Here is a 230,374-nt window from a genome sequence, read left to right as displayed (position 1 = left end):
ATCCAAATTTTTAGAGAATATATTGTTCGAGCCATCCATCGTGCACGATGTACAGCACCAGAAGTACGGAAAGAAACTGAAGAACGTCCGTGTGGAAGAGATCTAAGAAAAATGACAGCTAATTCCAAGAGCTCTTTATAATCGTCTCGTGGTTGATGAGATTGAAGGAGATTCTGACAAAATTGAATAATATCATCCTTCCAAGGCTGTATTCGGAGTGGCATTGCTTCTACTGCTGTTATGTAATTAGTTTTATTAATTTTAGGCCAACAATCTCTACAGTTTAAAAACAAAGTAATATATGGACTTTTTGATGTCTCTATCACGAGAGTAGAGAATACAGCGCTCAGAAGAATCTCCAAAATGTGATGTCTACAGGCAAGGTGCAAGAGCTCACGTTCAAGTAACATTTCAATCCTCAGACAGACGCCAGATTTTAAATGCCATCATGACTGGGAAATTAGGGGTACATAATTAAATTTTAATACGTGGTCGCTAAATAACTGTTGGTTGGATGAGTTGAAGGCTGAAGAAGAAACAGACTGCTGGAGATTTGCTTTCTCTTGGTCTGTTTTTGCCTTAGCGTTGTTATACTGAATCTGGTGAAAGTATTTTAGAATCTTTATGAGTTCGTCAATTTCCAAACATATTTTGGATTATCTCTTGATTTGTCTAGATTATTGCAAAATTGTTGCCAATGGTGGCTTTTAATTGTTTTAATATTCATTTTTATTTTTACTGTGAGTTTGTTGATGTGCGACTTAACATTAACATTACGGGAGGTCGTAAAAAACCTCCTGAGACGGTGGTTTGTTTGTTTTTAGAATTTCACGCGAAGTTACAAGAGGGCTGCTTGCAAATGATAGCAGAAACATTTATCTAAGTGGTCGTTTGGAAAAGAAGGGTTTAATTTTCATTATTTCCTTGTATGATTACAGTTTTGTGATATCACTTCATTTGATCACATTTGAATGATAGCATCTCCAGATTTCATTTTTTCACGACTGCTCTTTACAAAAGCACTTAGTATAAGCGGTTTGCTACTATAAAAATCGTACAGCCCTTCAACGGGGACATATTGTGCAACAAAGTATTAATAATTAGTTGTTATACGATGAGGAAATGGAATTCGTGTGGAGTCTACATACTTTTACTGGTACATAATAACTCTGGCCCGGCACGGCCAGGTGGTTAAAGTACTCGACTCGTAATTCGAGGGTCGTGGGTTCGAATTCGTGTCACGTGAAACATGCTCGTCATTTCAGCCCTGGAGGTGTTATAATGTGACGGTCAATCTCACTATTCGTTGGTGAAAGAGTAGCCTGAGAGTTGGCGGTGGATGGTTATTACTGGCTACCTTCCTTCTAGTCTTACACTGCTGAATTAAGGACGACTAGTGCAGATAGCACTCGTGTAGCTTTGCGCGAAATTCAAAAAACAAATATAAGTAAAATTATAAAGTAAAAGGATGTGTAGATACATAAGTATTTGTTTGGTTAAGCAGATTAAATTAGTAGTTTCTAGCTCAAATTTTCAAAATAATCATACGGGTGGATAGTTATTATTGATTATCCATTGCTAATTTTTCAGCTGAAATTTACTAAATTTTATAAAATTATCTTAATTAAAGTGAGTTTAGCGTCACATGATATTAGCTTAAGTAATTAACATAAATAATGATACTTGATACTTCAAAAGACGAACATCATGAATCAAATTGCGTATGTGTTGCATACACAAATATAATACATATAATAAGAGTTTAAGACAAATGAAGAATTTTGGCTTTAAGTGGTTGGTTTCAATATCACTGAGATAAAACACGACATTGGCTACATATTATTTATGCAGAGAAAAGGTATTTCAGGCTCAGACTCAAACAGAAATTCTCAAGACCATTTGACTTTTACTGAATGAAAGATACAGAGTTTCTTGGAACCCTACATCCCATCAGTAGAAAAATATGGTGAACTAACTGCATTACTTGATTTTGGTGAAGGAATATTTTGCAGCTGTGGTAATCATAATATTCGTAGGGTATGTAACTTAGTCTTAAAAGACAAAAATCATGATGTGATTACTTGGTCGTTTGAAATAAAATAAGACACAGTGCATATATTTTGTTTAAATAGTTTTAACTCATTAAGTTTATTTCATATGTACTAAACTATTTTCGACTTTACACGTATTACTAAATAAAGTAGTTATTACACACAAATTTTATGTTACCTATACTTCTAGTGCTTAAACATATTCTGTGGGAACTACACGAATATAAATCTGCATTTATTTGTGAAATGATTGTAATTTTTATTCAAATTTAATTTAACATCTACGAGAAGACAAGATGGAGCTTTGAACATTCAGTTTATAAAAATCATCAACGTTTGAAGCATTAATCGCAACTTCAATGACGAGTTTAAAGTATTTTGAAGTTTCCCTTCCTCTTCCTTCCCTATTTGACTCAGGTTCTGTCTTTATGACAATGAAGCAATGGCGGAATATCTCGCATGTATATGAGATGCTGAAATCGATGACTGATGGTTATTTCAATAGGCTGGCATATTGGATGGTGCAGTTATGATAATTTTGCTTTCATTGTTTCAGACGAAGTTACTTGGATTGCACATTCAATTGCACTTAGACCAAATGTGCCCTGACGCTGAATGCAACAACCATTTAGTTCTAACTAAACAGAAAAAAAAATGTCTAGTCATAGCCTAAATGTTCGTAATGTCCTAATGTACATCACTGAATGAACCTTTGACCTACAACAGATTGGATTAACGTAGCTTTTGTAATCCTAACTTGATGATGTAGCCGTAGTTTAAGGTTGTAGAGAACTTCTCATCAGGCATAAAATGTGCAGCCAAACATGTCACAAACATATTACCTGTATGAATTAACATCACAAGTGATGCATCTTTCAAATAGCTATTTTTTTTTATTATCTGCTGTTATTCCGTGTCCATAGTGATTGAAAGGTCAAACATTTTAGTGTAAATTTACATAGACGAATTCGGCAAGATGAAAATTACATCAAGAAGACATTTAAAAAGCCTGAGCAACCAGATTAGCCGACAGGTGTTTGTTGTTTTTTTGTAGTTAAATGTCATTTTGTATTTAATCATTAATTTTTATGTTCAGTTATATTTATTATTTTTATAATTATTTAAATATTTATTGTATATTTTAAATTTGTAATTTTATTTTGTAACTAGCTACTGCAAATGAATTGTTTTATCCTTTACTTGATTTAATTTCAATTCTACTGAGATTTTGACTTTATTTGTTTTCTGTTTGATTTTACTTCTGAGTTGTTCATTTATTATAGTTAAATTTTTAAATTTAATACATTTCCATTTCATTTCAGTTTCTGTTTGAGTTGAATTTTGTTTTATTTTCTTTTTATTGGCTGCTGGGATATTTTGTGTGTTACACTTTCTTGTCTTTGTATCAGTGTTGCGGTGTCATATGTGTCACATGAGGAAACTATTTACCGCATTTTTCGACCTTGAATAAATTTTCTAGCATGGCAATTGTCGCTAAGTTCAATGTCCGGGGTGAGACTACCCCTGAGATAAAGAAAACAGGGGTTATATTTAAATGGTCATTTACCCTTTCCTATAAACAGTATGCAGACTGTACAATATATTTTTATTCAGGTTTATTTAGTTGTTGTTTTTATATTTTAATCCTCTATGGATTTACAACGCTAAAATCAGGGATTCGATTCCCCTCGGTGGGCTCAGCAGATAGCCCGATGTGGCTTTGCTATAAGAAAAACACATACATCCAATATTTCTTTTATTTTATTATGATGATTCTGAGTTTATTGTATTTGTCTTGTGCTTATTTTTAATTTCGCTCAATTTTAGTTTTTAAATTATGATTTTGAATTTAATGTATGTTGATAAGCTTCTGTTTTGAGTTTATTGTGTTTTAATTATTTTCAGTTATATTATGATTATGATTTTAGTTTTATTTTGTTGTGTTTTTAACTGGTTGCTGGAATTTATTGCTTTTCTTGTTGAGCAGGTTATCTTGATGTCATGCATGACAGCACAGGAAACTTATTGCAATGACCTATAGTCATTTTCCTCATTCTGCCGGCCCGGTATGGCTAAGTGGTTAAGGTACTCTACTCATAATCCCAGGGTCGCGAGTTCGAATCCCCGTCATACCAAACATGCTTGTCCTTTCAGCCATGGAGGTGTTATAATGTGACGATCAATCCCAGTATTCGTTGGTAAAAGAGTAGCCCAAGAGCTGGCGGTGGGTGGTGATGATTAACTGGCTCCCCTCTAGTCTTACACTGTAAAGTTAAGGACGGTTAGCGCAGATAGCCCTCGTGTAGCTTTGCGCGAAATTGAAAACAAACCAAACCTAAATCTGCCAGTAATATTTAAATATAAAGAATTCGGGTATGAACAACCACGAGATAAGAAAGTAGGATTTTCGTAACTGAAATAGCCGTGTAAATCCTATTTAAATATAGTTTCAAAGTACCGAGCAAAAGAAAGCTAAAACACCATAGGTATAACAAAGTTTATTATTGTTTTTATTTGCCTTTATCCAATATTATTGATGCGAGGTAGAATTTCTCGAACCTTGTATAACATAGTGACCAGTGATTAACGAACTGATAGATTGAGCATCATATTTATTTTTAGTATTGTAAGCAGTTATAAATTGTAACATTCCATAACTAATTTAGAATATATTTTTAATTTGACTTAACCAGTGTGCAATTGCAAAGATAGTTCCAGTGAGGTGAGAATTACAACAAGAAGACCTTTAAAAAATTCAAGCATCTAGATTAGGACAATCTGTTGCATATTTTGTACGTTTATGTTATTTTGTATTTAATTATTGATACTTTATGTTCAATTCTAGTTATATTTAATTTATATAAATTATCTTTTACACATTTTCAACCTGTACTTTTGTTTTGTAACCATTCACTGCTCATTTGTTTATGATTGTATGTTTTATGTTATTGTATTTTATTGTATGATTTAATTTTAACCTGGTTTATGATTTATGCTCAGTGTTGAATGTTTGTTTCATGGCTGTGTTGCTTTTTCCAGAAAATAAAATATTAATTTGATGCATTCATATAATTTTTCTAGATATTCTGCATGTAGTTATGAGATTTTGTAAACAAGATATTAATTGCAGAAGTGTAGAAAATCTTGTACAGAAAATCAACCCCTTGTGATACACAAAATCTAGCCTTTCAGAGAGAAATTCCTGGTTAACTTGTAGACCAGAAACCCATAGTACAATTTGGAATGAATGAGGGACATTATAAGTCTAAAAAATGGAACATCTACCCACTATCCAAGAAGTAAAATAGAAGTATCAATGGAGCCTTAGTGCCTCTGTACGCCTTATATTTAGTCATTTGTATGTGAAATAAATTTCAGATTATTCTTACAGTAAACTACTAAAAATTTAGCCCTAACCACATTTGAAATATATTCATTCCATTGATAGAACTTGGGTTAATGAAGTAATCCTTATTGACAGTAAAAATACACGTAAATGATTTTATACTTAAAAAAACTGCCAAAAACTCGAAATTTTGAAGACAAGACAACAATGCCAAGGATCTGTGTACATTAAACTTAAGTACTAGATATAATTCTCGCCACACCCATTGAGGACATCAAATGCTGACACTAAACTAAGCGTAATCACAATTGACCAACCAGTCAATCAACTTATCCTGAGAAATCCACTCTAGTATCTCCTTTCTAATCGATTCACATAATATGAACGAATCATGCAAAGAGTATGTTGGTGAATCAGTATTACTCTTCATTCATAGGCACATTACGCAACCTCTCTTTGTGTTGCCCCCCCCCCCGCTAGTAAATCTACGGATTTACAATGCTAAAATCAGGATTTTGATTCCCCTCGGTGGGCTCAGCAGATAGCCGGATGTGGCTTTGCTATAAGAAAACACAAACACATACACTCTTTGTGTTTTAAAGAAAACTTTTGAATGATAATAGTATTTACACATTTAACAATGTTCTTCACAAGAAGCTGTACAGAGTGTGGAGAGATTTGATCAAGGCTTTGACAACATCACTATTAGAAAGAAAGCTTTGACAATTACATTAGCGATTTCTAGTGTTTCTATGAGAAATCTTGATAGATCTATTAGATCATCCTTTAGAAGTTATATCTTAAGATATAGTTTTTGCGTTCGTTTTCAGCAGGTTTGTTGACTTCTGTGGAATTTGCTGCAAATTAAAGGAGCCATCAATATGTATCTAGCGTGACTCCAATAAGCATGGAAATAATACATTATAATCTTGTAAGCTTGCCGTGATTTTCTTAAAGATTATCATATAATCAAAGAAATAAGGTGTTGACAACCCATATACAAAGCAAACGGAGTTCCCATGGTGCCTTAGTAGGTCAACAGTAAGTGTCTGAACTTACCATGCTAAAATCTATGATAGATTTGTCAATATAGTCTGCTGTGTAGTTTTGCAATAGTAAAACATGTCATAATCAGAAGGAAAATATATAATTTGTTTATAATCCAGCTTTGCATTGCTCACTTTCAATATTAAGGTTTGTTTGTTTTGAATTTCGCAAAAAGCTACAAGAGGACTATCTGCGTTAACCGTCTCTAATTTAGTGGAGTAAGACTAGAGGAAATGCAAATAGTCATCACCACCCACTGCCAAACTCTTGAGCTACTCTTTTACCAAAGAATATTGGGATTGAGGGCCACATTATAACGCCTACATAGCTGAAAGGGCAAGTATATTTGGTAAGGTTGCGAGTTGAGCACCCTAACCACCTGGCTATGTCGGATTAATATAATTTGTTGGCCGAAAGGAAAGATCTTTCTGCATTCTTACCAAAGAAATGAATTAGAAGACAAATGCATAATTCCTTCCATACCTCAGGATAAAATATGTTTTTGGTCATCTTAAATACTGCACTTTCCTTTCATTCTTGCATTTAAGACCTGATCGTGATATGTTCTGTATTATAAGTAGTGCTTTCCTGATATTTAATGCACTGATAAAAGAATCACAACAGAAATTCGTTGAATGAACAAATTGCTTGCAGTTGAAATATTTTTAGTGGTTGAAAATATATGATCATACGGGGCAATTAGTGTCTCACCTCGATATTGGCGATGATGAATATTCTAGTTAGTCCAAACCTAACCGTTTACAAATATATTATCTGTTGAACAACTGTGGGATCCTGGTTCTTTAACTCAGAAATAATTTCGTCCTCTCTTTCACGATAATGAGAAGATCAGATTAGAAAACTACATCCCTGTAGCAGTTCATTGTGTTGTAAGTAATTTCAAAGGGATCACAATTTTTATCAATGGAGTCGTTGATGTTAGGAAGACTCCACTCTTCTAAGGCTTAGATGAGGATGTCCCTGGCCAAAGTTTATTAATTGATCTTGGTGATGAAACAACTCCTTTTGGATGAAGAATGACGATAATTTGCCAAACATTTTTGTAATAATGAGGGATCATAATGAAACATGCACAAGCAGTTGCTTTACACAGAAAATAAAAACTTCAATACAGGATCATTTTGAGGTTTCATCCAAATGAATAGCCGTAGAACCCTACGAAAGAAATTCTGTACTGTTATAAGCTGATAGAATCGCAGTACTAAAGCTTCATTACATCCAAACATCTGTATAGGATGCGTGATATCGACATACAGATTACTGTAGTCATTATTAACCTAAAGTCTCGGAGTTATAGGAATTCAAAGCCACAAAAGTAACGCGTTACAGTGACTCATACATCACTAAAGTATTGGGATCGTCTTCTCCCTTTCACGGGTTTTACACACGGCAAATATGTTGATGGATGTTTGGAGAGCTTATAAAATAAATCAAACTAACCGAATCTCCTCTCTGAGGTATCAACATCATAAACAGGAATCCACGTTTAGAGGCCTCAAAATACAAAAACAAATGCGCACTCACTTGATTACTGAAGTAACAACCATTGTGTATATGGTTATGTGGGTACAGATAGCAACAAACAAATACATAATTCGGAAATATTTAAGTGGGTACAAAAAAAACTGTACTGAATGAAAACATATTTTTATTAAATAACTGTACAACCTGTATAATGTTTAGCTTAAAATTAAATGTCTGGACTAAACATCGAAAGTAACACATATTTATACATGTACAGTCAGCAAAGATAAGTTAGATATAAAACGATGGGTATGTATGTTCTCTTACAGGGAAGCCACAACGGGCTATCTGCTGTGTTCGCCGAAGGAAATCAATCCCCTGATTTTAGCGTCGTAAATTTGAAGACTAACCGCTCTCCCAGCGGGAGGCGGATATAAAACAAAAGAACAGACAAAACTTTACAAACTCTTTAGTTCTTTGAAAAAAAACATTTGTTCAAAAACAACGCATTTGTTCACATAATCTACAATTTTTTCTGAATCAGAACAATCGAAAACTAAATCACAAGAATCTAAAATTATTTGTGCTCTATATAATAGTCATAAAATAGCCCTCAATTTTGGGAGATATTGGATGTAATATATATTATCCATGAAACAGTAGATAACTTTCTTAAATAATCAATATGTTCAGAGAGTCCCACCTTGTCTTAAACAAGACTTATTTGATTGTTTGTTTGCTTTTTGAATTTCACACAAAGCTACTCGAGGGCTATCTGTGCTAGCCGTCCCTAATTTAGCAGTGTAAGACTAGAGGGAAGGCAGCTAGTCATCACCACCCACCGCCAACTCTTGGGCTACTCTTTTACCAACGAATAGTGGGATTGAACGTCACATTATAACGCACCCACGGCTGAAAGGGCGAGCATGTTTGGTGCGATGGGGATGCGAACCCGCGACCCTCAGATTAGGAGTCGCACACCTTAACACGCTTGGTCATGCCGGGCCAGATTTATTTGAATCTGAACTAGAAGCCAAATAGGATGTAAAACTTTTAATAATATACTAAACACATAAATTATATTGGTGTTACTGTTAATCAAAAATTTACACAAAGAGCTGTCTGCGTTCTCCCCATCACAAGTAGAAACCTAATTTCTATCAGTATAGGTCTGCAGACAAACCGCAGTTAGAACAGAATAATATGTGCATTGTCTATATGTCTCAAGTACACTTTAAACACCCGTAAGTAAATCATTAAACTATCTTGTGATGTATTATACTTAGTAAGTAGATGGAAGATAAATCTGTTATTTATTAACAATCTAAGCTCAGATGATGAGGAAGAGAAAGTTTAGAGAAAATTACAGATGAGTCGGATGAGGAACCACGTAAAGAGATGCTCTAATAGTATGCCAAGTTGCGAACAACTTTTTAATTGTTATGTTTAAGATCAACTGTAAGACTAGCAAGGAAAATCATTTCATTGTGCCTCAAATGACTGGAAAGATCGAGCGACCTTTTCTTCCCAAGCCCTGAAATGGTTATGGTAGATACATTTTATGTACAACAATGTACAATTGCAATTCATGTACCATATAAGGCAGACCTGTAGTCGAAAAACTGTTGAACGAAAAGGCTTAGAAACTTTTCTAGCCACCAAGTAGTGAAGTTAGATACCATGTATTCACTGCATTGTACAGTTACCATTAGAGTAACAGTTAGAATGATTGTTTAATCATGCAACCAACTGAAAAGGCGGTATGATCCTACTTTTCTATACACTTGAATGATTTTCTTTGTAAAAATTACATTTGTTTATTAGAATAATGGGAACGTTTTCAAATAAGCTAGAAGTCCTTTGGCTCAGCATGGCTAGGTGGTCAGAGCACTCGACTTGTAATCTTAGAGCAGCAAGTTCGAATCCCTGTCACACCAAACATGCTTGCTCTTTCAGCCGTGGGGCCGTTAAAATGTTACAACTAATCTCACTATTCATTGATAAAGCATTAGCGCATGAAGATACATGAGGGCAATCTGTGCTAGTCGTCCCTAATTTAGCAGCGTAAGACTAAAGAGAATGCAGCTAGTCAGCACCACCCAACGTTAACTCTTGGACCACTCTTTTACAAACAAATAGTGGGACGACCGTCACATTTTAACACCCTTTATGACTGAAAGGGCAAGCATGTTTGATGGGAGAGGAATTCGAACCCGTGACCCTCATATTTCGAGTCAAGTGCCGTAATCAACTGGTGATAGTGGACTCCTGATTAGAATGTACGAAAATGCATACTGTTCATGACACACTGGAAACGAATTATAATACCTTCATGTGAGATGTACCTACTGTCTTCTGTAGTGAACTTGTAGCTGATGAAAGATGCGTTAGAAATGAAACATAATTGATAATAAATATTCATTGTCATAGTAATCATGTTAGCACCTCAGAACAGTACCATTTGCCTATTATCAAATAGCGCTGTATGAATTCAAGTAAAGTAAAAAATGATATTTCGATTGATGTCTAGTCATTGATTAACGTATAAAACAATAACTGCTTTTTATATTTTACTATGCCTTCAAGGCCCGACATGACCAGGTGGGTTAAGGCGTTAGACTCGTAATCTGAGTGTAATGCTCGCCCTTTCAGCTGTGAAGGCGTTATAATGTGATGGTTAATCCCACTATTCGTTGGTAAAAGAGTAGCCCAAGAGTTGGCGGTGGGTGGTGATGACTAGCTCCTTCCCTCTAGTCTTACACTGCTAAATTAGGGACGACTAGCACAGATAGCCCTCGAATAGCTTTGTACGATTTAAAAAAAACTGTGCCTTCAATTAAATATAATATTTATTTATTTTTCACACCACAATGATATTGGTCACTCGTGCGATATGAGGCTCATAAAATTTATACTGGAAAATGATTAATACGAGAACATTCACTCAATTCCAAATTTAACCACGGAACATTCAACTGGCATCCAAGGATGTTGACTTTCTCTTTTTCTTTCATAAATAAAGACAGTCAATGTTTCCACTTTCCCAGGAAATATGATGAAGAAAGCAGACTACTCATTTACACTGATGATCTATTTCTTAAAGACAATCACTCTAAAACGAGCCTAAAGTCGAAATGAAATTATAAAATCACGAGAATTTATATATTAGACAGTGTCCCACAAAAAAAATCTGAACTTTAATTAAATCAAACACAGTGTGCAAATGGTACATCGTTGGTGGTTGTTCAGAAAACTGAATGCTAATGTCTACGCTATGGAAAAATGCCAGTAGAACAAGGAAAGGATAAAACAAACAGTATTTCGTAAAAATAAAAAAAACTATCCTGGCAAATGTAGTGGTTGGTTTTTGATGCTGATCTGTAGGCAAAATGTTACGAAATCTTATTTAGTGGAACAGGAAAACGATTTGAACATCAGGGTGTCAATATTAATTATGAGGAATATTCAGAATGTTATCCAATTTTTGCTTTCGACCTGATACCCAAGCTGTCTGCCGGAGATCCTTATTTGATTTAGAAAAACGGTGAAATTTACGAACTGGCATAAGTTTGGAGAGGATTTTACCCAATATAAATATTCTCATTTATGTAGAATGTCAATGTTAAAATATTGATCAGTTCAGACACTGTTAAAAAAATATATGTGAAAACCTATGAACATTGTAGGCATTTATTCGATGCTCTAATAAGATTTGTGTTAGACATGCTTGGAGGTATGTAAACAAGTTATTAAACCGTTGCAACAGATGAGATGGTCACCGTTAATTTGGAGTAAAGTCATCAACCAGGTAGTCAATGGGTCAGCGTTTATTTTAGTCGAGGTAAAAATAATCTATTTTAATCTGTATGGACTACCTCTCCATAATCTCAACATGAGGAGCTTCTTCATAAAGAGCTTTCAAATTCTAACGTAGGATAAAAGAGTGCTACAAGAACTTTATTTCTTTGCATAAGAGCAATATTGAATTTGTTATGCGTATTACCATTATCTATACGTGTCAAAACTAAAACAGTTAGCTGAGTTTAGATTGGATGAAGATTGTAACGGTATGTTTGTTTATAATATTGTTTTAAAGTGCTTACATGTGAAAATACTCTTAATATATATGTTTTCATGTAGATCAAATGTCCAGATTTTATTAGTGTAACTAAAATATCACCAGCATTCGAATCACTTGCCAAGCTTTTTGTTGTTGTTGTTGTTGATTACAACAGCTATTTTCACTGTTACACAAAGTGTTCTCGATAGATTCTGATAAATTTAGCTGTGTCACTCTTTGATTAAGCACAAATTGAACAATAGTTTGATTCAACTGTGTCCATATAGGTCTCGAATACAGCCAAGCTGGGTTGTTCCAATTCATATAGTCACACACTAGTTTTCATATTATATATTAATTTACAAATTATATATATATATTGTGAGAGCACTTTAAACATCCAAAATCCCCGTTGTAGCCTTCTTTGGCCTCAATGTTCTTCTTTCAGGATTATAAATTGGGTACCAATTTCAAAATATTATTAACAAGCAGTGGCTTAAGCTGTTTAGTTTATTTGTCATTCAGTTTCTTATCTGTAGCATTTGAACTTTATAAGACAATAAGAACTTTATCAATATATCAACACCACGATAATAAAAGAAACGATGCATAAACAAAGAAGAAATATCATTACTACACACACCACAAATGACACGATGCCTTCCCTCTAAGAGAATTTTTTTTTTCAGATTTACACTGCACAGCTACATTCACAATTGAAATTATCTATTTATATTCCACATATTTAGTGATGTCTTCCTTGCTGTTGTACATTTTTCAAAAATCTATGAACTGACGAATGTGAATATCTTAATTATTCTCATAAGTCATTAGAGTGAGCAGTCGGTCCAAAAAAGATGGACAAAAGATTAATTTTTAGCTTTTTCCTCTCGTAATGTAATCGAGGAACCTGGCTGTTACTGTTTTCACTTCAAGAGCTTAGCTTGGTTACTGGATTTAGTTGTTTTCATCATTTACTTGTCAAAAGCATTTATTTAATTTCCAACAGAAGTATGCTACAGTTATAAAATGCATAATTAGTGGAAGGCAAAAACATTATTTACAATAATAATAATAATGACAAACAACGAATTTAGAATAATATAAAAAAGATGAAAAAACTAAAGATTCATAAATGTAGAAGTAAACAATACTACGATATACTTCCTTTGATAAAGAACACCTTCCTTTATCTATGAAAATTTGCAATTAAAGTTAAAGCTCATCACTATCTAATCACGTCAATATTAATCAATTTCTACTTCTGTAACACTCTCTGATAATACTCTATACAATTAAACACCTCTGATGGCATTCCATGAAATTATCCACTTCTGGTGCTACTATAACGTCACAGATCACTTGACTTCTCGCATTCAGAGCATGCACAATTTCTCCTGATGCAGTCAGTTAGTGCCCATGATACCACAAATCACCTGACCCTATCAAACCACTATCTTCCGAGGCAGGCTATTAGTGTCCATGATGCCACAGGTCATGTGTACCTATCAACCAATCACCGTGAGGCAACATCATTTGTTCACATGTTAGGCTAAATAACTACCTACACGAGTCTTCACGGTGGTTCGAAAGGATATTCATTCACTATTTTATCATAGCATGTTTTCCGTGGTTTGGTTTTGCTAACTATTAGCATGTAAACAAACTATCGCAAGCCATAACTGTGCCACATATTCTTGGTGGAATTGTTGGATGTTTCTTCACGGGAGAGGTCCATACATCACGTTTAAAAGTACCAAAACCTCCTGCCAGACCACGTAATTTTTTCAACAAACAATCTATTGGTCTATGTTTATTTGTGTGGTATGCCATCATGTTATATGATAATAAATCATCAATGTTAGTTTGGTTGGAATTATTGAACTTGGCAAATGTATGCTTGACAGTCTGCAGTAACTTTTCTGTTAAACCACCAGGCTGAGAGTGAATGTACAAAGTGTATATCTTTACTACACCTAACACTTAACACAACTCAGATAACAGTTTGTAAGATAGCAAATTCTACTTTTATTTTGTTATTGTTTTGATTACCTATCATTTGTTATCCCTTCTCTCCGTTATATATTCCAACTGTTTAAATGTTTTATGTAGTATTTCTATGGTTGTCAAAATGAAAAAAAAAAACATTTTGTTTGACTCTGGTTGTAGCGACTGTTGATTTTAATCCGTTACAATTTGGCTATTGAAGTTAGCTGCCTATTACTTGTGGCTCCTTTCAGGTGTTCCAAACGTGACTACGAATGCTTCATTAATTTATTAATCACGAATAATTCTGAAAAATTGATCGATAGATTAGTCTCATTCCACTTTATGAAGTAGTTGATAGCTACAAAAATAAACAGACAATCCTTTTTAAACTCTGTGAGTGATATCCAGGATTATCTTTCATAAACGAAAATCAATAACTCTCTACCGTAATTTGTTCTGTTTAAGTCAATTGTTTTGTCGAGGTGGCACTTACTATACAATGTTGACACTAATATTGAATGTCTCAAGCCAAATTAAGCATTTCCCATTCACTAATGGAATATCCTGCTGTGTGGTTTGTTATTGTTTTGACGGAAGTGTTTAGTGTCTGGCCATTCAATGAACAAACAACTTTAACGATATAAAGAGATAGGTTGTTGGCATTTCTCTGTCGTAAACCTGGATGATCTTGTATCAGTGAATCATATATCTACAAAACTGTTATCAAATGTGCAATCATCCCAACCGGATTTTAAAAAATTCATCAACCATTTCAACACCACGTGGTTCACTTGAATAATGAACTTTCTGTCAAACATTTAGTGTCAATAATATTTTGTGAAGATTAGAACAGCAAGCAACTCCCTAATTATCATACAGTATCTACTTTGTGTAGTGCTGAGCATGCAGTAAGTGTGTGGAATTACATGTTTAGTATATAAGCATACTGTATGTTTACTTGGCTCATTGTATAAATATAGAAATTTTCAAAAATAATCTGTATAGATATTTAAAGTTTTACATGACACATTTGTGACGAAAGTCCTTAATTACTCATGCTCTGTTTACCTATCGTTTTGTCATTCAACCAGATTATTATGTTTTGTTTTCGCAGATAAAAGATATCTGCGTTGTATCTTTTCTACTGGTAGTCACGTAACCTCTTGAAGTAATGACCTTCCTTCTGTTTTACGACCAGTTACATAAATAGCGCGATTTGCTCTGAATGAATTTGGTATTAAAGATTTAAGTAGATAATATGAGATTTATACTACCTATATTACAATCTCAACCAATTCATTCTAGAACGGATTTCAAGATATACAGTTCAAAATATCCGAGTTAATATTTTCAGAACTCACTAAGCTTCAGTGCAATGCATAGTGAACCAATGCTGAATTTCAAAATACAAATATAAGTTCTTATATATATTTTAAATTTTTATTTTATGACATTATCATTTAGTTTCAGCGTGGTAAAAATTTCATTGCATGCTATGTCTAGCATACGTACCTTCTATTTGCCATCTTTGTTCTACATCATCCTGTAATTATGACATAACGAGCGGACATTTATTTGTCATGGCCTTTTCGTCACAGATGTTTTCGGTTATATTATCCAAGCACTTTAAAATGTGTGGAAGTATACATGTATACCACATTAGATTCAGATTGCTCGTTTCTGGTAATCAATGGAATTTTGTTTCAATAAGTTTGTTTTTATTGTGCACTTAGAAACAGTGATATAGTAAGTAGAAGTAGAATGCTTGCTCATATTGTCAAATCTTTATGTAAATTAGTAAGACTCTTAATAAAATTATTTCATGGTCACAGTTTCTTATCAATGGTCTTTTTACAAAACGAAGTGTTGTTGTTTTTAAACCACACAGGTTCAAACTTTTTTCATGTGTGATGAACTCTTCAGTTAAATGTGATAGAAAGTTTCCAAATTTACATTATTTGTAGTATTTTTGTAAAATTTCTTAATAATTCATATAAATTCTAAAGATGTATTTTTAAAGCCTGGTTTTGTTTCAGACAGAAGTAACTGCCATGAACTATAAGTACTTTCAGTCTGAGAAATTGTATCGCCAAGTTATACATGACATATTATTGTCTTTCACATACACTTTCAAATATTTACATTAAATTGTGTTTCAAATAGCAGAAAAGTTAAAAAACTGAAAACGATTTTTCTTATTTGTTGCTAAACGCAAAACTACACAAAGGACAATTGATGATGGACCTATCACGTGCATCGAAACTCGGTTTTTAGCGTTATAAACCTACTTTCAGATTTACTGATGAGCTACTGGGGGGAGGCCTGAAAGTGGTAAAGTACTCAATTGTAATTTTTTTAACTTTTGAAAATATTAGTACATTTCCTTAAAATAAATGAACATACTCAAATTCGTAAAAATTATGAAACTTACAAATTTGAGTAGAAGATAGATGGTTTGTTTGTTTGTTTTGGAATTTCGCACAAAGCTACTCGAGGGCTATCTGTGCTAGCCGTCCCTAATTTAGCAGTGCAAGACTAGAGGGAAGGTAGCTAGTCATCACCCCCCACCGCCAACTCTTGGACTACTCTTTTACCAACGAATAGTGGGATTGACCGTAACATTATAACGCCCCCACGGCTGAAAGGGCGAGCATGTTTGGCGCGACCGGGATGCAAACCCGCGACCATCAGATTAGGAGTCGCGCGCCTTACGAGCTTGGCCATGCCGGGACAGAAGATAGATGGCTAAGTCTGTATAATGAGGTCTATAAGAATCCTTCTTTTTTTTTACAAGCCCTTTATAAAATATGCATTTGATCTGGCCAGTTATAACTGTTCTTCTGGTAATTAAAAAATAAATTGTAGCAAAATTTTACTTGCTGGCAGTCCAAACATGTTAGCAACTAAGAGTTAAATGCTATATATACATAAATAGGAAAAAAAGCAAAATTTAAACCAAAAGTAAGGATCGTTATTTGTAACCAAAACACATTAATTGCTGCAATAAAAAGTAGAAAAAAAGTAAAGTGATTTTCAATCCCTAGTTTGGTTGGCATTATGATTTATGCAGTTAAATGAACTATTTTATCTTTGGCCCGGCATGTTTGGTGTGACGGAGATTCGAGCCCGTGACCCTCACGTTATGATTTGAGCACTCTAACCAACTGGCCAATCCTTTCAGTCATTATAATGTTACAGTCAATCCCACTATTCGTTGGTAAAAGAAAGTGTTTTACTTATTTAAATAAATTCTTATGAAAGATGTTAAACAAGAAAACAATATATGTTTAAGATGTTTATCAAGTTGACATTTGGCATAAGAATAATTAATTTGACTACAACAGTACAAGAAAAACTGTCGGCCCGGCACTCGACTCATAATCCGAGAGTCGCGGGTTTGAAACCCCGTCACACCAAACATGCTAACCCTTTCAGCACGTTATATTGTGACAATCAATCCCACTATTCGTAGGTAAGAGAGTAGCCCAAGAGTTGGCGGTGAGTGGTGATAAGTAGTTACCTTCCCTCTAGTCTCACACTGAGACTATTATGGCCAGCTAGCGCAGACAGCCCTCGTGTAGCTTTGCATGAAATTAAAAATAAACAAAAAAAAAAACAATTTGGCCTACAGATAAGTGTGTAAAGCTGTCAAAGTATGGATTAAATTTCATAAATTTCTCATTGTGGTTTTAACTCTTGTTTCATTATTTTTTCTATCAGGATCCCTATTTCAATTTGAATTTTACATTTCTTTAAACTCTCGTTTGTGTACGTGTATCGTACACCTGTACAAAGTATATACTTTAAATTGATTCGTCTGTAAATGGAAATGTAGCGCTGCCAACTAAGTTGAATCAAAAGATATTTACGTGCGTGCATAATATGTTTACCAAGTGTTAATTATATATATCTATGTTATCAGAATATCAAAAGCTGATACCCAAAGACCAATCAAATAAGCTTGAGAAATATTGTAGTGATATTCCGAGCTGTCTAGAGGCTAGTTCTGCTATTATATAGATAAGTCGGTTATAGACGAAAAGTTGCTGTTTTTAGAAATTTTTAAATTGTTATACCGAAAACGTTAGCAATCTTTTTATAGTGTAATTAGTACATATGTGCATAATATATCATAACTAATATTTTGAATGGTTGGTTTATCGGCACAGAAATTACTAGGAATTCTTGTTCATCGCTATTATTATGTACTATCATATACGCGTAATATAGGCACAATTCAGCGCGAAAGCTCACGAAACAGATCAGAGTCAATCCATATAACAAACTATGGCTGTTCAATTTATTAGGCGATGTTCGCTTTCTTTAACAGTTGCTGTTTAAAAAACAAAAATCATCTAATTATAAGGTCTTATAAGCAATTATAACAAAATTCTGGAAAAGAAAAAAAAGATTCACAACAGCTTCTCGGTTAATTATAAAAATTTTGTTAGAACTGTTATATAAACCCCAACACATTTTGTTCTGTAATGGATTTGACTGATAAAAAAAATGACAGCAGTGTATAGTTGAAAGTAATCTTTTCTCAGTTGTGTAAAATACAATACATTGAAAAATAACCCAAAGAACAAAAATAGCAAAAATCTAGAAAGCTATCAAAAAGCAGCAACTTCAAAAATAAATAGGTAAATAATTTTAAAATGGGTTAACAACAGATGTAAGCCATCTAATCAACAGTAGCTCAGCAGTATGTTTACAAAATTATAATGCTAAAAATCGGTTTTAAACGTTTTGTGGGTGCAAAACACAAATAACCCATTGTGTAACTTTGTACTAAACTATAAACAGGTGACAGTACTGCGAGTAGTGTGGAACTACTAATTCATTTACTCAAAATAACAGCAGAAGTTAAACTAGTACAGGGGAAACGCGAGTTACACAAAAATTCTGAAAATGTGCAGTAACAGCAAAACAAACACAAAATACTGAATCATATTATAATAACGTAAATCTCGTACCCAATCAGACACCTTTACCTAATTTTTATAATCCAGCTAGTTAGCCTGTAGTTTGTACCAAAGAACTTAAAGTTGAAATTGTGAACCACAAGCTTGTGCAGTTTAAAAAAACTGATGTTAAATTAGCAAAAGTTGGTGATTGCCTGTTTTTAATCTGCAAACGAAGAACGTAAATAGATATCCACGAAGATTAACAGGTCATTACAAGTTTACTCCTGGAGATACAATGCCCACATTATGATTCTCTAACTGTCTGATTGCACCTTTGGATGTACAAACGTGCCTGATTGTCCATCTGGATGATGATCGCCTTCTCATAGAGATAGTTCTGGAATTTTCTTATGGAAAATATGATGGCCAGATACTTTCATTCAATCACAGAGTAATTCTTCTCACTACACAATAGTTTCCTACTGATATACGTTATAGGAAAGAGATCATTTACATTTACTGAAAAAGTACTGCTCCATTCCAACACCTGTAGCATCAACCTAAACAGTGGATAATTCATTGAAGTTTGACATCCTAATGAATGGCGAAATTTTAACTTTAAGTTCTGAAATGCATATATTGTGGTTTTTCCCACTTCACCATTTTCGGTTGGTCTATCTTGATCAGGCTAGTCAGTGGTTCAGCAGCTTCAGTTTAGTTTGAGATGAGCTTTCTATAGTATCCTGCAAACCCCAAGTAGGATCTGAATCGCTGCTTGATCGTTGGAGCTGGTGCAACTTTTATCAGAACTGGCTTCTCCTATTCCATGGTTATCTATTGGTCGCTCACCTCGTATCCAACAAAGTCCAACACAGAGCTTCTGTGACTGCATATGCCTTATCAGTCCTCTTCATCTCTGGTTTTTCCAAACTTCTACTAACTATTATATTGATAATCATCAAGTTATTGATGGATGCCTTCAGACTCATAGACTTAAGATCTTTCACATAGTATGAAGTATCCACCTTTATTCTTGTTATGTGAAACGTTTTTACTGCCTGTCAATAACCACACACATATATGCCTTGTCTCTCATCTGGCCATTAGATAATAGACTGATTATCAATGTTGCACTATTTTCACTTTCTTGTCCCCGAAATAGCCTTCATCTACTGGCATAGTATGGTTTATTGGCATCCCTTAATGTTTGTTATATGCTATAGTCAACCAACTGTTGACCTATTTGATAACCTAAAGTGGCCATCAAGCATGCACTGTGTGATCACACAGATAGCACTCCTTCTTGTGATGAAACTGAGTTGTTTTCATCCTGTTTCTTCTAACAGAAACATCCATGGTGCCAGTCACTCTTTTCTTCTTTCATGCCAGCATGTAGGTAGCTCTAGCTGCTGCATATTGAGTTTTCTACTGATGCATGTTAGTGACAAGCTTGCACTCACTCCCAATATGCCCCATTTTATTACAAGCAAAATACCTCTTTTCCCTTTTAACTTTTGACTTCTTGACGTAATGTTTCTTGTTATCCACTTCTGCTTTCAGTTTGACAAATAATGTTTAAACTTACTAATTATATTCTCTCCATAGGTTCCATATATTATTCTTACAGCTTGTTCATCTTGTCTACATTTTTGGTACTCTCTCTTTTAGGAGCACTGATATAACAGTGGAGCAAGTGATCATGTTCACATATTAGTATATCTGCCAGTTCTTTAAGACTATTTTCACACTTGACCATCTCAGCCAACCTTGTTAAGTGTCGCTGTAGACGTGCTACAAACTGAGATACAATTTCTCTGGTGTACTGCAGTAAGTTCATAGCATGTTAACAACACCATTTGTAACTTGACATAGTCCATGGCACCTTCTTGCATCATGCTCACATACACTTGTAGGCCTTTTCATGTGAAAAGCGAGACATACATCTCTGTCTAAATTTTAACTTTGGGAGAAGTTTTCATACCTCTCCATGAAAGCACCCATGTCAAGAAATGTGGACAACTTGAGCTGACTGGCTGTAACCCCAATGTCATTCTTGGGTCTTTCTTTTGGGTGAACTTGATTTATGTTCTTATTCCCTTTATCTCTTGTTTCTCTCCTTTTCTTCTGTCTGAAGTTATGTTTTTATTTTCTCCTCCCTGTCGCACCAAACATGCTCGCTCTTTCAGTCGTGGGGGCGTTATGATGTGATGGTCAATCCCCTTGTTCGTTGGTAAAAGAGCAGTCCAAAAGTTAACGGTAGGTGGTGATGAGTAGCTGCCTTCCCTCTTTTCTTACATTGCCGAATTAGGAACAGCTAACGCAGATAGCCCTCGTGTAGCTTTGCACGAAATTCAAAACAAACAAACTCTCCTCCATCTCCTTTTCTTATTTGTTTTCCTCTCTTCTAGGCCTTTCTTTTTCATCCTGTCTTCTTTATTGGTACTTTTCTCACTCTAAGTTTTATTGCTGTTTAATAAACAAAATATTCTAAATCAACATCTTTGAGCCAAAGTCGCTCATCCCTCTCTATCCACTCGTCACATTAGTCAAAATTATTATATAAAGTGGTTGTAACTTCTACATTATATTTGGTATGAATACAGTTGTGCATATATACACATTTTCGCCATTGTCATGTATGTTTTCTTCTGCCAACATTTTCTGCTATACAAACTGATTGGCTCATAACTTTTTGGTTTTATGTATGTGTGAGGCTTGAATCTTTACAGTAGGTGTTTGTAATTTGTTGACAATGAATATCAACAATAAACAAATAATGTCTTATACTCTTGCTTTAAAATAATATATTAAAACAAGTCAAACAAATATACAAATGTAAGTTATACTTTTGGTTATCACAGCTGTATACAGAGCTTAAAATAACTGTCTCTTTTTCATGAAAGTCTACACAGACTGGTACAATTACTTTAGAACACAATTTGACAAGACGAATTGTTCTTGCTGATGTGTTGTTCCAGTACAGTCTGTGATAATTTCACTTTAAATTGTCGCAATACTTTCTTTATAGCTAAACTCATATTCGCTTAGTTTAGATATAGCTATCATTATAACTGACTCTAACTACATTTCTTACATATATTTATAGTCAGATAGAGAACTACATCATTCCATACACACTACAAGTTATAATGCTGCAATAATAATAACTTAAAACAAAGAGAAAATTTTAGAAGGTTCTAATAACATGACTCAATCACCAGTACATAACAATTGAAGTACGCAACTTATGGTTCGAGAACAGTCATGTCAACAAACTTGCGACAAACTATCGCTTTTGAAAAATAACTACATTTAACAGTCACACTGTTCTTAAATCGTCTAAATAATAACACTCGCATTAAACGCAAACAGTAAAAGTAAGCTAATGTTTTCAACATGAAAGATACTTTTTGCAGATATATACAAAACACTTTGATCAGAAAGCAGAGCCCAGAAGTATTCGTCCCACCAAGAATGCTCGAATTTCATCTGTGGGAATGTTATAATGTTACGGTCAATCCCATTATTCGTCGATAAAGAGTAGTCCAAGAGTTATCGGTTTGTAGTGAGGACAAGCTTCCTTACCTCTAGTATTTCGCTGCTGAATTAGCGCAGATAGCTCTTGTGTGGAATTACGCGAAATTCAAAAGAAACCAAACAAGAATTATCCGCCACAACAAGGTCTTCACTCAGCCTTTAAACAGAATAACAGAACTAACTGCCGAAGTTTTTACACGCTTAGAATTATTTATTACAAACACTTTCAGCAGTATCACATTTTCAACTTTTGATTATAGATCTGCAACCCGACAAATCCGTGACTGGTTCAATATTGTTTGAAAAAATTGCAAGCATAACCTGAATATGCTGTGAGGTAGTCACTTTCTTGTAACTGAACTCGTTATAATTATAGAGTAAGGTTGACACATTCTTATACATTCTAATTACTTTCACTCATAAGTTCTTAAAACATATTACAGTCTCAGGCGATAAACCTTAAAATTGTTTAGTACTGCTTACCAAGCCTGTTTTCATTCTAAAGTTACATCTCGACAGTACAGCTTTTGAGTAGCTTTCTTTATCGAAGGTCTAATTTTTATTTCTATACAAATATTCAGTTTATTTGCGAATCATTTTAAAAGTAGAATAACAAACTATCATCCGTAAAATAATACAAATTAAAATTTATATATGTAATAAGAATAATTCTCTTGCAGTGACAAATCTGATTCATTTTTCAAATGATTAAAATATTTTAATAGCACTTTAAAACTTTCAATGAATAAGTTATTACACAAGATCACATACAAAAATTGTAATGGTTTTCAATGTTTTGTTTGTTTTGGAATTTCGCACAAAGCTACTCGAGGGCTATCTGTGCTAGCCGTCCCTAATTTTGCAGTGTAAGACTAGAGGGAAGGCAGCTAGTCATCACCACCCACCGCCAACTCTTGGGCTACTCTTTTGCCAACGAATAATGGGATTGACCGTCACATTATACACCCCCACGGCTGGGAGGGCGAGCATGTTTAGCGCGACGCTGACGCAAACCCGCGACCCTCAGATTACGAGTCGCACGCCTTATGCGCTTGGCCGTGCCAGGCCCTAATGGTTTTCAAACTCGAGCACTTTCCAATTTCTTGTCAGATTCTTCTTTGGGCCTCGTTTGAAAACTACTTCAAAACATTAATATTAACGAGAGGGCGCTGTAATAGAGTTAGGTCGTAGACATAGAGAAAACGAATGTTGTGTAATTTGTGGTGAAACAAGAAGTAATAGTAAGTGGTTTCATTGATAATAAATTTTTTTTTTTCATTTTAGGTGTTTCCTCATTTTAAAACTTTTTAGGCTTTTATGAAATATACCTCAATCTGACAAAAGAAGAAGACGTAGTAACTTCACCTGTGTTATTTGTACCTAATCACAAATATTTAGTGTCAGTGAATAATCTTCCACGGAAATAGGAATTGGTACTGCGGGTGCGAGTGAGGTTTCACATTCTCAATTTCTAATTAAGTAGCTTTAATATAAAACTTAGAGAGTGAAAGTAACGAAGAATGCAATAATACGCAACCCACTAACTGTGCTATACGAAATGCTGAGGAGGGCTTTCGTTCATTTGGCTGGTTGGAAAACGAATATGACACGTTAACAAGCATATTTCTGTGTTACTAATATTAGTGCTAATAATAATTTTTAGTATGAGCAAGATTAAGTTCATGAGTTGTAATTTTATAAATGTTATGTAAATTATTACAAATCACAGTTAAGATTACGATTTTTACTGACTTCAAGTTCTGTGTTTATTTTAATACCAAATTGTTTATTATTATTAAGAATTGTATTTTGTTTGAATTGAACATGGAAGAACTGTAAACAATATGCTATTATCATTTTATCCTGGAGTGGGTCAGTGGACATAGCAGCAGTTTGAGAAGAACGGGGTTAGGTTTAACAGTCAGCCGAAATTGACTGGACCCCTGTTTGCTTTCAGTTGATGTATAATATTGGTATGAACAAAGCCTGCTTGACCCAATTCATTTTAACTAACTGGGCATTTACACTTAAATCTGCTCCTGGAAAAGACTACATGAATGATTATAAGAAGTTGTTACTTTGCTATATCCAGTGCAATTGAGACTTTTTGAGCAACACTAGAGCTCATCAAACCCACTGGGATGCGGCAGATACAGTAATTTTTATCCATCATAAGGACAGAAAATTGGCATTTGAAAAACAATATAAATTGGGGAGTTTGGGTTGATGAAGGAGATGACTGAAAATCTGATTTTTCTTCATCACTTTTTATGATGGTTGATGTAGAATGTAACATGTAGGGGCAACCAGTACCTGTTAACCTCTCCACTAAACTTTTTCCTATCTGTAGAGATTTTGTGTTTCTTTGCACTTTCATTTTCTTCTGTTGTTAGTTGTCATCTCTCAGAGATGATCCAGTATAAATTCATTTATCAAACTTTCTTCTGGTTGCTTGTCTTTTGGTAAATGTTTCAACATTTGGTGATGACCAAGAGGGGAAAATGCTTTTTGATAGGTTTCTGTTTTGAATTTCAAGTCAGTATGAAAATGCAATGAACATTGTATTTTAGGACAACTTTATGTTTTGGATGTCTCATTTCAAAGTACGTTAAAATTTGTCTTCATTTTATTTGTAGTAACTTAAAAATACTATGTGCAATGGCTGAGTCAAATTTTCTGCCATAATCACCAAAGATATGCTTAATTTTTATATATATATATATATAAAGTTATCTTATCTTTAATCAGCAGTATAAAATAGTAGTGAACTTCATATAAGCCTTTAAAATATTTTAGTGTCCTTTGTAATTTCCAGTTGTAACCTTAGAGTCACAATGGAAATTCTGTGGTGATAGGACCAAAAAGTATTAGGGATATCCCATCTAATAAACAAAATCCAAATACAGATGAAAAACTGATAAGCAGACATGGAACATCAATTAAGGGTATAGAATTGAGTGCTTATATCCACGTCTCAACTCCTGCTCCTCAATGTTCACAGCTCCAGCAATCCTGAATAAATTTTCATTTTAACTATATAAAGGTAATTGTCTAGTGTCAGAAAGGTACTTTTCTTATCAAAAATTTTTGTTTTTAAATAGTGTGAAAAAATTTCTCAATTGCCAATGTTTATAACATTTATGAATAGTGTAACATTATCCATAAAAAAAAAGAATTGCTATTAATACAGATAGTTAAAAATTATTTTAGTTGTGATGTCTTTTAGCAGTAGACTGAAATTAAGAAAATTAAATGCCCTTTGTTTTATTAAAAATAATCAGTTGTACTTTGTCATTTACTAAATTAATATCCAATAATTGGCATGGACATAACTGTTATTACTTTTTCCATTACAAGTTCTGTTGCATATCTTAAGTTTGATAAGATTCTGGTAATTAAATCATCATTGTAATAGAAAGTATCTATATATAAAACTTAGGATTTGAAACCTGTTTCAGAAATGAGTTTTCATAAAGAAGCAAATACAGATTGGGCTATTTGAAGAGAAATTTTCTCTCTTAGTAATACCCACTATTTATTTATAAACCTGTTTATTAAAATTTATTTAACCATTATACACACAGAAATGAAGAATATTTTAACATTGGATGAGTAAATTTGAATTTTAAAATATTTATTTCTTCATCTATAAAATTAGGATATAGATATATCTTAGTGTATAATATTGTAAGATAAGTGAAAATGGAACTTGTTATATCTGAAATATTTAAGTTATTTAAACATTCCAAAACTGGAATGTTTTAATAATCCAGAAACAGTTATCTGGATTATTTGAAAATACTGTTTTTATTTTTTTCAAACGTGATATTCCAGAATATAAAGTACAATAGATAGATTTATTAACTGCATTTAAGGAATTATAAATCTGAATTTGGCAGGATGTTTGTGTAATTTTGGAAGTGCATCTAAAAGTAGTGAGTGAGAATAATAATCTGGATGAAAATTGTTTTTTATTACTTTCTTTATATTAATAATAATATTTTTTTAAAGTGCTTTTGCTAAATGTGCTTGTGTTATTATTAACTCTTTCACAATGTTTGTACAGAGGCAAAATTTATCTCACAACCCCTTAACCTTGTTGCAGTGAATTACAGGTCAGAAGCCATGTTATCTCATTTGCTGACTTACATTCAAAATTTTATTGGACTACTATTTTGTGAATTTATATCAGTAAATTTGGAATCAAATTGTAGATTATAATTCAAACTTTTGTACTATACATGAGCTAACTTCTTAATGTACATTTTAAAAGAACATCGAAATATGTATTCATAAGATTGGTATGGGTACTAAAACTAATTACAGTAAAGCACAGAACAGTGTTTCAACATTCCTAGGACATATTCAGGTTAACATCTAAGTATAGATTTTAGTGAGCCTTGGTGTGTTGAATGCAGCACTCTTTAAAATTAGATGTTTTTTTATGTCAAAATACTAATTCTGGGTCATTCCATGTCAAATCATCCAGATTTTGGACAATTTTCCAGGTGATCCCATCAGAATGCCTTGAAAAAATTCACATGTGCTCATCTACCCATATAATGAAAAATTGCCAAAGATTAGATCAATATCTGTAATAGTTTATGATTTACAGCCCTGTGAAATTTAATTACTTTTTGTTATATTTGGCAAATTCATTTCTGGGCAACTTTGGCTGCTTAAAGCTGCAAGAGTAATGGTGGTAGAAGGCTGAAATTTGCTACACTGACTGAATTAATCTCACAGACTTCAAAAATGGTCTCAAACCAAGTTTATCTTTCTTAAGATTTTCATAGTGGGGCTGTAAAATCACATGAAAACCCAAACTTGTAAAAAACATTGGTTTATTTAATAAGCCATAGCTCTAAGACATAATATGATACAGAGCTGAATGTTTTTTTCAAACTTCCTGTAACATATCAGTAGATAAATCAGCAATTGTTGTAATTAAAAGTCTATTAGATCTCCTGTAAAAAAATTTAGTTGATGCAACTTTTTATAATTCAGCTAAAAATAGCCCAACTTCAGACCACAGTTTGACCATGTCACCAGTTATTCAGCTTTTTCAGATTTTTACCATATATTTTTACATCTCTGAATATGATCTACAAAAAAAATCAAGATGGTGTTCAACCTACTTTTTGAGTTATAATTTTTTAAAAGTATCCTCTGACCATATGTTTTTTACTTGAAAAAAAAACACTTCAGGTGTGTACTGTCTGGAAATATAGCCATACACTTTTGAAAAACTTTATGAATCCAATTGAAATATTCTAATCAGCCTTTACCATATATTCTTACATCTCTGATCATGATCTCAAGATATCCATGTTATCATGTGTGTTCTGTCAGATTGTCTGAAACACGACACAGTAGCTGTTCATGTTTTCATTACCACAGTACCAAGCCATGTTAAACAGAAATATCCAAACACTGAAAGGATCATTTATTTCAGCGATGGTGCAGCTTTGTAATTCAAGAATTTTAAAAATCTTTCAAATTCTTGCTACCATTTTGAAGATCATCAGTTGCCCACTAAATGGCATGTTTTTGCCACCAGTCATGGGAAATGTTCATGTGATGGAGTTGGGGGTGTGGTGAAGAGGCTGGTGGCTCATGCAAGCCTTCAACTGCCTGTAAATGATCAACTTTTAAGTATCTCTGACATGTACCATTGGTCAAAGGACCACATTCAGGGCATTCAGTTCTTTCTTGTCAATCAGGAATCAGTCCTGCAGAATTGTGTAAAGTTTGGTCTACTTGAATACTTTAAAAAATGCAAAACTGTGGCAGGTATTAGGTCACATCATAGTTTTATTCCCCACTCTACCAACAAAATGTATATGAGAAGGCTATCAGATGATGATGTGTACACAGTTGTAACTGTTGGTAGTAGCAGTGAAAGTGATGCTACAGCAGCTCAAATAGGGTCTAGTGATAGCAATGACAATTATCAGCCAGGGAAATATGTGGCATGTGTATACGATTATGAATGGTATGTGGGAAACATAAAAGATAGATCAGATGAACATTCCGATGTGTTGATGTCATTTATGAAGAAATCAAGAAACGAACTGATCTCATGGTCTGCAAGGTCACGTAAAGATGAAAGCTGGATTCCTTTCAAACATACTTTTTGTCTGATAAGTGCACCTACCGTGCAAGGCAGTAGTTCTCGCCACTATGTTCTAAGTGAAGGTGATCTCAACATAAACTAAATATTCAGAAATTTATTCAAGCTGTCTGAATAAAGCAATGTTTATTTGATGTTGTTAAGGCTAATTTGTAGTCAAAGCAGTTTTTGAAACACTGCATTATCACGATTATTTCAGTTTGGTGTGACTATAATCTTTCTCAGTTACCCCCTGTTGTAGCACTGTGCTTTTTGTGTCTGATTTACCTTTGTATTTATTATATTATGAATCTTAAACTCAGCCATATCTGCATAACTGTAATGCATACACAATATATTTGCATTGCCATGTGATCTAACTAGATATGCCAATAAACTTGTTCAGAAATGAATTAATACTTTCTTGTTTCTTATAACTTCATTATTTAACATTGTGAAAGGCAGGTTAGAATATTCCAGTGGGATTCATAACATTCTGACAGGTATTTTTCAAAATTGTATGGATATATTTGCACACAGTGACACACTTGAACTGAATTTTTTTAAAATAAAAAACGTATGGTCAGAGGATACTTTAAAAAGATTATAACTCAAAAAGTAGGTTGGACACCATCTTGATTTTTTTTTGTAGATCATATTCAGAGATGTAAGAATATATGGTAAACTTCTGAAAAGGCTGAATAACTGGTGACATGGTCAAACTGTGGTCTGAAGTTGGGCTATTTTTAGCTAAATTATAAAAAGTTGCAAGCAACTAAATTTTTTTACAGGACATCTAATAGACTTTTAATTACAGCAATTGCTGACATATCAACTGGTATGTTATAGGAAATTTGAAAATAACATTCAGCTTTGTATCATATTAAGTCTTAGAGCTATGGCTTATTAAATAAACCAATGTTTTTTTATGATCTTGGGTCTTCAGGTGATTTTACAGCCTCACTATGCAAATCCTAAGAGAGATAAACTTGGTTTGAGACCATTTTTGAAGTCTGTGAGATTAATTCAGTCAGTGTACCAAATTTCAGCCTTCTACCACCATTACTCTTGCAGCTTAAAGCAGCCAAAGTTGCCCAGAAATTAATTTGCCAAATATAACAAAAAAGTAATTAAATTTTACAGGGCTGTAAATCATAAACTATTAGAGATTGATCTAATCTTTGGAAAATTTTCATTATAGGGGTAGATGAGCACATGTGAATTTTTTCAAGGCATTCTGATGGGATCACCTGCAGCCCCCTGGATGATTTGACATGGAATGACCCTTCTGTAGTTTTGCACAAAATGAAACTCAAATTACTTATATTATCAAGTTAGAATATATACAAGAATCTCATACACTTTTAGTTTTGTTGATGTGGCTTACATACTGAATCACAGCGACACCATTCACCTCTTTTCATTTTTGGAAATAGTCCCTTGTATACACTTCAATTTTTGACATGTGAATAACCAATCAACAGCTTAGAATTTTCACAGAGTGGTTTTATCAGTCATTTTAATTTGTGAAAAGGGGACCACATTCTTTCAACCCAAGATTTCAATGAGGTAGGTTGCATCTTTTGTCTGATTGGGGTTTCATATTTTTTGAAACCTAAGTACATCTTAGTTACTAAGCTTAATAAATTATAGTGGAATTTTAATGTATCTGTGTAGTTATTTATGATTTTTTAGTTATTCAACTGTGTATTTATACATAAAAACTAAAAAAACATTATTTCCTACGTGTGTAAAATTTTTAAAGGCTTAGCAACCTATATCCAAATTATTTTTGAATAGCAATAATCTGTATATATATATATATACATTGCTGGCCAAAATCTTAAAGCCAATGAACATAAAGAAAACATATGCATTTTGCTTTGTTAGACCCAATCACTTATTTGAATAGAGCTTCAAAAGATGAAAATAAGAAAAGAGAAAATAAAAATAAACTTTTTTACCATTTAATGGGAAAAATGTGAACACTATGAAATTAGCCTAAATAATAGCTGGTCAAAAGTTTAAGATCATACTGAAACGAAGCATTAATTGGTAAACACGTCATGAAATTTAGTCGTTGGTGTTCAAGCATTAGCGTTGTCAACATCTCTCACTGACATCTGTGTTGGGTAAAAACATGCCAAAGGCTTAAAAGTTGGCAGAGTTTGAACGTGGCAGAATTGTCGAGCTGCCAAAGCGAGGTCTCTCTCATCATGCTATCACTTGTTAGATTCAGCGTATTAAAACCGCTTTTGCATATATCTTGGTTATCAACCAGCAGCTGGCTACATTGGCATGTTCGAGAGAGCATCCTTATTGACTGAAGGCCCTCGCTTGTGTGGAAATGACTGGATCTTTCAGCAGGACAATGCTGCAATCTACAATGCCTGTAGGACAAAGGACTTTTTCATGGTGAATAACGTGATTCTTTTGGACCATCCAGTGTGTTTGCCCGAACTGAACCCCATTGAAAATGTTTGGGGGTGGGTAGCAAGGGAAGTCTATAGAAATAGATGCCAATTCCAAACAGTGCATGATCTTTGTGAAGCGATCTTCACCACTTGGAATAAAATTCCAGCCAGCCTTCTGCAAACGCTTATATCGACCATGAGAAAGCAAATGTTAGAAGTTATTCTCAATGATGGCCATGCAACTGAGATCTCTTGTTGGGAATTTTAATCCTGTTTAGGACTTCTTTTTGGTATGGTCTTAAACTTTTTACCAACTAGTATTTAGGCTAATTTCATAGTGTTCACGTTTTTCCTATTAAATGCTAAAAACGTTTATTTTTTTTTTCCCTTTTCTTATTTTCATCTTTTGAAGCTCTACTCAAATAAGTGGTTGAGCCTAACAAAGCAAAATGCATATTTTTCCTTTATGTTCATTGCCCTTAAGATCTTGGCCAGCAGTGTATATATAGTGTATGGTAATTGAAATGTGACGATATTACAAAATACTAGTCCATTGGAACACAGCCAAGACAGGGAAGACTAAAAGGTCAGTTTTATATTTCTGAATACATACATGAGTGCATATGCATCACATCAATACAAGTTATGTAATATTGGTTAGGCATAACTGGAAGGTCAATATAATAAAAAAGTAGTAAATATGTGTAAATATATAACTTTATGAGACTCAAGCTACTAAGACTAAACATTTGTATTTTTGTTATCATATGGAATCATTCTTGCACAAAAAAGGCATAACTTTTTTTTTTTTTTATCATGGTTACAAGGTTGGTCAAGTGACACCCCACATAGTGAGAGTATATAAAATACAAAATATAAAGTCTTACTGAAAACTAATGTTAGAAATGTGTTTAGGAGAATGTAAGAGAATATACAGATAGTAGATATTTTTTGGGAAGAATAGTTTTTAGTCATAATATGAAATCACTTTGCTCTCAGATTAGTAATGAAAAGCTATTTTCACAAAAAAATCTTTGGTAAAAATATTTCATTGAAAATAAGATTTTTTGTATGCAATATACTTGTGATCTCTTCAAGAAGTTTACAATATTTTATGAAAATACAGATGCTGTATCAAAAGTTATAGTGCACATACTTAATGTGTCAAATTGTGTATATTATATTTGAACCCATTGCAAACAGGTTAATAAATAGTTACATTGTCCATTTTATGTAGTAATTTATATTGCAGTACATGTTGAAAATCCATTGCTGCCAGGTATGTTAAACATTTAGATTTTTTCACATATTTTTATGAATTTCAGTAGCATATTTGAATAACTGATATTATATATATATATATATATATATATATATATATATTATCAGAATAATAGAAAATTCACAAAATGAAAATTTGATAATGTGAAAGAAAGGAGTGTGGACAATAAATCAACATTTTAACATCATTTTTCACCAAATAATGAAAGAAATAGCTTCAAAATTATCATAACATTGATTACATTAATTGTTAATAGGTGATAAAAATCACACTAGGAGACAAGAATGCATTTAATACAAGTCTTAAAAATATTTTATAATGTCTATTGTAATATCCAATCATAACCTTAGAGCAATAATGGAATTTATCCCTAGTGATAGCACCCAAAATTTTGGGGGTATCCCATCTATCAAAGAAAATCCAAACACTGATGAAAACTAACTAGCAAATGTGGAAACTCAGTTAAGGGTTTGGAATTCAGTACTTGTGCCCAAAACCTCTCAACTACTATCATTCACTGTCTGCAGCCAATTGTGGGAAGGTAGCTACCATAAAAGTTCTTTTAATGTCAAAAATAAAAGTAAAATAAAGCCACACTAAAATATCTCAACTAAAATAATTCTTTTTTCAAACCTCCAGCTTTTAAATGAAGGTGCAAGGTAACTTCAAATATAAGTGAAGTAGGAAATATATATATATTTTTTAATTGCACTTTGATAATATGTAATCTATTGAAATAAAACATTTGCTTATTAAAAACCACATTAGACCAAGTATCTAGCAAAAAGTGAACTGCCTAGAGATGTCTTTCCTCTATATATATATATATATATATATATCTGTGTAGAAGTTGACAAGTCATGATGTTTTTATTTTATTTTATTGATCAATAATACAACTAAAATAATGTCATCTATTATAGTGACAAATAATGGTGTTCAGTTAAACGTAGCAAGGAAAACATGAGTACAATGAATATTATGTTTGACAGGGCAACTTTGTAAATAAATGAATATTTGGAAATTAAGTTATGAAAATGAAAATATAAACTCTAAGGATATGTGTAGAAGACAATTCCTTTAAATGTAGAAGTACTAAAAAATGCAAAGAAACATATCATATGGACCAATGCACATAAAAAGTGGCAAATGAAAAAGATCTTTACGATTTAATTTTCTAAGTTATGAAAAAATACAATAAAAAATAAATTCCAAACTAATTTAGAATCATACAATTTTTCTCAAAAAGTCAATAACAATTTCTTTTATTAACATACATGCAGTATCCCCAATACATAAACTCTGGAAAAATTCCTATGAAATATATTACACGAGTTACCCCATTTATAATTAATAAAAGTAAACATCTCGTTAAACTATGGCAGAACCTCTTAAAAATTGTAACATAAATATTTGAACCCCATATAACACATACGGACAATGAAGGTACTTGAGGCTCTTCCATCAACTAAACTAAACTTTTATAATCACATAAAAGTACTGCTCCTATCTTAATATTTTGTTCACCCTTAAAATAGTTGAATAAACTTTACTGTACAAAATCCAGAAATGCAAATGAAGCTCATTTAAATTTACTTTAACCACCATATTTGAAGGCAACCTAATTTAAAGGTCAACCACCCTGTAAAACTTTCTTGGGTGAAGATCACTCTTATCCTGCAAAACTATTTTTATTCTCATGTTCTACCATTTTCACTACCGTATATACAAAAAGGTGATGCATTGCTACTACCAGTTCTATTAACAGTCTTAAATATCTCAATCAGGTCCTCTTTTTATCTTTTTTTTTTTTTTTTTTTCAAGAGAAAACAGTTTTGGAGACCTGTGCTTGTATGACCATCTTTCCATCTCGCTCATCATTCTAGTATCTCTCCTTTGAACTTTCTCCAACAGTTCAGTGTCATTCTTAAAATAAGGAGCTCAATATTGAGTGCAGTGCAGTGTTTCAAATGAAGCTTTTGAAAGTCCATAATTAATGTAACAATCTTATCCAACTATTTTCTTTTTTTTCTTAACCTAAAGATGACCCAAGAAGGTTGAAATGTTCTCTGCTTTATTTTGGTGAAAGTGTTAATATCCATACCAGCTATCCTGAAATACATTTTTACTTCAAGTGGGTTTCATGTCATCACATTCTTGTTCTGTTAAGTAACTGTTTGAGATGAGGAATATTCTTCAAATTTTATTAGTGAAAATTATAAAAAAAATAAATTTAATAACCCAGCCACCTCCTAATAATCAGAAATTAGCTTTCCATTATTGTCACTAAAATGTATTGATACCATACTAGTATTTTGCATACACTTAACCTAAAGAAATATTTACAAAAATCAAGAATGCAAATTTAAAATATATCAAACAAACCTAATAAAAATGACAATTACAGTTGTTGGGAATGTGCCCCCTTTATTGTCTGAAATATTTAAACATTTTTATTTGATAAATACATCCAGTTATGATCCCTATTTCTTTAAACTTCTAAAATGAATAAAAAAATTCCAAAGTTTTCAGTATTCTACATTTTTACTAGTCAGATTTTGTTTTTTCAGTTATATTTTATTTTAAGTCTCTAATTTCTGTTAACCCTGAAGGTGCTAATGCAATGTGGAAGATTCAGTTTGTGAATATTTATATTTTCCTCATCCTAGTGTTTCAGTCATTGCTGCTTATTTTACATATCAGCTAATTGTTGTTGTTTTTATAGGGGAGGGATATATTTTCTGCTTGTCACACTTCTTGAGTTCTCAACCCTCATATCTTCTGTGTTGACATATTGTCAGCTTTCAGTCATACTGTGTTTTGTCTCATTTTCACAGTAATTTTGAACTATCTGATATTCTTTTCTCCCAATTTCTAGTGAGTATCAATTTTTTTTTATAACTGTGTCTTCTACAGACATAGTTTATTTTACAATATGGCTCTTATGTTAAATTGAAACATTTCTCTTTTATCCTTTGCTAACTGAGTACTTGCTTCCCCATCCTTAGCTGTTCAGCTGAACTTGAAAGAGCCTCTTATTTGCATTATTTATCTTTGTAGGATCTCGCTTGCAATGGTCTTCCATTTGGAAGAAGAATGCTAATGTGGGTTGGTTGATATTTCAGCACTTTGGTTTACTTCTGATAAACCACCAGTGGAGTATTCACCCCGATCCTGAGCTCCATGTCAATGAAGTTGTTCTTCATGTGGTTCCCGAGGCAAAGTTCTTGGAACTTATATTTAACTGTAACCTGATTTTATTTCTAAACATCAAGTAGCTATACATCAAGTGTACAAGGGCACTGAACATCCTTTGTGCCCTTTTTTCTACCTCTTTGGGAGTGAATCAATGCTATGTGTTCAAGATTTATTGTGCCTTCATTTGAAAACAGCTGGACTATGGGTCTCTGGTCTATGGCTCTATCAGAACGTCAGTCTTGAAGATGCTGGACTCTGTTGACCGTTTAGGGATTTGGCTCTATATGGGAGGTTTCTGCACTTCTCCATTCTAGAGTTTTTACACAATCTCATGAACCTCTTCTGCACATCTGCCACTTGCAACTGTCTTTACTGCATGCCTCAAAACTTTGATCCTTACCACATCACCTTACTTGGGTTGTGTTCCTTCCTCAGTGAGCCATGCTTTTTCAGAAGAGATGGTCTTCCATTGTTTCTTTTGGTCTTCATATCCTGATACGGTTGGCTGAATTGAGTCTGTCCTTGGATGACATTGCTGTCTCCACAGGTTAGCCCATTCCAACATGGTTTATTACCATACTTGTTTGACTTTTCTTTGAGTCATCTGAAGAAAGTGGATACTCCTAAATCAGGTGGCTCTGTGGGCTTTTCCATGGTTGTTTTATTTGATGGTTGCACACAGGATCCCATCTGTGGTTTCTGTGTTCAATGCTGAATTTAATGCCATTTTTTTGTTCTGGATCATGTAGAAGCTCTGCAGTTCATGAATTGTACTATTTACATCAACTCACTTAGCTCTATCCTGCCCCTGGAATTGCTTCACATTAGTTCTCATCCAACTCTCATTAATACTCAAATCTGACTGGCAAATTGCTTTTTATCATCTACTTCTATCCAGTTTTTCTTGATACTGGATCACTCTGGAATTCACAGGAATGAGCTTGCTGAAACCACATCTAAGTCTGCCTGCTTTGGTTCTATCACTGCTGTGATAAGACTACTGCCCTGTATTAAAGGCTCGGCTCTGCGCCAGTTGCCAGTCAACAATAAGCTTTTCCAAATAAAATCTTCTATTGAACTTTGGCCATTTTGTTTCTGTAAGGATCAGTAGGAGTAAGTGATAAAAACTAAGCTACACATTGGTCACAGTTTTTAACTCATTGTTTTCTTCTGTCTGGAACTGATGCACCAAGTGTGGTCTGTGTAATACTCAAGTCACAATAGCCCACATCTTACTATTGTACCATCATTACGACCATGAACAATGGCACCATTTTAGACATGTTTTTACCAGCAATTTACCCCTAACATTGGACAGTGTTATTGGCTATGGTGACACTGTTTACCTTACAAATGTTTTTAATTTTTTAAGAACAGTTGGCCTTTTTAATTCTATTCAAGTTTTTATCTGACATTTTACCACTGTTTTTGTTTTAATATAATTTCCCATTAAAATTTATAATACTTTCACTGTTTTGTTTTTTTACCAGTTGTTTGGTTCAAATAGTCTAGTTGCTTTTGTGCTATAAAATGCCAAACAACAACTACTACTTTTGATAATTACTCCTTTCGAGATAACTAAAAACTTAATCTTCATCTTTCTTCCCTCCATCATCTGATTTATATTGATATCAGTTACTTCTGCTAATTTCTTTTGAAGTTATATGGCCAAAAGTAACATTAAGCAAAGTGTGTCTTCTTGACCCACTCAATGAATCTGGTCTGTTTCAAACTAATGTCCCATATGGATTGTTAGCAATCATTTTGGATCAGTGATTCATCTTTGAGATTATTAGATTCTATTAATCTGTTATCTACTTTCTAGTCTGTGTCAGCTATTTTTACTCATTCTTTTTCTATCCTACACAATAGCTAAAAGTAGAAGTAAGCAAGACCAAGTTGAACATTTTTCAAATAGAAAAAAGGTTCTACTTTGGTTTAAATCCAACAGGATGATCACAAACCAGTAAAAGAACTTGCAAGTCTACCTTTCATATTTGTGCTTACAGTGTAAGAACTTTAAAATATGATGAGGACCTTGAAAGATTATTGGAATAGATTAAAGAAATTAAATGGAGTATCTTGGGTCTAAGTGAAACTAAAAGAATTGGAGTAGGCCTTGTTTAAATGAAAGGAGTATGGACATTTGAGGCTGGGAAGACAGAAGATTCACAAGTGAAAGGTGTAACCTTTGTTATCCATCCAAAAATGAAAGACTAAGAGAAACTTTCATACACAGTTGAAAAATGTGATATTCCTAGATATAAAGTAGATTCTAATGGAAAGGAAGCAATGACATTAATCCAAGATTATGCTCCAATGTATGACTGTGATGATGTTAAAAAGGTATTAAGAGAAATAAAATTAATAAATGGTGATTTTAGTACAAAACTAGAAATTAAATAAGACAGCAAACCATTTTAAAGTGTGGGAAAATATGGCATAGGCCAAAGAAACAGTAGTGGAGAAAAGACTTAGTGATTTTGCAAAGAAGGAGCAGTTAGTAATAGGAAATACTTTAAGAAAAAATATATACTGGACATTGCAAAGCCTAGATGGAAACACAAATATAAAAATGGACTTCATACTACTGAAAAAACACAAAATCATGGAAAGTTGTGAAGTAATGACCAAGGCAGATGTTGGAAGTTATCACAGTATGGTGAGAACAAGAATTAACATAAGTAAAAGATTGGCAAGATTTTAGAGTAGAAGAAAGTTTTCATGATAATTATTAATGGTCTAAATGACAGTAAAAGAGATTTTGAATTACATATAAAAAACAGATTTAGAGTGTTGAAGGAAGGCCAAGACCTGAGTAACTTTTGTAACAACTAAATCAGATTTTAATCAAAGAAATAGAAAAATTCAACTGGTTTTCAAATTAAAGATGAGGGGTATAAACGTATAAAGAAAATGAATGTCAGAAAAAAGGAATTAAGATAAACAGCAAGAAATGCCATACAAGAGAAAGTTGAATATACTGAGTTAACAAAGATAGTAAGAAAAAAAAAGAAAATTAAAATGTTAAAAACTGGTAGAAGACTTGAGAGTATCAATAAAGGAGTTATAAACAAGAAAATATACTGAATAAAAAAACAAAGAATCACCTCAAATGATAGTTGAGATATGTGCAGATTTTTACAGAGATTTGTATACATTAACTATTAAATATGAAATAGGAATAGAAATGAATATTGATAACAGAAGTACCTAAAAGTTTAGTGTCAGAAGTGGACAATGTATTAACTGAGTAGGAAAGGTCGAAATGATGTTATCACCAGTGATAGTTTAGAAGCATATGGAACTAAATTGTTTAACAAAATATTGGAATAAAGAAAGGTACTAAGGAAATGGAAAGATGCCAAGATAGTTATTTTATATAAGAAGGGAGACAAGCAAGATATAAAGAATTACTGCTACGTGAGCCTAGAGCCTATTATTTCAATTGTATAAACTATTCACAAGAGTACTACAAAAAGGATAGGAAAAAAGTTTGGACAAACACCAACCAAGAGAGAACAAGCAAGCTTTAAAAAGAATTTCTCAACAACAGATCATTTTCATGAAACTAATCAAATGAATACAACTTACCTTTGTGTGTGAGATTTATAGATTATGAAAAAACATTTGACTCTGTAGAACACACTGCAATATTAAATGCTTTAGCTACAATAGGAATCAGTTTAATGTACTTTGAAATTTTTACATGTATATAGATGCAACAGTAAAAATATATTTTGGTAAAGAAGTAATATCAGTGATAAAATAGAGGTGTGATACAATATCTCCAAAATTGTTTACATTAACTATGTAAGAAGTATTCAGACAAACTGAGTTAGAGAATGGAAGTATAAAAATAAATGGTGAGACATTAACATATCTAAGGTTTGCTCATGTAGCTCTTTTTACAAATTCAACATAAATGATAGAAGCTCTATTAAACAGTCTGAATGCCAGTAGTAAAAAAGTGAGATTAAAAATATATAAAGGAAAAAAACAGATATATAACCAACAATAATGACACAGATACCATCAAATTTGAGAATGAAATAAAGTGTCAGAGTACAAATATTTAGGACAAATCCTTAACATGAAAAACATAACAGGGAAGAAATTATGGTAAGAATACATGCAACATGGTGATGTTTTGAAATATGTATAGAAATTCTACAGGATCAAGATATCCCCATTTTTTTTTAAAGAAAAAGATAATGTATCAGTGTGTACTACCAATCTTAACGTATGGCAACCAAACAGAAAAGATGAGAAAAAAGACAGAAACCACACAAAGAGCTATGGAGGAAAAAACTTCATGTAACACTCCAAAACAAGTGAAGAAATGACAATAAGAAAACCAGTAAATATAAACGATGCAGTAAGATTCATTCTAAGAACTCAATAGAAATGGGCTGTGCATAAAGCAAAGTATACTGATAATGTGTGTACATTATGAACAAATAATGTAGGTTAGGGAAAAGATCTAAGGGAAGACAAAAGAAAAGATGAAGGTATGACAGTAGCAGAAGCAGAAATCAGATTGAAACAGTATGCTAAAAATAGGAAATACTGGACTGATGGAAAGCTACATTCAACAAGGGATGACTGCAGCTGAGATAGATTGGATCCTTTATTTGAATCTTAATACTTTTTCCTTTCATTCCACTCAGTTTTAAATTCTGGGTTAAGAAGTCTCAAATTTCCTGCAGAGTTGAAATAGTTCATTATAATTATCCATGTTTGTACTCCCAACTCTGTGATTTTGCAGGTGTCAAGGTATTGGAGGCCTTTAATAGACCTGACTTAACTCTTCCTGAAGATATCTCATTTTTGTTATTGGGGGTTGTAGTTATCAGTTTACTGTCCTTCCTCTTGGTTTCATTTATTTATCGTAGAATAATTCATTTTGTGCTAGTCTTCTCCATTGACTCAACATAGATGTTTTACTTTACTACGAATGATTGACATATTATAACATTTTGTATTTTCAGTCTTTTACATGAACTCAGAAGACCATATCCTTTGGGAAAATTATATCTCCAGTTCTCATTTTAGTACTAACACACTATATTATACATAGAGGGTTTAAACAACACATTTCAAGGTACACTTAAGGTGATTCTATGGGGTTACAATCCTTGGAATTTCTTATTAATAGTCTTATATTATTCACACCTACCATAAAGATATCCTTTTTGTTTAGAGTATAACAGTTACATTTCACAAAGTCTTCCCATTGGACTGTGTTCACATGCAACTTTCCAACAGGACTTTGCTCTTCAGAGGTGTCCAACTTAAGAAATATTGGTATGCAGCATTCTTTTTTCTTCCATCACTTTTACGCTTCTCCAATTTGGATGAAACAAAAGTTAAGGTATGTGGATAACTTCTTTTTTTCCTATTTATTCTAAATCCCATAATGTCTTCACACATTCTTTCCTCTGAGTTAATCATGTTGGGGAATCAGTATTGTTATGGTTTGTGGATTCTTTATGCCTAATCTCCACACCACTTTAACCAACTCATCAACTTTTTTATAGGGAAACAGTCCTGTTACCACAATAGGAATATTTTTTGACATTCGATGTATACTTTTCATGGATGACCGTTATAGTTATTTTACAAAAAAATTAATTATCTTACAGTATGGGTCTATTTTTTCTGACAATTTTCTGTAGGAGCATAGATGTTTTTTTAGTCTTGCAAGTATACATTGTGTTTAGAGGAATCGTTGCAACATGTCCTGCATTCTCTTTGGTGTGTGCCTGACTTTTTCTCTGTGTTCCTCTCTTCAATAATTTCCAACACATTCTGGAATATACTACTACTCCTCTTTGGCCTGACTTGCATCTTTCCACTGATATACCTCTTTCTTTTTGGTGCAGTTTTTAATATGACCACTATATTGGTGGCTTAGTCTCTAAGGGAGCATTGTGTGTATGTGTATATACATACACACATTTTTTGGTGATACTGTAGCTCTTTTGGGCTTGTTCTCCTCTTTGGTTGCAATTAACTGGTTGTTGTGAATCTGTTTATCACTTCAGTCAACCATAAGGGAGGCATATGCTCTCAGAATCTGTATTTTGTGGCTATGTATTTCCTTTCTTGAGTTTGCAGTTGTCATCATTCATCTCGTGTCTGGTCATGCATTTTAACATTTGTATCTAATGATAGATTGTCACTTTCTTCTTGTTTTGATCCATCCCATGGAGTGGTCCTTCAGTCTTGCATTGGACTTATTCCCATTTCAGAAACCCTTTGGTGAATGCTTTTGTAACTCTCACTTTGGGAGACTTTTCTCAGTCAACCTTGGTTGTCCATTTTGAATGACAGGATGACATGCTTTTTTCAAATGTGGAATTTGTCCAGTCTCTTTCATGACATATGAGATCTTCAGTTATTAGGATTAAACTAGGCTGTTCAGTTCATTTAGAGCAGAGTGGAAGCAATTGAGGATACACTTAATCTGGTTGATCAGTAACAGTAAAGATCATTACCGATTATACTCTGTACAAGTCCTTAAGCCTCATCAAAAAATTGAAAACAGTTTATGTTGAAAGGTCATGGCTAAAACAACTGATACACATATAGTGGTTTGAAAGAATTTCTCCTTATTATTATGGAGTTGAGTTTTGATAGAAGATGTATGTAAATTGTAAAAGAGGCTTATCAAGAACTCAAAAATAGAATTGAAACTAATAAAAAATAAATTTGTCAAATTAATATAATAAAAATGAGAAAGAAAAGATACTTATGTTATTTATTTTCTTATTATATTTTACAGTGAAACAGTGAATATCATGGCTGAGCGTGAAGAAAGTCGAAGTCATGATGGTCCAAGTCATCGTCTTTTTCCATTTGGCAGAGGTCGGCCATCTTTTCATTTCCACTGGTCCCTTGGATCATCCCAACTACGTAACATAACCAATTCTAGCTCTTGGAGCATCAGTGAAGATATACGCCATGTCATTCGAGGTATAAATCCATTAGCAGAAGAACCAGCTTCTTCTGAAAGAGATAGTGGACCAAGCATGTCATCCTGGCTACAAGGTACCATAACAGAACCAAGTCCGGTATCTACGTCAACAACTGGTGTTGCTTCTAATTCAGAAGTTGCAAGAGACTTTGTGATAGATATGAGTGGCATGGGTAACAGACAACGAGAACCACATGCAAGAAATATCCCTGCTGGTGGTGGAGTTGGTATTCAGATGGCTTCTGCTTCAGATGAAAGCAGAAACAACTCTGGAAATAGAGGACCTTCTGTTGGCAGACCAGTAGAGGATGCTTCTGAGCTACTTCGTAATAATCCAGAAGTTCGAGCATTGCTGTCTCTTGCTGAAAAATATGTTCCATTTCTGTTTATTCTTCTGATGAAGGTGATTTTTGATCATAGAATTGGTGAGTTTTCTTATTTTTATCTTGTGTAAGTAATGAGATTTATATTGTTTCTGCAGAAAGACAGTAGAACATCTATTAAGAGTCATCACATCATGAAGGGTGGGACTTTTCATCCTTTTTTTTTCTACTGTTTGCAACCAAAATAGTGGGCACCTTGTTCTTCTAGATTAAGGCCATTGTGTTTAGTCTTGTTCCTTATATGAGCAATGAACCATTTTGCATGCCAACTTTTTACATGTATGTGATTTTCATACATGTGGAATGGAAAAAAATTGAAAAACACATACTTCTTTGTTCCATTTATTTAACGTTTTTTACAGTATACACAAAAACACTGCCTACATACATGTAAAAAAATGGCTTTAAATTTGTACACCCAAGTGGGGCCTTAAAATTCAGAAATTTAGCATAGTCAATATGAAACCAAGTTTTGTGTGGCTCATTCTGGACATTAAGGGCACCTTTGTATAGAGGGTATTTGGACACATTCAGAAGGATGTCATTTATGTTTAGATTCTACTGAACATACTGTTTTCTAATGTTTCTTCTTTTATTATCTTCCAAACACTTTTCAACAAACAACCATTCTTTCATTTTTGGGCAGATTGACTTAAAATTTTATAGGGTTTTACATTGTTCCAGTGGCCTGGTTCTTTACTTTTTTATTTAGGCCTTTGAAAAGATTTTATGGGGTCAAATGTCTACCCTTAAATGTTTAGTTTGGTCTCCAATGTAGTCATATTTACAACAATCAGAATTGGCACAAATATACATTTTTATGCATCTGACTTAGAAACAATTGTTTTTGCTCATTTTTGGTCTTTTTTTCATTAGATAAATCAGAACTCACAAAAAGCATAATGTTTGGGATTTGACCAGTTTGCATGACATTTGATACAGAAATACTTTTCTCTGTAGCCCACCCATTGACAGACACCAATGGTATACTTGCCATTTTTAGACATTATGGGAGAGCTAAGATGATCTAAAGAACATGATTTTAGGGTTTTTGACAATTACTCCACCTTATTTTGTCCAGTTTGTTTGAGATTTAGTACAATTTTTTAATGTTCAATTTTACAATGAGAAATCACAATTTGGAGTTTTTGTAAACTCTTTGTGTGTATCACCCAACTTACATGTGAGTTGGTACAAAGATACCTTCTTACAGGTCCCAAACATTGCTATAGACAGTTTTCAATTTTCTCTATTCTTCACAGTTCTTAGTGTCACAGTTGGCCTTGTTGGGATATTGTGGCAGAAACATGGTGATTAACCTACAAATTATGATCTGTTTAATTCTTTTTTTTATTCTTAATGTTATAAATGTTACAAATATAACAAAAGCTACAATATAATTCATTGTAAAGTATTATAGTATTGACATAGTACTTACCTCACCCCCACAAGAGTAGTTATTCACATTCAGTGCTGTCCTATATACGAGAACTTTTTCTTTATGCATGCCACAAGCTTTGTGCTCAAACACTCGTTGGAATTAGTATATTTTACATGCAAATCATCGTGCATCATTCATCAACCAATAGTAGTATAACATGCTCATGTTTATTCCTGTGTGTATGACTGTTTTCCTCCCAAAATGGTTCATTTAAATATATTTTGATTTGTTCAACTAAATTTTTTCATTTTTCTTATTTAATTCATGCTACTTTATTTCTGCAATGCATCTTGAAGTTCACCTCTCCATATCAGTGGTTAGAACAGTGACTAACATATTTCGTGGGCTTCAGATTGTTTAATGGATTTATCTGCTTTCCTCTCTTGTGAGGTCGAATGTTACAGGTCCATCTTTTCCCTGGATTTTGCCATGATTCCTATTGAAATTGCAGAGCCTTTACTGATGGATGAGGACTTTGTTAACCTTTTTCTGTATCTAGAATTTGTTGTTCATTACCATTTCCAACCTGGGGATTCTCCCATGCTTAATTCATTATTGGAATTTCTGTTTCACATTTGTGTTTTATTTCTGCCATCTATTTCCTTCTCCATTTTAAGTTGTATATTTTTACCACTTGTGGTTTTCCTTCCTCCCCTGAGATTCATGTTGTTGCTGTTTTGTTAACCTTGCATTTCTGCAGGGAGACTAATTTGTTGCACCTTTTAAGTACTGATCAGTTATTGCCATTTCTTACCATCAGGTAAACTATACATTCTTTGAAAAGTAATTGTTTGTTATTTTTTACCACTTTGGAGGACAGTTACCAAATTTACTATTAATCTTATGCATAGGCTTTTTTGGTACCTTTTTTACCTTACATTGTCTCTCAGAGGATCTCCAGAGATATCGTGAGGGATTTTTGCTTATACCCTTTGCATTCTTTTCTCCTCTTTAGCCCATAGTTACTCCTCAACTCTGGTTTTACACCATGTGGTTCCTTTGTTATTTGGATTTCCTAGTTAAGGACTGTTTTTACTAAGATTATTTATTATCTTCTATATCACAGTTTTATGTTTTTCTCCTTTTGTGAGGTTTCATGTATTTGCTGCTGTCTCTTACAATATCAAACCATGTGTGATGTTAATCAAATGGCTGTCTACATTTTTATAGCCCATTTTTCTCTGTTGGAGCCTTACATACTACTGTTTTCTCCCAACCCTTCCACCCTCAGTGTGGATTCCTGTACATCATGAGGGGACCTCCAAGGGAAGGCTCTGTTCCTTCAGTTTACCTCCTCTGGAATCTAAACATCAACCCACATGTTTGCCATGCATGGCAATCCATGAAGGGGAGGAGAAGATCCTGGTGGTCCCTAACACACAACTTTGGACTTGAATGCCGGTAGACAAGCAGCCTTGGGGTGGCCCCCTTGGGTCAGTCAGCTGGTCCACTTGGGTGAGGTTCAACCAAGTATCAATGTTGGATGTTCTCAACAGGTCTTGTGGACATTATATCTGATGCTGGTGTTTGGGTATAATGCACACAAAACCCTGGCATTGCTGCAGTGTTCTTGTTTGACATTGTAGTGCATTCCCTCATAGGGCTCCATGGTGGGTGGAGTCAGTGGGCACCAAAATTTCCCTCTCTTTATTGTAGATGCTCCAATTAAAAATCATAATAAAATAGTGAAAAACCAGTCTATAGCTAAATGACCACATCTTGAAGATTCTGAGCAGCAATCTTCAACATCTGTAACATCTGTTGTACCTCATTTTCTTATCCTACATTCTCTTTCAGACAAACCTTTAGGGCAAATGTCTCCCTTTTTCATTGAGAAGGGACCAGAGGGACTTGCTGGCTCTGCAAATTCAGTAAAGAAGATTCTATCTGGTGACATATTAGTGGAAACATCCACATATCAACACAGTGAACTCCTATTGCATTCAGAGGCAATTGGGGATATACCTATTGAGGTTACACTTCATGCTACTTTGAATTCATGACGAGGAGTTATTGTTGAGAGGGATTTGAAGAACATCCCACAGTCGGAGATTCTCACTGGTTTCTCCACCCAAGGAGTTTTTGCAGTGAGGAGTATATCCACTCGCAAAGATGGAATTATGATGCCGACCAATGTCCTCATTCTCACATTTACGTTACCACATCTGCCTGCCACCATTAAGGCAGGTTATCTTAATTGCAGGGTACGGCCATATATTCCAAACCCTCTGCTATGTTTCCAGTGTCAACGGTTTGGTTACTCAAAACTGTGCTTGTTGCAGTGGCAAGGACCATGATGCCTATGAGTGTTAAATGGACCCTCATTGCATCAATTGCAATGGCTCTCACCCATTCTACTTTTGTTCTTGCCATAAATGGTTGGAAGAAAAAGAGGTGCAGCATTTGAAAACAATTCATAACATTACTTATCTTGAGGCTCTAACATTGCTGTCCACCACCTCATCTCGGACGTATGCTGCTGCACTTTGTTCCACAACTACAGTGGGAGTGTAGACAGATCTCTCTGTGCCTCCAAAAGAATCATTCTCCAAACAAATGAAAAGTTTTTTGTCCTCCATCATTAAAGTTGATGAATCATCTTCAACACTTATCTCTGTCCCTTATATACATTCCACCAAACCCCAAGATCCACATCCTTTGGTTCCAGGTACAGGCATTTCCTAAGATAATCTTCTCCCACCCCAAGATGCAAAACAATCATTCATTCACATCCTCACTTCCAACAGAAAAGAACTGCCTAATTGACCCAGGGCAGGATCCATGGAGGTCAATAAACCTCCCTCGAATAAGGACAGTAAGGAAAAAAGACGTGGTCGTAAACAGAAGGGTTCTCCACCCAATTCATCTACACGTAAATAAAAATGGCCACCCTGATACAATGGAACTGTTGAGATATACGTTCTAATCTGGATTACATCAAAACACTGATTGCTTTCTACCATCCTGTTTGTCTTTCCTTACAGGAAACATTTCTGAAACCTTCCGATACAGTTGCTTTTCGGCAGTTTTTTTTATACAGAAATGACAGGCTGTGTAATGGATGAGTGCATGGAGGGGTGGCACTGTTGGTTGATCAGCATGTGCCCACCCTGTCTTTGCCACTTGACACACCCTTGGAGGCCATAGCCATCTGTGTTTCCTTGGGTCATACCATCACTGTTTCTACCTGTCACCTGAAGAAACATATGATTAATCAGACCTTGATGCTCTCATTTGACAGTTGCCATCTCCCTTTTTAATCCTTGGGGACTTTAATGGACATCATTCCCTCTTGGAAAGTGCTGATATTGATAGGAGAGGTTGCTCTGTAGAGCGTATGCTCTCTAATCACAACCTATCTCTTTTCAATACTGGTTCTTTTACTTATTTCCATGCAACTAGTCAGTCTCTCAATTTGCTTCCCTTCATTATTTTTCCATTTTTCATGGAGAGTTGACGATTATTCACGAGGTAGTGATCATTTTCCTATAATCTTGAGAGAGACTGGCCATGGTTGATGCCACCCAACCTGCATGCCCCAGTGGAAGCTGGATCAGGCAAACTGGCCCTCTTTCACTGCTCTTACAGACCTTGATCCTGCCATCGTCTGTAAGCAATCAAAGATGACTGTGTGGCAGTAGTAACTGACAGTATTATACAAGCAGCAGCTCAATGTATTCCTAAAACCTCAACACGTTTTCCACTATATCCTCATCCATGGTGGAATCCTGCCTGCCAGATGGCATGGAAGGCTCAAAAACGAGCCTAGGATACTTTTTGAAGATGTCCCATACTCTCAAACCCCATTGCTTTCTATAAGCTGACCTTTATACCACACATCAAGCAGCCACGGGTGAAATGTACAAGAGCACTGAACATCCCCCGTGTTCTCTTTTCCACCATTTGGGGAGCTGATCGATGTTCTATGTTAAAGATATATCATGCTATTATTTGATCAAAACTCGACTGTGGATCACTGGTTTATGGCTCTGCCAGACCATCAGTCTTAATGATGCTAGAACCTATTCATCATCGAGGACTTCGGTTCTGCACTGGAGCTTTCCACACTTCCCCAGTTCAGAGCTTATACATAGAGTCTCATGAACCTTCTTTGGTCTGCCATTGCTCCTTTTGGCCTTCATATCTAGGCAGAGTTGGATGAATTGGGTCTGTTCTTGGATAACATTGCTGTATCCACTGGTCAGCCCATCCAACCATGGCTTCTTACTGTCCCCAAATGTGACCTATCTTTAAGTCATCTAAGAAAAGTAGACACTTCTGATTGGAAATACTGTCTGTTATTTGCTGAACATCTTTTGAACCATCTTTCTATTTTTATTTATACAGATGGTTTGAAATCAGGTGACTGTGTGGCCTCTGCCATGGTTTGTTGTGGTTCTGTGGTTGCATGCAGAATCCCCTCTGCAACTTGTGTTCACTTCTAAACTGTATGCCATTTCTCTTGCCCTGGATCGCACAGAAGCTAAGCAATATTCAAACTGCACTATTTATACTCACTTGCTTTGTTCTCCACTGACCCTGGAATCGCTTCACATCAGTTCACACCCTGTACTTGCCAATATTCAAAACTGACTGAACTATTTCTCTTTAACTTCTATCCAGTTTTCTGGATACCAGGCCATATTGGTATTCGTGGGAACGAGCTCACTGACACTGCAACTAAATCTGCTGTGCCTGTCCCATACATGGACTGTGGTCCTGTATTCAAGGTTCGGCTCCGTGCCAGCTGGCAGTCGACTTGGAGTGAGCAATGTGAAAACAAGCTTTTTCAAATAAAACCCTATATTGGGCTTTTGCTGTCTAGCTTCCGTAAAGTTCGGAAGGAGGAAGTTGTTCTAACTAGACTACGCATTGGTCACAGTTTTTTAACTCATCGTTTTCTTTTATCTGGAACTGATGCACCAATGTGTAGTTTGTGTAACACTCAGATTACAATAAGCCACATTTAACTTTCTTGTCATAATTGACTTTCAAAGATGGCACTATTTAAAGCAAGTTCTGTCCCAAAGTTTGTCCATAACATTGGACAGTGTTATTGGTGATGGTGACACTGTCCATCTTGGTAATGCTTTTAGTTTTTTAAAGTAAAGGCCCTTAATTTTTTATGCCATTTAAGTTTTTTAATTTATACATTACACCTTTTTAATGTGGCTCTCTTTTAAAAATCATAGTTCATCTAGTTCGATTTGAAATTAGAAACTGGCCATAACATTAAATAACTTCAAACCAGGACTGGAAAGGCCAACTTCAGGTGACTGACGATGCCATTTGAACTACCGTTAGTCATCCTGGTGAGTTATTATTATAATTTTGCTACACGTCTTTTAAAACCTTTTTATTTCCTTTTTGAAAATGGTCATAACATCAAATAACTCTGAACCAGGACTGGAAAGGCCAACTTCAGGTAACTGGCAGTGGTTTTTGTACTTACCTGTTAGTCTTCCTGGTGAGTTATGATTATTACAGTTATTCTACAGAAAGTCCTTTATAAGTTGAATTACTGTATTTTTTTCTTGACATTGTAGACTTAGATGTAAACATTGGTTTTATGTTATGTTTTTTAAACTTTGTTTTGTTTTTCCTTAATTTCCCTTTATGAATTTTACTAAATTTAATTTTAACTTTTTACTGGATGTTTTGTGCAGATAGCCTAGCTGCTTTGTGCCATAAAACACTAAATCAACCAACCAACCCAACCCTTCTTTTTTTCATTTGAGTTCTTTTTTTTGTTAACTTCCTTGATGGAGTAGCATGACACCACTAGCGACTACCATGAAGGTTCAAATTCTGGGGAGATTCAATTATTGCTGTTTCTGTCTTGTTGGCTTCCCTTCACCAAATATCAGTAGGTGCTAAGCATTCTTTCAGAAAGTTTCATTATCCAGTTTCTTTTCCCATCCCATCTCTCATTACATGTTTTTTCATTCTTCTTCCCATTTTGTTTTCCCAACAAAAACAGGGTAATTGATGACTGATCATTGATTTCTCACCTCAGCCACTTCACTGCACTCCCCAATTTTGCCATGGAGTCTTTTCTCAATCCAACATGGGCATTTTCCTTCAGTGGTAGATGCAGGTAATATGTTTTCACTGTCTACCTGCATATCTTATTAGTAGTTTAGTTTAGACCTTCTCTTTGGTTTATCCATTTTGGAATGGTTTACTTAGCCTCAGGCATTCTTTCTGGACATGCCTCAACTCCCTGGATATTGTCACATTGCACAAGCTTTTGCTCATCATTTTCCAGCTGTGAGTTGGCATTCCATTATTACATGGATATATGGTTCCTTTTAGCTCATTCCATGCAGAAATCGACCACTCACACTCACTACCTCCTTTCTGTAACAATTCTAGGAGTTGGTTGTGTACATTAGAGAAGTCCTTATCTTGATTCACTCAATCTTTGCATTTTGAAGTCCTCTTTGACACCAGCATTAGTTGCACTCTGCCTTCTTATTTATCTATGTTTTATGGACCTTTAAGTTCCTTAAGTTAAACTTGGTCATTTATTGCTCACAATGGTATCTTGCACAGTTTCTTCTTTGACTACCATTTACATTCCACCTTTATTGAAAGATGATCTGCAGTGGTAGCTAGACTTCTTACACTATGGACACTTTCTCAGATCAATCACCACAAAACCTCAGGCCATTGGTTAGATATGAGACTGCATTGCTTATTGATTTTCTCAAACTGCTCCTGGTTCATGACGCATTACAATACTTTCTTTCTCTTGCCTTTTGCTGTTTGATGGTGGTTCTTTCAGACAGGTCTATAGTGGTGGCTGGTATCAGCCATGAAGATGCACATGGCCCAGATGTCTATTTTTGGATTTTAGATCTTCTTTACTGTGTTCATGCACATCACATTTGTCTTACTGCATGTTGTGCTGGCTGATTTCAATTCAGTTGTAGATAGTCTTTCATGCCTGAGTTGCATTTCTCCCATAGAATGAATGGTAATTCGATCCACTTGTTTTCAGGGATGTTTGCTTATGAGGGCACCTACTCAAATGGATGCATTTGTCATGGGTCTCAATACAAAGTTGCCACTATTTTGGTTACTTGTACCTCATTCATAGGCTCTGGCTCTTGATACCTTCAGCTAGAAATATTCTTGAACATACTTTTATGTGTATTCTATCATCCAGTTGCCTTCATCAGGTGATTTCTCTGGTACACTCACTCCATTTGCCACATTTTCAAAGATCCACTGTATACTACTCTTACCATTTATCTCTCTTTCTTTGCTTCCATTCCTTCTGCTTCAACCTCAGTCCTCCACTCTGCATTCCAACCTCCATGTCCTACATTTTTACACCTGGTTTTTGTCCAGTTTTTGCAAGCAGATCTGGCTTCACATGTAGAGCTAACATGTCAGCTAACAGGGGACTTTCTGCTGCCTAACCTTCTGTGGCTAGAGTGGTGGAAGTTTTCTCTTGTCTCTTTGATCATGGGTGTTCAATCTCTTTATCTTCTAGTTTTCAGATGGACCTATCCGATACTTTACTTACCCATTTCCCTACCTACCATAGGGTTTTTACTTCCCTTGTCCTTGCTATGCTTCTACATTTGTTTTGGGTTCAGGATTGGTTTTAAATCTAGTCCTCTGTGTCCTGACTCTCTTTTTGTGTGAACCACTCTCTTTGTGGTCATTGTTTCATTTGTTCTTTAACACCTATTTCCTTCTCCATTTGGCCTACAGATGTCACCAATCTGGTTTATTTGCCATTGATGTTTCACTTTTTATCATTCTACCTATCTTCTCCTTTTTACCCAGTATTTCAGCAGCTCAGGAGGGTTGTTCTTACTTTCTGTCTCTCATCTTTACCCTCATCCAAACAACATTAGACTGCTGTGTCCAATCTCAGCCATAAAGTTCACTTGCATGTACAGCTAACCCTCCAGTGTACTCAAGACCATCATTTTATTCCCTCACAATCATCATTCCTTTGTGCTCTTTCCCATTCTCCCTTACAGATATGGTCCACCTTATTTCATATTTTCTCCTGTCCAATCAATATTCTCACATTTTCCCTCATTTCTCGTCCTCATCATTCATTGGAGGAAATTCTTCATGCTCCTCTGGGGACTATGCCCAGTATGTTTATCTTTTACTATCTTCATCACCTTGAGCTTTTTCTGCATCAAGTTCTTATCTTCCATCTATGGTAAATTATATTCATTTTGTTATTTTTCAAGGGTCTTTCTTCCCTTTTATGATATGGATCCTGCTTGGTGGTGAGTGCCGCTTGACTGAGCATTCATTAACACTAAAATCCACGGTGCATTCCATGTTAATTTAAGTGCTGTCAGCATTGGCTCTGTACAGTCACCATAGGAATGGAGCATTCCTCTAGATTGCTAGAAGGTTATCTAACTTGTTATAGTTGCTTCATAAATATGTCTGTTCTGGACCATACCTCTAACAAACTGCATGGATAAAGCAGAAGAGGATAACTGTCTGTCCTGTGAATAACTTGGTATGGTCTGCTTTTTAAAATGGGGTGTCATTGCACTACCTCCAATGATGACAGTCATCTGGACTCTTCAATGCATTTTCATCACCTTTGAATGGAACATGAGAATTCTTCTCTCTTTCCATTTTCAAGCTGCTGGGGTGGTATACCATGGAGAGATCCTCGTAAATGGATTCTACCTTAAAAAAGTTTACTATAACCATTCAGTAAAGAGTAAGGTGATGACAGTCTGCTAGTGTAGGTATTATGTGGCCTTCACAGAAGTTGATTGGTGGTGTTGCCAGTGTACAAGGCCCTCTGGTACTATTTATGCTATCACAGAAGTTGGTCTGTCATCTTCCTGGATGACGTTGCCTCCTTATACTATTCACATAATTCACAATTACTTGAGTTGATACGAGCTGATACACCCCTCTTATATTATGTACACTACCTGGTGGTTGTCACAGCCTTTCACTATTCATTTACACATATAGTTAAGTTGGTTCACCTTAACATTGACATGGTTTCCTGTTACACATTCCATACCACCTGGAGTTGATCTCTTGCACATGCAGTTTTTCCCTTTTGATTGGAGCCCTCACATTACTTTCAGGTGGATGTTAGCTCCAAATATTGAAATGCTGAAATCAGGTGAACCAATCAATATGTTCTCTCAAAATTTTAATCCATCTTCTCATTACCAAATGGCTAGTCTGGGATTGATGTAAAGGGATGATCCTTGTGTAGTACCCAAGAATTGGTGTGGATCTCAATTCCAAAATTTTGGGTTTGAGTAAAAATGGTATGATTCTCATCCTACCTTCACGAGGATGTTGGTATTCCATAGAGGAGGTTTGGGATGTAGTTGACTTTCCGAGCACAGTGCAATATACCCTAGACTCTCTACACCTCATGATTTCTCCTCATACGTGTTACAATTTATAGCTCAGTATGTGCTTTTAATTTTGTGTATTTGTTCCAACTACATAAATACTCAAATAAATGAACCTAAAAAGTTAGTATTGCAGTGTTAGTGCATTTGTGAGATTAATCTGTGGTATAAAGATTTATGAAAAACTTCAAGTAATGGTATTTTTCATTGTTTATTGTGTATTTTGATAATTAACACTTATCATGCTGTAATACAGATCAGTATGTAGTATTCCACAACCTCAACTCAGATGATTTTTAAATAGCATAAACTGTGGTAAAATTATGCAATAATTTTTTTTTGATGGTGAATTTAAAGATGTACATCTGTTTTCTTACCTTTGTTGTATGTAAATTTAGGTATCTTGGTGGTTATTGGGCTGTTTGTTACATTCTGCTATGCTAATGCTGTAGTCAAAAGAGAAGTTGGAAAACAGGCAAGTCATCTGTACTTAATTTGTTTAGTGTACGTCTTTCCAGTAAGTTTAATGTGTAACTGTAGTGATGATAATTTTTGAAAAGAAAACTAGTTAAAAAATAAGCATCTTTAAACAGTAGAAGTAATTATGATAAACAACCAATTTCGTTGAATGTACATGAATGATGTGAGTAGCCCATGTGGCTCCAGTGTACATGGCTCGGTTTTATATATAATAGCATGTTGTGTCATGTTTGTTTTGTTGTGCAAGAAGTTTCTCTTTATAAATAGATAAGTGAATTTCATAAATCTTAACATTGCATTGGTTTTAATTTAGTAGTGCATTTAATTATGATTTTATCATTTAAACTAACTTTCTTACATCACAAACCCCTCGGTGTGGATTCCTGTATGTGTTGAGGGGACCTCCCAGGGAAGGTTCTGTTCTTTCAGTTTAACTCCTCTAGGATCTAAACATCCACCCACGTGTTTGCTGTGCATGGCAACCCGTGAAGGGGTGGAGAGGATCCTGGTGGTTGAGGGGTCCAACCCTAACACACCACTTTGGCCTTGAATTCCTGTAGATGGGCGGCCTATGGGTGGCCCCCCTTAGGTCAATTGGCTGGTCCACTTGGGTTAGAGTCAACCAAGTATTAGTGTTGGAAATTTTCAACGGGTGTTGTGGACATTGTGTCTGATGCTGATGTTTGAGTATAGTGCTCATGAAACTCTGGCGTTGCTGCAATGTCCTTGCATAACATTTTAGTGCATCCCCTCGTAGGGCTCCATGGTGGGTAGTGTCAGTGGGTACCGAAATTTTCCTTTTTTCCTATGGATCCTCTAACAAAAAATTTAAATAAAATAGTGAAAAAACACTCAATAGGTAAACGAACACATCTTGAAGATTCTGAGCAGCAATCTTCAACATCTGTAACACCTGTACCTCATTTTCTTATATTACATTCTCTTTCAGAAAACCTTTAAGGCAAATGTCTCCCTTTTCATTCAGAAGGGACTAGCTGGCTCTTCAAAGTCAGTAAAGAAGCTTTGATCTCGAGACATATTGGTTGAAACATCCACATTCCAACACAGTGAACTCCTCTTGAATTCAAAGGCAATTGGGGATGTACCTATTGAGGTTACCCCTCATGCTACCTTGAATTCTTCACGAGGAGTTATTGTTGAAAGGGATTTGAAGAATGTTCCCGAGTCAGAGATTCTCGCTGGTCTCTCCACTCAAGTAGTTTCTGCAGTGAGGAGCATCTCCACTCACAAAGATGGAGTTACACTGCCAACAAATATCCTTGTTTTGACATTTACATCACCACGAGCACCTGCCACCATCAAGGCATGTTATCTGATTTGCAGGGTACAACCGTACATTCCAAACCCTCTCCGATGTTTCCAATGTCAGAGGTTCAGCCACTCAAAGACGTCATGTTGTAGTTCCCTGACATGTGCTCATTGTGGTGGCAAGGACCACGATGCCTATGATGTGACATGGACCCATATTGTGTCAACTGCAATGGTTCCCAACCTTCCTACTTTCGTTCTTGCCCAAAATGGTTGGAGGAAAAAGAGGTGCAGCATTTAAAAATGACTCGTAACAATAGTTATCCTGAGGCTCGGAAATTGCTGTCCGCCACTCCATCTCGGACATATGCTGCTGCACTTCATTCCACAACTACAGTGGGAGTGCAGACAGATAGATCCCTCTGTGCCTCCAAGAGAATCGTTATCAAAACAAATGAAAAGCCTTTTGACCTCCATGGTTAAAAAGGTTGATTAATCGACTTCTACACCCATCTCTGTTCCTCCCATACATTCCAACAAACCTCAAGATCTACATCCTTCAGTTTCAAATACAGGCATTTTTTCTGATACATCTTTTTCTCCCAGCCCACGATGCAAAACAATCATTTGTTCGCATCCTCAGTCACTGGAATCCCCTTCCAACAACAAAGACCTGCCCAATCGACCCAGGGCAGGATCCATGGAGGTTGATAGACCTCCTCCGAATAAGGACAGCAAGGAAAAAAGACGCGGTCATAAACAGAAGGGTTCTCCAGCCACTTTGCCTACTCGTCATTAAAAATGGACACTTTGATACAATGGAACTGTCGAGGTTTACATTCTAATCTGGATGATATCAAAACACTGATTGCTTCCCACCATCCTGTATGTTTTTCCTTACAAGAAACATTTCTAAAACCTGTTGGTACAGTCACCATTCAGCAGTTTTCTCTGTACAGAAATGACAGGCTGTGTGATGGATGAGTACATGGAGGGATGGCACTATTGGTTGATCAGCATGTACTCACCCTGTCTTTGTCACTCAACACACCCTTAGAGGCCATAGCCATCTGTGCTTCCTTGGGTCATACCATCACTGTTTGTTCTCTCTACCTGTCCCCTGGAGAGACATATAATCAATCAGATCTTGATGCTCTCGTTGAACGGTTGCCATCTCCATTTCTAATCCTGGGGGACTTTAATGGACATCATCCCCTCTAGGAAAGTGCTGTTATTGACAGGAGGGGTCGCTCTGTAGAGCATATGCTCTCTGATCACAATCTTTCTCTTTTCAATACTGGTTCTTCCACTTATTTTCACACACCTAGTCAGTCCTTTACCACTATTGATCTCTCAGTTTGCTCCGCTTCATTATTTTCCCATTTTTCATGGAGGGTTGACAATAATCCACCAGGCAGTGATCATTTTCCTATACTTTTGAGAGAGACTGGCCGTGGTCAATGCCACCCTACCGGCGTGCCCCAGTGGAAGCTGGATCAGGCAGACTGGTGTACTTTCACTGCTCTTGCAGAACATGATCCTGCCATCTTGAATCAACCATCAATAGATGACTGTATGGCAGTGGTAATTGTATTATACAAGCAGCTGCTCAGTGTATTCCTAAAACCTCGACTTGTTTTCCACGATATCCTTGTTTGTGGTGGAATCCTGCTTGCCACTTGGCATGGAAGGCTCAAAAATTGGCCTGGAATACTTTCCATAGATATCCCACACTTTCGAACCACATCGCTTTCCACTGGGCCCGTGCACATGCTAGGTGGGTAAGACGTCAAAACCAGATGGAACCTTGGATTAAGTTCACAACTAGCATATCTTCTACCACCAGTTCCAAGGTCATATGGGACAGAATTCGAAAGGTCAGTGGTCACTACACTTTTGTCCCCCTCTCGATTCTTACTCTCTGATGGCCAAGAGGTAGCTGGTGTCTGGAGCATCGCCGATACTCTAGGTGAAAGCTTTTGCCAGGTATCTAACACTTCTGCTTGTTCCTCCACCTTCTTGGCCATCAAGACTCGGGCAGAGCATTCACCTTTTTCTTTCAAACTGACTGTCTCTTTGACTAATATTGTCCATTTACACTGGTGGAACTGAAAATGGCCCTTCATCGGTCTGCCAGTACATCTGTTGGACTTGATATATACTATGACATGCTGTGCTATCTCTCTCCTGCTTCTCTTGATATTTTTCTAATTATTTTTAACCGGATCTGGCAGGAGAATGTTTTTCCTGATGCCTGGCACGAGGCTATTATCTTACCTTTCTCTAAACCTGGGAAAGATCCCAATATTCCTTCAAACTACCTTCCAATTGCTTTGACGAGCTGTCTCTGTAAGACCTTAGAGAGGATGGTTAATGCTTGTCTTGTTTGGTTCCTCGAATCAAACAAACTTCTCTCGCTCACCCAATGTGGGTTCCGTCGACAGCACTCCACCACAGACCACCTAATTCATCTTGAAACATCTTTCAGAGAAGCCTTTCTCAAATGCCAACATCTTGTATCAATATTCTTTGACATAGAGAAGGCTTATGACACAACATGGAGGTATGGCATTTTGCAAGACCTCCATATATATGGGTTACGTGGACATTTAGCCATGTTTATTAAAAAATTGTTAATGGACAGGAGATTCCAAGTTCGTGTGGGTTCGACACTTTCCTGTTCTTTTGTACAGGAACTTGGGGTCGCTCAGGGCTGTGTTTTGAATGTCACACTTTTAAGTGAAAAGATAAATGCCATCACTGAACAACTCTCTCTCACTGTTGCAAACAGGCTCTATGTCGACGACTTTCACATCTCATGTCAGTAGTCAAAAATAAGGTATATTGAGCAGCAACTACAAACTGCCCTCAATCATGTACTGAAGTGGACTATGGTGAGTGGCTTTAATTTTTCTCTCTCTAAAACCATTTGCATGCATTTTTGCCACCAACAGGGTATTCACTTTGATCCTGAACTTCGTATCGGTGAAATTTCGCTGCCAGTGGTCCCTGAGACCAAGTTCTTGGGGCTTATCTTTGACCATAAACTGACCTTTATACCACACTTAAAGCAGCTACGGGTGAAATGTACAAGAGCACTGAACATCCTCCGTGTCCTCTCTACCTCCAGTTGGGGAGCAGATTGATGTTTTATGTTAAAGATATATCTTGCTCTTATTCGATCAAAACTGGACTATGGATCAGTGGTCTATGGCTCTGCCAGACCCTCAGCCTTAAAGATGCTGGACCCCATTCATCACCAAGGACTTTGACTCTGTACTGGGGCTTTCTGCACCTCCCCAGTTCAAAGCTTATACGTAGAATCTCATGAATCTTCTCTGCACCTTCACCGTTTGCAACTGTCTTTACTATATTCTTCAAAACTTCATTCCTTACCAAAGCATCCCACCTGGGGATGTGTTTTCCTTCCTCAGTGGGTCTTACTTTTTCAGAACAGACGATCTGCTATTGCTCCTTTTGGCCTTCGCATGTAGGCGCAATTGGATAAATTGGGTCTGTCCTTGGATAACATTGCAGAATCCAGGGCTAATTACAGCCCCCAAATGTGACCTTTCTTTAAGTCATCTGAAAAAGGCAGATACTCTCGATTAGAAGTACCGTCTTTTATTTACTGAACATTTTTCAAACAATCATTTCATTCCAATTTATATGGATGGTTCCAAATCAGGTAATTCTGTGGGCTCTGCCATGGTTTATTGAAGTTTGGTGATTGCGCGTAGAATCCCTTCTACAGCTTCTGTGTTCACTGCTGAACTGTATGCCATATCTCTTGCCCTGGATCATATTGAAGCTGAGCAGTACTGTGACTGCACTATTTATACTGACTCGCTTAGTTCTCTACTGGCCTTGGAATCACTTCACGTTGGCTCACACCCTGTTCTCGCTGATATTCAAAACCGACTGGCCCATTTCTCATAAACATCTACTTCTATCCAGTTTTTCTGGATACCAGGCCACATTGGTATTTGCAGGAATGAGCTTGTAGACACGGCAGCTGAATCTATCTGCTCTGGCACTATCACCACTGTGCCTATTCCGTTCATGGACTATGGTTCTGTATTCAAGGATCGGCTCCATACCAGCTGGAAGTCCACTTGGAGTGAGCAATGCAACAACAAGCTTTTTCAAATCAAACCCAAAATTGGACTTTGGCCATCTAGCTTCCGTAAAGTTTGGAAGGAGGAAGTTGTTCTAACTAGACATTGGTCACAGTTTTTTAACTCATCATTTTCTTTTATCTGGAACTGATGCACCAATGTGTAGTTTGTGTAACACTCAAATCACTGTAAGTCACATTTTACTTTCTTGCCATTGTTATGACTCTCAACGACAGCACTATATTAAACATGTTCTGTCCCAGGGTTTGTCTGTAACATTGGACAGTGTTGTTGGTGATGGTGACACTGTCCACCTTGATAAAGTTTTAGTTTTTTAATGGCCATTAATCTTTTAGATCTCATTTAAGTGTTGGATATTTATTCATTACACCTTTTTAATTGTGGTTCCCTTTTCAGAGTGTCAATCTTTCTAGTTCAATTTGAAATTGGTAAATGGCCAGAACATTAAATAACTTGACACCAGGACTGGAAAGGCCAACTTCAGGTGACTAACGCTGCTGTTTGAACTATTCATTTGAACTACCCATTAGTCGTCCTGGCGAGTTGTTATTACAATTTTGCTGCATGTCTTTTAACACTTTTATTACTTTACCTTTTGGTACTGGCCATAATGACACATAAACTGGAACCAGGACTAGAAAGGCCAACTTCAGGTGACTGACGGGGGTTCTTGAACTTACCTGTTAGTCTTCCTGGCGGGTTATGATCATTACCATTTTGCTAGAGAAAGTCCTTTACAACTTCTCTTACTCTGCTTTCTTTCTTAACATTGTAGACTACATGTCAACATTGATTTTATACTTTTTCTGTTTTTCAATGATGTTTTGTTTTACCTTCATTCCCTTCTATGTATTTTACTACATTTAATTTATTTTTACCTTTTCACTGGACATTTGGTGCAAATAGCCTAGTGCGTTGTGCCATAAAACACTAAATCAATCAATCAATCACTACATCACAAAATTTTGATATGAATTGGCATGTCATTATTATGCCACATTTGACAAATTTGTATGGTTTGCCTTTTTACTCATTTACTTTTGTAAATCAGTTTATTTTATTTATATATATCAGTCATATCTGAGCTTTAGGAATCTACTTCAAATATAATCAAACACAAAATAACGTGAAGTTCATTAATCAGCAATAGAAACCATGAGCTCTTATTCACTCCTGTTTTAGCTGCATTTGTGATGTTAAAAATTAGCAAAGTGATAATTCTGAAGTAAGAAACTGTTATTACATTAATACAGTCTAAATCATCACTAGCATTTGTGTACTTGTACAAACACACTATCTTTGTTTCCCAACTGAAAGCGTGGTTAAAGGTGTCTTTTATTAACAAGATTGTACAATACACGAATATGCATTGGTACAATATTTATTTATAACACAATTTGAAAAGTACTGAAATAAAAATGTTCATAAAATTTAAATGTGTTTTTTTGGGGTTATGTGATAATTTGATATAATTCTCTTAATTCATATTTTATACAGTTAGATTGTAGAGAAAATCGAGGAACCTAGTCTCTTTTGAAATAAAAGGAAGAGTTAATTATTCAAAGACTATAAAGTAATAGGCATTTACTGACCAGTACCATCATGTCCCCTATGAATGAAATCATAGAGCTGCTACTTTGTTATCTCTTGATGAATTTCATTATATTTATTCCAGATATAAAGTAGCCAGTATGTTGTAACTAGGTACTAAGAGATAATTCATTTTAAACACTTATAAATGTCTATATTTTATACATGAAGTACAGATTTAATGAGATTTTTGGCCAACCTCAGTATATGTGAACAACAAGTAGCTAGTGTTGAGAAAAGAAGCAATATATCAGTTATTTTAAAGTTTTGATTTTTGTTTTTTTCAGAATAAACGGCAGTTGTTTAATCTCTTGATTGTTGTCATCAACATAGTAACATGTACAGCATTTGTCTATTTGGTGTTTGATGACAGTCATCTGGCATTTGCGTAAGTATTGCTTTTTTATTTAAGTCTGTTATTATGCAAATTGTTTTTCAAAATGATTTTGTTTTCTTTGTGTGTTAGGTACATCAAGTTACAACTAATAAATGTATACTAGTTGTGTTGAGAATATGGGCAACCAGTCATCACTTCTCAACCTACTTCCTATTAAATACAATGTATTACTTACAATTACCTGCAGGCATAATGTTACAGATTCTATTATGTGCTTCTGCTTTGAGATAAGTGCCTGTAAGTGTTGCATTTTCCCTAAAAAGATCAAAATGATAGAAATCATATGGTATTAAGCTAGTACTATATGCAAGATGGAGAATAACCGATCAATGAACCTCTCCATTGTAGTATAGACTTTAACACTGTATTGCAGAAGAAAATGTTCAAGTTTGACACTGCAATGCTTAGTGGATAAAAATAAAAGAAATTTAGTCAATACTATAATTTATAATTTGTTATTAGGTGTTAGATAGCCAAAGACTGTAATGTGAAAATAAAATTATAATATTTTATTGTAATTTTTTTTGTAATTGTGCTTCATGCCACCTGTTGGGGAAAACAGTGAACAGTTTAGTTGAGAACATACCATTAAAACTTTTGGTATGGAAGTTAGAGGTTAAATACTTGCTAATCAATAGATATTATCAAAAGCTATTTTGAGTAAACACATAAATGGGTAACTTCGCAGATAATGAATTGTATAAGAGTAAATAAAACAAGATTTCTCACTTGTTCAACACACTACTGGATGTTTCTCTTAAGTAAGGAGAGATTATGATATGATCTAGGTGTGACCTTCAACAAGATACACATGCAGGTGTAGAGTTCCCCACCAGTATGTAAATCGAAGATGGCCTGAGCACACAAATATCATTGAAGGTAAAAATATGCAGATAGAAAATAACCATATAATAATGGAAATTTCAACATGTTTATATCTGAACAAGATTGTCATGATGGGTAAAGATTTGTAGGTTAATATTGATATATATTTCATCAATTTCCTAAGTGATATTGTCATGTGAGAAAAAAATTGTAAAAACAAATTAGTAGAATTAAATAATAACATTTGATACCAGATTGCAATGTGTATTTTTTACCATTTTACAGGTTAGTGTTTGTTCCACCATATAGCAGACCCGTCACTGTCTGGGAAGTGCTGTGGTTGGTCACAGTTACAGATTTTGTTTTGAAGTTAGCCAATATTTTGTGTAAAACTCTAGTTCTTGCACTTCCTGCTAAACTGTTGGCTTACCAAAGAAAGGCTAGTAGTTTTCTACAGTATTCACATTGGGTTTGGTATGCAAGGAAGATTTTTTTATAATAATTATGTAACTAATTTAAATTTCTACGAACTGACCAATATATTGCTTCCTTTGGTTATTTGTACCATACCATTTATCAAATGTTTTGGAAACTAATATTCATTAGATTCTTTATTTTAACTTGCACATTATAGTTTTTTATATATTTATAAACCTTTCTACTGTAATGTGTGGTGTGTATGTAATTTGTGCAGTAAATACTTCTGATTTTGTAAAATACAAATTCTGTCTTCAAGCTGAAGTTTTATATTGGTCAATTTCCATTGAGATATTTTTCAAAACATTTTTTACCATGTTATTTTATTTCAAAGTATGGTGTAATATTAAACAGAATGATATTGATTCATTTAAATCAACAGTTTCTCAAGGTATAAATGTGAAAATATTTACTTCACCTTCAACTCTAAGAAGTTGACATTGTAGTAGCATTCAAATGTCTAAGAACACCCCATTACTTCTGTAGTTTTTTTTTGTGTGCAATATCATATACTGTCTATAGTTTGAAGTGTTTGAAAAAGCATCAACATGTAGGCACATTAGTCATTTTCTCACTTTATCCATTTCTTTGATGTACTACACATTTAATCATTTTTTAAGTAGAAAAACAATATAAATCCACAAATGACTAAGTGATTATATAAAAGTTTATCATGATGTCTAATCTAAATAAAAATTCAGTGCAACATGTATAATGTGTCTAATTCATAAGTAAGTAAGAAAGGTAAATGTGATTAGCTATATTAATACCAGGTTCATTTTCAGCTTCGCTCTAAGTACATACCTTGTACTGAATGCAAATTAATGATGATTATGTGGTACATAAAAATACTATTTTTTTTCTATTTATTTTAAGATATGTTGTAACTAGGTATTAAGAGCATTTCTCAGCCTGTATATGTATATACATGTTTTTGTATGTCTGTGCCTTATCTAAGTACTGCTAGGTTGCTGAGCCAAAACCAAATTTGAAGGTTCACAATTCTCTTTACCCCTCATTATTACTGTTATTGAGCATTTATTAATATCTTTGATATATATTAGTATTAACTGTATTCATAGACTACACCATGTCTTCACACAAAAAACAAAAACAAAATTTTTTTTTACAAAACAGTATAAACAGTGTGAGAAGAGGGAACACAAACATCTTATACATACATCTCAGTGTGTGTTAGAACTCTTGTGAAGGAATGCAATGAAAAAAAAGGTTGCCATTATTATAATAATACATGAAAATCAGATGTAGTTTGTATTACAACAGCCATAGTATGAAAAGCCATTTTATTTTAGCTATATACTTTTGCCACTTTGAGCTGTGACCGTACAACCTTATCCCATAAGACATTTCTGTGGCAAAATTTCATCAATTATGTGCAATGGTATGAACAGACATTAAGAGCTGGATGTTAAAAGCAGGTAACAGAAAGCACCTCTACCACTATTACTTTGGTCGCACCAAATCACTCTTACCATCACACAGTGTATACCACGTTATAAATATATATACATAATGATTTCTTAAACTTTTTATGAGGAAATAATGAATACTGTAATATGTTTTAAATTTTGTGAATGTTAGGACTTTTGTATTATTTGTTATAACATCCATTACCACACATTTTTCAGTTCGTAACCTGGACAAAGGATGGGTACCTCAGCTTGTCATGTATGTCCATAAAAGTCATTAAGTTGATTTCATTCCAGCTGTTCTTTTATTTAGGTAACATTTGGTTTGCCTTTGGTGGTATGGCTGTAAGCTGTACATTGTGCAAGAATATAGACAGCAGCCTTCTCCAATGGTAGTTCATGTGATGTTTCAAAGTTGTAATTTCTGTTGTATTTAAATGAGAATGATCAATCACATGGGTATCATTTATTGTTCTGAGTAAATTCAACATTACTTATTAAGTAATGAGTGTTAAACATGCTGGTAAGTGATCTTTAGGAAAAGTGTTAGGTAGGTGATCCAGTGATAATGACCATCCTTTGTCAACCAAGCACTTGTTTTTGTTATCATATTGTTCATTTGTATTTCACAAGGAGTCTCTTTATTTCTCACAAACTTGGTTATTCAGAGAAATTTAGAACTAGTCTGTAATAGGTATCCCATTGAATGTCATGTTATTCAATGGACCTGTCCCATTGAATGAACAAAAAATTATTTAGACAAAAATATACCACAACTGTAATGAAATTACCTTTACTTTTTTTATTAGTCATCATTGAGAGAGCCAGATCTTTCCATGATACTTACAAAATACCTCACATATTTAACAAGTACTTTAAAGTTTACATTAGACAGATATGCAAGAAGGCATAGTCCTTTAACATTGTATATGACAAGGAATAGAGAAAACAGTTCATTGAAGAGGGAACTAGTGATCTAAAAGTTAACTCCCTGCAAAAAACCAAGAACAAAATGCTGAATTAAAAACTGATGAAGACGTGGCAAAGTCACGTATAGATAAAAGTTTGAAGAAGTACAATTTCAAAAATGCTGTGGGAAAAGTAACAGTGATAAACATTATTTATAAATACAGTGCAACAACTGCTGTGAATTCTATATTAGAAAATGAGTAGAAAAATGGAAACCAGACACAAAGAACAGAAAAAACACATTCACATGTTTTTGAACACTGCAAATTAAATGAACACAACATAACCATAGAAAATTCCCAGATACTAAGTAGAGAAACAAATATAACAGTGATAAAGTGCTTACTATAGAAAGAGACTAGATTTTGTAGAAGGAAATGTATCCTGATATTGCAACAATGAACAAAAAGTCTTAATTTTGACTCTCTGGTTTCTGCTAGCATGTATATGTTTGTGGAAATATCTGTGAGAAATCGTAGAGGAAGCACCTTATGTGAACAGTCAAGCATGCAGGCAATTCTGGGATGGTTTGGAACACAATATGTGAGAATGGTTGTTAGCCATCTTCATTAAATTAATGGAATTATGTATCAACAAAAATACCACAATTTATTGGTCATTCATACCTTACCTTCTGGAAAACAGAATTTTACATCTTTGGAGGGATGGTCATAATCTTTCTGAAGATGTAAAGTCGCCACCACAAATTCCAGACTTTAAATCCATAGAAGTTGTCAAGAATTGGCTGTACTCCATGCTTGACAAAAGTAGCAAATTGGTTAAAGAAAGCATCTAAGTATAGTTTCAAGAAAAATGAAATCAAGTCACACTAAAAAGTTTAAGAAAATGTGCAATGTCACAAATATACTGTTATAATTGATGCTAAAGTAATAACACTAAATAACATTAAAAAAATGTAGATACATGCATTACTTTTGTTATGGTTTCCTGTGAAATTAAGTTGTGATATTAGAAGTTAACTTATGTAATAGGTAAATGACTAATTTGTATTTAAAACTTATAAAATAACAAGTGTTGAGGTGTTCTAACAGGTTTGCACACTACTGTTTATAAATACACATATAGTTATGAAAGGGTAAATTTTTAAAAATTAGAATACAAATATAAATTTCTGAATTAGCAGTTATATAACTTATTGTTTATGAAGTGTGAATGGTAAATGTTAAATATTATCAAAAAAGTAACGTTAGTAACATTTAGTCACGTAACATGGGATTACTTGTTTGTTTAGTGTTCTTTCAGCTGCTTCAAATAAATAATTAAATTGTGTTTATTTAGGGAAAATATTACCTGTTTCTGGAAACATCATCTCAGCTATATCGTAGCTTAGCTCCCATGCAACACTGGCTGTTTTACTTCTCTGAATCGTATCATGGATCCAGTAAAATATTTGGTGTGATATTATCAGCTGCATATCTTGTATCCAAGGTGAGTTTTTAAATTAATTTGTACATATCACAGAATTACAAAACCATATGAGAGAGTGGTTGCTGGCCAATATTGATGCTACAAAAGAACAACAAACATAAACAATACTAACTGGTTATGAAAAACTGATTAAAATATTGCCCATGGAATAATTTGTTATACCATTGTTTTACACAGATATGTACTCCTTTAAACTTTGAATTTATATAATTTGATTATAAGTGAATAATGTTTGTTCCAGAAGCCTTTATAACAAATTAGGCAGATTTTAAATAATGTTTAAAAAAAAACAGTGTGGTAGTGAGTTCACTCTAGGTAAAATTTAATAGAATGAATATTTTAGTGAAAACAATTTTGTAGAGATTACAAAAAATAGTGCTTATAGCTTACTGTACAAGGTTAAAAAAACAAAAAGTACAGTGTTAAACTTAATGAAAGAAATATATATATTAAATATCCAATGTGATGTAAGAATTCCATTTACTGGAATATTTTAAAATAACTAATTTAGTTATATTGTGAATAAGTTTGTGCTACAGCTTGACAAATACTATAAAAATACTGAACAATTGCATGTTTTATTTTGACTTTACAACACACATTATTATACATTTTTTTAAAATATGTTTGACCCATTTGTATTAACTTTTTAACTTGACAAAATCGTATATTTCATATTTCAGGAGTGAAGTTCTAACATTCATGGTAGATTGTTATCAGATCATGTATAGTTTTATTATGAATGTACAAAAGATGTACATGTGTTTATAACACTCAACATTTTTCATTTAATATAATATAAAAATCATTCTGTAAGTTCTTTAAGACAAGATTTTTGAACAATAATTGAGTGAGATATTTTTGATATTGTTATAAGGTTAAGTATCTGTTTTTGATGGTTTTAGTGCAAGGACATTTTGAGCAAAGTGAAAGCGTGGAAGAAAGCAGTAGTGCAGCTTCTTCAGAAGGTGGTGGGTGTCTTTTTATCTTCACTTTAGTAGCACATCAATTGATTTATTAATAAAATTTGCAAAGGTACCATGTAGCAATATTGTTTCATGTCAAAGCTCTTCAATGAAAATATGTGAATAGTAATAATGTGACAGTGAAGGTAACTATTGAATTTTTCTTTTTTTGCTTAGCTTTTTGTTGTAAACTGTTTACTTTTTTTTTATCACTGATTGTTATTTGGCATATAGTAACTGTGAAATACTTAGAGGCACTAGTGATAGTTAATAAAGTATATATTTTATGGATATATTAGTAACATTAGCGATTGTTGTTTTTGTTATAATCCTATACAGTTAGCTAGACAATATTATATTTTACATATATAAATCAATTGTATTGTATACTGTACATATTTCTGAATGATTTCAGTTTTTAAACACTGTTTATTTATGTTTAGAATTTTAGTCTTTTGTACAGTTTAAAACATTCAATTTACATTCAACATATTATTCAGTTTCTTGCTAAAAGTACATACATATTTTACATAACTTTACCATGTGATATTAACACAATTTTTTTCTTTTTCTGTTACTATTATTGTTATTTATAGGTATAAACTGCTACAAAATTGCTTACATGTAGTTAAAACATTTAACTATCTTTCAGTGTTATGGCATAACACCTTCTTCAGACCAGATGAAATGTGCAGGAGAGTCATGTGCAATATGTCAAGATGACTACAAGACACCCACAATGTTAGAGTGCAAGGTACATATCACAATTACTGTAATGCTTATGATTTCTAAAGAAGTTTATTTTGTGAGAATTTTAACTACCTGTGTAAAAATATGTACATATATGATGTATCACTACACCTCCAAATTTTATAAATTGCAGTTCACTATTGAATCTCAGCACACCCACATTGTTTTTGTTTACTTATATGACTGTCTAATGTATAAGGCTATTACAAAGTAAATATCTTTCACAATACTGTATTGCCCAAACTAAAAGGATAGGGTGATGTTATAGAACAAATGTAATGAGTAATGTAGAAAATCAGTTGTCGTACTTACTAGATCTTGTGATCTTTACATAATTTGCATGTGCTTCATGTTAAATGTTCAGTAAATGGGTATATACAACTGTAGGCATTACTTTTGCCAGCTTAATTTTATTTAGTATGCATGCAGCCTCTACATCTTGGATACTTCACATCCTCTATTATTGTGTGGGGAATTTTTTCTTGGGTAGTTGGTCTTCCAAACAGAATTTATTCACTAGTGTTCTTAAATTTCTGCACGGTTATGTTAAAGTATGTGCATATCTTTCACAACATATGGTACCATCATTTCCTAAGTATAATACACAATTAGATTTTTGCAACACTTATTCAGCATGGCTTTAAAAAGTAATGACTGATAAACAGTATAGATAATTGAGAAGGTGACATCCACTTGTCTGATGACAATGCTGTGGTAGACAGTGTTTGTAGTAATGCATTTACAGTAACAATAAAATGGTAGTAAAGTTTCTCTAACTTACCAAAGACAGTGATTCAGATTCAGAATGTGTAGGTCTTACTGAAAATGATTTTCTAGTTTTGAATAGCATATGTAATGTAGTGATAAGCAGTTTTGTATTTCCAAAAATTTGTAAGGGTACATGTAAGTAAGTCTTAAAAATCAAAGATTTAGCTGCTTTTATAATTTTATTTTAATAGTCATGTGTAAAGATATTGAAGATGAATGAAAATAAGAGGCAATTCTCACTTATGCATTATAAACAGAGAGAATTAATATGACATACCATCAAAGCACCATATGTGTCATAAGTGTACATCATAATTCAGTGTGTCTTGGAAAAGATGGTCTGGAATGGCTGTAAAAGTTCCCCAATAAGTCAGAAGTAAGTTTGGTGGACATTGCGTAATGTGGCTTTGCTTTAAAACAAAGAATAACAATAACTGGCTGAAAAAAAAAGTTCAGAATTATTACTATATATAAAACGTGCCTTAAATTATCAATACAATTTTAGTGAAAAGTGCATACTATATTTAGAAAATTACGATGTTCCCAAAGAGTTCCCTCTGCATAGCAGCATTTTTTCCAATAAAGCTCCTCCGTCTTATGAACTGTAACATGCATACTCTTGTACAACAATACATGCCTGTATGATTCTCCTCAAGAAGTTCAGGACAATGTGGGGTGTTAGATTTAATAAATCTAATAGAAAATTTGGTATACAGTTTCAGATGATACAAGTAGCTAAAATATGTTCTTTATATCGGTAATATGTAAATTGACTTTTCACCAACTATGGTTTATTTCATACAAAGCACACTTTCTATAGTATCTAAAATTACTAACTGTTAGAATATTCAAAAGATTTTTCGTGCTTTACATTTGTCATTTGCTTTCAGACTGTTCTCATTAGGCTTAAACTCTTCTAAAATTGGTGTACCATTGTTTTTTGTTTCTTGTAAATATGTTGTTACTGTTCAAACCATTTAAGCATCAAAGTTATTTTGTTGCTCAGAGTTATGAATTATTTTTATAGCATATATTTTGTGAAGAGTGTGTCTCGCTGTGGTTTGATCGAGAAAGGACCTGTCCAATGTGCCGAGCTCAAATTGCAGACGACCCTACATGGCGGGATGGTTCTACAACCTTTCTTATTCAGCTGTTTTAAAGAGCTCTTATATTGTTTACATTAAGAAGATTTAATAAATATTCTTTTGTGAGTGTCCTTATTCAAATACTTAAGTTCTGCAAGTTATCTAGAATTGTAAAGGCGTGAGCTCAGTTTAATTACTGTACAGGTTTTTTCAAATGATAAGTATTTAAACATTTGTGAAAGTTGTATATAAAATTGTTATTACAAGATATAAAGTTTGTGTAGTATAGGTCAAGTAATTAACCTTAAAATGTAATTTTTGATAACCAATATAATATCAACTTCATGTTAAATTATATTTAGAAAGTTTTTAAGACAAAATACTGATTTCATACAGTGATTATTTCTCACTGTTTCTTAGTTGATATAAAATTAAAAATTTAATTAATTATATTTTCAATAAGCAACTACAAAGAAATTTCACCAAACTCTGTTTCAGAAATTCTTAAACTTTTTCTCTGTAAATTATTTTTTACATATATGTCTTGACTGTTGACTATAATTAAAAACATTTCTGAATAAAATTAATTTAAATTTTAGTCCTCACAAGTTTGTAGACAATGTTGACACAACCCTAATGTTAATGTCTGTAAAAACTTTGACATGTTCTTCATAATTCTGTTTCAGAACAAGTTTTACAACCTTTACTTCATATGTTAGGATGCCTTGAAATATATCAACTGAATTTAAAAAAAACCTTTTCTTAGTACTAGTTAAACTGCAAAGAAAGCAGTCCCTTCATTATTAATGTGTAGTGTTTATCTCGAGTTTGTTAAGCCTAAAAAAATAAACATTTTGAAATTCATGAAGTCATTAAATAAGATGTAGTTTGTATGCTACATCTAAAGAAAAAAGTTAATATGTTTTAGTCAGTTTTTGGGTTTGTGCTAGAGCAGAATTTCCTTTGTACAACTTGTAAAGGTCAAAATGCCACCTGTATGGTGTTATAACAGTCAGGAAGGAGTATTTTTATCAGCTCTACTCTTAATTGCAAGTGTTTGATTTAGAATAAATAAAATAGGTTATTTTTTGTTAGAAATTGGTAACTTTGATATCATACCATATTTTTTCTAAAGTTCTATTTTTCTGCTATTTATGGCAGTAAATTACATCTTTTCACACTAAGTTTTAATATAAGCATGTTCAAATATTACTGATACTGACTGGCCAAATGCACAAGTGGTAGGAATATAGTTTATTGAATGTGAAGTTATAAAGCCCAATAGGTAAGAGGTGTTTAGTATGTAAATATGGACATAAAATAAGGCTCAGATGATGAATGTGTATATTTTAAAATCAGTTCAGTAATTACAGTATTTTCAAATCATTAAGACATAATACATAAAGATATTCTTAATATATGTATGTCCAGCACTAGAGACTACAAAATATCACATGCATAGCCCACAAGATGCTGCGCCATTATATTTTGGCCATGAGTATCATCCAAAAATGTGTTGTTTTATCATGCCAATTGATGTGTTTGTAGTCAGTTTCTTCATTTTTAATTATTGTCAAGTAGTCAAAAAAATAAAAAGATCTGTTTGGAGGTGCTTCATAACAGTAGCAGGACTAAAACTAATCTCTTAACTGTTAAAAATAAATTAGTTTTGGCTGTGCCAAAGCCATTTATAATTTATTTTTTATGGTTAAGAATTGACAATTTATTATGATTTTTATTTCATCCAAGTGAATTTTCAGAATAAATATTTTTAAAAATAATATTTTGTGTATTCAAAATTAAGTCTTATGTATACCATAAACCATGATGACTGTTCTAGTGTTCGTCTGTCTCCTGTTTCCAAAGCTGCAACTGCAGGCAAAGCTCAAGATTCACTTTTCAAATAGTGATGGAATGGGCATGAGTAATGTTAATACCAAATTTTATTTCACAAGCAGGATGTTCTATACTAAATTATTTGAAAGTAATCACATTATTGTTCATATTTTGAAATGTGAAGAAACTTAAAGGATAAAAATGTGGATGTACCATATGTTATTACTGAATAACTTTTAGCATGACTGGAATTATCACCAATTACTTTTCATGGTGGGTGGTACAAGTCGCTCAGAGCTTTGATGGAGTGAAACCGAGAGTGCAAAACAGTAAACCATTTTTGAAAAGTCCATAAAATATGTTACATTGATTCTTGTAACTACATAGGATATGATTCTTTCAGCTCTAGGAATAATCTGGTGTATGAGAGCAGTACTGCAACAGTTATATACTTAAATCTCTGGCTATTTATTTTCATGGTTTGGAGATAAAAGGTGAGTGGATTCTTAAGTGGCTTTCTTCTAATGATAATCTGGTTTATTATGACCAATAAAATTCAGTTCTGGGTCAAATTGCACAAGACATTTCCATAATTTGTCAATTAAAAATCACTCACATAGTAATGTAATGCTAATTTGTAAATAAGTGTTATTTAAGAATCTGTAAATACCATCAGTTCAATTAATAAACCAAATATCCACTGGTGACAACTGTTAAACACATGTATCTCTTAGTTTCTAGCATATATACATTTGTTAACTGTATAAGATAATCTTGCCTATATAAAACCACTTTGTGTCACTTTATGCTTGGTTTCTTAAAAAATAAAAGTAATCACAAAAGCTAAGTTATCCAGGTGGAATAATTTGATCACTGTCTGCCCATTATGATTTTAGTGATGGGAGTGCAAGAGGATGTACTATGAAACCTTATAAGTGTAGTGAGTGTTGGTATAATAAACCTACAGTAGAGACATAGTGTGGAATCACTTAGCCTAGAGCCAAGTGTGTCAAATTTATCATGAAAGCAAAAATATCAATTCAGTTAACTTGCATCATTCTTGAATTAAGCTGTTTTCTGTTACATCAGCAAAGTTTTTAATAAAAAACAAACTTCTTTGATCAGTGAAGGTTTTAAATAAAGAAATGAACATTTTCTATTATTATTCTTTTTAATTTTGTTGTCTATACATTTCATTTTATACTTTCAGTACATAGACTAGCAACATTATTAGGTTGTACTTTTTGGCTACGCAACACGCCTGGCATGGCCAGGTGGTTAAAACACTCGACTCATGATCCGAAGGTCACGGGTTTGAATCCCTGTAACGCCAAACATGCTTGCCCTTTCATCCGTAGAGGCATTTAATGTAAAGGTCAAGCCCACTATTCTTTGGTAAAAGAATAGCTCAAAAATGGCAGTGGGTGGTGATGACTAGCTGCCTTCCCTCTTGTCTCACACTACTAAACTAGGGACAGCTAGCGCAGATAGCCCTCGAGCAGCTTTGCGCGAATTTCAAAAATAAAATTCGAATCCCTGAAACAAAACATGCGTGCCCTCTGTAGTTGCTGTGCGTGCTAGGCCATCCTGGTGTAAATTGCTCGTCATTCAATGAATATCGGCCGAACCATAATTCGATGGAATTGTGATTGAAATGATAAAAACAAACAACGTGCATATATTTACATTCTATAACATCTCTGATTAGCCGATTTAGTTTTTACTGGTTGATTTTGAAAATTCACTTTCCATAACTTTCATATATATCCATTCATTATATTGATTCCTGTTGCAATTACTTTATCGTGGCCCTTTTTAATTCAACTACTGATGCTACCTAACGAGAACCAAAATTATAACTTTGATCAGTCCTTGTAACATCTTGTCTCTAATTCTGCTACCAAAACACGAAAACAAAAACCTGAAATTGAGATAAACTGCCCTCTTTATTTGGGAAAAAAAAAAAAAAAAAAAGCTAAAGAACATACTGAACTGAAAATACTTTATAAACTTCCTCTACAAGTGAAACCAACTTGATATTAACCACTTTATGTGCAATGACACTTAAACAGGTTACCTATTAGTTTTCTAAAGGTAGGCATTATTTCTGATCACAAGTTTTGACGTTTTGCTCAAAGTTAGTAAACCAACAAATAAAGAGGACCTCTTTCCTTACGTCTGAAAAGTATGTTTAATTTGATTCACTTATGGTTTCATTTACTGGCATTAGTGAAACGAATTTCATTTTCCATCCATATGGTTTCATTTACTGGCATTAGTGAAACGAATTTCATTTTCCATTCAGTATTAGTTCGACAGATCACCATGTCACGTATCCTTGAGCGAGTTACAACTACACCATCCACTTACTGGCATGGACACTTATGGCTTCTATGTAACGATAACCTAATCAAAACAAGGAAGGATGGAATTGTTGTATTGCCAAGAAAATATATTCTGTTTACATGATTTTTCAGACCTGATGAAGGCTGTTAAAAGTTCTGAAAAACTGGAAATATAATAAAGCTAATTTTATTTTATATGTTCTATTCCCGATTTCTGCATTGTTGTATTACTGTGAGCTGTGTGTATTTAATACTATCCTTACATTTTTTCTGAACGCTAGCTAGTTCTCTGAAACTTTTGAAATGTCCACATAGAAACGCCAATAGCTAGTTTCAGTTTGACAGCCAATTTACTCGCCATGACAGTGTGGAGTTTTAATAAAGAATTATCCAACTCAAGTTGTTAATGTTTTCAAGTAGGCATCAAATAATGCTTTGGAAATATGGATTATTTGTAGATTAGTTAAATTTATAAATGTATACGATTGATTTCTTTGTCATAATTAATGTATAAACTCTTTTTACAAATAAAATCAAATTATATATTTAAAAACGGTTGGTATGGGTAGAGAAGGCACTAATAGAGGAGCGAACAAAGTTTCGACCTTCTTCGGTCATCGTCAGGTTTACAAATAAATAAAGGGTTACTGACCACATATTTCTTTGTGAATCTGACAATAACCCAAGAAGGTCGAATCGTTGTTCGCTTCTCTATTAGTGCCTTCTCTCATACCAACAGTTTTAAAACACATAACTTTCTCTACAAATGGGTTTTCTCGTCATCACGAAATGAAATCAAAATTATAGTTAGCTTCGTCAGTGGGAATTATAACATTTTGCTTGTAGTTCTTATTTTTTATCTATAGGGTATTTCCTCAATTTTATGCGGGTAATATAAATTTTATATATTAAATCCATAACACTTCCATTAAAAATCATCTTTGGGGATAACGTGTAATATAATTAAATTTCTAAATATATTAATCAATATTGTTTTCGATAGATGTTAGAATATTTTGCTTATTAGGCTCAGCGGTATGTATGCGGGCTTACAACGCTAAAATCCTGGTTTCGATACATGTGGTAGGCAGAGCACAGATAGCCCATTGTGTAACTTTGCGCTTCATTCGAAACAACTTATCATATCTTGTCTCTTTTTTTTATTATTCATTTTTAAATATTTCACAAAATAGTTTATCTTTTATAATTTCAAAGTTATCAGTTATCATGCCCGTAAAGTATGGGGGTTAAAGCATTTTGGAGAGAAACATACTCTCTCCGTGGAGCTTGGAGAAAAAATAAAAGAAATTAATTATGGATCGGATAAAGAGACAAAGAAATCACCGTAAGAATATCAAGATTAAGAATTGGCTTTTGTTTTTTCTTCACTCATTTTCTTACTGTCGGAGCGCGAGCGCATGCATGTCAGTAAACAGTTGAACAGTGGATGAAGCGAGATTATGCAATGACCAATGTAATTCGGTATCATTTTTTTTTCTTTGTCTTAAGATTACTCTAGTCATTTTCATTTCATTGATTTTTTTTCCATTTTTGTACTAATAAGTTTTTACCTTTTTCTCTTTTTAGTCTTTTTCATAATAAGTACAAAGATGCTGGGTAAAGGTGGTCGTCACAAAGTCAAATGTTTAAAATGAGAAAAAGTCATAAACAATGACTATAGAAATAGGTATCCATATTCAAAGCTGTCACAGTGATATGTTGAAGGCCGATAGAAGTCCAAAGTTCTCTGAAATCGTATTAGAGGGGCTAAAAAAGATGTCAAAGTTGTTTTTGTTGGGTTTTTTTTTTTGTTGTTGTTGTTGTTGTTGTTCCGCTTAATCTTCCTCATTACTCATGGTGGAAATCAAAACTAATGAACAGTCAGTAGAAGCAGAGACTGATTCAAACTCTCAGACCAGTTTTGACAAAAGCCGAAAGCACTTTCGAAAGAGGCACAAGATTTTTAGGAAGAAACTTTTTTGGAAAAGGTGGAACCTCTCATCATAAATCCTGATTTTTCCATGACGATTCAGAAAATGATCAAAATAAAACTATTCGGAAAGAGCAGTCGGCTGAAAAAGTTAGTGCTTTTGAACTTACTGGTCCACAACTTTCTGAATTCCCATCTTGGATTATTTACGGGATTCGCCAAACCGATCATTTCAAGCTGAGTGGAATAAAGAATTCCCTTTAGTATCTTATCATCAAGATTCTCATTCTGCAACTTGTTACCCTTGTGAGAAGTTTGCTCCAAAATCTCGTAAGACATTCACATTTGTTAAATGGTGAAAACCAAAAAGGTCGCAAAAGCACGCTACAACTGTAAGCCATCAAAATTCAGTGATAGCATGGATCCGTTCAAAAGCAACAAAAATTCATGAGAGCTCTGTACCAGTTCAAGCCAAAAACAAAGGTAAAATAAGTACAACTGAACAGACTTTATCTTTCAAAAGTGATACAAGCACTTATTTTTTTGCCAAAAAAACATTGCCATTAATGGTGACCATGAAGATCGTATTAATGTATGTGATTCTTCTGATATAAATCGAGGAAATTTTCTTGAACTTTTGCATCTGCAGAGTAAGATTCTTCCATAGTTTAAGGAAAAGTTTACAGAGTTTGCTGGCCGTCATAAACAATGGTTGAGTTGAGATATTCAAAATGAAATTTTTTATTCTGGTTGCAATGAACGTAAGAAAATAATAACTGATGAAATAAAATCCAGTGGTTTTTATTCCACCATCACAGCTGAAATCATGGATGTCAGTCGCGACGTGCAACTTTCTCTTTGCCTTCGCTACGTTTCAAAAGGTGTCATTAAAGGAAAGTTTTTAGGCTTCTTCTTGGCGAAATCAACGAAAGCTCAGGCCTTTTTTAATTGATTACAGCAACTTTAGTGCAACAGGGTCTCGATCTTTCTTTGATAGTTAGCCAAGGATACGACGGCACCAGTAACATGAAAGGTAAACATGATGGGCTTCAAAGTCTTATCAAAACTGTGGCTCCAAAATCAATTTATGTCCACTGTTTTGGTCACTTGCTTAATCTTGCTGTTCAAAAAGCCCTGAAAAAAACTCAATCACTGAGAATCACTAAGAACAATACAAACAATTTAGTCTTTTTGTCGAGGGATGTTTCGAACGTCACCAAATTTTTCATGAAAATAAAAAAGTCCAGGAGAGAAAATCATTCTACTTCAGTCTCAAAGTGAGACTCACTGGGCCCCGAGACATGCCACAAAGGCGACCTGGAAGAAACGTATTGAAGTTACAATTCTCGCCTTTTTAAAATTGTTTCAAATGATCCCAGCACTTTGGCCACGGGTAAAGGTCTTTTAGTTTCAATCTGTAACTTAAAATTCATCTTCACTCTCCTTGTCTTGGAATAAACTTTAAGTGAAACTTCATCTTTGTCAACTTACCTTCAATCAGAAAAAAGGATGTTTTTTGGCGATACAACAATCAACAACCTTAACTCACTAGAGAAGAACGAAGATTTTTCGAAGCTATGGGACTAAACCACAAATTTGATGGAAGACATAAGTGTAATAATTTAAGAAAGAACAAGATATAAGTTTCAAACTACTGACCATTCCTCGCTGCCAAATACCTACAGAGCGTATCTTAGAAATTGATTTGCATCTGCTACTGCAAATTTTAATAGTTGAAATTCTCATGCAAGAGTCGCCATCTTCTTTTCTACTGTTCAAGCCTTTGAAGAGCAAGTTCAATCTCGTTTCAATGAAAATGATCAAAATATTATTTGTGGTCTATCTTCTGCCATAATGCAACCAGAAAAAAGAAAATGCTACAGATGATGTATCATTACTTTGTGACGTTTATGGACTGAATGATAATCAGTTATCTTCAGAAAGAAAGGTTGTGATTGGTTTTCTTGATCAAGAGAAACAAAATCCCCATTTGTCTTCGGGATATAATTTGTCAAATGGATTTATGAGAATAGCATCTCTCAACTCCTCCTAACTTACTCTCAGTTAGCGCAGATATTCACCACTGTTCCATCCACATCCTGTTGTGCTGAAAGATCATTCTCTACTTTACGTCGAATCAAACTTACATTCTACCATTGGAAAGAAAGACTGTCTCATGTCGCTATTTCGAATATTGAAAGAGAAGTAACAAATTTTGTAATGGAGAAGAAAATGATCAATGATTTTGCTCATCAGAAGAATCGTAAAAACTTATTGCTTATTTGAATTTTATTTGGTCTTATGTTATATGCGTTAGAAAAGTAAAAATACTAGCTACAATAAAAAAATTTATGTTTACGGTTTTTTATTCGTAAAAAGCATATATATTGTTACTTTATGAGGGGAATTAGGGTACTGAAAATTTATGTTTACGCTTTTTGATTCTTAATAACAAAGATATGATGTTACTTTCTTGAAGGGGTAAGGGTACTGACGCCTCAGTTGGGAATTCTGTCCTGCGAGCCTGCCAGTAATATGTTTATGAAAAGTATCCGTAAATAAACTAATTTCACACTCACAAGATAAATTATTAACTTCATCTACATTTAAAGCAATTAAAAAACTTTCATAACTATATGATAGTGGACCAGTTGGGACTTTGTCTTTGTAACTAACGACAGACTTTACGTTTATACAAGGAAAATTATTATTTTTTAATGGATTGGTGAATAATTTTAGAAATTTGCTAGTCATTGAATACTTTATATTTAATTACCATAAATATGAAGGTTTAATTACCAGTTTCTCTTTTTCAAAGTTTGATAAATTATTAACTTTTAATCAATATTTTATAACATCTACAAGTAAGTGCTTTACTTGATCGTTTCGAAAAACAAAATGTTTTATTACATTAATTAATGTTCTTATTTTAGAAAGATTAAGTTGATAAATCTTTTGACAAAATAATGACCATGCATGGCCAAGCGTGTTAAGGCGTTCGACTCGTAATCTGAGGGTCGCGTGTACGAATCTTCGTCGCACCAAACATGCTCACCCTTTCAGCCTTGGGGGCGTTATAGTGTGACGTCAATCCCACTATTCGTTGGTAAAAGAGTAGTCCACGAGTTGGCGGTGATGACTAGCTGCCTTTCCCCTAGTCTTACACTGCAAAATTAGGGACGGCTAGCGCAGATAGCCCTCGTGTAGCTTTGCGCGAAATTCAAAAAACAACAAACAAACAACTACACTGCTAAGATAGGGACGGCTAGCGCAGACAGCCCTCGTATAGCTTTGCGCGAAGTTCAAAACAAACCAATTTGTCATCCTTCTCGTGGTGTGTTTTGAATTTAGTAGTATATTTCAGAGGCATAGAAAGATAACAGCACAATTTATTGAGTGCCAGTGTAGATAAAGAAACTAAAGACGCTGTCCTTATTCAAGAATAGCGAAGTACCTGTCGTTGAAAGATTTATTTTGGTTACAAATGGTAGAAAAAAAAACTTAAAAAGGCTGCCCTTGTTGGCGCAGTTCCTTTAAATCGAGGTTACGCTGTACATAATATATTACAAATCCACTTGAAATCAAGATCAGTATGTAACACATCATTGTTTTTATGGCAGTATTTTCAAAGGCATCAGTGTCGAAAAGAAAAATGTGATATGTTCAATTACAAAAATACAGAATGAAATAGTAATGTACTCTCATTCTCTGTAATGGGTCATTGGAAATAAACTTTAAACTTTAGAAAGATCCTTATTGATGAATATTAATAAACTGTATTTTGTTGCTCCATTTCTGAGGGAAACATAAATATGAACAGCATATTTCAACGTATCCTGCAATTTCAATAAAATACACTTAAGTAGTAAGTATAAATAACACTCTGTAACACAAATTTTGTTCCCGGATAGCATGTGCTATTTTTTAATTGCTCAAGTTGTAAAAGTACAAAAAATGACCATTATTCCCTTCAACCTTTGTTTTTGTGACCTAGATAATGACATTTAGAAATTAACATATTTTCTATGTAAAAACGGGCAAATTTGCATATTTCTATTTGCATAAGGTCTGAATAAAACAACATATGAATCAAGATTTACATATATTTATACAAAAAACATTTAGAAGCGAGTTTTTCGAGATTTACGACTGTAATATAAATCACTTTCACGTATCAGCCCCCCAATATAAACTTCTCATAATGTTTTCGTTATACGCTCCCAGGTCTCAAGAGTAAAGTTTGAAGAGAAAAATAGGTCTTTTGAATTTACTTTAGGCACAAGCAATTGGGAAATAACACTTTCTGCCCAGGAACAAGAAAAAGTGTGTGTGAGTGAGATACATGAATGAATATTGGAGAGTTTGTTACACTTTGATAACAAACTTGAATTCACTATTGTTACAATTACAAGGCAATTTATCAACTTATATTTAATTAAATTCTTCTATTAATTTTATGTAGTTAAAAAATAAGAGTTCCTGTAGGTGTAATATATTTAAAACTACAGGTTGAATTGATTTAACGGGAAATAACAATGGACTTGACAAAATAATTGTAAGACTTAAATTAAGTTCATTAGTGTTTTATAGTGCCTAGTTTAATTGCCTATAAACATTAACGTAAGTAATGTGATAATAGGTTTGGAGCTGTATTGATTATTGACAAACACTTGTGAAATTCTATATTCATAATGAAGTTAAAAAGCATCAACTGATAGTTGAATAATCAGTTAATTTTAATTATATTGTTATGTGTTTTATATATAGTTATCAAGAGACTGAAAACACTTTTCAAACTTTATTCCACAGCAATGAATATACAAGGTATACACCACTACAAAAGAAGAGAATGATGTCCAATTTTAAGCACTACTAGTAATTAGAATTATTGAATATCACATATTACACGTTTAAACTAGAATGGAACAGGTCAAGCATTTCTTTTCTTTACAAGCTATTCAACTAATGAATTTATAATGCACTTTATTACAACTTGTAATTTAATAATCTAAGGTACACCAACCAACAAACACTGTACACTGGGGAGTATAGAGTTCTACTTTAACTACACTGTTATACAACTATAGTTTTTTGAAGATAACAGAGATCTCAGTTTCTACATATTTTATTGGTTACTATTTTTAGATACAATCTGATAGAATTTAAAAACCAATCATAAAGTGAAGAGAGAAAAATTTGGACCTAGACAAATATAGTCATAATGAAGAAAATTTCTTTAAATTTCTGAAACATTCATGCTGATACCATAGAAATAAACCTCATATAATGGAATTTGAAATTCACCAAGAAAGGTAGTTTTTTGTTTAGTATTCATGGTTTTTAATGAAGAGGATCTCTTCTGCTGCAGCACCAGTAACTCCACCTGTATACTTTCCAAGAGCTGCTTCACTATTGGCCTTTAACAAAGAAGAAAAAAAATTATTTAAACTTATGCATAATGAAAGCAACTTTCCCATAATATAAAACTAAAATTTTAAATCCAGCTAGGAAATGAGTAAATGTCTGTATAAAATTATAGAAATAAAAACTTCCTACCAGCTGGCAATGTTTCATAACATATGTATCTATAAATTGAAATTTGATCCTATTTTTTATATAGATCAGTTACTGTTTGTAATTTTTTATTCTTCCTTTGATATAAGAAACTGCATTTTACTTTAATCAGAAATGAGGGCTCATGCAAGCAGAACTTGTAATAATTAAAATAAGACTGCCCATATGTAAAATTATTTACTGGAAGCAATACATACTAATTAAATGAGAGACAAGTGATGCATTGCTTACTACTTCATTAAAAGTATTACAATAACCAGAACTTGAATAATATTACCATCAACTGAATCACAAAATATTTTATAAATTACTACACACACAGATATTTAATCACTTTGAATTATGAACATAAAAAACATATATACTTTTGCTCTCTTCAGGAACTCTTCTTGTCCAGCCTTCACACTTTCTGTTTTTCCACTCCAGGCTTTCAAAGCACTTGCCTGGAGAGCACGTCCATAACTAAATGTTAAAGCCCAAGGTTTCTTTCCTGGATACTTGTTGATAGCATCAAGATTCACAGAAGCTTCTTCCTCAGACTGACCGCCAGACAGAAAAGTAATGCCTAATAAAAACTGAAGTTTAGTTACTACAAAACTAAACACAATTTTGTTATGTGACTGAAATAAAACAAATAAAAGTAAAATACCATGGTAGACTAACCAGGAACAGCAGCTGGAACAGTTCTCTGTAAAGCAGTCACAGTTGCTTTGGCAACATCTTGAGGTGTGTACTTTATAGGACAACTTTGACCAGCAGTTACCATGTTGGGTTTCAGAAGTGTACCTTCCAAGTAAACATGGTGGTCACTTAAAGCTTTGTACACTGCAGCAAGGACTTTCTCTGTGACCTTTTGGGCTCTCTCTAGATCATGGGTTCCATCAGGTAACACTTCAGGTTCAACAATAGGTACAATGCCAGCCTGTGAAAATGATAACATTATGTAAGTTGAAGAAATAAACACATTATTATTGGTTAGGTAATAAAGGGACTTTTAACATAAAATGTGTTGCTTTGGTAGATATATCTCAAACATGTTAGAAACTTTCTTTTTTGTGTTTCTTCTTTTTTACATAAAGAAATTATATTTCCAAATGTATTTGTAATTAAACTTTGTGAAAAACGAAAAATGTTTAATTAATTGCACTTTTTATATTTAGCCAACTGAACTGTGCATTTGGAGGGGCAGACTTGTTAAAACACTATGATATAAATTTTAATTAGGATAACCTGACTAATGTTTCCCAAAGACTTTGCTTAAAGTAGGCCTAATAAAGTGAATTTATGAAAACAAAAATGTTCAAACCTTTTTTGAGATCATGAATACCGTAAGATCCTTCAATTAAGCAATAAATAAATATTGCACTCTTTCCCACTGACCATCCAAAAGAACCCCCCCCCCCCATAATTGAGTTACCTTTATTAATAGAAAGAAACCAGATAACTCACTTGTTGGCAACATGTTGCATAACGAGCCAGAACATTGGCATTCTCCAAGATAGATAGAGGAGAGGGGTTGTGTTCTCTGATCTTTAAAACACACCTCCACTTAGCAAATAAACATCCTTGTTCTTTGTACTCTTGGCATCGTTTGGTCAAGTCATCCAGACCTGTGCAATTACATTAGTAATGTAATGCTAATTTGTAAATAAGTGTTATTTAAGAATCTGTAAATACCATCAGTTCAATTAATAAACCAAATATCCACTGGTGACAACTGTTAAACACATGTATCTCTTAGTTTCTAGCATATATACATTTGTTAACTGTATAAGATAATCTTGCCTATATAAAAACCACTTTGTGTCACTTTATGCTTGGTTTCTTAAAAAATAAAAGTAATCACAAAAGCTAAGTTATCCAGGTGGAATAATTTGATCACTGTCTGCCCATTATGATTTTAGTGATGGGAGTGCAAGAGGATGTACTATGAAACCTTATAAGTGTAGTGAGTGTTGGTATAATAAACCTACAGTAGAGACATAGTGTGGAATCACTTAGCCTAGAGCCAAGTGTGTCAAATTTATCATGAAAGCAAAAATATCAATTCAGTTAACTTGCATCATTCTTGAATTAAGCTGTTTTCTGTTACATCAGCAAAGTTTTTAATAAAAAAACAAACTTCTTTGATCAGTGAAGGTTTTAAATAAAGAAATGAACATTTTCTATTATTATTCTTTTTAATTTTGTTGTCTATACATTTCATTTTATACTTTCAGTACATAGACTAGCAACATTATTAGGTTGTACTTTTTTGGCTACGCAACACGCCTGGCATGGCCAGGTGGTTAAAACACTCGACTCATGATCCGAAGGTCACGGGTTTGAATCCCTGTAACGCCAAACATGCTTGCCCTTTCATCCGTAGAGGCATTTAATGTAAAGGTCAAGCCCACTATTCTTTGGTAAAAGAATAGCTCAAAAATGGCAGTGGGTGGTGATGACTAGCTGCCTTCCCTCTTGTCTCACACTACTAAACTAGGGACAGCTAGCGCAGATAGCCCTCGAGCAGCTTTGCGCGAATTTCAAAAATAAAATTCGAATCCCCGAAACAAAACATGCGTGCCCTCTGTAGTTGCTGTGCGTGCTAGGCCATCCTGGTGTAAATTGCTCGTCATTCAATGAATATCGGCCGAACCATAATTCGATGGAATTGTGATTGAAATGATAAAAAACAAACAACGTGCATATATTTACATTCTATAACATCTCTGATTAGCCGATTTAGTTTTTACTGGTTGATTTTGAAAATTCACTTTCCATAACTTTCATATATATCCATTCATTATATTGATTCCTGTTGCAATTACTTTATCGTGGCCCTTTTTAATTCAACTACTGATGCTACCTAACGAGAACCAAAATTATAACTTTGATCAGTCCTTGTAACATCTTGTCTCTAATTCTGCTACCAAAACACGAAAACAAAAACCTGAAATTGAGATAAACTGCCCTCTTTATTTGGGAAAAAAAAAAAAAAAAAAGCTAAAGAACATACTGAACTGAAAATACTTTATAAACTTCCTCTACAAGTGAAACCAACTTAATATTAACCACTTTATGTGCAATGACACTTAAACAGGTTACCTATTAGTTTTCTAAAGGTAGGCATTATTTCTGATCACAAGTTTTGACGTTTTGCTCAAAGTTAGTAAACCAACAAATAAAGAGGACCTCTTTCCTTACGTCTGAAAAGTATGTTTAATTTGATTCACTTATGGTTTCATTTACTGGCATTAGTGAAACGAATTTCATTTTCCATCCATATGGTTTCATTTACTGGCATTAGTGAAACGAATTTCATTTTCCATTCAGTATTAGTTCGACAGATCACCATGTCACGTATCCTTGAGCGAGTTACAACTACACCATCCACTTACTGGCATGGACACTTATGGCTTCTATGTAACGATAACCTAATCAAAACAAGGAAGGATGGAATTGTTGTATTGCCAAGAAAATATATTCTGTTTACATGATTTTTCAGACCTGATGAAGGCTGTTAAAAGTTCTGAAAAACTGGAAATATAATAAAGCTAATTTTATTTTATATGTTCTATTCCCGATTTCTGCATTGTTGTATTACTGTGAGCTGTGTGTATTTAATACTATCCTTACATTTTTTCTGAACGCTAGCTAGTTCTCTGAAACTTTTGAAATGTCCACATAGAAACGCCAATAGCTAGTTTCAGTTTGACAGCCAATTTACTCGCCATGACAGTGTGGAGTTTTAATAAAGAATTATCCAACTCAAGTTGTTAATGTTTTCAAGTAGGCATCAAATAATGCTTTGGAAATATGGATTATTTGTAGATTAGTTAAATTTATAAATGTATACGATTGATTTCTTTGTCATAATTAATGTATAAACTCTTTTTACAAATAAAATCAAATTATATATTTAAAACGGTTGGTATGGGTAGAGAGGCACTAATAGAGGAGCGAACAAAGTTTCGACCTTCTTCGGTCATCGTCAGGTTTACAAATAAATAAAGGGTTACTGACCACATATTTCTTTGTGAATCTGACAATAACCCAAGAAGGTCGAATCGTTGTTCGCTTCTCTATTAGTGCCTTCTCTACTCATACCAACAGTTTTAAAACACATAACTTTCTCTACAAATGGGTTTTCTCGTCATCACGAAATGAAATCAAAATTATAGTTAGCTTCGTCAGTGGGAATTATAACATTTTGCTTGTAGTTCTTATTTTTTATCTATAGGGTATTTCCTCAATTTTATGCGGGGTAATATAAATTTTATATATTAAATCCATAACACTTCCATTAAAAATCATCTTTGGGGATAACGTGTAATATAATTAAATTTCTAAATATATTAATCAATATTGTTTTCGATAGATGTTAGAATATTTTGCTTATTAGGCTCAGCGGTATGTATGCGGGCTTACAACGCTAAAATCCTGGTTTCGATACATGTGGTAGGCAGAGCACAGATAGCCCATTGTGTAACTTTGCGCTTCATTCGAAACAACTTATCATATCTTGTCTCTTTTTTTATTATTCATTTTTAAATATTTCACAAAATAGTTTATCTTTTATAATTTCAAAGTTATCAGTTATCATGCCCGTAAAGTATGGGGGTTAAAGCATTTTGGAGAGAAACATACTCTCTCCGTGGAGCTTGGAGAAAAAATAAAAGAAATTAATTATGGATCGGATAAAGAGACAAAGAAATCACCGTAAGAATATCAAGATTAAGAATTGGCTTTTGTTTTTTCTTCACTCATTTTCTTACTGTCGGAGCGCGAGCGCATGCATGTCAGTAAACAGTTGAACAGTGGATGAAGCGAGATTATGCAATGACCAATGTAATTCGGTATCATTTTTTTCTTTGTCTTAAGATTACTCTAGTCATTTTCATTTCATTGATTTTTTTCCATTTTGTACTAATAAGTTTTACCTTTTTCTCTTTTAGTCTTTTTCATAATAAGTACAAAGATGCTGGGTAAAGGTGGTCGTCACAAAGTCAAATGTTTAAAATGAGAAAAAGTCATAAACAATGACTATAGAAATAGGTATCCATATTCAAAGCTGTCACAGTGATATGTTGAAGGCCGATAGAAGTCCAAAGTTCTCTGAAATCGTATTAGAGGGGCTAAAAAAGATGTCAAAGTTGTTTTTGTTGGGTTTTTTTTTGTTGTTGTTGTTGTTGTTCCGCTTAATCTTCCTCATTACTCATGGTGGAAATCAAAACTAATGAACAGTCAGTAGAAGCAGAGACTGATTCAAACTCTCAGACCAGTTTTGACAAAAGCCGAAAGCACTTTCGAAAGAGGCACAAGATTTTTAGGAAGAAACTTTTTTGGAAAAGGTGGAACCTCTCATCATAAATCCTGATTTTTCCATGACGATTCAGAAAATGATCAAAATAAAACTATTCGGAAAGAGCAGTCGGCTGAAAAAGTTAGTGCTTTTGAACTTACTGGTCCACAACTTTCTGAATTCCCATCTTGGATTATTTACGGGATTCGCCAAACCGATCATTTCAAGCTGAGTGGAATAAAGAATTCCCTTTAGTATCTTATCATCAAGATTCTCATTCTGCAACTTGTTACCCTTGTGAGAAGTTTGCTCCAAAATCTCGTAAGACATTCACATTTGTTAAATGGTGAAAACCAAAAAGGTCGCAAAAGCACGCTACAACTGTAAGCCATCAAAATTCAGTGATAGCATGGATCCGTTCAAAAGCAACAAAAATTCATGAGAGCTCTGTACCAGTTCAAGCCAAAAACAAAGGTAAAATAAGTACAACTGAACAGACTTTATCTTTCAAAAGTGATACAAGCACTTATTTTTTTTGCCAAAAAAACATTGCCATTAATGGTGACCATGAAGATCGTATTAATGTATGTGATTCTTCTGATATAAATCGAGGAAATTTTCTTGAACTTTTGCATCTGCAGAGTAAGATTCTTCCATAGTTTAAGGAAAAGTTTACAGAGTTTGCTGGCCGTCATAAACAATGGTTGAGTTGAGATATTCAAAATGAAATTTTTATTCTGGTTGCAATGAACGTAAGAAAATAATAACTGATGAAATAAAATCCAGTGGTTTTTATTCCACCATCACAGCTGAAATCATGGATGTCAGTCGCGACGTGCAACTTTCTCTTTGCCTTCGCTACGTTTCAAAAGGTGTCATTAAAGGAAAGTTTTTAGGCTTCTTCTTGGCGAAATCAACGAAAGCTCAGGCCTTTTTAATTGATTACAGCAACTTTAGTGCAACAGGGTCTCGATCTTTCTTTGATAGTTAGCCAAGGATACGACGGCACCAGTAACATGAAAGGTAAACATGATGGGCTTCAAAGTCTTATCAAAACTGTGGCTCCAAAATCAATTTATGTCCACTGTTTTGGTCACTTGCTTAATCTTGCTGTTCAAAAAGCCCTGAAAAAAACTCAATCACTGAGAATCACTAAGAACAATACAAACAATTTAGTCTTTTTGTCGAGGGATGTTTCGAACGTCACCAAATTTTTCATGAAAATAAAAAAGTCCAGGAGAGAAAATCATTCTACTTCAGTCTCAAAGTGAGACTCACTGGGCCCCGAGACATGCCACAAAGGCGACCTGGAAGAAACGTATTGAAGTTACAATTCTCGCCTTTTTTAAAATTGTTTCAAATGATCCCAGCACTTTGGCCACGGGTAAAGGTCTTTTAGTTTCAATCTGTAACTTAAAATTCATCTTCACTCTCCTTGTCTTGGAATAAACTTTAAGTGAAACTTCATCTTTGTCAACTTACCTTCAATCAGAAAAAAGGATGTTTTTTGGCGATACAACAATCAACAACCTTAACTCACTAGAGAAGAACGAAGATTTTTCGAAGCTATGGGACTAAACCACAAATTTGATGGAAGACATAAGTGTAATAATTTAAGAAAGAACAAGATATAAGTTTCAAACTACTGACCATTCCTCGCTGCCAAATACCTACAGAGCGTATCTTAGAAATTGGATTTGCATCTGCTACTGCAAATTTTAATAGTTGAAATTCTCATGCAAGAGTCGCCATCTTCTTTTCTACTGTTCAAGCCTTTGAAGAGCAAGTTCAATCTCGTTTCAATGAAAATGATCAAAATATTATTTGTGGTCTATCTTCTGCCATAATGCAACCAGAAAAAGAAAATGCTACAGATGATGTATCATTACTTTGTGACGTTTATGGACTGAATGATAATCAGTTATCTTCAGAAAGAAAGGTTGTGATTGGTTTTCTTGATCAAGAGAAACAAAATCCCCATTTGTCTTCGGGATATAATTTGTCAAATGGATTTATGAGAATAGCATCTCTCAACTCCTCCTAACTTACTCTCAGTTAGCGCAGATATTCACCACTGTTCCATCCACATCCTGTTGTGCTGAAAGATCATTCTCTACTTTACGTCGAATCAAACTTACATTCTACCATTGGAAAGAAAGACTGTCTCATGTCGCTATTTCGAATATTGAAAGAGAAGTAACAAATTTTGTAATGGAGAAGAAAATGATCAATGATTTTGCTCATCAGAAGAATCGTAAAACTTATTGCTTATTTGAATTTTATTTGGTCTTATGTTATATGCGTTAGAAAAGTAAAAATACTAGCTACAATAAAAAAATTTATGTTTACGGTTTTTTATTCGTAAAAAGCATATATATTGTTACTTTATGAGGGGAATTAGGGTACTGAAAATTTATGTTTACGCTTTTTGATTCTTAATAACAAAGATATGATGTTACTTTCTTGAAGGGGTAAGGGTACTGACGCCTCAGTTGGGAATTCTGTCCTGCGAGCCTGCCAGTAATATGTTTATGAAAAGTATCCGTAAATAAACTAATTTCACACTCACAAGATAAATTATTAACTTCATCTACATTTAAAGCAATTAAAAACTTTCATAACTATATGATAGTGGACCAGTTGGGACTTTGTCTTTGTAACTAACGACAGACTTTACGTTTATACAAGGAAAATTATTATTTTTAATGGATTGGTGAATAATTTTAGAAATTTGCTAGTCATTGAATACTTTATATTTAATTACCATAAATATGAAGGTTTAATTACCAGTTTCTCTTTTTCAAAGTTTGATAAATTATTAACTTTTAATCAATATTTTATAACATCTACAAGTAAGTGCTTTACTTGATCGTTTCGAAAAACAAAATGTTTTATTACATTAATTAATGTTCTTATTTTAGAAAGATTAAGTTGATAAATCTTTTTGACAAAATAATGACCATGCATGGCCAAGCGTGTTAAGGCGTTCGACTCGTAATCTGAGGGTCGCGTGTACGAATCTTCGTCGCACCAAACATGCTCACCCTTTCAGCCTTGGGGGCGTTATAGTGTGACGTCAATCCCACTATTCGTTGGTAAAAGAGTAGTCCACGAGTTGGCGGTGATGACTAGCTGCCTTTCCCCTAGTCTTACACTGCAAAATTAGGGACGGCTAGCGCAGATAGCCCTCGTGTAGCTTTGCGCGAAATTCAAAAAACAACAAACAAACAACTACACTGCTAAGATAGGGACGGCTAGCGCAGACAGCCCTCGTATAGCTTTGCGCGAAGTTCAAAACAAACCAATTTGTCATCCTTCTCGTGGTGTGTTTTGAATTTAGTAGTATATTTCAGAGGCATAGAAAGATAACAGCACAATTTATTGAGTGCCAGTGTAGATAAAGAAACTAAAGACGCTGTCCTTATTCAAGAATAGCGAAGTACCTGTCGTTGAAAGATTTATTTTGGTTACAAATGGTAGAAAAAAAAACTTAAAAAGGCTGCCCTTGTTGGCGCAGTTCCTTTAAATCGAGGTTACGCTGTACATAATATATTACAAATCCACTTGAAATCAAGATCAGTATGTAACACATCATTGTTTTTATGGCAGTATTTTCAAAGGCATCAGTGTCGAAAAGAAAAATGTGATATGTTCAATTACAAAAATACAGAATGAAATAGTAATGTACTCTCATTCTCTGTAATGGGTCATTGGAAATAAACTTTAAACTTTAGAAAGATCCTTATTGATGAATATTAATAAACTGTATTTTGTTGCTCCATTTCTGAGGGAAACATAAATATGAACAGCATATTTCAACGTATCCTGCAATTTCAATAAAATACACTTAAGTAGTAAGTATAAATAACACTCTGTAACACAAATTTTGTTCCCGGATAGCATGTGCTATTTTTTAATTGCTCAAGTTGTAAAAGTACAAAAAATGACCATTATTCCCTTCAACCTTTGTTTTTGTGACCTAGATAATGACATTTAGAAATTAACATATTTTCTATGTAAAAACGGGCAAATTTGCATATTTCTATTTGCATAAGGTCTGAATAAAACAACATATGAATCAAGATTTACATATATTTATACAAAAAACATTTAGAAGCGAGTTTTTCGAGATTTACGACTGTAATATAAATCACTTTCACGTATCAGCCCCCCAATATAAACTTCTCATAATGTTTTCGTTATACGCTCCCAGGTCTCAAGAGTAAAGTTTGAAGAGAAAAATAGGTCTTTTGAATTTACTTTAGGCACAAGCAATTGGGAAATAACACTTTCTGCCCAGGAACAAGAAAAAGTGTGTGTGAGTGAGATACATGAATGAATATTGGAGAGTTTGTTACACTTTGATAACAAACTTGAATTCACTATTGTTACAATTACAAGGCAATTTATCAACTTATATTTAATTAAATTCTTCTATTAATTTTATGTAGTTAAAAAATAAGAGTTCCTGTAGGTGTAATATATTTAAAACTACAGGTTGAATTGATTTAACGGGAAATAACAATGGACTTGACAAAATAATTGTAAGACTTAAATTAAGTTCATTAGTGTTTTATAGTGCCTAGTTTAATTGCCTATAAACATTAACGTAAGTAATGTGATAATAGGTTTGGAGCTGTATTGATTATTGACAAACACTTGTGAAATTCTATATTCATAATGAAGTTAAAAAGCATCAACTGATAGTTGAATAATCAGTTAATTTTAATTATATTGTTATGTGTTTTATATATAGTTATCAAGAGACTGAAAACACTTTTCAAACTTTATTCCACAGCAATGAATATACAAGGTATACACCACTACAAAAGAAGAGAATGATGTCCAATTTTAAGCACTACTAGTAATTAGAATTATTGAATATCACATATTACACGTTTAAACTAGAATGGAACAGGTCAAGCATTTCTTTTCTTTACAAGCTATTCAACTAATGAATTTATAATGCACTTTATTACAACTTGTAATTTAATAATCTAAGGTACACCAACCAACAAACACTGTACACTGGGGAGTATAGAGTTCTACTTTAACTACACTGTTATACAACTATAGTTTTTGAAGATAACAGAGATCTCAGTTTCTACATATTTTATTGGTTACTATTTTTAGATACAATCTGATAGAATTTAAAAACCAATCATAAAGTGAAGAGAGAAAAATTTGGACCTAGACAAATATAGTCATAATGAAGAAAATTTCTTTAAATTTCTGAAACATTCATGCTGATACCATAGAAATAAACCTCATATAATGGAATTTGAAATTCACCAAGAAAGGTAGTTTTTTGTTTAGTATTCATGGTTTTTAATGAAGAGGATCTCTTCTGCTGCAGCACCAGTAACTCCACCTGTATACTTTCCAAGAGCTGCTTCACTATTGGCCTTTAACAAAGAAGAAAAAAAATTATTTAAACTTATGCATAATGAAAGCAACTTTCCCATAATATAAAACTAAAATTTTAAATCCAGCTAGGAAATGAGTAAATGTCTGTATAAAATTATAGAAATAAAAACTTCCTACCAGCTGGCAATGTTTCATAACATATGTATCTATAAATTGAAATTTGATCCTATTTTTTATATAGATCAGTTACTGTTTGTAATTTTTATTCTTCCTTTGATATAAGAAACTGCATTTTACTTTAATCAGAAATGAGGGCTCATGCAAGCAGAACTTGTAATAATTAAAATAAGACTGCCCATATGTAAAATTATTTACTGGAAGCAATACATACTAATTAAATGAGAGACAAGTGATGCATTGCTTACTACTTCATTAAAAGTATTACAATAACCAGAACTTGAATAATATTACCATCAACTGAATCACAAAATATTTTATAAATTACTACACACACAGATATTTAATCACTTTGAATTATGAACATAAAAAACATATATACTTTTGCTCTCTTCAGGAACTCTTCTTGTCCAGCCTTCACACTTTCTGTTTTTCCACTCCAGGCTTTCAAAGCACTTGCCTGGAGAGCACGTCCATAACTAAATGTTAAAGCCCAAGGTTTCTTTCCTGGATACTTGTTGATAGCATCAAGATTCACAGAAGCTTCTTCCTCAGACTGACCGCCAGACAGAAAAGTAATGCCTAATAAAAACTGAAGTTTAGTTACTACAAAACTAAACACAATTTTGTTATGTGACTGAAATAAAACAAATAAAAGTAAAATACCATGGTAGACTAACCAGGAACAGCAGCTGGAACAGTTCTCTGTAAAGCAGTCACAGTTGCTTTGGCAACATCTTGAGGTGTGTACTTTATAGGACAACTTTGACCAGCAGTTACCATGTTGGGTTTCAGAAGTGTACCTTCCAAGTAAACATGGTGGTCACTTAAAGCTTTGTACACTGCAGCAAGGACTTTCTCTGTGACCTTTTGGGCTCTCTCTAGATCATGGGTTCCATCAGGTAACACTTCAGGTTCAACAATAGGTACAATGCCAGCCTGTGAAAATGATAACATTATGTAAGTTGAAGAAATAAACACATTATTATTGGTTAGGTAATAAAGGGACTTTTAACATAAAATGTGTTGCTTTGGTAGATATATCTCAAACATGTTAGAAACTTTCTTTTTTGTGTTTCTTCTTTTTTACATAAAGAAATTATATTTCCAAATGTATTTGTAATTAAACTTTGTGAAAAACGAAAAATGTTTAATTAATTGCACTTTTTATATTTAGCCAACTGAACTGTGCATTTGGAGGGGCAGACTTGTTAAAACACTATGATATAAATTTTAATTAGGATAACCTGACTAATGTTTCCCAAAGACTTTGCTTAAAGTAGGCCTAATAAAGTGAATTTATGAAAACAAAAATGTTCAAACCTTTTGAGATCATGAATACCGTAAGATCCTTCAATTAAGCAATAAATAAATATTGCACTCTTTCCCACTGACCATCCAAAAGAACCCCCCCCCCCCATAATTGAGTTACCTTTATTAATAGAAAGAAACCAGATAACTCACTTGTTGGCAACATGTTGCATAACGAGCCAGAACATTGGCATTCTCCAAGATAGATAGAGGAGAGGGGTTGTGTTCTCTGATCTTTAAAACACACCTCCACTTAGCAAATAAACATCCTTGTTCTTTGTACTCTTGGCATCGTTTGGTCAAGTCATCCAGACCTGTGCAATTACATTAGTAATGTAATGCTAATTTGTAAATAAGTGTTATTTAAGAATCTGTAAATACCATCAGTTCAATTAATAAACCAAATATCCACTGGTGACAACTGTTAAACACATGTATCTCTTAGTTTCTAGCATATATACATTTGTTAACTGTATAAGATAATCTTGCCTATATAAAAACCACTTTGTGTCACTTTATGCTTGGTTTCTTAAAAATAAAAGTAATCACAAAAGCTAAGTTATCCAGGTGGAATAATTTGATCACTGTCTGCCCATTATGATTTTAGTGATGGGAGTGCAAGAGGATGTACTATGAAACCTTATAAGTGTAGTGAGTGTTGGTATAATAAACCTACAGTAGAGACATAGTGTGGAATCACTTAGCCTAGAGCCAAGTGTGTCAAATTTATCATGAAAGCAAAAATATCAATTCAGTTAACTTGCATCATTCTTGAATTAAGCTGTTTTCTGTTACATCAGCAAAGTTTTTAATAAAAAACAAACTTCTTTGATCAGTGAAGGTTTTAAATAAAGAAATGAACATTTTCTATTATTATTCTTTTTAATTTTGTTGTCTATACATTTCATTTTATACTTTCAGTACATAGACTAGCAACATTATTAGGTTGTACTTTTTGGCTACGCAACACGCCTGGCATGGCCAGGTGGTTAAAACACTCGACTCATGATCCGAAGGTCACGGGTTTGAATCCCTGTAACGCCAAACATGCTTGCCCTTTCATCCGTAGAGGCATTTAATGTAAAGGTCAAGCCCACTATTCTTTGGTAAAAGAATAGCTCAAAATGGCAGTGGGTGGTGATGACTAGCTGCCTTCCCTCTTGTCTCACACTACTAAACTAGGGACAGCTAGCGCAGATAGCCCTCGAGCAGCTTTGCGCGAATTTCAAAAATAAAATTCGAATCCCCGAAACAAAACATGCGTGCCCTCTGTAGTTGCTGTGCGTGCTAGGCCATCCTGGTGTAAATTGCTCGTCATTCAATGAATATCGGCCGAACCATAATTCGATGGAATTGTGATTGAAATGATAAAAACAAACAACGTGCATATATTTACATTCTATAACATCTCTGATTAGCCGATTTAGTTTTTTACTGGTTGATTTTGAAAATTCACTTTCCATAACTTTCATATATATCCATTCATTATATTGATTCCTGTTGCAATTACTTTATCGTGGCCCTTTTTAATTCAACTACTGATGCTACCTAACGAGAACCAAAATTATAACTTTGATCAGTCCTTGTAACATCTTGTCTCTAATTCTGCTACCAAAACACGAAAACAAAAACCTGAAATTGAGATAAACTGCCCTCTTTATTTGGGAAAAAAAAAAAAAAAAAAGCTAAAGAACATACTGAACTGAAAATACTTTATAAACTTCCTCTACAAGTGAAACCAACTTAATATTAACCACTTTATGTGCAATGACACTTAAACAGGTTACCTATTAGTTTTCTAAAGGTAGGCATTATTTCTGATCACAAGTTTTGACGTTTTGCTCAAAGTTAGTAAACCAACAAATAAAGAGGACCTCTTTCCTTACGTCTGAAAAGTATGTTTAATTTGATTCACTTATGGTTTCATTTACTGGCATTAGTGAAACGAATTTCATTTTCCATCCATATGGTTTCATTTACTGGCATTAGTGAAACGAATTTCATTTTCCATTCAGTATTAGTTCGACAGATCACCATGTCACGTATCCTTGAGCGAGTTACAACTACACCATCCACTTACTGGCATGGACACTTATGGCTTCTATGTAACGATAACCTAATCAAAACAAGGAAGGATGGAATTGTTGTATTGCCAAGAAAATATATTCTGTTTACATGATTTTTCAGACCTGATGAAGGCTGTTAAAAGTTCTGAAAAACTGGAAATATAATAAAGCTAATTTTATTTTATATGTTCTATTCCCGATTTCTGCATTGTTGTATTACTGTGAGCTGTGTGTATTTAATACTATCCTTACATTTTTTCTGAACGCTAGCTAGTTCTCTGAAACTTTTGAAATGTCCACATAGAAACGCCAATAGCTAGTTTCAGTTTGACAGCCAATTTACTCGCCATGACAGTGTGGAGTTTTAATAAAGAATTATCCAACTCAAGTTGTTAATGTTTTCAAGTAGGCATCAAATAATGCTTTGGAAATATGGATTATTTGTAGATTAGTTAAATTTATAAATGTATACGATTGATTTCTTTGTCATAATTAATGTATAAACTCTTTTTACAAATAAAATCAAATTATATATTTAAAAACGGTTGGTATGGGTAGAGAAGGCACTAATAGAGGAGCGAACAAAGTTTCGACCTTCTTCGGTCATCGTCAGGTTTACAAATAAATAAAGGGTTACTGACCACATATTTCTTTGTGAATCTGACAATAACCCAAGAAGGTCGAATCGTTGTTCGCTTCTCTATTAGTGCCTTCTCTACTCATACCAACAGTTTTAAAACACATAACTTTCTCTACAAATGGGTTTTCTCGTCATCACGAAATGAAATCAAAATTATAGTTAGCTTCGTCAGTGGGAATTATAACATTTTGCTTGTAGTTCTTATTTTTTATCTATAGGGTATTTCCTCAATTTTATGCGGGGTAATATAAATTTTATATATTAAATCCATAACACTTCCATTAAAAATCATCTTTGGGGATAACGTGTAATATAATTAAATTTCTAAATATATTAATCAATATTGTTTTCGATAGATGTTAGAATATTTTGCTTATTAGGCTCAGCGGTATGTATGCGGGCTTACAACGCTAAAATCCTGGTTTCGATACATGTGGTAGGCAGAGCACAGATAGCCCATTGTGTAACTTTGCGCTTCATTCGAAACAACTTATCATATCTTGTCTCTTTTTTTATTATTCATTTTTTAAATATTTCACAAAATAGTTTATCTTTTATAATTTCAAAGTTATCAGTTATCATGCCCGTAAAGTATGGGGGTTAAAGCATTTTGGAGAGAAACATACTCTCTCCGTGGAGCTTGGAGAAAAAATAAAAGAAATTAATTATGGATCGGATAAAGAGACAAAGAAATCACCGTAAGAATATCAAGATTAAGAATTGGCTTTTGTTTTTTCTTCACTCATTTTCTTACTGTCGGAGCGCGAGCGCATGCATGTCAGTAAACAGTTGAACAGTGGATGAAGCGAGATTATGCAATGACCAATGTAATTCGGTATCATTTTTTTTTCTTTGTCTTAAGATTACTCTAGTCATTTTCATTTCATTGATTTTTTTTCCATTTTTGTACTAATAAGTTTTTACCTTTTTCTCTTTTTAGTCTTTTTCATAATAAGTACAAAGATGCTGGGTAAAGGTGGTCGTCACAAAGTCAAATGTTTAAAATGAGAAAAAGTCATAAACAATGACTATAGAAATAGGTATCCATATTCAAAGCTGTCACAGTGATATGTTGAAGGCCGATAGAAGTCCAAAGTTCTCTGAAATCGTATTAGAGGGGCTAAAAAAGATGTCAAAGTTGTTTTTGTTGGGTTTTTTTTTGTTGTTGTTGTTGTTGTTCCGCTTAATCTTCCTCATTACTCATGGTGGAAATCAAAACTAATGAACAGTCAGTAGAAGCAGAGACTGATTCAAACTCTCAGACCAGTTTTGACAAAAGCCGAAAGCACTTTCGAAAGAGGCACAAGATTTTTAGGAAGAAACTTTTTGGAAAAGGTGGAACCTCTCATCATAAATCCTGATTTTTCCATGACGATTCAGAAAATGATCAAAATAAAACTATTCGGAAAGAGCAGTCGGCTGAAAAAGTTAGTGCTTTTGAACTTACTGGTCCACAACTTTCTGAATTCCCATCTTGGATTATTTACGGGATTCGCCAAACCGATCATTTCAAGCTGAGTGGAATAAAGAATTCCCTTTAGTATCTTATCATCAAGATTCTCATTCTGCAACTTGTTACCCTTGAGAAGTTTGCTCCAAAATCTCGTAAGACATTCACATTTGTTAAATGGTGAAAACCAAAAAGGTCGCAAAAGCACGCTACAACTGTAAGCCATCAAAATTCAGTGATAGCATGGATCCGTTCAAAAGCAACAAAAATTCATGAGAGCTCTGTACCAGTTCAAGCCAAAAACAAAGGTAAAATAAGTACAACTGAACAGACTTTATCTTTCAAAAGTGATACAAGCACTTATTTTTTTTGCCAAAAAAACATTGCCATTAATGGTGACCATGAAGATCGTATTAATGTATGTGATTCTTCTGATATAAATCGAGGAAATTTTCTTGAACTTTTGCATCTGCAGAGTAAGATTCTTCCATAGTTTAAGGAAAAGTTTACAGAGTTTGCTGGCCGTCATAAACAATGGTTGAGTTGAGATATTCAAAATGAAATTTTTATTCTGGTTGCAATGAACGTAAGAAAATAATAACTGATGAAATAAAATCCAGTGGTTTTTATTCCACCATCACAGCTGAAATCATGGATGTCAGTCGCGACGTGCAACTTTCTCTTTGCCTTCGCTACGTTTCAAAAGGTGTCATTAAAGGAAAGTTTTTAGGCTTCTTCTTGGCGAAATCAACGAAAGCTCAGGCCTTTTTTAATTGATTACAGCAACTTTAGTGCAACAGGGTCTCGATCTTTCTTTGATAGTTAGCCAAGGATACGACGGCACCAGTAACATGAAAGGTAAACATGATGGGCTTCAAAGTCTTATCAAAACTGTGGCTCCAAAATCAATTTATGTCCACTGTTTTGGTCACTTGCTTAATCTTGCTGTTCAAAAAGCCCTGAAAAAAACTCAATCACTGAGAATCACTAAGAACAATACAAACAATTTAGTCTTTTTGTCGAGGGATGTTTCGAACGTCACCAAATTTTTCATGAAAATAAAAAAGTCCAGGAGAGAAAATCATTCTACTTCAGTCTCAAAGTGAGACTCACTGGGCCCTGAGACATGCCACAAAGGCGACCTGGAAGAAACGTATTGAAGTTACAATTCTCGCCTTTTTAAAATTGTTTCAAATGATCCCAGCACTTTGGCCACGGGTAAAGGTCTTTAGTTTCAATCTGTAACTTAAAATTCATCTTCACTCTCCTTGTCTTGGAATAAACTTTAAGTGAAACTTCATCTTTGTCAACTTACCTTCAATCAGAAAAAGGATGTTTTTTGGCGATACAACAATCAACAACCTTAACTCACTAGAGAAGAACGAAGATTTTTCGAAGCTATGGGACTAAACCACAAATTTGATGGAAGACATAAGTGTAATAATTTAAGAAAGAACAAGATATAAGTTTCAAACTACTGACCATTCCTCGCTGCCAAATACCTACAGAGCGTATCTTAGAAATTGATTTGCATCTGCTACTGCAAATTTTAATAGTTGAAATTCTCATGCAAGAGTCGCCATCTTCTTTTCTACTGTTCAAGCCTTTGAAGAGCAAGTTCAATCTCGTTTCAATGAAAATGATCAAAATATTATTTGTGGTCTATCTTCTGCCATAATGCAACCAGAAAAAGAAAATGCTACAGATGATGTATCATTACTTTGTGACGTTTATGGACTGAATGATAATCAGTTATCTTCAGAAAGAAAGGTTGTGATTGGTTTTCTTGATCAAGAGAAACAAAATCCCCATTTGTCTTCGGGATATAATTTGTCAAATGGATTTATGAGAATAGCATCTCTCAACTCCTCTAACTTACTCTCAGTTAGCGCAGATATTCACCACTGTTCCATCCACATCCTGTTGTGCTGAAAGATCATTCTCTACTTTACGTCGAATCAAACTTACATTCTACCATTGGAAAGAAAGACTGTCTCATGTCGCTATTTCGAATATTGAAAGAGAAGTAACAAATTTTGTAATGGAGAAGAAAATGATCAATGATTTTGCTCATCAGAAGAATCGTAAAAAACTTATTGCTTATTTGAATTTTATTTGGTCTTATGTTATATGCGTTAGAAAAGTAAAAATACTAGCTACAATAAAAAAATTTATGTTTACGGTTTTTTATTCGTAAAAAGCATATATATTGTTACTTTATGAGGGGAATTAGGGTACTGAAAATTTATGTTTACGCTTTTTTGATTCTTAATAACAAAGATATGATGTTACTTTCTTGAAGGGGTAAGGGTACTGACGCCTCAGTTGGGAATTCTGTCCTGCGAGCCTGCCAGTAATATGTTTATGAAAAGTATCCGTAAATAAACTAATTTCACACTCACAAGATAAATTATTAACTTCATCTACATTTAAAGCAATTAAAAAACTTTCATAACTATATGATAGTGGACCAGTTGGGACTTTGTCTTTGTAACTAACGACAGACTTTACGTTTATACAAGGAAAATTATTATTTTTTAATGGATTGGTGAATAATTTTAGAAATTTGCTAGTCATTGAATACTTTATATTTAATTACCATAAATATGAAGGTTTAATTACCAGTTTCTCTTTTTCAAAGTTTGATAAATTATTAACTTTTAATCAATATTTTATAACATCTACAAGTAAGTGCTTTACTTGATCGTTTCGAAAAACAAAATGTTTTATTACATTAATTAATGTTCTTATTTTAGAAAGATTAAGTTGATAAATCTTTTTGACAAAATAATGACCATGCATGGCCAAGCGTGTTAAGGCGTTCGACTCGTAATCTGAGGGTCGCGTGTACGAATCTTCGTCGCACCAAACATGCTCACCCTTTCAGCCTTGGGGGCGTTATAGTGTGACGTCAATCCCACTATTCGTTGGTAAAAGAGTAGTCCACGAGTTGGCGGTGATGACTAGCTGCCTTTCCCCTAGTCTTACACTGCAAAATTAGGGACGGCTAGCGCAGATAGCCCTCGTGTAGCTTTGCGCGAAATTCAAAAAACAACAAACAAACAACTACACTGCTAAGATAGGGACGGCTAGCGCAGACAGCCCTCGTATAGCTTTGCGCGAAGTTCAAAACAAACCAATTTGTCATCCTTCTCGTGGTGTGTTTTGAATTTAGTAGTATATTTCAGAGGCATAGAAAGATAACAGCACAATTTATTGAGTGCCAGTGTAGATAAAGAAACTAAAGACGCTGTCCTTATTCAAGAATAGCGAAGTACCTGTCGTTGAAAGATTTATTTTGGTTACAAATGGTAGAAAAAAAACTTAAAAAGGCTGCCCTTGTTGGCGCAGTTCCTTTAAATCGAGGTTACGCTGTACATAATATATTACAAATCCACTTGAAAACAAATGGTGTTCCATCACTTGTCTTCTGATATACAGTTTCATGAAAAAGGATGACCCCACTGATGTAATCTTTCATTATTTCATTGCTTGTAAACAGCAACTCACGATACTGTCTCCTGTTTTCTTCTGTGTTCTCAACACCAATTCCTGCCAACCTTTTTCCCATTGTGGCTAGTAAAAGTAATCAAGTTTGTTTTTTAAAAAATATGTTTATGCTTCATGGTAGCTTTGTAGTTAGAACCAAATAATTTTCTTGGAAGAAAAAATGCACAACTAGAAACTTGTACAAAGTAATAAAAACAACTGGTTTGATTCCAAATAACTAAGAAATGCCAAGTTAAAAAAAAAATCCTATCCTTTTCTATTGCCATACTTAGTATAGTAATAAAACTTTGTAAATGAACTAGTTATGAAAATTATGAAACTGTACAATGTTTCAACATTACTAAATCTTGGAATGCATAAAAATCCAACTTAGAGTGAAGTTAGCTTTGTCTTGTTTGAAAAATTAATGATCAGAATAGATAACTATTCAAATGAACTGTCTTGTTCTAGGATATATTAAATAAATCTTATGCAAAACTTTATGATTCAACTTATGTTGACAGAAATGTTTAATATTCAGATATAAGAACTGGTATACAATTCATTTGCCACAGACTTTTTTATATTTCTTTACAGCTCATCATGGTATTAAAACCACCTTAATATGTTATTTGTGGTGTATTCTTGATACATTAAAAGTAAGTAACTGTAGTGAGAAAATGTCCGTATTCAGTAAAACTACTTTGATGTACAAGACAGATTTTTCCATGCAATGCATAATAAATAGAGAGAACCATACACAGAAAGTTCAGTTAAGGTATTTGGTTTTGCCAGAACACACACAAAAAAAATGTTAACACTTCACATGCTATGTTTAACTCCACTTGCAATAATAAATGAGCTATATTGTCCTTCAGAGAACCTACTGCTTTTATGAGCCATTTCTATACTGTGAAAAGCTTGGCAGAATAATGCTCTGATTTTCAATAGTCAACATTTGAAAACAAATATTCCACTTTTTGGCTAGATGCTGAAGAAGGTAACATTCATTGTTCACTTAAAAGGATATTCCAAATTTAAATTTAACAGAAATTATGTATGTTTACTTGTTTCTAAACTAGATTAATTTTCAGACAATCATATTACAAATAGTACAAATTCATCATGTCAAGACATTACCAATTCATTTGATTCTGAAAATGTATCACTGCTACATCAGGTATCTTCAATTTCTTAGGGTAACCTTTTTAATACTGTGCTATCTGATGCACAGAATAAGACATCTGAAACCCTTTAAAGATCTGACCTGACCTGACAATTTAATAATTAGTGTCAAAATATTCTCCATGTTCCTGTGTAAAAGTTGTGTGTCAACTACATTAATTACATATACAGGATAAGAGAAATTACTATACAGTTGGTACTAATGTACATGTTACAAAACACATTGAAACCAATATAATTATTGTTTAATCTAGAATAATAATAAGAAATTAAGAACTACATCTCAAATGAGTATACAATCCCTTTTGTCTCATTCTGTACAAAAAAAATGTGCAGTTTTTATATGACATTCTTTTAACATAAATTTAGTCTTTTATAACTTTGTAAATCATAATGACAAAGCTTTGCCTCACTATTCAAACTTTAAAAACAAGTAATCTCTAGAGCTCATGCCTAATTTTAGTCATCTACTGAAATTTTTTTCAAAGTTAGGAACTGCTTCAAGAATTATGTAATTTAGTTTGTTTCAAATGCAGTATTTTTACACAACTGATTTATATTAAGTACGTATAAAATCTTTGTAACATACATGTGCTTTCATCAGCAGCTAGAATTCCTTTACCAGGAGCAACTATAGCCTCAGCTGTTTGTCGTAACTTAGTTTGTTCTTCTTCACTTAAGTAGTTGAAGTGTGCCATGGTTATTCTGAAATAATCATAATCAAACACACTAAGAGTTTCCTACAGAATCTCATGTCTCTTTATTTCTAAAGAATTAACTGAATGACATTTTAGACTGTATAGTTTCTCTTCGTTCACACCAAAATGAAAAACCTTAACACATAGTATCAAACATATTTCACATGTTTCTCACACCTTGGGTTGAAACTAATTTCTGTTTTTCCCCAACCAATATGTGTTATTCACTGACTATTTGATGTATGCTTGTAATGCACCAGCAAACTATAACATGTAATAACATGCAAAATTGCATAACAATTAAATACTATACCACTACATGTCAAGTTTCTCACTTTGTTCTTACACAATGATACTCCCCACATCAGACAAAAACTACTACTTGTACCAAATGAAACTTTTAATTGATAGAAATACACTATTTTTAATTCCAATATAGTCTTTTGATTTAAACACAACAGCAAATGGTAAAACACCATCCATACTAACACTAAATAATTAGTAATGAATATTTTCAGTAAAGTTCATCGTCTATGAAAAAAACAAAAGAATTTTATTGAAATTTTAGTTAAAAATAAGCTATCATCACAGAGTAGCTTTTATTAAACTATATTTTCTTAGTGTAAGGGATTTACCTCTCTCTCTCTCTAGAAGATTGTATGGATTATAATAAGGTTAAAGTAGCTATTCTCAAAGCACACGAGTTAGTAGTGGAAGCTTATGGCCAAAAATGTCGAGGTTATCACAAAACAGATGATCAAACTTATATGGAATTTGTCCACAAAAAAAAGAGGTTTGTTTTGATTGGTGGTGTAATTCTGTACATACTGACAACAGTTTCGACAAATTAAGACAATTATGTCTACTTGAGGAATTTAAATGCTGTACAAATGGTAACCTAAAAACTTGTTTATATGAAAAGAAAGTTAAAACACTACAGGAAGCAGCTGCTCTTTACAATGATTACACTTTCAAATATAAGATGACTTTTCAATAAAAAAAAAAAATACCCGCCATCTCAGCAAAGACTAATACCTGTTGAATCCACTAAAGTTGAGGATTCTTCTAAAAACTTTATCTCCTCTAGTTCAAAATCTTTTGACAGTTAGGATCAAACTTCATCAAAGTGTGTTTGCCATTTTTGTAAAAAAAACAAAACTGGTTATGTTATGCCCGATTGTTGGCATCTGAAAAAGAAAAAGAGGCAGCACCCAATATGAACTTAGTTTCATCAGATCACCCAATGTTGTTAATTTGGCCAATGATGAAAAAACAACTAATGTAGTTAGGGAGGAATCTAGACCTTTAGTCACTGTTGGTTCTGTGTCTGACAAATGATACTGCTAATTGTATACCCGTACGTATTTTACGTTACACTAGGGCGACTCAGTCATAGTTACTAGATGGTGTATTGCCTATAGATGCAACTTCCGCCACTGGCGAGTCTGTTATTGCACAGTGTATTGAGGATAGCTTTGTTAATGTTCCTCTTCATAACATTCACTTAAAATCAGACCTAGTTGCGGAATCAGTTGTGGATGGAGTAAGACCTATTCCGCCAATTAAGGATGTATCATTACTGTTTGGAAATGATATGGCTAGGAGAAAAGTTATTGTCGAATCCAAAACAGTTAGCAAACCGGTCACCGTTTCATCTAAGGATGATGTTGTTGTTGTTGAAAAGAATCCAGACGTGTTTCCCTCATGTACTGTGAATCGAACTCAGGCTAAAAACATAAGCCAAAATGATAACATGTGTGTTAGCACTTTCACGTGCTAAGTAATATATTATTATAAGGTTATTTATATTGTGGTATATATTGTCATAATTGTTGAACTTGTACAGTTCTTTGACAATTTAGTTTTTAATGCATTGTTATTAATGTGTATATGTATATTATTAATATTTTAGTTAAAAATTGTCATTAGAGGGAGGTGTAATGCTATACGCTCATTTTAATACCTTCGCGTGTTTCAATTTGTTGAATGTGAGTGCGTTAAGTCCCGCCTGTTCTCCAAATTCTTAGAAGATTATCGGGAGTAAGAACCAACAATATTTGTTTTACATAAACGCTAGCACCTCTACTACCATTGTTCAACGTTCTAGAATCTCGAGTGATCCGTATAAAAGCAGCTAGACGAAATATAATTACACTATGTAACACAAATTTTGTTCCTGGATAGTATGTGTTATTTCTTAATTGCTTATGTTGTAAAAGTACAGAAAATGGCCATTATTCCCTTCAAACTTTGCTTTTGTGTCCTGGATAATGAAATTTAGAAATTAATCTATTTTCTGTGTAAAAACAGGCAAATTTGCACATTTTCATTTACATAAAGTCTGAATAAAACAACATATTAATCAAGATTTACATGTATTTATACTAAAGTTATACAAAAATGAGCAAAAATGTTTAGAAGTGGGTAGTTTTTCGAGATTTACGGCTGTAACGTAAATCACTTTCACGTATTAGCCCCTAAATATAACCTCTTATAATGTTTTCGTGATATGCTCCCAGGTCACAAGAGAAAAGTTTGAAGAGAAAAATAGGTCTTCTCCATTTACTTTAGGCATAAGCAATTGGGAAATAACACCTTCTGCCCAGGAACAAGAAAAAGTAAAAAATTTGTTTCATAGTGTTATTATTATTTGTCAGCTACAGTAAGTATACCCTTAGCTTCAGAAGCTATACTATCAGTATAAGTCCGCAGAGATACCGCTATGCCACTGTGAGGCAGTGCTTATCTGTAAAAAAATATTGCTTAGTTATAAAAATTTTACCCAGTTATGATTGATGAAGATCGTCGAAGTAATTTCCGAGATTCGAGTTTTGGACGTATACATTGCAAGCTCGACTATAATAAAATTCTAAGCATGCCATCGCAATATTTAACGGTCAAGAATTATGTGTAATATATGCATAAGCACACACACACTCGTCTGCATGTATGTGCATGTTTAATTAGCGTATTATTAATTTGTAAGACATCGTGTTAATAAATAAAAATAGCAACAAAAAGTTTAAAATATAAAAAGGTTTTCCAGTGGCAAAGTGGTAGGGCTCAGGTATTACAGAACTGAAATCAGGGATTTGATCCTTTCGACAGATACACAACTTTATGCTAAAACAAAGTTTGCGATGCTTAGAACCAAAGTTCTTACAGTAATATCATGTGTAAAATTTAGATTCTGGTTGATTAAAATCTATTTCTAAACAAAAGTGCATGTTAGGTTTAAAGGCAAAATAGGCTTCTCGTACACATCTATACTACTAAAACAGTCTGTGTGTGTGTGTGTGTCTGCGCCAAAGCTCCAAGACGAAAGACTAGAAACCTGAAACTTTCCACACATATTAGGCCCGGCATGGCCAAGCATGTTAAGGCGTGCGACTCGTAATCTGAGGGTCGCGGGTTCGCATCCCCGTCGCGCCAAACATGCTCGCCCTTTCAGCCGTGGGGGCGATATAATGTGACGGTCAATCCCATTATTCGTTGATAAAAGAGTAGCCCAAGAGTTGGTGGTGGGTGGTGATGACTAGCTGCCTTCCCTCTAGTCTTACACTGCTAAATTAGGGACGGCTAGCACAGATAGCCCTCGAGTAGCTTTGTGCGAAATTCAAAACAAACAAACAAAACACACATACTAAGAGAACTCAGATAATGTACTCCAGGGTATTATTTTTCATTCAAACATTCTGGCCAATATTTTGGTTTACAATTTTGTCCCATAGTCCTTAACCTACGTATAGAGAGAAGTATATGCTGTCATTTGTCGATTGATACATTAAATGGTTAGTAAATAAGTTTTTAGTAATAATAAGAGAAAAAAAAGAAACGAATAAAAATTTCGCACAGTAATCATGATTACATGAAATAACTACGGTACACAACATTAATTGTTGTGTAACAGATTTACTGCTATATATTTATTTTAATACCTATGTTTGTTTTAGTTTAATGCATGTAACGTATATTGTTAAATGTGTATTGCGGAAGACCCGCCTGGTTGTCTAAAAACTTTTAGCGATTCTCAAGTGTAAAAGTCAACAATGTACGATGTGTATGTGTGCATATAAAATACGAGTGAGCAGCAGTATTTTTGCCAGCTGAAATTTCGAGAACCTCGTCCAATGAGTATTAAAGGTAGTTATCACAACACGCGGTGAAATAAAGGGTGTTTGGAAAGACATTGTGCACTTATATATTTATTAACAGACATGTTTCAATGTAGAATACAGGAGGTAAATATGAATGACAATTATAAACAATGTTGAAAGTGACCCCTGTTGACATCAATACAGGCCTGGATCCTTCTTATTTTGTTTCTAAACACCGCTATCAGTTGCTGGCTTGAAACAGACTGAATACAATATGATTACAAAACTGCACAGTGACTTTCCGAACACCCTATAATTTAATATATTGTTGGTTTGCTACAGTTAGTATATTATAAGCCTTGGAAGCTATATTTGTACTAAACGCTTATCAATCAGAAGACGACGGGTATTTGACCAGAACTTTTATATATTTCAAACATTCCAACCTGTTTAACTTCAGTGAATTAACTTTGGATGTTAGTATTTCTACGAGGATATTAGATATCGCGTCGGAGAAATGTCATCTTGCAAACGGCGTGAGACAAGCTATTAAGAAACGGATAACAATATCAACACAAAATTTGTTTCTCGTGAACCCTCGATAAAATATTCGATTCCAAACCAGATAGAAGACTCAGTGCTGTTTTATATAAATGATTATTTGTAATAATTATTATTATAAATTATATTGTTGTTTGTATATTACGATATATTTGTGTTAAGAAGAAAATTCTGTGTATCAAACTTGTTGGCAAATGTCATAATTTTCATACATATTGACATTCAATTAACTTCTATCTTTAAATTAAAATTTCCGGCTATTTGAAATCTTTGGCCAGGTGGTTAGGGCTCTGGGCTCGTAATTTGAGGTTCACGGGTTCGAACCCTCGTCACATCAAACATGCAAGCCCTTTCAGCTGTGGGTATTATAATATGACGGTCAATCCCACTATCCATTGGTAAAAGAGTCATACGAGTTGGCAGTGGGTGGTAATGACTAGTTGCCTTCCCTATATTCTTACACTTCTAAATTAGGGACGGCTAGATCAGGTAGACCTCGAGTAGCTTTGCGCGAAAAAACAAACAAACAAAACCACTTTGATATTTTAAAACATAGCGTACACAACATAATAAATCGTAGACTAGTCTGAGATAAATTATAATATGTAACACAATAAGACTCAATCAAACAAGCGAACTCGTGGAAAAAGTAAACACATAAACAGAGTTTATTAGTTAAAGGAAATACATGCGACACAGAATCCCCCCCATCTAATTTCATATTCATAGAATACTTGGACACAGTATGTATTTCTTTTAAGTATTAGTTCCTTTATGCATCTGACATGTATTGTTGCAAGAAAAGTGAAATTTCGATCCCTTAATTCTGTTGAGAACAGCTAAACATTGGCGAGTTTCATATAATTTTGATATGGTTAGCGTGTTTCGTAGAAACTCGATGTTAGATTTGCCCATACGTTGATAGAAACAGTAACAACGTTACAGTGTTAATAAACACGTCTAAATCACTATGCAAGCACGAACGAATGGTAAATGAAATTTCGTCAATTACAGTTGAAGAAGCAAAAATCTGATCAACTTTTTTATTAAAATACAGTTTCTTAAATTTCTTTTTATTAATAGTCGAAATTCAATGTAGCCTTCCATTTTCGCCAAACAAGTGGCGTTATATCTTCAGCAACGTCTTGAAGATGTGTGAGAGGGGTTACGCAGTTGAATCCTAATTTTAAGAGAAAGATAAGAAGTTGTGTACATTACTTGTAGTACCATTAGCGACTAAGACTTGGTTGAAATGTACCCCTACTATTGAACTTGTGCCTATAACTGTACGACTTTGGGCAAGTTGTAGTATTGGTAACCTGTAGCAAACGTTAGGGTAAAAGGTTAAACTACTTTGTTGGTGGTCTGGAGTTTTTTATTATTGTCACTAAATAACGAAATTCGGTCCTCAAATCAACAATTTAAATCACTTTAAACGACTCGAGCAAATTCTCCAAAATTCAAATGACATCTCCTTTTGGTTAGTGTTTCAATAAAAAGTCAAAAGGTAAGTTTAATTTTAATGAAGGTGTCCATCCTTCTTACGTTATATGAAGTATTGAAGGTATCGCGAAATAAAATTTTCAACACATATATGTTTTAAGATAAAAACAGTCATTACATCCTTACTCACACAAAAGTATTCGGGGAATCAATGAAATAAAACACCACATATACTTTTATGCTACCTTAGAATTTATTTGGAAAATAATACGAGAAGACAAGTTTAATATTAACTTACTAAGAAAAGACAGGCTAGACTACAATAGTTATTTCTTTCTGTATTACTGTTAATGTTACTATTACTAAAAATAGTTTCATTCTTTTAACAAGGAATTTGAGTTATGGAATGAATTGCTGTTGGCCATAGTAGAGGCCAAACTTTTACTATTTTTAGGATAATTAATGATTTATTTAAGAAATAGAGGGTTGGTCTCAATTTACGTTTCCTGAACTTGCTGAAGCTTAGCGAAAAGAAGGTATAGAACTTGTATTTTTAGGACAGCTCTGTAAAGCTAAGTGGTCCTTGTTCAATACTATAATTGACGTGTGTTATGTTGACGGATATTAAAATCGTTTCCAATGGAAGGGACTTTCTGAGCATTATCACTAATATTAACAGTAAAACTTATAGTATTAGATGTAACAGGAAATTAAAAATTCATGTTTTAATTTATGGGTACAGTACGATAGAGTAACCAATTATAATCGAGGTAGTACAGTATTCATATTATAATATTATACTACACAAATACAAACACTTTAGCCTATCATGAATTTTAAGAATATATGCCAATTAAAGAAATAATAATGTGTGTGTGTGTTTTTCTTATAGCAAAGCCACATCGGGCTATCTGCTGAGTCCATTAAAGGGAATCGAACCCCTGATTTTAGCGTTGAAAATACGTAAAATTACCGCTATACCAGCAGAAGACAAAGAAATATGAAAGACAACTATTATCTTACACAATTTCAGATGGGAGGAAGAAAGCGAAATGTATATACTTACCAAAAGATGTAACTGGTAGTAGTGAAAAGAGGCGACAGATACAACAATGTACAAACAAACAATCTCTGAAACTGTCAACCCTTCGCCTCAACACTATACTACGGAAAATTTTGAAGGTCACCTTATGTGAAAACGTGCGATAAAACTTTGAATGCTGATTGGGTAATGGGAAAAACGATGTCCAATGAAATTTCTCTCTTTCGCATGTCTGGTATGATATTCTTTGGATGATGTAACTTATCCGCAAAGCATGTATGTGTTGCTGGTTTAGCTTAATTTTTATCATTTCTGTAGGCGGCGGAAAGAAGGAATCAGTATAATTTAATACATTAAATAATAAAAATGTTTATACATTTTGAATCATGTAATAATGAAAGAAGTAATTTATTAAAAATTACAGCCGAAATTTGGAACTGTATGCTGTAAGAGAGTTAAGAGTCATCAGTACCATGCTGTATATCATTAAAATTTAAATGTTTTAGAATACCTCGATGTTTTAGTTCAAATAATCAGTAGAAGTATTTGAATGTTTGACTATGCTCTTCAAAGAAACCTGTTTATTTTCCATTTCTGATGTCTTAATGTTACACATAAACTGTCGCATATTACAATTTAAAAGTTACATAAAAACAATAAATTAAAACACTAAATAACATGAAGAACTAACGGAATTTGTGATTAGCTTATTATACCGTTTGTAAAATTAATGGGGAGTAACACGAATGGTTAATGTAAGTGACATTGACCATAGAGACTGTTTAATAATATTATTATAGAAAGTGTGTGGTCAAATAATTATACTAATGCATGTTTTATTTATAGTATGAGATTACAAACATGAAAAAATTAGATGAGCAAATGTTTTCTTGACATGATAGGGTGAATACTAAATATATAGTAATACATGATATAATAGAAATGTAACTATTCTGTAGTTTTTAAAAAATGCATAAAAGCAGACTGATTTCAGTCCTAAAACTTATCAGTTCCTATGGTTTCTTATAACTTTAAATTGTCGTTAGTATATGGCATATTGACAGCAGGGCCTTCCAACCTCATAATGTCCCTTTGTCTACGATTTAGGTTGTATATGTGGAGAATAATTCATTATTCCTAGTAATCAAAATAAAACATGTCTATCGCTACATATCTTTAGATGTAAATAAATATTTTTAAATAATGAATCTCTGCCCCAAAAATTAGTTTTCTTTAATATTTTTCTCAGAGAGAGAAGCTCTCAGAACTAGATTGCTTTTAGCAACTTACAGTAATTAAAAAAACAGAACCGTAGAATTGTGATTAGAATTTTTATGTTTACAAAAAATCCAACAATAATTATAATTTCATGTTTATTGAAAAACAAACAAAAACGGAGTTTATGTGGCATATTTTCAGTAATGCAAGTTTGAAGCTAATAAATTTGAAAAATATCAATATCAGTAATCCGATGGTCGCGGGTTCGAATCTCGGTCGCACCAAACAAGCTCGCCCTTTCAGCCGTGGGGGCGTTATAATGTTACGGTCAATCCCACTATTCGTTGGTAAAAGAGTAGCCCAAGAGTTGGCGGTGGGTGGTGATGACTAGCTGCCTTTCCTCTAGTCTTACACTACTAAATTAGGGACGGCTAGCGCAGATAGTCCTCGAGTAGCTTTGCGCAAAATTCTAAACAAAAACAAATAAAGGCCTGAGGGATCCTAGATGGACGAATAATTTAACCGCTGTATTCAAGATTTCAATGAATGGCGTTACTGCAATCATTTAGAGATGTTCAAAAGTGTATAAAAAACCACTAAAGACTACGCATAATATTAAAGGTAGATCATATCCACATTTTGTGTCAAAAACATGGGCCTAAAACTGCATGTCTGGAAATTCCTGTATTCACTATCTTGTACGTAATTTTTAGTTCGATATTGATCATTAATTATTTAGTTTTGCGTGCACATAATTTGACGAATAACATTTCATAGTAGTTTAATTATTGAATGTTAATTGTCCTTGGTATAATTGTACTCACTTTAGGCCAATGAAAGTGGGGGTGAATAATGAATATTTTTAATCCCTTAACAACAAAAAACAAACTTTTTATGATCAGGTTTAAACCTACAGTAGTCCACAAAGGCTTTATCTATTACCGGAAAATTGTTTGTTAAGCCTCAGTATAAATAAAAGCGATTAAGCAAACGCAAGCTAAGTAGTAGTAATAGTGGAAAAATGAAGTACAATTGAGCCAGAAAATTACTTAGCTAAAAAAGTGTGAGGTCAGCGAGCGTACGAGTGAACAACCATAGCGGGCGATATTTTAAAGGGAGTTTCGCAGTTTAATAGAGGTCACGAGATTAATTTTGTCAAAGGGTGTTTTATGGTAATTGAACACGTCTGTTTAGATTTTGACCAGAGGAGGCAGTTTTTTGAAGTTCGAGATACGACTGTAGAAACACACGAGGTAACATAAGAAAATTTATCGCAGAACAGTTAAGTAAAGCCTGATGATTTACCCCTTATGATTAATTAAGAAGCCCAGACTATGAGACTACCTGTTGAAGAGGAAAAAAGAATGAAAACATGTAGTCCATACATATTCTGGAATTCTTGACTGTCAGTTTAGGTACCTCATACCTGACGCAAAGCACTCGTAAAGAGAATAGAACTCTGGACGAGGTGGCAGTAGAGGAATCCAATCTGTAGCAGTGTCCTGAATTAACCCCTCAAGACTGAAGAATGATCCCAACAAAAGAAACTGGAAAAACCAGGAGATAGATGTGTAGTAAAGACCAATAAACACATCACCTGTGTTCTCATCCCCAAGGCAAATGGGAGTTGAGTGATGACTACATATCCAGTGGTAAAACAAAACAAAAAACATCCATTCATTGGGAGAATGAGATGAGAGTATGACATCTTATTCTATACATTAAGCAGGATGGATGTCAGCTGAGCCTGACAGAGAGAAGATACGGAATGTAAAAAAATGCCCATATTGAACTGGGGAAAAGATAAATGTTATAATCCTGAACAAGAAGCCTGCCTGTGTTTTATCTTAAAGTCGAAGTAGGATATGATTTTATAACAATTGGCAAGATGTTGCCAGCAGTACTTAACTCGTCCATAGAACGGAGCAAATTGCACAACAATCAGCATGCCCTGGAATACCATTTTAATAAATTATAACGAACACCCATGTTGCTTTTAATAATTTCTTTCCCTTTCTTTATGGAACTATTAAATTATTGTTGATATGACTGTTACTGAGTAACACTTGATTGTATAGACTGTTTTGTGTATCAGTTGTTGTTGTTTGTCTAGGATTTCTCTTGAAGAAATTTAATTGTTAAATTCAAACTTTAGTTTCAATAAACTGATGAACGTTTCAGTTCACAGATGATTTTTATTTCAAAGTTAAAGTCGAGTACTGTGTGAGTCAATGTCCATTCTTTAACAATATTAAACTACCATTCGTTTGAAGATAAATTCACAACATTTAATGTGAAAAAACTATAAAATCAAGTTTTCTTTTTTGCAATCTTTTTGATAGATGCAAGATATATAAACTGTTTAGAAAGTAACATGTCAAGACAACAGATGTGCAGCTCTTGGTTTTCAAGACTTCTTTGTCCACAAACACTAGTTGACCCTTTACAATTATTAGTTCAGGAATAAAAGTTACTGCAAAGCGTAGACTGACACTAGCATTAATTATTATTAAACTGAAGAAAATACAATTAGCAAGAATAAAGATGAAGCCTTTCAAGTGATCACAGATTACATAATCTACTTACAAGGCTTTATTTAAAACAAACTTACTCTTACCAAAAACAAAAGCCACTATTTGAAATTAGTATTATTTTGAAGTAAAAAAACGTAACTACAGCTAGGTCTCCTTACTTGTCATGGTTGAGTTCCTGAGGGCCATAACAAACAACAGGACCCACTAATTATATTTTTACATGTAATACATGGAGGGTATATTCCAGTAACAAAAATGTTTTTGTAAATAAACTGACATAATGCTATCCATTTTTGCTGTATTACAAAATACATTAATGAACAGTATCACCAAAAATAATACATTACTAATAAAAATGCATGTTAAAGATGAATTACTTTATGTTCAACCTCATCAGAAATGACCTCAAAGCTGATTCTGTGGGGGAGGGGTGGAAATTACTGTGAAAGAGGAGCAAGGAATCCATCCCCTTCCCTACAGACAGACAGGGGTAACTGCCTGTTCCTCAATGAAACAAATGATGGTAAAATGTCTTGTTTTCTATCTCCTTATAAATTTCTTCATAATAAGAAATTGCATCATGCATATTTCTTTCTGCTGCACTACATGTCAGGGTTATTTTCAGAAGCAATTTCTATTGCTTTATTGACCTTACTAAAGATATCTGGGAGCGCTTTGTATGTTTTTAAAAACTATCTCTTGAGGCACCTTCAGTACCATCACTTATGACCACATCTGCTCATCAAGTCAGCTGTATGAGAATTTAGTAATCCCTTCACATCATCCATATTAAAACCAGCCTGTTATTGTGAATTTGAGGCTTATTAGGTTCAAAACTAATGAATTAACTTATGTAGTTCGACTACAGTTTTTTTATTTCCCACACACTATTCATAAACTACACAGTCACATTTTTTTTCTTGACTCTAACATTCTTCACAGTCTTCATAAGGTAATAACTGTGTTAAAATTCCCTGATGGATATGCCATCTTCAACATCAGCCTTCCTGGCTGTGAAAATATACATCAAAGGTAATACTCTTTGAAGACACTATAGTGAGTATAAAGTGATTACATGGTCAGTCGAATCAAATGACCATTTCAAAACAAGTTATCTTTATCAAATTGATGAATAAATTCAGTGACAAATAACCAGAACTGTCCGTATGTAGATTTTGGGATAGGTTGAGATGAAACATATTTCTTGCTGCTACTATTATGTTTTGCACGCAATAAGCAATTTGTAAAAACTACCTAATCAGGGAATCATCAGTACATTTGCACGAAAGGTTTCAACTTCCCTGTAAATGTATTTCTGACAATGCAGGTTTACTGGAAGGAAAATTTATTTCACATCAGTAAAGAGGCATTGCTTATAAGGAAAAATAACTTATTTTAGTTGTGCTTTTTAAGCAAATGATGAAAATAAAACTGGTCTTTTTTTTTCTCACAGAATATTTTATTACAATACTTAAACTGTTGACAGTAGCCTTATTTTACATTATGAACTTTAACCAGCTTTATAAAAAATACAGTAGCTAAATTACACAGTTTGATTCCATTATAATCTACATTATCTAAATTTAAAACATAAAACTAAATATATTTCAGATTGTCTCCAGATTTCATGACATACTTTTCAAAATAACCAACACACACCTGATTTTCCTATTTGAGTCAGAAAAACAGTAATAAAAAGTTTCACTTTACTTTTTATAGATATAATCATATTTCAAGTTTACAGAGCAAACCGATATATAATTGATACAAAAACTGAAAGTTGTAAAATTCATGTTTTTAAAAGTTCCATCTTATGGTCATGCCACCCATGAATACTTTTGTTATGAATTTTTGATTTTTAATTGTTTAGTGTCCTTTGTATTTTTCCATACAATAAAATTTTAAATTCAAAATCTTTCCCAGAAGTATCTTTTATCATCTGCTGTGTAAAATATACATTATCACTTCATAAAATGACCCTTAGTAATGTTTCTTTTTATAGTGATTGCTTTTCATTAAACACTTAAATAAGTTGCTACTAATAATCTAATTAACAAATTTAAGTATACTTTTTTTCAAATAAAAAATAAATGTTGACTGAGTTATGTCCTGATTGAGCAAAAATTGTTTGTTGGTAATTGAAAAGTATTTTTTATTTGAACACTTGAAAATATAGTAGTTTTACATTAGAAATGAATGTACATATATAAATAAAATTTGCCAACAATCTTATATCATAGTGGTGCTTACAAGATCAAACAGAGAGCCCAAAGCGACTGTTCAAGTTGCTGAGACACTATATTCTTGCTTTTCATTTGTGTTCATAGATTATCACCTAAATCATGCAAATATTGTTCTTGCTGCATTTATATACAATTTTCTTGTATAAAACATGTTTTATTTAAAAATAGATCACAGTGGTTGACAGTAGTGATGATTGGATTTCACACTATAGAACAAACAAAATTTTAACATTGAAATGATTGTTAAAATATAAACTACCAACATAACAAATCATTTACAAATCTTTAGTAAAAATTTGCTTGACCATTTAAATGAACTTGTTAATTTTTTTTTCCTAACAACTAAATTCATGACACTCTTTGGTCATGAAACAATATATATTTTATAATTACCTACTGTATAATGTAAATTTTAACTCTATCTATATAATACCTAAGAATTATGGTTAATTACAATTAAAATTTTGGGCTTGAATGTAAAACAAATTACAAATCCTTATTTGTAAGAGTTTGGAGGTTTAAAAAATAATTAAATGAATATATATTTTACAAAGATAAATTAATCTAAGCACAAATCTGTAAAAAGTAGCATAATCTCTAGGATTTTCTGAGCACCATGAAACAAAATGATGGTCAACACTGAAACATTAACTTGAGCGTTTTAAAACTGACAAATTAATTAATACTTAAAATATAGTCCAAAATCATCCCCAAAAAACAATTCAACTGAAAAAAAAAATCCTACACTCTCCTCTGCTGTGTCAATCATGCTTGTTTCTTGGCAATTTTATGTTGTATACATACTGTATTGTATGCCTTCAAACTTAGATCAGTTAAATCTGTAACTTAATAAAGCTTAACCTAGTCCTAGTTTTGTATACACACACAAAAAGGGGCAAAATACAAACGCTCACAATACCACCATGTACTTTAACACTTTTTAATAATATCATGGCAGAACATGATGTGAAAAGGTAACACCAGCTGTATGTTATTCTGGACTATAGTACCTTAACTGTTATAAAAGGTTTTTATATTAGTAGTTTGTCAAACTAAAGCTGTAAACTTAGAAGAGCAATTATAATGAAAAGTTTTTTTTAAAAAGTAACTACAAGATAACAAATTCAGTCATTAAATGAACTGTTTTATTTTGATTTTACACAAAATTTCTAATACTACCTTCTAGTTTGAAGGTTGAAAATGAGAGAAATATTTGAAGTTCTATGAAAAGTCCTCTGAAAACCCCTCAAAACAGACTTAACATAGTTGGGAAATGTATCCAAACATTATAAAATATAATTTAAACATTGAATGATGTTGAAAATGAAACTTTTGATTAACATTTTTTAATTTTGTCAAATTTATTAAAGCAATAAATTTAAAAGAAAATGTAACTAAAAATTATTTCAGTAACGTAGAGCAACAACAACAGAATTTTCATCCATTTACGAGTTATGATTTGGCTCTTAAGAAACAAGTAAGACACCTCATGGCTTAAGAAAAAAAAAAGTTGAATTCACTGTGAACTGTTCACTGTAACTACTATGTTTGAAAGTAGGAAAATATTCTGAAAAATATCTGGAAATAAAACATATATGCATTATTTTTTTTAATACTAATGATTGTAAAACTGATTGAAAGTATTAAAGAAAGGTGTTTCATATATATTGCAATGAAAATTTTATACACATAAATAGGTAAATATAATTTAGTATTACTCATTTAATCAACTAAAACAGATAAATCTGTTGTTAAGTGAAAGTTGTTTCAAGTGCACTTTCATCACAAGTTAAAAATGTCAGCATAAAACTATTCTTACATCAAACCTACTGTAGCATATTGTAATATTTCACAAAGAATGTGTCTGTTTTTGAACTAGAATAAACATTAGAGCTATTGTTATTTACATAAAATAATCTAAATAAAATAACATTTTGGAACTACACTAGTATAACATGCAGGAAAAATTATTTTGTCTTAATACCTGTCTTGTTTAACCTGATGGATAAGTCAGGGCATTTTACAATGAATTATTTTTACAAAAGGGTTGCCATTAAGTTATCATGAAATATAAAAGTTCAGTTTTACATATTATAAATGCAGATTGAAAGTAATGACTCATTAAAATCCAAATTAAGGAACACAAGTGTATCTATTATATTTCAATCTTCTCTATCTTCATACATATTGCAAAATAGTGTTTCATCAATGCTTAAAACATGTTCCTTAAGAACTCTTAGTGAAATTGAAAGAATCTTAAAGCATTAAGGCATTAACATGTTAAATATGATGATATGTTGTATGTATTCAAAATAAAGTCATGAAATTAATCAATCAAGGTGTCAGAGACAAACAAGTTCACCTACAGCTGTAGATAACATGTAACAGTACAGACATATACAGTTTATCAATTTTTGTTAAAACAAATCTAACTTCAGTCTTGAATGCTACAATTATGTTTCTAAGTTTTACAAATTCGTTTATTGTATACTTATTTACTATAAATGTAAAGCCACAATGAAGTCTATAAAAATGGATTATATATATATAGATACACATGTATTTACAATGAGAGACAAATATATCTTCAAAAAATAATAGTAAAAAACATTAAAAAGAAAATGAGACTGCACAACCCCTTGTAGTTGTAAATTCTAATGGTGTGATGATACAGATGTACAAAAACATTACTTTTATTTGAGTGTCTCATCTAAACTTATGACTTATGTACAGATGCCCAAGATAATGATAAAAAAAAAATTGTTTGAAATACACTTTGTTGATGAAAATACTTTTTAGAACAAAGCAGATCACATCAGAAATGAATGAGCAAGATATGCCACTCAGTAGTAAAACATGAATACAAACACTGTTAACCTTGAAAATAAGGTATACATGTAAAGCTTTCTCTTCATATATTATGCAACTGCCAAAGTCTATATAATAGAATGTTCCAGCATATATAGTGCAAAATTTCTTCTCATTCCTAAACCTAAGAACTATTCAATCTGGAGGTTTTCCTGGTTAGTTTTATCTAAACATCTTGCAAACCTTATCTCACAACACTGTCAATTCCATCCATTTTCTTTAATCATGTGAGCAAGCTCAATGATGAACTTTCCTTCTTTGTATTTCTGACTGGATTCAAATGCATGCTCCTGATAACAATAATTATTTTTTGTTATTTAATCTTCAAACAATAACTATGCTTCTCATATCATCAACAATAATGTTAAAAAAAAAAAGAGTATATATCAGGCTTCAACAAATATGTTCAGATTTTGGAGCTAGGTATGACATAAAAAAGATATAGAATATATTTTGAGTCATCTGTGGGGTTATGGTACAAGATATATAGTTTTACACTAAGAAATAAAGGATTCATTATAAAACTGTTATATATGTTAAGCTTCAATTTTTGAGTTGTTAAAACAGTATACTAAAGTATAACTGAGGTGTATTCTTGTAATGAATAAAAGTAAAATAAAAATAGTCACTGTGATATCAATAGGCCCAGCAGGTTCTTTCAGAATAGAACTAATCTATTCATAACCATAACACTACACAATGGTAGGCAAAGGCCTTTCAGTATATCAAAACCAACTTCATTACCATTTATACTAGAAAATAAGGGTAATATTTATTTACTTTCACAACAATAAGTACATTTTGATGGTTACATGACTTCAACAACCTCTTGGTAGTGTTGCTTGAACTAACTGCCTTTGGTCTTGTCAGTCTAAACATGAACACAGATTGTTTAATTAAAACAAACAAACAAAAAATGTGTAAAATTAGAAATGTGTTGTGCAGACACAGTGCTTCATTCCTGAAAACACAGGAAGTTCTGAATCTGTCATTCAATCCCAGTTCAATTTTGTGTTCAAGATTCAAATTCTATTTAACACATCCCTACACATGAATATAATGGAAGTAATAATTGGCACAATGATGAAATTTTTGTCAACATTGTGCTCAAAATTTGTTGAGGCCTGATGTGTGCGTGTGCATGCACATTTTGGAAGAAAAAAGCTTCAAAACTATTACTATATTAATTACAATAATTGTTCATAAGCAATTAAAATCTATATCATAAAACAATAATGAACTTTATATAAGTTAGTTATTTTATGAAGTCTGAAGTTCATTGTCATTTCCATTTGTATCTTTGAAGTCATAATGGATATTGTCTGTGGTGGTAGCACTCAAAAGCATTGGGGATATCCAGTCTATCAGACAAAATCCAAATGCAGCTGAAAAACTAGTCACCATTCATAAAAAAATCAAATAAGGGTGCATAGTTGAGTGTTTATATCCAAAACCTCTCAACTCCTACTTCCTTTCAGTGTCTGCAGACAGTTGTGGGAAGATAGCCTCAAAAGTTCTTTCACTATTAAAAGTAGAAAAAAAGATCTGCCTAAAATATTTCTATGAACTAGAAAGAAAGTTTAGATGGAGTATGTAGTTCATTTAAAGATCTGTTATACTTTATTGAGCACCTTTGTTAACTTTTTAGAAAAGCGTGGGGGTCAAGAGTATTCTATTACATATATTTTTAGAGTAATGTTATTGTTATTCTCTTACTTTATGAACTATTACAAATTTTAAGGGTTGATGTTGGGAGGAACATTTAGTAAATATTTTTAGGGTGGTCTTATTATTACTTTGTTTTCTACTTGAAACATTAGAAGAACTTTCAAGGCTAACTGTCCTTCCCACAACTAGCTGCAGACAATGAAAGGAAGTAGAAGTTCAGATACTGTAGGTATAAGCACTCAATTCTACACCTTTATGTGATTTTTCACAACTACAGTCTAGATTTTCATCGGTATTTCGATTTTGAAAAGGTGCTATCACTATAGACAATTTTCATTATGACTGAAATGAAGGCAATGGAATTTTAAAATAAAAAAAATTAAGACATAATTTATACATGCACACGTACTTTACTATATCACATTTTGTAATGTCTTTTGGGAAAATAAATATTGTAGGAAGAGCTTTTCAGAATATATCTTTAAAAGAAGACACTTTTATTGGACAACTTCCTTTTACATTGTAATATGAACAACTTTTTACACTAAAGAATTTGTTACATAATTGTATGTGAAAACATTTTGTGGTGTAAGTTTTTATCCATTTAATTTGATTCATTAGTATTAAACAGTAAAATATAATTGATTAAATTAATCTATAAAGTATACATGAAATTGAAGTTTATTTGCATACTACAAGAAGATACACAAGTTGTTATTCTAACATATTTTGGATGTAAATAGAAATAATGTTTTGTACTCATGTATTTTTCAACAGAAAGATTTATGACAAGTGACCATTAGTATGTTAGTAAAATATCTTTTCTATGGCTTATTACTATTATGTTTTGTTTAGTTACCTCTATACATCTTTTACTCTTGTCATTTTTTGTTTGCTTTTAGTTAGGGTAAAATTATTGATCACTTAAAGGCTCACAGATTAACCCTCCAAGTGCATGGGGGATCCAAGTGCACATTTCATGATCTTTTTCCCACACATTTAATGTTTACTTAAATTTATTATCAACATCATGTCAGTAAACTTGGCAACAAAATGTAATTCAAAATTTAATGTCTTAATTTCAAAGAGAAATGTTTAAATAAATTCTAAGTCTTCAATTCTGTGTATCATGTGACACTTAATTGCTCCAAAATGCCCATTTCATATTTTCTTGCTAACCCTACATGATTTTATGAGTGACACATATTAGACATTTAAAGTAGCAATTTTACTAAGACTAATGGAATTTAAATCCATTTATGGCTTAGTTAAAAGCCAGTTAAATTGTCATATATTTATCAGAATATTTTACTTCTTGTACATATTAGCATTTTTTGTGCTAAACTGCATATTTTAAATATATGAACATTTTCTTCACAACCACCACCACCACAAAAAATTACTTAGAGTACCTAACTGCTGTAGAAGACAAAAGCTCCTCATCCACATTTAAAAACTATATTTCTTATTTCATTTATATATTTTTATTCACTGTCATAAAAATAATTAAAATATAAAAACATTATCAACTTATAAGGTCAGATAAGAAAACTTACATGAAAAAACCAACAACAATTATTCATGATATCATGTACACATAGAAAGGCAAAGTATTAAATGTAACTGTAATTTGATCATGTGTGCTAATAACTCAATCCTTTGTTTACACAAAACTCTCCTGCTGTGTTTAATTAATTCTGTCCTACTCTGAGAGAGACTTAAGTGTAGGTCTAAAGCACTAAAGCCAAATTACCCAGATATCTTAAAATCCGATAAGAAGAAAAGTAGCATGTCTGTTACAATATGGAATCATTCTAGCAGGACAAAAGAATAATTTAAATTTATTTTTATTTTGTATCTATAAAATTTATTTTACTTTATTGATTTTACTACAGTAAGAAACGTTAGGGCAGAAGAAATAGCAAAATAAAAACATTTTCTATCAAAAATGTTTGATATTAATTTAGGAGAGTTTTAGACATTATGCAAAAGAAATACAAAACATTAAGATGACAATAAGTATTTGTATTCTTAATGTGAAAATCCCCATGCACTTAGACTAACTCAGTGGAGGCTTCATACAGTCAGATAAATCCTTAATGAAAATACTATATAAAAAAAAATCTGTTAATTTTTACATATACTTCCAAGATTTATTAAAGGTTGCTAATTTTTTGTGAAGATGAATTATTATATTAAAGTTATAGTATGTATAGTTCCCTGATGAGTCAAAATGGCCAAGCCCATATGGAGATTTAGGGAGTCTTTTATTTGGATTTCATATGAGCTATGCAACTTTTTCATAATATGCTTATGGTATATATTTGTATCAACTTTATGTTATTTTATATGAACCTTCATTCACAGTATCACTTTATTACTTTCTGTTTTTGAACGATCTGTGAAGGCTACAGTTAATTTTTCCAGGTAAAAATAATTTTTTTCAGTTTGATCAGTCTAATTTATTTTCTTAGCTGTTTTCTTCTGTTGTATTGTATTTCTATTAGTTTCACCAACTGTCAATACTTTATTAATAGGTTAATGTTTCTGGATACTTTTCTTCCATCAGACTAACTTCTTCTATTGTTTGTTGTAAATTTTAAAACAATTTTGTGTGGGACTTTTTAAAGGACTTTCCTGTCACAGGTAAGTAACTATGTTTAATTATTTACCTTGACATTTAAATTTTTCAATACTGATAAATTTATATGTATTATATAAATCTGAATATTGTATTAACTGTATTTAGCAATTTCTACAAAGGGTATTAAGTATATAACACACAAACATTTTAAGGACGATAAATATACATATAATATCTAGCAATGATTCAATTGGTGCATTCAATTTGGTGCAGGATGCATCTCTGATGTAATTTTATGTATGTTATATGTTGCAGTGAAGCAAAAGGATGTTGTAAATAAAAAAAAGTAGAGAACCTGCAAAGCTAAGACCATTATTGTTACATTTGTACAGGTATTTTCACTCCCTTTAATTTCAAAATAATAAGGTTTAAAAGAAAGGTTCCTGCCTTCTTCCCTCTTAACACATGTCTTTCTGTTTGTTTATTTGGAATTAAAACACAAAGCTACAATGATTATTTTTTTGGGGGGACATGTCTTTCTGAATAATACAGAAAATAATATTGTGGACCTGCTGGAAACTATAAAAATAAAATATTTATATTTGAAAATTACCAATTTAAAGTAAAATAGATGAATCCACAGATTAGGTGTAGAAAAGTAAACGTATTTGATCAAAATCTGTATGATGTGGCATACATCAAGTAAAGGTACGTTTATAATGTTTGTTTATAGTTAAGGTAATTAAACTACTGATGTCCCTAATTTTCAATCCACTGCCAGCTCTATGATTACTCTCTTATCATTGAGTAGTCATTGTAGAAACTAGAATTATGCCATTTCCAGAATCTAATTAGATTTACTTTATATTTACTTAAATATTTTATTATTATTCTCAATAATTTAAAAAATAATTGACAAAGTAAGTACTAACTTACAGAAAATTTACAGTTGATGTTTGGCTGATGATGTGCTACATTTATAGTGTACAATCCTTCAGTAATTTAAATTTCTTACTATTAATTTTCCATATTTAAGTAACAACTTAAGTTTCAGTCAAGAGAATAATGGTTTTTCAGATACTGGTTTAACAAAAGTAGCTAGAATCAAACTTATAAAATGCAATTATGGTTTTTACTTAAAACTAAAACAATCAATACTAGACTTAACTTGCAATAACTATGGATTCTGCATGATACAATGACTGCAAACTTATTTACCAACTTCAATTAAATATTTTCTACAGAAATGAAATAAAACAGGATTAAACACAAAGATACAAAAAATCCAATGCATAAATTATATAGAATACAACAAGTTGATAATCTTTAGAACAAAATAAAAACACCATTCATGGTGTTAAACAAATTAACAAAAACTGATACTTGTATATTTTCAACTTTTTTCACAGATATTATTCCAATGTTAGGCTTAATTCAATAAATGATGAACAGACCATAAACACACACACACTTCAGGAAAATAAATTTCAAAACTCATTACATTTTATTAGAAATAATATAATATGTCTAAATTAATTTGCTGAGAATCACTTTAGGTACACAGTGTTTAGAAGCTTACATATTTCCAGCCTAATGTGGTCTTACAACATTCACAATAGATATCTGCAACAGCATGCAAACCAGTCAACAGAACCCTTTCTTCAGCAGGTCCACAGCCAACATTGACACTATATGATGAAAATAAAAAAAAAGGTTACAATGACCATGAAATCAAACATATATATATATATATCCCAATGCAGATACAAAAAATCATGAGTGTGTAGTTTTTACATAAAGGCTTATTTTGAAATTGAAATATTATTCAGTTAACCTACAAGTATGTTTATTAATCCATTTTCTTTGAACTTTTGAAGTAGCAAACCTGAGTGTATTTTTTAAAACTGAAGCAGATAAAATAGATACTCATAATCCATGTTAAAATTACAGGTATGTTTTAACAGCACAAGAAGCAACTGATTACATGTTTTAAAGAATGTCAATAAAACATTTCAGATACTTAAACATTTATCACATATAAATACAAGACAATCAAAAGATAAAACATGTATCAGTGTACTACATCCTACCATATTTGCAGAAACAAGTAAAGGGAAAATCTGTATTTATTAAACAGTTCAAATTATGAACTTTTTTTCCTAATAAAATGTTTAAACAATAGAAATCAGAGTTCAATTATAATTTTAGTTTTAAAACTTATACTTTAACAACAATAAAAAAGAAATTATGTGCATCTCATATCAAGATTTATTCCTCGCCTGTATAAATGACATTATTCCAGTTATACTTACACAGAGTTGAAGAGATAGGCACGACCCTGACTTCCTTGGAATGACTACATTAAAAAGACAAACAAAAATGTACAAACAGTGAAATTTAAATATATTTTAACTCTGTTAATGTTTCAGTGTCAGAATTATTTGTTCAGATATGATACAAAAATGTTAATTTACACCTATATAAAGAAAATGTACATTGGGATAGAGCCGTAGCAATATCATATGTAATACAATACACAGTTCATGATGTCCTATCATCTTATTTTGACACTTCAACAATCTATGGAACAACTGATTCATAATGTTTGACTAATGAATTAAAATCTGAGAAAGCTGATGTTAAAGAATTGCAAGAACATTAAGTAGCATAACAACTGTATTAGTTTCTAACTAAAAACTTGGAGAATGACATTTCAAAGCAAAGCCACATCCTTCAGGGACCATGTATTACCTGCCATTATTGTAATGAGGCCAAGTTTATCATACATGTGCAGCAAGTAATCATAGCTACAGACTGAACATACTAGCCACACTGTAGACAATTTCACATTCCCTAGAGCAGTTGGCACAGATGTTATAGGATCTACAATGCTAGGGCCATTATATTATACAAATATTGCGAGGAAGAATACTGTGGTTTATTGGTACAATGACAAATCACTGCAGTACTACACTGAGAACATGAAATTCTGACTCGAATCATCCCTTAGGCATTCCTAAAGTTACTAATTACCATACCTCATAAATTAATACATGTAACAAGTGTGAACAATAAATTCATTCTACTACTAAAGGAAATATTGTCAAAACAATAGTTTTATTGACAATAAATAAATGTGTTTTAACATAATAAGTTAACTAAGTTCTACTGTTTTGAACAACTGTTATAAAGACTTTGAGATTGATTCAATAATTTCTTCAAAATTCAAGACATTCAGTCACAAACTTGAAAGAAACTTAAATATAACATGTAAACATTTTTCATTAGTTAATAAATAAACTCTCAATTATATATAATACTAAGAATTTTAGTACTAAGGAAAAGGTTTTCAGTTTGAAACTATTTCAAAATCATTGAATATTAAAGAAACAATAGTAATATTTTATTCCTTTATTAATGTAACAACAAAGTTAAAAAAGCAGTAGTTAGAACATAACTGAAAATTAAATATAATCATTTATATAACCCAGAACTTTCAGAACTATAAAATTAAAACAGCATCACTATAACACATTTTTTAATTTTTTTATCCTTGCATTGTTTTGAAATTAACCTTTTTAGAATAAAAATGTAATTCAGAAACCTATTTCATTAGTAAATTTCCGAGATAAATCAAGAATCATCTTTACTGCTATTCTCATACAGTCTGCAATGAGAATAACGTATCTAATCACCCATTTTCGAACTTTCCACAACTACTACATAGTAGCTAATGTGGGCATATACTTTGTACCAACAAAATGTTGTGGAAAGGTAAGCATAGAATCAAAAACATCAGCACATGATTCTGCATTTAATTTTAACATTACAATAGTTAGAATCAATCACCAATATTAAAGTACGTCCATTTACTCCTAGAAAAAGAAGTGATATGATTGAAACAATTCAGCAGTATAAATCTTGCACATACACAAAACAGGTAGCAATGTGTTCAACCAACAAAAAAAGTAAAGGCCAAAGAATGCATAATATTATCCATCAACATTTGTTGTAGATTTCTCAGGAAATAACAATGGGTTGTTTAAAGACCCACACAAAGTAATGTAGAATAAAGAAAAAGTACAAGGTAGTGGAATTCTCTCGGAAACTATTGTTATGACATGGATGGCTGTATGTAACAAAAAAAAAAAAAAGATGGTGAAAAAAAGTAGTTATCAGCTTTCAAAACATCACAAGTATTTGGAAGCAACAGTAAATTATCAACATGAAAAGCAGCTACTCATTATATATGATTGGTTTGGTTTATTTAAAATTCTACACAGTTACACAAAACCAATTTGCATTAGCCATCCCTAAATTAGCAGTGATAGAATGGAGGGAAGGCAGATACTCGCTCTCCATAACCAACTGTTGGGCTACTCTTACCATTGACCATCACATTTCAAAACCTCCAGAGTTGATAGGGCAAGCATGTTTGAAACAGAATTTCAAACCCAAGACCCACAGATTTTAAGTGACTAATCTATAACAGCCCTAAGAAAAGTGAAGAAGATTGAGTAGCCAAAAACTAAACCATCAATAGGGTGATTTTCACATCGAAATACAAATGTAGTATACACAAGGATACAGATCAAAAGACAAATACATAACTTTGGACAGTTCAGAGTTTAAGTCCTGTTACGGACTGGAAACCAAAACATAAAGCAGTGACTTCCTTTTTAAATAGGTGAAATATCTATATGAATGTTTCTGAATTCTGGTAAGAACCTTCATACCCTTTTGGATACAGATATCACTTTATTGGAGAACCTGATATTTAATCAGAAGATTCATCACCATTTTATGTTAATTTAGCAGTTTTGCATAATCAAACCTTTTTGAAAGGTTACTGCTGAAGTGTCCATTATAATATTTAAGTCCTGAAGGAAAAACACCAACAGAATATTATATGCAGGATTACATCAACTTAATTGTTACTGAAGAAAGGACTTAGACACATGAGTCAGAGCTATTCATCTGGGTAGTCAGAAACAGGGGTAGATTAAGATAGAAATGATTGGAGATGTGCCTCAGGCCAAGACTCAAGAAAAGGCCTGTTTTATATAATATTCATCTTCATTTTTTTAGGAAAATACTTATAATGGGAGATATTATGTGCACGATGTTGGTAGGCCTGTCGTGTGATGTTGCATGAAGAGATTTGATCGGCTTCCCTCCAGTAGACATAATTTGACCTCACATATTTGCATACAGTTTACAATGCAAATGTACAAGATCCAAGCAAGGCTTATTCTAGTAATGTTAACCTAAGAATGGGCCTTGGCCAATCAAAATATCTTTATATCACATCTTCATGATGCTTCCAGTCAGACTTTTCTCTCACAACTTTTGCTAGAAACACTATTCTATCATATGATCAAATTGTTGGCCTACAACATAATTAGAACTGAACTGTTAGGCTATATATAAGATATCCACATCTTTCAGTCCTTCATTTTCAAAGGCTTTGGATTTTGCTAAAGAAATAGAGCTGAGTCATCTCTAACAGATGGAATAACAGTATATTAAGATATATTATATCAACAGTTCACATTTCTTGAACAAAATTTGCAATTCATTGTCCTGTAAAAATTCATAATTACTTGTAGACTTGTATTTACCTGCTTATCAGCTCTAAATAATTTGTTAACAACTTAACAAGTAAATTGTGGAGTGTAGAATACAAGTCATCCAATAACTAAATTTGAAATTTTCGAGTTAAGTACAGAAAATGTGTGATCATTTGTTACAAAACTATTAGGTGTCTCATTCTAACTCTGTAGTTCTCTCTCTCTCTTAGATACACACTCACAAGTAAGTTTATATGTACACGTACATTATTCTTCAAATGTTTATCTTATCCATCATACAAAAGTACGAACACAAAAGGGGTTGGAAAAAGCTAAAGAAAAAAGAAGGTAAAAATATTTAGAGAAAGTAGAGGCTAAATATAGAAAGCTATTGAATATGTGGGCTTTATTTTCTAGTGCCAAAACCCTCACCATTCATTACAGGGAAAATAACTGTGTAGACCTTAAATATCTGGATGAATACGACTGTCACATTCATATCAAACTGAGTCCTTGACCTTAATCAAAAAGTATAAAACACATAACTGCCAGCCACAATCATGAACCCCCATAATTTTAACAATGATGACTATCAACCTCATCAACTTTACTCCACCACCTACCAACAAGAAGTAGTCAATTTCAGCAATGGTAAAATCCTTTACATTCGACACTAGGACATAAACATAGCTCAGTGATGAAATTACAGGTTTTATTTGTGTCAGAAAGGGTCATAGCTAAAATGATTTGAGTGGGAGTGGTGGTAAAAACCAGTCTAGCCCATAGATACACATGCCTTAAGCTGCCTTAACCATGAAAACAAAAAAACTCGTTACATTCACATTTATGATTTTAATTACTTTCAAAATGTCCATTAAAACAATTCACATGAGCAGTAACTAAACAAATATGTAATAAGGGGAACAAAGAGTCTAACAAAATAAAAGTGATGACAAATTTTACTTTGAGTTGAGTTTTATTTTTCTGATTAATATATCTTTAAAAACAGGTAAATGATAGAGATTAGTCACAATGAGATTAAAAAAGTTTAATGCAAAAAACAACAAACAAAAAACAATGCTGGTGTACTTTTATACTTTAGATATTTGTAAAATTTCAAATTCAAGAAGTCAGAAAAACATGTAGGTTCCAGCAGTCTTAATATAAAAATATAAATAAAGCTCTTTCAATTCAGGTTTATATTGTTTTTGTAAATTTGTTTGTTTGTTTTTAAACTGGAAAGAGCATATGCTTTATATGATATCCACTGTGGATGATATTGTCTGACATCCCATGCAAAGTTCAAGTGAATTAATATAGCATGGTTGTTTGTTCAGTTGTGTGTGCAGGTTTTTCCAGTGGACTTTCCTCAGAAACGTATATTACTGAAGGTTATTTATTCCACAACTTTCCAGAAAAGCTAATTGCAAGGTAAACTACTGTTGCATTGACAAAGAAATTTTTCATCCTGATGGTGAACTCATTCTCAGTGATATTTAGAGCTGGGTGGGCAGAATGAATCCTGAACCACCCCACTCACCACAGCTACATCCCTGTTGTTGGAGATAACTTTTTGCTAGTACAAGGATGTGAATTTCAGCATATTTACAAAATTTATTCCAAAAGACTGACTTTGCTACTCGCTATTGAATCCAAATTGTTTTCAACAGCAATGGAAACATTTTTTGCTCACAACAACTGGTCACTCTGAAGGGAAATTTTCCAGTGTCCAACTAAATTTCACAACCAATGAACAATTAGCTATTAGATAAAAAAATAAAGAAGCTAAACTTTGTTATTACTGTAATTAAAATAAAGGAAACCATAGTAAAAACAACAATTTAATTTTTACAATTAGCCTTTGTGCAAAAGAAATGTGGCAATAGTTTTTTTGTTGTTTTTTTCACCAAACATATTACTTGACTGATACTAGAATTATACAATTTAGTGTCATATTTGAAAGTTAAACTTGGATATACTTGCACACTTAACTATGTCTGTTTTGGTAAAGATGCCTTGAATGTCAATCAGAATCATTTACACATCCACAGTGAAAACGTTTAGGCTTACTTCAATTGTTAATTCTATTCTAGGTAAAACAAGTGAAAGTGTCACAATGGAAATAAATAAAACATATGGAAAATTGCACGTTTCTAAGATTACCTTATAATGAATTAATAGGTCACTTAGAAAGTTTTATTTCTCCCACTTATTATCAAATTTAAAACAAAACAGTGAATCCTGGGTTTTATTATGCTTTGCAAAGATAAATAAAGCATTTGGCCAATCTGCTACATACATTACAGACATATTTTAGGGTGAAGTTTATTTCTTAATGATTAGGTGCAAAGTAAAGTACATGCAAAGTTATAATGAAGACAAACTTAGTTAAATATGAATGTTTATTTAAAACCTAAAAAGGAGAGTGAAAAGTTTGCTTGAAGCTTAATATAATGACAAGGAAAATTAGGCAGTTTCAATTAAATTCATCATATGAAAAAGTGGAAAGCTAGAGCAGTTTGAAGGATAAAAGAAATTCATAAAGGTAGTAACAAATATGTGGCACTAATTTATGAATTCATGACTTTTAAATAAAGAAAACTTCAAAAATTATAAAAAGAATTAACTTAAACAATGTTGAATAAAACTTTAGCAAACATCCATTACAATACTGAAAATGTAACACACAAGGCATATAATTTTCCAAGTAGTGCCAAAGTTTGACATACTGTATAACAATGTTTCAGTCATATCCACATTATACTGATAATAGCATACAAACATGTGATTTTAGTACAAAACAAAACTTGTATGGAATAATAACATTGTAAATGGTAAACTATTAAGGAGAACAGGAATTAAAACAAATAAAACTTGTCATTGGTGCTGGATTCAGCCCAGGAAGCTGAGAGTCTAGGTTCCTAACTAGATATAAATATTTAAATTTTTAAATACATATGTATTGACTTAATATATGATAAACATGAATGTAATAAGATGAGTGTAACACATAATGAGAGCAATTCCTTAATATATGACCAGATAAATAACTTATGAGACTAAATAATCTCAGGATCTGCAACATTTTATATGTTTGAAATGTTTCATTTATGAGAAGAAATCCTTACTTATTAAAACAATTTCAAGAACTTTGTAGTCATCTGTTCCTCAAACTTTCATGAGATGTCTCTGTTAAAGTTAGGTCCCATGTAAATGATTTTACACACAAAAATTATGTCCAATGAAAGAAAAATGTATTTTATGCAATTCAAAACAAATATGTGAAAGCACAAACTACTAAGGCAGATGAAGAAAAATTTAAACCCCACCTCTGTGCTGATCCTTTAAAAATCATATGCTAATTCACTTTAAGAAGTTCATGCATTTGAGGTGTTTGGATACCTATGGCTTCAATTAACATTTTAAGATTAGTTTATTATCTTGTGACGACAAAAAACCCACTTGAAGTAAAAATGGGTTCTCAAGACGGCTGGTATGGGTATTAAAACTTTAATTAAAATAAAGTTTACCATCTGTCAGCTAGTTGAGAGCTAACTCACAACCAATTTCAGTTTAGCATGAACATAAACATACCAGAGAATCTTAAACTAAGCCTGCTAGTACTGTTACTTTATTTCCAGCCCCAGCATTCACCCCCACTTCCAACAATTTTCTCAACATGTTGGAGCAAACAGAATTGATGGTTAATAGAAATAGCAGGAATCTGGCAAATGATAGCCAATTATTACCCTTAAGAACATACGAGGTCTGTTCAAAAAATACGCAGACTGACGTCATAAAACAAAATGTACTTTATTTAGAAGTTACAGGTCTGGGACCCCTTCAAAGTACTCTCCTCCCCAATGCACACACTTATCCCAACGGTGTTTCCACTTGTTGAAACAGTCCTGGTACGCTTCTTATTGTAATGTCCTCCAGCTCCTTCGTCGCATTTGCCTTAATCTCGGGAATCGTCTCAAATCTTCTTCCTTTCAAGGGTCTTTTGAGTTTGGGGAACAAGAAAAAATTGCAAGGAGCAAGGTCAGGTGAGTAGGGGGGTGGGGAAGAACAGTGATCGAGTGTTTGGCCAAAAACTCAAGAGTTCTGAGGGATGAATGGGCTGGAGCGTTGTCGTGATGGAAAAACAATTTGCTTCTCCTCCACATTTCTGGCCTTTTGCGACGAATGGGGTCCCTCAGACGTTTCAGAACTTCAATATAGTAAGTCTGGTTCACTGTGGAGCCTTCGGGGAGGTACTTGTGGTGAACAACACCTTTAGCATCGAAGAAAACTGTCAGCATCACCTTGACCTTGGATCGAACTTGGCGAGCCTTTTTGGGTCTGGGGGATGTTTCACCCATCCACTGGGACGATTGGACCTTCGTTTCAATATCATAACCAGAAACCCATGATTCATCACCTGTTATGATCCTTGACAAGAAGTTTTCATCTTCTTCTGAACGATCAAGCAGTTCCTGACAAACCTGGACGCGATGGGCTTTTTGTTCGTCCGTCATCAGGCGTGGCACAAATTTCGCAGCAACGAGGTGCATCTTCAATTTTTCGGTCAAAATCTTGTAACAAGATCCAACTGATATCCCACACTCTTCAGCAAGCTCCCTGACAGTCAGACGTTGATTTGCCCGCACCAGAGTGTTGATTTTGTCGACGTGTGGGTCGTCAGTTGACGTGGAAGGACGTCCAGGACGCTCATCACCTTCAATGGACTGTCGACCATCCTTAAAATGTTCATGCCACTTGAAACATGCCGTACGCTTCATAGCAACATCACCGTAAGCCGTGTTAAGCATAGCAAAAGTTTCAGTCGTAGATTTTCCAAGTTTAACAAAAAATTTCACAGCAAGTCGTTGTTCCTTCAGGTCATTCATTCTGAAATCCACCAAACGAAAAAATCGCACTTCACTTAAAACCGCGTAGCTAATACAGAAATGAAGATATCTGCAATTGAAAAAATGGCGTCGTAATCAGCTGATCTGTGCAAACCTAGCGACACCAAGCAGATTCCCCTGGAACCAACTGGAGCCGCGCAATTCAAACAGTCCGCGTATTTTTTGAACAGACCTTGTAGTTAGAAGGATGAAAAGATAGAAAAATTAACTTCATGAAATGAAATGGCTATGTGATAATAAATAATGGAAGATATCTTCCTGTTAATCAATTCATCTTCCTGTATATTTATAACTGGGAATGTGTTCAATATACACATAGTGGAGAACATATTAACACTATATAAGGAAGGCACCAACAACTACATTTAAGCAACACAAAATTCCTATGGATTTTCTGAAGCTAGATATGAAGGGCCATTTAGCATGGTTACTCTATCTGTGGTGTATGTCACTTTCCAGCTGTCATTTATCTCAAAGTTGAAAAGGAAGGTGAATAGCAAAAACAGAAATTTCTTATCTTCATTCATCATCATCTTTCTTCAACAGGCCTAGTACATACCTAATTCCAGAAGTAATGATAATTTAATCATAATTTGCTAGAGCTAAATAGTTTTCACAATCTTTGACTACCTATTTTATTATCATTCTATGTAAAATTCATAAAGCTTTGGAATACTCTCTATAACCCAGTAACCTACACAGGCCATCTTATAAAAAGTATACCAACAAGTAACAGAAAATAAATTTATCATTAAACAAAGAAAAAATTATGTAGGGCTGACAACTGAACTTTAAAAAGAAACCAAACATATGGATGGAAGTAGACAAATCACATGTTCCAACTAATTTTCACATAGGAGACTAGATCATCTCTACTTTACATAAAGAATAAAATTCTGCATCACTGGCAAAACAGATAGAACCTGTATTGCAAAATAGTCATAAAGGTAAAACAATGAAAGCTGAAATTAATCAAACACTAAGCTTTTGACAGACAAAATGGGGATGATTGTAGGGATTTTATTCTCCATGTAAAGACAAGACAGTTTAGTCATTAGCTGTATCAAGTTATAAATCCACTTACATCCTCATGTTTTTTGTTTCCTCTTTCCAAGTTAATTACACAACTGCACATAGTTTTTTCTATTCAGAGTTACTTTTTTTCCCCAATACTTGTATATAAATAACAAGACACTATATTTTAAAACACTCAACTTAACAAAAATACAAAGAGTTAAAGTTTAATCAAATTATAATTATGTACCTTTGAGATCAGCTCATCATGATTGGCTAGGTGTGCTCTGCAATGGATACAGCTGTATGTACGGTGACAATTAGGTAAATATGCTTGAAATGTTTTCACCATAGTTCATTCACTCGCTAGAAATTGCTCTTACACAATGGTTTGACCATTAAGTGTGTAACTTCAAGTTTTAAATATTCATTACCATTTCACAGGAAAACAAGTATCAGATAAAATCCTTGAAAAAAATCCAGGAACGCAAATAATTAGATGCATCCACACTTCTTTTCATATGCATATGTCAATGCTTCATCTTTAACAAAAAAAAACAAAAAAACACATATTAAAAGTATATATTTTACTTGCAAGTATCTTGCATATTCATTTTTTTTAGCTTGAATCTAATCATAACAAATTGTTGATATGTTTACTATTTCAGCCTGAAATAGTTTCTAAAATGAACAATTTTTTTACACATATAAAATACCCCATTTTCTTTAATCCATGTAAATTTTTTTACACTAGTCTCAGTTTTTATTGATTCATTAATTTTTAAAGATATCTGTAACACTATGTGTACATAGCAATTTAAATTTGGAAAAGATAAACTGTTTTTATGAAACAATTTTTGGGTACATACATGCAAATTATGTCAATAAAATACAAAAACATCAAATCAGTTATGTTTAGAAACATATACATTCAATTAAAAACAACTGCATATTTAATAATTAAGAAAGTACATAATCCACCCACTATTTACAATAAAAACAAGTAACAATTTCTTGGCTAGTAAATTTTGATAAAACTCTAATTCTGAAGAAATAACGATAATAGTAATGATCTTAATTTTTGTAAACTCTTTTATAAAACTGTTGACTGTGTATGTAATCATACTTAACTTTTATTCTGTTTTTTTTTTTAACTTTTAAGGTGTCTCAATATAAAGTTTTGAAACTATTTTTAGCTAAACAATGTACATTACATCTAAAAATAGATAAAATGTAATATTCCATAGTACAATCAAACTTCTTCAATTTATTGAAGCATTTGGAAATTACGTGTGACACGATACATATTTCATGTTTCAAGGGAGGGTTGACAAAATACCTGTTCAGAACAGGTTAGTATTAATGAACTATGCATTACAACTTTAAGCTTCAAAACCCTAGACATGTTTTAGGCACATATTTTCTTCTCTAGAATTTCACTTACACTTAAAATAAATAACAAAGAACATCAAAACAACTGTATACTTACAAAGTTTTATTACAATTTATAATGGCTCACTTTGAAATCTCCTTGTGTTATACCCACTTCTGGAAAAACCTGCTATCACACAGACATACATGGAACCTTGACAAACAGGTAATTTATGTAGGAGACCAAGACAAACTTGGTTCTTTATAAATAAAAACCAATATCATATTTAAGTAAATGTTTCTAAAATGTGAAAAACTAATTTTTTTCTTTTGTTATCAATCAAATTATTTTGTTCCAGTTTTATTGTGAATTTCCCCTTAAGTACAAAGCAATTAATTAACTTCAGGAAAAAGTTCCAGATTTATTGTGGAATGATTTTGATAAGCATGTATTCATACTAGGTTTCATAACATTTTTTGTCCTCAATCCACAGTTTTGGTCAGACTAGTTATAAATAATCTACAGTTTATATAGCATACATATTAATGTAGATTTAATTTTACAGTAATGTTTTAATATGTAAATAATGTGTGAGCACAATGGTTATAACTTCATATGAGAGTAAACTGAGAAAGATGTTCTTACAGTAAAAGTAATGACAGAATCAGATTATCCTTCAATAAAACATCTTGTTTTAGCTATAAAACATACATAATTAAATCTCTCTCCCTCTCAAATATTAATTTTATGAGTAACAAAAAATCAATTACTTATATACATCACAATACTGATAAAACTGGTTCTTCAAATTCTAAGATTCTTCATAACACTTTTCATTCAATATCAAATCTTTAAATATTTCAAAAACAATTAACAATAAATTCATTTCTAACTTTTCTTTTAAACTAGTTAAATTAAGAACTATGTGATGAACCTTCCTCTAACACCTATACTAAAAACAAATTACATATTTTATACATGCCATTTTATGAAGCAAATAAGATAAACAATATATATTAATTATCCAATTTTTGCTGAATTGAACTTCAAATACTTATGAATCTAATTTGCACATAATTAATTTCACATATACAAATGCAACCTTATTGTATTAGTTGTCTAGCTCAACTGACTACCCCTTAAAACATAATCTAGCAAAACTGGTCATTAAGTTTCAGGCAAAAACAAAGAAGCTTACCAATGCTTTATTTAATGACAAGTATAGCCATCACTAAGTACATTACTACTAAAAAGAAAAGTATCACCATTTATTGGTAAATTTAATCATTATCCCTATTACACAGCAGCCAGAAAATTCACACTTTATGCTTATAAATCTAACAATTACCAATTATTCTACTGACAGTTGTACTGTATAATATGTTGTAGATACACCCATGTTCCTTGAAAATCTCATTGTAAACTTATTACCAAAGGCTGTGAAACCAAGTTTATTGATCAGTTTCACACTAGCATAATGCTTATATTAAAGTAACAAAAATCATTAAGTTTAGATATGATTAAGCTACTGAAAAAAAATATATTGAACCAGAGTATCTGAAAAAGTCATCTTTCAAATGTTTGATTCAATTTAACTACTGGGCAAAACCATTAATCACATAAACTGGTAAACAAACATCTCTGTCTCCAATGAGATTGCCAATTTGTTGCACTATTTCTACAGAAGTTGATTCAAGGCTTTCTTAAGGTACTGCACTGTCAAGTGATTTAAAAGAAGGTTTGTGGGTACACAGAAGATTACTGGACTTTAACTAAAATTGAAAATTGGCCAAAATAAAGTGAAATATGTGGTAACTGTAACAAATCTTAAAGAAACAAACTGACGTCCAAGAAAAGTATTATTCAACTAAGTTAGAATATGAAATATCTTAAGATAAGCTCTTGCCATTTACTTCATCATTTTGGGGATAATTTTCATTACATAGATTAGCAGAAGATTCTGGTAGATAGTGAATGTTGTTCAAACTGATAAACTGTTCACTTCCTTTTTTAAATACACAAGTTTTTTCATAAAAAAAACAACATGAACTTTAATTACTAATAATTATTGAATGACAATTTACTAAAAGAGAAGGCAAAAAACACTTTAAAAATATGGAATCTTTATAAAATTAATTAGCAGATTTTATGCAATAACTTTGTAAGGAAGAAAAATGTGTTCCATTAGATGCTTCTTCCACGTTTGTTGAAAACACAGAAAAAAAAGAAAAAAAGATAAAGCTCCAGGAGTATAATATGGAGCTTTAACAGAAAATTGCATGAAGTCAGGAATATTGTTCTTGTATCTAGCCAAAATATTTGCTTCAACAAAGAAATATACCTTGTTTTATTTACAAAGTATGATACTAAATTTAGCTGCAAAGGTTATTGTAACCTTGTAAACACATTGGCAACTCCACCTTTGCAGTACTATGGGTAACTGTTGGTTCTTTTACTGCAGAAAGGATATCACCATGTTGGAAGCTGTACAAATAGAGGCAATGGAACAAGAATGATACCCAAATTAAGTACTGAAGAGAAGCTTACTGTGTCAAATTAGTATTCTCTAGAACACAAGAGAACACACTAAAGGTTTCATTCCAGAGTTAAAAAATGTTAGAGGTTTGGGCAGTTTTCCAAAATCTGATCTGCTCAAATATTAAAATAAAAAATTTAGAAAAATAAATTTGAACATGAGAGTCAATGTTTTCAAACTTGGAAACATATATAAAGCCTTTACTTCATAATCTTTTTTTTAAAAAAATTACTAAACTGTACAAAGGTTTGCTTGATTATGTAGCATAAGCATGCTGGTGTTAGAAATAAAGAATATTGTATTATTAAATTTACTCTTTTTAGTATTAAGTGCTATTGGATGTTGTTATAAGAATAAACTCATTCAACAATTGTTCATATTAAGTAGGAAGAATTTTAAAATTCATGTAGAGTAACTGAATTGTGTTTTTCTAAGATCTTATGACAATGTTAATTGTACTGCTTAGTTTCCTTTCTAGTACCTTAAAATTGCATAATTTTTCTTTGTAAATCTTTAAATCAAGCATATTAGAATTAATTATGACAAGGAATCACATTATTAAGAAAGGTGGGATTTTGTAATTTACTGGATAGAAAAGAAAGTCTTGTAAATAAATGCTTGTAGTTTATATAGAAGCTGTAACAATTTAAATTATATCATAGACTATAAAAGGGTTAATTGCACTGCACTCTTGGTTTCACTGATAGCCAAAGCTCTGAGTTACTTATACCATCCACCATAAAATATAATTGGTGAGCATTTCAGTCGTGCTGAGAGCTATCCAACAATGACATGCAGTAAATCTGCATTTTTATTCTTTAAATTACATTACATTTTCAAATGCTAATGATAGTGTAATTAATTCCTAATAATTTAGCATAGAATATCCTGCTTGGGAAAAAAAAATTGGCATTAACATTACTCATGCTTTATCTGCATACATGTCTTTTCAAAAGGGAAACAAATGAATGTTCAGACAGACAACATGGTTCATAACATATATAGGTGTGTGTCTATTTATGCTTCACACTGCAGTGTTTAGTCATAACTGTTAAAAAACAGTTAATGGGTTTGATACAGAAGAAAATATTTTTGTTATACAGAAATAATTAGTTACATTTCTGTTATCACTATCCTGAAGTTCCATTATCTTTGTATATAGTTAACAAATATAGTTCTTCCAATCCAGTAATAAAAACATTATTGACTCCAAAATGCTCCATTTTCAGTTTCTGCAAGTTAACTGCCTCTCTCTCTCTCTCTTTTTTGTTACATCATCATCATCATCTGATAAGCAAATTCCATCCGAATGTTTCTCTTTTGTTCCACCATGATGGTAACATTTAGAGTATTTAATTAGAAAATCCTATTAAAATAAACTTGAGGAACAATTTTTAACAAGTGAGAGACATCCTAAAATGAGAAATGCATACAGCAGTTGATAGATTTATGTGCAGTATTAAGAGATATGACAATGTTTTGAAAAAGATCTGATACAAAGTGGAGGTAGATAAACCATTTGAAATAACAGGTAATATTTAGTTCATGAAGAATACATTTCATTAATAAAATCATACTACTAATAAAAAATTACTAATTTTACTAAAATTAATCCTTTTCTTATTCTTATATTTTACCAACAAAATTTTAAATGAAATCACACTAATAATGCATACCTCATTTGGGCAAACCATTTCACACAGTTATAACTAATAAAAAAATATTTATGTCTGAAACTAAGCTTTCAATGGTTAAATCTGTGATTCCTAATTGTCGTATTTCTGACCTATTCACTCCACAAATGTAACACCTGAGAGGAAGAATGTGATAATTCCTAACAATATAACAACTGAATCAAGGTTCCTCTAATTCTTCTGCACTTCAGAAAAAGAATCCAAAACTAAAAAAAAAAAAAAAAAAAAAAAGTTGATTGACATGAAAAACCAAAGTTGAATAAGGTTATTACTAATGATATGAATGTTCTTCTTACAAGAAGCAAGTCCACACCTCAATAACATATTTCATAAGATTAAATGTTGATGGTTGAGTTTTAAGAATTTTGAGTCGTAGAGTAGGCCTATTTACCATTATGCGTCTTGAAATAAATCTGCATTTTTAAATATGTTCTAAATTTCAAAATTACAACAAGATGAAACAGTATATGAACTGCTGACATCTTTGATAGTTTCTCCTGAATTAAACAGTTTCACTAACTGAGCATGTGCAGCACTAAGGGCATAAAATGACCATTGAAATTTGTTACAGATGTCAAATATACCCATAACAATAAAACAATAGATGTATTTTCACTTCTGTGGCTAATTAAAATTAACACAAGTGAACCACATGGTTAAAATGTTTTTATTTCATTTTTTATCAGCAGGTTGAATACATTATCCTAGTATTTTGTGTGTTGCTGAATTAACCTAATGTCCTTGTTCTGAATTTGCTTCTCTAGAGGTAAGTAATGATAGAGTCTAGTAAAACAAGCTTTGCAAACCAATTTAGTGAAATATATTATTATAAAAGGAAGTCAAGATGGATTTACTGAAACAAAGCCCTGCCTTACTGATGAGATTAATTTTTTAACTTACAATGAAAAGTGTGCAGACTTCTTGTACTTATGACTTTCACAAAGTTTTTGATAAAGTGCCACAAAAAAATTAGCTAAAACAATACATAAAATTGAAGAAAGATTAGTTTACTGTATTGTAAAGTGGTCACAAGAGAAAAAGTAAAAGGTTGTTATTAAATGAGCACAGTCAAACTATATTTTTACTGATGTGCTTCAGAGGTAAAAGATTAAGCATTTGGTTTTAATATTTCTAGTAATCATGTTGATAGCAGCAGAATCAGCATATTAGTAAAGTTTCCTGATGATATAAAACTCTTAGAGTATTTCTAACTGTATTGTGGATGTTAAGGTAGAACAGAATGCTTTTGATAAATTGGTAAATTTGACAAATATTGTGCAAGTGACTTTTAGTAAAGTCAAGTTGCATGTACAAGTTATACAAGTCAGAGTTATCACAATCTGAACTATAAATTTAATGCAGATGACAACCAACTCAACAGCAAGGGTAAATTAAAGGGTCTTGGCATGGTTAGGTAACTTGAGCTATTAAAGTAGTACTCTATTCATATTAATAATACTATTAACAGCTTTTGCTTGTGGTAAAGACAATTAACAGATTTGTACTTTTGTGAGGTGTATTTATTAGTTTAAAAAAAGTACTTATCTTTATTAAACCAAATCACTAGTTAGGCCTTGCCAAGAAGGTTTAATATAGTTTTGGTCTCAACTTGATAAGGGTATAGACTAATTGAGAGGTGAAAGTTAGATGACCATCTTTACAAAACTATTAGCTATAGGGCAAGCTATTTACCATTTTCATTATTGAGACTATCATCACTGCATAAGCATATGAAAAATATACCTCTGTGGGTCATAGGATAATGTCACCCCTTTTCAAAAATATTCTGATAGGTTTATGGTTTATCCCAAAGCAAGTTGGCTTGTTTACAAATTGAGAATATATGCTGCTATGACTTTAGACTCAATTTTCTGCCTGGTGCAATAAAGTAATTTTATGCACGATTTAAAAAATACTTTAATATTCCAAGAACAACAAAACATTACTGCTTAAATCAGAACAGCAATCAATCTAGTCCAAAGAAGGGCTACAAGGATGATTCTGACGACAGAACAGTTGTTTTATATGGAAGGATTAAGATCTTTCAACTAACTTTCTGTTGAAAAAAGTATGGTTGGAGCTAATTCTACTAAATACTCACAAGGTTATATGTGAGATCAACTGGATGAAAATGATATTTTTGTTCTGTGTTCTAAATATAGACAATAAAATGTTTAAGATTTGAAAGATACAGATTAGACTCCAGTTGAATCTACCACAGTGAAATAAATGATTTTTTGACATAAAGGGAGGGTTAAGGTTTTACTTTTATATAAATACATAAAATTTAAAAACAACAACAGAACAGGCGCACATTTCATCCACTACACTTTAAAACAAAGAAAAAATTCAAATCCAATCCTTATTATTCAAGTATTTATGAAACTTTCATTTAACATTCTCTTAAACTTATTGCATTCACTACATCAAAAAGCAACCTCTTCTAAAAACCATCCACCCTGTATTAAAAACAAAGCTGTCTTAGCTAAAGATGACTTTTGCCCTGCCAAAATGTGTATTTATGCCCCTAGTCCTACCACTCTCACCACTGAAGACAAAATAAAAAAAATGATGCATTAACATTATCAATGTCTTTAACAATTTAAAACACCTTAATGAGCTTTTCCCAAAAATCTTCTTTTTGACCATGTGTCATGTTATTTGAGTACATGTAATTGTCTGATACTATTCAAGATATTTAAAATCAACAGACATTGCAAGACTAAAGTTACAACTGCAGAATAGAAAACAGACTAAAAAATATAGCACCTAATTGCCTGATCACAATAACAGAAGTTTTTTCTATGGTAATACTAAGCAAATGGATATAGTTGTAGTTACTATACATTATTGTATCATTAACATTGGCTAAATTATGTTTTCGGTTAAAACAATCATAAGCAAGTTATATACTTGTATATAAATTATAATCAGTCTCAATTTCTAAAAGAGTCAAACAACCTCAATTAGTAAATGACAGAATACAAGATCAAGTTTAAGCTTTAGAATAAAATTTAAATATGTAGGTGTGTGTGTGTGTGTGTGTAAAACAAAAAAGCAGATACAGAATTGATGTTTGGATTAAATAAGACTGACTGTGCTTCAATGGCTCATTGATTCCAAATGTATCTGAAATTAATTATAAATCGTTAAGATATAATTAAGAATATTTTGTAAAGTGACTGACAACACATTCCAATTTGTTATAATAATTAGTAATATAAAATACTGGTAAACTGTTTAGTTATTGTTAACAAGTTCGATAACTTAGTTAAGCTCACAAAATCCGTTGTCAAACTATACAATAATATTAATTGTTACCATTATTATTCTAATTTACACTCATTTATAGTGTTAAGAAACTACACTGCAGCCGAATGTGCTACCGCTAGGTTATAAGTGCCAACAAGTTCTACTGTTATATTAAAGTAGTTCTAGTTTCACTACAAACTCTCTTATACTAACTATTACTATTAGCAATTAGTAGTAATATTGACACAATACCTTCTTTAAAAAAATATATTAGAATATTTACCTACAAGGTGAATATGGTACAGGTCTAGTACGAATCGACTATTTCCTTTGTCACTGTTTGGTAGTTACTCAATACCTCTGAAATGTACAAAGCCACTTAATTTCCTATTCAGCGAACAGCTGTTTTCCGACGAAATCAAAACACTGCACTATTTCCAAATAACTACGCAACTCAACCAGAACTGAAGGAGCTTCATGCGACAACCAATCAAATTACTCACTGTACTTACCCCAGACAGCTTTCAAGGGCATTGGCCTCCTGGATGACAGCCAAAACAAAGAGCCACGTGATAAATTGGGATGCTCTTAATTGTTTTTTGTTTTTTTTTTTACACATTAACCAATCAGTATAGTACGTTCAGATATTGTGTGAAGTATAAACGTAATGTCACTTTTATATATTATCTAGGGCTTTGACCTTTACTCTTTTACTTCTTTCGTACTGTTATATTTGTTATGTACACACAAACACTCAAGTAATCTATAATATTAATATCCATCAATATTCTGGCTAAATAAATTATACAAATAAAACTATTGTTTTACTCTTTAAACAAAAGTATTTAGTACTTTCACCTACTATTAAAAGTTTAGTATTCTCTCACAATTAATTTGCTTTTGGAAATACTCAACTCATCAATAATTGTAGCTGCGGATAACAACAACAACAAAAAAGAAGCTTTAATGAGAACATGGAAAAAAAAAAAAAGTTGAAGAAGCATCTACATATATATATGAGTGTGTTTGAGTGAAAATTAATACATTTTGATAAAGTTAAGTAAACGTATATACCGCATGGTTCAATATGGCAATGGTATAACTTTAAAATTAGAAAAATAGAATATACTCATAAAGAAGGTTACTTTAATATAACTCTATAAACATCTGCAAAACACTAATTAATTGCATATGCAAAATGGATTGACTACTTGACAAGTTAGGTAACTTCTTCATCTCTATAACAGAAGACATGTAATAATACCATACACAGTCTGCAATACAATGGATAAGCGCAAAATCTCAAAGTGGTATGAGAGCATTTGACGTATTAAATGAGATCTTGATGGTTAATTACCTATTTATGAATTATGTTTTTATCAAAGAATTTCCGTAGCGAAAAGATAACATAGCATAATATACCTTTTTATTAGCTATTTCCAGGGCAGTAGACTGGTTATTAATGATGGGTAAATGACTGTACATCAAAATCAAACAAAAAGAAAGAGAACTATAACAAATGTCAGTCGTGAAACAGATTATAATTAGTGGTAATTGAAAGGAAGTACGTCAGCTACTAGCAGCAATGACTTCGACCTAAGCAAGAAACTAAAGGAAAATACAACTTTTCCATAACTCAGTTGATCAGTTTTTCTAACAATATTTGAGATTAAAATACTTTTATCTGTACAATGTAAAAACATTAAAAACTGTCATACGGCAACTGACAGCCACAAAACAGCTTGTTTTATGAGTAAGCAGAAAATCACGGATTCAGCAATACTTATTAGCCAAAACGTCGATGTAATGTATTCAGTCGTTTGGAATGGTTCTTTGGGGTGAAAGTAAAGTATACATAATGATATCAAATTTATTTATTTATTAAGTAACGTTTACTATAAATTACATCACGTTAATTCAAGTTGTAAACCTAAGTTCACAAAGAAGATTCAACAGAAATACAAAATTAGTGGTACATGTATTATTGTATACAATATTTTTAAGGTTTTAATTCGGTTGTTAGCCAAAAGACGCATGACATTAAAATCAAGAATTTTATTTGTTTGAAATTAAGCACAAAGCTACATAATGGGTCATTTCTACTCTGCCCACTACGGCTAAGTCCACAGACATGCCGCTGTGCCTCAGGGGAGTGGGTGCAAAATCAAGTAAACTGGTGGGATTAAGCCTAGCATGTTATATATAAAGTAACATTATCTAGTAATCAAGCCAAGTGTATCTCAGAACGGCTGATATGGGTTTTAACACTTTTACTAATAAAGCAGACAACAACGTTTCGTCCTTTTTAAGTCATCTTCAGGTTAACAAAGAAAGAGTTTGCAACTGACCGTTGCCGGACACATGCCTTAAGGACGAGAGTATAAACGGGTACGGGGAGTGTAAGGGGCGATGCAGTTAGATGTTAGATGAATTCAACCAGATAAAACAACACTTCATTAACATCAACAAATTTCCTCAAAAAACAGTTGAAAAATTACACAATGTAACATAATTTTCACTTTTTCTTGTTCCTGGGCAGAAAGTGTTATTTCCCAATTGCTTATCCCTATAGTAAATGAAAAAGACCTAATTTTCTCTTTAGACTTTGCTTTTTGGATCTGGGTAATGAAATTCTCAAATTTACCCATTTTCCAGAACATTCCAGACAGATTCAGTGCTGAGTAGCTGATAGAGAATTTTCTCGAACTTTTAGAATGTTGTAGAAGCCTCAAAGCTGAGCTGCTCCATCTCTTTTCCTGATTCATTCAGCGCACCTCAAAGAGGAATATAATAGCGTCAAGACCTTGCTAGAAGCCTTGAAGTATGATGAGTATGGCTGGGAGGTTATCGGATGCTTCAAAATGGTGGCATTCCTGATGGGTCTCCAAAGAGGCTTTACCAAGTTTCCCTGTTATCTTTGCCTTTGGAACAGCAAGGACACCACAGCGCACTACAACAGGAAGCACTGGCCACAATGGACCGAGTTCTCTGTGGGGAGGCACAATGTCAAGTGTGAGACACTAGTGGACCTCCAGAAGGTGTTGTTCCCACCATTGCACATAAAATCAGGTCTTATGAAACAGTTTGTCACTGGTCTTGATAAGGAGTCTACAGCCTTCAAGTACCTTCGAGACTTCTTCCCTAAGTTGTCTGAGACAAAGGTCAAAGCTGGTGTTTTCGTTGGACCATAAATAAATAAGATCCTCAATAAATAAGAAACTCAGTATAAAAAGCTTGGGGCAGCTTTGTCGCAGTAGTTCGAGGCTTCTTGGGCAATCACAAGACAGAAAATTATGTGGAACTGGTTGAGGCTCTGGTGAAGAACTGTGGCAAAATTGCTGCAGGGTGTCACTGAAAGTCCATATCATTGACGCTCATCTTGATAAATTCAAGAAGAACATAGCAGCATACTCAGAGGAGCAAGGCGAGCGCTTTCACCAAGATATACTGGACTTTGAACGCCGCTATCAAGGAGCGTATACCGAAAACATGATGGGAGACGATATTTGAGGGCTGATACGTGAAAGTGATATAGATTAGAGTCGCAAATCTCGAAAAACTACTCACTTCTAAACATTTTTGTATAACTTTAGCATAAATATATGTAAATCTTGATTCATATGTTATTTTATTCAGACCTTACGTAAATGAAAATGTGTAAATGTGTCCGTTTTTACACAGAAAATAGGTTAATTTCTAAATTTCATTATCCAGATCATAAAAGCAAAGTTTAAAGGGAATAATGACAATTTTCTGTACTTTTACAACATAAGCAATTAAGAAATAAGACATACTATCCAGGAACGAAATTTGTGTTACATAGTGTTATACGCACACACCTAGATCAACATTACAATAAAAAACAAACAAACGTTAATAAATTCCAAGATGCAACAAACAACAAAATCTTACACTACGGCATACCATATGTTCCCGACATCAGCGACAAAAATAACCAACATTTGGAAAAACATAAAACAAAACACAACATTCCAGTAATTACCAAATTTATTTAAAAACTAAAGTCAATACTATGTAAAAACTACACTGACAAACTCAACATGAACATTATTTATAAAATACAATGCAACAGCTGCCACGACTTCTATATTAGAGAAACAAGCAGAAAAATGGAAATCAGGTTTAAAGAACAAACAAAAAAAAACATTCACACGTTTTTAACACTCCAAATCAAATAAACACAACATACCCATAACAAAAAACACACCCAGATACTAAATAGGGAAACAAATATAAATAAATGCAAAATCAAAGAAGCCCTACTTATACAACAACTAAAACCAAAATTAAATCAATATAATGGAACACCTTTATACCGAAAATAGTTATGTAAAAACGGCACGTGTAGGTTGAGAAAATTTTTTACGTAGAGGAGCGAACAACGTTTCGACCTTCTTTGTGAACCTGACGATGACTAGATAATTTGTTCTAATGTATTTTTAAGTGTTTGTCATTAATAACAAGTAGATACAGTTTCTATGGGATCAAGGGTCGCGCTATATTTAGCTATCGTTTTAAATTACCACTATAAAAGTTGGTAAGATAAGTGTCCTGAATAATTTAAGCGGTTATCTTATAAAAGATATGTAGATGACACCTTTATCATTTTTAAAAATAAATCTGATATATATAAATATCAAAACCAGATAAATACTCAAAGTTACAGTTGAAGAACAAATTCCACAAACTTTGCCACTTTTGATATAAAATAATTATTTTAGGAAAATTGTTGGAAAATAAATGCTTCTATTAATCAACATTTACTGGTGTGTGTTTTCACTGTCTGTGGATCAAAGGCTTTAATCCAACATCCCACCAAATATGCTCGTCCTTTCAACCGCAGGGGCATTATAATTGTGACGGTCAATCCCACAATGTTTTGTAAAAGAGTAGCCCAAGAGTTGGCAGCGGGTGTTGATGACAAGCTGCCTTCTCCCAAGTCTATCACTGCTAAATTAGGTAAGGCTAGTGCAGATAGCCCTCACATATCTTTGCGCGAATTTCTAAGCAAACAAACCACATATTTTCTTTTTAATAGTTTCATAGTCCTAGAGTTCAAAAACAATTTAATTCACGTTTTCATATTGAGAGCTTATTTTTTTCCTGGTTTTATGAAGAGGTAGTTAGCATGGAGTAATTCTTACAAAGAAACTGGGCCCGGCATGGCTGAGCGTGTTAAGACGTGCGACTCGTAATCTGAGGGTGGCGGGTTCGCATCCCCGTCGCGCCAAACATGCTCGCCCTTTCAGCCGTGGGTGCGTTATAATGTAACGATCAATCCCATTATTCGTTGGTAAAAAGTAACACAAGAGTTGGCGGTGGGTGGTGATGACTAGCTGCCTTCCCTCTAGTCTTACACTGCTAAATTAGGGAAGGCTAGCAGAGATAGCCCTCGAGTAGCTTTGTGTGAAATTCAAAACAAACAAACAAAGAAATTATTTCTCTTTTTATTTGGTTGATACTACTATTAAGTTGTATTTTAGCCTTTTTATATACTTGTAAAATTAACAAATGTTTTACAACTAAAAGGTCATTTTGTTGTATACAAGGAAAATTCTGTAGAATAAAGAAAGATATTAAAGCTGTATGGCATTTAAACATTTATCCTTAAATTCAAGTTGGAATTGTTTTTAAACCTATATTTCATTTAAGTGATCACTTGAAATTTCAATACGAGGCTCCGAAAACGCAACGCTTTTATATCAACCATATATTTAAAAGGTAAGGTGCAACTATAGCTATTTAGGCTCTTAGTTCATGGAAAGTATGTTGAGAATGCTTCAGATAATCAGTTCGCTATTATTCCACATGGGTAACAAGACTATGACTTTCTTCCTGTTGTTCCAAATATCAATATTCTGGGAAACACTTCAAAGAGAAAAAAAAGCGAAGAACCAAAGAAATGTGGATTCACAGATTACATCAAGAATCGAATATTAATCAGATTGATCGTCTTTAAAGGTGATATCATAACTGGAATTTTCTTTGTGCCTCGGAATGATTACTGAATTTAAAGCTTGCATCTATTAGAACACATGAGAATGTAAAACATATACTTCAACATATAAAGCATTGGTAACAATGATCCATTCTAAAACAGTTGCACGTCAAGTATTTTAGAAGTATCCCACATTATCAACATAATTCGTTTGAGACCGTTTATATACTACAATATTGTACTGCGTTTGTTTAAAATCCAAAATAGTATAGTTATTGTGTTATTTATCACACATTTTACAAGAATTTATTATAATAAACAGCAAACTATTATAGTAACGGACAATATTAATCGAATGACTTTTTCGTAAGCGAATTTCATCATCAGTAAAACACAGTAAAACAAGTATACGGAATAATTAATCTAGAACTTCACAGAAAACACTATAAAAATGTAATTCCTGCAACATTTCATTGCTCATTCATACTAAAGCATGGTTATTCATCTCCACAGTCGTTGTTTTAGTGATGATATAAACAAGTGTTTCTTTTATACTGGTTGACTTAGTTGTTTCTATTCGTTGTTCTATCATTGGAAGCAGTGGCAGGTTTAAGGTTGTGTAGGCCCAGAGGTTAATAATGTTTGTGGACCCTATATCCCATGTAATTTTACATAGAAAAAATTATTAATATGTCCCCATTAAGACTATGGGCCCTACTTAAATACGCCACTGGTTAGATAGGGTCCTCTTAGAATATTTCATATAAAGAACTTGAAATCAAGTTACTGTAGCGATTACGAATTACTTTGTAGCAGCGTTTTCCAAAGTGTGGTACATGACCCGGTACTGGTTCATGAAAAAAAAAAAAGCCAGTTCACAGAAAACTAGAAAAAAATAAATTAATTTTAACCCTTTTACTTCAAACCACCATTTTTAAACTTTCTACTAGCCCCTGGATATTAAAGAGAAATCAGTTAATGTAAATATATTATGATAAAATTAACAATTGCAAATACATTATAACTTAAATTTTCATTTCATCTAACCTGGATTTCTCAGTATTTCAACTAAGTTAATACAACATGAAGGAAAAGTGAAAGTTTGAACTTGAGGCTATAATTCACAAGTTGACGGTTGCCTTTATACTTTCGGTCCCTCAGGAGTTAGTGTTCCCACTTAGAGCAATTCAGAGAGCCTAAAATTAAGTTTCACTATGTTGATAACCTTGAGATTCTTGTGAAGTGCCGTATGTTTAAACCACGTGTTAGTTAGACACGTCCCACAGCTGAGTTCAAGCCGATTTTTCCCTGTCTGCAGGTGAGATCAAAGAAGATATATTGTCTCACATAAAAGGACCATTTATTCATTCAAGTTAATCAGTTCTTTGACACCAAAATTTTAGGAATTTTATTATAAATGTGTTAAATTTGCTTACTCTGTTAATGGAATTTGACAGGCGTGAGGGACCTGAGTCTTACATCCGGTTGCATCAGGTGGTAGCAGACATGTTGCTGATGGCTGGCGCTAGAAGCATCAATTTGTTCTGAGAAGAGAGAGAATTGTTTGTGATTTAGTTTGTACTAACCAAAAAAAAATTCAAATTGTTCACTTTTAAGAAAACCCCTCTCCCAATATGATTAGATGGCTAAAGAAACCTCAAATGATGCGCAAAGTGAAACTGAAACTCAAGTGAAACTGAAATTAGTGAAAGTAATAAGTGTTTAAATGATATGTAGCTTGGTAGCAAAGAAAATAAACCAAAGACCAATTGGAATCAATAGTATTGTGATGAATATTTGAAGTTCAGTTTTATAAATGGTGGTAGCAATAATAACTTTCCACTATATGTTCTTTCATGTTCAACATTGACAAATGAGAGCATGAACCTATCGAAACTTAAATGCCACTTGGATATCAACCATCCGAAATACTCGAGTAAGCCAACAGTTTTTTTCATAAATAAAAAAAAAATAAAACAGTTTTTTTCCAAACAAATAACTTCACACACTTTTTTCATGAGATCTTCCAACGAATATTTGGTTGTGGCCTCATATGAAATTTCAACACTAATAGCCAAGAAGGTTATCCGCATACTATTGGTGAAATGTTAATATTTCCTGCAATAAAAATAATTACATCTTATGTTTATACAAAACAAGAAAATCTGTTGAATTTACTGCTCCTGTTTAAATAATACAGTAAAGCGTAACATTGTAGATATAGCGAAAAATACTGAAGAAACACTTATAGGTCGAGTTCAATATTGTCAATTTTTTCATGACAAGTGGATGAAAGCACAGACGCAGCAGATAATGCCAATTTAATGTGATTTGTGATACATAATTATAAGGACACAATTCACGAAGATTTATTGTTTTGTAAACCACTTCCAACAAGAACAACGGCTGAAGAAATTTTTGATTTAATCAATAATTTTATAATTCAGTGTAATATTAAATGGAAAAGAAATGTATTGGATTGAGTACTGATGGTGCTTGTTCAATTGCAAGTTCCCACAAAGGTGTTTTCCAAAGGATCCGAGCAGTAGCATCAGACTGTGGATGTGTGTATTGTAGCATTCACAGAAAGACATTATCTCTGAAGAAAATGCCCTTACTTTTGAATTCAACTATGCAATAATGTGTTAAATTCATAAATTATACAAAATCTGATTCATTGAATCTTTATTGGTTTGTGGAAATAATTAGGAAGTAAACACGAGCATCTCCTATTACACTGTAAAGTTTGGTAGCCATCAAAAGAAAATGTCTGAAAAAGATTCAACAAAATGAAGTTATTTTGTTTTTGGAACAGCATCTCCTATTCGCAAAGGATATAATATTTGAATTTAGAGAGAGGTTTCCTAATTTGCATTGGTTAATTAAGGTGGCCTACTTACGTGACACTTTTGGCTTCTTAAATGCGTTAAATCCAAATTTACAAAGGTACTAACATAAATATTTTTAAAGTACAGGAAAAGATGGAAGCACTTATAAAAAGTTAACTTGTGGGTACAACAAGTTGAGAAGAGAAATTATAAGTCTTCCTCTACTTTAACAGAACTATAACACCAAGACGAAGAAGGTAATATTCCAGATGAGACTTCCTCATAAATCAAAGAGCATCTTTTGGGGCTAAAATCATTCTTGAAGGAATATTTTACATCAACTGACAGCAGTAAAATGTGGATCAAGAACACGTTTACTGTTGACACAGAAAACGAGGAAGGATTACAACACAGTGAATCAAAAAATGATTCTATTATGGAACTGGCCTGTGACACTGCACTGAAAGACCATTTTAGTCAAGCCTTGCTAATTAATTTTTGGCCGACTTGTTGTGCTGAGTATCCTCATTAGGTAAGGTATTTCTTACAAGAACATTAATAAATATACCGTTTATGTAAGAATTAAATAACAATAAAGTATAATTTCCTTTTACACAGTAGTACAGCAAAACACCAGTATATTTTATAATCGATGATGTATTGATAAAACTATTGCTTCTAGCTTGGTATTAAATATTAGCCATATCTTAGCGGGTTATCTGATTAGATATTTGAGGATGTTGGGCCTCATGAAAAATGACAAAAATAAACTAGTTTCTTGTTGGAAAATTTTGGGAAATGTTGCTGCAAGCTACTTTTGTTTATTTGATTTATGAATTTCGCGGAAATCTACACGAGGACTATCTGCGCTAGCCATCCCTAATTTAGCAGTGTAAGACTAGAGGGAAGGCAGCTAGTCATCACCACCCACCGTCAACTTTTGAGCTGCTCTTTTACAAATGAATAGTGGGATTGATTGTAAAAATTATAACGTCCTCATAGCTGAAAGGGCGAGCATGTTTGATTCGAACCCGCGACCTTAAGATTTATATTAAATATACCTTTTATTATTTTCTCATATCGTGATTTTAGCAGTGAATGTATGCATGTTTTGGAATTTCGCACAAAGCTACTCGAGGGCTATCTGTGCTAGCCGTCCCTAATTTAGCAGTGGAAGACTAGAGGGAAGGCAGCTAGTCATCATCACCCACCGCCAACTCTTGGGCTACTCTTTTACCAACGAATAGTGGGATTGACCGTCACATTATAACGCCCCCACGACTGGGAGGGCGAGCATGTTTGGCACGACTCGGGCGCGAACCCGTGACCCTCGGATTACGAAGCGCACGCCTTAACGCGCTAGGCCATGCCAGGCCCTTTAGCAGTGAAAATTAAGTGAAATGTATTGAAGAACAAACATTCAACTTTTTCATAGTATTGAAATTTGTTGGTGTTATACTTGAAGATAATGTTACTTGCCTGAATAGTTCTTTTACTCTAAGTAGGTCAGAAAAAATGTTATGTTTTTAAATACAACAGTTAAAATTTATTTAAAAAACGTATATATAACGTATCGGTAATGATAGTTGAAACTGAATTTTCTAGTAATAAGTTTTGATTCATGATTATCAAATACAAACTTATTTAATTGTGACAGCGATACAGACTAAGTAGCACACATAATCAGTGCGAAACAATTAGACATAAAAAGATAAAAGTGGTCAATTATCAAGTCTCACTAAATATATTTGGAATTCTTAGAAACTAAAAGAGGTATATTAAACCATAAGTGTGTTTTTGTTGTTTTTTAAATGGTGATTTTGCTGCTTTGCGATGGTTGTAATCGCTTTGAGATAAACCCATGTTATTTTAAAGTGTGTGTGTTTTAATCAGTGATGACGAGAAAACCCATTTGTAGAGAAATATATATGTAAAAACGGCTGGTTTGGGTTGAAAAAATTTTTATGTAGAGGAGCGAACAACGTTCCGATCTTCTTCGGTCATCGTCAGGTTCACAAAGAAAGAAAGAGGAAACTGACCGATGGCTTACCACGTGTTTGAAGGGGATTGTGTAACTGCGTATAGGAATGAAGAGGGCGTGCTTAGATATTTGATTATGTTTATTAATATAGGTATAAAGGTGTTCCTTTGTATTGGTTTATTTTCGGCTTGAGTTGTTGTATAATTAAGGCTTCTTTAATTTTGCGTTTGCTTATGTTTGTTTCTTTATTTAGTATTTGGGTGTTTTCTACGACCCTAACCCATCAGTAGACATTCCCAGCAACCAATTAGCAACCCTCATAGAATTCACCACGATGAAGACAAACTTCATGCTCAACAACCACAACTATATACAAACAAATAGCCTAAGCATGGGCAACCCAGTATCACTAGTTTTAGCCAATATTTTTATGACACAAGTTGAAACACAAGCAATTAACATGGCATTACATCCACCACTATACTGGTACGATATGTAGAAGACACGATTGCGGGATTCAGATCTACAGAACACACACTTAAATTTTTCAATCACATTAATTCTATACATCCCAACATTAGCTTCACACGTGAACAAGAAGGAAGCAATGAAATATCATTTCTTAATCTCAAAATTACAAGAACCATTACACAATTTAAAAAAGAAATCCACCGAAAAATCACCCATAGTGGACTATACATTCGTTGGGACTCAGCACATGAAACAAAACATAAACTCAACATGCTAAGAAACCAAATAAACACAGCCATAAAACTATGCTCACCAGATAAAATTAACGATGAATTAGACAAAATAAAACAATACTTCATCAACATCAGTAAGTTTCATCCACAAACCGTAGAAAACATTATACGCACACACCTAGACAGAAAGCAAAATCAACCAACAAAAGTAAATATATCTCACGAATCAAAACATCACGAAACCATATACTGCTGCATACCACATATTTCCGACATCAGCAGAAAAATAACCAACATTTGTCAAAAACTAGTAACAAAATATGACATTCCAGTTAACACCAAATTTATTCAAAAACCAGGCACAAAACTAAGGCTATACTATGTAAAAACTACACTGACAAACACCACACCAACATTATTTATAAAGCACAATGTGATAACTGCCACAACTTTTATATTGGAGAAACAAGTAGAAAAATGGAAACCAGATTCAAAGAACATAAAAAGTCACCTTCACACGTTATCGCACACTGCAAGTCAAATAAACACAACATAACCATAGAAAACGTCCAAATACTAAATAAAGAAACAAACATAAACAAACGCAAAATTAAAGAAGCCTTATTTATACAACAACTTAAACACAAAATAAACCAATACAAAGGAACACCTTTATACCTATATTAATAAATATAATCAAACATCTAAGCACGCCATCTACATTCCTATACTCAGTCACACAACGCCCTTGAAACATGTGGTCGGCTATCGGTCAGTTACCACTTTCTTTCTTTGTGAACCTGACGATGACCGAAGAAGGTCGAAACGTTGTTCGCTTCTCTATATAAAAATTTTCTCAACCCAAAGCAGCCGTTTTTACATATATATACGTGTATGTGTTTTATTATAGCAAAGCCACATCGGGCTATCTGCTAAGCACACCGAGGGGAATCGAATCTGCGATTTTAGCGTTGTAAATCCGGAGACATATTCTAAAGTATAGTAATAACTCAAGAAACAACAGGAAATGTTATGCAAATTTCAAATGAGTTAGCTTCCTGAATGAAATACAAGAAGACACTAGACTGAAGTGGATATTGAAATGAAAGCAATTCTTTATTATGCACAAATACAAAAAATACACTTTGCAAAATGTGTGTCCAGTCAGCACAAAAAAGTAAATGAACAGTTTTTAGACAAAACGAAAATCTGTAGACAACGTATCTCGTATTGAGAGAACGAACCAACTGTCATCTAATTTGACCCATGTCATTTGATTTTCCGTAAGTGTAAATAAAGAGGTCATAGTCTGTTAGTATTTTTAAACAACTAGCAAATACACAAATTTACATAGTTAATCTTACTGGAGAACACATTTTGCACTACATCATGTAGTTCTGCCTCGAAAACTTCCATAGAAAAGTTGAGCAATACCAGAGGAGAATGATTTATGAAATGTTTAACAGGATTAACAGAAAAAAAAAAACATTAAAATTTTATATGTTAAATCGACATATACGTTTTTGTGCGGCAATTTACAATATTTGGTGAATGTAAAATGTCTACTCGTCTAATCTATGAAATACACTTCATTGCTATCATGCTGGGAAACGTGTAAAAAGTAAAATATTATACGAATTCATAAAATAGAGGATTTAGGAAGCTATACTTTGGATTTGTTTGTTTGTTTTGGAATTTCGCACAAAGCTACTCGAGGGCTATCTGTGCTAGCCGTCCCTAATTTAGCAGTGTAAGACTAGAGGGAAGGCAGCTAGTCATCACCACCCACCGCCAACTCTTGGGCTACTCTTTTACCAACGAATAGTGGGATTGACCGTCACATTATACACCCCCACGGCTGGGAGGGCGAGCATGTTTAGCGCGAACCCGCGACCCTCGGATTACGAGTCGCACGCCTTACGCGCTCGGCCATGCCAGGCCACTATAATTTGGAAGAGAAATGTATACAATTTGGTGATAATGCATGAGAAGGGTTAACTTCAGGTGGGAACAAGAGACCTTAGCTGAAATTGTTACAGATATGAAAAAAAAAAATCTTTCCCATTTATCTTATCTAGATTCTCAGAGTGAAATGACAAATGTATTAACACACAACAATTACATCTATGCTACAACAGAATGATAATTCATTGACTTTTCATTGGATATTTGTGGATTTTATGTCAACAGCCAAGCACTTGTTTTGCTATATTTCATACAAAGTTGCTTCTAGATTTAATCTCACAACACACAATTTTTAAAACATTTTCTAAGTAGCTGTATTCTCATATTTATATAAGCATTATCATGCTTTATATAGTGATTGTGCTTTGCACAATATGTGTTGAATTAGAAATTAGAACTGCTCCTTTCAAATGCTTTAGGTAATGGCCTGCAATTCAGTTTAATTAACTGACATATCTTTATAAAAATATACTCTTACAAAGAGATTTTTGTTTTATGTTACAGAAACATGTAATTTATTTGGAAATAATTTACTTAAATTGTCACAGGGAACAGTTTGAGTAATTGAATGACATACATCAGTGTTTTAGAGATATGTAAGTATCCCATCTAGGGAAAAAATATACTGGCTCCAAGAGAGATCTTTTTCATATTAAAGAAACCTTTAATAGATGTGGAAACACATTTTTCTTACTATTTTCAGGAAAAGGTTAGGGTAAATGAATAACCTACATGTAGAATTTAGTGCACTGTTGAAACTGTTTCATACAAAGTTTACCAAAGCCATATATAATCTGTATTTCTCTATTCAGTTAAATGAGTTTCTTGAATATTTTGTCTTTCTTCTTCACTTTGGTCCAATCAAACTCATTACTGTGTTTTAATATCTCAATGCTAGTTTTAAGTTTAAGTGTACCTTAGAACAATATCATAGCCACATGGAGATAGGAGTACAAATTAGGACCCCAATATTCTAACAGATGCTAGCTACACTCATGCCTTAAAAAGTTAGAATACCAAAACTATTTGATAACTTTTGAAAGTTTTAGTTGGAAATTTTTTTGAAAAATTCTTTTCATTGTAAAGAAATTGATCAGTTTGAAATTATTTTTCCTTTATTGGTAAAATTACATTCTTGGTCATCTCACTTCATCTATAATAATAATCTTTCAACAAGCCAAATTATTTAGAAAATTTTATATTCCTGTATGCTGATCTTCTTACTTAATTACTTTCTTATTCATCTATTTCAGAAAGGGATCATTTCTGGGTTGAAAATTTTAGAAATAATATGTTCCTTTTTACTTAGTTTGCATTAATAACACTTAAGTCATCACCTGGAGTAACTTCATCATGTTGAATTTTTTTATATAAATAGTGGGTTTTGCTTCTAAGCTGTTTCTCTTCATGAGGATGGTTACACTTCAGTAAAACAAAACAATATATTAAACATTTTTGTTCTAACTTTTGATTAAATTTACATGCACTTTTTAAACACTATGTTGTTTATATTGCATTAATTATTTATATTTTACTCACAGTTCACAACAGCACATTTTACTTCCTGAGTAATTACTTTCCATAATTACAATAAATTCTTCAACACGTGAAAACAACAGACTTGCTAAGTTAATTTACTCTGTAATTAAATTCTTACACAGAGATAAGCTTGCTTCTGTTGGGAGAATAATGAATATACAAGTAAATGTTATTAATAATGTTGTAAAACTTTGTTCTTTACATGATGTTAACTTTAATAGCCTTTGAATACTGTGTAAAGTATATACAGTTTGTTATCAAGATTTCTAAACAATGTCAATTTTTATAAATATGTTCACAAATTAATGTAAACTTCTATTTCACGTTAAATTTAATAACTGTTCACCATTTTTTATTTTATAATTCACAGATAAAAATTATTTTTTGTAGTTTTCACAGCATCATGAAATACAAATTATACTAGATAAAAGGACAAAATATATATATCAGTTATGTCCATTAAACAAATGTTTTTAGTTATGTTATCAAGAATATATTAGCAAGTACTTGTATGTAACAAACATATGAAATGCAATTATTAAAGCCTTATTACTTAGAATTATATCTCAACACAAACTAGAACAATTAAAACTTATGTTATGTTATGTATAGGTAGAAAATTATACCAATGTTATCAATACATAATGTGCTTGTATTTTATCAAATTTTTATTAAAGTACAAGGGAATTATAATTCTACCCACTTATTTATTACATATAGTTTTGAGACAACATAGGGTCTTTTGGTCCATCTATGCTGTTCCATCCACTAAAATAAATTTTAAAACTTGAAAGCAGCATTTATCATTAAAATATTATCTAGGCTATTCCTATGATTTTCACAATTAATACAAAAAAAATGTTGCATGAAAATAACAATTTTAATACCTAAATAACATCCCCTATAACTAAAATGTTTTAAAACAAACCTAAAAATGTGCCCAATTTTATCTCAGCTACATGTAAATTTTCAGATATATTTGATGTTTTATCAAATTACACTTAATTCTTTCTAATATTCAACACTTACTGTAAAGGCCAAACACAACTGGGTGAAATCACTAATTTTCTAAGAAATATACAAAGAGGACATCTTTGTAAGGATTTAAGTGATGACAAATGTATTTATGTTCACATTTGGATTTGGGTTGCTCTCATGTTTTTATTAGACTTTAGAACACACAGTTATTGACCAACAAACAATTTTAGGCATCAATAATTTTACAAATATATGTATGTAAAAATGAAGCCTTTTTATGCTTGGTGTAAGGGACGCCACTAAACGTATTCTCCTTGTCAGAATAAACAACATATATTTATCATCAGTTCTGCTTTTTAATGACCAAACAAATTTTCTACATATTTACTTTTTTTATTTGTGGCTTTTGGATAGCAATTTGATTTCTATTTTGTTTACTATTCCTTCTACCATCAAGTTCTATTTCCACCATCTATGCAAAGCATGTTGATTTTCATCATATGTGTATTGTAAAATTGGCACAGGTATGCCTTAGCAATAATAAACAAATATTAATTTTGTGAATGATTATGTAAATTTATGATAATAGCTTGTCACAAGATATGTAACCTCATGTTCTAACCACTAAATAAAAAGCATTCTTTAATCTTGAAAATTAGTTAGTTCACGAGATACAGTCAGAATTATTGCTAGTTACTGCTTGACACTGAAAAGTGGTTTAATTTTGAAATGCTGTGTTGTTCTCTAATGAATTAACTTTCTTCTTCTGGTTCTTTTTCTGTAATTCCTTTGATATTTATTAAAATTAATTACACTGATATTTTTGTTGTATTTTTTTACTGACACTTGTATCTAGTCCTAGATAGATATAACTTTACTAAATGTTTTATGGTAAGCAATGAAATTTGTATTCTCGTTGTTTGAAAGTTTTTTTTTATTTTTGTTGTTAGGTTTTAATAAATATTTTGTTTGATCCTCATAAAAAAGCATTTTGTTTAGGCCATTAAATAGGCTGCCTGACTTATTAATCTTTAGTGAGGTACCTTATCAATGATAATTTGAAAGTCGTGATTATAACACTGTAATATATGAATATATTGTACATTTTTATCTTCTTGTAACAGCATATTATTCTTTGTTTTGTGTATGTTTCATATAATATGATTGAGAAAGACATTAATTTCATCCCAGCTTACTTTGTTATTATTCAATGGATAATAACTGTACTACTTGGGGGAAAGGATGTTGCTCCAATACTACACATTGTGCAAGTTGAGCAACAGCAGTGCCCTTTAATGGTTTTTCAGGTGATATCTAGAGTTTGTAAGTAAACTAAAGGTTACACAATGTGCTATCTGTGCTCTGTCCACCAAGGATTCTAGCGGTGTGAGTCCACAGATGTACAGCTGTACTACTGGAGGCATCATATATATGTTAAATTGAGGATTATTAGCCACTTGGTTAATGCTAGTAAATTTGGATACAGGAAACATTTCTTAAAAACTAAAGACACTTGGAATAATGGACAGAATCTAGTAAAAATGAGAGTCCTATATAAGGAAAAGGAAGTGAGTAAACTGATTTTTTTTATTGTTGTTATATTTAAGATTGTTCTTTTGGTATTTTGCTTTTTTTCTAGTTTTGTTATTTCATATAACAATATTTTGTGATTGATACATTTTACCTGAGTATACCATATTACTAACTGCTATGAACTATTGCAAAAACTAATTAACTATATACAGTTGTGAAGCAAGAGAACCTTACTAAGCATTATTAAGTATAAGTTCAAACTTACATTTTACAAAATTTCTTGAAGATTTAACAGTATATCTCATCAGGTTCAGAGGCTTTATTTCCATAAAATTACTAAGCTTCCATACAACAACTACTTTACCATATACACTGCTGGCCAAAATCTTAAGGCCAATGAACATAAAGAAAAAATATGCATTTTGCATTGTTAGACTCAACCACTTATTTGAGTAGAGCTTCGAAAGATGAAAATAAGAAAATGGAAAATAAAAATAAAAAACTTTTTTAGCATTTAATAGGGAAAATGTGAACACTATGAAATTAGCCTAAATACTAGTTGGTGAAAAGTTTAAGACCATACTGAAAAGAAGTGTTAATCGGTAAACATGTAACAAATTTTAGTCATTTGTGTTCAAGCATTAGCATTATCAACATCTCCCACTGACATATGTGTTACATTGGGAAAACATGCCAAAGGCTTAAAAGTTGACAGAGTTTGAACATGGCAGCATTTTCGAGCTGCAAAAGCAAGGCCTCCCTGAACGTGCCATCATTGGGCATAGTAAAACTGCTGCTGCAAATTTCTTAAAAGACCCAGAGGGATACAGAACAAGAATTTCAAGTGGTCGGCCCAAGAAAATTTCACAGGCATTGAGCAGAAGGATTCGACGGATTATCCGGCAAGAACTAGCTGATCGTCAAACCAGATTAAGGCCCTTAAGGACGCAGAATGCAGCTCAAGAACAATAAGACGGCATCTACGAGAAAAAGGCTTTAAAAACCGTAAACTTCTTCAAATGGTTACACCTCCTTCCATACCATGAAACAGCTTGATTAAACTTTGCTGAGAAGCACCAAACATGGGACATAGAAAAGTGAACAACGATTTTGTTCTTTGATGAGAAAAAATTTAACCTGGATGATCCAGATGGTTTGCAACATCACTGGCATGATACAGATATCCCACTGAAGACATTTTCTACACAACACAGTGGAGGAGGTTCCATCATGATCTGGAGTGCTTTCTCCTTCCATGGAACAATGGAGCTTCAGGTTATACAGGGGTGTCAAACAGCAGCTGGCTACATTGACATGTTGGAGAGAGCATCCTTTTTCACTAAAGGCCCTTGCTTGGGTGGAAATGACTGGATCTTTCAGCAGGACAATGCTGCAATCCACAATGCCTGCAGGACAAAGGACTTTTTCATGGCAAATGACATGATTCTTTTGGATCATCCAGTGTGTTCGCCCGAACGGAACCCCATTGAAAATGTTTGAGGGTGGATAGCAAGGGAAATCTGTAGAAATGGATGTCAGTTCCAAACAGTGCATGATCTTCGTGAAGCCATCTTCACCACTTGGAATAACATTCCAGCCAGCCTTCTGCAAATGCTTAAATCGACCATGCCAAAGTGAAGGTTGGAAGTTATTCACAATGACAGCTGTGCAACTTACTACTGAGACTTCTTGTTGGACATTTCCTACCCTGTTTAGGATTTCTTTTTTGTATGGTCTTGAACTTTTGACCATCTAGTATTTAGGCTAATTTCATAATTTTCACATTTTCCCTACTAAATGCTAGAAAAGTTTTTTATTTTTATTTTCCCTTTTCTTATTTTCATCTTTCAATGCTCTACTCAAATAAGTGGTTGAGTCTAACAATGCAAAATGCATATTTTTTCTTTATGTTCATTGGGCTTAAGATTTTGGCCAGCAGTGCATGAAAGTGAAGGAAAATTCTTTCCATCCTTAAAGAAACTGACAGTTTAGAAACATCTTCTTCATCTTCACTGGGAAAACAACTAGTAAAAAGTTTTCAGCACTTTAGCCTTGTTTTCTTCTACCATAATAAGTTCATCTTCAAAATATCTGAAGGCCTAATTTTCCCCTTGATTGTTTTCAGTTAAAATTATTATAAAATATCTTTCAGATCAATTTGAGGTTTCAGACAAGTATCTGCTTGTTGTTTTGAGTTTCACAAAAAGCTATAAAAGGGCTATCTGCATTAGCTGTCTCTAATTTAGCAGTAAAAGACTAGAAAGAATGCAGCTAGACTTCACCACTCAGTGTCAACTCCTGAGTTACTCTTTTACCAAAGACTAGTGGGATTAACCATCACATTATAATACCACCATGCCTAAGAGAAAGTAAGCATGTTCAGTTGGACAGGGATTTGAACTTGTAATCCACACAGAATGAGTTAAAAGCTCTACTACCTGACCTTCTCATTGATACAAGCAATCTTCATAATCCCACTGACTATATGATATCTATTTCTCTTTCAACATCACTTTTCTACAAGAGAATTCATATTTTCCCATACAAACTAAATATTTTTTTTCCTTTATTAGATATTATTGTTCGGTCCACATATTCAGAGAATTGTTTTTACATGAGTAACTAACAAATATTGTTACTATAATAATAGTAGGTTAATACACAGTACTGTGTAAAGAAATGTAGTTTAAATTTACAATAACAGAACAATAGCAAATTTATATAGATACCAATTTCAACACTTTCTTTTATCCTATTTAGTATAACATTTGTTTAAATTATGAGGACATGTGAAAATGTCAAAACTGGCATCCATATGAATTTGGTATTGTTTCATTATTGTGTATTTTAAATTAATTTTATAATTTACATTCTTCCAATTCAAGTAAGATTAGCCACTAAATTTTTTTAAACTGAAAATATCCATTTTCATTTGAAAAACATCACCTTTTCTAAAATTTCGTAATTGATTTCAATAAAAATATTAAATGTTACAATCACAATGTTTAAGTGTACTTTCACATCTAAATTTTAAAACATAGAGCACCAATTCACCAGTTTCAGTGATGTACCTACCACAATGCCAATATTGTTTTCTTCAACAACATTCATGGATGGGTTACTGTTCAAAATTATAACCTAATAAAAATGCATTATCTGCTATAGACAAAAGTCATTTATCAAGTATTTATAAAACTTGCTAATTAATCTAAGTCATTCTCCAGTACTTCAACATCCTCAGTACAGCTAAAAATGACACACAGTTTAACTTTACAGTGATAAGTAAATTTTTTTAATTATGTACGTATCAGTATTATTAACAGAAATTCAATGATCCAAGCACTGATCCCTGTGGAACTCTGTAGCAGTCCAGTTTAACTGAACTAGCCCCAAGTACTGATCCCTAAGGTACTCTGTAGCATTACAGTTTAAATGAACTTCATCAATAATAGTCTTTTGATTTCTCCCATCCAACACAACAATTCACTGGCTCATACTTCTCCCTAATTTATGCAATTTTCTTAGTTAGGTAAGAAGGATTTGTCTTCTTAAAGGGTATTCTAAACTAATTGAACCAGCCTTTATGAACTTTAAAGAAAAGGCAGACAATCATTTGGAAGCACAATAAAAGCAGACAATTATTTGAAGTACAGGTTAAAACTGTGGTATCTCACATGAAAGGGCAAGTAAATTAAACTAACACCATTGTGACAAAATATACAAAACAGTTTGGTGTGTAAACTGAATTATAAAATCATTTAATTAGTCTAAGTTGATTTTTGACCAGAAGAAGAAGAGACCTATATAGTATTCAAGATATAAATATGATCACTGTAGTGTAAATAATTTTGTACATATGTTTAATTTGTTTTAAATATATATATATATAATTTTAAAAACAAGTAGAGTGTGTTATGTTCAGTTACTGTTGCATTTATCACAAATAAGTCACAGGTATGTACTCTAGAAAAATTCTCAGCCCAACACACCCATACACTTACATTACTATACATACTACTAAAAGCTAAGTTTCTAAGAGTTGGTAAGTCAGCTAGCATTATAGTGGTAAATGGTTGTAGAAGAAAACAGGAATGACAGCTGAAATAAGTATGCCTACATATGCACAACTGTAGAATAGCAAAAATAGTCTGGAGATTACATTCATGCTATACATATACATGTTTAATTTTGATAGATGGATAGAAAGAGGAGAGCATCGCCAGTTAAAAAGAGTGAATTATGGTAGTTTATTAAACAACAACAAATAATTAAAGAGAGGAAAGTGGAAACATTAAATGAAGGAAGAATGGCTCAATAGAGAAAGAAAAATATGACAGAGAGAAAAAGCACAAATTGAGAAAGAAGAAAGAGAGAGAGACAAGAAATAACAGCATATATTGAGATTGCAATGCTCACCCAACCAAAGGTAAAAGGAGTCAAGAATGACAACAGAGCCAGTGCCAGCTGACTCAATTTGCCCAAATTTGATGAACAGAAAGATGACATGGATGCTTTCCTGGAGAAATATAAAAGATTTACCTAAAGTCAGAACTGGACAGTCTGTCTCAGCCCACTTTTCACAAGAAAAGGACAATAGGTATATGAAGGCATGATATCAGAAGATGTCATGAACTATGATAAATCAAAAGTTGATTAGTTGAAACAATATGAACTTATGGAAGAAGATTTTTACAGGAAGTTAAAAGAATGAAACCTAACATCATGGAAAAACTGTATTTCTGTTTGTAGCTCACCTATGATGATACTTCACAAGATGAACTGACATGACTAAATGTGGCAATAGTTTTGAGGGACTGGCAGACCTATTAGTAAGTGAATAGGTCATAATTATGTGTTCAACTGACATGTCACTATTCTTAAAAGAGAGGGCATGAGAAGTATCTGGAAGCCCATGGAGGAAGTATAACTGGTAAGTCTAAAAATATCCAGTTAAATATGGAACCAGTAATGGCTGATCAAAAGCAAGTCTACAAAAGATAATGGGAGGTTAACAGAGAAGTGAGAAGAGATGGTATGTTTATTATAAAATGGGACACATTGTAAAGGAGTACAAGTCCATTAAGGAAGCAACAGCAGAAATCTCATAAAGCAGCTGGAGCTGTTTAAAAAGACAGAGCTAGTAAGAAACAAGAAAAGGGCAACTGTCACCATGGATGCTACTGCCAGAAGAAATAAAAATGAGACAACTCGTCAGATTCACCACAAGATTTGTTTGTTTGTTTGTTTGGAAATTTCGCACAAAGCTACTCGAGGGCTATCTGTGCTAGCCGTCCCTAATTTAGCAGTGTAAGACTAGAGGGAAGGCAGCTAGTCATCACCACCCACCGCCAACTCTTGGGCTACTCTTTACCAACGAATAGTGGGATTGACCGTCACATTATACACCCCACGGCTGGGAGGGCGAGCATGTTTAGCAACTGCACGCGAACCCGCGACCATTGATTACGAGTCGCGCCTTACGCTAGGCCATGCCGGGCCTTCACCACAAGAAGGAAGTGCCATTTACAAGATTGATCAGTGCATGACTAATGGTCAGCTCAAGTTAGCAAATAAGCCAACAGTGCCAGTAGTGATTGGAGCATGTGACAAACATTGAGGGATGCCAACAAACCACAACATGCCAATAGATGAAGGCTATGTTAGGGACAAGAAAGTGAAACTCCTACGAGACATTGAGTAAATTAATGCAACAGTGTGAATCAATTTAGTATCTGATGATCATATTAGAGGCAAGGTATGCTAACCAATAGGACAGTGAGAAAATTTCTCCTAGCAAAGGTAAAAGTGGATATGTCATATTATGAAAAACCAACATACGAGTTGGTGATAGGAAACATGCCAAACAGGAAAAGTTTGAAGGAAGGGCAGAAGAAGGATCTTTCACCACAAAAACTTCAGGATAGTGCTTGAGAGGAAGTCAAGGACAAGACTTATCAAAGAAGTTTTAAGGGGAAAACCAAATCCAAGGACAAAAAAAACAAAACACTTTTGTAACAAAAAGGCCAAGGGTCAACATTTCAAGACTAGACAAAAAGTTTTAATTCTGCTACCCACAGCCAACAACAAACTCACTGGCAGTGAAAAGGATCTTTCACAGTACAGAAATTTTCCACATAATGCACTATCAAGTGAATTTTGTCAGAACAACCATGGTCTACCAAGCCAAACTGTTGAAGAAGTGCTCTGAGAGAATAGGGTACCTTATGGGTGTAGTCAATGATGTACATATGAGCATGGCAGGTGCAGCTTTTGTGGAAGCCTAATCTGAAGACAATAACTTTGTTATAGAAGAAAAGGACCTACTAGGCCTAACACTACTGACTGGAAATGAGACACCTAGATGTCATTATAAGAAGGCAAAATAGAAACAAAATCTGATGTTTCAGCATACAGATAGATTATGAAACATAGACTCTAAGACAAGACAAGATCAAAATAAGTCAAGGGATCCAGTCAATGAGAAGAGACTGACAAACGAACTGCAAATGTTGGTGCAGACTATGTGAAAGACTTAGTATATTAACTGAAAACAGTCTTTGAATATAATGAAAATAAAACTGTAAATAGGGGCTGTGAAGAGGGGCTTATTGTTAGGTATAAAAGAATGTTTTGTGAGAGAAGAATTATTGTTTATTTTGTGTTTCTAATTTATTGATGTTGAGGCTATTGGATGTTGTATGCAATCCATTAATGTCAAGGCTATAGAAATTTATAAAAGGCCTTAGTGATAGACATATAAACAGTTGTGGCCAAATGAGTGGAAACAGAGAGAAAGTAAAAAGTTATGTCACAGGAAAGAAAAGTTGATGAGAGAAACATTAGTAAACAAAAGTTAACTGTTATAGGAGTGAAAGGTCTAACAGTTAATACATTAAGAGTGAGGTTAATAGTTTCAAAGAGATAACGGGGAATAATTTGTCTTGCTAAAGGGTGTTCAAAATTAACCAAACACACCTGTGTGGACTTCAATGAAAAAGAATACAATTATTTGACAGCAGAGAAAAGCAGATAATTATCAAAAGGACAGGATACAACAGCAGTAACTCATGTGACAGGGTAAGTGAATTAAGCACTGATACTATTGTGAAGAAACAAGAGAAAAAGAGTTTGATTTGTTAACTGAATTCTAAAGCAACTGAATTAGACTAAATTGACTTTTGACAAGAAGAGAGCTGTATAGTGTTTAAGATATAAACATGATTATCACAGTGTAAAAAATTTTGTACACACATTTAACTTCTTTCAGTTTTTCTTTCTTTTTAAAAACAAGTGGAGTGTGTGCTGTTAGTTTACTATTGAATTTATTAAAAATGAGTCAAAGGCACATACTGAAGAAGAATCCTTAGCCCAACATACCCATACATTTACATTACTGTATATATAGTACTAAAAAGTAAGTTTTTGACAGACTCTCTGACACTGTCTTTTTTACTATAGAATGCAAACTAACTGATATATAATTTTCAAAACAATTCTTACCATCACTTTTGAAATGGAATAACAGAAGCAACTTTCCAATCCTTGGGCATTTTCCTACTCACTGTTGACCTACTAAAAATGAGAAGCTTGAATATCTCATGTTTGGCCTCCTCTATAACCCTGTATCAAAACATATCTGGTTTTCTGCTTTATTTTCTTTTAATCCCCTAATCTTTGTACACATTACCATGATATTAATACCTGGTTGTGTCAAATAATTTATAAAAAGTAGTCAGAATTAAGAATATTGTTTTTATCTTCTCATGCAAAAATCAGAAGAGTTATAAGCTCAGTTGTATCAGGGATAAGTTCCCTTTAACTTATTTTCATTTGAGAAAAGAATGGTGAGGTTATCTTATACAAAAATAAACAAAATTAAAAGGAGAGAACAAAAGAACACTAAATTTAAAATTTGGAAAAGACAGAATAGGCTCTAATTAATAAGTTTTTATTTTTTAACAAGTTGATTGGCTTATAAAACAAGCTGTCATCAATTGCAGTTGAAGAGTGTATTTAACAAGTTTAAGAAGAGTGTTCTTGAAATTTAAAACCTGTTTAAGTTTTTACTTTTTCCAGTGGTGTGTGTGGAAGAACAAAATTGTCTCTTATTACTGATATATCTTACAGTTAACAACTCTTTATGTGAAAAAGAAAATACTTTCCAACTACTCTTATCAGTATTACCAGCAAATTTATTCAACTCCTGTCATATAACATGACAAACATGATATCTCAAAATCAAAAAACAATATTTCATTTCTATTTAAAATGTGTTTAAATAAACCCTAATAAAACAGTTTAGTTTTCACAGAGATGATTTTCCAAACCAACTTAGATGAAGTCCATCACATGTACATTTCATCATTCCATAGATATGAGAAGATAACCAACTGTGACTTTAAGCTCTATCCTTAATAATCTTATTTAATCCTTGTATCTGCTTAAGTTCCTTCTCAATATCTAATGTGTAGAGACTCCCAAAAGACCTATTTCATGATTTTTATCATCAAATCCTTAAGTTCTTTGTTCTTAGTTAATAATATATATATTTATAAGCTCTTCTGATATGTCAGTATTAAGATAAATTCCAGTATGCATTAGGACATATGGAATCATCAATGGTACTTGCAAATAAATTATATAGTCTTTGTATATCTTGAATTTTAACATCTGGTAGCTAGTTCAAATACTAATATACTTATGCATAAAACAATATTGGTATAATGGAATAACTCATATAATGCAATCAATATTTCTTAATTATAGTTTAGACTTCTAAAGCTCTGATGTCTACAAATTTTCAAATAATGTTACTACCAAATGTAATAAGCCTATATTTTATTAATTTTCTACTTCAAAATGTTTTCAGTTCCAAAAGTATCACAAACTTTGGTATTTTAAGCACAGTAAGAAACAATACATTTACACTGAATAAAAAATAAACATGCTTGCTTTGAACTGTTAAATCAACAAGTATATTCAATAATTCTTACTAAAGATTACACCACAAAACCATATTATTTTAGTGAAATACCGAGACATGAATTACAAACCTAGTAGTAGTAGCTTTAAATTTCACTTAAGCAAATTATCTGAACAATACACGTTATATTTGGAATATTTTTTTCTGAATTAATACATTACAGTATTACATGACTGTCTGTGTCTTACTTTACTTCTGAAGACCAATGATGTTACTTCTGAAGTAACGTTACATAATTTGATAAATCCAATACTCAGCAGCAGGCTTGAACAAGTTGAAGTTGTAAACTACATTTTCCCATCTCGAATTAATTTCCTTCGACTGTTATTCTGATAAGTCCAAACTTTTTTTTTAATAATCTGATGTAGGCCAATATAAATTATACCATAGTACACTTTTTTAAGGAAGCGAAGTCATCTACCTGAATAATGAATTAGAGAAATGAGAAAATCATGTAGGCCAAATTAGGCATAGATTTATCCTTGAGCTTGGCCATCAAAACACTCGGTATCTTTCGTCTCTATACGATCCACTGTTGGTTGTTCAGCTGTTTGATTTAGTCTTTCAAGAAATGAACATAGTAAGTGCTTGTTCAGATGATCAGTTAACGTTCGAGAGTTACGAACTCCTCTTTCCTCGTTGTCTTCATTTAACAGATTCACGTTATCAGTCATATTTACCTCTTGGTGATCCACATTTTGTCCTTCGTTAATTAGTCCCTGTCCGTTTCCTTCCATTAAAATTTTTAACGTTTCAGCATACAAAAAAACAAACTTGACCACTCTGCCTTTCACAGTTTTGTCTCTGTATGGTCTAGACAGGATGTATTTGTATATATTTTACGTTCAAACCACTCTTCCCGTACAGATCAGCAGCAAGTCTACGGACTCATGACCATTAAAACTAAGATTATATATCTATGATGGTCACAGTATGGATAACAAATGTATTGCATCACATCAAACAAACAATCAGATATCAGTAACTATTTTATAATTTTTATTAGGTAATTTTCAAACAGTTTCACTCCTTTTTTAAGGAATGCATAAATGTTTATGCTTTGTTATTTAATTGTTAACAAAGATGTATAACAGACAATTTGGAATCGAAATCCCATTTTTCGTATCATAATTCGTCTCTTGTCCCAAAGAAAGCTAAAAGTCGGTAACCCATATGAGTGTCTTAGTGCATCAACAACGGAAACTACATAAATAACATGATTTTATAACATTTACTTTTTCACTAAAGAAGTGGAAAATATATTGTAAGTTCTCCTACTACTCCTATTCAAAGTAGTGAAATAGTGACACCTAAAATGGATAGATGTTTAAAGTTAACATTTAAAAGAAATGTCGATAAAAAATATAGAATGCTTACATTATTCTTTTTACGTTTAGCGTGATGCTTGTATACGCAGTATGTAGGTAAGTGTCAGATATAAAATACTGTTTAGTGCATGTAGTATTATTAATTAATTAATTCTGTGTATTTAATTCATTTATATCGAGACTACGGAGATTTCTAGAATGCCTAATCGATAGACGTATCAATAGCTCCGACTAGATAAGCATAACCAAAGTAAATTTAAAGTCAGGTGAAAGAAAAGTTCGGCCCAAAAAAGTTAGAAAACATAAAGTTAACTGCAGCCGCAGTGAATGGCCTAACGGAGTTCTAAACTAACTGAACCTACTTGTGTGGACTTTGACGATTGTTCGAGGTATGAAAAGCAGACAATTATTGGAAAATCAAGATACAACTGGGTAAATTACGTGACAGTGTAAGTCAGGGGTTCTTAACCAGGGGTGCGAAGATGATTCCCAAGGGGTGCGAGGATGCCCATGAATAATTAAAGCAAATCTATATTTTTACATAAGAGTATGCTTTATATTTCTCCTAAGAAGAAACATTTTTGCTTCAGCAGTGTTCCGAGATAAAGTTAAACCTAAACCTGATTTCCTAATGAAGTGGTAAAGTTGCATCAGATTCCAATACAGGGTAAACAAACGGGTATGTCATTTGGATAGACGAGGAAGGGACGCGTACAGGACACGTGCGCAACACGGAGAGAGAGGGAGGTTATCATCACGTCTCAGTCCACACCACCCATCCGTGCCATCAACACGTGAGTTATGGTCTCCCTGTTTCAATGTTATTTTTTTTTCTGATGCATAACAGTAGGGTGGAAGATTGGTTATGTATTATTTCAGATTTTGCTTTCTACACATTTATTTAAATGAGCGATGGGTTGTTTACATAACATACATCATCACTGTAGCAGTGTAGCCGTTACAATATTTTTCATAGAATGTATTGTCATGCCTACAAATCTACTGATTAAACCAGGTATTTCAGTCTCTCCATCACATATTTTAGAGATAATTCATAAAAAAAAAGAAAACACCTACTTATGAATGTGTTTCTTTTCCAGATTTGTCTGCAGTATGTCGAAGAAACGAAAGTGGAATGACGAATATGTCAAGTTTGGTTTCACCTGTACTACAGAGAAGGATGGGACACAACGTCCACAGTGTATCCTGTGCAGCACACTCTTCTCCAATGCGAACTTGAAGCCATCAAAGCTTGATGAACATTTCAAGAACAAACATGGTGGCAGGGATGCAGGAAATGACATTGTGACATTAAGGGTCAAAAGAGCTAGGTTTGATCAGGTTGGCACATTGCCGACTTATGGATTTTCGCCAACAGAGAAACCTTTACTGCGTGCTTCTTATGAAGTTGCATACCAGATTGCTAAATCAAAGAAACCCCATACAATTGGTGAGGAATTGATCAAGCCATGTGCCCTTGAAATGGCAAAGATTGTTCTCGGCAAGGAAGCTGAGAAGAAACTCCAACAAGTGTCTTTGTCAAATGATGTAATCCATAACCGAATCATCGACATGAGTGTTGACATCCTGGAACAAGTTGTAGCTGACATCAAGGCTAGTCCAGTTAAGATTAGCCTACAAGTGGATGAATCAACAGATGTATCCAACTGTTGTCAGCTATTGGCAGTAGTTCGTTACGTGAAGGAGAAAAAAGTGGAAGAAAGTTTCCTTTTCTGTCAGTCCTTAAAGACAACTGCACAAGCTATAGATGTGCTTAACAAAATACAAGAATTTTTCTCAAGAAACGAACTTCACCTTGACAAAATTGGTTCAATATGTACAGATGGTGCACCAGCAATGCTGGGCAATCGTTCTGGGTTTGCTGCATTAATGAGGAAAGAAGTTCCTAATCTGAAACTCACTCACTGCTTTCTTCATCGTCACTCTCTTGCAGCAAAGACATTGCCCCCAGATCTCAAGAAAACTCTGGATATTTGTGTCAAGGTTGTAAACTTTATTCGCAGCCGAGCTTTGAATCATCGATTGTTTCAGTCACTTTGTGAGGAAATGGGTCAGGAACACACTGTTATTTTGTACCACACTGAAGTGAGGTGGTTGTCACGTGGTCGTGTGCTGTTTCGTGTGTTTGAACTGAGAGGAGAAATTCATCAGTTTCTCCGTGAAAGGGTACAAGAACTGGCTATATATTTCAAAGAACCTAGTTTTGTTCAGATGCTTGCCTATTTGGCTGATGTGTTTTTAGCTCTCAATGAACTCAATCTCTCAATCTGTGACTGGAGTCACAGTCGGACGACTCATTCTGTTCAGATTTCGATGAACAGTTTGGTTTGTTTTGAATTTCGCGCAAAAATACACGAAGGTTATCTGCACTAGCCGCCCATAATTTAGCAGTGTAAGACTAGAGGGAAGGCAACTAGTCATCACCACCCACCGCCAACTCTTGGGCTATCCTTTTACCAATAAATAGTGGGATTGACCATGACATTATAACGCCCTCAAAGCTGAAAGGTCGAGCAGGTTTGGTGCGATGGGGATTCGAACCCGTGCCCCTCGGATTACAAGTCGAGTACTTTAACCACCTGGCTATACCGAGTCTCTGATGAACAGAAAAATGACATGGATACGTTCCTGCAGAGATATGAAAGATTTGACTCAAGTCAGAATTGGGACAAAAACAACTGGGCAGTCTGTTTTAGCCCATTTTTTCACAGCAAACGGTCTATAAGTATATGCAGGCATGACGAAAGAAGATTCCATGGACTACGACAAATTAAAAGTGGATTTTCTGAAATAATATGTACTTACTGAAGAACTACTAAATTTAATTAGAGATGAAAGCCAAACTGCATCCACACAAATAAAGATGAAAATTAACCCTGAAATTACAAGTCAACTTAAAGCTGAAGGAGAGTAAAACTACTTAAAACCTTTAGCCAGCAATCAAAAGTGAGAAGTTTAAGATTTCTTAGATAAAAGTTACAGTAACACTACGTGTATGTTTTTCTTATAGCAAAGCCACAAAGGACTATCTGCTCAGCCCACCGAGGGGAATCGAACCCCTGATTTTAGCGTTGTAAATCCGGAGACATATCGCTGTACTAGCGGGGGGCGTAACACTACGAAAACACTTTTTAAGCCCAAATGAAACTATTTTTTATTCCACATAAACTTTTTTCGAAGCTGTATAGGTGAAAATATCACGAAGAATCTCTAAAAATCTGCAATAATCTCTTGAAAAGCTCTGTCATATCTTGATGAAACTCGCTAAAATCTAGTTCGCAGGCCCCCAGTATCGCAATAAACTATTAAATTTTAAAGAAAGAAAAGAAAGATTGTTGCCTGTTAAGTCAGTTGGCTAAAGACTGTGAAGATTATAAATGAGTTCACCAGCATCTACTGCTTAATTTGCAAAAAAGAGTAACCCGCAGAGTTAATTAAACACCGTGTTATTATATTACTCTTGCAATATAACTAGAAGTAGGTATTTAATCTCCACTTGATCGAATTAGCGTGTACATGTTTTCATATAGCAAAGCCACATCAGACTATCTACTGAGTCCACGAAGGAGAATTGAACCTTTGGTTTTAGCGTTGTTAGTCCATAGACTTACCGCTGTACTAGCGGGGGGACCCCAATTAGTCTGTATGGTTGTTGTTGTTGTTTTTTGGAATTTCGCACAAAGCTACTCGAGGGCTATCTGTGCTAGCCGTCCCTAATTTAGCAGTGTAAGACTAGAGGGAAGGCAGCTAGTCATCACCACCCACCGCCAACTCTTGGGCTACTCTTTTACCAACGAATAGTGGGATTGACCATCACATTATAACGCCCCCACGGCTGGGAGGGCGAGCATGTTTGGCACGACTCGGGCGCGAAACCGCGACCCTCAGATTACGAAGCGCACGCCTTAACGCGCTAGGCCATGCCAGGCCCAGTCTGTATGGAAAATTAAACTTAGAAACTTGCTTGAACAATGCTATTTCCAAAATTGTAAGTTACACAGAACTTAACTAAAAGCGCAAAATATGTAATACAGCCCCAGTGCTATAATATTGAGACATGATCATAGAAATTTTACAGGATTATGAATATTAAATTCAAAAAGTTTAACGTACTCCTATCAAACTAATGAAAATATAAATTGGCCATGTTTTTTGTTGATATGATAAATACCAAAATTAACAGTTATGTAAAATCAGATAAATTTTTTATCCTAATAGTTCAAATATCTCAAACACTGTGTTTGTGTGTTCTCTTATAGAACAGCCATAGCGGGTTATCTGCTGAGCCTACCAAGGGCAGTCGAACCCCTGATTTTAACGTTGTAAATCCGTAGACTTAACGCTGTACTAGCGGGAAGGGCGATCTTAAACAGAACACATTCCTCCTCAACGTCAATGAAACTATTAAGTACCTCTATTAATTACTGTAAGTAGAACAACGACTTTTACCCCTCTAATGGAAACTCACAAGTTTACCAATATTTTGAATTTTATAAAATGAACATATTTTCTCTTGACAACAACAATAAAATATTGGGTAAATAATATTTTCCTTGATATTAGTGTAATTTTATATCAGCAGAGTCACATAAAAATTCAATATTCTGAAACCATTATCGTGTTTTAAACAAATACAAATAACCACAATGCTAGCATTCGGAATACAGTGAAACTAAAGCTTTTTCTTCTGTGATTTACAGAACTTGATCATTACTAATAATGTCCACTATAACATATATTGATATACACAAAGACTGAGGCGAGACAAAGGCGCTAGGAGACAGTATAATGCATTATTGTTTTAAATATCAATCCTATTGATGGGTGAGAAAATTAAACACCACAAAAAAATGGACATAATCGGTTTGGTTTGTTTGGAATTTCGCGCAAAGCTACACGAGGGCTATCTGCGCTAGCTGTCCCTAATTTAGCAGTGTAAGACTAGAGAAAAGGCAGCTAGTAATCATCACCCACTGCTAACACTTGGGCTATTCTTTTAACAACGAATAGTGGGATTGACCGTAACATTATAACGCCCCGACGGCTGAAAGGGCAAGTATGTTTGGTGTGACGGGGATTCGAACCCACGACCCTCAAATGACGAGTCGAACGCCTTAATCTACTTGTCTGGTGCAAAGGAACTGGGCTAATTGCACCAAACAACCGGGAAAAAAATCGCAAATAAAATACAATCAAATATAAAATGAAAAGTTAAAAACAAAACAATGGCCAAATTTTTTTTGGGAAAAATCTAAATAAAAGTAAAAAAAGGCATCGTCCCAGGGAAAAACTAAAAAACATAGTCAAGTTGGACAGTGTTATCATTTTAAATGACAGCATCCAATATGAAGAGTAAAGTTTTTTAAAATGCATGTCTGAAACGATGCTGCTGCTCACATTTGTGTTGATGATTCTATGAAAGTAGGACGTGGATTTGTGGAATGTTGCAGGATCCTTCCCTCTATCATTTAGGATAAAATATTTAGACACAATGATTTAATTATTTGCTAAATCATAAACATTGTTAATTTCCGGTTAATGATTTAAATTATGAACAAATGGTTTGCAAGAAACAAGTGACAACAGTTTGACGTGCCATATGGACACGTTTCATAGTTTCACAAATTGAACTTTTAAAACATCGAGATAAGGGCATAGACCAGCCGTAAATGAGAATTTCATGAAATTTCAGGTACATTCTAAAGCCCAACCAAATCCTAGCAAAGGGGTCAGATTGCTAGAATCTTAACGTGAGCAGATTTATTTATACGTTTTTGTAACGTAGAACTAAAATCAATGGCAGAAAGTTTAAGATCCGTATTTGAACAATATGTAACATAGTTTTAGCGTTAAAGTTTAAACGCTTAATCTTATCCTTCGTAATTCATATAGCTTTCAAGCATTAGGTTTTCGTTTAATTTAAACGGTAAGACTAAAAATAAGGTAAATATTGTGCCTAATTCGGATCGTAATCTTTCTCAATCTCAGTGGTCATTATAGTACTAGGTCATATTTAATTTAAATATACTATAGAAATACTAACATACCCTAGCTGTACCAGAGATAAGATTATAGTTATTTTTATGTCATTCGTCTCATCAGGCCGATGAGAAATTTTGTACTAAAATTATACAATTTCTCATTGTATAATGAAATTAGTGTTGGACTTGCAGTAAGATTTAGATTACTAATGCAACAGTTATGCGAGATTCGTGTTTAAGTGACACTATATTTTTTCTACAAAATGATTAGGAAAATAATTCTTGGGTGATATTTTAACTATTGTTAACTACTTATGGCATTATTAGTATGAACTATATGAGGGTATAGTTGCTGAAATTCAGATGGAGGAACTTTTGTAGAAGTGTGATTGCTTGGATAATTAAGTTTGAATTTGATATTTTTTTACACGTTGAGGTAAATGAAATATTAGTTCTTAATTTTCACGAAGCAAACATTGTGAACTTGGATGATGAGCTAAATAAAAGATTATGTGGGAAAGACTTGAGAAAATCATGGTATTAAATTGTTCATTTAAGGTAGGCATGTTTCTAAAAAGGGGAAAAGGATAGGGAAAATCATTTCTACTTGGCTTACTGAGAGGGGCAAAAATCATGGGAAGGTACCCTATGCACAGCTGAGGGGCACCCAAGTGGTTTTAAAATTTTAATCTGATGTTGAAGTAGAAATTTAATTTATAGTGCTACTATTTTTCTTAATTTATAATAGGATCAAATTTGTCATTTAATTTTATTTAATGATATATTATCTTCAAGTCATCCTCCAATGGGACAGCAGTAAGTTAACAGACTTGTAACACTAAAATCTGGGTTTTGATTTCCTGTGATGAAGACAGCAGATAGCCCAATGTGGCTTTGCTCCACAACAACAAACAATTTTCAAATGAAAAATTAATCATTAAACTCAGTAAGTTTGTTAATACAAATATTATGCATTGTATTAATTAGTTGGAATTTTCTGCTTTTGGTCATTTCACTTGTGGAAGTAAAACTGAGAAAGCAGTACTTGTACTATAAATTGTGTTATTGTGATTAGTTACATTTACATAGTTCATGAGTTATAAGCTGCAATTTAAATGTGATTAAAGTAAATAAACATAAGGAGTAAAATCAAAATTTTTATAACATGTAAATCTTGTGAAATCTACTTGCAGAAAAATTGAGTTTTTGACTTGTAGGAGAGAATCTTCTTGTCATAGAGGATATCCTGAATCTGTTTTAGTCTGCCATTGACGTAATTTTTCATTTTTAGTAAAGAAATTGTGAATAAATATTGTATATTTAGGAAATTTAATAAATAACATCAAATATATACAGAGCTTTAGAACAGTTAGGAATTTCTGTGAAAAGAATAGAAATTAAAAGTAACTTACAAGAAACGTTTGACTGATAACTAGTCCTAAAATTGTAATTTAACTACCTTTTTTATAGATAAACCTTCCAGTGCTTTGCTTATAGTTATATACACAATAAATACAAAAATTGAAAATTTTACCATTTTGTTATTTATCTACAACTAGAAGCTAGGAATCTTTGGAGAAATCCATCTTTCCTTAGTGGTATAACATACTAAACTCAAATGCAGTTTATGTCATATTTTACTTGGCTAAAATAAAAGTTATGTATTATATTTCATGACAATGCTCTAGAGGAGGATGTGAATGTGCCCATACATGTGAAAATTAAAAAGCAAAACTCCACAAACATCATGCAATGAAAACAAATTAGACTTTCATAGAAAAATTGCCTTTAAAAACTGTGGTTTAATTTATTTACTTGGCAACATTTTAAGCATATGCTCTTATTTCAAGCCTGTTGGTTAATGATGTTAATGTTTCTGCAATTGTCAATTAACAGATAGGTTTGTTTCTGGCTTGAGAAAGAATGTTTGCTCAAAATATTGGTAAGACAATAAGTTACTACAATAGTTTTTAAAGGTTATTTATCTCTAAAAATGTAATTTTTCTTATTTAATTACATTCACATTTTTCTACACTCACATAAGTTAAAAATATACATGTGGTAAAGGTAAGGGTACTGAAACAATAGAGATAAGTTTACAGTTTAACATGGTATTGTTGTTATAGTATTAGAATTACAACAATATGTATTATTTGAAATATAAATAAAATGGTGTAGGCTGGGTGATATGTTTTGTAGTAATTGAGAGTGGATGATGATATCAGTTTTAATTTTTATACCTTTAATGGTTACTATGATGCCCATAACTGGTTATAGATTGAGTGGTAGTGGGATCTGAGACATTGTGGGTTCCAACATCCAAATTCTAACCCTTTATTTAATCTGTAGTTTTGCATCTGTTTTGATTATGTATGATAGACAGGGTATCCTCAACTATTTTGGTTGCTATGGCTGCAGACAGTTTCTACTTGAAGTAATACCAGTTATAATTTTGTTACAGTTTTGCTGGCTTTGTCATTTAATTTCTAGCATGTGCAACTTCAATAAAAAATTTTAAGTAAAGAGCTCACAAGGGTTGCACTGAGCTGAGTTATTATCTGTATGCCTCTGATGTAATTTAGATAATTGTATACAATACATACATTGAGAGAGAGAAAGAGATAGTTAAGCAATAATTACATCATAATTAAGATTTAACAGTAACTTTGAATAAAACTGATATTGAGAGCAAATCAATTTCACTTGTGTTTCATGATCATGAAGATATTTTTCTTGTGGAAAATTAAGTACAAAGTAGCTATACTGACACATAAAACAGTTATTGAAGTCCTACTTTTGAAATGTTTTCCCATGCACATGCTTTTAGTGAGGAAATGAAAATTTTTATTTTATCATTGAGAATGGTGTTTCACCCTTAGTTACGGGAGATATTGCTGCTAACATTAGAGCTAACACCAGAGAGTGTCAAAGGTAACAGTAACATTAAAAATGGGAATTGGTCCCTTGAAGATAACATGAAATATAAGGACAACAAGAAATCTGTTGGTTCATCTAGGTCATCCCATCCACTAAAATAAACCTTAAAAAGAAGCGAGCTCTTAGCATACAGATATTTGTTACAACTTCCCTTAAATTTACTACATCTGCCAAATCTGAAGGCAACCCATTTCTGAGGCCAACCACCGTGTGTGAAAAAGAATTAACTTTTTTAACACAAGTTGATTCCTACCATGCCAAAATATATGCATTTCCCTCAGTCTTACTATTCTTAACATTAAGTACAAAAATATGATGATGGATTGACACTGTCGACTTTCTTAGTCTTAAACACTTCTCTAACTCTCCTTTTTTTCAAGATAAAATTATTTCAGAAACCTTAACCTGTCCTTGTATGATAATAGTTTTATTCAGTGTATCATTCTAGTAGACATCTGAACACTTTCCAGCATCTGAATGCCCTGTATATGAAAACAATTTTAAGACTGACAGTACTCTAGATGTAACCTAACCAGCACTGTATATAATGGCATTGTAATCTCTTCACAGCTGTGCTCATTATTTCTAAAGATACAAAGTAAATCTTATTTGTTTTATTATTAGCAACAGCACACTGTTTGGATGACTTAAGAAGACTGATTGGCCATTCCATAATTCTTCTTTTATAATAATGTTAAGGTTATTTTAATCAAAATTATAATTCAAATAAAAGTAATACACATGCATTACCTTGCATGTATTATAATTAAAAGCTATATGCTATTTGTTTGATCAGTTCACTAATTAATCTAAATCCTTTTTTAAAGCAATAGTATTTTTCTCACATCAAGCAACAACCTGGAACCTAATTGTTATCAACAAATGCAGCTAATGTATTAACCATTCCTTCATCTCTGTCATTGATATGAATTTTTAAAAAATGCAAAAGTTATAATATTGATCCTTGAGGTACCTCATATATGATAATAATTCAATTTGGGTGAACATTATTATAATCTCTGCTTTCTACCATATTATGACATTTCTGTATAATGAGCCAAATAATCTCCCACATCTACAGTGATCATTTTTTAAAATAAATATTATAAAGTGCTTTCTAAAAATCCACAGACCATAGATCCACACCCTTACCATCATCTATACACATAAGCAGTAACTTTTTCAGAAACTGTAAAAAAAGAAATTGAGTGTGATGCAAGATTTTCCCCTAGTTAAACCATTTTAACTATCCATTAAAAATGTAAACTTTATTAAAGTAATTCTTAAAGCATTTTTATTAGACTTTCTAAAATCCACTACTGATGCAAGATTAAACAGATGTGTATTTCCTGGACAGTTTTTATAATTTTCCTTGAAAACAGGAGTAACATTAGTCAATTTCCAGTTGTCTGGGGCCTGCTCACTTACTATTAATTAATGACTTATAAAACTATTAACAAGTGACTTGCATATTCAATCCTTAATCTCTTGGGAGAGTATTATCTGGCTCATAAGAGATGCAATTTTCTCAACTTTACAAGACATCTTGGAAAAAGTAGTACTATTACTCTTTGACAATTCACTTACCAAAAAACAATCAAAAACGTTTATTTTATTTTCCAATACAAGGTTCAGGTGTCAAATAAAATATACATTATATTAGGATGAAACCACGTTAGTTGAAGATTTTATTGCTTTTTCAGCAGAACAAAAAAAAGGGGACAAAAAATAACCTTATCCAGATGGGTAACAGATCAAAGGCCATGTCATCTCATTTTTTAACAAACATTTAAACTTTTATTGAACTGCTACTTCATGAATTTACATCAGTAAGTTTGGTATCAAACTGTAGATTATAATTAAAATATTATAAAGTATTCAGTTTCTCAATTTAAAAGTGAATTATAAAACAAAATATCAGTTAATCGTAGATTTTTGTGTATTGTGTGGAATATTCAATGCATAACTGGTTCAAATTAGATTTATGTAATGTCAAATTACTAAGAATGTAGTTGTGTATGAATTAGGAACTCATATTAACAAGTTAGAATATAAAATAAGAACTTTGTATCTTTTAATTTTGCTGAGATATGACTTATGTACTGAATTAAACATAGTGGTACTCATCACCTCTTTCAATTTTTGGAAATGGTCCTTCATATACACATACTTCAATATATGATGTGAATAACTAATCAACAGCTTAGAATGTCATCCTAGTGGTTTTCTCAGCCATTTTAATGTGTTAGAGGGCTGCCTCATTTTTTTTGAACCAAGATTTCAAAGAAGTAAGTTTTGTATTTAGACTGCTTAAAATTTCATATATATATATATATTTTACCTAAATATAGCTTAGTTATTATGCTTGAAAAATTATAGTAGAATTCTACAGTATCAATATAGTAACTTGTGATTTTTTGGTTATATAACTGTATATCTAAAACTACCCCCCAGTGGTACATTTGTATGTCTGTGACATGCTGGAAGCCAGGTTTTGATACTTGTGGCAGATGGAGCACAAAGAGCTCATTATGTGAGTTTGTGCTAAATAATAAATATATGAAAAAAGCCTGAAAAATTATTTTATTACATATCCTCCATGTTAGGCAGCAACTGAGTACAAAGGTTGTAGCTATAAGAGGTAATTGTTTGCTTCACATCTTTATTGTTTATATTTTAAGAAAAATAAGTTTAACTTAATTCTGAATAGCAATAATCTATATAAGTGATGCATAATAATTGAAATATGAGTGCATATTCCAAAATATTAGTCTTCTAAAACATAGCCAAGACTGAGTCATTTTGTAAAGACTAAAGGCTCATTTTACATCATTGCCATGAATGCACATGCACCATATCATTCTAACTTCTGTAATATTAGCCATACACAGCTAAAAGGTCAATATAATAAATGTATAAGTAAATGTATAGTATTATGCGATTTAAGCTATTTAGTCATATTTTCTGTTATAATCTGTAGTCAATCAAGAACAAAAAAGCATAATTTATGTTTTTATAATTTTTTATGGTGGTTATGAGATTGGTCAATTTTATTACAGAGATATAGAGATTCACAAGTGAAAATAAAAGATAAATAAAATATATAAAGTTTTTTCTTAAGAAGCATTTGATAAATATCTGGGGACATTATAAAGATTTTGCATGTGATACTTGGAAATTTTCTGAAGCACAAAAGTATTTTTAGTCTTAAAATGAAAAGAACTTTGCATGATGGATAGGCATACTCTTACTAATTTAAAAGTTATATCATGAAAAATATAATAAGCACAAAATGGTTATGATTTCAGTTCCAAGAACTGAGCTGAAAGAGTTTAGAGAATATAACAGGGTATCAGTGAAAATATTTCTCAAACCAGAGATAAAGCAGCACAATTTAAACCAGTATTTCTAGATAAATACATGCTTCAAATTGAAAAGGTCTACAATTCTACATTACTGATAATATAGACAGATGCAATTGCAAACTTCATGAATCATTTCATTTGGTATTTGGGTGCATCTCTTTAAATTTCTTCTCTCAGCTCATTGATTGTTGCAGGTTTTGTGCTATAAACCTTATCTTTGATGCATTCTCATAAAAGAAAGTCCAGAGGTATGAGGCCTAGTGAACGTGGGGGAAATTCAGTACTACTTCTTTGCTCAATCCATCTATTCGGAAAATTTTGTCAAGATAGGCTGTCACATTACAATCGTAGTGGGGAGGTGCTCCATCTTGCTCAAATAAAACTCCTCATTTTCAAATTGTTCTCAAATCCATGGCATGATAGATTCTTGCAGCAAGTTCAGATAAACAAGACCAGTGACTGTGTTTTCAAAAAAGAATGGTCCAATTATGCCCAACACTGATAATCCACACCACACTGTAACCCCTGATTAGTTTATGTGGTGTTCAACCGTAAAGTGCGAGTTCTGAGGTGCCCAGTAGGTGCAATTGTGGTGATTAACTGAGCCATTTAACTTAAATGTGGTCTCATCACTCCAGACAATTGTGTTTGGAAACTGTGGAAACTCCCTTCTAAACCATCTTTGCATTTCAGCTACGTTCTCGCACTTCCAGTAGCATTTTAAGATAAATTTACTTTTGTCAAAGATTAGTCTTGCTTCTGCCATTACTTCAAATCAGTTGCACCTGTAAAAAAGAAAGTTTGAGTGAGTTATAATCATTCAAAGTGTGTATACATTTTTTTGGGACACCCTGCAGATGCTGAACTGTTAATTTGCTTTGTGTCAATTCCATTTTCATACTTATTATACTGAATCCATCTATGTTCATGATCAGCAAGTGTTATAGCAAGAGTTTAATTTACTGTTATTTTTGGCTGCAATACATTTGGTTTCCTGTGGCTTACACTGTGAGTGTGGTCTCAAAATCCTATATAGTTTTAAAGTCTAAGTTGAGTCTTTTGCCAAACTGTTTTAAATATTCTTCAGTCCATAGAGAATCTCTAGCAGTTAAAAATGTTACTGTTTTATTAAGTCACTGAAATTATTCATCAGTAGATCTGTTAATGGCACATGCCTTGAGCTTATTGCATGCATTCTTGATTGCAGACTGCCACAAAATTCATGTAGAACTGGAAAAGGTTTATCCCTGTTTGTCCTGGGTGACTTTAATTCATGGAAATCTGTAATCCTTAAACCCTACTTCAGTTGCTTCTAAAGCCTCTTTAACATGTTTACCTGGAGTTCCTTTTAATTTCACAGTTTTTATCCTTTTCACTGATCATCTGGCATGCTCTTAATAGTGACATTTTTTTGCAAAATTTTGGGCAGGGCTCCAACTTCCTCAATTGTATCAGCTGTACCAGCTATATCTATCAAGATATACTTTGATATTGTGACCTTGTTAAGTCATTGAAAGTTGACCACTGTTCAGCATATTGTGAGCAGCTTCTGGCATCCTTTGTAGTGTCTGTGTGGCACAGGAAGATATTCTCCCTCCGTTTTAACAGCTTTCTTTTTCGAGGAAACTGAACCTATTGAAATTCTAACTTGGCAGTGTTTTCCAATAATTCTTACTGTACTTTAGTAATTGGTAGTAAACATAGTACAGTTTTTTTCCAAAAAAGAAGTCTAATGATTGAAACATGCAACAAAGCCAGTAGTATCTTAAATAGTCATTTCACTCACCTGGCATGTTTCGAGCCTATTTTATTCCCAACATAACACACCATCACTAATAATACGAATCCAGTGTTGTGTAAGAAAGTCATATGCAATGTAATTTTCATTTGAGTATTGAATTGAAACAAACTTAAAAGAAAGAACTATGTGCAGTCCAAAAAACTTGTAGTTGCATCAAACAACTCGTTTCTTTTGTTTACAACAAGTGTTTCTAATTTTCTTGTAAGCACTTTTTTAGCAGTTTCAAAGTCTTAATATGTACATCGTATGTAAGTATGTTGTTTTTTTTGGTAGAGAAAACAGCTTTTCAGACTTTGAACTTCCATGTGAAGATACTGTTCCTAATCTGTTCTTTGAAACTGTTTATCCCTTGTGATTTAAACTTTTCTCACTTGTTTGTATCTTAACCTTTACTGCTTTTCAGATAGACTGTTAAAGGAAACAGCCATTAATAGTTGGAATAAAGATTAACTCGTTTACTGCTCCAGTAGTTAAAAGCTAAATATTGTTAGTTGGATTTACCTGCCTCCTTCCCTGCTGATGATGAACCATTTTTGACTTGCTGTTTCACAGAACTCTTTAACATGAAAGACAAAGTTGTTTGCTTTAAGTGTCTTGTGCAATATTAATTTCTAGGACTTTACTCAAAAGTTTTTGCAAGCAACTTATTTGATCTTATGCAAAGGACTAAAAGGCTATTTAGTACTCTTCTTCATTATATATGGTAACATTATTAAACATAAAATAAATACATAAAATTAAAATAAGTATTCTCTAAAGGAAATATAAGATAGTGTTTGACAAATAATTCCACTAGTGTTGATATGAAGAGAAAAATGACTTAATTTTTTTTAATTGGGGAGGATGGAGCTAACTTTGTGAAGACAGTTTTCTTGCATATACATAAGTAGATTATATAATATAGAATATATAACTATAGAATATTGTATGCATTTAATTTTCCACAAGGAAAGAGATTATACTGGTTAATAATATTATACAGACAACTAAATAAAATACATTATATGCTACTATAACTTCCTTCAAGTTAACCTGAAGATGATCTGAGAAGGTCAAAACATTGTTCTGTACTTTAATTTAATTAAAGTTTTAATACCCATGCCAGCCATCTTGAGAATACAGACTGTCACCCTGGATACTGCTATTAGAAGAAACAATCATGAAAACACACAATACTCAACCTAAGAAGAAATTGTTAATTCCATGACTGATCAGTGCACAACTAATGGTCAGCTAAACTTAGTAAATTGATTAACAATGCCAGAAGTGATCAGAGCATTTTAAAAATATTGTAAGATGCCAACAAATTATAACATGAATAGGCAAATTATATTTTGGGACATGTAAGTGATGGTCCTAAGAGACATATTGTATAGTATTAGAGCAGTGGGAACCAGTCTTGTTTCTTATGGCTAGATGACAGGCAAAGTGCATCTTTGTGTGGTGATTGATAGGATAGTGAGAAAGTTTCTTTTAGTAAGAATAAAGGTGGATACTCCTCGCAACATGGGAGACCTTGAAGCCATATGTATGAATGCACTAACCTATGACTTGGTGATTGAAAACATAACAGGTAAAAGTTTGGAGGAACTAGACAGAAAGATGACTGATTAGGCATATGTAATCACCACAAATAACTTGAGGAAAGAAGGGCAAGCAAAATATCAAGCTCCTTAAAACTTCAAAAAGAACAAGGATCAACATTTCAAGGTTGGCCAAAAGATATTGATTCTGCTACCTAAAGATAACAACATACTCATCTTCCAAAGGTCAGAAAGTGGTCAACGGAATGCAATATAAAGTGAAAGTGGATGGGATGATCAAGATCTTTCATGCCACTCTGTTGAAGAGGTACTTTAAGAGGGAAAAGTTGCTTATGGATGCAATTATTGAGGTACAGATTGATATGACCATAGATATAGAAGTTTAAGGAAGTGAATTTGCTATAGAAAATGAAGACCTACTAGACATAATATCAATGGCTGGTGATGAAATATACAAGGTTGCAAACGTAAGTGAAGAATTGACTGGCAAGCAGAAAAAAGACCTGCAGAAGGAAGTGTGCCAGTACACAGATGTCTTCATGGATGAACTGGGCAAAACAAGATCAAAATGAAGCCCTACCAGATGCCCTATGCAAAGAGAGACCAACAAGGGAGTTGCAAATGTTAGTGCACTTTATATGAGAAGACATTGTGTATGAACTGAAAACAATCTTTGTGTATAGTAAAAAAATATTGTATTTTCTTTGAAGAGGGTCTTATTGTTGAATCTACAAGACAGCCTAGTATGAGAGTTTAGTTTATTTAATGATTAAATAATTGTTATTTAGTTTTCGTAACAAACGTTTAAAAGTAATCATTTTAAAGGAAATAGTTATGACAAATTTCCCTAGATGACTTGATCAGAGTGGTACATCATGTGTGTGTCTGTAATTCAGTTATTGTAATTTTACATCAGATATATGTTATTACCTTAAGTGAGTGCTGTTACATCATAGCATCTCACAGTTTGTAGAAAGTTCTATATCTCAATTGGGCAACGTGTATGTAGGTGACAGAGTGAGCACTATTTACATTACTAAAAGTAAGTTAGTGGAAGGGAAATTAGAGTGTATTATGATTGTTAGTTTAGCCATAATGGGTAATATTTTAAAGCAAGTTTCAGAGTTTAACAGAGATGAGAATAATTTGTCTTGTCAAAGGGTGTTTTTAAGGGTGTGGATTTTGACAAGAAGGAGACAATTTAAAATTTTGGATCTAACTGTGTAGTAACTTGTGATAACAAAAGTGATTTTTTTCCAATTGTGTTGTAAGAAACAGAGTAAAGGAAAATAATTTATCTTGTCAGTTGAGTTCTAAAGTAACTGAACTAGCCTATGTGGACTTATGACAAGAAAAGAGATTACTGAACCAGTAGCAAAACAACTTTTTGTACATATATTTCATTTGTTCTGAATATATTATTTTAAAACAAAGGGATTGTGTGCTGTCCATTCAACTCCTCACTAGTGCAGTGGTAAGTCTACAGATATATAACGATAAAATCAGGGGTTCAATTCCCCTCGGTGGACTCAGCAGATAGTTCGATGTGGCTTTGCTATAAGAAAAACACAAACTCAAACTGACCATTCAATGTTAAAATTTATCACCAAGAAGTTACAAATACCTACTATAAAAAGAGTTCAACACCTTCATATATACAATCCTGGTGACATCTGTGTCTTCTGCCTTCTTCCTGCAGCCTGTGTGCATTCAGTTGAGTCACAGTGAGGATGTGCTATATGAATCGAAGCTAGGAAGTTCATCATCTCTAGGGCAAGGCCATTTGGCTTTGGATTTTTATTTTCAAGGGCACCAAGACCCAAAAATTCACTGTAGGGCACTAAGGCCACAGTACACATTACGTTACTTGAAAATAAATTAGTTTCCCAGTTAGTTTAATTGATATAACATTAACTGTTTTCTCTATGGGATTGGGAAGGTGGTCATTCATTCCAGATTATACTCATCAAGTAGGTAAGTATTAACTTTAACCAATAAGGCTTAGGAAGTAACAGTACATCAGATGAGGATCAAAAAATAAGAGGTATTATGCTGATCCAAAACACCATGTGACCTTAATAGATTTCTAGTTTTTCCCTATACTGACCCCAAATGATATGACCTGAAAATCATATACAATGTGTAGGCACCTCTTTCCACTTATTAATTTTTCTAACATTAATGAAGGATCAAATAAAATCCCTGGGAGGAGAAACATTTTAAAGGTTTCCAGGATTTGACCTCTGGTGACCTTACACATCAGGAACAGGTTTCAGACATCTGTATCTACTTAGTAATTTATCTAACTTTAGTGAAGATCAGACTTACACATAAAAAATTGTATACAACCTGTATTCTTGGTTTATCCATTTGCTACTTTGTCTAAGTTTGGTAATGATTAGACAAAATCTATGAGGGGAGAAGTTTAAAGGCCTAATTTCTACAACAAAATTCAACCTCAACATGTCAGACTATTTGACCAAGCTTTATAAAAATCAGTTACACAGCCTTTGAACTGTGAAAATATTAACAGACAGACAGATAGAAATAATATTGCCATGACATAAGGTTAACATTCTGTTTCCAAACAATTCCATTACTAGTATTTTTAGCATAATTTCTAACATAAGCTAGTGCCAATAAACACTAAACTAGATTCAGGTTACAATATAGCACATGACCATAAGCTATAAATCATGTGTTGCAAAACACATTGCACAGTTTGCTGCCTTTAATTCAGCAATGGTAACCTTAGCTAGCTAATGCAGTAGGTTTAAGCCTTTTGGTGTGTGTCCACATATTTGTTGAGCTGAATTTTTGACATATCTTATTTCCTTTCACTTTGTAAATCAGACAGTAATCTCAACAGTCATGGCACTTGAAATTCTTTTAGATAGGATTAATGCAATATTAATTTGATAACTTTTTTTTTTTTACTAAACCATTTTTTGGCATTTTTAGTTTTGCAGAATTTTTCTGTGGAAGCTAAGGAATGAGAAAAAAATTCCATCATTACTAGTGTGTGTGTGTGTGTGTAATTTTGGTATCTGAAACTCCCTACTTGCAACATTTGATGTTCAGCCTGTCAGTTCACCAGTGATTTAATCAAAATTAATTTTTGTATTGGATATCTCACAATATCTAAGTTTATCTTTGTAAATTATAATTGATGAGATCCATGCCACCAATTTGCACACAATATGTCCTACTGTTTCATCCTTTACACAGAGTGAGAAATACCATAATTGATTGTGCTAATAACCTTCTAAGGTTAATAATAAACTACTACATCTTCAACATGTGCAAAATTAAGGATGAAGACTGTTTAGATGGTCTACTTTGTTAAGGAAAAAGTAATTAGGAAATTAAAGGACTGATAAAGTTCCTGGACCTGTAATAATTCTCCAAGAGTTTTGAATGAGGTTGTAAGGTTTTGAATAAGTAGATAGGGGTCAGAGGATTGAAAGTTAGCTAATGTTATATTTTTTGAGGAGAGGTGATAAAAAAAAAAATGTACAGGTAATTATAAGCATATTAGTCTTACCTCAGTGGTAGGAAAAGTTTTTTTAAAGGTTGTATATTTGTTGTGCACATTTGCTTAACACTCCTACGAAAAGTGGGGCCTAATAGGTCCCAGAGCAACTTGAAAGGTTATTAATATTAGGCTAATAATTTTGTATTTAAATGAAATTGCCATTTAAATCAATTAATGAATGGATTAACGAGATTCCCACTGTCCCTATCTACTATCTAGTGAAACCACAGCCAGGGGAACAGGCTTGGAGAAATCAGGACTAGAAATGTCTTTTCATAGGGTGTTAACAAAAATTATTTTTGGGGATAGTCTACATAATTTTACTAAGGAAAGATTTTACCTCATTAGTCTTTTGAAATTCTTTGAAGAGGTAAATATTTTGTTGATTAGGTTAAGGTTGTATCTTGATTTTCAGGAAGTGGTTGACAAAGACTTGTTTAAAATTAATGATTTGAAAAGGTGTGAGAGATAAGTTGGCTCACCAGATTGAAAGATTGCAAATTGCTGGATGGAAGAAAGCAGGGGATTGTTATAAATGGAGCTCAGTCACATTCATTTAAGGTCATAAGTGGAGTACCTACGGATTCACTGTTAGAATGTTTGCTCTTTATATTTACATGAACATTAATGACATAGATAAAGAACTGTTTTAATTTACTAATGATATTAAGGTCTGTGAGGAGGAGGATACTGTTTTACTAAAGTATTTAGATTACTTGGTTAGTTTGGCAAATGAATGGCAGGTTATTTTAAATACAATTAATGTAAGATAACACTTGTGGATTATCATCATTTAAGTTATAATTATAAATTTGATGGAAAAAAAAATTAACATTATCATGAAAGAAAAGAATTTTTGTTGTTTGTCCAGAGAACTTGCTGGAATCCAATATTCAGTTAAAGCACTATCCATTACATCTCTACTGATATTATATTTTTCATTCAAGTTACAAAGCAGCAAAAAATTCCATCATGATACTATACATTTGTTTTAAAAAAATGAAAGTTATAAGATTGGTTATGTTTAGTAGAACATTTGGTATTATATTTATAATTGTACAAAGTAAATGGAACTGTAATTTACTGAAAAGTACTGTATGAGTGTAGTATCAGCAACTTATTATTCCTTGAATCATCATGGTCACTAGTTTTGCCTGTTAAGTTCCATTTGTAATTGTATGATATATTATTGTAAAATGTCATTCAATTGATAGTTAATATTAAATGTATATAATTGTACAGGGTGGCCCATAAGTTCCTACCCATCCATATGTTATTATGTTATATTCAATAATACTAATGATGATTGGAAGACAGATGTTACCTCGGCATTTGGAACAATAACCTCTGATATGTTGAGGAAAATGTCTCACAAAACATGGGGTTGCATAATATTATGCAGTGAAAATGAGAGACAGCATAGAGATACACTGGATACATAAGATATATGGATGGGTAGGGACTTACAGGCCACTCTGTAGTTTGCTGCATCAGTTCAGTGTGAAGTTTTCTTGTTTGTATTATTTATTCACAATTCTATTAAATATTTATATATGTATGGTGAACATGTTTGTTTTTAAAAAAATGTTAGAAGACACAGCACTCTTAACATTAGTATATTACTTAAAAATAAAAACTTAAATGGTTGAACTAGAATCTGGAACTTTGTTTGTTAAGAATATTTTTTACCCAACTAACCTACTTTTCTCAAATGCCATGGACCTCATTTTTTCATTTTAATATATGAAAATTAAATTAAGCTTCTGAAGTGGTGTCTTTCTGCTTCATGTTTTTTGGTAGAAAGTGTTAAGTTAATTACACTATAGAAATGTTAAATGTGATACATTGCTTCAAAGTTAATCCAAATAGTTAAAACCAAAACATGCTGGAATGCAAATTCAACTCTGTTTGCCTGATAGATGTTATAATCTACTAAGTTATTGCACTTTGTGTTAAATCTTATTTTTATATCATTGGTTTGTGATCTTGCATTTAACTACAGAATTGCTGAGGATGAAACAGTGCAGGGTTCTCATTAAGGTCCCATAGCAAAGGGTTGTAAACTCTTGATTTTATTTTTAAGGGTTTCAGTGAGATTTTCAAGAGTTTCAAACTAATTTTCAAGTATCCCATAAGCAATATTTAATAAGCTGAAAAAAGAAAAGAGGAAAAATGCATTTTCTGGCAATGAAAAACATTTATTTACAATATGTGATACATGTTTACCTTCTGCAAATGGAAAAGACCATATTAATATTCGATGAACAGGTATTTATAATTTACTCTGCATATTGTTTCCCTGTATGAATCCAAAGTAATTTTTATGACAAGATTAAAAATACTTCATCTGAAAGTGTTCAGCTATTATTTGCATAACCCCTAAAACTTCCTAAATAAATATATATTTTTTGTTTTTTTAGAAAAATTATATGTTATTTTCTTTACCATAACTTTCTAGAAAAACTGCACATTGTAATAGTGTACATCTATTTATACCTAAATTTAATTGTTTTATGGCCCTTTAAACCTTGTTTGACTACTGTTTGCTTGGGTAAATTTTAAATCACATGACAAATGTGCAGTTTACACTATGGTACTGAATTACCTGACATTGACAACTTACAAGCATACCTCATATAAAATTAATTATTATTAATGTTTTTACAAGTTAGTTAATTTTTGTAATAATAAGTAAAGAATACACATGAAAAACAACAAATAAAGTACTTACATGGGTTATTTTTTATGCTCTCAACTGTCACTGAAATATAACCCTACTTTCTTTGTATTAATTGTACTACTGCATTAAATAATGCACCTAAGATCTTCATCAAGTATACAAGGGGTCAAGTCATGAATCTCAACAGATTCTTATGAACTTGGGACTAGGGAGTTTGGGTTAACTAAAACCATACACTGTTCATTTTAACATAAATAGATGAAATAAAAAAAACCCTATAACCTGAGCACTTTTAAAAGGTGGACCTATATTTTTCAGAAGAAAGAAAGATCCACCTTTTGAAAGCACTTCTGTTATAGGGTTTTAATTTCATCTCTATCATTTTTGAATCTACGTGTTTTTTAACATAATTAAAACTACACACACACACACAATTGCAAAAAACTATGCCATTTTGTACAAATTATCTATGAAATCATAGTGCTCAAAGCAATGCATTATTTGTTTTGATTTTTTAATCATAACTAAGTGTTTAAACCTTTTATTTTTAATTCATTCTGTACCTTTATGATGTTGTATACTTAGAATGGTTTACAGTGACAAAATTCTTTATCCATGTTTTCGGTCATTTTACCTATTTTGAATTTGTGTTTCATGATAAAAAACAACATTATTCTTGCATTGTATAATTAATGAAAATTACAACTCTATTTTTGTTCTGATTTTCAGAAATAAAAAATGTTAGCTTCAAGATCGAAACAAGAGGAACACAGAAAAAATGTTTTGAAGGTCGTGCAGGATGCATTGGAGGGTACAGTGTCTGAGGAATGGCTAATAGGTGTGGTATGTATGAAAGATGTAGGTTTGCATAATAAGAAATTCTTGGGGCAGACATTTAAATGTTTACACATTTTGAAATTTATAAATTTAATGAGAATGAATACTGTTATAAATTTCAAATATTCAAAGTTAGATACTGTACTCATTCAATTCCAGTTTCTTATCTTGATTATTATTTGTTTTCCTAACAGTATTTTTATATTTTAATAGGCTAACTTCATTAATCAGGAAGAGTATGATGACATTACCGAGGAACGCTCATTGACAAAAGTGTGTGGCTATCCTCTGTGTAAAAATCAGCTGGGAAAGGTATTACTGTTTATGTGAATAGTTAGCTTTTAGCTTTGACATACCTATAGTTGTAAACTGTAGTGTAGGACACATGTTGTGATAATTGGAATATTAAAATACTAAATATATTTTATTCAAAAGTTATTGCAGCACAAGATCACAACTTTATGAAAGTATACTATTTTTCAAGCATGTACAAAATAAAACTGAAAGAAGGTGCTACATTATACATTTAAGTTTATCTGTTTCATTTTCTTCATCTTTTATTACTTTGTATAATACTTTTTTAATATCTGCAAGTTTATTTAGTGCAGCATTAAGTCAGTGGTTTCATAATTTCGAATATGGTGCTTGCTTGCACTCACAAGATTAGCTATTCCCATTCATTGCTGCCCTCTATATGCAAACGTTTTCTTTAAGCATGCCTCAACCTTTCCCACCCTTCTTGAAATTACAAGATTCCACTATGTCTCTCACACAAATTATCCTGCTTTACATCCTCACCTGTAGGAGCAGTACAAGCTCCCTTGACACATACAACTCCCTATACTCTACTGTACCGAACCATCACTTTGATGTTTGGCAGTGTTTAAGTTTGAACGTGCTCTTTTGTGTACTTGATGCTTCGTGTTATACATTAATTTTCTCAAGAAGTTATTTTTCTATATAATTTGTTTTCATTCAACATAATTCATGCTATTTATCATTTAATTCTGTCACTTTCTTTCTGTACTTGACTTTGGTGAACCTTCTCTGTTTAATGAACTCCAAAGTTAACATTACAAATTTGATGTTATGCCAGCAACAGTGAATTTATCTGCTTTTATACATTAAGAGATTGAACCTTACATGGAAATACCTTTGTCCCCAAACATGATCCAGGTCCTACTGAGATGGCTGAGCCTGTGCAGGCTAACAAGGATTTTGTCTTTTTCTGCCTCAAGAGATTGCTGTTCCTACCCATTCCCAAACTGAGGGATCTTATAGGCCTAATTCAGTCTTTATGGTTTTGTGTCTCAGGTTTGTGATGTTTTATTCCTTTCACCTGTTTCTCAATCACTGTGTCCATGAACGATCTACTCAACCTCTTTGGTTTTCTCCCTACCCTGATATTTGGGTTATTGCAGATCAATTTGCCATGCAGTTAAACGATGGGATAAGCATGTTGTGCTCTAGAGGACTTCTGATTAGTTCACCCTTTTTTATCATTGTACAAACTATCCATTTTTAGATCAGCAGTGTTAGGTTTCTTGTTACCTATTTGGAGGTGGCTGCCAAATCAAATGTCAGTCTTAGCTATACCTGATATTCTCACCTATGCCTTACACTTACTAACTTCTTATTGTATTTTTTTATTCAATACACCTCCTATCTGAGAATTTGCACAGAAATACTGAGGAGTTTTCTGCAGATATCCTTTGCCTACTCTCCTCCACTTTAGCCTGCTTATTGCCTTTGGCTCTTGCATTACACAGATAGTTTCCTTGTTGTTGGGACCCTGTAGGTTGTAATGCCATTATTTGGTTGTTTGAAAAATAATGGCAGATTTTTATTATATTAAAATTTTAGTCATTTACAGGGATAAAAAATCTCATTTTTTATGACCTCATATATACTATTGAAAAAGTAAAGTATGAATAGAAGCTTTATTTTCAATATTTCAGACTTACAATTAATAATGGGGTGAAAAAAAGTTGCACATCGTTTTTTGCATGAATTCAAACTTGGTGATAATGCATCACAAACAGCTCACAATATCAACCAGCAAAGGAATCACCTCTGAACATGCAGTACAGCATTGGTTCTAAAAGTTTTGTAATGGAGATGTGGATTTTGATAAGGAAGGTAGAGGACTTCCTTCTGCTGTTGAAAAGTGACCAGCTGAGAACATTAGTGGAAAGATACCCACACAAAACTGTTTGAGAAATGGCACAAGAATTGGGTGTTGGCATTTTCACAATTTCAGACCATCTTGAGAAAATTGGAAAACTGAAAAAGCAGACAAATTGGTTCCACATGAACTCAGGGAAAATCAGAAAAATTTATATTTTGAACTGTGCTCTGTGCTGATTTTGTACAAAGCAATGGAAATGACCCACAACTTGATTGAATTGTTACCTGCAATGAAAAGTGAATCCTTTACAAAAACAGAAAGCAATCTGTGCAATGGCTTAACCATGACAAGACTCCAAAACACTTCTGTGAAAGCTAAATCTGTACCAGTAGAAGATTTTGGTTACTGTATGGTGGTCTGTGGCTGGCATTACAGCTTGCTCAACCAGGGTTAGAATATCACTGTAGAGGTTTACTGTCAAGAATTGGAAGAAATACACAGAAGATTGCATAAAAAAAATGCCAGCAATAGTCAGTTGAAGAGGACCAATCTTGCTTCATAATAATGCTCAGCCACATGGTGTTCAAATGACATTCTAGAAGCTCAGTGAATTGGACTATGAAACATTGCCTCATCCTCCTTATTCTCCCAGACCTGTTGTCCACTGACTTTTACTTTTTCAAGTATTTGGACAAACTTTTACAGGACAAAAGATTCAACAACAGAGCAGCAGTAGAGAATGGCTTTAAAGAAATTTTTAGTTCTAGGACTTCAAGATTTTATTATCAGAGCATAAATAATCTTGTTTCTTGTAGGCAAAAGTGTGTAGATTCACTTGGTTTTTAGTTTGATTAATAAAGTTGCTTTTGATTTTTTTACTTATTAAAATTAAAATATATGATTTGTCATTATTTTTTGATCAGTCACACAGCCTGGGTCATTTACCCTCAATATTTACATGTGAAACCCATTTCTGAGTTGTTATCTTTTTGATATGGCTCTAGAAACTGTCAAACCTTTGGTGACATCAGTCCACCAACAATCCACCATTACAAGTGTTGTAGTCCATTTGTCTCAGTCAGAGCCTCATGTGCCTGCATTTCCCATTTCCCAGCCCTTACTTGTTTTTTCTACTCGGGGTACTTATTCTTGTTGCCTTCCTTGACAGCACTCTCCCTCCCCAGTACTGTGTGCCTGTTGGGGTCATGGCAGGTCAAGATTGATCATTTCTGCTATTCATTCATTCATGATCAAGGGGTACTTTAGGTTCTGTCAGAAGGATTTGTTTTCCAATTTCTTCCCAATGTGTGGTTTTTCCTCTTCCTGTTCCCTCCCTCCCTTCTTGATATCCTGTGACCAGTCAACATCTGTCAGAAGTCATTTGTGAATTGCTCTTGCAGTAGACAATCAAACCTATTTCCAATCCTTTTAGTAATTTTTATTCTGACCTTTTCATTGTCCCCAAGAAAACCAGCTAGTAATCAATTTACCTTGCCCTAGCCAATTTTTATTGCTACACTGAGATGGACATTTTCACCAGGTTTGTAGGTGACAAAAATGGATATCTCCATTATATACCAATATCACCTCATTCTCATCTTTATCATCAGTTTGTCCATCATTGGGTGGTTTACCAATTTACCTTCATACTTTTTGTTTTGTTGAATAGCCCATGCTTTAGCATATCATCTCTATGCTCTGGAGCTGCAATTTCATTATTGCATGGACAGTTAGCTTCTGCTGGCTCATTCTAAACAGGAGTCAAGACAGCTTGGGTGGGCTGGTGGATCAAATTGGAGGAGTCCCTTCTCAGAACCACCCAATATCTTGTCAGTTGAGCATTGCCTTCTTTTTTACAACTTTGGTCAATGAAACTATAGGTTTACCATACCTTCTTGGCTTATTCACTTACTGCTCATGAGGTTCTATTACTTTGGAGGATGTAGTTTTCCATGAGATCACTGTTCTCTCTTGATTGTGCCCATGTGAGATCCCTTCAATGAGCATTTCGCAAAAGATGGAACCTTGTTTGGTATTGTCTTTTTCACATCATTTCTTTTCCTTCTCTGTAAGATGACCTGCACTGGTGGCTGGACAAAGCCTTTATATCAGCAGGCAAGTTGTTTACTCCCCTTTGTCTGGATCTACGTCTTTTTGTGGATGTATCATTTAGAGATGGGATGCATGGATCAATCACAAGTGGAGTATGGGACTCCTTTCCACTTTTTAGTTTCAAGCTGTTGGAGTGGTTGATTGTGGAGGCACCTTGCCAAATGTGTTCCACGTGATAACCATTCAGTTTGAGAGTGGGGCAGTGTTGTTCTGCTGGTGTAGGTAACATAATATCCTCCTATTTGTGATAACCAATACAACAGTATGGGATGTCAGAATGTATTTAATCCCTTTGATAGGGAATCTTCATCTTACCCTCTTGTGGATGTTGGTGCCCCATGAGGAAGTTTTAGATTAGAATAAACCAATCAACATAAGTCCTCACATGAGTTCAGGTTTCCCATGTTCCTTAATTTCCTACATCTGCCTTGTTCATCACAGCTGTGGTGTATAGGATTGTTATGGTTCTGTCATTTACTATCCCTCATTCTTTTCTTACAAGGATGTTATTGACATTTAGATGGTCTTGGCTTGTGCTATTCTGGGGGAACTGATTATATGTGATGGATATATTTTCAATACCAGATGTGAAGTTCCCAAATTAACAGCTTAGAGATAATCCTTGTATCATGCTCAGGAGTCAGAGTGGTTTTTAATCTCTGGTTCATGAGTTTGAGGTGAAGACTGTATGTTTCTCACCATATCCACACATGGATGTTGGTATCCTGCGAGGGGATTTTGGATAGAGTTGACTTACTGAGTATGGTTGGCTGTATCCTAGCCATTCTACAACCAGGGGTCATCCTTCTTTACCCTCCTTTCTTATTGTTGGATTGAGTTATAAAATCTTTTTGTGGTAAGGATCATTTTATCTCCACTCATTTTTTGCCATTATACTTTACACATTCCACAAGCAGGTAGAGTACACCTGGTCCAGAAGTTGTGTGGTTTCTGATCTTTGGATCTGAATCTCTTATTCTCAGAGGTATGTTTCTGATGCTTTTGGGAGGTACTTCTGTTTTTTCCTCACACCAGTTTCCCCTTCTGAATATGAGATTCTAGCTAATATTGTGAGAATAAATAAGTATCCTACTGGAAGCTATAATTTTCCTATACTGGAAATGCAATTCTGATGAGAACTTACCTTTTCTCACACTTTACCATCCTTCCTCCCAATTCTTTTTCAGTGCTGATGTTTGCTGTCAAATTTCAAAGTGCTAGTTCAGTTGGAGAGTATATAGGGCATTTTATTCATCACATGATTATGCCCTGCTCCTATTGGTGAGGATGTGATGCATGATGATTTGTATGAGAGATATATTGGAACCTTGCAATTCCAGTAGTGGGGAGCAGAAGGCTTCTGGAATATGTAAATACAAAGTTTGCATATAGAAGGCAGCACTCAACAGGAGTAGCTAATCTTGTGAAGAGATGTAAGTACCTGTCTGAAATACATTTCCAGTGTAGGAAAATTACAATATTTTTTTTGTTTCTTCCTGAAGTAAGTGGTCCGTTAAATATGTGTGTACAAAATGTATGAAATTCTTTACTTTATATTAAAAATGCATTTATTGTTAAGAAATAATTAGAAGTATACCATGGTTGTTTTGCAGATAATTTTTCAAACATTATTTTAGAATTACACTTTATAGTTTTTCTTTTTAATTACAGCTTCCATCTCAAAAATACCACATTTCACTGAAGACAAAAAAAGTATATGACATAACAGAGAGGAAGGTAATTTTTATCTATATAAAACTGTGTGTGTGTCTTGCAAGGTTTTTCTGTATACAGACATCCATATTTTGCAACACTCGTAGGTTTTCTCTTGATTGTACCCTTTGTTTTTGTTAGAATATTTCATTTTTGTCCATACATAACCTGTTACCAGAATGTCTGCTCACATTTGGAAAAATAACTCAACTATTGAATTAGGTTCTTTATGATAAGACTTAAGTTTAAGTATTTTGATACCAAAGTAAATTTGGGTTTACTTTTGTTATTGCTTTTACTACATTCAACATAATTGTGATATGAAGTTTGTAAATGATTTATAATGCTATTACTATGTTGTTAAGATATGTAAGAATTGTAAAAGCACATCTGCTAAAAAGAAGCACCAGATAAAATAAAGATACACAAGTGAATGAATCTTTTATACAATTATTGAAATGATTTATCATTAGGTTTATAATTGGTGACTTTGTCTTGTAATTTTGTCTTATGTTTCTGTCTGTACACTTGTTTGAGATAAATTATAGCAACCACAGAAATTAAAACAAAGTTGATGTTAAAAAAATGTTAAAGAAAAATTAATAATTGCAATATCTAAAAAGCAGGAAATAGAAGGAATATACTGTAAAATAGTTTTCAAGGTATTATACCTGTGATTAATGTTGGAATGTGGGTACAATAGTTCAAAAAGTAATTACTTTTACGTCTTATTTGTTCTGCAGTTATAGCCTAATACAATTTTCATGGACTGTTATTTTTAAGCTGGCAAAAAAACAAAATGGTGTAATAACACATTTATCTTGTATTGCTCTTCAAAAAGATAAAATATTATTAACATAGTTTAATTATTAGTCAATTTATTCTGTTAAGCAAAATTTTTTAATGGTACTTCATATAATAATGGACTCATTATAGAACAGTATGACAGCTATTTTCTGCACAGTAGTTGTGCTAATTAAATTGATCAACTAACTGTGCCAGTTTGTTTGTGTTTTGGATTTTCTTCAAAGCTACATGAGGGCTATCTGTACTAGCCGTCCCTAATTTAGCAGTGTAAGACTAGAGGGAAGGCAGCTAGTCATCACCATCCACTGCCAACTTTTGGGTTACTCTTTTACCAATGAATAATGGGATTGACCGTCACATTACAATGCCTCCATGGCTGTTTGGTGTGATGGGGATTCGAACTCGCGACCCTCAGATTATAACTTAAATGTTTTAACCAACCTGACCATGCTGGGCCCAAACTGTGCCAGCCTCCCAACTTTTCATCTAATGAAGAGATTGAAAGTTGACACAAGATATTTTTTTAATTCTTGAAATACTGTTATGTAGATTGTATCTAAACAATTAAAATAATAAAGTGTGGGTATGTGTGGAAAGATTTTTGAACTTCATAAATCATACAAAAAATAAATTAGGAGTAGGAAAGTACAAAGAACTTCATTGTATATATGTGTGTAAAGTTTGTTAAAGTTCTCTAAGCTATACAAAAATGAAATTTGGAGTAGGAAAATATGGGTGACATCACCATATGCATAAAACAGTGATTCTCAACCCGTGTGCCATGAGAGATTGGCAGCTCTGCTGCAGTGTTTTTGAAACACATTCAACTTTCTTGGGATTTTACAAGTGAGTTGAACACATCAGTTAATAAAAGCTATTATAGAGACACTCTGAAACCTTCCAAAATATTTGATGGTTTTCATTGAACTCGAGCACTGAGAAGTTCAAACTTAAATTTCATTCTTGACTGCAGCAGTTCAACTGTTAAGTTTAATTGTGGCACAATAAGTGCTTCGTACATCATAAATGATGCATCAAACAATCAAACTGCTTTCTGGAACGCGTTCTCATTCTGCGGTAAGCTACAGCAACTACACTGTAGGTAGGAATTTTATATCAACTGCAGAACTTCCTGTTTATTGTGTATATATTAGCTTTATCATTTATCCATGGAAAATATTTAAGTAAGTCTGGCGCTGCAAAGGAGAATGTGTTGAATCAAACGAAAGTACAAAAACGAATACATCAAATACGGTTTTATCACTTTAGGATCAGAACATTCTAAATTACCATTCTGCTTTCTCTGCAATGCAGCTCTATCAAACGAGGTGCTTGTTCCTAGCAAACTAAAGAGACATTTGGAAACAAAACATTCAGCTGTGAAGGATAAACCAAAAGAATACTTCAAGAATCTAGCAACTCAACAATATGAACAGTCAAGGAAGCTTGTGAACTACATGAAGCTGCCCGAAATAAGGATTAATTGCAAGTTATAAGGTTGCTCAATTGATGGCAAATTGCAAGAAAGAGCATACAGAGGCCTAATTAGTCATTGTATCTGCGTTAGCAATCATCGTTGAAACTATGCTTGGAATGGAAGCTGCCAGAAAGGTTAAGCAAGTTCCATTGTCCAATGACAATTTTTTGCAGAATTGTAGACTTATCATTGGATTTGAAGGATCAAGTTTGCGAACACTTTGAAGTGCCTGAAGATGAATTGTCTCTGCTATGGTCTCTTCAGGTTGATGAATCTACTGACATTAGTGGAAAAGCTCAAGTTCTGGCTATTGTTTGATTCATAAAAGATGGAAAAATCATAAATGAATACCTTATTTTGCAAAGATTTAAAAAGTACAGCAAAAGGCTAAGACATTTTCGAGTTGGTGAATGAAAACATTTTGCTCTTCAAATTACATTGGAATAACTGTGTCAATGTTTGCACAGATGGCTGTCCTTCAATGCAAGGAAAAAAGAAGGGATTCGTCACTTGGTGCACCAACAAAATCCAAACATTAGGATTGTTCACTGCATGATTCACAGAGAGGCGCTCGCCTCCAAATCTTTGCCAAAAGACTTGCAGTCTGTTATGAATCAAGTTATTCAAGTGGTGAATTTCATCAAGTCTTGGCGATTTCAATCTTGACTTTTCTCTCTTCTCTGTGAGGTGATGGATTCAGACTACAAAAAGCTATTGTATCACTCTCAAGTTTGATGGCTTTTGAAAGGAAAGGTGTTAAAAGCATCTTGTCCAACTAAAAACTGAAGTAATTTCTTTCTTGGAGGTTGAGGAAGCAGGTTTTCAATTTTCTTTTCTTGATGAGATCTGGTGGCTGAAGATTCAATTTCTCTCTGACTTGTTTGACAAATTAAACTCTCTGAACTTAAGTCTCCAAGGACCATCTGAAAACATTATTACTGCAATGTCCAAACTGAAGGCCTTCGATGAAAAGGTGATGCTGTGGAAGAATAAGATCTTGAAAGGAGTCCTTGATTGTTTTCCTTCTGTTAATGAATGTCTGTCAAAGAAGAAAATTATTACTCAAATTTTGAACACATTAAGCGACCTACAGTCCTCACTGAAACATTACTTCCGATCACTTGCTGTCGACAAATATAACTGGGTGACCTATCCATGTGGAATCAGCAAGACAACAAATCTTACAACTGAGGAGGAAGAACAGCTCATTGATTTACGAAATGACAAATTTTATCAGTCATTGTTTCCCAAAAAGAGTTTGGATGAAATTTGGATCTCCATTAAAAATTCATATCTTGCAATCAGTTCAAAAGCAGTTGAAATTCTGCTTTCATTTGTATCTTTGTGATTTTGCAAAATTGGATTTTCAGCATTGACTGAAATTAAAGCCAGAAAGAGAGTCTTTTTACAGCTTGTTTTTCTACTGTAGAGCCTCACTTTAATTTGATTTGCTCTCAAAAGCAGGCACAAGCGTCACATTGAAAACATATATAAAAATAAAAAGTTTTGATTTTTCTGCTATACCATAAAATCATTAAAAAGCCTTAGAATGACACTCATGGCCAAAGCAAGCAATATTAATGTCATCTGCACATTGACAATACTATCGTTATAAGGCTTTTTAAGTTAACTCTTCTGTGTTATGTGTATCTAAACGTGATGCACAATGACATTATTATCGCTTGCTTTCACCATGATTTTCACTCTAAGGCTTTTAACGCTTGCTGTATAACATGTACCTAAAAAAATTTTTAAGGCTTTCCAGGTGTGCTGCAAAAATTTTCAGATTGTTTTAGTGTGCTGCAAGTCAGAAAAGGTTGAGAACCACTGGCATAGAAGAAAGGTGGATTTAGATTGTATTGTTAATTACAGTGGGTAAAATATTTGGGGAATATCGGTTTTCAAAGCCCCTATCACAGACAGCAATTTTTGTTAAGGTTTTGTGTGTGAATTCTTCATTTCTTTATAGAGAATTAGACTACTGGTACCATCATCCTCTTGAGTTTTAATATTTGCCTTTGATACTTTGGTGCTAGATCTCGTGTTTCTTACTTATCATTTTTGACGACACTATTTGGCTCAAAGTGTCTTTTTAGCTAGATATGTTTATTGGGTATAGCCTGTTATGGAAGAGGTTTAATGTCGGGAAGCCTCTCACAGTCATTGGATTAATGCAGAACTCATATATATCTAACATCATACACGAGTGGTCTAGGCAGGTCACTTAAGTGTTTCAATTGCTTTAAATACACAACATTCTCTTTGCTTTGTATGTTTTATGCAGTCAAATACAAATGCATAACCAACAAAATAGTTTGTATGAAAAGCTTGAACATTCCCTTAAAATGTTTTCATAAGCATTTATAACCTGAAATAATTTTTTTTTTAATATTAAGAGCTTAAGTGAAATATAACTTTTAGTTTCAAAATGATTTAGCTACTTATTTTTATATAACATTTGATTAATTTACTTAATAGAGAAAACTGTTGTTTAGTTCAAAATATTTAATCAGATATTTTAATACATTTTGCTAGTATCATTGACACATCTAATTCTCATTGGCATACAGTTTTAAACAGTTGATATTTGTAATGCACTTTCAATAAAATAATCAACAGTCTTCATGCAAGTGATATTTAATTGAAAATTATCTAAAAATTCTTTGAGCAAATTTTAGCATGTTTGCTCTGTGACTTTCCTTTTTGAATATGCTTCAACTTTTTCTATTTTTCATTATGGGAAATATTACATCAGGGTTATTTTTTCAACAGAGTATAGCATAGTGGAACATGGCAGATTTTTTTTCTCCATGTAAGTCTCTTGCCTTCGTCAGCTATTCATACTGTTTATTTGCCATTATTTCAAGTAATCCTCCACTCGTACAGGTGCTGCCATGCCTTGAAAGTGTTCTATTGAAAAAATACACAAATGTGGAAAAATCAAGTATTTACTGTAATTATAAAGTGCAAATGGGTTTAGTTACAAATTGACTTGCAATGACACATTTAAAGCACAGTGAGCATAGTATTCTAAGTGTGATGTTCATTATAATGATTCTTAATTATCACCAAAACAATTTTTTGATTTTTGTAAGTGTATAAAAATCATGCACTTTCTAATAAACACCTGTAAGTCTGGTGGCAGTGAAAATGGTTGGGTAGGAACATATTAAGATTTAAGAATATTTATTTCTGGAAGCTAGTTAAGTAACAATAGTTGTTTATGTTGAACATCCCTTATTTTCTAAAAATTATTAAATCTAAAATGGTACTTTAGAAAATAATAGTTACAGCTTCTGAAAGCATTCTGATGCTCATAATATCTCATATACCAGTAATGGTGCTAGTGTATCAGCTGATTGTACAGTTTACTGCTTTCCTTATAGATTTTAATTTTGTAGTGTACTGATTTTTTAATATTAATTAGTGTATTTCAGGTTCATTTGTTGTACTAGGTGGTCTTTCTTTGTGTATATGTTACTTTGAACTATTTTAGTTCTGGTATGCAAAGTTACCTATATTGTGAATGTATAATTCATTTTGACTTTAGAATATTTTATTATTTCTTATTTGCTCTAAAAGGTAATAGCTTTAATAATGCTCTATTTTTGTTTTTTATATTTTCTAAAATTCTGAATGTTGATAAAATGTAATGTTTTTACTTCATAAATCTTATTGTAAATTTAATCTCCCTGAATTTAATAATAAGGATAAAATGAAAACAAATTCATAAAGCTATTTATCTTTCTGACCTCAAACAGCTATTACCTTATACATAAATACTGTGGAGTTTCCTGCATATGCAACAGGCCTTGAAAACCTTCCATCCTTATACACATGTGTATTGCACCAGCCTATGATGTAATTGTCATTACTCTGTAATATCCACCAAAAAAAAAGTGATGTGACCCCTTTGTATGGTAATCCATGTGACCACTAACACATGGTCAGTCAATTTTGCTATTCACAAAAGAATAATCCAAGAGTTGGCAGTGGGTAGTGATGACTACCTGCCTTTCACTGCTAAGTTAGGGAGGGTTAGCACAAATAGCCATCTTGAAGCTTTGCACAATATTTAAACCAAACAAACAAATCTGCTTGTTACACTTTTGTTCCATCTAACTTATTTGATCTTCATTTTCTCCAGCTATCATATTTCTGCTTTTGGCTACTTTAACTAATTATGTTTGCAATTTCATCCATTTCGCATATTCTTTAGATGAATCTAACCATATCTTTTTTGTATTTTCTCCCACCGGTTTTGGCATGTCACAAGCTTTCTTGTCTTTATTCATCACTGGCCTTTGGACTAAGTCTTACAGGCTCATGTGGACTACATCTAACATATTTATCTTTAGTTGCTTATGTTGTTGGGCAATTTCCTTTGCTTCTGGTTTTCAAATCCCTCCAGTTTACCCAGAGGATGTAGGGTGGTGAGTTTTGCCTGTTGTGTTATTCAGTCATTTCCATATCATTCTTACTTTTCACAGCATTTTCATTTCTGTACCAAGATTTATTGAATGTATTCTAACACGCTGCAATATTATAAAAAAAAAAAGCAAAAGACTCATTAAATGTTACATGGAGAATTACACCCTTCTTTTCTTACACCTGTGTGTGATGCCACCTGAACTTTCTCAGTGGTTTATGCTGCCTCATGATCACAGGGAATATTTACCTAAACTCTGCAATGAGTAGGGGAGAATGGAAGGTTTTAAACCAATCCACCTTTGCTTAGTGCACTCTGTTGAAATGGGAATTATGTCAAGACTGTTTTGTGACAATATATATAAATATATATTTGTAATGGACATGACCATTCACAAATGCCTTTTACAAAACCAACAATGGACAATGTGAATTGCAGTTTTGATCCTTACACCTTGCTCATTCAAACTGTCTATAGTTGTAATAATCTATTGCATTGTCTTTCAGTGGGGATTCAGCATCAGATGATTATATCTGATGACACTGTTTGATGTTTCCCTCAACTGATATTTCTCCTTTTCTGCCCCCCTCCCCAATAAGACAACACTTGAGCCTACCCTTCATTTAAGATGTAGGGCTTTGGTGTTTTCTGAAAGTATAGCACAGGGAACCTCATTAAAATATCTCCCAAACAGTTCCAATGGGGGTATTTCTAGATGGATTGGACTTGGATTTGCCTTGGAGCATGGACAAGGGCTCCTCCTCCCTCCACCTTTCATTACAGTATTTATCTTATTCAAGTAGTTGACCAAAATGGAATGGCTTAAAGCCCTAACCACACCACATACTGTAATGTTTTACCAATCTTGACAACACATAACAATTATCAATATTGTATTTTTGGTATTCTTTACTTTACTGTTTCAGTATAAAAAATTATTGTCCAAAGAATATTTCCTACTTGAGAATGGTGCAGTCTCCACTGGCTATTGCTGCCCTAGGTGACCCCTGATATTTTTTGTGAGCCACACCTCATGGACTTGATACTTAATATTTTGGGAAGGATCCTTTCTTTGTAGTTGATAAATATCATTCCCTTTACCATCTTCCATGTGAGATTCTATATGCTAGTGGTGCAAAGATGTAAGTATTGTTTCTGAAGTTAACATTTTCCTTACCTGAAAATGTATTTCAAGCAGATACATGTCTCTCTCCACCACCTTTCCCCCACTTCTAGTGTATTTTGTTTGTGTTCCTTATGATCAGGGATTACTGAGCATGGTTGTATCTCTTGCCTATTGGTGGAGGGCTACAGCATTATGATTATGTTATAGGATGACATAATACAAGTAAATGTATAGAGATGGGAATGTTCAAGACTTTTGGCATAAACAGAAAATTCCACTGAATCTGCACATGAAGTAATAAATCTCAATAGTGCACAAATTATGTATCTGAAATAAATTTTCAGTTTAGGAAAATGCTAAAATTAAAAGTAAATCAGTTTTAATCAACATGTGTATATATGAATGTGCACAGAAATTTTGTATATGTCACTTAAATTTGTCCAATGAATAATTTTTTCAGCAATTCTGTAGCAATCAGTGCTTTAAAGCATCCAAGTATTTCAAACAACAGCTTTCAACATCTCCAGTATGGCTGAGGGAGAATGAGAAAGAGATAAAAGTCACATTACTACATACTATTAATAGAAGGTAATCTCTTTACTACCTAGAAATAATGGAAACTTTATTCTTGGATGGTGCTACCTGACCATATTTTTGTACTTTACAGAGCCCCAAGTTTTACTTGATTACCTGGATTTAATTTTTTTGCATTATCTGTGCATCATATTATCAGTGGTTGACTGCATTGTGAAATTTTGAATGTTTGGACTTAGTAAAATGAAGTCTAGTACAGTTTTACCAAATTTATAAATGTTGACTTAGCTATGACTTCTTGTTGCTTGAAAAGTGATGCCTGCTGGCCAAGTCAGTCTGATTAATGGTATGTCAAAAGACTTTCAAGGGTAAAAGTGTTAAGAGAAAAAACCCACTAAAAATAATGTTTTTGGGAAAAAAATGAAAAGTAAAATATTTACTATACGTTACAGCTGGCTAGTTTTGGTAATACAGTTGCCTTCATCAGGGCTAGTATTTACAATGTTAGCTTAGTCTGTATTTAGCTACAACTGTTAATGGGTGAGTTCATTTTTAAAATAAACTCAGAAGAGGGGGGAAAAGTAAATCATAAATGAGGTATGATTACTCAAGATAAACAGGTCTTCCAAAAGGACATGTTAACTGATACACCACCTTTTTTTTAAATATGCATATACTCTCTCTTAAAGTTCTTTTTGTGTTTATTCACTTTTTAAGATCTTTACACATTTATTGTCATAATTATCATTGCAATGCCAGAAATGTTCAGCTACAGCAGAGGACATTATGTTAGCATGCTTTATGTCAAACTGGTGCTCTTTCATTCTGATTTTTAGATTTGTTCTTGTTTGTCCCATGTACAGTTTATTATTACAGCTGCAATTGATTTGGTAAATTCCATTTTTATTTTCAGTCTTTTTTTTTTTTTATCTCTTAGTGTGTGTGTGTAAATGGTTGACAGTTTTGTTTTAGGAATGAATGCTACTTTATAATCCTTTAATTGGATTACTTTGATTGTTTTTCCTCAAATCACAGGAGCAAATATTATACTAATGAACGTCTGGTGAGTTCATTTCAAGTGTCATTCATTTTGTGGAAATTCTGTCAATACCATATTTTCCGCCTAATAAGCCGAATTTCTGGCCCTAAATTTTGGACCTGATTTTTGGGGGTCGCCTTATTGGCCGATCACTCCTTTCGGAAATTTCTTCTTCTTAGGAAATGTTTTTCTTTTGAAAATTACCATAGGCGGTAATTTTGTCCCATCAGCAAAGCACGTCAAGACTACAGTGAAACGTTGTTTCTGGAATTTCATTGGTTACCTAATTACAGTGAGTGGAGCCAATAACGAATGACATATTGATTCCATCTCTGTCTCAATACGGCACGTTCTGCTTTACTACAGAACGCCAATGATCACACACAACATGCATACTGATGCTGAAACGAGACTAAGAAATCATTTTGAAGAAACTTGTCACTTCTTAAAAATGGCTTCGGCTTATTGGGTGGTAATAAGCAAAAACCCTCATTTTCAGAGCTGAAAATTAGCCTCGGCTTATTAACCGGAAAATATTGTAGGGTCATAACATATATCTACTTTTATTGCTTTTAAGTATATGTTTTCTTGTTTATATGAGATATCAGAACATAAAATATAGTGATACAGTGTTCTTTATTGTATTTGGACATTTCTGGAACTTCGTTGGTAATTATTTACTCTTAATATAGTAGCCCAATCTGCCTAAAAAACACATTATAGTCTGAAAGTGTTTGGTGTTGTTACATTGCTCTTGTTGGAGGAATTGTACTAATTATGTTTTAATATCTTTTTAACTGCTATGATCTAAAAGTATTTTTTGTTTGTTTTTTTGGTAAGGTTTGCATAATCACTTTATAATTCAAAATTTCAGGTTATTCAGCATATAATTTATTTTTGTGTCATGTTATAACTGGAGCTCTGTAAAACCTAAGGCCAGTTTTTGTAATTATTATAAGTGTTTTAACTCATTTATAGCTTATTATAACATTGTTGTGATTATGTTAAACTGTAAAATGATAAGTTTGGGGCTGGTTGATTTTTTTAATGGTGAAATCTGACTGTTTGAAACTTGATTTTAACCATAATTACATTTGAATAAAAAACAAAAAAGCAATAATTATCATTAAGCATTAGGTTTCTTATTTAAGACTTTCCTAATTCATTGGATTTCTGAATGTATTTTGAGTGCAAACATCAGATAAATATAAATGTATAAGAGAATTAAATATCTGTTGAAGAATTTTTTTTTAATTCATGAAATGCAAGTTTATGGAAAATTCAGAATTTGTATATAACTTAATTTACAGTGGAAGTGCAGGAGATGAGGTTGACCTTGGTTTTAACAGAGTGACTCTGGAGGATGTTACAAGTTTGCCAAAGAAAGAACCTGTTTTGCAGAAGACAGTAACTCAAGGACCCTTTGTGAGCAAACAAAGCTTGGAAAAACTTGCATCGTACATGGACAAATTGAGGGTCAATGTGAAAGAACACAGTTCTAGTGATAAGGAGGCTCCTGCTGTGAACAAATATAATAAATCAGAAAAGTAAGTATATAAAAATATCTTTAAATAGAGAATATATAAAATTTAGTCAAGCCTACAGTGGTTATTTGCAATTACATTTTTTTATTGTAAAGTAAATTTACACTTTGATGAGCACTAATGGAATTAATTATTTTGTTAGGCAGGATCTACAGAAATATTTAATATATGTCTTAAACAGATTATAATGCTGCTGTATATGTCATTTGGTAAACCACATTTGGAGTATTGTTCAGTCTTGGGTACCTTATCCTAGGAAGTACATTGAACTGTTAAACAATTCAGAGGAGGGCTGCTAGGATGATACTTAGGAGGGAAAGGTTGTAGTAAGAAGATAGGTTAAGATCTCTGAAAATGCTTTACCTTGAAAAAACTTAGAATTTGAAGGAATGTGATTGAGATGTTTAAGATTGTTAAGGGAATGAATAGTGTTGACGTATTATTCTTTTCACACTTAATGATTGGAATGGTAAGGCGAGAGGATGCAACAGTATTAGTAAGGTCGGAGGCATCTTCATCTAAGATAGCTTTATTTTAGTAGCAGCGTGTTTAGCCTTTATAATGGGTTGCATTTAGATTATCTAAAGGAAGGCTTGGTAAATATCTGAATGATAAGGGCTGACTTTAGGTATTTTATTTTTATTTTAGAATTTAATATAACAATATACCATGTTATGTTCAACTTCCACATAAACACAATGTGTGTGCATACTTATCATTTCCTTATATATTTCTCGCTAAATAGGTAACTTTAGAAGTGTGAGTTAGATTACAATTATTTCAATTTGAATTGACTATAATTTAGGCATATAAAGCTAATTTATTTAGCAGCAGCTTGTCTTGTATTCATTTCAGTGGCTTTATTGGGATGATGGTATGGCAAGTGTGTGCATCATTACCCATTTAGATTTATCCATTTGATATAAACTAAAAGTTTAATGGAGAATACAAATAACTCTGATTTTTAGAGTGGAAGACTGACTAATTATACCAGTTATATTTGGTATAACAGGGGCCTCAGACAGTTAACTGTGACAGCTTATTTACTTTAATATTTCCAGCATATTGGAAACTATGTTAATATCTTTAAATTGCTGAAACATTGTGTATGTTTACTAATAATTCATTAAAAGGTATTATAAAAGCCGACAACATTCTTGTTATCCTTGTTTCTTTTCTCTCTAGTATTTTTATTATTAACAGTGAACATAGTAAATTAATTACAACTGTAATATATTTTCTGTCAGGTTACGAGAAAATTTATTAGAAGAAGGAAATCTTCAAGATGAAATTATAAATGAAAGCCAGTCTCAAGAAGTTAAAAGAAGTACCTGTATGAATCAGTTTGTAGATACTTTCTCTAATCCATTAGACCTGTCTCCTCTGAGTCTGTTGGAGCCAAGTCCATCACATGATGGAAGCAAAGAAAATCTTGAAGATATAAATCCAGTTAATAAATCTTTTCAAAATAATGATATGCAAAACTCTGGTGGTACAAATAGCTATGAGAATCAAAGTGGAAGTCTGACTACATCTAATGTAAGAGTACCCAAAACATCCACCTTTGATAACATAGTGTGGACTAAACAAGCCATTTCTGATAAAACAGAAGTGAATAAATCGTATTTTGAAGAATTATCCACTAACTCGATTGGAAACTTCGTTCCTACTAAACCACTTCCATGTTCATCATTGAAAGAAACTCTATCATCTTCAGGAAGGGATGATAATTCCCACTTAGTAATAGATCCTATTACAGCAATAGAAAACGTATTAACAGAGTGGGTAACTCCAAAAACTTTAGAAATTTTATTGGGAAAAGAGAAATTTCATCACATCCTGGATGAGTTTCAATCTAGTCAAGGACATTTGACCAATCATTATAATGACCAGGAAAAACAAGAGCAAATGAAGTTAAAATATCTTCACCTCTGTCGCAAACTCGAAATAAATGAACAAGTTGAAAATGAATTAGATGCTGAGTACCTGAAGAAAGACAGTGACGAAAAAAATGTGCTGCAAGGCAAACTTCCATCTATGAAAAAGCTGCATGATGATGCTGAACTTTTTAACTTGAAGGCTTATGGATATTTCCAGGGGAATTTAGATGTTGAATATTCACAGGATGATGAAACAAAATTAAAAAGAAAATCCCAAAAGAGTGTCACAGCAAATAAGCATAAAAATAAGAACAGTAACAGTGGAGTTGAAAAAATAAAAGAAGTAAGTGTTGTTCTCCATTTTAAATTAAAGTACATGATTACAGTTCCAGTTTCTGTGCTTCTAAACTGTAGTTATGTTTAAGTAAGTATATTTTTCTCTCTCTTCATTCAGTATTATTAATACATTTTCTGAGTTAAGTCATATACATATTACACTATGTAAGTTTACATATTACTATGATTCATAATTGGAAAATATGTTTACATTGAAGAATGTTGTGCACATTTTTAGTGCTTTATTTTCATGTTTTATTTTCACTTGGTCTGTTTAGTGATTATATGTACCTCTTTTGTGAATTTTCTTTGTATTCCTAGTATTTTTGATATCTGTATATATGGATCTGTTACATTTGTGTGAAGTCCACGAATAAATGCTCTTTCAATTACTTTGTTCTACATTTAGGAAAATAATAAAAAACTCTTATGAATATGAATACTTTCAACTGATTTCTGTAAACTTTACTTATTTTCAGGAAATATTGGGAAATGAATTAAGTACAAAACTGGAGGAAACTTCAAATATTTTGTTTTGATGTAAGAGTAATGGAGATAAAAGTAACTTTTTGCCTTGACAAGGATTGCTAATATTTTGAGACTACTTAATGAATGACTGTTAATATCTGAAATAAAGTCCAGCATTTCAACCAGGAAAGACTAAATATGAAGTGAGAATTATGTGATGGTTATTGCACATTTTTGTTCATGCATGTGCACACACACATACACAAGTATTTTACAGTTATAATTAATTAATTCTTCAACAGTTTAGGAACAGTAAAAGCTAAATAATGATTATTGATATCTTAAAAACAATACAGTGAAAATAATTGATGGACAGTGTTAATTCTTCCTTTAGGAATGATATTTATGTAAAAACAATATTGTATTATAATTCCTTTGTGTAATTAATGTATCATAGTTCATTTTAAGGGTGTTGAGAAATTACACAGCTTATCTTTAAGTTTTGGTAAATATACACTATACATCCATTTTCTCAGTTTATATAAGGGCACTATGTTTTCTATGTGTGATTCAAAGTATATTTTTAAATTTAATTCAGCTAAAGCTAAATATAATATCATTTCATTGGTATATTCCTCTGATCTATTGTACAATATTAGATTAGATATTCTATCTTAATTGCTTCAAATCTTTCTTTTGTGGCTTGTTATGTTACCTTTTTCAAACCCTTGTAAAGAAAAAAAAACAATCAGTATTTTTCAGAAATCTGACTGTGAGTTAGAGGCTTAAGCATGCTTCTCATTAGTAAGTTAGCTTTATGTGTATTGGGACAAGACTTTTTGAAGTAATGGTATTTTTAATTTTTTGTTTAAATTGCAAGTTCTAGAATATACATTTCAGGTTTTTATGGAGAGTTGAATGTATTAAGATGATTTCAAATTTGTAAATCAGTGAGCTACATGATATTGTCACAACTGATACAAAGTCACAGTAGAGTGGCATGTATTAAAACTACATTTTGAAATATATTCTTTAGCATTTCATATGTAGTGTAAAGCCACTGAAAATTGACTGATTTTAGGAAGGGTATGTAATTGTCTTTTCCATGCAAAATATTCATGCACTCAGGTTATAAAAATATAATTAGATCAGAGATATAGAATTTCCAATATCAGAATGTCCATGTACTTAATAGTAATGGAACAAAAAAAAGAATATGAATACATTAGGAGCAACAGGACCTTCCAGAAATAGACTTACAAAAGCCATACCTTGGCCATGGTAAACAAAGTGCAGTTTTTTAATACATGAGGATCCATGAACACAAAGGTTAGTGGCAAAACCGATCCACTTGCCTCAGACAAGAGTACATAACATAATGAAGAAGAATTTTCTTCTTGAAAAGGTACTGAAGTCATATGTAGCTTCCACAACTAGTTATTCAACTGTTATGTATTTTGTGAAATAGTTATTCATGGTATTCCATATGGAAGCAACTAGTCCAAGTAACCAGACATTATGACAATAGAATTTTGTACAAAAGACTATGGAATGGGCACTGGGAAGCTATTCTCTTGTGTGCTAGATTGCTAATGGGAAGCCTACAAGGAGGAGTAGTGTGACTGAGATGTAAGTGCCCCTTGAAATAAAAATTATACTGTATAGCTATTGTAAAGATGTACAGTCATGAGACAGACCACTACAGAATGTGGCATTATGGACTTTGTCTAATTATATTATATGTTATATGGCTAAAATTATGTGGACACCCAATCATCACATCCCTAAGGTCATTAATATGGAGTTGGTTCCCCCTTTCCTGCTATAACAGCCTCCACTCTTCTGGAAAGGCTTTTCACTAGATTTTGTAACATGGCTGTGGGGATATGCTCCTATTCAGCCACAAGAGCATTAGTGAGGTCAAGCACTGATGTTGGGCAAGAAGGCCTGGCTTGCAGTCAGCATTCCAATTCATATCAAAGGTGTTTGATGGGGTTGAGGTTAGGGCTCTGTGCAGACCAGTCACGTTCTTCCACACCAACCTTGGCAAACCATGTCTTTATAGACCTTGCTTTGTTTTGTGCATGTGGGCATTGTCATGCTGAAACGTAAAAGGTCCTTCCCCAAACTGTTGCCACAATTTTCTAGAATGTTGTATGCTGTAGCATTAAGATTTCCCTTCACTGGAACTAAAGAGCCTAGCCTAAACCATGAAGAACAGTCCCAGACCATTATCCCTCCTCCACAAAACTTTACAGTTGGCACTATGCATTCAGGCAGATACTGTTTTCCGAGAATCCTCCCAATCCAGATTCGTTTTTTAGACTGCCAGATAATAAAGTGTAATTCATCACTTTAGAGAATGCATTTCCACTGCTCTAGAGTTCAATGACGATGTGCTTTACACCACTCCAGCTGACGCTTGACATTGTGCATGGTGATCTTAGGCTGATGGGTGGCTGCTCGGCCATGGAAACCCATTTCATGAAGCTCCCAATGAATAGTTCTTGTACTGATGTTGCTTCCAGAGGCAGTTTGGAACTTGGTAACGAGTGTTGTAATTGTGAACAGACGATTTTTATGTGTTATTTGCTTCACCACTTGGCGGTCCTGTACTGTGAGTTTGTCTGGCCTGTTGCTTCATGACTGAGCTGTTGTTGCTCCTAGGCATTTCCACTTCACAAAACAGCACTTGCAGTTGACCCGGGCAACTCTAGCAGGGCAGAAATTTGATGAACTAACTTGTTGGAAAGGTTGACATCCGATGACAGGATGAAAGTCACTGAGCTCTCCAGTATGACCCATTCTACTGCCAGTGTATGTCTATGGGGATTGCATGGCTCTATGCTTGATTTTATGCATCTGTTAGCAATGTGTGTGGCTGAAATAGCTAAACTCACTAATTACACTACACAACAATGTTTTTGAAAAGTTTTGCTTCCTGAAAAGTATTTGCTGATTGTGACAGGTACCTGGTGGGTATGAACAAATATTGTTTTGGTTTTGCTTCATCACGTAGGAACTCTGAGAAATAGACAGTTAAATGTTTTCCGGCAATAACATATTTAATTGCATTTATGTTTCTAATATGCTATCAAGTTCAACATAATTAAAAGTGTTTTGCTCCTGATTTTTGTTTGTATTCAATGTCCGGTGCATCACGTTTTAGTGTCCAACAGTAGTCAGCAAACATTGACAGATTCCAGTTGCCCTTATATTGTTTCTCCATTGTAGTAAAACTGAAAATTTTGATGAAATGGTGTGTGATGGGCAAATTTGGGTGTGATTTTCGTGATCAGCAGTCAAAAATCTATGAGGAACACCCAACAGTGTTCAAGAAGCAAAAACTTTGTTGTGCAGTGTTAGAAGGGGTGTCCACATACTATTGCCCATATTGTGTATTTTAGATATTGCATTTGTAGTGAGCCCAACTCATTCGATCACAAATCTACTGTGTGTTATATTCTGATAAAAGACTACTTAGTGTGCATATATGGATATCAATCTACATTTATGTAATTCTCTTGTGATACACTTTACTTCTTTAATTGTGATAAGACACCATGCTATACTACACTTCATGTTGAGCAACAGTTTTGAGATGAATTATTTCTAGAAACTTCTTTAACTACTTTAGAGATGCCAGTCTGAATCTACATGAACTATGAACCACTGTAAGATATTCTGAAGTACTACCTGAGAAACAGTTATCACAGTGTCACTACACATAAGAGAAGCTTTGTGTGAGTAGTAACAGTCTGTTCTGTCACTCATGTACCAGTGGTTGTTGAGAAGAGTAACAGAACCTACACTGTGATTAGTACCAAAAATGGATACACTCTTTATGCAAGTGTAGCTCTATGGCAAACACCAACATCTCAGTTTTATGCTTACGGCTAAATATTGCTATTGCTGAATGCTGAATAATTTTCTTTAAAGTTTATGGCTTTCATAAAAAAAATTCAGTTGGCTTATGTTCTATGCTGTATAATTCACTAACACCCTTTTTCCATGCATGATATTGTGTTTTACTGTTCAATATAAGATTTTTATGAAGTTCTTATGGGCTACCATTATTTTGTAGAGGAAGTAACATGCAAAAATAACAAATTGTTTTGTTGTGATATATGCTATTTATTTAGAATACAAATGCGAATATGCTTGTTTTATTTTACAGGAAGCAGTTACAGATGTAAGTCCTTTAAACACAGCAGAGCCAGTGCTTCCTGCATTGGATAAATATAATGCAAATTTTCTGAGAAGAAAAATTGTTCTTAATCGTTTGCAACAACCGTAAGTCTTAAAAATATTATGAAGAGATCAAACCTGTTCTTATTTTGGTAATTATAACTTTTGTTTTAATGTTTAAGGATTTTAAACTATACAGTAAAGTTTTATCTGATCATTTGGACAGTTGGTTTGACTTTGTGTGTGTTGATTGTCATTAGTCATTTGGATTAAAGGTAACTAGTGAGAACAAATTAAATACTGTTTTTTTCTTAGTAAGTGCAAAGATTAAAAACTGGACATTAATGGGGCTTCTTTTCCTTTTAAAATCAAAATCTGACTGGTATCCCCAGGAAAAAAAAAAGCACTGTTGAAATGTTAAACAATTAAAAATCATGATTTTATTAGCTTAATAATAGATTTATTATATTTTTTCCAGACTTTCAGAATTACTCCCTATATTAGGAATTGGTGTTTTTGATACTACCAGTGAGTTGCAAAGATTATTGACTACATTTAGGTGAGACTCAGTTTTTTTCTCTTAACTTCAGGTTGGTGCTGATGTTTTAGGTTTTTATTTTCATTGTGTATAACATCTGTGGTACTTAGTCATTGAAAATAGTTATTACTTTTGAATGTAAACCCTTGCATTCATCACTGCCATTTTCATATGCAGCATTTTGATGTTAACACACAAAAAGCATCTAGTACTTCTTACTTGAACAACATAACAAGTCAAAAGAGACTGGATATTATTATTACATGGAAAACAAAAGGTTATTATTAGTAATATAGGAATTAGTAGAAATATTTCAGAGATAACTTGTTGTAGGATTATTCCAGTAACAGTTAATATACATCCAGATGGAGAACCAGAAGTGGAAAACAAAGAAATTTCAATAAACTCTTGTCAATCAGAAAAAAAACTAGATATATCTAAGTGGGAAAAAAATATATAATTTTTAGAATATGCTTTATTGGAAGCATTTCATAGGTATCTCTATGAACATTGAAATTACAATTCAAATATAATCAGATAGGTAATTAGAAATAAAAAGTAGAAAGTTTATGACCATCCATGAATTACAAAATTGAAAAAGATACCAGATGACAAATGTATTAGCTTTGTAAATGTCAATGAATGAGCAACATATAAAGATCAGAGGTGGACCAATTTTATGTAACTGAACCTTTGCAGTTTTTTACTGAATTGTAATAAAAATGTTTTACTTAAAAGAAGTCTTTTATGTTGCCCTGATACCTGCCCTAACACTTTATAAATAAAATGAGAAATTTTTGAAGATGGTTTAAACTAAATTTTTTGTAGATAAAGAAGTTTATAATCAAGATGATATTGTTTATGATGATTATAGATATTTTATTCCATTTAATGTCAGAAATATAGAATGAGATGTACTTTATACAGCTCTTAAATTTAAAGCTTATCTTTAATCTCATCAAATATTAAAAATTTACATTACCTGTGTTCAAAAATTTAATTTTTATGAAAAAAAACTGACAAAATAATGTTGTTTAGAAGATGGTATAGTTTTATGATAAAATACTTCCATAATATTTAAATAAATCGTGTAAGTTTTGTGAGTTTGTATGTAGAGTTTGTAGGTTGGATGAGGAATTGGGGAATATCCTAATTAAAGTAGAGACAATAGATGAAGAGAAGGGTAAACTGAGAAGTGGTAGCAAGACTTCAAGAAGAGCTTAAGTGTTACTTGAAAGTGACACATTGGTTAGCAATGACATGCAGGAAGTTAGAGTACCATTTCTTACACATTTCTGCATAGTTGCCACGCTTTCAAATGTAAAGCTAAACTCAGCATTGTAAATCTAAATCACCTTTAATTTGTCATATAAGTCAATAGAAATTCATAATTACTTTTTAAAGTAATCGTAACAACTGTTAGATATACAAGGCTATTTAGTGTAGGTGTTGTTAATTTATTTATTTTGTGAGTTAAAATTTAATGATTGTTTAGTGTTTCATAACATGAGACTTAAAAGTAATTATTTGAAAGGCCATAGGTATGACAAGTTTGGTTACACAATTCGGTAAGAGTTGTGTGTTGTTTTGGCAATTCAATGTTGTAGAGATTTGTCTAATATTGTTGATTGATGTCACATTACTCAAACCTTTGTTTACTTTTTGAGGTCTCGGTGAGTAAGTGGCATGCAGTTGCAAGTTACTAAGAAGATAGAGCTAAAATCAGGAAGGTTTAGTAAAATTCAGTTAGGAAATGTGAAGTTAGCCGGCATGTGAGTGAAGAGACATTACATGTGATATTTTGAAGTGAGTTTCACAGTATAATATAGATATGGGAAATATTTGTTCTATCAGAGGGTTTTAAAGTAATTTTACCTGTCTGTGTGTATTTTGACAAAAAGAAGGCAATTATTTTAAGTTCAGGATAAGACTTTTGTAACCAATGGGGTAGCATAAGTGAGTTATTTACTAATACTATTATTATAAGAGGAGAGAAAGTAAGTTGGTTTTATTAATTAGATTCTAAAGGAATTGAATCAGCCTGAATGGACAAGAGAAAGAGAACTGTTTAGTATTTAAGATACAACTGTGATATTTACAGTGCAGAGAAGTTTTGTCCATATGTTTAACTTGTTTTGAATATGCTATTTTAAATGAATTGGAGTGTATGCTGTCACTTATTATTGAATATATTGCCAACAAGTCACAGATACCTACTTGTTACATAAAACTGTGACAACAACAAAGAAGCTATCACTGAACATCTCATGAAAACACCTGATACAATCAATGAGATGTTTTATCAGAAGCAAAATTTAGACTTGTGACAATTTTCTTAATAGAAAACTTTAAGGAACCTCTCTTAATATTATTCAGACACCTTTCTATTTACAGGTATAATGTGTGGCACTATAATACTTTTTTTTTTTAACTTTTACTATCAGTGATTTCAACCTATTTAACAATACCTTTAGCATGCTTTATGAGCACTATTCCCTTATATTGTTGTAGTTTTATTTTCATTTTGGTTACTCTAACTTCAAATTAACTTGGTACCTGTGACATTCCTTTACCCTTGAAAAAGGCATAAGCAGAAATGCCAGGTTGGATAAATTAACGTTTAGGTGAAGTTGTTTGTTATCTTTATTGAGAATAAAAATTCAACCACACAAATAAATATATAATACTAAAATCATGCAATGAATTATCAACATATTTTAATACATTGGCAATTTAATTTCCCATTCATCTTTACTGTGTGCTTATACTGCATTGTTGGTGTAGAATAGGCATCCAGCACCTGTATAAGGTTATTTGTGTTTTATACGGGAACACTTTTTGAGACACCAAAGGGATAATTTTACTTCACCATAGATAATCTTACTTAGGCCAAATCTGAGTTCTATAAAGGCTCCAAGAAACCAAAAGTTAAACCATTTTATTTGTTTTTCCTGCCAGTTCTGGAAAAGAACAATAATGGGAATGATCCAGGCATGCTGTTGAAGCTCAATGATTTGTGATTACACCAAGACTTTGTTAGAGCTTTTTTTTTCTTACAGGCCACTACATGTTTATATAAACATGTTTTATGTTTTATAGTATTGCAGTAAAGTATTACTCACAGTTATATTTTTATGTAAAACAATATTGATTATTACTGCCATTGCAATGTTACACATTAGCAGTTATTTAATTTGTCTAGTCTTGTTTGGTATCAATTTACAACATAAGGTTCCTGAAGATAAAACTTGTCTTTTGATAAGTATGTATATATTATGTAGTATAAATGTTGGTAGTGTCGTTGGTTTGATAACAAATGCCTCAAAATTATTATTCATTTATTCATGGCTTCATTATACTACTATGATACCTCAAATATAATACATTTACATTAAGTAACTTTAATATAACTGATAATATAAATTTAATATTTAAGTGGTGTGGTTAATGAGAGAGAAGGTTTTTTTTGGGAGGAGGGAGGGATGGTTTATGTTTAAAGGGTATGGCTTGTTTGTTAAGACTATTAACTCATCTGTGAGGGAAAATTTCAATTAGGACAAGACACTGTTGAGCCAGAATAAACTAAATGCAATAAAAAATGAAGAAAAGTGTAACATAGGACAAATGTAGAAGTAATTTTAAGGATGGGTTTAATTGTTACTGTTGTGGTGCAAGAAGTATAAGAAATAAAACAGATGACTTTGGAAAACTGCTAGGAATGGAGGATTTTGATACAACTGGAATATCTGAAATATGGTTAAATATGGATGAGTTTGATGGCAAAAATGTCTTTGAAATACAAGGTTGTAGGTTATTTTATAGAGATACAATACTAGAGAAAGGGATGGGGTGGCCTTATGTGTAAAATATGAGAAGACTGAATCAATTTTGGTTTTCATTAGCAGATATAAAAGGAAAAGACTTAGTGGGAATTTGTTACAGATTACCAGATGATACTGATGAAAACAGTAACAAATTTTATAAGGATACATAAGATTTCAGTTGTTTACATGGTCAAAATTATATGTTGTTTTAATTTCAGAGATATAGATTGAGAAATTCTAAAGTGAAACCACTCACAGAGAAAAGGTCTTTGGAAACTGTTAAAGATGTTTTTGTTTCATAAATTGTGAAAGGGACATTTTTGTAGAAATGCTGTTTTTCATTTATTGTTGACTTGTATATAAATTGTTGAGAGGGTGGAAATTGTGGAACATCTGGATGCAAGTGACCATTGCTGTATTAGGTTTGAAGTTTTACTGCACATGGAGATCAGGAACAATGATATCTTGGTTACATATTTCAAAAACAAATTTTAAAAAGATGCAACAAAAATTATCTGTTTTGAAATGGGCAGTTGAATTATTTGGAAATATTGATCAGATGTGGAAATATTTTTTTAAGGATAAGATTTTAAATATTTAAGATTAACATATTTTTCATAGAAAGAAAAAGGTAGCTGCAAATAAAAACCAGGTTGGCTCACAATTGGTATAAGAGATAAAATTAAAGAAAAGCATCATAAAGTTAAGAAATTTAAATTGAATGGTTTAATGGGAGATCTGGAAGATAAAAAATGTTGGTTAAACAGGAAATTACAACATCAAAAAGGATGCATGAAAAAAGGTTGGCTGAAATTGTAAGGATTTCTCTAAGTACATTAAGGGTAAACAAAATATTAGAATAGGGTAAGAATCCTTGAAGATAAAGGAAGGCTTGTATCTGATGATTACGAGATGGTTGAGTTATTAAATTTTGCTTTTTCTTCAGTTTTCTCTAATGAAGACTTAAGCACTGTTCCTTATCTTGAGCAACTGATAGATGAAGTTGAACAAGACAATTGCATAAGTCTGGGGTTGTTTAATAAAATTGGGAAGCTTAAAGAATGAGTCCAGATAATATTTCCATGAGGGGTTTTAAAGGAGGTTGAGGATTGGATATGTGGGTAATTTGCCACAATTTTTTGGAAATTCTTGAATAGTGATCAAGTACCAAAAGATTGGAAATTAGTTAGTGTCACTTCTATCTTTGAAGGAGGTAATAGATGTTGTCCCAGTATTTATAGGCCTAATTAGTTTTACATCAGTTGTGGGAAAAGTTCTGGAAAGTCTGGTAAAAAGTACCTTGCAAAATCGTTTAATGAAGTTTATTGGATGGTCAGTACAATATCATGTACATTTAACTAAGGGAAAATCTTGCCTTACAAATCTTTTGACCTGCTTTGAAAATATTAGTGCATGTTTAGATGACAATTAAAGGTGTAGATTTAGTATATTGGGATTTTTTTGAAAACCTTTGACAAGGTGCCACATAAGACTATTTTATAAGGACTATCTACAGGTATGGGGGGTATAAATTTCCTAATCTAATAGAAGAATGGCTAGATAAAGAAAAAGTTTATATAAATGGTTCAAACTGAATTTCTATCAGAAGTGGGGTATCTCAGGGCTCAGTCTTAGGACCTTTGCTCTTTTGATTTACATCAATGACAGATGAAGGAATGGTCAATAAATTACTTAAATTTCCTAATGATATTAAGGTATTTAGTGTTGCTAGCTGTGACGATGATGCTGCTGATTTACAAAAGGATTTAGATCATTTAGTGAGTTTGGCAGCTAATCAGCAGATGGGTTTTAATTATAATGAATATAAGATAATGCATGTGGATTATAATAATTTTAAGTACAATTTGGATTGAAATAAGCTTAATGGTGCCATAAAAGAAAGGGATCTTGATGTAATAGTCAGCCTTTATAGCCATCCAAACAGTGTGCTGCTGGTAAGGGTAATAGGATTTTAGGTTGTATTTACAGAAATATTGAATACAAGTCTACAGAGGTTTTAATTTCACTGTATAGGTCATTGGTTAGGCTGCATTTGGTGTGTAGTGCTCAAGGAAGGATACTGTATTGTTGGAAAGGGTTCAGAGAATAGTAGTCAGAATTAAGGGTTGTGCATGAGAGGAAAGATTAAGATCTTGAAGTTTGTTTTCTCTTGAAAAAAGTTATGTGGAGTCTGATGGAAGTGTTTAAGATTGTAAAAGGAATGACATTGTTGGTGCATCATGTTATGTCATACTTAACAGTGAGAATAGTAAGATACAGAAATATAAGTTTTGGCAGACTAGGAGTTATTTTCAGCTGAGACAATTTTATTTTTATAACAGGGGTAGTTGGTCTTTGGAGTAGGTTGTCTTTGGATGTTGTGGAAGCAGTAAATTTAAGTTGGTTTAAGAAAGAGCTTTATAATTATATGAATGATAGTGGGTTACCTTTAAGTGTTTTTTTTATTAGTTTAGAGGTTATCTTTAAACATTATATTATGATAACAAAGGTTATGAAAAAAATTAAGTCATTAACTTTAAAAATACAGTAAATGTTTAAATAAGGACAAAGTGACATGTAATTTTATTCTAACAACTCATTTATTCTGTACTCTTCTGAAATGTTGTAAGTGTAGAAAAATTGTTAATTCTTGTACTGGTTTGAGAGAGGTTAACCACAGATGATTCTACCAATCTTTTGCCTGTGTAGTCCTATAATACATTTTATTGCATCAGCTTGAAGTTCAGTTTATTTAAATTTTATCTTTATGTACATGAAATGTTATAATGGCTTATCTGATTCAGAGTTTCTACTTGATTTTATGATTTTATTGTTTAACTACTGTTCTGCTTCCTTTAATGTAGTCTTTAAAAGTTATAAAAAATTTAAAGAAGAAAAGCAAAACTGATTATATTTGAAATTATATATATTATTTTTTGGCAAGAATTTGTCTGATGTTAGCAATTACTATCTTCAAAATATAAAAAGATCTTACTGGTTGCATCCAATTTCTTGATAATAATTAAGTTTATTAACATGGCACTTGTCTAATATTTAGTGTCTTTATAACTCTCATCATTGTATAAATATTATTTCAAGGGTCATTTTAACAGAGCTGTTTGTACAACTTTTCTTTGAAACTTGCCTGTTTAAGTCCATAAGTGTTTGGATGAGGTATTATTATTTTAATTCTTTCATGAGTACAAAAATAATGTACTTCCTTTGATCTTTGTAGTGTATGTTTACTTTGATATATTTTGGCATCTGCTAAAAATATATTTAAAATTAATTTTCTATCATATTCATTTTGTTGTATTATATATAACAAAATCTGTTAGTAGTATGCTTATTTTTGTTGATTATGAAAAAAATGCAGAAACTTATTTTGTGTGTGTTATTCTTACACATGTGATACCTTTCTTATTTGTGTTTGGCTATTTTCAAATGTTATGGTCAGGTTTTAAACCAGTTTAGTTATGGATAAAGCTTTACATAAAACAGGTGAACCATTTAAACTAATGATATAAACATAAATCATTAATAATTTATTTTAGAGTAATATAGTTTCATGTGAAAAGGTGAAGTATTTTATACAACAAGTTAGTTTATATCAGTTTCTGTAGTTAAAAATTTCTGGAAGCACATGTAAATTGGAAATACCAATACTGATGATGAATCATAGTTATTTAATGCATTGGTGTCTACAGGAATTTGTAGAGTAACATGGAATTTTAAAGTTAAAAGTACATGCACACACATGCTAAATGAATAAAAAAGAATTTTTATTCATTTTCTGGGGGATGCAAGTGTCATTCCCCTATTCCTCACATGGATGCTCATGGGTTAATGGGTAAAAGTTCTATTTGTTTATTGCATTATTTTAATGTTGTATCTGTTATTATTATTTTTAACTTAGACTGTAATTTTCAGACTAGCACTGATTCCTATTAATGTGTTTGTATTACTTTATTTTACACATTTAGATTGTCAGCTCATAACATTACCTTTCGACCTGCAGAATGGACAGTAATCAATATTCTTCTTCTATTAATGTAAGTATATAAAAAGTAATGTATTAAAACTAAACTGTTCAATAGACTAATTCTCAAAATTGAAACCAAATTAAGGAAGGAAATGTTGGAAAATAGAAAAGTACTTTTCTAAATGCTAATTACAAATGAAATAGTGTGTGGAATGTTTTTGCCACTCTTTAAACAAACTTATCACTTCATGTGTCAAATTCTTATAAATAAGATAAAATATTAAACTTCTTTGTTATGGCATGACTCCAAAAGAAAAAAAATAGAGGGAAAAGTCTTAAAATAACTGTTTTCAAAAATCTTAGTAATATAGTTAATTTCATTTCAATTATTTTGTCTTTACAATTTATAAACATAAGGACTGTATATAGAATAACCATAATTACAGCACACTTGTACTTATTTTGAAATTCTTTTTTTTTTTTTTGAAATACTTTTGTCTGAATTTACCTCTTGTTTGTCATCCATAGTTGTTATTTTTGTATCTAAAGTAGGGAAGTAAATCTATATTAAATCTCATTGTTAATTTTTTATTTTTTGCAGGTTGGCAAAAAAGAATGAAGACATACAAGTCAGTTTAAACAGAAGTTATTCACAAAAATATTTAAATTCATTATTGCAAGACTTTAAGACCTCCTTCTGTCATTTAGAGCAGACAGTGTTGCCAAAGATACTAGACCACAGACGTATTTTACAGAATTGACATTAATAACTGTATTACTTTGTTGTATTGTAAATGATGATTATGTACAGTACCAGTGAATTGCTATCAATTTTTATGTGTATAATATATCACAACTTTCTTTGGTTTAGATACTAAATATAACAAAATCATAAATCACAGTCTGTAGTCATTATTAATGGAAGTAATGTCTAACTAATGTTAAAACTAAAATGCAGCTTATAATAACTTGAAATATCATGTACATTTAACCAATCTTTCATATAACAAATTTATATTTTGTATCAGAAACTTCACAGTGATTTTCTCTGAAACATTCTTTTTCATTATGTACAAATAATGATATTTACAACTGATAGGAGTATGTCCCACTCCTATTTCTGATTTGAATTTGACTCCATTTCATTTGCAGAAATGAAATGAAAAAATGATCACAGTATCAATTGACTGGATAATGTGTTAACCAGTGTTTGAGTTGTAAAACTCTAACAAGTGGAATGGGCAGGTTTAATAACCAATTTGCTAACAACATGCTCAATTTTATTTTATAAAGTTAACAACCAGAACAGTGTTCTGTTCATTTCTCAAAAGCACTGTTTAACCAAGGTCATTGCCATTCACTCTTATGCTGTGAGTATTTAGTTTTGGTTTATATGTTTATTTGTAATGTACCTTTTTTCCCAGCTTGTATCAGTATTAAAGTTAATTTTAAGCAGTACTTGCAACTTTTATTCATGTGCTTTCAGTTTTGTTTACAATTTGAAATGGGGAAAAAAAAATCAAACTTAAGTAACTATACTTAGAATTTTGTAATTATAAGGAAATGAGAATTTAAATTTCGTAAACTCTATGTCATCAATATAATGAATGAAATTACCATATAACACAACTGAATTTTTAAAGTATACATGTTTATAGCAATTAATCCCCTTCGTTACACTATACATCATCTCTGAAGTCAACTTCTACTGAATGTCACATATTAATTGACTTTTCATGAAATCTGTAGAAAACTGACGCCTCTTCATGTTTAAAATGATATATGTGTTTTTCAATATTATTATAATAAAATTAAGTGTCTTTATGTCATGTAACTCTTAAATTGCTGGTCTTATCTACTTCTAAGTGATACTGAATGAATGGGCTTGGCACTAACCCTTTAACCCCATTGTGATGAGTCACTGGTCAAATGCCATGTCATCATATTTGTTGACTTATTTTCAAAATTTTACTGAACTTTTACTATTTTATGAATTTATGGCAATAAATTTAGTATCAAATTACATAGATTGCCCTCGAGTAGCTTTGTGCGAAATTAAAAAAAAGTATCAAATTGTAATTATAATTCAAATTTTAGTATTACTTTAGTAACACTTGATGTATTAATTTAAAAGTAATTATTAAAAGAACAAATCTAAATATACATTTTTCTCTGTCACATGGTATGTTGATTGTAGCACTGGAATAAATTGGATGTTTATGATTTTCAAATAAAATCGAAAACTCAAAATGTCCCTATGTTTCCCTTCTTAGCCATTTTAAAAGTGTTTGGAAACTTTCATTCTTTCGAACGCAGATTTCAAGCAGGTAGGTTGTCTTCAGTCTGCTCGAAATTACATATTTCTTTTAGACAAGATATAGGTTATTTACTAAACTTGATGAATTATAGTAGAATTCTATGGTGTTTATATAGTTATTTAAAATCTATATATAAAATATATTGAAAAAATGATTTTGTTTCACATCCTCCAGGTGCGAAATTTGAGAAAGCTAAGTATGTGCGAGTGTTTTACATACAGCAAAGCCACATCAGGCTATCTGCTGTGTCCACCGAGGGAATAGAACCCATTATTTTAGCATTGTAAATCCGAAGACTTAGCACTGCCCCAGTGGGTGACAAAGCTTAGTAATCTACAGCAAGTATCAAATGACTACAAGGGCCATCATAACTGGAAGATTTAATGACTACTGTTTATAAATAAGTTCTTAAACGTATTTACTATTATATGTTTTATGAAAAATAGTTTAAAAACTTATTTATAAACAGTAGTAATCTGTCCCTGTGTTTGTTTGTGTGTGTGTGTGTTTGTGTAAAATTGCAATGTGACTGTATTTTATGAAATATTAGTTCACTAAAGCACAGCCAAGAAGGTCACTTTGTAAAGACTGAAATTCAGTTTTATGCTATTAGATAAGGTAACGGAAACGTAATATGAGTGGACGTACGCAGCGTCAATACAATTTCTGTAATATTAGTCAGGCACAAGTGGAAGATCAATATAATAGTAATGTATATTTATATGTATAATGTTATGAGATTTTAAGCTATTTAGACTAAACTTTTGTGTTTTCGAGTTATAATTTCTAATCATTATAGAACGAAAAAGGTGTAATTTATGTTGTTTCTATAGTGGTTACGAGGTTGGTCAAACTGATAGACCCCATGCAGTTAAGGCAGAGAAAATACAGACAAAATAAGAAGTTTTACTTGTATCATTTGTAGTGTACTTAGGGGGGTTGAGAAATTACACAAATAATATTTGATATTTTTCAGCCGAAAAATATGAAAATTACTTTGCACTTGGACTAGTTAATAAATTGGCCTGATATTTTCACAAACAAATATTTAGTAGAAATACTTCTTTAAAATCTCTAACTTTTTGTGTACAATAACATGCAGTATTTACTAAAGTATACCAAGTTTTGCGAAAGTATATATACTGCATCAAAAGTTATAATATAAATTCTGAACATGTGTATATTATACCGAATCCATCGCAAAAGGATTTTCATAAACAGAGAACCAGTTTATTTCTCTTCTATTGCACAATGTGCCACCATAACATACAATAACT

General features: G+C 32.8%; 7 protein-coding genes across 15 annotated transcripts; 4 read left to right on the top strand and 3 right to left on the bottom strand.

Moving 5' to 3' along the window:
• The first annotated feature begins 23,490 nt into the window (after positions 1–23,490).
• LOC143240931 (RING finger and transmembrane domain-containing protein 2) lies at positions 23,491–73,192 on the top strand. Of its 3 annotated transcripts, XM_076484196.1 has the most exons (10): positions 23,491–23,663; positions 25,238–25,465; positions 42,215–42,831; positions 54,003–54,079; positions 61,370–61,470; positions 62,590–62,743; positions 66,480–66,629; positions 67,535–67,600; positions 68,247–68,348; positions 70,140–73,192. In XM_076484196.1, exons 3-10 carry the CDS (start codon positions 42,231–42,233, stop codon positions 70,269–70,271), a joined length of 1,383 nt encoding a protein of 460 aa, XP_076340311.1. In that variant the 5' UTR covers positions 23,491–23,663; positions 25,238–25,465; positions 42,215–42,230; the 3' UTR covers positions 70,272–73,192. The 3 variants fall into 3 exon arrangements, with proteins under 3 accessions (XP_076340311.1, XP_076340310.1, XP_076340312.1); XM_076484195.1 differs by lacking the exon at positions 25,238–25,465 and having other exon boundaries at positions 23,534–23,663; XM_076484197.1 differs by lacking the exons at positions 23,491–23,663; positions 25,238–25,465 and adding an exon at positions 32,627–32,771.
• On the top strand, positions 25,745–29,111 carry LOC143236365 (uncharacterized). Its single transcript, XM_076474637.1, has 2 exons — positions 25,745–25,813; positions 27,903–29,111. The coding sequence occupies exons 1-2, from the start codon at positions 25,745–25,747 to the stop codon at positions 28,638–28,640; spliced, it is 807 nt and encodes a 268-aa protein (XP_076330752.1). The 3' UTR covers positions 28,641–29,111.
• Positions 73,193–81,093: 7,901 nt separating the features above from the next.
• On the bottom strand, positions 81,094–87,496 carry LOC143236364 (fructose-bisphosphate aldolase A-like). Its single transcript, XM_076474636.1, has 5 exons — positions 87,328–87,496; positions 83,332–83,501; positions 82,546–82,804; positions 82,248–82,447; positions 81,094–81,725 (listed from the first exon to the last, which is right to left on the bottom strand). The coding sequence occupies exons 1-5, from the start codon at positions 87,494–87,496 to the stop codon at positions 81,633–81,635; spliced, it is 891 nt and encodes a 296-aa protein (XP_076330751.1). The 3' UTR covers positions 81,094–81,632.
• A 4,444-nt stretch (positions 87,497–91,940) lies between these two features.
• LOC143236363 (fructose-bisphosphate aldolase-like) lies at positions 91,941–110,873 on the bottom strand. Its single transcript, XM_076474635.1, has 7 exons — positions 110,717–110,873; positions 103,441–103,556; positions 101,556–101,753; positions 94,175–94,344; positions 93,391–93,649; positions 93,093–93,292; positions 91,941–92,571 (listed from the first exon to the last, which is right to left on the bottom strand). Exons 2-7 carry the CDS (start codon positions 103,547–103,549, stop codon positions 92,479–92,481), a joined length of 1,029 nt encoding a protein of 342 aa, XP_076330750.1. The 5' UTR covers positions 103,550–103,556; positions 110,717–110,873; the 3' UTR covers positions 91,941–92,478.
• Positions 110,874–115,881: 5,008 nt separating this feature from the next.
• On the bottom strand, positions 115,882–144,613 carry LOC143237079 (protein yippee-like 1). Of its 3 annotated transcripts, none has more exons than XM_076475929.1 (5): positions 144,439–144,613; positions 135,552–135,843; positions 126,120–126,163; positions 125,387–125,495; positions 115,882–116,893 (listed from the first exon to the last, which is right to left on the bottom strand). In XM_076475929.1, the coding sequence occupies exons 2-5, from the start codon at positions 135,651–135,653 to the stop codon at positions 116,846–116,848; spliced, it is 303 nt and encodes a 100-aa protein (XP_076332044.1). In that variant the 5' UTR covers positions 135,654–135,843; positions 144,439–144,613; the 3' UTR covers positions 115,882–116,845. The 3 variants fall into 3 exon arrangements, with proteins under 3 accessions (XP_076332044.1, XP_076332042.1, XP_076332043.1); XM_076475927.1 differs by having other exon boundaries at positions 115,882–119,845; positions 144,439–144,610; XM_076475928.1 differs by having other exon boundaries at positions 115,882–119,845; positions 144,443–144,610.
• A 28,453-nt stretch (positions 144,614–173,066) lies between these two features.
• On the top strand, positions 173,067–180,993 carry LOC143236362 (protein FAM200C-like). Its single transcript, XM_076474634.1, has 3 exons — positions 173,067–173,612; positions 173,694–174,299; positions 180,835–180,993. Exons 1-3 carry the CDS (start codon positions 173,067–173,069, stop codon positions 180,991–180,993), a joined length of 1,311 nt encoding a protein of 436 aa, XP_076330749.1.
• Positions 177,294–229,029, top strand: LOC143241061 (putative RNA polymerase II subunit B1 CTD phosphatase RPAP2). 5 transcript variants are annotated; one of them, XM_076484535.1, is made up of 11 exons: positions 177,294–177,724; positions 194,547–194,660; positions 194,868–194,966; positions 200,566–200,631; positions 208,907–209,034; positions 211,330–211,566; positions 212,811–213,786; positions 218,425–218,540; positions 218,914–218,994; positions 226,781–226,849; positions 227,381–229,029. In XM_076484535.1, the coding sequence occupies exons 2-11, from the start codon at positions 194,556–194,558 to the stop codon at positions 227,538–227,540; spliced, it is 2,037 nt and encodes a 678-aa protein (XP_076340650.1). In that variant the 5' UTR covers positions 177,294–177,724; positions 194,547–194,555; the 3' UTR covers positions 227,541–229,029. The 5 variants fall into 5 exon arrangements, with proteins under 5 accessions (XP_076340650.1, XP_076340654.1, XP_076340651.1 ...); XM_076484536.1 differs by having other exon boundaries at positions 177,381–177,666; XM_076484538.1 differs by lacking the exon at positions 177,294–177,724 and adding an exon at positions 177,881–177,900.
• Positions 229,030–230,374: the final 1,345 nt, after the last annotated feature.

The sequence above is a fragment of the Tachypleus tridentatus genome, chromosome 13 (genome assembly GCF_004210375.1).
Source record: "Tachypleus tridentatus isolate NWPU-2018 chromosome 13, ASM421037v1, whole genome shotgun sequence".
NCBI lineage: Eukaryota > Metazoa > Arthropoda > Merostomata > Xiphosura > Limulidae > Tachypleus > Tachypleus tridentatus.
The sequence above is the reverse complement of the archived record's forward strand: the minus strand, read 5'-3'. Positions and strand labels throughout refer to the sequence as shown.

Coding starts and splice junctions, on each gene's coding strand:
- LOC143236364 (XM_076474636.1), bottom strand. CDS start 87,496: ATGTCTTACGAGATTTTGGAGCAAACTTCTCACAAGGGTAACAAGTTG. Junction 83,502..87,327: donor ATTCAGAAAGTTGTGGACCA/GTAAGTTCAAAA, acceptor ATTACTAATGTA/ATTGCACAGGTCTGGATGAC. Junction 82,448..82,545: donor TGTTCCAGCTGCTGTTCCTG/GTTAGTCTACCA, acceptor AGTTTTTATTAG/GCATTACTTTTCTGTCTGGC.
- LOC143240931 (XM_076484196.1), top strand. CDS start 42,231: ATGGCTGAGCGTGAAGAAAGTCGAAGTCATGATGGTCCAAGTCATCGT. Junction 62,744..66,479: donor TGTTGGCTTACCAAAGAAAG/GCTAGTAGTTTT, acceptor GTGTTTATTTAG/GGAAAATATTACCTGTTTCT. Junction 66,630..67,534: donor CTGCATATCTTGTATCCAAG/GTGAGTTTTTAA, acceptor TGATGGTTTTAG/TGCAAGGACATTTTGAGCAA.
- LOC143237079 (XM_076475927.1), bottom strand. CDS start 135,653: ATGGTGAAAACATTTCAAGCATATTTACCTAATTGTCACCGTACATAC. Junction 126,164..135,551: donor ATGATGAGCTGATCTCAAAG/GTACATAATTAT, acceptor TTTTTAATGTAG/TCATTCCAAGGAAGTCAGGG. Junction 119,846..125,386: donor CCACATTAGGCTGGAAATAT/GTAAGCTTCTAA, acceptor TATTGTTATCAG/GAGCATGCATTTGAATCCAG.
- LOC143241061 (XM_076484535.1), top strand. CDS start 194,556: ATGTTAGCTTCAAGATCGAAACAAGAGGAACACAGAAAAAATGTTTTG. Junction 194,661..194,867: donor AGGAATGGCTAATAGGTGTG/GTATGTATGAAA, acceptor ATATTTTAATAG/GCTAACTTCATTAATCAGGA. Junction 213,787..218,424: donor GAGTTGAAAAAATAAAAGAA/GTAAGTGTTGTT, acceptor TTTATTTTACAG/GAAGCAGTTACAGATGTAAG.
- LOC143236365 (XM_076474637.1), top strand. CDS start 25,745: ATGGACATAACTGTTATTACTTTTTCCATTACAAGTTCTGTTGCATAT. Junction 25,814..27,902: donor TTAAGTTTGATAAGATTCTG/GTAATTAAATCA, acceptor TTGTAATTCAAG/AATTTTAAAAATCTTTCAAA.
- LOC143236363 (XM_076474635.1), bottom strand. CDS start 103,549: ATGGCACACTTCAACTACTTAAGTGAAGAAGAACAAACTAAGTTACGA. Junction 94,345..101,555: donor GTGGATTTGTAATATATTAT/GTACAGCGTAAC, acceptor ATTACTAATGTA/ATTGCACAGGTCTGGATGAC. Junction 92,572..93,092: donor AGTTCCTGAAGAGAGCAAAA/GTATATATGTTT, acceptor TCTTTGTTAAAG/GCCAATAGTGAAGCAGCTCT.
- LOC143236362 (XM_076474634.1), top strand. CDS start 173,067: ATGTCGAAGAAACGAAAGTGGAATGACGAATATGTCAAGTTTGGTTTC. Junction 173,613..173,693: donor AAGTGGATGAATCAACAGAT/GTATCCAACTGT, acceptor CTTTTCTGTCAG/TCCTTAAAGACAACTGCACA. Junction 174,300..180,834: donor AGATTTCGATGAACAGTTTG/GTTTGTTTTGAA, acceptor TTTCACCCTTAG/TTACGGGAGATATTGCTGCT.